The sequence below is a fragment of the Callithrix jacchus genome, chromosome 22 (genome assembly GCF_049354715.1).
Source record: "Callithrix jacchus isolate 240 chromosome 22, calJac240_pri, whole genome shotgun sequence".
In the NCBI taxonomy this organism is placed as follows: Eukaryota; Metazoa; Chordata; class Mammalia; order Primates; family Cebidae; genus Callithrix; species Callithrix jacchus.
The window spans coordinates 25064945-25353302 of NC_133523.1; the positions used below are offsets into that span (position 1 = coordinate 25064945).

Here is a 288358-nt window from a genome sequence, read left to right on the forward strand (position 1 = left end):
ATTGAGACACGAAAAACCCTTCAAAAAATCAATAAATCCAAGAGCTGGTTTTTTGAAAAGATCAACAAAATAGACAGTCCACTAGCCAGATTGATTAAAAATAAAAGAGAGAACAACCAAATAGATGCAATAAAAAATGATAAAGGGGAAATCACCACAGATTCCACAGAAATTCAAACCATCAGCAGAGAATATTACAAACAACTCTATGCACATAAACTAGTAAACCTGGAAGAAATGGATAAATTCCTGGACTCCTGTGTTCTCCCAAGCCTAAACCAGGAGGAAGCTGAAACTATGAATAGACAAATAACAAGGTCAGAAGTCGTGCCAGCAATTAAGAGCCTACCACACAAAAAAAGCCCAGGTTTAGACTGGTTCACTGCAGCATTCTACCAGACACACAAAGAGGAGCTGGTACCATTCCTTGTTAAACTATTCCAAATAATCTAAAAAGAGGGAATCTTTCCCAAATCATTTTACGAGACCAACATCATCCTGATACCAAAACCCGGCAGAGACCCAACAAGAAAAGAAAACTTCAGGCCAATATCCATGATGAACATAGATGCAAAAATCTTCAATAAAATATTGGCAAGCCGATTGCAACAGCAAATCAAAAAACTTATTCATCATGATCAAGTAGGTTTCATCCCGGGGATGCAAGGCTGGTTCAACATACGCAAGTCTATCAACGTAATTCACCACATAAACAGAACCAAAAACAAAAACCACATGATTGTGTCAATTGACGCAGAGAAGGCATTTGACAAAATTCTACAGCCCTTTATGCTAAAAACCCTCAATAAACTCGGTATCGATGGAACGTATCTCAAAGTAATAAAAGCTATTTATGACAAACCAACAGCCAATATCATACTGAATGGGCAAAAACTGGAAGCATTCCCTTTGAAATCCGGCACTAGACAAGGATGCCCTCTTTCACCCCTCCTATTCAATATAGTACTGGAAGTTCTAGCCAGAGCAATCAGGCAAGAAAAAGAAATAAAGGGTATTCAAATAGGAAAGGTGGAAGCCAAATTGTCTCTATTTGCAGACGACATGATAGTATACCTTGAGGACCCCATTGCCTCAGCCCAATAACTCCTGAAACTGATAAGCAACTTCAGCAAAGTCTCAGGATATAAAATCAATGTGCAAAAATCACAAGCATTCGTCTACATCAATAACAGACTTAAAGAAAGCCAAATCAAGAACAAACTGCCATTCACAATTGCTACAAAAACAATAAAATACCTTGGAATACAACTCACAAGGAACGTAAGGGACCTCCTCAAGGAGAACTATAAACCACTGCTCAATGAAATCAGAGAGGACACAAACAGATGGAGAAACATTCCATATTCATGGTTAGGAAGAATTAATATCGTGAAAATGGCTATACTGCCCAAAGTAATTTACAGAATCAATGCTATCCCCATCAATGTACCACTGACTTTCTTCACAGAACTGGAAAAAACCACCATGAACTTTATTAAACCAAAACAGAGCCCGCATAGCCAAGTCAATTCTAAGCAAAAACAACACAGCGGGGGGCATCACACTACCGGATTTCAAACTATACTACAAGGCTAAAGTAATAAAAACAGCATGGTACTGGTACCAAAACAGAGATATAGACCAATGGAACAAAACAGAGGCACCGGAGGCAACACAACATATCTACAACTATACAATCTTTGATAAACCTGACAAAAACCAGCAATGGGGAAAGGATTCCCTGTTTAACAAATGGTGTTGGGAAAACTGGCTGGCCATGTGCAGAAAGCAGAAACTGGACCCCTTCCTGACACCTTACACTAAAATTAACTCCAGATGGATTAAAGACTTAAACATAAGACCTGGCACCATAAAAACCCTAGAAGGAAATCTAGGCAAAACTATCCAGGACATAGGAGTAGGCAAGGACTTCATGAACAAAACACCAAAAGCATTGGCAACAAAAACCAAAATAGACAAATGGGACCTAATGAAACTCCACAGCTTCTGCACGGCAAAAGAAAGAGTCAATAGAGTGAATTGGCATCAACAGAATGGGAAATCATTTTTGCAGTTTACCCATCTGACAAAGGGCTGAAATCCAGAATTTACAAAGAACTCAAACAGATTTACAGGAAAAAAACAAACAAGCCCATTCAAAAGTGGGCAAAGGATATGAACAGACACTTTACGAAAGAAGACATATATGAGGCCAACAATCATATGAAGAAATGCTCATTGTCACTGGTCATCAGAGAGATGCAAATCAAAACCACATTGAGATACCATCTCACGCCAGTTAGAATGGCGATCATTAAAAAATCTGGAGACAACAGATGCTGGAGAGGATGTGGAGAAAAAGGAACACTTTTACACTGTTGGTGGGAGTGTAAATTAGTTCAACCATTGTGGAAGACAGTGTGGCGATTCCTCAAGGCCTTAGAAATAGAAATTCCATTTGACCCAGCAATCCCATTACTGGGTATATATCCAAAAGACTATAAATCGTTCTACTATAAGGACACATGTACACGAATGTTCATTGCAGCACTGTTTACAATAGCAAAGACCTGGAATCAACCCAAATGCCCATTGATAATAGACTTGATTGGAAAAATGTGGCACATATACACCATGGAATATTATGCAGCAATCAGAAATGATGAGTTTGTGTCATTTGTAAGGACATGGATGAATCTGGAGAACATCATTCTCAGCAAACTGACACAAGAACAGAAAATGAAACAGCACATATTCTCACTCATAGGCGGGTGATGAAAAATGAGAACACATGGACACAGGGAGGGGAGTAGTAAACACTGGGGTCCATAGGGGGAAAAGGGGAGGGCCAGTGGGAGGGGGAGTTGGGGAGGGATAGCCTGGGGAGAAAAGCCAAATGTGGGTGAAGGGTAGAAAGGAAGCAAAACACACTGCCATGTGTGTATCTACGCAACTGTCTTGCATGCTCTGCTCATGTACCCCAAAACCTAAAATGCAATAAAAAAAAAAAGAAAAGAAAAAAACACAGTACATCCTGCTATTAAAAATGGTGCTGTGGTGGGCTGGTTGTGGTGGCTCACACCTGTAATCCCAGCACTTTGAGAGGCTGAGGTGGAAGGGTCTCGAGCCCAGAAGCTCAAGACCACCCTGGGCAACATAAAGAAACTCCCACCTCTACAAAAATAAAAATAAAAATAAAAAAATTATCTGGGTGTGGTGGCACACTGCTGTGGTTTCAGTTACTTGGGAGGCTAAAGTGGGAGGACTGCTTGAGCCCAGGAGATCAAGAATGCAGTGAGCCATGATCAAGCCACCGAACTCCAGCCTGGGCATCAGAGCGAGAGCCTGTCTCAAAAAAAAAAGTTTAGAAGAATAATATGGAAAGATATTTACAAAATATTAAAGGAGTTAAAAAGGCTATAAATTAGTATGATCGTTTGAAACACTCCCCTCCTCCCCTCTTGCCTGTCTTTAATGAGCTAATAAAAGACTAGCATACATTCACCAAAACACAGTGTTGCCTCTAGGGGGTGGAATTACAGATGTCGTTCACTTTCTTCTTTGTGTTTTTCTGTATTTTCCAAAAATCTCTACAATATCTCTGTAGTTTTAAAGAAATTAGAAAATCAAATTTATTTCGACAATATACAGATTAAGCATAGATGTTACCTAAATATTATGGTTAACTCATGTCAAGATCACAGATTTTAACCAAAAGACAGTTCCTGATCACAGATTAATGAACTTGTGAAAAACTCTTAAACTGTTTTTTACAATCGTTTATACATTTTTCCCCATAATACCCTTGTATTTTTGAATAATTTTAGATTTACAGAAAAGTAGCAAAGACAGTTCCCATGTAGCCTTACCCAGTTTGCCATACAGTTAATATTTTATGTAACTATGACACATTTGTCCCAACTGAAACCAACCTGGGAATTTTCAGGCTTTCTTTGGATTTTACCGGTTTTCCCATTCACATCGTCTTTCTGTTCCAGGGTCAAGCCTGGTAGCACATCGCAGAGAGCTGCCGGTCTCCCAGGGCGCTCCGTCCCAGATATTACTTGTTTTCCACATGCACGGTGTGAATTTCATAATCAGAAAAAGAAAGGACAGATGCTGATGCAGATGATGATGATGGTGATGATGATGCTTAGGTATGGGAATTCCTTCATTCTGATATCCCTGGGAGGCCAATGATCCCCTTTTCTCTGTTCAGCAGTACAAAAGGAGACAGGCCCCAGGGTGAACGGGACACACAGAAGTTGGGGCTCCCGGATCCCCCCAGCCCGCTGCCTTATCGGCCCCCCATCCTGCAGCTGTCCCCCAGACCAACGCGGGGATTTTCTGGGACCGCTGGCTCGGGTTCCCCACCCTCCCCCGCCCCGCCCCGTCACCGTCGGGCTAGTGCGCAGGCGGTTCCCGGGTCCGCACCTCAGCGCCTCACGCGGCCGCCCCACCCCCTGCCCAGGTCTCAAAAGCCCCGCCGGGCACCGAGCGCCCGCCCAGCCCCGCATTCCTCAGCATGGCCTGGAACACCAACCTCCGCTGGCGGCTGCCGCTCACCTGCCTGCTCCTGCAGAGGGCTATGGTGGTTCTCTTCGGGGTGTTCGTGCGCTACGACTTCCAGGCCGACTCCCACTGGTGGACCGGGAGGGAGCGCAGGAACCTCAGCGACCAGGAGAACGAATTCTACTATGGCTACCAGAGTAAGTCCCGCCGCCAACAGGCCCCCGAGGCCTCTCCGCGCCGCTCCCCACCTGCCGCGGGCCCCCTTGCTCTCCGACCTCTGCAGGACAGGCGTGGGAACAAATTCCTTTTCCCGGTGAAACACTAGCAGGGGGCCGGGCGCGGGGGCTCACGCCTGTCATCCCATCACTTTGGGAGGCCGAGGCGGGTGGATTGCCTGAGCTCAGAGGTTGGAGGCCAGCCTGGCCAACAAGGTGAAACCCCATCTCTACTAAAATACAAAAAATTAGCCAGGCGTGGCAGCGTGCGCCTGTAATCCCAGCTACTCTGGAAGCTGAGACAGGAGAATCCCTTGAACCTGGGAGGCGGAGATAGCAGTGAGCTGAGATCGCAACACTGCACTCCAGCCTGGGTGACAGAGAGACACTCCATCTCAAAACAACAAACTAGTAGGGAAAACACCAGGGTGAGGTTTTTATTTGACCTCCCTCCCAGCCGTCAGCTGCCCCCAGCATCCCTGACAGAGAGCCCTACTTGGTACCCTATAAAGACCCAAGTCCTCTCACTCCATTACCAATTGGTGGGTGACCTGGCTCCTGTCCGTGGAGCCCATACTCCAAATAAGGGGGTGGGTTCCATGCTGAGGGCCAAAGTGATGGCTCAGTGACCGGCTGGCTCTGCTGTGGGCAGAGGTGTTGTGGGGACAGTGAGGGGCCAGGAGGCCAGGACACCCATCCCCTTTTGGCTTGGAGAGGGAAAACAAGCACCCCTGAATTTTCTGGTGTGGGCTGTACTGTGGTTAAGAGCATGACCTTGCCATCACAGGCCTCTCTTGCTCTCCTGGCTCTGCTGTAAACCAGGTGGGTGGCCTCGGGCAAATGTCAGCCTTCCTAAACCTCAATTTCCTCCTCTAGAGAATGTCGCCCAGGCTGGAGTACAGTGTCGCAATCTCAGTTCACCGCAACCTCCACCTCCCAGGTTCAAGCGATGATCATAGGGCCTCCCTCACAGGGCGGAGGGTGAGGTTGTGGCACAGAGCTGGGGAAGGATCCTCACTTCATAATGGAACAATTGCTACAAGGGCCCTAAACACAGGTGCCCTAGGACTCAGGAGCAGGGAGAGCTAGCCTAGGTCACTCAGAGCTGCCCGACCTCCAGACTCCTAGCACAGGGCTTTTCCCATGCACTGGCACTTTCTGATTTTCCACTCCATCCGCCATCAGTCAACGACAATTATTCTAGCCAGTGGTGTTCATGTAGTCACTGACTGTGAGTTTTGGAAGGAACCCTAAAGCCGCTATATCAACTGGTGTTTCCTCCATGGCTTAGACACTCTCGGCAACAGGAGATTCTCTATCTCCAAGTAAAGAACTGCACATGTTCAGAATGGCAGCCTGCATGAAGAAAGACTGTTTGAGGGGCTGCAGGCTTGATGGGAGTCAGCCGTATTAAGTGGCTGCCAAAAAGGGCTATCACGAGCTGAGTGAATAGTTACATGGTGCCTAGAAGGGAAGCAACAAACAAGGGCTGCGCCCCCTGCTGGGGAGACCACAGCCTCTCCTGAGCTTCATGTAGGGCTGTTTTAAAAGATACCTTGACAGCTGCAGCCTTGGGATTCAGGCTTCAAATCCACCAACCACATCACCTGCCTTTCCTCTCCTCAGTTGGGGACCTAGCAGCAAACAGTGGACCAGGCAAGCTTGTGGCCCTCCTTTGCCTGTTCCTCTCCCTGCCCTCCTACTCTTGTTGATGGCTTGTCCCCCAAAGCACAAGGGACCAGGCCCCCCATGGGCATTCATAGGTCCCCAGTGTGTCTGGGCAGTGGAGGACCTCAAGACCTGAAATAGGGCTAGGCGTGGTGGCTCATGCCTGTAATCCCAGCATGAGGTCAGGAGATAGAGACTACCCTGGCCAACATGGTGAAACCTCATCTCTACTAAAATACAAAATATTAGCCAGGCGTGGTGGCTCGCAACTGTAGTCCCAGCTACTCAGGAGGCTGAGGCAGGAGAATTGCTTGAACCCAGGAGGGGAGGTTGCAGTGAGCTGACATTACACCACTGCACTCTAGCCTGGTAACAGAGCAAGACTCCATCTCAAAAAAAGAAGGAAAAAAAAAGAGCTTGAATAGGCTGGGTGCAGTGGTTCACACCTGTAATCCCAGCACACTTTGGGAGGCCGAGGTGGGAGGATCACTTGAGCTCAGGAGTGTGAGGCTACGGTGAGCTATGATGGCACCACTGTACTTCAGCCTAAGTGGCAGAGTAGATCAACATCTCTCTCCCTTTCAAAGAAAAAGGGATCCTGTATTAGGAGCTTCAGACCTCACCAGTGGGGAGGCACAGTCCTTACATCTCCTCAGCGCTTATCCTCCTTCCACCACACTTACCAACCCCCAGGCTTTCACATGCCACCTTCACATATTCATGTAACAAGCACTTATCTGTAGTGTGATCATGTAATTCATCATCCCAATGAGGACACCTCTGAGAGTGAAGGTGGTGCTGGTAGTAGTTTGCTGGGACCCAGGAATAAGCCATATGGTCACTCTGGATAAATAAGTTGAATATTCTGGGTCTCTGTCCTCAGACCTTCTGGGAGCAGAGAAGGGCACCCTGGTACCCAGGGCCTCAGTGAGGCCAAGTGCTCTGGGCAGAAGAGATCTGTGACAGTTTCCTGGGAAGTGGTGGATGGTGAGGAGGGGAGAAGCTGAGCAGCCAAGAGGGCCACCAAAAGCAGGTGGTGTTTCAAGGAGGGATGGTGGTTCCATGTGGCCCGAGAGTAGGGTTTGTAAAAGGGATGGGGAAGGTTGGAAATGGGCAGAGAGCCCCAGCATTAAGGGGGTCCTTGAGTTTTCCCTGCTAGTTCTCCTGGAGAGGTCTTGGCCACTGGAGCAGGAAGCGACAGAGGAAAGAGGTGTAGGGAAGGAATCTTTGCAAGAGATAGTGGCCGCCCGTCCAATCACACATGCACTCTCTCCTTTAATCAACACCACCACCTGTGAGGGTGGTGCTGTGATGACCCCCATTATACAGATGAGGAAACTAGGGCTGGAAAGGAGCAGCCCTGGGGTCTGAACGCCAGTCCCAGACAACTCCCCCTAATCTCAACCTTCCCCTTTCCCTGGCTCCACTCACAGTGGCTGTGGTTAGGAGTCAGAGAGCACAAGGCTTCCTGCCCATGTGGATAACCAAGCTGAGTTCCTGGGCAGCGAGGTGACTCCTGGGGGATTAGCATAAGGGCTAGCCCTGAGGTGCCTTCCCTATTCCTGGCTCCAGGCCATCAGCAGCTGTGCAGGCCTCATTTCTACCCAGGGGATTGGTGAAGCCTGCTGGCCATCTCCAGTTTCCGGAGGAGCCCAGGTCCAACTAGCTTGGCCTGATTGCAGCTCCCCAGGCGTGGGTCCCACAGCAGGCAGCAGGCATAGAGCCAGCCGGGGACTCACCCTGGCAGTGCCCTCAGAGGCCCGAGGTGCGGCAGTGGTGATGGCCGCTGAGCACGTGGCTTCTCTGTGGCCTGGGGCTCCAGGGCCTATGTGAACTGCTGAGGGCAGTGGTTTCAGTGAGGCTGGCCCAAGGAGGAGCTGCCAGGGCCTGGACTCCAGGAACTCCCTGGAAGACCAAGGAAGGAGCGGGACACATTTCAGGAGCTGACCTGGGAAGGAGGAAGCTCTGCCCTCAAACGCCTAAAGGACTGTGTCGTGAGGCTCCTTTTGATAAAGGATGTGCTCACCAACAGGCAGAAGGCCATGGAACTTTAGAATTCAACAGATCCGCTTAGGTAAAGCACTGCATGGAGGAGCCAACCACCTCAACACGGTGAGCCTCAGAGTGCCCATCTTAAGGTAGAAATGTTATTTAAAGTACAGGATCAGTCGGGTGTGGTGGCTTACGCCTGTAATCCCAGCACTTTGGGAGGCCAAGGCGGGCAGATCACCTAAGTTTAGGAGTATGAGACCAGCTTGACCAACGTGGAGAACGCTCATCTCTACTAAAAAAAATACAAAATTAGCCGGGCATGGTGGTGAATGCCTGTAATCCCAGCTACTTGGGAGGCTGAGGCAGGAGAATTACTTGAACCCAGGAGGCGGAGGTTTCAGTGAGCCAGGATTGCACCATTGGACTTCAGACTGGGCAATAAGAGTGAAACTCCATCTTAAAAAAAAAAAAGTACAGGATATCTAAGAAGATCCAAGATGACAGGTGACTGCTGGGCACACATCTCCTGGCATAAAAGGAGAGGATAGTAAATGCCAGATTGGGCTTCCCAGAAGGGAGCAAGCGCTCCTTCCATGATGGTGTGTAAGTATCAGCACCTTGTTAGAGACGTGGTGGAGAAATGTCTCCCTGCATACTAGGTTGGAACTATTATAGCATTTAAATTCTTTTGTGCACTTCCCAATCCAAAAATGCTTTTTGCCTGTCCTGTCAGGTGGGGCACTTATAATTTCCATTTTATGACTGGGGTAATGAAGTTTTGAGAGGAGCTGGACACTCTCAGGCAGCCGGTGACACAGGCAGGGTCAGAGCCAAGCCCCCTGCCCCAGGGCCTACCTGCTTTCCAGGGTCTTCTGTGGCACTGCTGCCCCCAACCATCTGCCCAGGAGATGTTGCAGTGTTGATGTGGAAGAAGTGGGCATGCAGTCTTGGTGGAAGTGGGGATCTGGCCAGTAGGTCTCAAAGAAAATAGGCTGGGCTGGAAATGGGATGGGGAGGGGGTCACCACCTAGCCCCTGGAGGATCCCATCCTTCCAGTGCTGATGCACAGAGGGGAGGCCTACAGAGGGGAGGCCTACAGAAGGGAGGCCTGCAGAGGCTCATTCTTGTAAAACACCGTGTTCCTGTAGACTCAGCCAGCTAGGTGGGGGCTCGTCTACAGAGGGAAGCAGCAGGTACTGGAATGGGCTGGGGGCCGGAAGTGAAGGGAAGAACAGCTGGACGCTGGTGCCGCCTGGAGGCCAGAGTGCCAACCCTGCTCCATCAGGGACCTCCAGGTTGAGGAAGCCGGTTCTGGGCAGGACAGCTGGAGTCACTGTAGCTGGGGAGGGGACTGAGGGTCATCCTGCTGACCCAAGCCAATGCAACCTTGTCAGTCTGGAAAGAGAAAAAGAGAAATAATAACTAACGTGATCGGGCAGTTGCTGAAGAGCCAGCTTCCTCCGCCCAGGGCTCTGATTGGGTTATTCCCAGTATATGTGACTCATAGCACTGGCCAAGTGCTGCTACTCTCTCCCAACTGACCGACAAAGAAACTGTGGATCTGAGAGGTTCTGGCCTTGGCTGGTGGTCAATGCAGTTTGGACCCTCAAATAATCACTATTAAAAATCTTAAAAAAATTTTTTTTTAATTTTTTTGAGGCAGAGTCTCACTTACTCTGTTGTCCCGGCTGGAGTGCAGTGGTGTGATCTTGGCTCTCTGCAATCTCCCCCTCCTGGGTTCAAGTGATTCTCTTGCCTCTGCCTCTCGATTAGCTGGGATTACAGGTGGGCACCACCATGCCTAAATAATTTTTGTATTTTTAGCAGAGCAGGGGTTTTCCCCATGTTGGCCAAACTGGTCTCGAACTCCTGACCTCAAGTGATCCAGCCGCCTTGGCCTCCCAAAGTGCTGGAATTACAGGTGTAAGCCACTGTGCCCAGCCTAAACATCATTTTAGGTAGCACCAAACTTTATGAATCAGAAATTCATAAGTGGATACATTGTGATACCGAATTGAGACCAATTTGACAGATAAAGAGACAGGAAGCAAGAAGACGAACTGGGGAGGTTCCCAAGGAGAAGGAAGTGGGTGTCTGTGTTCCTGATGGAGGGGAGAGAAAAAAGGAGACACCCCCAGACAGGGTGAAAAAGAGAAATAGGGCACCCAGCACAGCAGGGAGAAGACAGAGAATGGGTAAGAAGGGACAGGCAGGGAGGAAGGACCTGGAAGGTGAGGACTGCCACACAGAGGCCATGGCAGCCCTGAAACCACACCCACCTCCCCCCCGCAGCTGTGGCTCCCTTGGTCCTCTTCAGTCCTGCCCCTGCCACATAGCTTTGCTAAATAACAGGCAGCAGACACCCCTCGTGCGGTGTGAAAGCCCCATATGTGGTGATGCTGTCTATTCCCAGGGGCTCCTCCTACCTCCCTGTCCCCCCTTCTTCATCTTCTCTGCTGTCTCCAAGGCACAACCAGCTCTCAGCTTGTGTCTCTCTGCCCCTTCATTCCCACATGGCAACTCACAGCTCTCTGCAGACCTGCCCAATCTTAGACCCCAGCTCCAAGTCCACACAGCCAGGCTCCGCTTCTCCTCCCCCACCCCTCACCAGCCCAGCCCTCGCCCCCTGGTCTTCTGACACTCACCGCGGCCAGGCCAGACCCACCACCTCCCTGGGGCACAGCCACCTCCTCCCACTGCTTTGTTTTTGTCAACAACACGGCCATCCTGTCACCTGTAACTCCCCTCCCAGCTTCTGGAATTGTCCTCTGAATCTGTCGCCTCCCTCTCTTTCACACCTCTCTTCCAGTCTGTCACCCACCAGTTCTTCCCAGAATAACCATAAGACCATTTATAGTGCTTCACATACATCAGCTCAGTTTTCTCCATGACAGTGGAAATGTGATAAAGCTGCAACATGAGGACACATGAAATCAGCTGCACATTGAGAAACCCAAGCCGAGGTGCGTTTGTTCATGTAAAGTTGGCACCAAAGCTAAACTCAGACAGCGCGCAGAGCACCACCCTGACCAGGACCCACAGCTCTCCCACATTGGCTTGTACTCCTGCCCTTCAGTGTGCCAAGCCCCCTAAGCCTCCTCCAGGTAGCTGCTAGCTGAGGGGCTATGGTCTTGGCCTGGGCCTCCAGGGAAGCCTGGAGGGAAACAGGCTGTGAAATCCCACCTGGGCTCCTGGATCACCGCTCAGCTGGCACACCTGGGTGCTCCTGAGTAAGTAACAATCATTGGTTCATCCACAGCTATTAACCGAGAGTCGACCTGGGCACTCTCCTAGGTGCTGGGAACACCACAGTGAATGAAAGAGGCGTCGCTCTGCCTTCTTGGGGTTTTACGGTGGAGTGGGACAGAAAAACAAATAAATGTATTAAAACAAGAACCGTGAAAGAAAAAAGACGTCATAAGGGAAAAAAGGGAACCTAGGGAAAAAAACAGGGTGCCATAGGGAGAGATTCTGTCTTAAATGGGTGGTCAGGAAGCCTCTCAAATAAAGTGACAATTTGCGGAGATCTGCTGGCCATTCTGCAGGATTAGCATCCCAGGTGGAGGGAACATTACAGGCAAAGACCCTGGAGTGTGGGACCCAAGAGCAGGAGGAAGTCCAGAGCAGCTGGAGCACCAGGGGGAAGGGAAGAGGTGGGGAGGGAGGAATCCCCCAGGAAGCAGGTGGGTGGGGCCGGGATGGGGCCCTGAAGTCTCTTTTCCTTTTAACTTTTTATTTGGAAATAATTCTAAACTCACAAAAAGTTGCTCAAACAGAAATAGCACAAAGAACACTGCACTCTGGCTGGGTGCCGTGGCTCATGCCTGTAATACCAGCACTCTGGGAGCCCAAGATGGGTGGATCACTTGAGGCCAGGAGACTGAGACTGGCATAGACCACATAGCAAAACCCTGTCTCTACTAAAAATTCAAAAAAAAAAAAATTAGCTGGGTGTGGTGTCATGCGCCTGTAATCCCAGTTGCTACAGAGGCTGAGGTGGGATGATCGTTTGAACCCCAGGAGGCAGAAGTTTCCATGAGATGAGATCACACCACTGCACTCCAGCCAGGCGACAGAGTGAGACTGTGTCTCAACAACAACAACTAAATACTATATACTCTAACTCAGACCTGACTATTCGCTCACTCTTTCTCTATACGTATGTACATGTACACACATGCACACACATGTACACATGTACACACACATGCATGCCTTGTTTTTCTGAACCATTTGAGGGTCAGTCACATACCTCATCACTCTCTACCCTTAACTACTCCACTATATTTCCTAATAATAGGGATATTCTCTTCCATAACCACAGTAATCAGCTCCATAAATTTTCATTAATACAATATCTTACTCTACTGTTTATATCTGATTTTCTCAATAGACCCAGTAATGACCTTTATAGCATGCCCCCCACTCTCCCATCCCCACAAAATACAGGATCTAGTCTAGAGTAAGGTATTGCCATTTTTTTTTTTTTGAGATGGTTTTTGCTCTGTTGCCCAGACTGGAGTGCAAAGGCGTGATCACGGCTCACCCGCAACCTCTGCCTACTGGGTTTAAGCAAGTCTCTGTCTCAGCATCCCAAGTAGCTGGGATTACACACATGCGCCACCATGCCTGGCTAATTTTGTATTTTTAGTAGAGACAGTGTTTCTCCATGTTGGTCAGTCTGGTCTCGAACTCCCGACCTCAGGTGATCCCCCCGCCTAAGCCTACCAAAGTGCTGGGATTGCAGGCATGAGCCACCATGCCCGGCCAGTATTGACTTTAATATCTTTGGTTGTGTCTGTTAATCTGGAACATTTCAAAGGTCTTTCATGACTAATGCTCTTCAAGAACACAGCCTCACCCATTTTTAATAGTGTGTTCCTCATCTTGGGCTTGCCTGATGTTTTCTCATGATCACATTGGGCTCTGCAGTCTCAGCTAAAATGCCACGCAGGGGACACGTCCTTTTCAGGGTATCACATGTGGAGGCATAAATGACATTAATTTTGATCACCCACTCAGTATGTTGCCCAGTATAATTACTGTTATTTTCTTCCCCTGCAACTAATAGGCAGTCCGTAAGGAAACTCTTTAAGACAATCAGATGTCCTGTGCACAATCAAAACTCCCCCCTGCAGTTAGCATCCACTGATTGAATTTTTACCATGAAGATGATTTCCAACTCTAGCACTCTCTCCACATTTAACAGTGTAGCCTTAGCATTCCACTGGAGGCAAGCGCCTGGTCTGCCACCTCATTTATTTGTTTACCAACTTACTATCGGTTTGAACTCATGAGTTCCTTTTTTAATAGTTTTAATTCATTATAACACATCATTGCTCTGGTGCTCAAACTGTCCCAGATTTGGCCAGTGGGAGCCCTTCTATCTGGCCCCTGTGTCCTGTGACATTGCAGTTCTTATTAGTGTGCTATGCTTCTGCAATGCTCTTTTCTTCTCTTTGTCTTGTTATTTTCTTGGAGTTTAGAACTATGCAACGTAAGTGCTGAGAGGGGAGTGAAGACCATCCTAGTACAGCCCTTTAGTTTGGTCATTGAGGAAATGGAGACTCTGAGAGGGAAAGTGGCTTGCCAAGGCCACATGGGTTGGAGAAGACTGTCAGAACTTAGAATTAGCCCATGCCTGAGTGAAAATAAACAATGACATCTGCCCATTTCAGTCACCTCGTATGGGGTAGACACTGTGCTAGATGCTTCTTTACATACACATCTGCATTGAATCCTCCCAACATCTGTGATGTAAGCATTCCAGAAGCAGCTGCCAAGGCCCAAGTTAAAATACATAACTTTCCCAGAGTCACCCACCATGGAGATGTAGTAATCGGGGTCCAAATTCAAATCTCAGTGGTGAGGGGCTGGATATTTGCTGGAGTTGGTGGTGGAATGTGGAATGTGTATCTCCTGGAGTTGGTGGTGGGATGTCGGATGTGTATCTGTTGGAGTTGGTGATGGGATGCAGGGTGTGTACTTGCTGGAGTTGGTGGTGGGATATGGGATGTATATCTGCTGGAGTTGGTGGTGAGTGATGTGGGATGTGTATCTGCTGGAGTTGGTGGTGGGATGTGAAATGTGTATCTGCTGGAGTTGGTGGTGAGTGATGTGGGATGTGTATCTTCTGGAGTTGGTGGTGGGATGTAGGATGTGTATCTGCTGGAGTTGGTGGTGAGTGATGTGGGATGTGTATCTTCTGGAGTTGGTGGTGGGATGTAGGATGTGTATCTGCTGGAGTTGGTGGTGAGTGATGTGGGATGTGTATCTTCTGGAGTTGGTGGTGGGATGTAGGATGTGTATCTGCTGGAGTTGGTGGTGAGTGATGTGGGATGTGTATTTTCTGGAGTTGGTGGTGGGATGTAGGATGTGTATCTGCTGGAGTTGGTGGTGAGTGATGTGGGATGTGTGTCTTCTAAAGTTGGTGATGGAATGAGGGATGAGTATTTCATGGAGTTGGTGGTAAGTGATGTGGGATGTGTATCTTCCGGAGTTGGTGGTGGGATGTGAGAATCTGATGAGCTGGAACTGATGTGCTTGGCCTGTCCAGGCAACTCCTTGCCCAGATGAGCATTGATTTTCAAAGGAACAGTGTTGTGGTGGTGAGGGCAGGGCCTCATAGCCTCAGATGGTCTGTGCTATAGACCTTAGCCCTGCATGTCACCCACATCTGCCCCAAATTCTGATGCCCAGCTGCCACCTCCAGCCTGAGCCAGCAGAGCCACCCAGGGAGGAAGGTAGAACCAAGGAGCTGCCATCTCTCAAGGAGGGTGCTTGGGAATCTCTTGGTGCTGCAGCCCACTGGTTAAATAGGCCAAGGTGGGGGCCCACGTCAGGTCTCCCAAACCCTCACCTTCCAGAAAGGCCCTGATGAAGGGACTGCGGTTCTGCCCCCAGCGGGACATGCCCAGCCCAGGGTTGGGATGTGGGGATGTAGGGACAGAGCTAGGCTGGTAGAGCAGGTGGACAAGCCGGTGGTGGGGAAGACTGAGGCGCTGCCCCCACCCTCCTGGCTCAAAATGAGGGCGAGTGAATTTTGTGAGACCACTGAGTCTGGCTGCCCCTTCCCCGCAGGCTTCGAGGATGTGCAGGTGATGGTGTTCATGGGCTTCGGCTTCCTCATGACCTTCCTGCAGCGCTATGGCTTCAGCGCCATGGGCTTTCAACTTCCTGCTGGCGGCCTTCGGCATCCAGTGGGTGCTGCTCATGCCGGGCTGGTTCCACTCCTTCCAAGACAGCCACATCCTCGTGGGGGTGGAAAAGTGAGCACGGGCGGCTGGGGTGGGGGACTGGGCACGATGGGGCTGGGCTGATGGGGCTGGGCAGGTGGGCCCGGGGAGGGGGTTGCCCAGTGGCTGGGCCAGGGCTTGGGGCTAAAAGGCAAGTCATCCTTCAGGCCACACTGGGCCTACGACACACACACACACACACACACACACTCACACACACACACAACAGTCTCACACTAAGACACTCTGACACTTAAACACACTCACACATCCACTCATACACAAACTCACACACACTCACTAACACACTGACACACTAACACACATCCACTCACACACACTCTCACATACACACACACTCAGGCCACACGGCCTGCAAGACACACACACACACACACACACACACACTCTGAACTCACACACACTCATACTCTCAGGCCACACTGGGCCTGTGGGAGAGAGAGACACACACACACATCTCACTTTCTGACCAGCAATTCTCCAGGGTGGGCATCATCCAGGTGCCATAGGAAGGTCTCCCTTCTCCAACAACAAAAGCTGCAGGGACTTGAGGCCAGACTTTCCTCTGGGGGCAGGGCTGGCCAGGCCTGGCACATCAAAATCACCCAGCCCTGGTGGGAGAGCTGGGATGTCTGTGCCAGCCTCAGGGGCTCCTTGCAGAGGGAACCAAATGAGGACTCGAGCCGAATGAAGGTACCTCTCTCCCTGCCTTGCCTCACCACACCCACCCATCCCAGGGAACAGGTGCTGGAAACAGCTGTGAGAAAGGAGTAGGTGTGGAATGGTAGTGCTGAAGCCCCGCTCCCCCTGCCTCAGCCTCCAAGGGTGGGGCACCCCACAGTCACTTCTCAGCTCTGTCCTTCTCCTGACTCCCCTGTGATGACTCTCTCTGATGAGCACCACCAACCCCTTCTCATCGGGTGACTCAGCCCCTCCCTCTATTCTGCAGTGACTCCTCCAAGCCTCAATATACCTCCCCAACCCACACCACCACAAACAGGTTATAAAATAAATCCACTCAAAGCCAACTTGCCAAAAAATCAATGGACAAAGTGGTCAGCTCACTGAATGACTCATTTATCAAAGTCTCATCCCATGGTAGCTTATGAAACCTACAGCAATTTGTGTTGCTCAGGTCCTAATCAAGAGCCTTTGCGAGATTTTCCTCACTTTAGCAAAGTTTTAGTTTATTGGAGGTGCTCCTTTAAGTCCAGTTCAGACAGACTTTTATTTCTGTAAACATATGACAAATTTGGCTAAAGAAAAAAAATCTGTTTTCCTCCATTCTCCCATCCTTCAAGAAAAAAATTTAATTTGAGAAAGTAATTATTGTGTGTGAAAATCAACATTCATTAGCTCGCTCATAAACTAAGTTCACAGAAAGGGCTTAGAGGCAAATTGGTATAAAATCGCATTTAAAGGGCAAGTCCCTGATGTCACCTTTAGGGTACCAACCAGGTATTGGAGGCCAGATGTCTGAAATCTAGGACACGTCAAATATTTGCAAAAAATTACTTCATTCAAACCAGCTAACTAATCCATGAATTAAGAGACACAGGAAAGTTGGTCAACTGGATAGGTGTTGGAACCAATAAAATAGTGTTTTTGTGTCAAAGACCCTTGACATGTGTCTCACCCTGAAGTTCAAAATGCATAAGAAGTTATCGTTCTCAAAGCCATAGATCCAAAGTATAAACACAACTGGAATATACGTCATTGGCTAAACGAATGTTATTTAATCTCAAAAAAATTCAAAGAGAATTATTACAAACCCTGAATTAATAGGTTTTTGGGGACCCAGTTATTCAGCAAGTTGGTCACTTGAAAAACTGAGTTTGTGGGAGGCTGAGGCAGGAGAATCACTTGAACCCGGGAGGTAGAGGTTGCAGTGATCTGAGATTGCACCACTGCACTGCAGCCTGGGTGACAGAGGGAGGCTCTGTCTCAAAAAAAGAAAATAAAAAAAGAAAAGAAAAACTGAGTTTGAACAAATTGGCTCTCGGGAACTGATTTTTCAGCACCTGACTTGGAGCCAATTTCTGGTGCCCAGGGCTGGGATGAGCATGTTGTCCCCAGACCTGACCTTGTGGATCCAGACATGTGGCCCCTCCCCTGGCTTCTGTCCTGTCCCTGCTGAAGAGTCATCCAAGTCCCACCTGTCACTGTAGAACGTGCCCCTCTGCAGGCCCTGCCCAAGCCTTGAGGTCAGGAATTCGAGACCATCCTGGCCAGCATGGTGAAATCCCATCTTTACTCAGCCCTCCTGAGATGCGGCATCTGGATCTCCATCATCTCCCAGGTGCTGATACACCAAGGGGTGGACTTTTCTGTTCCCTCTCTCCTTTTTGTTTCTTTTTTTTTGGAAGATGAGTCTTACTCTGTCACCCAGGCTGGAGTTCAGTGGCACAATCTCAGCTCACTGCAATCTCCACCTCCCAGGTTCAAGCCATTCTTGTGCCTCTGCCTTCCGAGTAGCTAGGATTACAGGTGCTTGCCACCACATCTGGCTAAGTTTTGTATTTTTATTCGAGATGGGGTTTCACCATGCAAGCCAAGGTGGTCTTGAACTCCTGACCTCAGGTGATCCACTCATCTCAGGATTACAGGTGTGAGCCACCAGGCCTGGCCAATCTCTCTCCTTTCTAATGGTCACTTCTATCAGGATGAATCTTCCGAGCACAGTGATGGGATCTTGGGCAAATAACAGCCTCTCTGAGTCTCCATGTCCCATCTAAATGATGTGGCTCATGACAGTGCCTGTCCTGTATGGCTCAGGGATGGCACAGGAGGGCATACGCAGTTCTTAGTAGAGATCCTGGAGCCTAGCACTTAAGAACTGCCACCGTTCATTTATCTGGGCCCTGTATCAGGCCCTGGGGATGCAGCCGTGAATGAGGCAGTAGTGGGGTGAATAGTCCAGTGAACACTCTCTGTCTTGGGAAGGACCCCACCCCCATTCCATTAACTGGCCCTACAATTAGCTTTGTTCTCACTCCTCACCCCATTCTCTCTCTCATACACACAGCCTTGAGCATGGAAGAGTAAGGGAGCCCACTCTAAATGTGACAGCCTTGAGGAAGTAGCCCCTTTTATCACTACACCCACCCCACTAACAACTCTCCTGACCTGAGGCCACACTGAGGGTCTTGCCTTGGTATTCAGAGGACAGCTTTGCTGCTGGCAGGGAACAAGGAGGAACAGCTTGGGCAAAGCGGGCACATGGATGGAACCAGGGTCTACACAATGTCCACCCAGCTGTCACCTCTTCATCAGCCTTCTGCTGAGCTGGCAGGTATTCAGGGTTCAGGCTTGAGCTGGACCTATGTACCTGCCCCTTTGCCTCCATTCTCCCTGCTGGCCATTCTGCCCCTTCCATCCATCCAGTACCATCCCAGCTCCCACCTTCTGGCAGGAAGGCCCTTCTGTCTCTTCCCTGGATGTAGATTATCTCTCATGGAGAAGGTAAAGGGAAGGTCCCAATAGCTCAAACTCAAGCAAGGCCCTGGTAACCAACAAAGAAGTTTGTGCAGAGTGAGAGAGAAGGATCTGGAGGCAGAAACTGGATCCGGTTGGAGGAATCAGGAAGGCTTCCTGAAAGAGGAGGCAGTGAGAGGAGGTTCTAGAAGAGCAGATAGAAACTATGGGGCAGGGCAGGACCCCAAATATGGGGCATGCTCAGCAGTAACAGCCAGACCATACGGGTACCTGAGCCTGAGCTGCCTGCAAGCAGCGGGAGCCTGAGGTGGGGCTGCATGGAGTGGGGAACCTAGAGTGTGCTGCCTGACTGGGCCTGTCTCATGTGTGGCTTAATTCTTGGAGTAGCCCTAAATGTTAGGTGCCCATTAGTGTAGAAAATGAAACTGAAGTTCAGAAAGGTTAAGCCACAAGCCCAAATCCATATATGAGCAAAGTCCAGGGCTTCCAGTGCCTCCTGTTGCTGTTGCCTCAGCTTCCCCACTGGCCTGTCTCCCCACAGCCTCATCAATGCTGACTTCTGTGTGGCCTCCTCTGTCTGCGTGGCCTTCGGTGCAGTTCTGGGTAAAGTCAGTCCCATTCAGCTGCTCATCATGACTTTCCTCCATGTGATCCTCTTTGCTGTGAATGAGTTCATTCTGCTTAACCTGCTACAGGTGAGAGGGGCTCAGAATGGGAATGGGGTGGAGGGGATGCTTTGGAGGACAGCGGGGTATGGAGAAAGAGATGGCTGAGGAGACATGCCAGCCTGGTGAGACACTCAGCCTCCTGAACGTCACTCAGTCATGATATCTACCAGGCAGGTACCACAGTCCACCTGGCAGATCAACCCAGCACCTGGGCACAGCAGGGCTTCTTTGAATGTGGTTTTCTTCCCTGCTTTCTTTCCCACACATCAGGTGGAAGGAGTAGGCTAACCCTGCACATTCTCTTGCACACGTACCACATTTCCAGATTGCTATGCCAAGAAAAGGGATCCAGCGTATTGAGGGGGCAAATCTATAGGGCTGGATCCCAGGTGGATGGTCAAGGCAGCTATAGTGTGTGCTACACAGCCCAGGGCTGCCATTCACAGGGACCGTGACAGGAGTGCTGCTCCTGGGGGAGGTCTATTCGGTGGCTCAGATAAGGGGCACCTGAGACCTTTGACTGTGTCTCAGAAGCTTCCTTGGTGCCTTTGGACAGTGGGGGTTCTCACATAGAAATGGCATACTTTTCTTAGCTGTCTCCTCCTCTACGTTTGGACTCTGTCTGGAACTCCCCCTACTTGGAAGGCATTGATTTAGGTCACCCTAAATTCAGTCATTAATTTCGTCATTTTTTTCAGCTACCACATTAGTCCAAGCTACCATATCTCTTCCTCCTGACTCATCTCCCTGGCTGGATTCTTGCCTTCCTTGTCCCTAAGACAAGTCACCTCCAGCAGCCAGAGTGGCCTGTAAACAATGCATAGAAGACCATTCACCCAGTGAACATCTATCAGCGGTTTTAACATTTCATTCAGGAGAAAACACCAACTTGGTATAAGGCCCTTCCTGTTCTGGCACCAACTTTCCTCTCCACTTGCTGTCTGCTCTCTCCCCATCTTCCTGTGCTTCATCATAGCTTGCTGTCTGCTCTTCAGGCACGGAGCTCAGTCCCACCTCAGGGCCTGTGCACTGGCTGTTCCCTTTGCCTACGAGGGTCATCTCTCAGTCCTTTGCATTACTGAATCGCAGTGTGCACATCCTCTCATTTTTTGTTGTTGTTGAGGTGGAGTCTCACTCTGTTGCCCAGGCTGGAGTGCAATGGAGCGATCTCAACTCACTGCAACCTCTGCCTCTTGGGTTCAAGTGATTCTCATGCCTCAGCCTCCACAGTAGCTGGGATTATAGGTGCAAGCCACCATGCCTAGCTAATTTTTGTGTTTTTAGTAGAGACGGGATATCACCATGTTGGCCAGGCTGGTCTTGAACTCCTGACCACAAATGATCCACCTGCCTAAGCCTCCCAAAGTGCTGGTATTACAGGCATGAGCTGCCGTGCTCGGCCTTGTGTATCCTGTCTTAAGAGAAGCCCTGCAGCCTTTCTCTAGACAGTGTCCCCATCTATCTGATCCCTCCCATTGCTTTCACACTACCTTGGTGTATTTTCTCTGCTGCATTTATTTCATCTTCGAAGGGAAGAAAGCCTTATCTGCCCGGACAATCTCTCTCCCTAGCACCTAGCCCAGTGTCTACATAGGAGTCTGACTGCCTGTCAGGGAATGCTCCAGGCTCTAGGAGGTAGAGGTGAATGGGGCTGGCACTTAGACCCCTAGAAGCTCATGGTCAGGTGAGGAAACCAGGCAGTACATTGGCAGTGAGCCCGTGCTGTGATAAGAAGCAAATCGAGGGACAAGGGCTCAGTGGCCCAGAGAAGAGAGTCCAAAGCAGCCTGACAGGTCAGGGAGGCTTCCTGGAGGAGGAGAAGTCAAAGCCAGAAGTCATGTAGGAACTTAGCAGGTGAAGGAGCAAGTGAGGACATTTAGAGCAGCAAGACCCTCGAGTACACAGGGCTGGACACAGACACATAGTGAGGGCTCTACAGTGGCTGTGGCTGGAAAGGGGCTGTGCTGAGAGGGAGGTTGTGGGTGATGGGTGAGGGGGAGCACAGGTCACCCAGCCCTCAAGAAACAGTGTTGAGGAGTCTTGCCTGTATCATGAGGGCAGTGTGGAGGTCAGCAGGGAGTGATGTGGTCAGACACATGTAAAGGAAACACTGCTTTCCCTAGGGTGATAAGAAGGGTTGGGAGGCAGAAGTACCAGCTAAGAGGTTGTCCTGGTCGCTGTGGTGACAGATCATGGGACTAAGACTGGGTTAGCACAGTGGGAAAAAGTGGACGAGCCAGGAGCCACCAGGAGAATAATGGTCTTGGAGACTGTGTGGGGTGGGACGAGGGAGAGGGAGGACAGAGGTTTGTTCAGGGGTAGGCTGCAGGGCCAGTCACTGAGATCTGAAACAGGCTGATAAGGTGATATCTTGGGGATGAGTTAAGAGGCAGGAAAGGGCCGGGTGTACTGGCTCAAGCCTGTAAACCCAGCACTTTGGGAGGCCGAGGTGGGCGGATCACTTAAGGTTGGGAGTTCGAGACCAGCCTGATCAACATGGAGTAACCCCATCTCTACTGAAAATACAAAATTAGCTGGGTGTGGTGGCGGGCACTTGTAATCTCAGGTACTCAGGAGGCTGAGGCAGGAGAATAACTTGAACCCAGGAGGCAGAGGTTGCAATGAGCCAAGATCATACCATTGCACTCCAGCCTGGGCTACAAGAGGGAAACTTCATCCAAAAATAAAAAATAAAAAAGGCAGAGAAAGCTCCTATGCCCTCAAAACCCCTCCCCAATCTACTACAGAAATTATTTTTACACCTGACCGTCTTCCAGCCTCTCTTCGATTCAAGTTGAAATACAGTAATGGTTCACATGTAAGGTGCACTGGCCCTTTGCTAGGCCCCAATCTGCACACTTTCCATGGGTTAACTCCTAATCCTTCTCTCTAACACAGGCACAATTATTACCCCCATTTTATTTCATTATTATCATTATTATTTTTGAGACGGAGTCTTGCTCTGTCACCCAGGCTGGAGTGCAGCAGTGTAATCTCAGCTTACTGCAACCTCTGTCTCCCGGGTTCAAGCAATTCTCATGCCTCAGCTTCCCAAATACCTGGGATTACAGGCACATGCCACCATGCTCAGCTAATTTTTGTATTTTTAGTAAAGACCATGTTGGCCAGGCTGGTCTCAAGCTCCTGACCTCAGGTGATTCACCTGCTTCAGTCTCCCAAAGTGCTGGGATTACAGGCATGAGCCACCACTGTGCCTGGCTTAACCCCATTTTATAGATGAGAAAGCTGAGGCTCGGAGAGGTTAAGTGGCTTACCTAAGGTCACACAGCTAGTAGAGGCAGCTGCTAGGCTTGGAGTTGAGAATTTCAGCCCTGTCAACAACCTTGGATGACACACTTACCTCTCTGGCTGGGCTTCCCCCATCTAAAGTGAAGGAGTGAGTCTATGATTCTATTCATCAGAGATTGGTTGTGAATGAGGAGGAGGAGGTTGTTAAAGAGAAGGGGAGGTGAGTGTGAGGAGAACCAACATTAGTCAGGTACCTGTTGAGTGCCAGGACCTCACCAAGGGCAAGTCTCCTGCACAAATGCCGACAACAGCCCTCTTATGTCACTGGGATAGCCCCTGTGGTATCAACAGAGAGCCTGAGGCCTGAAGAAGTCAAATGAGAGGCACAGAGGCAGCAACCAGCAGGTGAGCAAGCAGGCAGAGGCTTTCCCTGGGCTCTGCCTCTGCCCCTCCTCCTCCAGCTGTGTGAGCAAATCCCTCTCCAGGCCTGGGTTTCCCCATCTGAAAACAGCAACATCTGCTGGGTGAGGACATCCTGGAATTCTGCTGGTGGGGATCCCTACCTTCTCCCATTACCAGTTGATTGGTCCGTGAGGGCCCCAGGCTCCATCCTGCACCGAGGAGTCCAAGAAGGCTGGAGCTCTGGGCATGTGTGTGGCAGGATGGGGACTGCTATGAGGAGGTAGGGAGAGAAGGTGCTAGGGTCTGACAGGCCCCTTGAACCCCAAGTGAAGGATGCAAGGGGCTCCATAACCATTCACACATTCAGCGCCTACTTTGGGCTCACAGCGACCCGGATCCTCTACTGACGCAACCTAGAGCAGAGCAAGGAGAGAGTTCTGTGTGCCAGTCAGACCTCTTTGCCATGATTGGTGAGAACTGCCATGTTGACTGAGGGCCACCATGATGGGTGAAGGGGGCCATGATGGGTGAAGGCAGCCATGATTAGACCTGATCCCCACATGGTATTGTGGTGGGTGGCTGCCAGTTCTCTTTGGGGGAAGGGCAGACAGAGTTTGCCTGTAGATACTTCTAGAATCCTATATGACTGTCCCTCTTCCCCAAGGAGCTGAAAGGAGTTGGTCACTCATCCTGTATTTCCCCTAAAATGTGCCAATGCAGACACAGTGGCAACCAGGAACTGCTTATTCTATCCCTGGGCTAAGGCAGAATGTGCATTTCCACTTCCTGTGCTCGTTCATTCCAGAGAACACACTGACCACACCTGTTCTGGTCTCTCAAAACCCAGCCCTGCCCTCCCGGAGCTCCTCACAGTGTAGTGAAAGAGACAGCAGTGCCACCTGGAGGATCTCCCTGCAGTGGAGAAAAGATTCTCCCTCTTGGTGCTGTGGGAACAGGGTGGCAGCATTTAACCCAGAAACAGGATTCAGGGTAGACTTCCTGGTGCAGATAGCTGGGTGTGGGGGTCATCTCCAGAGCTAAAAGACAGGACACCTGCCTGAGCCTTGGGCCTATCTAATGCCTCTCCCCCCAGGCCTGTTGGCCCTGTCTGCTCTGACCAGGCACCCTCTTCCTGTGGCTGTACTGGCCCAGCTTCAACTCACCCATATCCTACCACGGCGACAGCCAGCACCAAGCTACCATCAATACCTACTGTTCCTTGGCAGCCTGGGTGCTTACCTCAGTCTCAACATCACCCTGCACAAGAAGGGCAAGCTGGACATGGTGAGCATAGAACATCGGGGGTGTGGCTGAGTCCCTGGGCCTGGAGGGTGCCATCACCATGGCCTGTCCACAGCTCTGAGGGGATCACCACACCCATCTTGCAGATGAGGCTGGGAGAGAAATGATTCATTTTGAGCACATGGCCAGTTTCCAGCAGCACCCAGAGAGAGATTCTTGGAGGTCTGGCTATTTCGATGGCTGTTACTCCTCATCATCCTGCCCATAACCCAGGTGCTGGTTTTATTCTGGGCTGAGCAGTGCATCTGGCCTGCTCAGCAGAGTTGCTGGGGGTGCATCCCTTCTGCCAGTCTTCGAACCTCCAGACACTGGCCCTCAGGCTGCTGATTTATTTTTTAGAGATGGGGTCTCACTGTCACCCAGGCTGGAGTGCAGTGACACAATTATAGCTCACTGTACCCCCAAATCCTAGACTCAAGCGATTCTGCTGCCTCAAATCCTGAATAGCTAGGTACAGGCATGCACCACCACACCTGATCAATTATTAAAAATATTTTGTAGCGACAAGATCCACTATGGTTGCCCAGGCTGGTCTCAAATGTCTGGCCTCGAGTGATCCTCCTGCCTCAGCCTCCTAAGGTACCTGGATCACAGGCTTGAGCCACTATGCCCAGCCAGGCTTCCTATAATCACCCCACCTGCTCTATCCCAGGCACTCAGAGAGGCAACGCCTGTAATGCTTTGCCCACTGAACTGGGCAAGTTTTGGGGAGTGTCATGTTGCAGAATGTCCCTCATATCACATGGCAGCCATTTTTGTCATTCATAGGAGGGGCCAAATTCCATAGAAGTTGGCAGAACTTTCCATGAAAAATAAGGACACTCTTTATCTCGTAATTTTTCTTTTTTTTTTTTTTTTTTTTTTTAGATGGAGTCCTGCTCTGTCACCCAGGCTGGAGTACAGTGGCACGATCTCAGTTTACTGCAACCTGTCTCCTGGGTTTCAGTGATTCTCCTGTCTCAGCTTCCCGATTAGCTGGGACTACAGGCACAGGCCACCACATCCAGCTAATTTTTGTATTTTTAGTAGAGATAGGGTTTCACCATCTTGGTCAGGCTAGTCTCCAACTACTCCTGACCTCAGGTGATCCACCTGCCTCTGCCTCCCAAAGTTGGGATTATACGCATGAGCCACGGTGCCCGACGTAGGTTATATTCTGACACAAGCATGCTGACATGGGCATATGTGTGCGAGATGCTGTCAGGAGTATCCATTCTTTGGGGACACTGTCACCATACAGAGAGGTGGGGACTCTGTTACCTGGGGAAGAGAATCAGGCACACTGACTGGCACACCTGTGCGTATCCACACCAACCTGCAGGGAAGAACATGGAATAGGGTCAAGGACAGGGACTCTGGGGCCACACGGCCTGGATCAAGACACCGTTCTGCCTCTTGTTAGCTCTGTGGTCTTGGACAAGCCACTTAACCCCCCTCGCCTCAGTTTCCTCATCTGCAAATGTTGCAAGGTAACTGCCCACACCTTGCAGGCTTGTTGTGGCGATGGAAAGAGCTAAGCTTCACAGCCAGCAGCACAGTATCCAGGACAGGTTAGCACTCAGACAGCAGCAGCCGGTGTGTGCAAATGTCTTACCCCATAGGCACCTGACATGGACCTGCAGGCTTGGCAAGAACATTCAGACATGCTAGTCTGGCACACAGGTATACATGGCACACATAAAACAACTGTGAGGCTGCTATCAGGGCTCACTGACAGGTGCACTGGCACATGGAAAATGCCTAGACCTGCTGTGGGGGATGGGCAGTGTGTGCAGAGGGAGGGACACGGGGCAGCAGTAGCAAGCCTGAGTGGGGGCTGGAGTCCTCTGCATGCTCCTGGCTTGCTGAGGTAAACTCTGAGCCATCCCTGGCTCCCAGGCCCAGACTGCACCCCTCCCCCGACAACCAGTGAGTGAGCCCCTCCAGGCCTGGTGCTCCAGGAAATGACTTAGTTCCTGCCCTTTCTGCCGGCCCTGACCAGGTGCCCATCCAGATTGCCACACTTGCGGGTGGAGTGGCTGTGGGTACTGCTGCTGAGATAATGCTCATGCCTTATGGTGCCCTCATCATCAGCTTCCTCTGTGGCATCTTCTCTACCATGGGTTTTATATACCTGACCGTAACTGCCCAAGCAAGGGGCCGGAAGCTGGAGAACGCTGAGGTCTTTGTGTTCTTGGCAGTGAGCTGAGGGTTCCTAGGGAGGGGGCTGAGGGCTAGAGAACCCTGAGTCTCTATTTGAGGGTCTTCCCCCACACCCTTGCTGCAGCCCCTGGCCTGAGCAGCACCCGCTTCTCCTCCCCAGCCATTCCTGGAGTCCTGGCTGCAGATCCAGGACACATGTGGCATTAACAATCTGCACAGCATTCCCAGCATCATAGTTGGCATCGTGGGTTCCATGTCAGCGGCCTCTGCCAACCTGGAATTCTATGGAGAAGAAGGGTAAATGTGGCAGAGGCATGGTGGGGTGGAGCATCTGCTTTTCTTCTCCATCCCTTTCTCCTGCTGTTCCTCTGGGACCAGACTATCGCTCTCTCCCTTTCCTTCCCTGCTCTTGACCAGTTGTTTCATGGGCCGCTCTCCTCAGCCTCTGTCACTTACCAGAAGTCTTAGAGACCAAACAATATGTCCGGTTACTTGGCATCCCCATGGGACCCTGACCTGCCCCATCTCCACCCCAGGCTTGTCCATTCCTTTGACTTTCAAGATTTAAAGGGAGACTGGACCCCAAGAACACTGGGAAAGTTCCAGATTTATGGTCTATTGGTGACCCTGGGCATGGCCCTGATGGGCAGCATCATTGTGGGTGAGCAAGGGTGACTGGGCCAGAGAAGGGGGGCTGCTGTGGGGCTCCCTGGGTGGGGAACCAAATGGTGGACAGTACCAGTCAGCTCAGAGCCCCCAGGAATTCCTGAGCTCTGCACTTCTGGCTATGGGACTGGGGAGATTTGGACCTCAGCCCAACGGCCCCAGGTGGATTCTTCCAGCTGAGAGAAATGTCTGGGGTGGGCAGAGAGAAAGCATTTCCTGACATCCTGTGATCTCCAACTTTCTGTAGGGCGCATTTTGAGATTACTATTCTGGGGACAAGCTTCAGATGAGAACTGCTTTGAGGATGTGGTCTGCTGGGAGGTGAGCTCTATGGATTTGTCCCTCTGAAGGCCAGAGGTGTCCTCTTCCCACCTCTGCCTGCATCAGCTAGGCTGGGGCCTCGTGAGCCAGACACCAGGGGTGGGGGTCAGAGCCTGCATCACCCTACCTCAGCGGGGAAGGCTACATCTCAAGGAGTTGAAGACTCTTCCCTCCTTTTCCCTCTAGACCTCAGGGCTTGGAGTGGGTGGTGTGTACCTCTCTTTCTGCAACCCTGGGGTGGGGGTGGGTGACAGAAGCAAGCTCAGGGCTGCAGCTGGAGTTTACTCTTGTCCCTAGAGACTCAGTCAGCTTTATTCTAGTGCAGTGGTCCCCATGGTATGGTGGCCAGCACCATCAGCATTGAAAACTGATAAGAAAAGCCAATTTTCACTGGGTGCAGTAACTCATGACTAATCCCCACACTGAGATGCTGAAGCAGGAGGACTTCTGGAGCCCAGGGGTTTGAGACTAGCCTGGGAAACATAGGTAGACTCTCTCTCTACAAAAGAAAGTAGAAAAATTAGCCAGATGTAGTGGCACGCATCTGTAGTCCCAGTTAGTCTGGAGGCTGAGGCAGGAGGATCCCTTGAGTCCAGGAGGTGGAGGCTAAAGTGAGCTATGATGGTTCCACTGCACTCTGGCCTGGGCAATAGAGCAAGACCCTATAAGAAAGAAAGAAAGAATAGTCTGGGCACAGTGGCTCACCCTTGTAATCCCAACACTGGGAGGCCGAGGTGGGTGGATCATGAGGTCAAGAGTTCGAGACCAGTCTGACCAACATGGTGAAACCCCATCTCTACTAAAAATACAAAAATCAGCAAGGTGTGGTGGCACTTGCCTGCAATCCCAGCTACTCAGGAGGCTGAGCAGGAGAATCTCTTGAGCTGGGAAGGTGAAGCTTGCAGAGTCGAGATCGTGCCACTGCACTCCAGCCTTTACCAGAGTTAGACTCTGGAGAGGGAGAGAGGGAGAGAGGGAGAGAGGGAGAGAGGGAGAGAGGGAGAGAGAGGGAGAGGGAGAGGGAGAGGGGGTAGAGGGAGGGGGGAGAGGGGAAGAGGGGGAGAGGGGGAGAGAAAGGAGAGAGAGGAGAGAGGAGACAGCCAGCCTGGGTTGGAAATCACAGTGCAGTGCTCATCTTCCCTCTCCATAAGAACCACCTGGAGACCTTCCCAGACACCACCCCAGAGGTTCAGTAGGGCTCTGGACTGCAAGTGACAAGCTCCCAGGTGATTCTGATACAGAAACTGAATTCTGGACTGGGTGTGGAGGCTCATGTCTATAATCCCAGCACTTTAAAAGGCCAAAGCAGGCGAATCCCTTGAGATCAGGAGTTTGAGACCAGCCTGGCCAACATGGTGAAACCCCGTCTCTACTAAAAATACAAAAATTAGCTAGGCTCAGGGTCTTATGCCTGTAATCGCAGCTACCCAAGAGACTGAGGCAGGAGAAATGCTTGAACTCCAGGGGGTGGAGGTTGCAGCGAGCCAATATCTGACCACTGTACTCTAGCCTGGGCAACAGAGCCAGACTCTGTCTCAAAAAAAAAAAAAAAAAGAAAAGAAAAAGAAAAACGGAGCTCTGCAACACTCCACCACTTCCAGCAGCTTGAGAAACATTGTTGTAGATTTGAAAGTGGTGGAATGTCACAGAACTCAGTTTCCTTAAGAACATGCCACAGTTGGGGCTTTCTGTGACTTCAGGCTGGCCTCTCCCCATGAATCATGATTGGAGGGGCCCACCTGCCACTGGATGAGGGAGGATGGCAGGACTTCCCTCATGCCTCCTACACTGTCCCCTCATGACAAGCGTGATACTGGCCTGTGTCTGTAGCTCCTGAGACAAGGGACCACCCATAATGCCTTTCACTTGGCTCAGTCTTTTTAAAACCATACCAGAAGTTTTCAGGGTAAATTTAATATCTACCATAAGCTAATTTCAAGCACATAGTGAATGTCTTTTAAATTCTTAAAACTTTGTAAATTAAAAATGACTAGATGCTCATTAAAGAAAATACAGAAAGAGAGACAAATAAAAATCTCCTCATCCTATATCAAGCAATATTAATATTTTCTGGTGTATTTCCTTGCTTTTCTTTGCATAGATTTTTCTTGCGCAGTTGAGATTGTATTATTCACCCAATTTGGTATCCTTCTTTTTCCTTACCTATCCTAAGGATTGTTCTGTGTTCTTACATTCCCAAAAAACTTTTTCTCACAGCATAATTATTTCTAGTCTATATCTAATGGTTAGAACTTAAAGTATTTTAGACACCACAATTAGAAACCACACAGATTTTACACTGATGAAATACATCAGAAATGTTATCAGTTCCCCCAAATAGAAGTCACCTCTTGGTTCTGTTTTGATCTTTATAATTTATTCCAAGTTCACACCTCTCAGCTCCGTACACCTTGAGCAGGACAGCTGTCCCCCAGTAACCTCTCGGATTGGTTGCAGGATCCGTCATTGGGATGCTCAAGCCCCTGATAGAAATTGGCATAGTATTTGCACATAAGCCTACCTGTCTCCTCCCATATGTTTTATGTCATCTGTAGATTACTTATAATACCTAACACAATGTAAATGTCATCTTACTTGTATTTTTTTGTTGTATTGTCATTTTTTGTTGCTTTTTCTGGGTATTTTCAACCTGCGGTAGGTGTAACCCACTGATACAAAACTCATGGGTGTGGTGGGCTGGCTGCAGCTGGTTGGGAATAATGAAATTCTGTGCCAATGGAAGGAACAGCATCAGGCAGTCCCTGAGCCCCTGGGGGGTTTACCTGGGACGTGAGGTGGCTTCTCAGAGGATGGGGATTGGACCAATGTTTCCCAGGAGGCAAGGCAGGGCTGATCTGCCCCACCCACACTCCACCTCTCTACCCACTTCTGGCCTTCCTTGCACCTTCCCAGGCCCCATTTCGGACCTGCCTGCAACGGACAGAGCTTACCATACTGTCTCTTACCTGACATCTGGCCCTTACTTCTACACATCTTTTAAAAGTGGGTTGTGTACACCTTCTCAGCACACCCAGGCTGGGTTATAAGCCTCTCGTGTGCAATTATAACTCTTACTGTCTCTGGGTATTTCACGGGAATGCCTCACCATTGCTTTCGTGGGGCAAGGACCCCATCTCATCCTTGCCATGCCCCAGCACCTAGGACAGTGCCTAGAATGGGGTAGGGGCAGGACGCTGGTGTCGAAGGACCGCCTTGCTCTCTGTGGCATGCGGTCTGCATGGCAATCACAAGGTGGTGCTCACCACACATCATTTGCAGCTCCATGATATTCTAGTTGCCAGGGACACCCTGCCTGGCCTGGGAGAGGGCCCTTGGAGTTACATCCTCTCTCTGCAGATTCATGAAGGGAACAGCACTGTCTACATCCCTGAGGACCCCACCTTCAAGCCCTCAGCATCCTCAGTGCCCTCAGTACCCATGACATCCCCACTACCCATGGCTTCCTCAGTACCCAGGGCCCCCTGAGGAACAGGTGAGCTAGGCTTCGTCTGTGGGGATGACAGGGAGGTTCTCCCAGTGGGGGCCCAGCTCTCAGAATCAGATGATGCCGGTAAAGAGGCAAAAAGCAAACATTGAGAAATGAGGGCTTCCACCCCTCCTGCCTGGGTGCAGTGGGCACACTGGGTTGGCAGGGGAACTCCTGAGTCAGACAATGCACATCTGGGACAGACGCAGAACATCCAAAGGCATAAGGGCCTGGGAGGCATAGGGAAGGAGACCTGGGGCACACTTGGCTGTGTGACTGTGCCTGCTGGCTGTGACTTTGAAGATCTCCCCACCCTAGAGGCTGAGCCTCAATTTAGCCCAGTTGTTTATTCCCACAGGTGTGTTGTAGTCCCAATTAGGGTCAGTAGTGGGGACTGCCTGGGCCTGGGTGATTGCCCTGATGTTTTGGGCAGCCTCAAAGATTTGTTCCTTTTCAGAAGGGGTGCAACAAGTTGCTAGAATGAATTGAACATCTCTCCATGAGAGATCAAAGGCTAAGATCAAAGTTTGGAACACATCTGCAAATTTCCTGGGATTCTAGGGATAGTTTCCTAGCTTTTCCCTACATTGTTGTGTAGCAGTTACAGAGAAGGGGGCCTGCACTAGGACTGGCCCCTCAGCTCCTGCTACTTCCTAAGGGGTAGCAGGGCTGGAGGGAGAGCTAAATAGGTTGTTCCCTTCCAAGTGTGAAGGGGCTTACTTAGTATTGTCCCCAGTGTTTGGATTTTAGCCTCAGGAGCACTTGACAAAAGCCTATATGGGGGTGATTGTTGTCACCCTGAGACAGGTGGCCCATATGAAAAGGGGTCGTCTTTATCTCGTTCTGCCTTTGGACTATTCTTTAGGGAGATTATTGGGTTTTGGTATAGGGCCAAAAAGGCCTGTATGTATGAGATTTCTGACCATGTGTGCTGCCTTTTACAAAATAGGTCTAATTGCAGGATGGTGTCATAATTAAAGCAACCATTGACCACCCATTGTTTCCTGGCTGGGCAGCTCATAATGGGGCCAAACAATATTGTGGAAAAAAGAACCGTAAGTTTTCTCTTTAGATCATCAGGGTCAACTTAACTTCAATGGTGGAGAATGTGGCCAGGCAGGGAATCAGGTGGAACCAATGGAGTTTCCCATAGAGGAATCAGGTGGAACTGATGAAGAGTTGCTCACAGTGATCTGGAAAAGAGGACTTTGAAAAGTGGAGATTTCAGCAGGTGACTCAAATTTTACACAGGCCATCCCCCTGGAAAAATTCTGGGCCCTGATTGGGGTTCTAGGGCATTTCGCTTTAGGGCCCCACCTCAGTCTGCTGGCCACCTGACCTTAGATCCGACAGCACTGTAGAATGGTTTCCTCCACCGCTGATGGCCCACTATGAACTTTCCCTCTTGTCCCTAGATGAAGACCCTGACTTCTAGAAATTAATTTTCAGTCAAACCTGTGGATTTTTTTTCCTATCCCACTTAAAACAATTATTTAACTCTCTAAATTTAGACAAGATTAAATGGCACATAAATTCCTTTTTGGGAACTCCCCCCATCCCATGACTCACCCAAATAATCTGCCCAAGCCTTCTGACCTGTCCTTAGCCAGTTGAGTAGAGGAAGGGAAGAATTTAGCATAAGAAAAGAAAGTTTAAGTTGCCTGAAACATGTGTGTGATCATCCTGGACGGGCTGCTGCCACCAATTGCATCACACACAGAGAGTTCAGGGTTGATAACTGGACAAGATAGGAAAGAGTCCTTCCCCTTTCCAGCAGGCAGCTGTCCCCATTCCCTCCTTTGCCTTCAGGAAACACCAGATAGTGGTCCTGGCCTGTTGCCCTCAGTTACTAAATGGCTGCTGGGAGACAGCAGCTGAAAAAGTAAAAAAGAGAAAAGGACTCGGTCCCTCACCCAAGCGGGGCCGTGGGGGTCAGGCGATTACATAGAGAAACAGTGGGCCTGGCCAGAAACCTGCAGTTGCCTCTGTGCACAGGTGCTGTCCACCGAGGGTCCTGAGTTGAAAAGAAAGAGAGAAAAATAAATCCCAAACTTTGGACTTACCTCCCGGCTGGCTTGCCAACATATGTTACCAGTTAAGTGGAGTTGCCTAGGCTCTTGGCATTTTAAACAAATAATTGAAGAAAACACACAAAGAAAACACACAAACAAAACACAGTAGCATAAATGGAAACAGGCTCACGCAAGAGCTCAAGAATGATACTTACAGACTTTTCTGGGGTTTAAATACCCATCAGGGGTTTCCCATTGGTTCACTCTATGCTAATGAAGTAGTGGCTCACGACCAGTCTGATTGGCTGCAGGAGGGGAAGAGTAGGCCCACGACCAGTCTGATTGGTTGTGGGAGGGGATCAATCAGAAGTACTTTCATTTTTCAGCTACCACACAAAGGAGGGGTTGGCAATCAGTAGCCTCTACTATCCAGTCCTTATGCATCACCTTAGATACCCGCTTTCAGACCCCATTCTCCTGCCTCAAATCCCTGAGAGAGATGAGTGGAGGCCCCTGTTTCCCAAACCAGCACTGGGTCATCTGATCAGGTAGAACTGAGAAATGTTGGCAACAGAGAAGCTCATCCTGAAAAACACACCTGTAAAGTGAAGGTCCTTAGGAAGCCTGTAGGGCCTGAGTTTTTCTTCACAGGGATACAGGGGTGTACACAGAGACTACCCCACAGGGATACAGGGTGCACACACAGACCACCCCACAGGGATACGGGGTACACACACAGACCACCCTACAGGAATACAGGGTGCACACAGACCACCCCACAGGGATACAGGGGTACACAGAGACCACCCCACAGGAGTATGGGTCACACACAGACCATCACACAGGAATATAGGATGCACACACTGACCACCCCATGGGAATACAGGGGTACACAGAAACCACCCCAAAGGGATACAGAGGTGCACAGAAACCACCCCACAGGGATACAGGTTGCACACAGACCACCCCACAGGGATACAAAGGGTGCACACAGACCACCCCACAGAGATACAAGGTGCACATGCAGACCACCCCACAGGGATATGGGGTGCACACACAGACCACCCCACAGGGATATGGGGTGCACACACAGACTACACCACAGGGATACGGGGTGTACACGCAGACCACTTCACAGGGATATGGGGTACACAGAGACCACCCTACAGGGATATGGGGTGCACAGACCACCCCACAGGGATACAGGGTACACACACAGACCACCCCACAGGGATATGGGGTGCACACACAGACCACCCCACAGGGATACGGGGTACATAGAGACCACCCCACAGGGATATGGGGTGACAGACCACCCCACAGAGATACAGGGTACACGCAGACCACCCCACAGGGATACAGGGTGCACACACAGACCACCCAACAGGGATACAGGGTGCACACATAGACCACTCCACAGGGATGTGGGATGCACAGACCACCCCACAGGGATATGGGGCACACACACAGACCACTTCACAGGAATTTGGGGGTGCACACACAGACCACCATACAGGGATACAGGGGTGCACAGAGACCACCCCATCCGTGTGTTTGATGGTTGTACTTCAAGTCCCCTCTTGTTCTTGGCTTGTGAACATTGACACAGTCTGGCATGGAGTGCTGACTGTGCTGGGCACCGTGCTGAGAGTCTTCTGTCCCTCAGCTCATTTAGCCTCCCAGCAACCCTGAGAGAGAGAAGCTACAGCATTCCCATCTTACACGTGGAAAAACTGAGGCCCAGATCAGATAAGTAACTCATTCAAGGTCACCGATCCTGATTCCTGTGTCAGAACATGGGCTCTGTGTTCCCCGCTCTCTGGCTCCAGGCCCCAGGCATTTAGGATGATCTGGCAAAAGGATGGGGTTCCTGAGTAGACAGTACGCTTCCCAAAGCCTCTAGCCTGGGGTGCACAAAAGATGGAGTTACAGCAGGCTGGTGGGGGGGTCACTCTGGAAGGCCCTGCACCTGTTCCCTATCCTCACACACACCCACCTTCCATTTCCTGGGCAGAGCAGTTAACAAGGGCAGAGCGCCCACTTCTGTCTCCTGTCTCAGCCCCTGCTTTGCCCCCCACCACACTCCTATTCTGAGCTGCTGGGGCCTATGAGAGCCCCAGCAAGTACAGAAAAAGGAGCAACTGGGGCTCAGCCTCAGGGATTAAAAGATACAAATTGGACGTGGAGGGCTAAGGCCACTGACTGAAGCCCCTGCGAGCTGAGTTCCCAAGAGGGGAGAAGCTGTGCCTGGGCAGCCTGTGCCTGAGCAGTGTTCGGGCCACCTGCTGGGCCTAAGCCTGTGGGAGCTGCAGTCCAAGGAGCCCCAGAAATACTGCTGCTGAGGAGAGAGGCTGCCCTCGATGGGGTCAGGAAAGCCTCACCCTGGATGCTCGGGGCGGCCGTGGGGAGGACGGTGGGAGATGAGAAGGTATACTCACTGGGGCAAATGCACATATGCTTCTGGCCCGGGGATTGTATCTGTGTGGGATCCTCTAAAGATGGGCAACCCCAGGTATTAGGGGCAGTGTCAGGCCCTGTGTGTGTCTGAGGTTTGGGGCACAGAGAATTGTACCTGAGGTGCTTGATTGAGGGAGTGAGGCATGATGACGAAAGTGGCCAAGTGCTACCTGTCAGGCCCAAGTGGGTGCTGTGTGTGTGTGTGTGTGTGTGTGTGTGTGTGTGTGTACTTGCTTATCATCTAGCGGGTGCTTGAGAATGACCCTTCAGAGGCAGCTGGAGGGCTCTGCAAATTGTAATCAGATTAAGGGACCAATCATTTAGGGCTCTTGAAAAGGCCATAAGGTTTCGGCCGGGCGTGGTGGCTCATGCCTGTAATCCCAGCACTTTGGGAGGCCGAGGCGGGTGGATCACAAGGTCAAGAGATCAAGACCATCCTGGTCAACATGGTGAAACCCCGTCTCTATTAAAAAATACAAAAAATTAGCTGGGCATGGTGGCGCGTGCCTGTAGTCCTAGCTACTCAGGAGGCTGAGGCAGGAGAATTGCCTGAACCCAGGAGGCGGAGGTAGCGGTGAGCCGAGATCGCGCCATTGCACTCCAGCCTGAGTAACAAGAGCGAAACTTCGTCTCAACAAAAAAAAAGAAAGAAAGAAAGAAAAGGCCATGAGGTTTCTAATCAGCCCTGAGTGCCCCGGCCCACAAAGCCTGGAGGAACTTGGTGGGAGCCGCCTGCTGGGGGGCCAGGGGGGTAGGGGGGCATCTTTCTCCCCTTGATGTCTCTTATAATTATGGCAATTTGCTAGCCAAATTGTTTGCTCGAGTAGGGGGAGGGTGCTTGTGCCCCATTCACGTGGTAATGTGGGAACCTGCTAGCCTCCTGGCTGGGAAAATAGGTACCAGAGACCCTTCTGTAGGAAGCAGGCTGGCCCAGGGGGTGCAGGGCGCCCAGGCCTCAGGAACTCACCTTCACCAGCGTGGGCTTTTTTCCCACCAATTCCAGCACCTTCCACCTTCCAGCTTGCGTGTGCTCTGGGACATCCCTTTGGACTGGCTGAGATGAAGGTTGGGGTAGGAAGGCGAGGACCGCAAAAGGGAAGGTGGACAAAGGAGATAACCTCCAGTCTCCCTCAAAGCGAAGGTGGGCAGCTCTCTGTCCCCTGTTTCTGTCCCCTTGTGGGACAGGCTGAGGCTTGATGTTTGGGAGCAGCAGAGGACCCAAAGGTGCCAGAAAGATGGGGTCCTGAAGGGGAGAGTCACACTACACATGGATTCAGGGATGAGCAGAGACTTGGAAGAAAGTTCTTGCTTTGTTTACTGAGCAAAGGCTCAGCAGACACCAATCACTGTGCCACCCTTTGGGTACACAGAGGATCACTGAACCTGACAGCAATGCAGCGAGGTAGGTACTAGGTATTCCATTTCACAGATAAGTCTACTGAGGCTCAGAGAAGCTAAGTGACTTGCCCAAGGCCACAGAGCTAGGAGATGAGGAGCAGAGATTTGAACCCAGCTCTATCTGATCCTCTGCTGCCCTGCTCCCACCATATGGGTTTATTCCTTCCTTCAACCAGCAAACAGGAACTGGCTGTCCCCCATCCCAATTCTGTATGAGGCATTAAGGATGTGGAAGAGTAAGATGACCCAGGGAGGGCACTGTCAGGGTTCAGTTAGCACCAGCACACTGGGGTGTATGCTATGGTCACTGTCAGCACAGGGCTGTGGCACACAGAAATGTCGAGCCTGGGACACGTTGCTGAGGAACAAGAGTCATTAGGAACAATGGCTGTTATCAGACGAGACACAGAACCTGCAGTGCATGCATTTCCCTGCCTCCTGGGCTACTCAGAAAGGGGTTTCTCTGCTTCCCAAGTCCCTGTTCAGCATGTAAAGACCCCTCCTCTCTCCCCCAGGTCTGGAACCTCCAACAGCTGTTTCTCAGATTTGGAGGCATTGTCCACCCTGGCCGTGTCCATCTGGACCCACCTGGGTTGTCAGTTTCCCTATGACTATGAAGAGCCCCCATTCACAGGTGTTCACAAGACCACCTCCCTGACTACCAGTGCCCCTCACTGTTTCATTCTGGGGACATGGGGATCTGCCCTATTGATAGCTGGCAGGAGGATGATGTGCAGGATGGCATTGGGAGTAGGGGAGTGGAGATTGATCTCAGAGATCAAAATCACTTATCCCCCAACTGGGAGAAAAGGCCAGAAGTCACATTTGCTTCCATGTGGGATGATGGCCGGAAATTTATTCTTCTTAGAGCAAATCCAGTGGGTTAGGCAGTTACCATATGACTTCCACTGGGCCACGTACTAGCAGGCAGGAGTGCAGGAAGGCCCAGCACTTTGACCCTAGAGTTCCCCAGCCCTATGAGGATAGGCAGGACTGAAACCAATGACACAGTACCCAGTCCAGGACAGAAGACTAAAGACCAATAACAGCACTTTACATATGTTGTTAATTCACTTTATCTTCACAACAATCCTATGAGGTCAGTGCAGTTCTTATCTCCATTTTACCTCATGAAGAAACTGAAGCACAGAAAGGTGGAGTTACTTACCCACAGCCACACAGCTAGCTGCAGAGCAGGCCCTGCCCTCACTACCCTCCCTCCTGGCAAAACCTACAGAGAGTGCTTAGATTTGAAAGGGAAAACAGGAGAATATCCAGTCTAGCTTTCCAGAGACAAGGATGTCTACACCAAGTCCTGAAGGATTAAAAGGAGTTACTCAGGGAAAAGGATTGTGGATGGAGGGACCAGTGTCTGGGAGGCAATAGAACATCCAGCTCGGGAGTGGTGAGGCAGGAGGCCAGAGGGGAAGGGAGGGACCTAACCTAGGGCAAGTGTGAAACCTGTACTAAAGCTAATGGGAACAAGTCATTGAAGGTTTTTCAGCAGTAGGGATGACATGATCGGGAATGGCATTCTCCACTGTCCCCCCATGGGGATGCCACCTTACATGCCAAAAAAAGTTGGAAAGTTGTTCTTCAAAATGGAGGAAGGGGATTAACAGACATCACACAGCCAATCAGAATGACAGGCAGTAAGGGTGGACAAGGCTGTCACCCATGGAACTTGTTTTTTTTTTAAGTGTTATGATTTTTATTTCATAAGGAAACTTTATAATATAAAATGCATTTTTAATAGTTAAAAAGTAGGTGTCTTTGAATAAAAATCCCTCTATCTGGGTTCTTAATATTCTAGAATTCTATTATGCTATGGCTAATTCTTAAAGTACCCTCTTCTGGTTCCACTGTATATTATTTTAGTGACACTTCTGCAGTTTGTATTAAAAATACAATCTCCTTAAACAAAGGAGAATCCCCTCCTTTCTCTGCTTCTTCAAGGTATTTTGTCTTTGCTCACAGATCTGAATTTTTCTAGGGACTTGGGCACTGAGTTTGAAGCAGAATCCAGGAAGGTGGGTGATGGACCTGTGTTTCCCCGACTGCCCCATCCCAACAGGGTGGCAGTGAGCACAGTGTGGACTACCCAAAGGGAGCAAAGGAAAGAAAAATACAGGCTCAGGGGAAGGACATAAGTAATAGCTATTTACTTGGTCTCAAAGGCACAAATGTCACTGGGGAAGGGCCCAGAGTCTCAGATACAGGGACACCAAAGTGAGGAAAGCATGCAGTTGTGTCCAAGCCCAGAGATAGCTGGCTTTACTAAACAGCACCCAGGAGGGTTTATTGATTAGCACCTTTTTTTTTTGAGATGGAGTCTCACTCTGTCACCCAGGCTGGAGAGCAGTGGCATGATCTCGAGTCGCTGCAACTTTCACCATAGGGTCAAGTGATTCTCCTTCCTCAACCTCCTGAGTAGCTAAAATTACAGGTGTACACCATCATACCAGGCTACTTTTTTTTTTTTTTTTTTTTAGTAGAGACATGGTTTCGCCATGTTGGCCAGCTCGTCTCAAACTTCTGACCTCAAACAATCTGCTCGACTCGGCCTCCCAAAATGCTAGGATTACAGGCATGAGCCACCATGCCCAGCCTCATTAGCATCTTGATAGAAGGAAGAGAGGAAATGTATTGTAGTCAGATTGACTTCGATTGAAATCCATCTTTGCCAATAATTACACGTTTGATCTTGGGTAGGTCACCTCACTTCTTTGAGCCTGTTTCCTTATCTGTAAAATGTGGAAAATAACATCTATCTCAGAGTGAGTTGTGAGCGTTAAGGGGGATAATCAGCACATAGCAAATGGGCAATATATGCTAACTATGAATATGTATCTATTAAAAAAAATAGGCCAGGTGTGGTGGCCTAATCCCAGCACTTGGGAGGCTGAGGTGGGCAGATCATGAGGTCAAAAGATCAAGACCATCCTGGTCAACATGGTGAAGCCCTATCTCTACTAAAAATACAAAAAATTGGTGGCAGGTGCCTGTGATCCCAGCTACTTGGGAAGCAGAGGCAGGAGAATAGCTTGAACCTGAGAGGCGGAGGTTGCAGTGAGGCAAGATTGCACCACTGCACTCCAACCTGGCAACAGAGCAAGAGTCTGTCTATTAACAAACAAACAAACAAATAAATAAATAAATAGATGCCCCCCCACTTTCTGGTAGTCTTGCCCTTGTATAACCTTATTTCCTTTTTGTTTGGCCAGACCTGGAACTTGCTTCTAATCGGTAAAATACAGTAAAGGTGATGGGATGCAGGTGATTCTGTGTACATGGTTAGGTGATTAAATCATCAGGTAGGATTGTAGCACCTGTCTTGCTGGAGTATTTCACACAAGATTTGCTGGCTTTGATGAAGCAGGTGGTCATGTGAGGCCCAACTGAGAGTGACCTCTAAAACTGAGGGCAGCTGACAACCAGCAAGAAAATGAGCCCCCAGTCTTGTAACTGCAATGAACTGAATTCTGTGAAGAGCTGCATGAGTTTGGAATTAGATCCTTCCTCAGTCAGGCTTCCAGATGAGGACCCAGTCCTGACCCACACCTTGATTGCAGAGGACCCAGCTCAGCCATTCCAGGATTCTTGATCCACAGAACCTGAGACAATACATATGTGCATCATCTACCTCTGAGTTTGTGGCAATATTGTTCTGCAGATATCAATATCTAGCTGTTATAAGTGATGTATGTAAACAACCACATATCACACATTTGTCTGGCCAAGCATGGTATCCCATCCCTCTGACCATAGAGATTGGCACAGATAAGGGCACCTGCCAAAGCTGGGCCAGTCAGCCTTCTTTCCTGGGATTTGGTAAACAAAGGCAGAGAAAAAGAAGCCTTGTCTTTGCTCTCGGCTTGCTCAGATGGTATGATGTCAGTTTATGCTTGTGAAATCCGTGTTCTTCTACTGCATAGAGGAAACTGCACAAAACTGGCTCAAAAGGAGGAGTCCTGAGACACATGGAAAAAGGCTGGTTGGCATTTTATGAGTAGCAGGGACTGCCACCCTTGAGACCAGGTCAGCCATAGATTTCCCAGGTGAATGAGCTGTTAAAATTCCTCTTTTTGCTTGTCCTGGCTCCCCTTGTATTCCCTGAGCTGCTGGAGGTCAGCACATCTGCCAGCTTCCACATAATGTCCCCATATGGACCAGCTTAGAAGGTTTTTCCAGAATAAGTACAGTAAATGATGGCTGGAGGTGAAAATCTTACTATGTCAAGATCCCCAAAGACCTTTCACTTCTGTGACCTTATTTGATCTTTACAAACAATCCTATGTAACCACTACTGCATGAGTTAGACAGTTCTGACTATAAATGATGTAAACCCCAATTCAATAGCTCAAATCATAAAAGGATTTATTAATTCATGTAAGTATGTCCCCAGGGGGAGAGGACTCAAGATGGCGCTGTGAGAACAACCCAGGATTGGAGCTGGCGTTGAATCCGCAAACGGTGAGTCAGAGCTGCATTTACAGACTGATCTTTGTTGCCCACAGAACCGGGAAACTCCCAAGTATAAAAAGACACGGGACGCCAGGCGGCCGGCCCTACCCAGCAATCCCCACAGGGCGCGCTTGTCCGGGTGCCTTGTTGAACCGGCAACCTGAGACTTGAGAGGGCTGGACTTGAGACTGAACGAGACTTGGACAGTAGCCCAGCCCAGGGGATTGCAGGGACAGATGGTTTGGGATACCCAGTGGGACGAACAAAACCGCGATTTCAAACTATCCCGAGCAGACGGTCCGAGACGCTCTGTGGGAGAGGGGCGCCCACCACTACTGAGGCAACCCGCCACAACTGAGATACACGCCCACTGCTGACGCAGCCAGCCGTTCGGAGGCAACCCGCCCCAACTGAGATACACGCCCACTGCTGACACAGCCAGCCATTGCCGAGGCAACCCATCCCTACTGAGATACACGCCCACTGCTGACGCAGCCTGCCGTTGCTGAGGCAACACGATACAATGAAGAGACTCCGCCGCAGGGCGTGGCGGAGACCACAGCAGAGCCTGCAGGAACAGGGCGAATCACACAACAGCAGGGTGGAGCCTCGGCAGCCAAACAGTGGCTAGTCTGCCTTCTAGCTGGGCAGGACACCTCATCGAACATCCAAAAATAGAGCCCAAACCCCTCAACACAGAGCATTTGAGAAAAAAAAAAAAAGGGTTTTTTAATGAGCTCTGTTGCAGCAGAATCAAACATAGCAGCCAAACAGCCCTGAATGAACAACAGAGTGCACAGCTCAGCAATTAAGCCCGTATAAAGTACAAACTGTCTCCTCAAGCAGCTCCCTGACCCCTCTATATGCAAAAGACTGAAATTAGGCAGACATCATCCTGGGACAAAGATAGCAGAAAAAGAAACTGGTAGCATCCCTCACTGTGCCACAGCTGCTAGAGGTGCACCCCAGACAAGCAGGGTCCGGAGCGGACCTCAGCAGTCGTACAGCGAAGGGGCTAGACTGGTAGAAGGAAAACCAAGCAACAGAAATACTTCATCATCAACATTCCGGGTGTCCACTCAGAGACCCAATCGAAAAGTCAGCAAATACGCAAATGACCAGCAGACAAATCCACAAAGATGGGAAGAAACCAGTGCAAAAAGGAGGAAAACACCCGAAACCAGAACACCTCGCCTCCTAGAAAGGACCAAAACTCCTCACCAGCAAGGGAACAAAGCTGGAAAAAGAATGACTGTGAGGAAATGATGGAATTAGACTTCAGAAGATGGATAATGAGAAACTTTTGTGAGCTAAAAGAACATGTATTAAATCAATGCAAAGAAACTAAGAACCTTGAAAAAAGATTTGAAAAAAGATTCGAGGAAATGATAACAAGAATGGATAACTTAGAGAGAAATATGAATGAATTAAAGGAGCTGCAAAACACAATACGAGAACTTCGTGAAGCAAACACAAGTTTCAATAGCCGAATTGGCCAAGCAGAAGAAAGATAATCTGAAGTCGAAGACCAACTCAATGAAATAAAACGAGAAACCAAGATCAGAGAAAAAAGTGCAAAAAAAAATGAACAAAGTCTCCAAGAAATGTGGGACTATGTGAAAAGACCTAACCTACATTTGATAGGTGTACCAGAAGGGGACGAAGAGAATGAATCCAAGCTGGAAAATACTCTTCAGGACATCATCCAGGAAAATTTCCCCCACCTAGCAAGACAGGCCAACACTCAATTGCAGGAAATACAGAGAACACCACAAAGATATTCCGCAAGAAGAGCAACCCCAAGGCACATAATCGTCAGATTCAACAGGGTTGAAATAAAGGAGAGAATACTAAGGGCAGCCAGAGAGAAAGGTCGGGTCACCCACAAAGGGAAGCCCATCAGACTCACAGCAGATCTGTCAGCAGAAACACTACAAGCCAGAAGAGAGTGGGGGCCAATATTCAACATTCTTAAAGAAAAGAACTTTCAACCCAGAATTTCATATCCAGCCAAACTGAGCTTCATAAGTGAAGGAAAAATAAAATCCTTTACAAACAAGCAAGTACTCAGAGATTTTGTCACCACCAGGCCTGCTTTACAAGAGCTCCTAAAAGAGGCACTACACATAGAAAGGATCAACCAGTACCAGCCATTCCAAAATCACACTGAATGCTAAAGAGCTTCAACATAATGAAGAATCTACAACAACTAACAGGCAAAACAGCCACTTAGCATCAAAATGGCAGTATCAAATTCACACATAACAATATTAACCCTAAATGTAAATGGACTAAATGCACCAATCAAAAGACACAGACTGGCAAATTGGATAAAAATCCAAAACCCATCAGTGTGCTGTATTCAGGAAACCCATCTCACGTGCAAGAATACACAAAGACTCAAAATAAAGGGATGGAGGAAGATTTACCAAGCAAATGGAGAGCAAAAAAAAGCAGGAGTTGCAATTCTCATCTCTGATAAAGTAGACTTTAAAGCAACAAAGGTCAAAACAGACAAAGAAAGCCATTATATAATGGTAAAAGGATCAATACAACAAGAAGAGCTAACGATCCTAAACATATATGGACCCAATGCAGGAGCACCCAGATACATAAGGCAAGTTCTTAATGACTTACAAAAGGACTTAGACTCCCACACAATAATAGTGGGAGACTTTAACACTCCACTGTCAATACTAGACAGATCAACCAGACAGAAAATCAACAAGGATATCCAGGGCTTGAACTCAGACCTGGAGCAAGCAAACCTGCTAGACATTTACAGAACTCTCCACCCCAAATCCACAGAATACACATTCTTCACAGCACCACATCACACCTACTCTAAAATTGACCACATAATTGGAAGTAAAGCACTGCTCAACAAATGCAAAACAACTGAAATCATAACAAACAGCCTCTCAGACCATAGTGCAATCAAGTTAGAACTCAGAATTCAGAAACCGACCCAGAACCGCACAGCTTCATGGAAACTGAACAACTGGCTCTTGAATGTTGACTGGGTAAACAATGAAATGAGGGCAGAAATAAAGAAGTTCTTCGAAACCAATGAGAACGAAGACACAACGTGCCAGAACCTCTGGGACACATTTAAAGCAGTCTCTAGAGGAAAGTATATAGCAATAAGGGCCCATATGAGGAGAATGGAAAGATCCAAAATTGACACCCTATCATCAAAATTGAAAGAGCTAGAGGAGCAAGATCAAAAAAACTCAAAACCCAGCAGAAGACAAGAAATAACTAAGATCAGAGCTGAGCTGAAGGAGATTGAGACACGAAAAACCCTTCAAAAAATTAATAAATCCAAGAGGTGGTTTTTTGAAACGATCAACAAAATAGACAGACCACTAGCCAGATTGATTAAAAATAAAAGAGAGAACAACCAAATAGATGCAATAAAAAATGATAAAGGGGAAATCACCACAGATTCCACAGAAATTCAAACCATCATCAGAGAATATTACAAACAACTCTATGCGCCTAAACTAGTAAACCTGAAAGAAATGGATAAATTCCGGGACTCCTGTGTCCTCCCAAACCTAAACCAGGAGGAAGCTGAAACTATGAATAGACCAATAACAAGGTCTGAAGTTGAGGCAGCAATTAAGAGCCTACCACACAAAAAAAGCCCAGGTCCAGACGGGTTCACAGCCGAATTCTACCAGACACACAAGGAGGAGCTGGTACCATCCCCTCTAAAACTATTTCAAACAATCCAAAAAGAGGGAATCCTTCCCAAATCATTTTATGAGACCAACATCATCCTGATACCAAAACCCGGCAGAGACCCAACGAGAAAAGAAAACTTCAGGCCAATATCCATGATGAACATAGATGCAAAAATCTTCAATAAAATATTGGCAAGCCGATTGCAACAGCAAATCAAAAAACTTATTCATCATGATCAAGTAGGATTCATCCCAGGGATGCAAGGCTGGTTCAACATATGCAAGTCTATCAATGTAATTCACCACAAAATCAGAACCAAAAACAAAAACCACATGATTATCTCAATTGACGCAGAGAAGGCATTTGACAAAATTCAGCAGCCCTTTATGCTAAAAACCCTCAATAAACTCGGTATTGATGGAACGTATCTCAAAGTAATAAAAGCTATTTATGACAAACCAACAGCCAATATCATACCGAATGAGCAAAAACTGGAAGCATTCCCTTTAAAATCTGGCACTAGACAAGGATGCCCTCTCTCACCACTCCTATTCAATACAGTACTGGAAGTTCTAGCCAGAGCAATCAAGCAAGAAAAAGAAATAAAGGGTATTCAAATAGGAAAGGTGGAAGCCAAATTGTCTCTATTTGCAGACGACATGATAGTATACCTACAAGACCCCATTGCCTCAGCCCAAAAACTCCTGAAACTGATAAGCAACTTCAGCAAAGTCTCAGGATATAAAATCAATGTGCAAAAATCACAAGCATTCGTCTACACCAATAACAGACTTAAAGAAAGCCAAATCAAGAGCGACCTGCCATTCGCAATTGCTACAAAAACAATAAAATACCTTGGAATACAACTCACAAGGAATGTAAGGGACCTCTTCAAGGAGAACTACAAACCACTGCTCAACGAAATCAGAGAGGACACAAACAGATGGAGAAACATTCCATGTTCATGGTTAGGAAGAATTAACATCGTGATAATGGCTAAACTGCCCAAAGTAATTTACAGAATCAACGCTATCCCCATCAAGCTACCATTGACTTTCTTCACAGAACTGGAAATAACCACCATGAACTTCATATGGAAGCAAAAGAGAGCCCGCATAGCCAAGTCAATTCTAAGCAAAAAGAACACAGCGGGGGGCATCACACTACCGGATTTCAAACTATACTACAAGGCTACAGTAATCAAAACAGCATGGTAATAGTACCAAAACAGAGATATAGACCAATGGAACAAAACAGAGGCACCGTAGGCAACACAACATACATACAACTATACAATCTTTGATAAACCCGACAAAAACAAGCAATGGGGCAAGGATTCCATGTTTAACAAATGGTGTTGGGAATACTGGCTAGCCATGTGCAGAAAGCAGAAACTGGACCCCTTCCTGACACCTTACACTAAAATTAACTCCAGATGGATTAAAGACTTAAACATAAGACCTGGCACCATAAAAACCCTAGAAGGAAATCTAGGCAAAACGATCCAGGACATAGGAGTAGGCAAGGACTTCATGAACAAAACACCAAAAGCATTGGCAACAAAAGCCAAAATAGACAAATGGGACCTAATCAAACTCCACGGCTTCTGCACGGCAAAAGAAACAGTCACTAGAGTGGATCGGCAACCAACAGAATGGGAAAAAATTTTCGCAGTCTACCCATCTGACAAAGGGCTGATATCCAGAATTTACAAAGAACTCAAACAGATTTACAGGAAAAAAACAAACAAGCCCATTCAAAAGTGGGCAAAGGATATGAACAGATACTTTACAAAAGAAGACATATATGAGGCCAACAATCATATGAAAAAATGCTCATCGTCACTGGTCATCAGAGAGATGCAAATCAAAACCACATTGAGATACCATCTCACGCCAGTTAGAATGGCGATCATTAAAAAATCTGGAGACAACAGATGTTAGAGAGGATTTGGAGAAAAAGGAACACTTTTACACTGCTGGTGGGAGCGTAAATTAGTTCAACCATTGTGGAAGACAGTGTGGCAATTCCTCAAGGCCTTAGAAATAGAAATCCCATTTGACCCAGCAATCCCATTACTGGGTATATATCCAAAAGACTATAAATCGTTCTACTATAAGGACACAGGTACACGAATGTTCATTGCAGCACTGTTTACAATAGCAAAGACCTGGAATCAACCCAAATGCCCATTGATAATAGACTGGATTGGAAAAATGTGGCACATATACACCATGGAATATTATGCAGCAATCAGAAATGATGAGTTCGTGTCGTTTGTAGGGACATGGATGAATCTGGAAAACATCATCCTCAGCAAACTGACACAAGAACAGAAAATGAAATACCGCATATTCTCACTCATAGGTGGGTGATGAAAAATGAGAACACATGGACACAGACAGGGGAGTACTAAACAGTGGGGTCTATTGGGGGAAAAGGGGAGGGCCAGTGGGAGGGGGAGGTGGGGAGGGATAGCCTGGGGAGAAATGCCAAATGTGGGTGAAGGGGAGAAGAAAAGCAAAGCACACTGCCATGTGTGTACCTATGCAACTGTCTTGCATGCTCTGCTCATGTACCCCAAAACCTATAATCCAATAAAAATTAAAAAAAATAAAGATGGAAAGAAACCAGAGCAAAAAGGAGAAAAGCACCCAAAACCAGAACATCTCGCCTTCTACAAAAGACCAAAACTCCTCACCAGCAGGGGAACAAAGCTGGACGGAGAATGACTGTGACGAAATGATGAAATCAGACTTCAGAAGGTGGGTAATGAGAAACTGTTGTGAGCCAAAAGAACATGTTCTAAATCAATGCAAAGAAACTAAGAACCTTGAAAAAGTATTTGAAAAAAGATTCGAGGAAATGATAACAAGAATGGATAACTTAGAGAGGAATATGAATGAATTCAAGGAGTTGAAAAACACAACATGAGAACTTCGCGAAGCATGCACAAGTTTCAACAGCCGAATTGACCAAGCAGAAGAAAGAATATCAGAAGTCGAAGATCAACTTAATGAAATAAAATGAGAAACCAAGATTAGAGAAAAAAACGCAAAAAAGAATGAACAAAGTCTCCAAGAAATGTGGGACTATGTGAAAAGACCTAACCTATGTTTGAGAGGTGTACCAGAATGTGACAAAGAGAACAAATCCAATACTCTTCAGGATATTATCCAGGAAAATTCCCCCAACCTAGCAAGGCAGGCCAACACTCAAATGCAGGAAATACAGAGAACACCACAAAGATATTTCGCAAGAAGAGCAACCCCAAGGCACATAATCATCAGATTCACCAGGGTTGAAATGAAGGAGAAAATACTAAGGGCAGCCAGAGAGAAAGGTCGGGTCACCCACAAAGGGAAGCCCATCAGACTCACAGCAGATCTCTCAGCAGAAATTCTACAAGCCAGAAGATAGTGGGAGTCAATATTCAACATCCTTAAAGAAAAGAACTTTCAACCCAGAATTTCATATCCAGCCAAACTGAGCTTCATAAGTGAAGGAAAAATAAAATCCTTTATGAACAAGCAAGTACTCAGACATTTTGTCACCACCAGGCCTGCTTTGCAAGAGCTCCTGAAGGAGGCACTACACACAGAAAGAAACAACCAGTACCAGGCATTCCAAAAACACACTAAATACTAAAGAGCATCAACAAAATGAAGAATCTACAACAACTAACGGGCAAAACAGCCAACTAGAATCAAAATGGCAGTATCAAATTCACACATACCAATATTAACCCTAAATGTAAATGGGCTAAATGCACCTATCAGAAGAACCAGACTGGCAAATTGGATAAAAAACCAAAATCCATCAGTGTGCTGTATCCAGGAAACCCATCTCACATGCAAAGATACACAAAGGCTCAAAATAAAGGGATGGAGGAAGATTAACAAAGCAAATGGACAGCAAAAAAAAGCAGGAGTTGCAATTCTCATCTCTGATAAAATAGACTTTAAAGCAACAAAGATCAAAAGAGACAAAGAAGGTCATTACATAATGATAAATGGATCGATCAAACAAAAAGAGCTAATGGTCCTAAATATATATGGACCCAATACAAAAGCACCCAGATATATAAGGCAAGTTCTTAATGACTTACAGAGACGTAGACTCCCACACAATAATAGTAGGAGACTTGAACACTCCACTGTCAATATTAGACAGATCCACCAGACAAAAAATTAGGAAGGATATCCAGGGCTTGAACTCAGACCTGGAACAAGCCAACCTGATAGACATTTACAGAACTCTCCACCCCAAATCCACAGAATATACATTCTTCTCAGCACCACATCAAACCTACTCTAAAATTGACCTCATAATTGGAAGTAAAGCACTTCTCAGCAAATGCAAAACAACTGAACTTAGAGGAAACCGTCTCTCAGACCATAGTGCAATCAAGTTAGAACTCAGAATTCAGAAACTAATTCAGAACTGCACAGCTTTATGAAAACTGAACAACGGGCTCTTGAATGTTGACTGGATAAACAATGAAATGAAGGCAGAAAGAAAGAAGTTCTTTGAAGCCAACGAGAACGAAGACACAACATGCCAGAATCTCTGGGACACATTTAAAGCAGTCTCTAGAGAAAAATATATAGCAAAAAGTGCCCATATAAAAAGATTGGAGAGATCCAAAATTGACAGCCTATCGTCAAAATTGAAAGAGCTAGAGGAGCAAGATCAAAAAAACTCAAAGCCTAGCAGAAGACAAGAAATAACTAAGATCAGATCTGAACTGAAGGAGATAGAGACATGAAAAACCCTTCAAAAAATCAATAAATCTGAGAGCTGGTTCTTTGACAAGATCAATAAAATAGACAGACCACCAGACTCATAAAAAAGAAAAGAGAGAGCAACCAAATAGATACAATAAAAAAAGATAAAGGGGAAATCATCACAGATTCCACAGAAATTCGAACCATCATCAGAGAATATTACAAACAACTCTATGCATATAAACTAGTAAACCTGGAAGAAATGGATAAATTCCTGAACACCTGTGTCCTCCCAAGCCTAAACCAGGAGGAAGACAAAACTATGAATAGACCAATAACAAGATCTGAAGTTGAGGCAGCAATTAAGGGCCTACCACACACAAAAAGCCCAGGTCCAGATGGGTTCACAGCCGAATTCTACCAGACACCCAAAGTGGTCTGGTACCATTTTTTCTGAAACTATTCCAAATAATCCAAAAAGAGGAAATCCTTCCCAAATCATTTTATGAGACCAACATCATCCTGATACCAAAACCCGGCAGAGACACAACAAGAAAAGAAAACTTCAGGCCAATATCTATAATAAACATCGATGCAAAAATCTTTAATAAAATACTGGCAAGCCGATTGCAACAGCACATCAAAAAACTTATCCATCATGATCAAGTAAAATTCATCCCGGGAATGCAAGTCTGGTTCAACATATGCAAGTCTATAATTGTAATTCACGACATAAACAGAACCAAAAACAAAAACCACATGATTATCTCAATTGACGCAGAGAAGGCATTTGACAATATTCAGCAGCCCTTTAGGCTAAAAACCATCAATAAACTCGGTATCGATGGAACATATCTCAAAGTAATAAAAGCTATTTATGACAAACCAACAGCCAATATTATACTGTATGGGCAACAACTGGAAGCATTCTCTTTGAAATCCGGCACTAGACGAGTATGCCCTCTTTCACCACTTTTATTCAATATAGTACTGAAAGATCTAGCCAGAGCAATCAGGCAAGAACAAGATATAAAGTGTATTCAAATAGGAAAGGTGGAAGCCAAATTGTCTCTATTTGCAGACGACATGATAGTATACCTAGAAGACCCCAACGCCTCAGCCCAAAAACTCCTGAAACTGATAAACAACTTCAGCAAAGTCTCAGGAGATAAAATCAATGTGCAAAAATCACAAGCATTCCTCTACACCAATAACAGACTTAAAGAGAGCCAAATCAAGAACAAACTGCAATTCACAATTGCTACAAAAAGAATAAAGTACCTTGGAATACAACTCACAAGGAATGTAAGGGACCTCTTCAAGGAGAACTACAAACCACTGCTCAACGAAATCAGAGAGGACACAAACAGATGGAGAAACATTCCATGTTCATGGTTAGGAAAAATTAATATCATGAAAATGGCTATACTGCCCAAAGTAATTTACAGAATCAACACTATTCGCATCAAGCTACCAATGACCTTCTTCACAGAACTGGAGAAAACCACTATGAACTTCATATGGAACCAAAAGAGATCCCGCATAGCGAAGTAAATTCTAAGCAAAAAGAACACAGCAGGAGGCATCACACTACTGGACTTCAAACTATACTACAAGGCTACAGTAATCAAAACAGCATGGTACTGGTACCAAAACAGAGATATAGACCAATGGAACAGAGCAGAGGCATCAGAGGCAACACAACATATCTACAACCATACAATCTTTGATAAACCTGACAAAAACAAGCAATGGGGAAAGAATTCCCTGTTTAATAAATAGTGTTGGGAAAACTGGCTAGCCATGTGCAGAAAGCAAAAACTGGACCCCTTCCTGACACCTTACACTAAAATTAACTCTTGATGGATTAAAGACTTAAACATAAGACCTGGCACCATAAAAACCCTAGAAGAAAATCTAGGCAGAACCATTCAGGACATAGGAGTAGGCAAGGACTTCATGACCAAAACACCAAAAGCATTGGCAACAAAAGCCAAAATAGACAAATGGGACCTAATCAAACTCCACAGCTTCTGCACAGCAAAAGAAACAGTCACTAGAGTGAATCGGCAACCAACAGAATGGGAAAAAATTTTTACAGTTTACCCATCTAACAAAGGGCTGATATCCAGAATTTACAAAGAACTCAAACAGATTTACAGGAAAAAAACAATCAAGCCCATTCAAAAATGGGCAAAGGATATGAACAGACACTTTATGAAAGAAGACATACATGAGGCCAACAAACATATGAAAAAATGCTCATCATCACTGGTAATTAGAGAGATGCAAATCAAATCCACGTTGAGATACCATCTCACGCCAGTTAGAATGGCGATCATTAAAAAATCCGGAGACAACAGATGCTGGAGAGGATGTGGAGAAAGAGGAACACTTTTACACTGTTGGTGGGAGTGTCAATTAGTTCAACCATTGTGGAAGACAGTGTGGCAGTTCCTCAAGGACCTAGAAATACAAATTCCATTTGACCCAGCAATCCCATCACTGGGTATATATCCAAAGGACTATAAATCGTTCTACTATAAGGACAGATGCACACGAATGTTCATTGCAGCACTGTTTACAATAACAAAGACCTGGAACCAACCCAAATGCCCATTGATGATAGACTGGATTGGGAAAATGTGGCACATATACACCATGGAATACTATGCAGCAATCAAAAATGATGAGTTTGTGTCCTTTGTAGGGACATGGATGAACCTGGAGAACATTATTCTCAGCAAACTGACACAAGAACAGAAAATGAAATACTGCATATTCTCACTCATAGGCGGGTGATGAAAAATGAGAACACATGGACACAGGGAGGGGAGTACTACACACTGGGGTCTATTGGGGGGAATAGGGAACGGACAGCGGAGGGGGGAGCTGGGGAGGGATAGCCTGGGGAGAAGTGCCAAATGTGGGTGAAGGGAGGAAGGCAGCAAAGCACACTGCCATGTGTGTACCTATGCAACTGTCTTGCATGTTCTGCACATGTACCCTAAAACCTAAAATGCAATAAAAAAAAATAAATAATAATAAAAAAATCTTCAAAAGGTTTCCCATGGAGTGCATATGATTCCACACTCAGACAGTTCACAAAGTGTAAGGAATACCTTAGCGCTTTGTCATTTAACATTTTAACCAATGGAAAAAAGTACACTTTTATAGGTTTAACTGAGTTTGATTTTTTTTTCTATATCCCTTCTACTTCAGGTATCTACTAATCATTTTACTAAAGATTTTACTAAAAAGTACAGCTCGTGTTCAACCATATACCTAGGTGACAGCCCAGCCAGCCTCATCGTACAACCACAGTAAAATCATGAGTACAACTGTGATGTCAAGGGACAGATCCCCTTATTCTAAAATCATCTCAGCCATCCTCAGTGATTTCACCCATTTAGTTGTTCTTTGCAGCAAGCAGTTTAAGAAATTGGTGTTAACTATATATGGATTTTCAGATTCTAAATATTAATTTTCAAAAAAATGTTAATTTTCAGTTTCTCCTCTAGCTTTAGACTTCATGGTGGAAGGAAAAATTAGTTAGTAAATACTCAGTCCCTGGAAAAGTGTAGTTATTTATCTGATGCCTTTATACCTTATGACAATGTTGAATACAATTCGAAAGATAGATGTCCTTTATTGGATGTTTTTCCAAAAAAAAGTTGTTTTTATTTTTTTTATGAGTTATAGGCCCAAATCTATTAATGCTTACTGCTTTTGACATTAACCTTGGAAGAAAGAACATCTTTTTCTCCACTAGCACCATAATGTATCTGCATTTGACTTTCCTTCATTTTGCATGAACACCTCTTAGGGCATAATTGAAGATGCACTTTTGGAATAGCCTGAGATAAGCCTTTCAAATTTATTTTAAAAGCAACAACACCAGCTTTGTTGGGGTTGTCTAGAGAGCACCATTATCATCTCCTTGGATTATGAGCGTTTAATTTCCACAACATGGAACACAGTTCACTAAGTGCTAATTTAGAATATCAATGTCTTTATCTTTCATTTTACCTTTTTTGTCTTCATACAGGATGTATGTCATTTTATTCTTCATTCTATAAAAGTAACTAGCTTATAAACAACTTTATTTCTAATTTACTAGCTTTTCTAGCCAAACCAATTGTTAGTAACTTCTATTTTAATTAAAAGAAGGAAGTTTACACTCATATTAATGTCACTTTTTTCTCTCCCTTCTAACAATGGTTGAGATAAAATTGTGTTTCACCAAAAACGTGACTCAAAATCTGTTTAAACTCCTAAGCTTTGTGACCTATTGAGTAATAATTAAATTTTTGTATTCAGCCAAGTCTGTAAATTCTTGAGAAAAAAAAATCAGTGCACCTCAGCTAGAGTCCTGGGCTTCTATTCAGAAGATTGTAATGTGTTAGAATGTGATTCAAAAGTGTTTTAAAGATTAACCTTGCTCAAATCAGTATTAAAACATGTTTTTTCCTCCATCACTCTAAGTTCTAGAATTCTACTTTTGGAAATACAGCAAGTTTTAATTTCCTGTCAGCGAGTTTGAGAAATGACCACTTGGTATATTCATTATGGGTAAAATAAAGATTTATTGTGCAAATTAATAGGGCAAGTGGCTTTATGAACAACTTTTGGAAAATATTTTCATAGGTGAGTAGTACATTGTTCTCAATGGAATGCATGGACCACATTTGGTTACTTATGCAAGTTTTCTTAAAATATATGTCTGCAATCACATGCTTCTTCCTACCTCCACCTCTCCTTCAACTAGGCACTCAGAAGCCTTTTAGGGAAATAGGGATGAATGTAAGGCATCCTTATATGGATAAAAGCATCTCAGAAGGTTCCGACTTTAACCCAACTCAATCATTCCCAAACCTTGCTGTACAGTGGAATGACTTAGAAAATTTTAACAACCCTGATGGCCAAAGTTATAAACAATGCTAATTAAATCAAAATGTCTCGTGTTAAAAGAAAGGCAGTGTTTAAAGCTCCTCAGGTGATTCCAATGTGTCACCTAAGAGACACAATGGAAAGTTTGAGAGCCGCCGCCTTAGGACGACAAGCTGCTCCCATTTGGTGGGATCTTGTGCAAGTCAGTCTTGAGGTTTGTTTTTTTAATCTGTAAAATGGTGTTGGATTACATTTCATTTAGAGCATTGGTCCTTTTCAGCAGGTAACTTCAAATTCTGTAATTTTAAAATTATTTTAGAGAGGAAAGCTTCTTGAAGCACTACAGACATAGCCATCCTAGATGCTAATGTTACAGGCTTTTTAAAAAGTGCAAATATGGGCCTGGCATGGTGGCTCATGCCTGTAATCCCAGCACTTTGGGAGGCCAAGGCGGATGGATCACAAGGTCAAGAGATCGAGACCATTCTGGTCAACATAGTGAAACACTGTCTCTACTAAAAATACAAAAAGTTACCTGGGCATGGTGGCACATGCCTGTAATCCCAGCTACTCAGGAAGCTGAGGCAGGAGAATTGTCTGAATCCAGGAGGCAGAGGCTGCGGTGAGCCAAGATTGTGCCATTGCACTTCAGCCTGGGTAACAAGAGTGAAACTTTGTCTCCAAAAAAAAAAAAGTGCAAATATTATGTAGACCTACTGTTAAAATTCAGATTTGCCTTCCCTCAATTATTTGAGCCTCATTTTAGATGCTGTGGGCAGATGGAAGAACATAACTTATGTAAGATAACTTCTTGTTTTCTGATACACAGTGTCTGAGGATAACATAAGAATATAATAATGTATATCTGAAGTTTTATCTGTTCATAAATATTTTATTTGAACTAATTGAGAGTACCTGCCATTAATAATATACCGTGTAGTGGTAGTGCTGCATTGTTCTTAGCGCTGCGTATTTTCACAGAGCTATCATTGGTTTTATGGGTACTTAGGTTTACTAACATGTTTCTAATTATGCAAAAGTGATTTTAAAGGATTTAATTTGGTATAAAACACTTCGATCATTAATTTTTAAAAAATAATAAAACGTGGATGGGCAGGAGAGAGTTAAATAAACTAAAGTGCAGGGCGTAACAACCTCAAAAAACCCACTGTATGGCTTAAATTTAAGCATATGTACATAGAGGTATAATTGCATGGGATGAAAGGTTTTGTGGGTAGAAGAGCATCTAAAGGGAAATAGGTTATTATTTATATGTTATAATCATCAACAGAAACGTGTCTTCTAAGAGTATATTGCCTAGCGTTTTGGTCCTCCTATTTTTGTTAAAAAACTAAAACAAGAATATAATGCCTTAACTGTACTGTTCTGAAGTAGAAGATTTAAACTTCAGGGCCACTGGGATAATTTCTTCCTCCCCCTTTAAAAAAAAGTCTTTAGGCCCAACAAATAATAAAATCTATTGTTTTGGGGTTTTTTTCTTTCTATAGTGTGGCCTTAGTGATATATTATCACATAAAGAAAAGGTGAGCTCTTTTAAAACCTTTCTTGTTATTTCAGGTAATTACTGTTTTCAGGCTCAGCATTAGTTCACAGCTATAGACGTCGTAAGCTGTGTTGTGTCTACTAAAATATTAAAGCAAATTATTTGTGTTTTTATTCACCCTCAAGACTCTTTTAAGTCCTAAATTACTGAGAACCCCAAAGAATCTGTATTTATATTTACTGTCTTAGAAATTAGAATTGAGATCTTTTAAAAAATCGGATTCTGGTTTAGATTTTACAACCTTAGCACTATTGAAATTTTGAGCCAGGTAATGCTTTGCTGTGATGAAATAAAAGCTTGGTGGGTGCATTGCAGAAAGTTTAGCAGCATTTATGGCCTCTATCCGCTAGATGTCAGTAGTGAGCAGGAACCCAGGTTGTGACATTAAAAAGTATTTTTTGAGAAATGTATCATTGAGCTCAGGCCGCGGGAGGAGTGGCAGTGGCCAGGCAGCCCAACTTCGCAAAGGCACCTGGCACGCGCCTTTCCGCCGCCAGGATGCCCAAAAGGAAGGTCAGCTCCGCCGAAGGGTCAGCCAAGGTGGAGACCAAGAGAAGATCCGCGCGGTTATCAGCGAAACCGCCTGCAAAAGTGGAAGTGAAGCCGAAAAAGGCAGCCCCGAATGGTAAAGCTTCAGACAAAACAGTGCAAACCAAAGGGAAAAGGGGAGAAAATGGAAAACAGGGTGAAGTGGCTAACCAAGAAACTAAAGAAGATTTACTTGCAGAAAACGGGAAAATGATAACTGAGGAGAGTCCAGCTTCTGATGAAGCAGGAGAGAAAGAAGCCAAGTCTGATTAATACCATGTATCATGTCTTAGCAGTGGTCTCTGTTTTGTAAATGCAAGTTTTTCGGTAGCTCTAGAGATAGTTTTAAGAAGGAGAGAATCCCACCTCATCCCATTTTTTAAGTGTAAATGCTTTTTTCTAAGAGGTGAAATCATTTTCTGGTTATTTTTTGGTACAATCAGAAAATAGTGTGGAATATTGAATTCTGAGAGGCTTTCACTGTCTCAGGTGTCAGCTTAACATTCCACAGATGGGGGGTTAGATTTTATATCCTATAATACAAAGCATATTAAATGGCAATATGGAGCCAGTCCTGCATTTAATCTCTTAAACATTTTAAATTACTTCTATTTCCATGTTTTTTTAGTAGAATTGGTTCCTAAGGAAAACCACTCTGATCGGGGCTCTCCCTGTCAGAATTGTGTGCAGTCTGTAACATCTTTGGTGTGGTAGTCCTGTTTTCCTAATAACTTTGTTACTGTGCTGTAAACGATTAAAAATTTGAATATGAAGTGTCCATGCTATTCAGTTGTGAATTGGTTTTTTTTTTTCAATTTTTTATTGCATTTTAGGTTTTGGGGTACATGTGAAGAACATGCAAGATAGTTGCATAGGTACACACGTGGCAGTGTGATTTGCTACTTTCCTACACTTCACCTATATCTGGCATTTCTCCCCATGCTATCTCTCCCCAGATCCCCACCCCACGCTGTCCTTCCCCTATTCCCCCCAACAGATCCCAGTGTGTAGTGCTACCCTCCCTGAGTCCATGTGTTCTCATTGTTCAACACCCGCCTATGAGCGAGAACATGAGGTATTTCATTTTCTGTTCTTGTGTCAGTTTGCTGAGAATAATGTTCTCCATGTTCCTACAAAGGACACAAACTCATCATTTTTGATCGCTGCATAATATTCCATGGTGTATATGTGCCATATTTTCCCTGTTCAGTCTATCATCGAAGGGCATTTGGGTTGATTCCAGGTCTTTGCTATTGTAAACAGTGCTGCAATGAACATTCGTGTGCATGTGTCCTTATAGTAGAACGACTTACAGTCCTTTGGATATATACCCAGTAATGGGATTGCTGGGTCAAATGGAATTTCTATTTCTAGGTCCTTGAGAAATCACCACACTGTATTCCACAATGGTTGAACTAATTTACACTCCCACCAACAGTGTAAAAGTGTTCCTATTTATCCACATCCTCTCCAGCATCTTTTGTCTCCAGATTTTTTAATGACCGCCATTCTAACTCGCGTGAGATGGTATCTCAATGTAATTTTAATTTGCATTTCTCTAATGACCAGTGATGATGAGCATTTTTTCATATATTTGCTGGACTAATGTATGTCTTCTTTTGTAAAGTGTCTGTTCATATCCTTTGCCCACTTTTGAATGGGCTTGTTTGTTTTTTTCTGGTAAATTTGTTTTAGTTCTTTGTAAATTCTGGATATCAGTTCTTTGTCAGATGGGTAAACTGCAAAAATGTTTTCCCATTCTGTTGGTTGCCAATTCACTTTAGTGACTGTTTCTTTTGCTGCGCAGAAGCTATGGAGTTTGATTAGGTCCCATTTGTCTATTTTGGCTTTTGTTGCCAAAGCTTTTGGTGTTTTGGTCATGATGTCCTTGCCTACTTCTATGTCCTGAATGGTTTTACCTAGATTTTCTTCTAGGGTTTTTATCGTGTTAGGTCTTATGTTTAAGTCTTTAATCCATCTGGAGTTAATTAGTTGTGAATTGTTGGGACGTAGGTAACAGCTTATCAACATGTGAAGAAGATACGGGGACGTAATAACCGCTTAAGAAAAATTTGCTTCCAAATTTTAAGCTGGAAAGTCACTGGAATAACTAAAAAAGAATTACAATACATGGCTTTTTAGATTTTTGTTACGTATGTTAAGAATTGTGTACAGGGCTGGGTGTGGTGGCTCAAGTCTGTAGTCCCAGCACTTTGGGAGGCCAAGGTGGGTGGATCACGAGGTCAAGGGATCGAGATCATTCTGGCCAACATGGTGAAACCCCCTCTCTACTAAAAATACAAAAGTTAATTTTATACTTAAAAGTTACAAAAGTGTACACAGAGTTCTCTTTTATCCCCCACTGCACTTCCCCAATGTGAAAATCTTATATAACCATAATACAGTGATCAAGAACAGGAAGTTTAACATTTGTACAATATTCACTAAACCTTAGAACTTACTTGAAATTCACCACTTTTCTCACTAATGTTCATTTTCTCTTCCCTGGTTTTATCCATAATTACACAGTGCATTTAGTATTTATTTCTCCTTAATCCCCAGTCTGTACCAGTCCCTCCGGCTTTCCTTATCTTTCATGACCTTGACATTTTGGAAGAGCACTGTGATAGGCAGTATTCTAAGATGATCTCTAAGGTTTCCACTGCTGAATGTACACACCTGGTATACACTCCAAGTACAGGCAGAACCTGTGAATGTAATGAGATATCACTCCTGTGATGACATTATTTATCAGTTGACTTTGATTTATCAAAAGAGAAATTATCTGGGTGGGCCTGGCCTAATCAGGTGAACCCTTTAAAATAACTAGGCCCTTCCTAAAGTCAGAGAGCTTCCTTGCAGGTATGAGAGAATCTAAGGAAGAAAAAGAAATACAAAAAAGGAAAAAAATTCAACAGCATCTAAGGAAGAGGTTACATGGCAAAGACCTGAGAGTAGCTTCCAGGAGCTGAGAGAGGTTCTCAGCTGCTGCTAGCTAGCAATTCAGCCTCAGTCCTACAGCTGCTAGGAAATTATTTTGACCAACAATGTAAGGCAGCTTGGAAAACTACCTTTTTCTAATGGAGCCTCTGGATGTGAATGCAGCTGGCCAGCACCTTGATTTCAGACCCAGAGTAAAGCATAATTAAAATATGCTAGACTCCAGACCCATAAAAACTGTGAGATATTAGATAGCAATTGTTTTAAGCTACTAAGTTTATGGTGATTTGTTATGCAGCAATAGAAAGCGAATACAAATACCACAATAATTATTTGCAGAATGTCCCTCAATATGTGTTTGATATTTTCTCATGATTGAAATGAGGTTATAGATGCTTGACAAGAATGCACAGAAATGATGTTGTGTCCTTCCCAGTGCCTCATATCAAGGGATTCATTTTGTCTGTTCTATATATGTCTTATTATGGGTGATGTTTACCTTGATCATGTAGTGAAATCGGTGTCTGCCAGGTTTCCCCACTGTAAAGTTATTGTAGTATCTTGAAGGAAGTACTTTTGAGACTGTATGAATTCTGTTTCTCCTCCTTGTCTTCCACTAATTTTGGCATCATCCATGGATTTTGCCTAAAATGTTTATTTTTATTATTTTTTTAGAGACAGGGTCTTGCTCTGTCACTCAAGCTGAAGTGCTGTGGTGTGATCATGGCTCACTGCAGCCTTGACCTCACAGGCTCAAACAATCCTTCTGCCTCAGCCTCCCAAGTAGCTGGGACAACAGGTGAGCACCACCCTGCCCAACTAATTGTTTTATTTTATATTTTTGTATAGACAGGGTCTCACTTTGTCTCTCAGGCTGGTCTCCAACTCCTGGGCTTGAGTAATCCTCCTCCTCCTCCTCCTGCCTTGGCCTCCCAAGGTGCTAGGATTACTGGCGTGAGTCACTATATGAGTCACTGTGACCAGCCAGAAATTTTTATTACTCCAGTGTTGACCTAGTGATAATTCTCTATTTCTCTTTCTTCTACATTTATTGATTGAACTTCCACTGTAAGAAAGAGCTGCCTCTTCCCTCATTCCTCCCCTATTTATCCATTTATTTATTTGATTATTTATATCATATTTGTTTTACTCTGTGAGTCAAAACCCCACACTGTCATTACTCTTCAGTTAAATTGTTCCCACTTAGGTCATTATGAACTCCTTCACACTGTCTCCTGTGTTTTTTTCACAGGCCTGCATCGGGTTTTGAGCCTTTCCCATCTTCCTGGCACATAAGATGTTGTTGACTCATTTTGTATTTTCTCTGCCCAGTCCTAAAAACAACCATTCACCAAGGGTAACTGGTTTCTGATTTATTGGAGAATGCTGTTTAGATCTGGGTGTTAGGTGTGTTCAATTTTTAGGGTGTCATTGCTTCTAGGCCCTATCAGAGGTTAGAACTAGGTAATATATTTAATATATCAACCCATAACATACTTAAAAATATCTATATTTCTGGCCGGGCGTGATGACTCACGCCTGTAATCCAAGCACTTTGGAGGCCAAGGCGGGCAGATCACCTGAGGTCAGGCATTCAAGACCACCCTGACCAACATGGTGAAACCCCGTCCTTAAAAAAAAAGTATATTTCTATATTGATCTGTCTCTCTATATTTTTTAAAACCATAAATTTTATGGCTGGGTGTGATGGCTCTCACCTGTAATCCTAGCACTTTGGGAGACAAAGATGGGCAGATCACTTGAGGTCAGGAGTTTGTGACCAGCCTGGCCAATATAGCAAAACCATATGGTCAATAATCAATTGAGACCAACAAGGCTGGTTCGTGACAATCCTGGCCAACATGGTGAAACCCTGTCACTACCAAAAATACAAAAGTTAGCTGGGAGGTGGTGCATGCCTGTAATTCCAGCTACTTGGGAGGTCGAGGCAGGAGAATCACTTGAACCTGGGAGGTGAAGGTTGCAGTGACCAAGCTCACACCACTGCACTCCAGCCTTGGTGACAGAGCAAGACTCCATCTCAAAAAATAAATTAATCAATTAAATAAAAATAAAATTAAAACCATGACTTTATGCTGGTACACCTGATTCTAGTTCAATACCACAAGGTTCATTTTAGCTTTCTTTTCTTATTTATAACTTCTTTCTCCAACAGTGAAAAGCCCAGCTGCTACCTATTTACTTATTTTCTTAAAAATGTATGTGTGTTGTTGTCTTGTTTTCCTGGAAAAGTTTTTTCTCAGAAACCTATAGGATGTGTGCACAGAATGGCCTTCAGCTCCATGCCAGAGGTAGCTGACCACAGCAACTGCATTGATTCTTCACTTTCTGCCTCCTAAACCCCATTCGGATATCCCTCAGTCACCTTCTTACAAACTAAATGCATCTGGAGTTCTCTGTCTCCCAACCCAACAGCTAGCAGCTTAGGGCCAAGATAGGGTAACTGGAACCTAATATAAATTCTTGCTTTCCAAGCAGACCAAAAGGAAGCCCTCCTGAGTTGAAAATCTTTTCAAATGTGACCTAAGAGTTTTTTGATTGTTTTGAGACAGAATCTTGCTCTGTCATCCAGGCTGGTGCAATGGCATGATCTTGGCTTACTGCAACCTCTGCCTCCCAGGTTCAAGTGATTTTCCTGCCTCAGCCTCTGGAGTACCTGAGACTATAAGCATGCACCACCACCCTGGCGAATTTGTTTGTATTTTTAGTTGACAGGGTTTCACCATGTCAGCCAGGCTGGTCTCGAACTCATGACCTTGAATGATCTGCCTACCTCAGTCTCCCAAAGTGCTGGGATTACAGGCATAAGCGACTGCCCCTGGCCCTAAAGTTCCTTGAATTGGTTATTGACCATATGGAATGGTCACTTTGAGTCTTAGCTAATTTTAATGGGGGTGAGGTGAGTCGTTTGTTTATAATTTAATTTTTTTTTTTTGGAACAGGGTCTCATTTTGTTGCCCAGTAGTGTGATCACAGCTCACTGCAGCCTTAATCCCCAGGCTCAAGTGATCCTCCTGACACAGCCTCCTGAGTAGCTAGAACTACAGGTGTACACCCCTGTGCCTGGCTAATTTTTTGTTGTTGTTTTTTCTTTTTTATTGAATTTTAGGTTTTGGTGTACATGTGAAGAACATGCAAGATTGTTGCATAGGTACACATGGCAGTGTGATTTGCTGCCTTCCTCCCCATCACCTATATCTGGCATTTCTCCCCATACTATCTCTCCCCAACTCCCCACCCCCGCTGTCCTTCCCCTATTTCCCCGCAACAGATCCCAGTGTGTGATGCTCCCCTTCCTGTGTCCATGTGTTCTCATTGTTCAACATCTACCTATGAGTGAGAATATGTGGTGTTTGATTTTCTGTTCTTGTGTCAGTTTGCTGAGAATGATGGTTTCCAGCTTTATCCATGTCCCTACAAAGGGCACAAACTCATCATTTTTGATGGCTGCATAGTATTCTATGGTGTATATGTGCCACAGTTTCCCTGTCCAGTCTATCATCGATGGGCATTTGGGTTGGTGCCAGGTCTTTGCTATTGTAAACAGTGCTGCAATGAACATTCATGTGTATGTGTCCTTATAGTAGAACAATTTATAATCCTTTGGATATATACCCAGTAATGGGATTGCTGGGTGAAATGGAATTTCTATTTCCTTGAGGAATCTCCACACTGTCTTCCACAATGGTTAAACTAATTTACACTCCCACCAACAGTGTAAAAGATGGATTAAAGACTTAAACATGAGACCTAACACCATAAAAGCCCTAGAAGAAAATCTAGGCAAAACCATTCAGGACATAGAAGTCGGCAAGGACTTCACGACTGAAACACCAAAAGGATTGGCAACAAAAGCCAAAATAGACAAATGGGACCTAATCAAACTCCACAGCTTCTGCACAGCAAAAGAAACAGTCATTAGAGTGAATCAGCAACCAACAGAATGAAAATTTTTTTTTGCAGTTTACCTATCTGACAAAGGGCCGATATCTAGAACCTACAAAGAACTCAAACAGATTTACAAGAAAAAAACAAGCACATTTAAAAGTGGGTGAACGATATGAACAAACACTTTATAAAAGAAGACATACATGAGGCCAATAGACATGAAAAAATCCTCATCATCACTGGTCACTAGAGAAATGCAAATCAAAACTACATTGAGATACCATCTCATGCCAGTTAGAATGACGATCATTAAAAAATCTGGAGACAACAGATGCTGGAGAGGATGTGGAGAAATAGGAACACTTTTACACTGTTGGTGGGCCTGACCAATTTTTTATTTTTTTCAGAGACTGTGATCTCACTATGTTGCCCAGGCTGGTCTCAAACTCCTGCCCCAAGTGTTTGGATTATGGGCACGTCAGCAAGCACACTTGGCTCTAACGGGTGTTTTCATACTCTCTCACTACGTCCCCCACTCAGACATTGATAATTTAAGCTTTTCAGTATCTCTACCAAATACTGATAGTAAATAATCCCTTCTTGAACCCCTCACATATGGTACCTGTGAAAAATCAACTGAGAGAATCAATGGGGAAGTGCTTTGAAAATAATGCATTGCTAAGTAAACTGAAGGGCCCTGGGATGTGTCTGCAATGAGAGGGTTTGAACTCTGCATTTGGTACATGGGAGCTTTCTGAGACCGTGCTTCCTGCTGTGACCACCCTAAGTTGGGAGGCAGAAATATTTCAGGAATATAGGAAAGTTGAAGTTGCTATAGTGAATGGGGTGGTTAACGAAACAGTATGTGCTGAGAATCTCTCAAAACAAAAAGGTCAAAATGCTTTCATTATTGGGTGCCTTAAAAATATTATTGAAGTTGGGCACAGTGGCTCATGCCTATAATTCCATCATTTTAGGAGGCTGCAGCAGAAGGACTGCTTGAACCCAGGAGTTCAGACCAGCCTGGGCATCATAGTGAGACCTAGTCTCTACCCAAATAATAATAATAACAAAAAATTAGCCACACATTGTGGTGCCAGCTATGGTCCCAGCTATTCAGGAGGCTGAGGTGGTGGGATGATCCCTTGAGCCCAGGAGGTTGAGGCCGCAGTGAAAACTCTGTGACAGTTGTGTGTGACAGAGCATGATCCTGTCTCAAAAAAAGAAACAAAATAGTTGTTCATTCATTCCTGTCTTACTAAGCGATGCAGAAATGAGAAGTTCCATCTCTGTCTGGATGAAGTGTAGAATACACAGAGCAGAGAATAGAATGATAGCTACCATTTCTTGAAGACCTACTGTGAGCCAAGGACACTGTTAGGGGCTTTCTACACATTATCTTGCTTAACACAAGCGATCATCTTGAAGGTAGGAATTATCTTCAACAATAATGTGGAATTAACTACCAGAGTGGTAAAGGGAGTTTCCAAGGTCACACATGTAAATGCAAGAGTCACATCTGCCTGAATGCCGAAGCTCACATCCACTCTTCCACACTAATAAGGGAAGAGTAATCCATTCTCTGAAAAAAAAATTTGAGTGCCTCTTTTGTTCCAGACATTGTTCTGAGTGCTAGTGATATAAAAGTGAAAATAAAAGTCCCTGTCTCATGGGGCTCATGCTATAGTTGAGAAAGGCAACAAAAATGTAGTATGTCAGATGGTGATAGATGCTGTGAAGAAAAATGAGGCAGAATAAGGGTGGGTTGGATTACCATTTTGACTAGAATAGTCAGGGAAGACTGATCCTATGAAGTCTGAGCGCATCTACAGGACTGGCAAGAAACAGAACTGGCACAAAGCTTCCTTCTTTAACTACCTATGGATTCAGTTTGGGAAAGGCGCAGGGGGCGGGGGGAGGGGCGGGGGATGGGAGTGCCGATGTTAATGGAAACTATGTGCTCAAAGTCAGAAGGCCTGAGCATTAGTCCAGGTGATTTAATGGCAAGTCTTTTCACCTTTGAGCCTCAATTCCCTTTGCTGTAGAGGGGAATAACAGTTCTTGCCCAGCTTCTCACGCACAGCGGCCTTGAGGATCCGATGAGATGACCGAATGTGAAAGCCCTTTGAAAATAACACAAGTGGGGCCAGTTTTGGTGGCTTACACCTGTAATTCCAGGACTTTGGAAGTCCAAGCCAATAGCTTGAGGTCTGGAGTTCGAGACCAGCATGGCCAACATGGTCTCTACTAAAAATACAAAAAGTAGCTGAGCCTGCTTGCCTGAGCCTGAAATCCCAGCTACTCCAGAAGCTGAGGTGAGAGAATCTCTTGAACCTGGGCATGTGGGAGGGAGGCAGAGGTTGCAGTGAGCCGAGATGGCGCCACTGCACTCCAGCTTGGGCGACAGAGTGAGACTCTGTCTCATAAATAAATAAATAAATAAAAACGATGATAATATAAGCAAGACCGGAAGTCAACTCTATAACCAAAGCAAAGTGTGTGAAGGAAAATAATATGTATTCCTATCTCAGATGTAGCGGTTACCCAAAACATTGTTCTGAAAGGCCATCCAGGCTGAAAAAAGAAATAGGCTAAACTAAATAAGCATAAGTTTCATAATACACCTCAGCTAAAGATTCTTGTGTGATTTACACCAGTCAAAAACTGTGGGCCGGGCGCTGTGGCTCACGCCTATAATCCCAGCACTTTGGGTGGCCGAGGCGGGCAGATCGCTGGAGGTCAGGAGTTTGAGACCAACCTGGTCAACGAGATGAAACCCCATCCCCACTAAAAATGAGAAAATTAGCTGGGTGTGCTGGCGGGCGCCTTAATCCCAGCTACTCAGGAGGCTGAGGTAGGGGAATTGCTTGAACTCAGGAGAGGAAGGCTCAGTGAGCCGATATCGCGCCACTGCACTCCAGCCTGGGCGACAGAGCGAGACTCCGTCTCAAAAAAAAAAAAAAAAAAAAAAAGATTATATCCTATACTTCTACTAACCTAGGAAAGAAGTCCTGGGATTCGAATCTTCAACTCCAATCACCACGCTCCTTCACCCGAACTCTATTTCCCAACATGCCCCGGGCCCCTATAAGTTAGCTGTCATTATGACGCAATCCCACAGCCTTCTGGGAAGCGTAGTTTATTTGTTCTCCACCTGGAGAAAGACCTAGGACTGTGGACTACCCCTCCCGTGAGGTAGTGCCTAACTCCACTCCTTTCGCGGCGACTTCGAACGCGCTGCAGCAGCCATGTTGGACGTGGCCCCAGAGGGGCCGGCACCACGGGGTTATCGAAGCAGCTGTCACGATGCTGGGGTCCCTGGTGTTGAGGAGAAAAGCACCAGCGCCACGGCTACTCCTCCAGCTACTCAGGTACCCAGTGCTCCGGGGCCATGGAGGTGCTTTCGGCCGGAATGTGACTACCGGGGCTCTCGGGGAGACTCAGTGGCTGAGGGCAGCCGCCAGGGGGCGCCCTGGAATATAGCCAGCCTTGTTCTCTGGATGCGGGGCAGCCACTGGGGGGCACCAGGGAGGACGCTTCGATACCAAATGCCCCGCGGCTACCATTTGGGGACGCCTTCCTGGCCTGAAAGAAACAGTCCCAGGACAGGACAGCTGGACCGAGGTCCCCAACAGGGCTGGACTGGCATGTGGGGCCTGGCCACAGCGCTAGTGGTTCATTGCTATGGCAAGAGTCCGTCCAACAAGGGTGATTATGAGATCTGGGTTTGAGGAAGGAAGCGGTGGGAAGATTGTCCTAACTTCGTATCTTAGGAGGGTGGGAGGTACTTATAGATTTAGATCCTTAGAGCCCAACATCATCTGGTTACAGGGGCAGGGTGTTGCCCTGGAGAGCTCATCATCTCGGAGTTGTATAATCTCCTATCATAGGTCCGCCTCCCCTTGCTGGGCATCATTTTATCCATCTGTTCAATGGGATACTGGACTAAACATGGTCCCCTTATGTTTCTGATATTCTGCTTGGTCCAATTCCTCTTTCCTGAGATCTCCAGGAAGCAGAAAATGTGGGGTGTTTTAAGGGCAACCGCTAGGTGGTTTAGAGAAGTTGCCATCTCCCACCCCGCCACCCTCCCATCCCCGCCACCAGAGGTGCTAGAGTCAGGAAGAACCTGACTTGGATCTAACGCCAGCTTGACCTCAATTTCTTTATATAGTGAAGGATAATTTCTCAACATTTTTACGATACTGCTACTTTGACCCCTTTTGGAGTGCAGCGGCCTGAGTCTGTCAGTCTCAGGATTTTGCTGTGTCTGGTCTCACATGCTGTGAGGTGGTCTTGCCATGTGGGATAGTTGGCAGGGGAAGGAGGTTGGATTCCTGGAGGCCCAAGGCCAACTGTGGGGGGGGGATGGCTGATCTCTATTAGCATCTCAAATGGATGCATGGAGCTGAGCAGCCACTGAGAGAGGGGACAGAGAGTCAGACTTATAACCTGTGTGAGTCAAGCCATTCAGGTTCTTAGTCATTCCTCAAGAGGAAAGACTGAGGCCTGGTGTCCACGGATTCCATGCATCTGAAGCTCTGAGAATTTGGAGCAAGAGTTGGGGGAGTGGGGAGTGCCTTTACTTTCCTTTGTTTGATGTGGCCAGTTGTAAAGGAAGGACTTTGGTCTGGGAGAGACAAAACAGGATCTTGTTTCGGTTCTTTGTCTAACTCCCACTGTGAATTTGGACTTCTGCTTTTCCTCACTGGTCCTCCGTTTCCTCATCTACAAAATGAGGGTGTTGAAGATGACGCTAAGGGCATCTAGCTTAGGCATGCCATAATCCTATAACCTTCAGCATTTTTGTGGGATACCCTCTGTTTGTCTGGTTTTAGGCTAGCTGTGTGGGAAGCCCTAACAACACAAAATCAGTGAATAGGACAGTGCAGGCAGTTGGAATGCCGAGCTGGTGAGTGGTGCTATGTGTTGTTGGGGGATCAGAGGGCCAGTAGGGTGAGGAAAGCCTTCCAGTAGTATTGGAGGCCCCCAGAGGATGAGAAATTCGAACTTAAGTTCTGAAGGATGAAAAGGAGAGTGACCTTGTGAGCCCCAAGAGAGCAGGAAATAGATGTTCTCTCTCTCTTTCTCCCCACCCCCGACCCCCGCCCAGGTTATACTAGCAACTTTCCCTTATACCTAGACATCATTTTTGCCCACCACAGTGTCTGGAACTTAGTAGATGCCCAGTAAATGTGTGAGAGTTGAATTATATTCTATGCAAAGGCTTCAGGGATGGAAATAACAGTTTCAGGTCACTGTGGTGTGTGCAGGGGCTAGCAGAGTGGCCAGCTTGGTTGGAGGATAAGGTCTTTGGAATTAGATGAGAACAGATGGAGTGGGGCCTGGATGCCAGTCGGTGGTGTGTTGGATAAGGGTGTTGGAATTTCTTCTCTAGGCAGTGGAGAGACATGGAAGGTTCATGAGCAGGGAATGTTGAGTCCAGTGTATTTGGTGAGATCTTGCCTAAGAAGTTCCTGGGGGTTCCAAACTGGACTTTGTAGCCTGAACTCCAGCAAGAATACCAGGGTCTATTTACAAAATAGATAATGGTCAAAACCGTGACCAGTTCCTGCTGGAATTGACTTGCCAGCTACCCTGACCCCTGATGTAGAGCTTTGACCTGAGGCCCTCCGTGCAGTGTGGTAGAAACTGAACCCTTTCAGAAGCCAGGCAGCCCTAGTTCTTAACTCCTTCCTATCTGCAACCTTGCAGAAGCCACATTTTTTCCTGCGGAGTGAGGGGAGAGTGGACACAGCCATCTCTAAGGAAGGCTTGATTCCCCTCCCAGCTGGTGGCTGTCTGAGCCATGCTTGGGTATGTGCTTTGGGTACAATCTGGTAAAGTAATTAGAAAGGACCTTTTACTGGAATCTAGGCCAGGAGGCATGTCTGAACCACAGGACTGGCTTTCATATGCATGATAAGGTGGGTTTCATCTGTGTTGTACAGATAAGGAAACTAAGGCTTAGGAGGTTAGATGAGTGGGCTAAGTCATACAGCAAGTAAGCGACAGAGCTGGGTTGGAGCCCAGGTCTCACTGTCTCCAGACCCTCTGCTTTGGGTCTCCCTTCCCTGGGCTTAGCACTACGGGGGTTGCAGATGTCTCAACTGTCATTTCATCTCTTTGACATCCTTGTGAAGCTGGCAGGGCAAGGGTCTCTGTTCTACATTCAGGGAAGCTGTGGTTGAGAGGGAGAGGAGCTGCCATGGTCACATGGTGGGTAGTGGAATGGTATGGAATGGAGCCAGATCTCAAAGACTCCTAGTTGAGGCCCTCTCCATCCTCACACAGCCCTGCACCCTGCCTCCTTCCCTCATTCTTCCTTTCCCTTTGGGTTTATGACCTTTCACATCAACATTCAGAAGTGGTTTGAAGAACTAGAGTTGAGGGAGAAAGTGGACAAGGTTGGGGAATGGCTAACAATAACTTTTACAGGAACATAAAGCATATTACACAGAGCTTCATAGATTATGAAGAGCGCATTGGTTATCATAAGCAAGACACAGTGCTAGCGGTTGTGCTGCACTCCCTGTCTGATGAGAGAGTTACGAGTTTGGGCTCTGTAGTAGCAAGGTGTGGAAGTCAGGTTGTTAACAGTGGACACCATGTGGGGAGGGAATGATTAGCTTTCTTGTTATGTATTGTGGCATCAGTTTGCTTGTTAAAGTCCGTGTTTCTAAAGCACTGCCACTGTCTTAGTGTGCCCTCCACGCAGTCCTGAGGTGGGTATGTCCTGGCCACAAATCTGACCAGTGCCCCCTTTCTCTTCAGATGCAGCCCTGATGGAAGCTGCCTGTGCCAACAATCTGCAAGAAGTCAGCAGGTGAGTTGAACCCCAGGCCTTGCTCTCCCCACAGGACAGACTGAGCAGGGCAAGGCTCTTCTGGATTGATGGCTCTGCTTTGGAGGAAATCCTCACCCTAAGCTGGGAACTGTCCCCTATGACTTCCCTGTTAGTTACAGAGTCACCTGGGCTCCCTTGACCCAGATCAACCCTTAGGTACTTTAGGTAGGGAGTCAGCTCCCAAACATCCCTGGATCTTTCAGCTATTTTGTTCTTAACTGGGTTGGTTTGGACTCACTCTCCCCGACCCCCATATCTTGTGGGTTCGTCTCTGAATCTTCTGATTTGTTCTCATTTCTTTGGGAATGGCCATGTGTTCGTTATTGCTTGCTCCCTTGACAGGTTGCAGGTGGGCATCCATGGAAAGACTTGGGGGTTTGGTACAAAGCTGGAAGAGACCATCTGCCAGGAAGCCTGGGGCTAGAAATGCCTGCAGGGCTAGGTGCCCATGCTGTGCCCAGCCCAGGGACAGACTGCATTTCTGTAGCCTCACTGGCTTGGCTAGTCCCAGTGACTACTGGCAGGTTAAATTTGAGGCTTATTTTTCAGCAAGGGCAAGATTCAGCTCAGCTCAGTCTAGTGCCAGGTATAGGGCAGAGTCTGTGTTCAGGATGGATGCTCAGACTGGGGCTAGCATGGGGCATCAGTTACAGGGCTGTTGGTTAAGTGCAGAGGTCTTATTCCTGGTGAAACTACGGGCCTCCACTGGGCCTAACCTTGGCCTCTCTTGGCCCTTTATATAAACCTAGGTGGCCATAGGACACCCCTCTTCATCGCCATCATGTCTGCATGTTAGACAGGAAGTCAGGAAGTCAGGTGTTGGGATGGCTATTTCTGCACCCAGTGCTTCAGGCCCTTGGTGCTCTTCCCCACTCTAGCTTCCCGAACATACAAGAAAGTGTTGAAAAGCAGCCGCAGCCCCACCAAGACTTATTACTTTGATTCCCTTTCATTTTATCTGCAGCATTATTATTGATTCTCAAGGGTGCTTTTGAGTATTAATGTTCAAGCTTTAGTTTTTACTAAACCACTTTTAGAAATGTGGGCTGGGAGTTGTTTTGTAGCCAAATAAATATGATGGAGTAATAGTTTAATAAACATGCAGTGATGCATCTTAAAAACCAACCACAGATGTCATCTTATCATAAGAGCCATTGACAACTGCAGGCTGCGTGTGGCATCTTCATTCCTCCAGAAGCAAGTGTGCCTTGGTTCATTCTGCTGCGGTACAAGGGAGTAAGGGGATGGAAGCTGACCCTTGCTGACCCTGGAATCACCTGTTGGCTACTGCCAATGGCTGCCAGGCTGCAGCTTTCCCCTTTTGGCAGTGCATTTGCAGAGCAGCAATGTTGGGAATCTACTCTTCCATCCCCCAGGGATGCCACTGCCCTATTCCATTGAGCTGCCAAACATTGATTATTTAGTTCTTTCAAAAACATGTTTTTCTAATAGCAATTAAACACCCACCCCCAAAATACAGAAAGTTGTTGAACTTATGGTGTGTGTGTGTGTGTGATTCAGACAATTTTTCTGAACATTCGTTCTTGTATGGGGCCTTTCATGTGTGTCCCCAGGCTCTAGCCTGCTTTTCTTTTGCCTGCTCTTGTCCCACTCACTTGGTCAGGTTGACCTCCTCAGAATCTCCCTTCACTCCATGTGAGGAAGTCAGAGATGAGCAAGAGACAGACCTGTCTTCAGCCCCATCTCATACAGGACATAGAGCCAAGAGCAAGCTGAGCAAAGGTGGGAAGCAGTTGCTGGCTGGCTTCTCGGTGTGGGGAACATGTTGTTGCTCCTGAGGTGGGACTTGTACAGGGTGTCAGGAAAGAGGGAAGGTGGTCTGAGAGATGCTGGAATGTGCAAGGCCTGCCATACCCAGGGTGAGGAGTTTTGAATTCATTCCATACACAGTGGGGAGATGTGGGAAGTTTTTGAGCAAGGGCATGACCCAGGTAAGGCTGACTGGCAGATGAGTGAAGGATGGACTGCATTGGGAAAAGACTGAGGGCTGATCTGTTCAGAACCTGTTTCAGTTCCAATAAGACAGATTCAAGATGATGAAGGCCTGAATGAGCATATCCTTCCCTCCCCCTCACCCAAAGGCATTCTTGATGATTAAAGAATGACTGGGCCTCTGCTGGGCACTGCAGATGGGGGATGGGGATGGTGACCCAGACCCTGGTCTCAAGGCAACAGACATGTAGCCCACCAGTTGTAGTTCTTCCTGCAAATAAGCCATTCCTGGGGGCAGTGGGGGGTGAAGGGAGCCTGACCATCTTTGCTAGAAGGAAACTCTGGAATTCCTACAGCAGGTCCTTATTCAGCCTTTCTGTACCCTAGACTCTGCACAGGTGGTTCATGCTGCTCTTTATTTCTTCCTCTGTGTCCTGGCTCTTAGCTCTGCCCAACAGACCTGCCTATAATATGATAGAATCCCATGCTCAATATGCTCAATATGTATATATATTTTTAATTTACACATACAGTCATGCATTGCCTAACAGTAAGGACAGATTCTGAGAAGTGCAATTCCTTTTTTTTTATTTTTATTTTTTTATTGCATTTTAGGTTTTGGGGTACATGTGCAGAGCATGCAATACAGTTGCATAGGTACACACATGGCAGTGTGTTCTGTTTGCTTTCACCCCTTCACCCACATTTGGCGTTTCTCCCCAGGCTATCCCTCCCCACCCCCCCTCCCACTGGCCCTCCCCTTTTCCCCCCAATAGACCTCAGTATTTAGTACTCCCTTCTCTGTGTCCATGTGTTCTCATTTTTCATCACCCGCCTATGAGTGAGAATATGCGGTGTTTCATTTTCTGTTCTTGTGTCAGTTTGCTGAGAATGATGTTCTCCAGATTCATCCATGTCCCTACAAACGACACGAACTCATCATTTCTGATTGCTGCATAATATTCCATGGTGTATATGTGCCACATTTTCCCAATCCAGTCTATCATCAATGGGCATTTGGGTTGATTCCAGGTCTTTGCTATTGTAAACAGTGCTGCAATAAACATTCGTGTGCATGTGTCCTTATAGTAGAATGATTTATAGTCCTTTGGGTATATACCCAGTAATGGGATTGCTGGGTCAGATGGAATTTCTATTTCTAAGGCCTTGAGGAATCGCCACACTGTCTTCCACAATGGTTGGACTAATTTACACTCCCACCAACAATGAAAAGTGTTCCTTTTTCTCCACATCCTCTCCAGCATCTGTTGTCTCCAGATTTTTTAATGATCGCCATTCTAACTGGCGTGAGATGGTATCTCAATGTGGTTTTGATTTGCATCTCTCTGATGACCAGTGACGATGAGCATTTTTTCATATGATTGTTGGCCTCATATATGTCTTCTTTCGTAAAGAGTCTATTCATATCCTTTGACCACTTTTGAATGGGCTTGTTTGTTTTTTTCCTGTAAATCTGTTTGAGTTCTTTGTAAATTCTGGATATCAGCCCTTTGTCAGATGGGTAAACTGCAAAAATTTTTGCCCATTCTGTTGGTTGCCGATTCACACTAGAGACTGTTTCTTTTGCCGTGAAGAAGCTGTGGAGTTTCATTAGGTCCCATTTGTCTATTTTGGCTTTTGTTGCCAATGCTTTTGGTGTTTTGTTCATGAAGTCCTTGCCGACTCCTATGTCCTGGATGGTTTTGCCTAGATTTCTTTCTAGGGTTTTTATGGTGCCGGGTCTTATGTTTAAGTCTTTAATCCATCTGGAGTTAATTTTGGTGTAAGGTGTCAGGAAGGGGTCCAGTTTCTGCTTTCTACACATGGCTAGCCAGTTTTCCCAACACCATTTGTTGAACAGGGAATCCTTTCCCCATTGCTTGTTTTTGTCAGGTTTATCAAAGATTGTATGGTTGTAGCTATGTTTTGTTGGCTCTGATGCCTCTGTTCTGTTCCATTGATCTATATCTCTGTTTTGGTACCAGTACCATGCTGTTTTGATTACTGTAGCTTTATAGTATAGTTTGAAATCCGGTAGTGTGATGCCCCCCGCTGTGTTCTTTTTGCTTAGAATTGACTTGGCTATGCAGGCTCTCTTTTGGTTCCATATGAAGTTCAAGGTGGTTTTTTCCAGTTCTGTGAAGAAAGTCAATGGTAGCTTGATGGGGATAGCGTTGATTCTGTAAATTAATTTGGGCAGTATAGCCATTTTCACGATATTAATTCTTCCTAACCTTGAACATGGAATGTTTCTCCATCTGTTTGTGTCCTCTCTGATTTCGTTGAGCAGTGGTTTGTAGTTTTCCCTGAAGAGGTCCCTTACGTTCCTTGTGAGTTGTATTCCAAGGTATTTTATTCTTTTTGTAGCAATTGTGAATGGCAGTTCATTCTTGATTTGGCTCTCTTTAAGTCTGTTATTGGTGTAGAGGAAGGCTTGTAATTTTTGCACATTGATTTTATATCCTGAGACTTTGCTGAAGTTGCTTATCAGTTTCAGGAGTTTTTGGGCTGAGGTGATGGGGTCTTCTAGGTATACTATCATGTCGTCTGCAAATAGAGACAATTTGGCTTCCACCTTTCCTATTTGAATACCCTTTATTTCTTTTTCTTGCCTGATTTCTCTGGCTAGAACTTCCAGTACGATATTGAATAGAAGTGGTGAAAGAGGGCATCCTTGTCTAGTGCAGGATTTCAAAGGGAATGCTTCCAGTTTTTGCCCATTCAGTATGATATTGGCTGTTGGTTTGTCATAAATAGCTTTTATTACTTTGAGATACGTTCCATCGATACCGAGTTTATTGAGGGTTTTTAGCATAAAGGGCTGTTGTATTTTGTCAAATGCCTTCTCTGCATCAATTGAGATAATCATGTGGTTTTTGTTTTTGGTTCTGTTTATGTGGTGAATTACGTTGATAGACTTGCGTATGTTGAACCAGCCTTGCATCCCCGGGATGAATCCTACTTGATCGTGATGAATAAGTTTTTTGATTTGCTGTTGCAATCGGCTTGCCAATATTTTATTGAAGATTTTTGCATCTATGTTCATCATGGATATTGGCCTGAAGTTTTCTTTTCTTGTTGGGTCTCTGCTGGGTTTTGGTATCAGAATGATGTTGGTCTCGTAAAATGATTTGGGAAGTATTCCCTCTTTTTGGATTGTTTGAAATAGTTTTAGAAGGAATGGTACCAGCTCCTCTTTGTGTGTCTGGTAGAATTCGGCTGTGAACCCGTCTGGACCTGGGCTTTTTTTGTGTGGTAGGCTCTTAATTGCTGTCTCGACTTCTGACCTTGTTATTGGTCTATTCATAGTTTCAGCTTCCTCCTGGTTTAGACTTGGGAGGACATAGGAGTCCAGGAATTTATCCATTTCTTCCAGGTATACTAGTTTATGTGCATAGAGTTGTTTGCAATATTCTCTTATGATGGTTTGAATTTCTGTGAAGTCTGTGGTGATTTCCCCTTTATCATTTTTTATTGCATCTATTTGGTTGTTCTCTCTTTTATTTTTAATCAGTCTGGCTAGTGGTATGTCTATTTTGTTGATCTTTTCAAAGAACCAGCTCTTGCATTTTTTGATTTTTTGAAGGGTTTTTCGTGTCTCAATCTCCTTCAGTTCAGCTCTGATCTTAGTTATTTCTTGTCTTCTGCTGGGTTTTGAGTTTTTTTTATCTTGATCCTCTAGCTCTTTCAATTTTGACGATAGGGTGTCAATTTTGGATATCTCCATTCTCCTCATATGGGCACTTATTGCTATATACTTTCCTCTAGAGACTGCTTTAAATGTGTCCCAGAGATTCTGGCATGTTGTGTCTTCGTTCTCATTGGTTTCGAAGACCTTCTTTATTTCTGCCTTCATTTCATTGTTTATCCAGTCAACATTCAAGAGCCAGTTGTTCAGTTTCCATGAAGTTGTGCGGTTCTTGGTTGGTTTCTGAATTCTGAGTTCTAACTTGATTGCACTATGGTCTGAGATACTGTTTGTTATGATTTCAGTTGTTTTGTATCTGCTTAGGAGTGCTTTACTTCCAATTATGTGGTCAGTTTTAGAGTAGTGTGATGTGATGCTGAGAAGAATGTATATTCTGTGGATTTGGGGTGGAGAGTTCTGTAAATGTCTATCAGGTTTGCTTGCTCCAGGTCTGAGTTCAAGCCCTGGATATCCTTGTTGATTTTCTGTCTGGTTGATCTGTCTAATATTGACAGTGGAGTGTTCAAGTCTCCCACTATTATTGTGTGGGAGTCTAAGTCTCTTTGCAAGTCATTAAGAACTTGCCTTATGTATCTGGGTGCTCCTGCATTGGGTCCATATATGTTTAGGATCGTTAGCTCTTCTTGTTGTATCGATCCTTTTACCATTATGTAATGGCCTTCTTTGTCTGTTTTGATCTTTGTTGCTTTAAAGTCTATTTTATCAGAGATGAGAATTGCAACTCCTGCTTTTTTTTGCTCTCCATTTGCTTGGTAAATCTTCCTCCATCCCTTTATTTTGAGTCTTTGTGTATTCTTGCATGTGAGATGGGTTTCCTGAATACAGCACACTGATGGGTTTTGGATTTTTATCCAATTTGCCAGTCTGTTTCTTTTGATTGGTGCATTTAGTCCGTTTACATTTAGGGTTAATATTGTTATGTGTGAATTTGATACTGCCATTTTGATGCTAAGTGGCTGTTTTGCCCTTTAGTTGTTGTAGATTCTTCATTATGTTGATGCTCTTTAGCATTCAGTGTGATTTTGGAATGGCTCGTACTGGTTGTTCCTTTCTATGTGTAGCGCCTCTTTCAGGAGCTCTTGTAAAGCAGGCCTGGTGATGACAAAATCTCTGAGTACTTGCTTGTTCACAAAGGATTTTATTTTTTGTTCACTTCTGAAGCTCAGTTTGGCTGGATATGAAATTCTGGGTTGACAGTTCTTTTCTTTAAGAATGTTGAATATTGGCCCCCACTCTCTTCTGGCTTGTAGTGTTTCTGCCAAGAGATTTGCTGTGAGTCTGATGGGCTTCCCTTTGTGGGTGACCCGACCTTTCTCTCTGGCTTCCCTTAGTATTTTCTCCTTCATTTCAACCTTGTTGAATCTGATGATTATGTGCCTTGGGGTTGCTCTTCTTGTGGAATATCTTTGTGGTGTTCTCTGTATTTCCTGCGTTTGAGTGTTGACCTGTCTTGCTAGGTGGGGGAAATTTTCCTGGATGATGTCCTGAAGAGTATTTTCCAGCTGGGATTCATTCTCTTCGTCCCCTTCTGGTACACCTATCAAACATAGGTTAGGTCTTTTCACATAGTCCCACATTTCTTGGAGACTTTGTTCATTCCTTTTTGCGCTTTTTTCTCTGATCTTGGTTTCTCGTTTTATTTCATTGAGTTGATCTTCGACTTCAGATATTCTTTCTTCTGCTTGGTCAATTCAGCTATTGAAACTTGTGCATGCTTCGCGAAGTTCTCGTATTGTGTTTTTCAGCTCCTTTAGTTCATTCATATTCCTCTCTAACTTATCCATTCTTGTCATCATTTCCTCAAATCTTTTTTCAAGGTTCTTAGTTTCTTTGCATTGATTTAGAACATGTTCTTTTAGCTCATGGAAGTTTCTCATTATCCATCTTCTGAAGTCTAATTCCGTCATTTCATCACAGTCATTCTCCGTCCAGCTTTGTTCCCTTGCTGGTGAGGAGTTTTGGTCCTTTCTAGGAGGCGAGGTGTTCTGGTTTCGGGTGTTTTCCTCCTGTTTGCGCTGGTTTCTTCCCATTTTTGTGGATTTATCCACTTGTCATCTGCGTAGTTGCTGACTTTTCGATTGGGTCTCTTAGTGGACACCCAGATTGTTGGTGATGAAGTATTTCTGTTACTTGGTTTTCCTTCTACCAGTCTAGCCCCTTCGCTGTATGACTGCTGAGGTCCACTTCAGGCCCTGCTTGTCTGGGGTACACCTCTAGCAGCTGCGGAGCAGTGAGGGATGCTACCAGTTTCTTTTTCTGCTATCTTTGTCCCAGGATGATGCCTGCCAAATGTCAGTCTTTTGGATATAGAGGGGTCAGGGAGCTGCTTGAGGAGACAGTCTGTACTTTATAGGAGCTCAATTGCTGAGCTGTGAGCTCTGTTGTTCATTCAGGGCTGTTAGGTTGCTATGTTTGATTCTGCTGCAACAGAGCTCATTAAAAAACCCCTTTTTTTCTTAAATCCTCTGTTTTGGGGGGTTGGGGCTTTGCTTTTGGATGTCTGTTGAGGTGTCCTGCCCAGCTAGGAGGCAGTCTAATCACTATTTGACTGCCGAGGCTCCGCCCTGCTGTTGTGAGGCTCGCCCCGTTGCTGCAGGCTGTTGCTGTTCTGCCGCCCTGCAGCAGAGTCTCTCTGTTGTTGCGGGTTGCCTCAGCAACGGCAGGCTGCATCAGCAATGTGCGTGTATCTCAGTAGGGGCGGGGTGCCTCGGCAACTGCAGTCTGCCTCAGCAGTGGGCGTGTGTCTCAGTCGGGGTGGGTTGCCTCAGCAATGGTGGACACCCCTCCCCCACGGAGCACCTCAGGGACAGTCTCCACGGCGAGACCATTTGGAATCGCCATTTTGTCTGTCCCACTGTGGTATCCCACATGCTGTGTCCCTGCAATCCCCTGGGCTGGCCCACTGCCCAAGTCCCTTTCAGTCTTGAGTTCAGCCCTCTCAAGTCTCAGGTTGCCGTTTCAACAGGGCACCTGGACAAGCGCAGCCTGTGGGGATCGCTGGGTAGGGCCGGCCGCTGCCACTCCGGCTGCCGGCTTCTCCAGGCAGAGCCTCCGCCTGGTGTCCCGCGTCTCCTTTATTCTTTGGAATTTCCCCGTTCTGTGGGCAACAAAGATCAGTCTGAAAATGCAGCTCTGACTCACCTCTCCGCGGATTAACCGAGACCTTCAATCCTGCGTTGTTCCTGAGAAGTGCAATTTCATGACTGTGGGAAGATCATAGAGTATTCTTACCCAAACCTAAATGGTAATAGCCTACCACACACCTAATCTGTACCTAATCTGTATAGCCTGTTGCTCCTAGGCTAGGAATCTGGGATCTGTTGATCTGCCTGCCTCAGCCTCCCAAAGTGCTGGGATTACAGGCCTGAGCCACCATGCCCAGACTTGGTCCTCCTTTTTCATGCCCTGGAATCTTCAGTCCATGGGCCCTGGATGCAGGCCCTCCACACCAGCAGCCCTCTGCCCTCCATATTCATTATCCTCTACTTATACCTTTCAAAGCTCCAGTGCTGCTTCCCTTACAGAGCCTTCCTGGATTCCTCCCAGCTGGCTGTGATCTTGTCTTCTTTGCCCCTCCCCCCACTTTCATCCTACCCCTCCCTTCTGGTCTGGGAGGGTTTGAGGGTCATCAAGGAAGGGCCATGCCAGCTTGTCACTGGAGGGGACTTTTTTTTGGAAGAGAAGTTGGAGGTCAGGTTGGAGAAGTAGGGCTGAATGCCACTCGCCATACTTTGTTCTTTATATTAAGAAGTTTGTGGGCTAGATTTCATACAGCCTGTGTGTACCTGAAGTAAGCAGTCCAGAGTCCACTTTCACACCCTGCTTGGCTATATCAGAGGGAGGCCGGGTCTTTTCTCTTTTCTCCCTCCCTCCCTCCTGTGTGGCATCCATTTCCTCCCTTCTCCCCTGAGGCACTTAAGTTCATCTATCTCTGACTCCTGGGAAGTGGAAGCCTGGCCTCTCTCTTACGTGTCAGCAGTGTGAGCAGGTGTCCCTGTTCCTGGGCTTAGCTCAGAACTGAGCCTGGCTTCTGGACTCAGGAACTGCTCACCCGAAACCTAGGGCACAAGACAGACTGGAGGCACATCTGTCCAGGCTCAGACCGAGACTTGTGAGGAGCTGTCAGGACTGGGAAAAGTGAGGCCTCTTGTTCTCCCAGTGGAGATCACATTTCCTTCAGGACAAACTGGGTGAAAGACAACACCCCTACCTGGCTCCTTTCTCCCAGCAGGGGGTGAGGCTCTGCTGAGTGCTTACCTCAGTTGTTCATCAGCTCAAGCCCTCTCTAATAAAGGAGGCCTGGTGAGATCCATCTTGGGCCTCAGTCTACCTGCCCTTTTTCTCCAGGATTTATTTGTTCATTTGACAAAGAGCACCTGCCATATCCTGATTCCTCTGCTTGGCACAGGAAACACTAGCAGGCATGATTTCTGCCCATGATGACAGAGTTGGGGGTAAACTGTGGCAACAGGGTGGTCAGTGCTGTGAGACAGGAAACTACAGGGGCTGCAGGAGCCCAGAGGACAAACAGCCTGGTGGATCTGAGAAAGCTTCTAGAGGAAATGGCACCTGGTCATAGACAATATCAGTTGGGTTTTGTAAATAGAATGGGAAGGCATTCCAGGCAAAAAGGGCCATGGATGTGGTAGCACAAGGCAAAGAGCAGCCTGCAGGGTATTTGGGAGGGGGTCACATGCCCTTCAGTGCTGCTGGATCACAGTCTGAGGCCAGGAGAGACTGGAGATAGGTAGGGACCTGGTGGTGGAGAAGACTGACTGACTCTCTGTTTGTCCCTCACTTGCCTATCTGTCCAGCCTGTGCTTTGTGCCTAGCCCTGAGCTGAATTTGGAGGAGGGAGGGTGGCAACAAAATGAGGAAGGAGAAACAGTCCCTGCCCTGGAGGAGCCTGTGTGCCCTCTGGTGAGGAGGACGGACATGAGTCAAAACCTTGAGAGCCAGCAAAGCAAGGGACACATTACCTACCTTCCAAGTAATGTGAAGATGATAACACCTACCCCAAAGAGTGGCAGAGTTATTATTACTAATAACAAAATGATTAATTCATTTGACCAGTATTTATGGGTGCATATTCAGAGCTAGGCATTGGGCTGAATGTGGGAGATAATGGTAATGAACAAGATTGGCACAATCCCTGCCCTCTTGGCACAGTCTAACTAGGAGTCAGATGACTAATTATGCAATTATAATTATGTACTTCAAAAGTGAAGTGCAATTTGTCTTTTCAACAAATGGTGTCTTTTCAGTGACTGGATATCAACATGCAAAAGAGCACAATTGGACCCTCACCTAATGCGATATATGAAAATAAGCTCAAAGTGGTTCATGGGCTTAAATGTAAAACTAGAAACTCTTAGAAGAAAACATAGGAGTAAATCTTTGTACCTTGGGTTAGGCAAAGCTTTCTTAGATATGGCACCAAAACACAAGCACTGAAAAATAATTGGATGTCATCAAAATTAAAAACTTTAATGTTTTGAAGGATACCATCAAGAAAGTGAAGACTCTTACAGAATGGGAGATTATTTTGCAAATCATAAATCTGATAAGGGACTTAAATCAGAATACATAAAGAACTCTTACAATTCAACAATAAAAAGATAATTTAAAAATGGGCTGACCATAGTCGGGAGCCTGAAAGGTGAGAGGATCACTTGAGGCCAGGAATTTGAGACCAGCCTGGACAATGTAGCAAGACTCTGCCTCAAGAAAAGAAAAAAACATAGCCAAGTGTGGTGGCATGTACTTGTAGTCCTAGCTACTTCGGAGGCTGAGGTGGGAGCATCATTTGAGCCTGGGAGTTGGAGGTTAGAGTGAACTGTAATTGCACCACTGCCCTCCAGCCTGTGCAACAGAGTGAGACTCTCTCTTAAAAAATTTTTTTTCTTTTCTTTTTTTTTGGCTTTTATTTTTCTTCTTTTTGTGTTTTGAGAAAATAGCAAGTGGGTTTTCGAAGGGAAAAACAAGAGGCACTTTTTTTTTGTTTATGAGACAGAATCTCAGTCTGTCACCTAGTCTGGGAGTGCAGTGGCATGATCTCAGCTCACTGCAACCTCCACCTCCTGAGTTCAAGTGATTCTTGGACTTAAGGCTCCCAAGTAGCTGGAATTACAGGTGCACAGCACCATGCCCAGCTAAGTTTTTTTTTTTTTTTTTTTTTTTAAGTAGAGACGGGGTTTTACCATGTTGGCCAAACTGATCTCGAAGCCCTGACCTCAAGTAATGTGCCCATCTTGGCCTCCCAAAATGTTGGTATTACAGACCTGAGCCACTGTGCAGAAGAGGCACTTTCTAAGTTGTTTACCAAGAATTTACATTAGAATCACATAAGCTATTGATTGGCTGTACGTTATTCTTTATATCACATATTCTAGGAATAACAGGAAAATAGTGGGTGAGGCACCTAGATAGGAAACTACAGGAGAGAAAAGAAAGAAGAAAATGGGAGATGATCCAAGATGGCCGATCGCTAACATCCCGGGATTGCAGCTCTCAGGGAAGGCGCGGAGAACTAGAGGATGCCACACTTTCAGACAAATTCTGGTCGCTCATGGAGCAGGAGATCCCCCAGTGGAGGAAACACACGGGTGGCCAGCGCGACTCTCCTGGCCGGTGCAGCGGTTCCGCCAGCACCTCGGTGCAGCAGCTCTCGCAGCAAAGTAAACAGGTTCAGAGGACCCGCACGGGTCCCCAGTAGGACACCAGAGCCCGGCGCAGCCGCTGTGACGGCACCTCGGCGCGAGAGCGCTCGGCGCAGAGTAAACAGGACCGGTTTCCCTTCTGACTGAGGTTTGGTGCCCCGGGAAGGCAGAGTCACCTACTACCGACACAAGATGGAAGTCCGACAGGAGAATCCTGGGCAGAAAAGCACCATCAGTTTTAACGCTGCTGCTCTGGCCCTGGGAACTAACAACCTGAATGCCCACTCAAGAGACCTAATCTGAAAGTTGGTAATTTCAAAGAGACAGGAGGATAAATTTACAATGACGGGAAGAAACCAGCGTAAAAAAGCTGAGAATACTCAAAATCAGAATGCCTCTCCCTCTAAAGATGATCACAGTTCCACATCAACAATGGAACAAGGCTTGATGGAGAACGAGCGCATCCCAATGACAGAATCACTCTTCAAGGAATGGATATTAAGAAACTTTGGTGAGTTAAAAGATCATGTTGTAGCCCAACGTAAAGAAACTAGGAACTTTGAAAAAAGGTTTGATGAGATCCTATTGAGAATAGACAACTTAGAGCGTATGAGTGAATTAATGGAACTAAAGAATACAATACTGGAACTCCGAGAAGTATGCACAGGTTTAAACACTCGAATTGTTCAAGCAGAAGAAGGGATATCAGAGGTCAAAGTCCAACTTAATGAAATAAAACGTGAAGAAAAGATTAGAGAAAAAAGGATAAAAAGGAATGAGCAAAGTCTCCAAGAAATGTGGGACTATGTGAAAAGACCCAATTTACGTTTGATAGGTGTACCTGAATGCGACGGAGAGAATGAATCCAAGCTGGAAATTACCCTTCAGGATATTATTCAGGAAAATTTTCCTAAACTAGCAAAGCAGGTCAAAATTCAACCCCAGGAAATACAGAGAACACCACAAAGATATTCCTCAAGAAGAGCAACCCCAAGGCACATAATCGTTAGATTCACCAGGGTTGAAACGAAGGAGAAAATACTAAGGGCAGCCAGAGAGAAAGGTCATATTACCCACAAAGGCAAGCCCATCAGACTTACAGCAGATCTCTCAGCAGAAACTCTACAAGCCAGAAGAGAGTGGGGGCCAATATTCAACATCCTCAAAGAACAGAACCTTCAGCCCAGAATTTCATATCCAGCCAAACTAAGCTTCACAACTGAAGGAAAAATAAAATCTTTTATGAACAAGCAAGAACTCAGAGATTTTATTACCACCAGGCCTGCTTTACAAGAGCTTCTGAAAGAAGCATTACACACAGAAAGAAACAACCAGTATTAGCCTTTCTAAAAATACACCAAAAAGTAAAGAGCACCAACATAAAGAAGAATTTACACCAACAAATGGATAAAACAGCCAGTCAACATCAAATGGCAGTAACCCTAAATTTAAATTGACTAAATCCCCCAATCAAAAGACACAGCCAAAACCCAATGGCATGTTATATCCAGACCTGTTTCACATGCAAGGATACACAAAGACTCAAAACAAAGGGATGGAGAAAGAGTTACCAACCAAATGGAGAGCAAAAATAAATAATAAATAAATAAAAAGCAGGAGTTGCAATTCTCGTATTGGAGAAAATAGATTTTAAAGCAACAAAGATATAGTGGTAAAAGGATCAATGCAACAAGAGCTAACGATCCTAACACCCAGTTACGAGACTTAGATTCAATGAGACAGAAAGTTAATAAGGATATCAAGGACTCGAACTCAGATCCGGAACAAGTAAACTTAATAAATATTCATAGAGCTCTCCACTTCAAATACACAAAATATACATTCTTGTCAATACCACATCACACCTACCCATAAGTTTAAATGAAACATTGATTGGCCGTTATTAATACTCATTTTTTTTCAAAATAAAGCAATATTTCCATTTACTCTCCCTCTTTCTCTTCCTCTTTCTTCCTCTCCTTTACTTATTTATTTATTTTTCTTTCCTTCTCTCAAAAAAAAAGAAATCAACTTGTAAACCTCTAGATCCAGGTCGGCAATGTCTCTCTCATTGCTTGATTTCCTTCCTTCCCTTCCCTCCCTCCCTCCCTCCCTCCATGCTTCCTCCCTTCCTTCCTTCCTTCCTTCCTTCCTTCCTTCCTTCCTTCCTTCCTTCCTTCCTCCCTTCCTTCCTCCCTACCATCCTTCTTTCCTCCCTCCCCGCTTCCTCCCTTCCTTCTTTCTTTCCTTCATCCCTTCCTTCCTCCCTACCGTCCTTCTTCCCTCCCTTCCTGCCTTCCTCCCCACCCCTCCCATAAAAAGAAGAAAATGGCTTTAAACAATGACCCCCAGGCATGGGGCAGGAGTGTGGGGTCATGCCTGAATCCTATTTACAGGTCTCTCTGGGCCTGATACATTTTGTATAAAAATATATAACAGTACATCAGAATATTACTCATCAATTCAAAGGAAATACTGATAGATGCTACAACATGGATGAACCCTGAAAATATGCTAAGTGAAAGAAGCTAGTCACCAAAGGCCACTGTCTTTGTCTGTTTGGGCTTCTGTAACAATACAACAGATTGGGTGGTTTATCAACAGCAGAAATGTATTGCTGTCAGTTGTAGAGATCAAAGTCCTACATCAAAGCCTCCGTGTAGATGAGATTGAAGTGAACTCTTGAGGATGAAGAGAAAGGTGGAAGACAGCTTAGAGGGAACAGCAGATGGAAGGTCCTGAGTCAAAGATGTGGAGGAATTGAGAGAAGGCCAATAAGGCTGGACCCTAAAGAGCAAGGGGGAGAATGGTGTCAAGTGAAGTTGGAGAGTTAAGCAGGGAACATACCACATTGGGTCTGTAGGTCATAAGTTGTTTTTTCCTAAGAGCATGGGCAACCATGGAGAAATTTTCAGCCATTATATGTATGTGTGAGAAAGAGGGACTAACAGGTACACATTGTGACATGATATAGATCTGCAATTTTATTTTTCTTTATTTTTTAAAAATTATTTCCCTCACATTTATTCTCTGATAGATCTGCAATTTTAAAAGACCATTCTGGTTGTTTGGTAGAGAACAGATTGGTGTGAGATCCGTGGTAGATGCCAGAAGACTGGGTGAAAAGCAACTGGAGTAGTCCAGATGAGAGAAGATGTGATGTGGACTAAGAAGTCAGCAGCAGAAATGGAGGAAGTCAGCTAGATAGCACTTGGTGATGGTTAGGACAGTGTCTGGTACGGTGCCTGCTGCACAGTAAGTGTTCAATAAATGAATGACTAGAATAGGATATGGTTGATTAGGGAGAAGAAGGTCTTAATGAATTTCAGTGTTTTGGCTCAATCATCTGTGTAGATGCTCTTGCCATTCACTGAGATGAGGATCCCTGAGGAACACTGGGTTTGGGGGGAAGGATTATGAGTTCAGTTTTAAGCATGCTGAATTTAACATGCCAGTGAGATACACATGTGGAAACGTCAATTAGGCAGTAGAATGTATGGATCTTTCTGACTCTTGCTGCTATACGTACCATGCTGCCTCTTAAATTATCATTTAGGAGATTCTTTTCGTGTCCTGTTTTGATTTCTGGTTTTCTGGTTTTAGAAAATAAAGAACTTCATACCAGCCCAAAGTGGTTTACTAGATAGCTTTGGGGAAAAAAATCTGATTTGGTTTACAGTTCAGGAAAGAAAGGGTTGGGCATTGTTGAGAGGTAAACATTTATTCTAGCTTTGCATTGATGGCTTGGATTGGTTCTTGTCCCTGGATGCCCCAGTTTGGGGCTTGAGGCACTTGCTGTCCATGCGCCAGGATTGAGGTGTCCAGAATGTGCTTAGCTACAGCATAGGTAAATGTCCTGCACATTGATCCATGGATTTCATCTAATTAACAAGACCCGGGCTGGGTAAATACATTTGTTTGCCTCAGGCCTCAGAGAGGCTGTCTGTTTATTGATTGTTGTATCACTTTGGCTGGATGGGAAGATATTAATGATGGCATCACAGCAACCAAAACATCCAGCCCTCTTAATCAGGAAGTATGTAAATATCCTTGTGGCTTGCAGTGGATTGAAACAAAAGCTTTTTCCTAGACCAGAGGTCAAGGCCTCAAGGGCATCACTCCTGTCATATGATGCTTATAGTGAGAGCATCTGAAGATCATCACACAGTTTTTTTAATGCTGGGGTGTAACCCGCACAGGTTTTTTGAATGCCTTTCCAGGATGTTGGAAAGGCAGCATAATGTTACAGAAAAAGTACAAGTTTTAGAATTAAAAGACCTGGTTTCCACTTTTGACATAGTTACTAACAAACTATGTGATCATTAATAAGTCACTGAACCCCGCTAAGTCTTAGCTTCCAAATCTTGTTCATGGGGTTCCCACTGAGAACTTTTAAATACAGTTCTCCAGTCTTCAGAGAAATCTGAATCCTTCTGGAAGGGTCTAGATCACACACTGAAACCCTAGGATTGTTCAAGTAGACCTTGTACCTGTCAAGCAGTTCTACAGAGTGGCCCAGGGCCTGGCTTCTTTTCTGGGGTATGTGGCTTGCTGAGCCTCTGATTGCTTGTTCCCTGCTGATGGAAGGGCAATTGGGGAAGATTGGATTAGCAGCTTTTCTGTAACTTCATGGGTAGGTGAGTTGTGGGAGCAACTGGTCAACTGTCTAGAAGCTCTGCAGAAGCAGGCAGTTGGCCATGAGCAGAGAGCAGCCAGGGCCCAACACAGGGGGCCAGGAGGGGAGGGGTCATGCCACTGAAAAAGAGCTCAGCCCTGTGTGGCCTTGGGCTAGCCTCTCAGTTTCCTCGGGGCCTCCATAGTAATACTTTTGATGATACTTATCTGATCACTTCCCAGGATTTTGTGAGCATTCGAGGCAGGTGATTCCTTGTCTGGAAAATTACTCATCTTTCAGATCATCACTGGCCCTCCCACCCTAGCCTTTTAATATGCAAATGCAGGGCACCTTGATGTTCTACACATGTGGGATATGTAGGGGTGGCCATGTTGCAATGCACATGTGGGGCGAGGGGAAGAAGAGGGTGAGAATTGCCATGTTTGGGTAGACCCAGTTTTTAATGGCCTTCATTTGCATATCAAAGGTTGCCAGCCTGGATCTAAGAACCAGGGCTTTACAAGAAACTTTTTTGGAAATGCTTTAAAAAATAAAAACTTCCCAAGGACCCCTTTTTCTATCTGCCTAAAATAATTTCTTAACAACTCCAACTCCAGTACCTGTGGATTCCCATAGTACCCTGACCTGTATAAGTGAGAGCACTTGCCACCATCTCTTGGGATGGGTTATCTCTGTTTCCTTATCTCCCTGACAACACTGTGAGTTTTGGAAGGCAGCAGACAATTGCTGTGTTGTTCGTCACTGTGCACCTAAATAGTTACCAAATACTTATTGGATATTATTGAAAGTAGATTTTTTTGTTCCCCTGCACCCCCAGACAGCGTCTTGCTCTGTCAGCCAGGCTGGAGTGCAGTGGCACAATCTTGGCTCACTGCAACCTCCGTCTCCTGGGTTTAAACCATTCACCTGCCTCAGCCTCCTGAGTAACTAGGATTACAGGCATCTGCCACCATGCCCAGGTAATTTTTATATTTTTAGTAGAAGCCAGGTATCACCCTGTTAGCCAGGCTGGTCTCAAACTCCCAAAGTGCTGGGATTACAGGTATAAGCCACCACGCCTGGCCATTGAAAGTGTTTTGTGGTTTTTTTTGTTTGTTAATTTAGTTGAGATGAGATCCTTCCATGTTGCCCAGGCTGGTCTTGAACTCCTGGGATCAAGCAGTCCTCCTGCCTTGGCCTCCCAAAGTGCAGGGATTGCAGTTGTGAGCCCCACGCCTGGCTAAAAGTGTTTTGTAATAATGAAATGTTAAGCAAACTTTAGTAGCTATTACAGTCATAATAAACCTGTAGACAGAGGACAAACAAAAATGAAGTAGTTGAATCATTTATTCATTAAACGAATAGTGCCTGCTATGTGTGGCACGGTGTTTGGTAAATCAGCAGTCAGTCAAACGTACATGTCAGACATGAATCCTACAAATGCAAAATTGCAGCTGGTACAAATACTGAAAAGGAAGGACACAGAGAATCAGGAGAGCATGTGACAGCCAGATTTTCCCCTGGTCAGAGGAAGCTTGAGGTTGGAAGTGAAGGATAAGGAAGAGTTATCTAGGTAGAATAGGGTGGGAGGAGCTTTTCTGGCACAAGGAACTTTTATTTGCAAGAATCCTGTAGGAGGATGCAGCAAGGCCAGTGTGGAGAACTGAAAAACGCCTTTGGTACTCCAGCTAAAGGAAGGTGCCAGGAGCCTAGAACAAACAGGCCCTGCAGGGCATCAGAGACCACATGAAGGAGCTTTGTTCTTATGTCAGTGGCAGCTGAGATGGATTGAGAGGGGATCAATATGGTCAGCAACCATTCTGATGGCTGAGAAACATGAGGAACTAATGGGAGTGCCCTCCTCCTTGTATGTGCCAGGCATCATCTTGGGCATGGTCCTGCCCCTTAAGTCAGTGTAAGCCACAAAGCTGTAATCCCTCAGGGCCCAACAGCAGGGGCGACTGTCAGGTCCTGCCTCCCTACCATCATTTCTGTGGCCTAAGTGCTGTCTCTTCTCTAAAATCCCAGCTTAATTAAAATCAAAATGCAATGCATGGCAGCATGGCCAGAACAAACTGGAATTGTTTTCACCAAGGAATTTTCTTGGAAACAGAGGAACAGATATAAATCCAAGAATATAGAAAACAGTCTAGCCAGTATGTTACTGGCTTATGATATTCACTTAAACTGCTTGCCTTGCAGTTCCTGTTCTTTCTCTGCCCTTCTTGAAAAACCTCAGAAAATCTCATTTCTGAACTTTGAGGCTCTACTACATCCTGCCTCCTTTACGTTCATCCCTTCTGAGCAAGAGCCCTCCGCCCAAAGTCTTTCTAAGGCAATCAGTGATCCTCTCCTTGTGATTCTGTCAATGGATGCAGATACAAGTGGATTTCTTTTTATTCATTTATTTATTTTTGAGATGGAGTCTCACACTCTGTCACTCAGGTTGGAGTGTAGTGGTGCAATCTTGGCTCACGGCAACCTCAATCTCCCAGCTTCAAGTGATTCTCTTGCCTCAGCCTCCTGAGTAGCTGAGATTACAGGTATGTGCCACCACACCTGGCTAATTTGTATATTTTTAGTAATACGAAAAATAACTAGCTGAGTTTTACCATGTTGGCCAGGCTGGTCTCAAACTCCTGACCTCAGTTGATCCACCTACCTTGGCCTCCCAGTTATGGGATTACAGGCTTGAGCCACCTCACTTGGCCTTCAAGTGGATTTCTTATCATTGGCAGGAAGGCAATGGTAGGGACTTTGGAGTCTGACAGAACAAGGCTTGAATCCCAGCTGTGACCATTCATTAGTTCTGTGACCTTGGAAAAGTTGTCTAGCCTCTCTAACCTTAGATTCTTCATCTGCACAGTAGGATGATAATTGACTTGCCTCACACCATGCTATGTCATGTTTACTGATTCATCTCCTCGCTTTTCTCTCCAGTTGCTTCTTATATTTTTCTCCTCAAGTAGGCTGTGGGCCTTGTCACAGCAAGGTGTATGGCACTTCCTTCTCCTACCTTCACCATAGTAGGAGCCTTCACACAAGGCTAGCTGGCACTCAGAAGGCACACGGTACAAATGGAGTCTGGCCTGTTGATTGGTTGATGGAAACCTTGTTTATTCTCCACAAGGCTAACCAGCAGGAGAGCACAGTCCTAGGCAGCAGCTGGGCAGGCTGGTCTCCAGGATCCTCCATTCATGTGGATGGGAGGCTCTGGAAGGCTGCATAAGAATCCTCTCTGAGGCTGAGCTGAGGCTTCCATCTCTATGCCGTTTCGTTTGGAGGGATAGCACCCAGGCCTCCTGTGAAGCCTGTGTGTTTGACCAGCCTTTGCTGATGGACAGTGAACTGGGGCAGGATGTAAAGCACAAACAATTGAGGGAGCCCCTGGAATTCCTAGGGGCTCAGAAGAGTCCAGCAAGGGTGGGGAGGGGCAGGGTCCTTCCCAGGGCACATCAGGGACTCAGTCACAACCCCTAGATGAGTCAGACAGGATCCTAGGCACTTTTGTCTCCAGCCTCACTTCTCTCCGGTATTCAGGTCCCCACTTAGCTTCTCTGATCATCAACATCCAGCCCTCTTTAGGTGCCTGTAGGTATGAGGCACTCTCTGCCTCCTGAAGAATAGGCAGATTCTGATTGAATATACATTCATTCCTTTTTTCTTTTGAGATATAATTCACATACCATAAAATTCATCCTTTTAAAATATACAATTTAGTGGATTTTAGAACATGTATAAGATTACACAACAAGCACCACTAATTCCATGATTTCCAGAATGTTATCACTCTCCCACACCACCCCGGGCCCCCAGAAAACTCTGGTCCCAATAGTAGTCACTCCCCATTCTCCTCTCCCCCTAGATGTTGCAACCACTAATCTGCTTTCTATTTCTGGATTTGCCTATTCTGAACATTTGATATAAATGGAATTATACAATATATGACCTTTTGTGTCTGGCTTCGTTCACTGAGCATAATGTTTTCAAAGTTCGTCTATGTTGTAGCACATATCAGTACTTTATTCCTTTTTATGGCTGAATAATATTCCCTGTATGGATGTACTACATTTTATGGATGTGCATCTATACAGGATGTCAGTTGTCAGTCGGTGGACATTTGTGTTTCCACTTTTTAGCTATTATGAATAATGCCCCTATGAACATTTGTGTACAGATTTCTGTGTGAATGTATGTTTTTATGTCTCTTCAGTATATACCTAGGAGTGGAATTTCTGGGTCACAGAGTAACTATACGTTTAGCGTTTTGAGGAACTGCCAAACCATTTTCCAGGGTGGCTACAGCGTTTTACATTCTCAAAAGCAACGTGTGAGGGTTCTACTTTCTCACATCCTCACCAATACTTGTTGTCATCAGTGTTTTTTACTATAGCCATCCTAGTGTGTGCAGAGTGGTATCTCATCGTGGTTTTGATTTGCATTTCCCTGATGGGTAATGATGTGAGGAACTTTTATGTGCTTATTGGCCATTTCTATATCTTCTTTGGCATTTATTTCTTTTCTTTTCTTTTGAGACAGAGTCTTGCTCTGTTGCCCAGGCTGGAGTGCAGTGGTGTGATCTCGGTTCCCTACACCTCTTCCTCCTGGGTTCAAGCGATTATCCTGCCTCAACCTCCTGAGTAGCTGGGATTACAGGCATGTGCTACCATGCCTGCCTAATTTTTGTATTTTTAGTAGAGTCAGGGTTTCACGGTGTTGGCCAGGCTGGTCTGAAATCCTGAGCCACCTGCCTTACCCTACCAAAGTGCTGAGATTACAGGCGTGAGCCACTGCACCCAGCCATTCTTTGGCATTTATTCATTCTTAAGGCCCATTATGAGCAATATATCTTATTAGGCATTGAGGAGGAGAAATATGTATCATGATGATCTCTGCCTTTCACAAAACTTGCTCTGGTAAGAGAATTGTAATTAGTGCAGGTGAAAAGTTAGGGCTTCAAAGGCAAGGTGGCCTTTGGTTTGGGTCTAGAGATAGGTAGTATTTTTATTATTTTTATTTATTTATTTATTTTTTATTGCATTTTAGGTTTTGGGGTGCATGTGCAGAACATGCAAGATAGTTGCATAGGTACACACCTGGCAGTGTGTTTTGCTGCCTTCCTCCCCTTCACCCACATTTGGCATTTCTCCCCATGCTATCCCTCCCCAGCTCCCCCTCTGCTGTCCCTCCCCTATTCCCCCCATAGACCCCTGTGTGTAGTGCTCCCCTCCCCGTGTCCATGTGTTCTCATTGTTCATCACCCGCCTATGAGTGAGAACATTCGGTATTTCATTTTCTGTTCTTGTGCCAGTTTGCTGAGAATGATGTTATCCAGATTCATCCATGTCCCTACAAACGACACAAACTAATCATTTTTGATTGCTGCATAATATTTCATGGTGTATATGTACCACATTTTCCCAGACCAGTCTATCATCAATGGGCATTTGGGTTGGTTCCAGGTCTTTTCTATTGTAAACAGTGCTGCAGTGAACATTCGTGTGCATGTGTCCTTATAGTAGACTGATTTATAGTCCTTTGGATATCTACCCAGTAATGGGATTGCTGGGTCAAATTGAATTTCTATTTCTAGGTCCTTGAGGAATTGCCACACTGTCTTCCACAATGGTTGAACTAATTTACACTCCCACCAACAGTGTAAAAGTGTTCCTATTTCTCCACATCCTCTCCAGCATCTGTTGTCTCCGGATTTTTTAATGATCGCCATTCTAACTGGCGTGAGATGGTATCTCAATGTGGTTTTGATTTGCATCTCTTTAATGACCAGTGATGATGAGCATTTTTTCATATGTTTGTTGGCCTCATGGGCTTCCCTTTGTGGGTGGCCCAACCTTTCTCTCTGGCTGCCCTTAGCATTTTCTCCTTCATTTCAACCCTGGTGAATCTGATGATTATGTGCCTTGGGGTTGCTCTTCTTGTAGAATATCTTTGTGGTGTTCTCTGTATTTCCTGGACCTGAATGTTGGCCTGCCTTGGTAGGTTGGGGAAATTTTCCTGGATAATATCCTGAAGAGTATTTTCCAGCTTGGATTCATTCTCTTTGTCACATTCAGGTACACCTATCCAACATAGATTAGGTCTCTTCACATAGTCCCACATTTCTTGAAGACTTTGTTCATTCCTTTTTGTGCTTTTTTCTCTAATCTTGGCTTCTCATTTTATTTCATTGAGTTGATCTTCGACTTCTGATATCCTTTCTTCTGCTTGGTCAATTCGGCTGTTGAAACTTGTGCATGCTTTGCGAAGTTCTCGTGTTGTGTTTTTTAGCTCCTTCAATTCACTCATATTTCTCTCTAAGTTGTCCATTCTTGTTATCCTTTCCTCAAATCTTTTTTCAAGGTTCTTAGTTTCTTTACATTGATTTAGAACATGTTCTTTTAGCTCACAGAAGTTTCTCATTACCCACCTTCTGAAGTCTGATTTTATCATTTCATGACACTCATTCTTTGTCCAGCTCTGTTCCCTTTCTGGTGAGGAGTTTTGGTCCTTTGTAGGAGGCGAGGTGTTCTGGTTTCAGGTGTTTTTCTCCTTTTTGCGCTGGTTTCTTCTCATCTTGGTAAATTTTTTCACCTGTCATCTGAGTGGTTGCTGATTTTTCGATTGGGTCTCTGAGTGGATGTCCAGATTGTTGATGATGAAGTATTTCTGTTTCTTAGTTTTCCTTCTAACAGTCTAGTCTCTCTGTTGTACAACTGCTGAGGTCCACTCCAGGCCCTGCTTGCCTGGGGAACTCCTGTAGCAGCTGCGGAACTGTGAGGGTTGCTACCAGATTCTTCTTCTGCTATCTTTGTCCCTGAATGATGCCTGCCAAATGTCAGTCTGATCAGTCCTTTGTGAGGTGACTCTTTGGATATATGGGGGTCAGGGAGCTGCTTGAGGAAACAGTCTGTACTTTATAGGAGCCCTAGTGCTGAGCTGTGAGCTCCGTTGTTCATTCAGGGCTGCTAGGCAGGTATGTTTAAGTCTGCTGCAGCAGAGCTCATAAAGCCCCTTATTTTTCCTCAGGTGCTCTTTCCCGGGGAGTTAGGGCTTTATTAATGAATATCCAGTGCACTTTTCTGCCCAGCGAGGAGGCAGTCTAGTCACTGCCTGCCTGTAGTGGCTATGATGAGCTGCCGTGGGCTCTGCCCTGTTGCTGTGGGCTTTGCCCTGCTGCCGTGTGTAATTCCTTGTAGTCCACAGGTCAGGAACCTTTTACAGAGACCATGTAGACAAGGTCTGAGACTGGATTTCCCAAGGGGCTTTTATTGGCTCTGTAAGTCAACTTTGATTCTTTAAAGAAATTATGCCATTCCAGTCAAAGCCTTAGTAAACAACCAGTTTCTCTGATTGTGTCCTGGCTTTCCTGTGCCTGTTTATGATCTCATAGTTCTTAATATCAGAAGTCTGGATGCAGCCTGGTTCAGCTGGGTCCTCTGTTCAAGACCTCTGCAGCTTCATATCAACGTGCCTGCTAGTGGGACCTGTTTTGAAGAGCATTCTGAGGCTCTTTCAAAGGCTCCACAGCAAGAGCTGCTGGGAGAAATACGTGATATGCCTCTTAGACGTGGGAGTGCAGGGCAGTAGCATGCATGCCAGGAATCTGTCAAACCTTTAGACTGAGCTTTCAGCTTTCATCCTCGGGTTCATACTGATTTCATGGGGGCTGTGAACACCTGATCATTATATGTAAAAAAAATATTTTTTGAGTGTGTGTGCTCCTATGCACTTTTCTGGAAGAAATTCGATCATAGTCACGAAAGAGCCCATAGCTTAAACAGGTTTATGCCCACTGCCTTGGCCTCCTAGTCTGACATTTGAGGCCCTGTGCTCCCTCTGCATACATCAGCAGCTGTTTCTCTGCTGTGAACTGTCACCCAGGTGGAGCTGCCTGATGGTCTCTGAATGTTTCTTTCCTGCTTCGCAGTCATATCCTTTTTCTTGCCTTGATTGACATGCACTTCCTTCCACTTCTCTAAACTCTTCCCCTTATTCAAGACACAATTCAAGTCTCTTCCCTCAGAAGCCTCTGATTTACTAAAAGGCTATACTGATTTTCTAGGCTTTTAGACTGAGGGTCAAAGAAGTGAGGCCATCCCAATTGGGATGATAGTTATTATCAGAACCATGCACGCTCTACTGTGTCACGTGGCCTGCTAGACAAGGAGAGGAGATTCTGTAAATTAGACAGGGTTCTTGGCCATAGAAAATGGTTTCTGCATAAAAGAAGTTTGACATTATATATAGTAAGGGACCTTCTCCAGAATAAATCCTCCAAACTAGAAATAGAAAGGAAGGTTTCCTAATCTCTCTTTAATACTCTCCCCTAGCATTTTGTACCCCAGTCAAACTAAATCTCTTACAGGATCTCATGTATCCCATGCCTGCTGTAGGTGAAGAAGACTGCCTCTACCTGGAACACTCCTTCCCCTCCTCTATTCCCTTTTGTCTGGCCAGTTCCCCTTTATCAGCACCTCCTCAGAGAGGCCTTTTTTGGCCACTGAGACTAGGTTAAGTTCCCTTGGTACATGCACCTGCAACCCAAAGTCCCATTCATAGCACTCATGAGACATGCAGTTGTGGTGTGTCTCCCTCTTGGGCTTTGACAGTGGTTTTGAAAGTGTTTGAAAGAAGCATTAGTACATGATGTTTCTCATCCTCTGAAGCCTTAGTTACCTGCTAACATCAGCAACACAGAGATTTTATTCGACTTGATCTGTAAGGACATTTACTATAGATTGTAGCATAAGAATGGTGCTAGGACTCAAGCCCAAGCCTTTGGACTCTCTGCCCTTTGGCTAGAACCCACTGAAAAACAGAGAGCCTCCTAGTTTCCCCAACCCCTTCTGCCCTTTCTTAGCACTGTGTTGTTTGATATACTGTCTTGAGCCATGTATTCTCCTCACCCTCATCCAGATTCTAGCACAGGACCAAGCACATGTCATACTGATTCACTGACATCAATGTAGTCTTTATCTTTCATGTTATCTAGAGCCAGGTTCTGTCTAGAGGAAGGGTGGTGAGGTGAGAAGAAGCCTGGCTTAGAGTCACTGCCAGCCAGTCACTGCACTGCCCCTTAACCAGCTGTATGACCTTAAGCAAGTCATTTTACCTCAATGAGCTTGTTACCTTATCCCTGAAAAGAGGAGATTACTCTTAGCTCCTTAGGTGGTATGAAGAGCACGTAGAATCATGAATGTAAAGTACCTGGGATAGTTCCTGCTTGTATTGTAGAAGGTGCTCAGTAAGAGTTCATTCTATTTACCCACCCCTACATTGTTGGGTCCCTTATTCCTGGGAGCCAAAATTCAGACTTTTAGTGGGATACATTAAATTCTGTGTTTGTTAATTTATTGAACAGTTATTAAGCTTCTACAACATGTTAGGCACTGGCATATAGATTCCCAGAGGGTCTATGTGGACTCTCCTAGGAACCTAATCTATTTCCATCTTTCCTTGGGTTGAAGGATTTTCAATTTCTAAACAACCACAATACAGATAAAGTTGAGAAATGTGATCATTTTGTCAACTGATAACTAACTAGATAAGGCGTTCTCTTCCTAACATAGGGAAATTAAGGAAGGAAGAGCTGTGCACTGGATGAGTCAAGGAAGACTTCCTTCTTAGGAGTCTACAAGCCACAAGGATTATATTAAATAGCATGAGAGAATAATTCGAATATGCAATGGGGCAGGGAGAGAGTATTCTGGACCAAGGGAGTGAGAGTGTCAGAGCATTAAGATAGGGAGGGATTATTCTTTTCTCAAGGCCTAGGAAGATAACAGGGGGGACAGACTGATTTAAGGGAAGGAGAGAGGTTGGGGAAGGCTTGATGGGGCAGAATGACCAGAGAAGCTGAGATTGGGAATGTAGTCCTCAAAGGCCTCTGTTTCCAGGTTCGCTCAGCCTCCATTTGTTGACTGTGTCATTTCTTCTATGGTTGTTGCCACTCTTACATCCATGATAAGCCATACCCTGAAAATATTTCTCTCTCATTTTAGACTGCTATCAGAAGGTGCAGATGTCAATGCAAGGCACAGACTTGGCTGGACAGCACTCATGGTGGCAGCCATCAACCGAAATGACAGGTGAGAGATCTCCTTTCACATAGGGCTCCTTTAGGCAGATCTCTGCAGTCCGCGCTCCTGAGCATGCTCCCATCTGTTGTGCCTCCCTGCTGTCTTCTTCTAGTGGCAAGGAGATGGATTCAGACTGAGGGATTGGACTTCACCTGGTGCATTGGACTCTATAGTAGCCGTGGACATGGAAGATGTAGCTTTGATTCCCAGCTCCTTCAATCATTGGCTTTGTGACCTGAGGCCAGTCATTTGCATTACTGTAGCAACCACATGTTTGGAGCCTGTTGTAAGTGGTTATATGTATAGGTGCAAGTTACTGTCATGTTCTGTTACCCCATCTGTTCATCTTGAGAAGTCTGCAGTTATTGTCCCCAGCAAGTGCTCCTCCATGGGCTTTTTCTTTGGAGGTTCTGCTGAAAACTAAGAAAGTTGGGGGATCTCTTTCTTTCCCATTAGAGGCTCTGCTGTTTTCCTGCCCCCTCCCTCATTGTCTCAGGGTTGTAGCTATTGTATAAAGATTGAAATAGTTTACTTTGTGTAGTGAGTTATCATAATTCTCATAGTTGCTCCATAACATATATATTGTGCTCATGTTGTAGCTCAGAAGACTGAAACCCAAAGAGAAAAAGTGATTTACCTGTGTCACTTGGACAGGATTTAGAACCTGGTCTGGCTGCTTGCAAAGTCTATGTTACTGTGTTTTTGAGGTTTTTTGAGATACAGTCTTGCTTGGTCGCCCAGGCTGAAGTGTAATGGCGCAATCAATAGCTCACTGCAGCCCCTACCTCCTGGGCTCAAGTGATCCACCCACCTCACCCTCCCGAGTAGCTGGGACTACAGGTGTGCACCACCACCCTGGGCTAATGTTTTTTAAGATAGGGCTCTCACTGTGCTACCCACGTTGCTCTTGAACTCCTGGCCTCAAGTGCTCCTGTATCCTCAGTCTACCCAAGTATTGGGATTATAGGCACGTGCCACTGTGCCCAGCTATGGTCTGTGTTTTTTACTGTATCTCACTGCTACCTCCTGATGTCAGATCCCAGCCTAGTGCGGATGCTGCCTTTCCATTTCAATCTGTTCTGATTTCTGCCTTGGAGTATGTATAATTCTGGAAGTGTTGGGATGAAGTACACATTTGCTCTAGCTGCGATTGTGTGAAATTGATTAAATAAGAGCAAAAAAAGATATTTTCAAAGAAAGTAGACTGGGCACTTTAGTAACAGCCATTGAAATTTATAGTTCGAGGTACCAATTTCAATTTTTTTGGAAAGTAGACATTTAAGGCTTTTATCTGCCAGTACTGGCCACCTCTGAAAGGATTATAAATATGAAAGAAAAAGAGGTAACTGGGATTTTATAATATAGAGGCGGTACTGCCTCAGACTGACTGAGAGACTTAGCCATACATGAGATGGGTCCCTCTTCTGTGCTCCTTTGTTGTTCTCAGTCACTCAGTTTTCTGATTTGCCCTCTTTAGCTTCAAGCACCTATACTGTAAAAGCAAAATTGATATAAATAGGCTTTATAGCTGAGAGACCTGGAGTCCAGTCCTGGTTCCAAGCCTTAATTGAATTTCAGAACTCCATGAACACCCTGTTTCTTCATCAGAAATTGTTTCTATGAACATTCAGTGAATATCTGCCTTGAGCCAGGCCCTGTGCTAGTGTTTGCAGAATCCAAGACCGTCAGGAGTTTGCAGTCTAATGGGAAAAACAAACGCAGATGAAGAGACATAGTATAGTGTAATCAATGATTTTAGAGCAGTGTCTATGGGATACCACCAAAGCAAAGGGTGAGAGGAGACTTAATGCGGCAGCAGAGTAGATTCTCACCATATTCTTTTGAGAATCCAATGAGGTAATGTATGTGCTACAGGTTATAAATGGTGGGTTATTAGTCTCTGATGCCCCCATTAGACCTCTGTACACAAACACACCTGTTAATTCTATGCCACTGGTACTTCACCACCTGCACTAGTCTTTCCCCCCAGCTTGCAGGTGTTTCCCTCTGCAAGAAATAGCCAGTGGTGCTACAGGAGAGGTGGAGAGATGTGTTCCCTTCTGTGTGTAGTAGTTTCGAGGTTGAGACTGAATAGGAAATAACATGATGCTTAAGAATACTGTCAATTAGTGATCAGATGGCTAGTACTTGTGCTTTTGGGGACACATCTCTTTGAATGTAACGAGTTGTTGGTTTAACTGATTGCTCTGTCTTTATCCAGAGCTATTAGCAAATCAGTGATGCCTGTTGAGCAAAGTGAGAGTGTTGGCTTTTATTAATTGGACTAATTAAGTATCGATTTTGTGCCCTTCTCTTTTTTCCACCATTGAGGGAGGACAGATTTTTATTAAAAATAGCATACTCTTGGGTTGGATTTATGTATTCATATCACAGATTTTTTTTGGCTCCTACTGTTTGCCAGATACTGTTCTTGCTTTTTTTTTTTTTTTTTGAGATGGAGTTTCGCTCCTGTTACCCAGGCTGGAGTGCAATGTCGTGATCTTGGCTCATCGCAACCTCCGTCTCCTGGGTTCAGGCAATTCTCCTGCCTCAGCCTCCTGAGTAGCTGGGATTACAGGCATGCGCCACCATGCCCAGCTAATTTTTTGTATTTTTAGTAGAGATGGGGTTTCACCATGTTGACCAGGATGGTCTTGATCTGTTGACCTCGTGATCCACCCACCTTGGCCTCCCAAAGTGCTGGGATTACAGGCTTGAGCCACCGCGCCCGGCCCAGGTACTGTTCTATGTACTTGAAATAACATTGATGATAAACAAAGATGCCTGCCCACAGAGAGCTTCATTCTGTATTCGTTGTGGTCCTTGAATAGAGAAAGTCATGGACAGACAATAAACAATAATATAATGGCAAAGTAAACTATATAATATATTAGAAGAAGTACCATGGGAAAAAGGAAAAGTAGAATGTATATTGGTCAGGGTGAGTAGGCCTCATTGTTAAGGTGCCCTGTGAGTAGTCTTGAAGGATTATCATATCCATACCAGCACAATCTGCCATAAGTTTTTCCTTGTTAGAAATGTTCTGATTTTCCTATAATCAATCACTAACTCCTTCCAGAATCATATTGGTCAGGCCTGAAATGCTACCATCTTTTAATTAGATTTCAATGAAGGGAAGATAGAAGGGGAGCACCCTTAATTCAAGGCTGAAAGCAGAGAGAACCTTCACCTCCTTTAGGATGTAGGCAGCCCACAAGCTCAAGAGAGAGATCCTCAGAGTAGCCCAGTCATTTCACCCTGATGCTGCTTAATAATATTTTAAGTCTTTAGGGATATAGAATACAATAGTCTCTATTTTTAAGGAGTTTAACTTCTTGTGAATTTCTAGATTTGTATGTACTTTTTAGTTCTGAATAGGAAATAACAGTGCTATAGAACTACATTCTAAAAATATGCACAAGAGGCCGGGCGCAGTGGCTCAAGCCTGTAATCCCAGCACTTTGGGAGGCCAAGGTGGATGGATCATGAGGTCAAGAGATCGAGACCATCCTGGTCAACATGGTGAAACTCCGTCTCTACTAAAGATACAAAAAATTCACTGGGCATGGTGGCGCGTGCCTGTAATCCCAGCTACTCAGGAGGCTGAGGCAGGAGACTTGCCTGAACCCAGGAGGCAAAGGTTGCGGTGAGCCAAGATCGTGCCATTGCACTCCAGCCTGGGTAACAAGAGTGAAACTCCGTCTCAAAAAATAAATAAATAAATAAAAATATGCACAGGAATTTAATTTGTAAGATATTTTCTTTTTTTATTTTCAAAAAGAGTTTGAACTAAATTAAAATACAAATATATACACAGGAGAGGGAAACTGGATCAAGATCAGAAATCAAATTGGTTAAAAGAAAGACAATTCTATAAAGATTGAACCAGATATTCTGTTTTCTGAAAATAGATTTATTGTTCTTGTAAAAGCATATAGAAAAGAAAGTAGTAGTCACCTGAATTCCCTCTGTCTAGCAGTTGATTGTTGTATATGTGTTTATATACAAATTTAACATGAATGGGACCATGCTGTTTTTACTGTAAATTAGATAATTAGGGAAATTGGTTATTAATTTAGATTGACATTTCCTGATAAAGCAAAAAAGGGATAGAGAGCATTATATCTCTGTATATTATATGTATTTATATTATCATTATATATATAAAATATATATTATCGTTATGTGTAACCAGCAGACATATTTAAAACCTCTGTGGTATCAGGTGCTAATGTGCTAGGCTATCGGGGATTCAGAGAATAAGCAGTCACAGCTTTTGCCTTAAAAGGCTTACTTGGACTGCTGACATCAGGGACTTGAGCAATGTGATGGGCATTGTCTTCAGTAGCCATGCTGCCAAAGCTTTACCACCATTCTACTAGGACAATCCTTTAGCCAGCCCTAGTAACAGCTTGGGTATAGTGCTGACTTAAGGAACAGTCACTGGGATCTGGCCCCCTTCTCCACAGTGAGCCCTCTATAAGCCTCATGCCAGAAGGCACTGGTTTAGCCTGAGTCTGGGTGCCTCATTCTATATTGCACTCTGACCCAGTCCAGCTAAAGGCTAAGCCACAGGGTCCCAGAATAATCACTGTGACTTAGCATAGCCCTCCCCAGCTTGTGCAAATATACACAGGCTTCAGCTAAATTCAATTAGTTTTTCTTTAAGAAGGGAAAGAAATCCAATTTTACCAAACATGGACAGATGGTGGAAGGCACTTTGATGTTACAACCTCTCAGTGATGCTTTACTTAGTCACAAGTTCATAAGCAAGAAGGCTTAATTACTTGGGCAAACACAGGATTAAAACTGGACACAATGGCTGAGTATCCATTCTTGGGCGACTTGACTTGAACCCATGCACCAAGTTCATGTGTGGTGCAAACTTTGATGTGTGCTATGACAAGCTGAAAGTCATGACCCCCTTGGGGAAGCTCCTTCAGATGGCATTTGCAGAGTGTGTAGGTGGAGAGGCAGGGCCTGCCGGGTCTGTTTGCTCAACTTTGATGTCCAAGCAGCCACAGGCCCCACTCTTTGCTCTTCCACTGAGGGATGGATTGGGAGCCTTCTACCTTTCCCAGTAAACAATGGCCAGCAATGGAGTGTGATGACTGTTGACCATTCCAGAAGTCTGGTGGACCAGAACAGGGCTTTGGGAGGTGCAGAGCCTGGGGGGCCAAAAGCTGTTCATAGGACAGTCACTCCTCCAGGTGTAGCTTTCCTTAAAGTTTTGGTGGTGTTAGGTGCTTGCAATGGAGATAAAAATAGTCTCATGAGTTTTAGCAGGTTTTAAGTACTGCTTGACCCTCTGTTTCAGCAGTACTACGATGTTTTTAAATTGGAAGTTTAAGTCTTTCCTAGTCCCTTAATTATTGTATGTGCAGAGGATAGTGGTTTGGAAGAAAAATGGTATGACTTAGATTCTTATAATTTCTAATACATAACAAAAAGAAGATGTCAAAACATGTATCTGATAAAGGAATAGTACCCAGAACATACAAAGAAGTCTTACAAACTGATAATAAAAAGAGAATTCAATTTTTTTTAATGGGCAAAACATCTGAGCAGATATGTCACCAAAAAGGAGATGGGTGGCAAATAAGCACATGGAAACATACTCTGCAAATTCAGGTCACAATGAGATACCACTACACACCTACTACAGTAGCTAAAATTTAGGAAAACTGACAATACCAAATGCTGACAAAGGTACAGAACAATATTCATACATCACTGATAGGGATGCATGGTAGTATAGCCACATTGGAAAACACCTTGGCAGTTTCTTATAAAGGTAACGCATACATTTACCATACCACACAAGAATAGCAACTCCTAGGTATTTGTCTAAGATAAATAAAAGGATATATCTGAAAAAAAGACCTGTACATAAATATTTATAGCAGCTTTATTCCTAACTGACAAAAACTGGAAATAACGTAAATGCCCATCAACTGGTGAATGGACAAACAAATTGTAGGACATCCATAGAGTAAAAACAGCTAAATAACAACAACAAAAACATCATGGCAAGTTAAAACCAACACAAAAAGCTGCCTACTCTGTAATTCCATGTATATGACATTCTGGAGAAGACAGAACTTTAGGGGCAGAAATCAGATTTGTGGTTGCCAAGGTTTGGGAATGAGAGGAGAATATAAAATAACTTTTTGGGATGATGGAGAAATAGTCTATATCTTGATTGTTGTGTTGGTTACATAAGTGTCTGTAATTATCAAAATTCATTAAATTATATCTTAAAAAGGATGAATTTCACTATGTGTAAATTATACTTCAGTAAACTGACTTTAAAAACTTTTTAAACAGTTGTTACCCCTCTCTGATTTTCATTATTAGTTGTGACTAGTGGCATACTGAGAGTTTGTGTTAGTAGTGTCAGAATCAGTTTTATTGTTAATGGTCACCTGGAATGTTTTGAATTCTTATTGTTGATATTTCACATTAGAGTAACATGCATTCTGATTTTTAGTGGGGAATGAAGACTTGTGAATTCATACTGTCAGTGATGTAATGATGTTTAATTACTGCTGAGTAGTGATAAATTCACTTTATGAGTAGTGTACAGCTGACTAGTATAAATTCATAAAGTATATGATTCTTCATTCCAGCAAGGAGAAAGTCGAGGGTATAGACTGGGAGTTTGCCTCTCCCACGCCATTCTTGGGTTTCTTATCTCTGAACTCTCATGCAGGGAGACCACCTATATAGTGAGGCCACTGTGGTGCTTCAGGACCAAAGATCCTGAAAAGGGAGGTTGGTGTGTGGAGATTTTGATTTGATCCTGCTTAGGCTTGGTGGTGGCTTTTGCAATCCCCTGCGCCCCTGCCTTAGAGAAGGTGAGAACTGCAAGGCAGAACATGAAGCACAGCAGAACTGTTTGAAATTCCCCACAGGAGTCTCCCTCCCTCCTTCTGCCTTTTCTCCCCAGCTACATTTCATCAGTGTCAGAAGGACTGGTTCCCGGCACTGCCTTCCCTCCTTGGCCAGGGTCCCTGAGGAACTGAGCTAATGAGTGGATAACACGCATTCGCCAAGGCCTTCCATGATGTGGTACCTGGGCTTTGTTAATTTTAAAGTGCTGCCATCCTTGGCTGAAGACCATTCAGTTCCCTCTCACAGCAGTCATTTATTTTTAGCATTTGCTTATTTTCCCTCAGCCTTACTAATGGGAGAGGGTGCATTTAACCCTGTCTTTAAAAAACTAATGGCCTAAGCCAGATTGCTGTCCTGCAGGAGAGGTTTTATAGGCCTTTCTTTTCAGGCTCCAACAGCATCACAGGTGTTCTTAGAGCGAGGAGCAGATGCTGCTCTTGCAGCTTGGCCACTGGCAGCTTCCCTGGGTGTCTCTTCTTCCTTGCTGGCTAGTCATATGTGGGGCAGGTAGAGTACCACTTATACCTGTGCTTGAACATAGGTCCTTAGGGAGCCTGACCAACCACATGGATGTCAGTCCCATCTTAGGGGCGTAGAGACTCTTCTGTCTTCTAGCCTATTCTTGGTCTGGCTTTGTGTTGTAGAGTAGGGCTATGGCCCATGTCAGGCACTTATTGGCTGTAATCCTCAGGGCAATCCAGAAAGGCAGGGATAATTTTTCCTATTTTACAGGGAGAGAAAATGAAGCTCAGATTTGCCCAAGGTTGTCCAGTTAGTAAAAGAAGGAGCCAGGATTTGAAGCTGTGTCTTTCTGAACCCCAAACCCTTGCTCTTTCCACTGGACTACACTGCCTATGGAGGGAAGGGGGAGGGAGCAAGGCCATGGAATGGACCAAAGGATGCTGAGACCAGGAGTCAGGTCAGCCCTGTCAGGGTTTCTTGATGACCCATGATGTATTAGATGGATTTTGAGAAATGTAAAAAACAGACAAGCCACATTCCTTGTTCTTGAAAAGCTGACAGTCAGAAAACAGATAAAAGAAGTCCCACTTTGGAGACTGAGGCAGAATGTGTTCAGTGCCACAGAAAAGAACACGTAGAGTGCTGTGGAGGAGATGATGCTGTGTAGAGCTGGCAGCATGAAAAGAGGCCCTTTCAGAGGAGTTGGAACTTAAAAGATGGACAGGATTTGATAGGTAACATGGGGAGTATGAGGAGAGCATTTCCAGAAGGACTGTTGTGACCATAGGCTCACAAAGGTGGGAAAGCAGAGATGTGCTAGTAGGAGCAGCTGGCAGGGACCCCAAGAACATGGGACCCCAGAGCAGGGTACCTTGATGTAGGCTGGCTTTTGTCACAGGTGGCCACCTGCCCAGTGCAGGACAGTACCCAGTTTTCCCCAGCAAGGAAGGATGGGTGAGGGTGCTGGCCAAGTGCCCAGAATGCCACCACCATATGCCCAGAAAAGTGTGCTGGGCTTGATGTTCCTCCCACTCCTACTGCTATGGCCCATTGTTTCTGAGTAACAAAGAGTTATTTCTAATCCCATTTGGAATTGTTGCTCAAGATAATCCTGTTTTGTGGTAATGATATCCTAAATTCAGCATGCACCCGTAGTTTGGCAGACACATGCCCTAACCTCAGGCAGCCCAAGACACTGCTCCCTGGATATCAGCACCAGCTCATTTGCCTAATGTGACAGTCTCAGGGTGCACTGCCTGGGCCCAATGCTCTATTCTCTCCTGGGGTTCTGTGTTCAGTGCTGTCTTCATGGAGAGTGTCATTTAGGGAAAGGAGAGCATCCAGTGTTCATTCAGTTCAGCTGCTTAGGGGAGGGTGTTCCATCTTTAGGAACTGTGAGATGGATAGTCCTATAACTCTTTTCTGAGACTTCTTTAAAAACAGCCATACCATAAGCTACTTATTTTAACAGGGCTGCCAGACTGGTGGGCCAGGGGTCAGCAGTAGATATGATGGGTGTTTCTGGGTTTTAGTAAGATATTTGGATGTCTCTAAGGACATCTGTATGAGTTAAATTATGATGTAAAAAATAGTATAGACTAGGGGAGGACTCAAGATGGCGCTGTGAGAACAACCCAGGATTGGAGCTCTTCTCGTTGAATCCGCAAACGGTGAGTCAGAGCGGCATTTCCAGACTGATCTTTGTTGCCCACAGAACGGGGAAACTCCCAAGTATAAAAAAGACACGGGACGCCAGGCAGTAGGTCTGCCTGGCGAAGCCGGCAGCCGGGGCGGCGGCGGCCGGCCCTACCCAGCAATCCCCACAGGGCGCGCTTCTCTGGGTGCCCTGTTGAACTGGCAACCTGAGACTTGAGAGGGCTGGACTTGAGACTGAACGAGACTTGGACAATAGGCCAGCCCAGGGGATTGCAGGGATTGGGATACCCAGTGGGACGAACAAAACCACGATTTCAAACTATCCTGAGCAGACGGTCCGAGACGCTCTGTGGGGGAGGGGCGTCCACCACTACAGAGGCAACCCGCCCCAACTGAGATACACACCCATTGCTGACACAGCCAGCCATTGCCGAGGCAACCCGTCCCTACTGAGATACACGCCCACTGCTGACGCAGCCTGCCATTGCTGAGGCAACACGCTACAATGAAGAGACTCCGCCGCAGGGCGTGGCGGAGACCACAGCAGAGCCTGCAGGAACAGGGCGAATCACACAACAGCACGGCGGAGCCTCGGCAGCCAAACAGTGGCTAGTCTGCCTTCTAGCTGGGCAGGACACCTGATCGGACATCCAAAAATAAAGCCCAAACCCCTCAACACAGAGCATTTGAGAAAAAAAAAAGGGGGGTTTTTAATGAGCTCTGTTGCAGCAGAATCAAACATAGCAGCCTAACAGCCCTGAATGAACAACAGAGTGCACAGCTCAGCAATTAAACCGCTATAAAGTACAAACTGTCTCCTCAAGCAGCTCCCTGACCCCTCTATAGCCAAAAGACTGACATTAGGCAGGCATCATCCTGGGACAAAGAGAGCAGAAAAAGAAACTGGTAGCATCCCTCGCTGTGCCACAGCTACTAGAGGTGCACCCCAGACAAGCAGGGTCTGGAGCGGACCTCAGCAGTCGTACAGCGAAGGGGCTAGACTGGTAGAAGGAAAACAAAGCAACAGAAATACTTCATCATCAACATTCTGGGTGTCCACCCAGAGACCCAAACAAAAAGTCAGCAACTACGCAGACGACCAGCGGACAAATCCACAAAGATGGGAAGAAACCAGCGCAAAAAGGAGGAAAACACCCAAAACCAGAACACCTCGCCTCGTAGAAAGGACCAAAACTCCTCACCAGCAAGGGAACAAACCTGGACAGAGAATGACTGTGACGAAATGACGGAATTAGACTTCAGAAGATGGATAATGAGAAACTATTGTGAGCTAAAAGATCATGTATTAAATCAATGCAAAGAAACTAAGAACCTTGAAAAAAGATTTGAAAAAAGATTCAAGGAAATGATAACAAGAATGAATACCTTAGAGAGGAATATGAATGAATTAAAGGAGCTGAAAAACACAATATGAGAACTTTGCGACACAAACACAAGTTTCAATAGCCGAATTGACCAAGCAGAAGAAAGAATATCTGAGGTCGAAGACCAACTCAATGAAATAAAACGAGAAACCAAGATCAGAGAAAAAAGCGCAAAAAGGAATGAACAAAGTCTCCAAGAAATGTGGGACTATGTGAAAAGACCTAACCTACGTTTGATAGGTGTACCAGAAGGGGACGAAGAGAATGAATCCAAGCTGGAAAATACTCTTCAGGACATCATCCAGGAAAATTTCCCCCACCTAGCAAGACAAGCCAACACTCAATTGCAGGAAATACAGAGAACACCACAAAGATATTCCGCAAGAAGAGCAACCCCAAGGCACATAATCGTCAGATTCAACAGGGTTGAAATAAAGGAGAGAATACTAAGGGCAGCCAGAGAGAAAGGTCAGGTCACCCACAAAGGGAAGCCCATCAGACTCACAGCAGATCTCTCGGCAGAAACACTACAAGCCAGAAGAGAGTGGGGGCCAATATTCAACATTCTTAAAGAAAAGAACGTTCAACCCAGAATTTCATATCCAGCCAAACTGAGCTTCAGAAGTTAAGGAAGAATAAAATCCTTTGTGAACAAGCAAGTACTCAGAGATTTTGTCACCACCAGGCCTGCTTTACAAGAGCTCCTAAAAGAGGCACTACACATAGAAAGGATCAATCAGTACCAGCCATTCCAAAATCACACTGAATGCTAAAGAGCTTCAACATAATGAAGAATCTACAACAACTAACAGGCAAAACAGCCACTTAGCATCAAAATGGCAGTATCAAATTCACACATAACAATATTAACCCTAAATGTAAATGGACTAAATGCACCAATCAAAAGACACAGACTGGCAAATTGGATAAAAAGCCAAAACCCATCAGTGTGCTGTATCCAGGAAACCCATCTCACATGCAAGGATACACAAAGGCTCAAAATAAAGGGATGGAGGAAGATTTACCAAGCTAATGGAAAGCAAAAAAAAGCAGGAGTTGCAATTCTCATCTCTGATAAAATAGACTTTAAAGCAACAAAGATCAAAAGAGACAAAGAAGGCCATTACATAATGCTCAAAGGATCGATACAAGAAGAGCTAATGATCCTAAACATATATGGACCCAACACAGGAGCACCCAGATACATAAGGCAAGTTCTTAATGACTTACAAAAGGACTTAGACTCCCACACAATAATAGTGGGAGACATTAACACTCCACTGTCAATACTAGACAGATCAACCAGACAGAAAATCAACAAGGATATCCAGGGCTTGAACTCAGACCTGGAGCAAGCAAACCTGGTGGACATTTACAGAACTCTTCACCCCAAATCCACAGAATACACATTCTTCTCAGCACCACATCACACCTACTCTAAAATTGACCACATAATTGGAAGTAAAGCACTGCTCAACAAATGCAAAACAACTGAAATCATAACAAACAGCCTCTCAGACCATAGTGCAATCAAGTTAGAACTCAGAATTCAGAAACCGACCCAGAACGACACAGCTTCATGGAAACTGAACAACTGGCTCTTGAATGTTGACTGGGTAAACAACGAAATGAAGGCAGAAATAAAGAAGTTCTTCGAAACCAAAGAGAACGAAGACACAACGTGCCAGAACCTCTGGGACACATTTAAAGCAGTCTCTAGAGGAGAGTATATAGCAATAAGTGCCCATATGAGGAGAATGGAGAGATCCAAAATTGATACCCTATTGTCAAAATTGAAAGAGCTAGAGGAGCAAGATCAAAAAAACTCAAAACCCAGCAGAAGACAAGAAATTACTAAGATCAGAGCTGAGCTGAAGGAGATTGAGACACGAAAAACCCTTCAAAAAATCAATAAATCCAAGAGCTGGTTTTTTGAAAAGATCAACAAAATAGACAGACCACTAGCCAGATTGATTAAAAAAAAGAGAGAGAACAACCAAATAGATGCAATAAAAAATGATAAAGGGGAAATCACCACAGATTCCACAGAAATTCAAACCATCATCAGAGAATATTAGAAACAACTATATGCACATAAACTAGTAAACCTGGAAGAAATGGATAAATTCCTGGACTCCTGTGTCCTCCCAAGCCTAAACCAGGAGGAAGCTGAAACTATGAATAGACCAATAACAACGTCTGAAGTCAAGGCAGCAATTAAGAGCCTACCACACAAAAAAAGCCCAGGTCCAGACGGGTTCACAGCCGAATTCTACCAGACACACAAGGAGGAGCTGGTACCATTCCTTCTAAAACTATTTCAAACAATCCAAAAAGAGGGAACCCTTCCCAAATCATTTTATGAGACCAACATCATCCTGATACCAAAACCCGGCAGAGACCCAACGAGAAAAGAAAACTTCCGGCCAATATCCATGATGAACATAGATGCAAAAATCTTCAATAAAATATTGGCAAGCCGATTGCAACAGCAAATCAAAAAACTTATTCATCACGATCAAGTAGGATTCATCCCGGGGATGCAAGGCTGGTTCAACATACGCAAGTCTATCAACGTAATTCACCACATAAACAGAACCAAAAACAAAAACCACATGATTATCTCAATTGATGCAGAGAAGGCATTTGACAAAATTCAACAGCCCTTTATGCTAAAAACCCTCAATAAACTCGGTATCGATGGAACGTATCTCAAAGTAATAAAAGCTATTTATGACAAACCAACAGGCAATATCATACTGAATGGGCAAAAACTGGAAGCATTCCCTTTGAAATCTGGCACTAGACAAGGATGCCCTCTCTCACCACTCCTATTCAATATAGTACTGGAAGTTCTAGCCAGAGCAATCAGGCAAGAAAAAGAAATAAAGGGTATTCAAATAGGAAAGGTGGAAGCCAAATTGTCTCTATTTGCAGACGACATGATAGTATACCTAGAAGACCCCATTGCCTCAGCCCAAAAACTCCTGAAACTGATAAACAACTTCAGCAAAGTCTCAGGATATAAAATCAATGTGCAAAAATCACAAGCATTCGTCTACACCAATAACAGACTTAAAGAAAGCCAAATCAAGAGCGAACTGCCATTCGCAATTGCTACAAAAAGAATTAAATACCTTGGAATACAACTCACAAGGAACGTAAGGGACCTCTTCAAGGAGAACTACAAACCACTGCTCAACGAAATCAGAGAGGACACAAACAGATGGAGAAACATTCCATGTTCATGGTTAGGAAGAATTAATATCGTGAAAATGGCTATACTGCCCAAAGTAATTTACAGAATCAACGCTATCCCCATCAAGCTACCATTGACTTTCTTCACAGAACTGGAAAAAACCACCATGAACTTCATATGGAACCAAAAGAGAGCCTGCATAGCCAAGTCAATTCTAAGCAAAAAGAACACAGCAGGGGGCATCACACTACCGGATTTCAAACTATACTACAAGGCTACAGTAATCAAAACAGCATGGTACTGATACCAAAACAGAGATATAGACCAATGGAACAAAACAGAGGCACCGGAGGCAACACAACATACATACAACTATACAATCTTTGATAAACCTGACAAAAACAAGCAATGGGGAAAGGATTCCCTGTTTAACAAATGGTGTTGGGAAAACTGGCTAGCCATGTGCAGAAAGCAGAAACTGGACCCCTTCCTGACACCTTACACTAAAATTAACTCCAGATGGATTAAAGATTTAAACATAAGACCTGGCACCATAAAAACCCTAGAAGGAAATCTAGGCAAAACTATCCAGGACATAGGAGTAGGCAAGGACTTCATGAACAAAACACCAAAAGCATTGGCAACGAAAGCCAAAATAGACAAATGGGACCTAATGAAACTCCACAGCTTCTGCACAGCAAAAGAAACAGTCACTAGAGTGGATCGGCAACCAACAGAATGGGAAAAAATTTTTGCAGTCTACCCATCTGACAAAGGGCTGATATCCAGAATTTACAAAGAACTCAAGCAGATGTACAGGAAAAAAACAAACAAGCCCATTCAAAAGTGGGCAAAGGATATGAACAGATACTTTACGAAAGAAGACATATATGAAGCCAACAATCATATGAAAAAATGCTCATCGTCACTGGTCATCAGAGAGATGCAAATCAAAACCACATTGAGATACCATCTCACGCCAGTTAGAATGGCGATCATCAAAAAATCCGGAGAGAACAGATGCTGGAGAGGATGTGGAGAAAAAGGAACACTTTTACACTGTTGGTGGGAGTGTAAATTAGTTCAACCATTGTGGAAGACAGTGTGGCGATTCCTCAAGGCCTTAGAAATAGAAATTCCATTTGACCCAGCAATCCCATTACTGGGTATATATCCAAAAGACTATAAATCGTTCTACTATAAGGACACATGTACACGAATGTTCATTGCAGCACTGTTTACAATAGCAAAGACCTGGAATCAACCCAAATGCCCATTGATAATAGACTGGATTGGAAAAATGTGGCACATATACACCATGGAATATTATGCAGCAATCAGAAATGATGAGTTCGTGTCGTTTGTAGGGACATGGATGAATCTGGAGAACATCATCCTCAGCAAACTGACACAAGAACAGAAAATGAAACACCGCATATTCTCACTCATAGGTGGGTGATGAAAAATGAGAACACATGGACACAGAAAGGGGAGTACTAAACACTGGGGTCTATTGGGGAGAAAAGGGGAGGGCCAGTGGGAGGGGGAGGTAGGGAGGGATAGCCTGGGGAGAAATGCCAAATGTGGGTGAAGGGGAGAAGAAAAGCAAAGCACACTGCCATGTGTGTACCTACGCAACTGTCTCGCATGCTCTGCTCATTTACCCCAAAACCTATAATCAAATAAAAAATTAAAAAAAAATAGTATAGACTAATAAATGTAAATGACCTGGTTCATTGTTTATATATGAATGGACATCAGACTAGAGAGCAGAGTTGAGTGGTGAGCTGTGGGGGCTCTGTCCTATTTATTATTTTATAGCACTGATTTCATAGTGGTCATCGATAAATGCCAACAGAATAAATGAAGCTTGAGGAGGTACTAATATGTTGCATGAAAGAATAGGGGACATTAAATAAAACCTCAGGGGGCGAGAGCCATGGTTAAATCTGTTGATAAAAACTAACAGGGTGAACAATTAAAATAAAAACCAACTGTAAAACCCAAGGTGCAGAACTTAGCAATACTAAAAGTAAAGCCTAGAAGCTGACTACAAACTCTGTGTTGTACAACATCAGGCTCTAGAAGTGAATTGATTCAACCAATAGTTACTGCCCTGTATAGGCCCTATGTGTGAGGAGATGGAAGTAGTCAAGGCACGGGCTCTGCTTTGGGGAGCATCCAGTCTAGTTATGTATACTATGGAAGTGAAGAATGGGGCTCTGGAATTAAACTGCCTGAGTTTAAGACCTTGCTCTGCCTTTTCTAATTCTTAGTTCTTCTGCAGTAAGAAGTCCTAACAACTAGGGCCTGACTACATAGGTTTGGTGACCATATATTATGAACCACAAATTGAAAGACATGAAAGTGTATTTAGAACTAGGCAGAGGATGTGAAATTGGGATGGTCTTGGAAACCCTGTCGTGGGTGATCTTGATTCCTTGGCCATCTGCTTAATGTGCAATGGCTTCCTTGAACCTTGGCCCTAAACATCACCTCTGTGTGGGTTCACCACTGATTTTTACCCTTGTCTAGCTCAAACAGACTCCTTATCCTAGCTAGCTGCTATGCCCTGCTTTGCTTTAACTGCCATCTGAAAATATCACTGTTCCTGTGCTTTGCAGTAAGGGCTTAGTAATTGCTGGATAATAAGACAGACTAATGGATGATCAGTCAGCTGAGAGCCATTGTGGTTTAGGGGAATGTACACCAAGTTTAGACTCAGACCTGGATTTGAATCTTGGTTCCTGTACTTATTTAATGTGTACACTGGGTAACTTATATTATCTTGCCAAGCCTCAGTTTACTTATTTATAAAATAGGACTGTTTCCTCATTGCAAGTTGTTATAAGGATCTGAAATAGTGAGTGTAGAGTGTCTAACACACTGCAGCTGCTTTATTATGATGACTGATCTTTACCTCTTACGGTAAATAAATAAAAATTATCCTCATTTGAAGAAACTGGGGCACATTTTCTGTACAGGTACCTTATTTCCTACCCAATCTTTAATTCATTTCCTTAGGAATCTGGCTTTAAAAAGGAAACTGTTCTCCTTGCCCTCTCTACTCTCAGCTCATGTCCCCATGCCACAGGACTTGTAGATTTAACAAATGCTACTGCCTTTGGTGGGGCCACCTGGCTTTCTTGACCAGCTGGAGACCAGGTTACTGAATGAGCCACAGTTCATCTGACTTTCCAGCAGACCTCCTGAACTGTGACCTCTTTGCTTCCCCCCGCCATCGAGGTGTGCACTGGGTTGAGAAGAGGTCACTCTTTGTCTTCTCCTTGGGACCCATGACACTCATCACAGTGATCCTATGCTTTAGATGTGGGGGGTGGGGTGGGGAGGAGGAGGAGTTAGAGGAGCTTCTTCTGAAGCTCAACATTGTGTAGGGCTGACCAGGAGCTGGGATCATTGCGCTTCTTGCTTCACCAACTCCAGCTGCTCTCCAGCCATCTTTGACACGCGCCTGGCCCAACACAAGCCTCCGCTCACAGCACAGTTTTTCTCACTCTTCCCTAAACAATGTGAGTAGCCCAACCCCCTCTGGTCACTGAAAGCAGAAAGCCTATACATCAATAGAAGTAACTGCCCTCCCATGCATTGTGACTCCCCACTGCCCTAAAAGCAAGAGCTCATCAAGGTCAGTGTGAGCCGAACTTTCTACGTGTGGTCCCACTTCTAATCTAAGTACAGTCCGATCAGCAAATTAATTTGGCTGTGGCTCCAAAGGGAGTTCCATGAATCTCAGGAGCTGCCACTTAGGGACTACCCTTCTGTCTATTTCCTCAGTTCTGTCTGGGAACTTCCTGTAGCCCAGGGAGGAGCTACTGCTCAGAGAAGAAGATAGAAGGTTTTCTACAGCTAAATCACCTGCAGGCTAATTGGAACCTTAAGGTGGGAGAAGGCTGAACAGGGCAGAGACAGTGGTTGTCCACCTTTCTCTCCCATTTTTCATCAAATAAAATAATGATTTCATCTATTCATCTTTTATTTATTTATTCATGCACTCATTCAGAAAACATCTATGATCCAGGCACTAGGCAAGGAGCTGGGAAACAAGGTTGAGACTTGACCCTTGCCCCATAGTTTAGTGGAAAAGACAAAAGTAAGCAGGCCATCATGATACAATATGATGAGGGTCACCTACCATGTTGCTTAGTACTGGGTTCTGTGCAGACAAAGAGAAAGAGCATGGACTCAGACTGGGAATCAAAGAAAGCTCAGTAGAGTTGGTGATGGGGTCACCAAGGAGCCCTGAAGGTAAATGAACACCAACCAGTTGAAGCAGGGGACAGCAGGTGGCACCTTTGATGGCCCTTGGGTGTACTTCAGGGAGTTCATTGTTTTCACTGAATCTTTAATGTTTCAACTCCCAAGATTACTAGATCATATAGGAATTAGAAGTTCTATAATTGACAGACTCCTTGAAAGGGATTAACTTTTGGAACAAAAGGTCAAGTTCAATTAATATGTAAATAAAAGAGAAAGAACTTCAACCCTTTTTGAAAACATCCATCTATGTTGCTGCATGTATATCCAGCCTGTTGCTTCTGATTGCATCTTGTTTTGTAGTGTGTGGCTACCACATTTACCTTCTTTGTCCCTGCGGTGGTGGAAACTTGATGGCCCACCACTCTCCACGGCCACAGCATACTTGATGAACCATTTCTTGCATTGCCCTTTATGGAAATTCTTATGCATAAGAATTTTTCTAGGACTTATATACTCAGGAGTAGAAGCGCTTGATCATAGGGTAAGGTACTTTAATGGAGTCCTACAAGATTGGCTTCCAGAATGGCTTCACCAGTCTATACCCTAACAGTGCATGAAGGGTCCCAGATCCTCGTCTTCACTAACACTTGCCATTTTTCAGCTTTCTAACTTTTGTCAGTATGCTGAATTACAGTGATATCTCATTTTAATTTTCATTTCTCTAATAACAAATGAACTTGAAGATTCTTTCTATATACCTAATAATCTTTTTTTGTTTCCTTCTCTAGGAATTGGCTATTCATATACTTGCCTCATTTTTGTTGGTCTTTTTTTTTTTTTTTTTTTTTTGAGACAGTGTCTCACTCTGTCACCCAGGCTGGAGTGCCATGGTTTGATCTTGGCTCACTGCAACCTGTGCCTCCTGGGTTGAAGTGATTCTCCTGCCTCAGCCTTCCAATTAGCTGGGATTACAGGTATGAGCCACTGCGCTTGGTCTGTTGGGCCTTCTGATCCTGGCATTTCTATCAAAACTTGATTTGGGGCAAAATGGTCCTACACATTGTTAACTACCTGAAAGTCAATATTGGGAAGTAAGCGATGATATAATATACTTGTGTCATAGACATTCTCTGCTTCCCAAAATTAGTAAGGGAGATAAGGTATCTGGAGATTATCTCTAGCCTTAGAGGGTCATTCTCGTGTAAGCATCTTTCCACAGACCATGAGAAGCCAAATCTTGAGCTGGCTGAGAGAGTAGCTGATATTCTTTATTTATTTATTTATTTATTTTTTGCCCAGGCTGGAGTGCAGTGGGACAACCACAGCTCACTGCAGCCTTGACCTCCTGAGCTCAAGTGATCCTCCCAAGTAGCTGGAACTACAGACATGTGCCACCATGCCTGGCTAATTTTTAAACTTTTTTTAACAATAGGGTCTCCCTATGTTGCCCAGGCTGGTCTTGATCTCCTAGGCTCAAACAATCCACCTTCCTCAGTCTCCCAGAGTGCTGGAATTATAGATGTGAGCCACCATGCCAGCCAGAGAATTACAGATATTTTTAAGCCTTTTCCCAGTGAGTGCCTGTGGAGTAACTCTTCTGAATGATGTTTCTTGATATAGAAAAACATACTTGAGTGGCCTAGTATACCTTGCCTCCTTTAATCCAATTGTTATGACCATTAAGGCATAGCTTTATACCACAGCACATTTGGTGCCAGCTACTCAAATTTAAGACAGTAATAGTGTAACCAAAACCTACAATATGGCAGCAAGTATGGCAGCACCAGAACAAAGGAGAGGTTGCTATTGTCCTATTGTTCATTGATGGATCAGCTCCAGTAGCAGTGCCCGTTTTCCTCTGTGCCATCAGATTCAGTTTCTTTTCATTTCATTTTAGGTTTTGGGGTACATGTGCAGAACATGCAAGACAGTTGCATAGGTACACACATGGCAGTATGTTTTGCTTTCTTTCTCCCGTTCACCCACATTTGGCATTTCTCCACAGGCTATCTTTCCCCAGCTCCCTTCCCCACTGCTGGCTCTCCACTTTTCCCCCAATAGACCCCAGTGTTTAGTACGCCCCTTCTTGTGTCCATGTGTTCTCATTTTTCACCACCCGCCTATGAGTGAGAATATGTGGTATTTCATTTTCTGTTCTTGTGTCAGTTTGCTGAGAATGAAGTTCTCCAGATTCATCCATGTCCCTACAAACGACACAAACTCATCATTTCTGATTGCTGCATAATATTCCATGGTGTATATGTGCCATATTTTCCCAATCCAGTCTATTATCGATGGGCATTTGGGTTGGTTCCAGGTCTTTGCTATTGTAAACAGTGCTGCAATGAACATTCATGTGCATGTGTCCTTATAGTAGAACAATTTATACTCCTTTGGATATATACCCAGTAATGGGATTGCTGGGTCAAATGGAATTTCTATTTCTAAGGCCTTGAGGAATCGCCACACTGTCTTCCACAATGGTTCAACTAATTTACACTCCCACCAACAGTATAAAAGTGTTCCTTTTTCTCCACATCCTCTCCAGCATCTGTTGTCTCCGGATTTTTTAATGATCGCCATTCTAACTGGCGTGAGATGGTATCTCAATGTGGTTTTGATTTGCATCTCTCTGATGACCAATGACGATGAGCATTTTTTCATAGGATTGTTGGCCTCATATATGTCTTCTTTTGTAAAGTGTCTGTTCATATCCTTTGCCCACTTTTGAATGGGCTTGTTTGTTTTTTTTCTGTAAATCTGTTTGAGTTCTTTGTAAATTCTGGGTATCAGCCTTTGTCAGATGGGTCAACTGCAAAAATTTTTTCCCATTCTGTTGGTTGCCGATTCACTCTAGTGACTGTTTCTTTTGCTGTGCAGAAGCTGTGGAGTTTCATTAGGCCCCATTTGTCTATTTTGGCTTTTGTTGCCAATGCTTTTGGTGTTTTGTTCATGAAGTCCTTGACTACTTATATGTCCTGGATGGTTTTGCCTAGATTTCCTTCTAGGGTTTTTGTGGTGCCAGGTCTTATGTTTAAGTCTTTAATCCATCTGGAGTTAATTTTAGTGTAAGGTGTCAGGAAGGGGTCCAGTTTCTGCTTTCTGCACATGGCTAGCCAGTTTTCCCAACACCATTTATTAAACAGGGAATCCTTTCTCCATGGCTTTTTTTGGTCAGGGTTATCAAAGATTATATGCTTGTAGATATGTTGTGTTGCCTCCAGTGCCTCTGTTCTGTTCCATTCATCTATATCTCTGTTTTGGTATCAGTACCATGCTGTTTTGATTACTGTAGGCTTGTAGTATAGTTTGAAATCTGGTAGTGTGATGCTCCCCGCTGTGTTCTTTTTGCTTAGAATTGACTTGGCTATGCGGGCTCTCTTTTGGTTCCATATGAAGTTCATGGTGGTTTTTTCCAGTTCTGTGAGGAAAGTCAATGGTAGCTTGATGGGGATAGCGTTGATTCTGTAAATTACTTTGGGCAGTATAGCCATTTTCACAATATTAATTCTTCCTAACAATGAACATGGAATGTTTCTCCATCTGTTTGTGTCCTCTCTGATTTCGTTGAGCAGTGGTTTGTAGTTCTCCTTGAAGAGGTCCCTTACGTTCCTTGTGAGTTGTATTCCAAGGTGTTTTATTCTTTTTGTAGCAATTGTGAATGGCAGTTCGTTCTTGATTTGGCTTTCTTTAAGTCTGTTATTGGTGTATAGGAATGCTTATGATTTTTGCACATTGATTTTATATCCTGAGACTGCGGATGTTGCTTATCAGTTTCAGGAGTTTCTGGGCTGAGACGATGGGGTCTTCTAGTTATACTATCATGTCGTCTGCAAATAGAGACAATTTGGCTTCCACCTTTCCTGTTTGAATGCCCTTTATTTCTTTTTCTTGCCTGATTGCTCTTGCTAGAACTTCCAGTATTATATTGAATAGGAGTGGTGAAAGAGGGCATCCTTGTCTAGTGCCGGATTTCAAAGGGAATGCTTCCAGTTTTTGCCCATTCAGTATGATATTGGCTGTTGGTTTTTCGTAAATAGCTTTTATTACTTTGAGATACGTTCCATCGATACCGAGTTTATTGAGGGTTTTTAGCATAAAGGGCTGTTGAATTTTGTCAAATGCCTTCTCTGCATTAATTGAGATAATCATGTGGTTTTTGTTTTTGGTTCTGTTTATGTGGTGAATTAACGTTGATAGACTTGCGTATGTTGAACCAGCCTTGCATCCCCGGGATGAATCCTACTTGATGATGATGAATACGTTTTTTGATTTGCTATTGCAATCGGCTTGCCAATATTTTATTGAAGATTTTTGCATCTATGTTCATCATGGATATTGGCCTGAAGTTTTCTTTTCTTGTTGGGTCTCTGCCGGGTTTTGGTGTCAGGATGATGTTGGTCTGATAAAATGATTTGGGAAGGATTCCCTCTTCTTGAATTATTTGTAATCGTTTCAGAAGGAATGGTACCAGCTCCTCTTTGTGTGTCTGGTAGAATTCGGCTGTGACCCCGTCTGGCCCTGGCTTTTTTTTGTGTGGTAGGCTCTTAATTGCTGCCTTGACTTCTGACCTTGTTATTGGTCTATTCATAGTTTCAGCTTCCTCCTGGTTTAGGCTTGGGAGGACACAGGAGTCCAGGAATTTATCTATTTCTTCCTAGTTTACTAGTTTATGTGCATAGAGTTGTTTGTAATATTCTCTGATGATGGTTTGAATTTCTGTGGAATCTGTGGTGATTTCTTTTTTATCATTTTTTATTGCATCTATTTGGTTGTTCTCTCTTTTCTTTTTTATCAGTCTGGCTAGTGGTTTGTCTATTTTGTTGATCTTTTCAAAAAACCAGCTCTTGGATTTATTGATGTTTTGAAGGGTTTTTCATGTCTCTATCTTTTTCAGTTCTGCTCTGATCTTAGTCTTCTGCTAGGTTTTGAATTTTTTTGATCTTGCTCCTGTATCTCTTTCAATTTTGATGATAGAGTGTCAATTTTGGATCTCTCCATTCTCCTCATATGGGCACTTACTGCTATATATTTTCCTATAGAGACTGCTTTAAATGTGTCCCAGAGATTCTGGCATGTTGTGTCTTCATTCTCATTGGTTTCGAAGAACTTCTTTATTTCTGTCTTTATTTCATTGTTTACCCAATCAACATTCAAGAGCCAGTTGTTCAGTTTCCATGAAGCTGTGTGGTTCTGGGTTGGTTTCTGAATTCTAAGTTCTAACTTGATTGCACTATGGTCTGAGATACTGTTTGTTATGATTTCAGTTGTTTTGTATCTGCTTAGGAGTGCTTTACTTCCAATTATGTGGTCAGTTTTAGAGTAGTGTGATGTGATGCTGAGAAGAATGGGTATTCTGTGGATTTGGGGTGGAGAGTTCTGTAAATGTCTATCAGGTTTGCTTGCTCCAGGTCTGAGTTCAAGCCCTGGATATCCTTGTTGATTTTCTGTCTGGTTGATCTGTCTAATATTGACAGTGGAGTGTTAAAGTCTCCCACTATTATTGTGTGGGAGTCTAAGTCTCTTTGTAAGTCATTACGCACTTACCTTATGTATCTGGGTGCTCCTTTATTGGGTCCATGTATGTTTAGGGTTGTTAGCTCTTCTTGTTATATTGATCCTTTTATTATTATGTAATGGCCTTCTTTGTCTCTTTTGATCTTTATTGCTTTAAAGTCTATTTTATCAGAGATGAGAATTGCAACTCCACTTTTTTTTTTTTTTTTTTTTTTTTTTTTTTACTCTCCATTTGCTTGGTAAATCTTTCTCCATCCCTTTATTTTGAGCCTTTGTGTATCCTTGCATGTGAGATGGGTTTCTGGGATACAGCACACTGATGGGTTTTGGATTTTTATCCAATTTGCCAGTCTGTGTCTTTTGATTGGTGCGTTTAGTCCATTTACATTTAGGGTTAATATAGTTATGTGTGAATTTGATACTGCCATTTTGATGCTTGCTGGCTGTTTTGCCCGTTAGTTGTTGTAGATTCTTCATTATGTTGATGCTCTTTAGCATTTAGTGTGTTTTTGGAATGACTGGTACTGGTTTTTCCTTTCTATGTGTAGTGCCTCTTTCAGGAGCTCTTTTTAAGCAGGCCTGGTGGTGACAAAATCTTTGAGTACTTGCTTGTTTGCAAAGGATTTTATTTTTCCTTCACTTCTGAAGCTCAGTTTGGCTGGATATGAAATTCTGTGTTGAAAGTTCTTTTTTTTAGGATGTTGAATATTGGCCCCACTCTCTTCTGGCTTGTAGAGTTTCTGCCGAGAGATCTGCTGTCAGTCTGATGAGCTTCCCTTTGCAGGTGACCCGACATTTATCTCTGGCTGCCCTTAGTGTTTTCTTCTTCATTTCAACCCTGGTGAATCTGACGATTATGTGCCTTGGGGTTGCTCTTCTTGCGGAGTATCTTTGTGGTGTTCTCTGTATTTCCTGGACTTTAATATTGGCCTCCCTTGCTAGGTTGGGGAAATTTTCCTGGATAATATCCTGAAGAGTATTTTCCAGATTGGATTTGTTCTCTTTGTCACATTCTGGTATCTGTATGAAACGTAGGTTAGATCTCTTCACATAGTCCCACATTTCTTGGATACTTTGTTCATTCCTTTTTGCCTATTTTTTTCCTTTAATCTTGGTTTCTCGTTTTATTTCATTGAGTTGATCTTCAACTTCTGATATTCTTTTTTTTCTTGGTCAATTCGGCTGTTGAAACTTGTGCATGATTTGTGAAGTTCTTGTGTTGTGTTTTTCAGCTCCTTCAGTTCATTCATATTTCTCTCTAAGTTATCCATTCTTGTTATCATTTTCTCGAATTATTTTTCAAATCGTATTTCAAGGTTTTTAGTTCCTTTGCATTCATTTAAAACATGTTTTTTTTAGCTCACATAAGTTTTTCATTACCCACCTTCTGAAGTTTAATTCCATCATTTTGTCACAGTCATTCTCTGTCCAGCTTTGTTCCCTTGCTGGTGAGTAGTTCTGGTACTTTGTAGGAGGCGAGGTGCTCTTGTTTTGGGTGTTTTCCTCCTTATTGTGCTGGTTTCTTCCCATCTTTGTGCATTTATCCACCTGTTGTCTGAGTTGTTGCTGACTTTTCGATTGGGTCTCTGAGTGGACGCCCAGATTGTTGATGATGAAGTATTTCTGTTACTTGGTTTTCCTTTTAGCATTCTAGCCTCTCTGCTTTGCGACTGCTGAGGTCCACTCTAGGCCCTGTTTTTCTGGGGTGCACCTGTAGCAGCTTCGGAACAGTGACGGCTACCAGTTTCTTCTTCTGTTATCTTTGTCCCAGAATAATGCCCGCCAAATGACAGTCTGATCAGTCCTTTTTGTGGTGCCTCTTTGGATATACAGGGGTCAGGGAGCTGCTTGAGACAGTCTGTACTTTATAGGAGCTCAAGTGCTGAGCTGTAAGTTCTGTTGTTCACCCAGGGCTGTTAGGCTGCTACGTGTAAGTCTGCTGCAGCAGAACTCATAAAACCCCTTTTTTTCCTCAGATGCTCTGTCTCGGGGAGTTGGAGCTTTCTATATGAGTGTCCGTTGCACTGTCCTGCCCAGCTAGGAGGAAGTCTAGTCACTATTTGCCTGCCAAGGCTCCGCCTTTCTGATGTGGAGTCCGCCCTGTTGCTGCAGGCTCTGCCCTGTGGCAGAGTCTCTCTGTTATGGCGGGTTGCCTCGGCAATGGCAGGCTGTGTCAGCACTGGGAGTGTACCTCAGTAGGGGCAGATTGCCTCGGTAATGGTGGACGCCCCTCTCCCACCAAGCTGCACCATCCTGGGTTCAGCTGTGCCCACAGTGAAACTGTCCACCTGGAGCATTTCAAATCGCCATTTTGTTTGTTCCTGTCGGGGTGAAACCCACCGAGCCTGCTCACCTGGCTCCCTGCCTCAGAGCACCTTTTTTTTTTTTAAGTTGGATGGTTGACTCTCTTCCAGGTGTTTCAGTCTCTGCTGTTAGGGCACCGGGATCTGTGTGATTTCCCGTGCAGTGACCCACTGCGCTGGCTCAAACACCGCGTCCCAGGAATTTCCTGGTCTGGCTCACTGTCCAAGTCCTGTTTAATCAGATGGATATGCTAATCTGCCCTCCCAAGTCTCAGATTGCCAGTTTAACAGGGCACCCGGACCAGTGCGTTTTGTGTGGAGTGTTGCGGAGTGCCACTGTGCTGCATCGGCCGCACAGCCAAAACAGCTGCGCTGGTGTCCCATGTCTCTCCTACACCTGGGAATTTCCCCATTCTATGGGCAACAAAGATTCATCTGGAAATGTGGCTTTGACTGACCCTCTGCGTGTTCACTGAGAGCTGCAATCCTAGGTTTTTCTTACTGTGCCATCTTGAATCCCTCCTCGATATATGTGTATTTTATCTTTACGAAATCAAAGTATAGTGAGGTTTAGAGGAAAACAATTTAAATTACCCTCTTATTTCAAATTTTGAATCCTACCACAGTCCTAAGAGGAAGCCACTGTTACCAGTTTGATGCAAAGATTTCTTCACATTTTTCTGTGATATTTAAGGATGAACTTTACGTTCATTTTAACAAGATGTAGACACATCATTTAGTTTTCTAACTTTAAAAATAAAAGGGTTGGTGAGGAATGTATTTCTCTGCTGCTTGCTTTTTCACTTAACATTGTGTTTTGGAGATCTCTCTGTATTACTACATAGAGATATTCCTTTGCTTTAAAAGTACGGCCTGATATAATATTATATACTAAAGATGTGAGTAGGCTTAATACTTTGTAGTGAGATTGTTGGGTCAAAGGTTGTGGGCTTTAAAATTTAACAGAGGCCAGGAGCAGTGGCTCAAGCCTGTGATCCCAGCACTTTGAGAAGCCAAGGTGGAACGATTGCTTGGAGCCAGGAATTGGAGACCAGACTGGGCAACATAGTAAGACTGTCTCTAAAAACTTAGCTGGGTGTGGTTGCACACACCTGTGTTCCCAGCTGCTTAGGAGGTTGAGGTGGGAGGACTGCTTGAGCCTGAGAGTTCAAGGCTGCAGTGAGCTATGATCACACCACTGCACTTCTGGCTAGGTGATAGAGCAAGACTCTGTTTCTTTTAAAAAAATAAAATAAAATAAAATAAAGGAAGGCCAGGAGCAGCGGCTCACATCTGTAATCCCAGCACTTTGGGAGGCTGAGGCAGGTGAATCATGAGTTCAGAAGATCAAGACCATTCTGGCTAACACGGTGAAAACCCATGTCTACTAAAAATACAAAAAATTAGCCAGGTGTGGTGGTGCATGTCTGTAGTCCCAGCTACTTGGGAGGCTGAAGCTGGAGAATTGTTTGAACCTGGGAGGTGGAGGTTGCAGTGAGCTGAGATCATGGCACTGCACTCCAGCCTGGTGACAGAGCAAGACTCTGTCTCAAAAAAAAAAAAAGAAAAATAAAGTTTAACAGATACACATTATTTTCCAGAAAGGCTTCACAGTTTTATACACTCACCAATAATGAATACATACATCTTTCAGTAATATTTTATATCAAATAATGGATATTATTAATATTTTTAAATTTTCATTGTTTGATAGCTCATTGCTTTTTTAACTTCTATTTTCCTGATTACTTATAAGGTTAATGAATATGATATTCCCTAATGTTTCAACTCTGAATTTTTTTTTAGGCTGTCTTGTGTATTTTTTACATCTTTTTATTTCAAGGACTTTATTTTTAGTTTGTCTTACACATTTCTCTTGTAAATAACAAGTACCTGATTTTCTTGGTTGAAGTTCTTATAAATTTGCCTGATCTGGGAGCTGAAAAAAAGGAACATGCAAAATTTAACAGCTTGTTAATGACAAATTAGGAGAGAGAGCAGAAGAGATGGAGAAAAAGGAGAGAAATAACAGTGGCCGTTATCAGAATTTAAAGTTTACTCAAAGCTTATGACTTCCCTAATACTCCTCTTAATATTTTGCCGACCATTCTGAGTGAATCCCAACACAAACCACTAAGATTGCTTAAAAGTTGTCTGTATGCCGTGTATCATCTTTGTTTAGTATAATATCATGTGCTATAGAATTAAAGTTTATGTATATAGTATATTTTAAGTTTTTGTTTGTTTGTTTTGAGACAGAGTCTTGCTCTGTCACTCTATTGCTCAGGCTGGAGTGTAGTGGCACAATCTCAGCTCACTGCAACCTCTGCCTTCTGGGCTCAAGCAATTATGGTGCCTTAGCCTCCTTGGTGAATAGCTGGGATTACAGATGTGCACCACCATGCCTGGATAATTTTTTATATTTTTAAGAGAGACAGGGTTTCACTATGGTGGCTAGGCTGGTCTCGACCTCCTGATCTCAAGTGATCTGTCCCCTCTTGACCTCCCAAAATGCTGGAATTGCAGGCGTGAGCCACTGTGCACAGTCCATTTTAAGTTTTACCAAAAAGAATTCCATCTGGTCATTATGATGGTTTTAAAACATGTCCACAAATTCTTTGCCACTTTTCTCACTAAAGGTGGAGTCTAATTCCCCTGCCCTTGAATGTGAGCTGGCCTTAGTGATGTGCTTCTAACAAGCAGAATGTGGTTCTGGTGCTGTGCTCTGTTCCAGCTTCCATCTGGCTATTTTCCAGTTGGAATCTGTGTCCTTGGAACCTAGTCACCATGTTGTGAGGGAGCCCAAGCCACATGAAGAGGAAAGGAGGCTCCCAGTCAACAGCCAGTATCAATTGCCAGACATATGAATGAACCAACCCTGGGATGACTGCAATTCCCAACTTATAAGTCTTCCAACCAAGTCCCCAAACATCCTAAAGCAAAAACAGGCCATCTTCATTGTACCCTGTTCGAATTCTTCATCCATAGATTCCATGAGCAAAATAGATGGTTGATGCTATTAAATTTTGGGGTAATTCATTATTACCCCATTAAATATGGGGTAACTAGCATATTTATTGATAAAGAGAGCCAGACATGGTAACTCGCATTTATAACCACAATGCTTTTGGAGGCTGAGGCGGGAGAATCACTTGAGGCCAAATAGGTAAGACCAGCCTGGGCAACATAATGAGATCCTCATCTCTTAAAAAAAATTGCTAAATGTGGTGGCACATGCCTGTGGTCTCAGCCCAGGAGGTCAAGGCTGAAGTGAGCTATGATTGCCATTGCACTCCAACCTGGGCCACAGAGAGAGACAGAGTCTCTCTCTCTCTAAAAAAAGAGAGAGTTTTAGAGGTGTTTCTCAACACCTTCCAAAAAAGACAATGTTACCCAGAAATGTAATTATGTTTTTCTAGTAACTCACTTCTTCACTGTCCTTAATGAGATATGTTTGAAACTGTTTGTACCATCTTATTTTATGTTTCTTATTTTTATTTCTATATAGATGCATTTTTCTTTTGTTGTCTTTCTTTTTTCATTTCAAAAATCTTTTCCTTTCCTTGAAGAATAGGATTTTCTTTCTTCCATTTTTTTTTACCTCTGGGAATTAGGATATATAGAATTTATACATCTTTTATTCTTCTAGGATTACAGTCACATTTTTTTTGTTTTGAGATGGAGTTTTGCTCTTGTTGCCGAGGCTGGAGTGCAATGGTGTGATCTCAGCTCACTGCAACCTCTGCCTTCCAGGTTCAAGTGATTCTCCTGCCTCAGCCTCCTGAGTAGCACAGGCATGTGCCATAAAACCCGGCTAATTTTTGTATTTTAGTAGAGACGAGGTTTCACCATGTTGGCCAGGATGGTCTCAAATTCCTGATCTCAGGTGATCCACCTGCCTCAGTCTTCCAAAGGGCTGGGATTACATGTGTGAGCTACCACACCTGGCCTGCAGTCACATTTTTAGAACATATTTTTTTCTACAAATATTTAGTGGTACGCAGTGTCTTTCCTGCCCTGAACAAGACAAAAAACTTAGTAGCCTCTCCTCCTTCTCTTCCCAACCATCTCTCATGTTACATCATCTGAACTTGAGTTTTGGACTACTTAAAAAAAAAAAAAAAAGGCCAGCAATTATCTATCTTTAATTATAAGTTCATGTTCCCACCCTATTTTTTTTTTCTTTTTCACTGTTTTAAATACTACTTATCTTTCTCATGGATTCATTTTCTGACTTGTTGGAATTTGTCTTATAAGAAAATTTTCAGGGACTTTTTTAAGGGTCTTTAGATGACTAAAAAATGTCTTTATTTTGTGCTTGCCATTTGCATGCTTGTTTGACTTGGTGTAGGGCTCTCGGTTTAAAAATTATATTTATTTATTTTGAGACAGAGTCATCCTTGTCACTGAGGCTGGAGTGCAGTGGTGCAATCTCGACTTACTGCAACCTCCTCCTCCCAGGTTCAAGATATTCTCATGCCTCAGCCTCCTGAGTAGCTGGGATTACAGGTATCCACCACCACACCTGGCAAAATTTTGTATTTTTAGTAGAGATGGGGTTTCACCATGTTGGCCAGTCTGGTCTCGAATTTCTGACCTCAAGCGATCCTCCCACCTTAGTATCCCAAAGTGTTGGGATTACTGACGTGAGCCACCATGCCTGGCTTAAAAGTCATATTTCTTTCAGAACTACCTTTTTGTTTTGTTTTATTTTAAGATGAAGTTTTGATCTTGTTGCCCAGGCTGGAATGCAATGGCGTGATCTTGGTTCACCACAACCTGTGCCTCCTGGGTTCAAGCGATTTTCCTGACTCAGCCTTCAGAGTAGCTGGGATTACAGGTGTGCACCACCATGCCTGGATAATTTTTGTATTTTTAATAGAGACAGGGTTTTACCATGTTGGTCAGGCTGGTCTTGAACTCCCAACCTCACATCCGCCCACCTTGGCCTCCCAAAGTGCTGGGATTACAGGTGTGAGCCACTGCGTCCGGCCTTCTTTTATAACTATCTCTAGTGGGTTCCATCATCTCATAGCACCCAGTATTGCGAATGACAGACACGAGACGATCCTAATATGATTTTCATTCTTCTGTGCCTGATTTCCTGTCTCTGTTTGGCAAGATATTCTCTTTCTCTTTGCTATTCTGAAATTTCATGAGATGAACTTTATCTTCATTCTTCTCCCTTCATCAATCTTCACCCATCTTCTCATTTGTTCCTTCTATTGTGACAAGGGAGGTGATGCTCCTTCTGCCCCTGGACAAGACATGTTGTCATGCTTCTGAATAATTGTCTTCCACCTTCTCAGGGATACAACCCACCTGCATTGAATTACACTCTAGGGTCCCCCACTTAAGAAAACAAAATGCCTATCTCTCTGACTACACACCTTTCTATCTATCTCCCTGACTACACACCTTTCCACCTATCTCCCTATTTCTTTTCTTTCTTTATTTTTTTTTTTGAGACAGAGTCTAGCTCTGTCTCCCAGTCTGGAATGCAGTGGTACAATCATGGCTTACTACAGCCTCGACCTCCAGGGCTCAAGCTATCCTCTTACCTCAGCCTCCTGAGTAGCTGGGACCACAGGCATGCACCCACTGCACCCAGATAAATTTTTTTTTATTATTTGTAAGACAGGGCCTTGCTATGTTGCTCAGACTGGCCTTGAACTCCTGGCCTCAAGCAATCTTCTTCCCTTGGATTTCCAAAGTGCTGGGATTATAGGTGTGAGCCACGGAGCCTGGCCCTTACTTATTGACTCTTCACTCACAACTCAACTTTCTGACAGTTGTCTCCAAACAATGTCTCTGCTTACTCACCTTTCATTAACTTCCCAATGCAGTCTCATCTGCTTTCCACACTTTAGTGCAGTTGTTGTTGCAGAGGCTTCTCCCTGTCCTTAGACCCAGCAGTGGCTTATCCCATGGTCCTCAGTAGCGTTCCACAGCCTCCCGTTGGTGAAATGCTTCCTCACTTGGCACCCACCTAATGCCTCCAGACTCCTGTGTCAGCTCCTCCTCTCTCAGGGCCAGCCTCACTTACCTCCTCAGTCTGCACTTTTCCTCCAGAGACTCTAATCCTCTCCCCCAGCTTTAAATATAATCACTTTGCTGTTTAGTCCCAACTTCATGTCTTCAGCCCAGAGGCCAAGTCTGAGCATCATTCTCTCACATCCGATCTCTCCATCTGTCTATTTCACAGTTATCTAAAAATTAACAAGTCTAAGATGAGATCTTGCTTTCCCCTGAATTTACCTCCTGCCCCCAATCCACCCCTTCTTTCCAGCTACTTAAGCCAGAATTTGAGCAACCAGTTTCTACCTCTCCTTCTTTCCTTTGGCTCCATGCCTAATCTCTTATAACCTATTCACTCCTCTTTGGCTCAATATCTCAATATACCTATTGACTTCTTCTCCTTTTTTTTTTTTGAGACAGAGTCTCACTCTGTCACCCAGTCTCACTCTGTCGCACAGGCTGGAGTGCAGTGGCACAATCTAGGCTCACTACAACCTGTACCTCCTGGGTTCAAGTGATTGTCCTGCCTCAGCCTCCTGAGTAGCTGGGATTACAGGCATGCGCCACAATGCCCAGTTAATTTTTGTATTTTTAGTAGACACAGGGTTTCATCATATTGGTCAAGCTGGTCTCGAACTCCTGCCCTTGTGATCCACCCACTTCAGCCCCCCAAAGTGCTGGGATTACAGGCATGAGCCAGCACACCTGGATACCTATCAACTTCTTATCCCCACTGCCAATAACCTAGTCCAAATCACTGCAGTCTCCCACCTGGACCATAATTATTTCCTTCTAACTGGGCTCCATGCCTACCTTCCTGTTCCCTTCCAATACATTCTCCATCCAGAGGCACTGCTGCAAAATCATAATCCAGTGCATAACTTCCCTTTGCACTTAAACCTACCCTTAGCCCTACCAGGTCCAGCATGTTCCAGCCCCTGCTTCTCTCTCTCCAGACATACCTGTGTTCTTCTCCAGCTTCACACCTTCATTCATTGAGGGACTTTCATCTTTCAGTTCCAGCCTCCACATCAGCAAAGACTCTTTCCCATTTTGAAGAGAATCAGCCAGTTGAGAAGCAGATAGATGATAGAGCAAGTTTCCCACAGTGGCAGCAAATTGGACTCATTCTCCTTTCCAATGATGAAGAGTATTTATTTTTCTGACTCAGGATCAAAGGGGGCTGAGAGACCCATGCTGGGAAAAGTACTTGCAATACATATGGCAGAGGAAGGGTTAATATCCTGCATCTAGAGACATCCTCAACTTGAGACAAAAAGCACAAAAAATTCAGTGGGAAAATGGGGAAGGAAGTTAATAGGTTTTTCAGAGGAAGAGAAATTTAAATAGCCAATAAATACATGAAAAGATTAGTTTCACTAGTAATCAGGGAAATGCCAATTAAACAAACTTGAGAAGTTTTATAAAGAAAAAGCTCATTAGATTGGCAAAAATTAAAGAGTGGCTGGCTGTTAGGAATACATGAAATCAGACACTGTGTACCTGGTGGGTAGAAACACAATTGCACCAATGCTTTGGGTAAATAATTTGGCAATATCATTCAGATAAAAAGAAAATACAAGTGGCTGGGCACAGTGGCTCACGCCTGTAATCTCACCACTTTAGAGGCTGAGGCTGGTGGACTGCTTGAACCCAGGAGTTTGAGACCAGCCTGGGCAACATGGCAAAACCCCATCTCTACAAAAAACACAAAAAATTAGTCAGACATGGTGGCACAGGCCTGTAGTCCCAGCCACTCAGGAGTCTAGGGTGGGAGAACTGCTTGAGCCTGGGAGGCTGAGGTTGCAGTGAGCCGAGATTGCACCACTGCACTCCAGCCCAGGTGACAGAGTGAGACCCTGTCTCAAAAAAAAGTTTCCTTTGACCCAGAAATGACAACTCTTCACAATCTATTTTCTGAAATTATTTTATAAAATTACCAGCCTACAAGTATATTTATACCAAGATGGCATTTTAGCACTGTTTGCAATGGCAGAAGTCAGAGGGGAGGGCGGGAAAATATTCCACCGAGACAGAAAATTACTCATGATGTCACGTTAAGTAAGATAGGAAGAAGAAAATTCTATCACTGTTACCCCAAATCTGTAAACATTGACTAAGTGTATGGACATAGGCTAGAGGGCACCATGTATCTATAGAAATATTGATTTAAACAGCTGATAGAACTGTGGGGAACTTTTTCTTTCAATTGTAATATTGTTTTGCCAATTGTATGAATAATTGTTCAATTTTTATTTATTTATTTATTTATTTATTTATTTATTTATTTATTTATTTTGAGACAAAGTCTTGCTCTGTCACCCAGGCTGAAGTACAGTGCTGCCATTTTGGCTCACTGCAACCTTCACCTTCTGGGTGCAACAGATTCTCTTGGCTAAGTTTCCCAAGTAGCTGGGATTACAGGTGTATGCCACCTCCCCTGGCTAATTTTTGTATTTTTAGTAGAGATGGGATTTTGCCATGTTGGCCAGGCTGGTCTTAAACTCCTGACCTCAAGTGATGAGCCTGCCTCAGACTCCCAAAGTGTGGTATTATAGGTGTGTATTTTTTTTTTATTTTTGAGATGGAGTTTCTCTGTAACCCAGGCTGGAGTATAGTGTAATAGTGCAATCTTGGCTCATTGCAACCTCTTCCTCCCAGGTTCAAGTGATTCTCCTACCTCAGTCTCCTGAGTAGCTAGGACTATAAAGATTGCCTCCATGCCCAGCTAATTTTTGTATTTTTAGTAGAGATAGGGTTTTACTATGTTGACCAGGCTTGTCTCAAACCATCCTGACCTCGTGATTTGCCCACCTCAGCCTCCCAAAGTGCTGTTTTATCTTTTTTGAGACAGTTTTAGTTTCTTCCCCAGCCTGGAGTACAGTGCAGTGATCATAGCTCACTGCAGCCCTACACCCATAGGCTCAAGTGATCCTCCTGCCTCAGCCTCCTAGCCCAGGCACAGTGGCTCATGCCTGTAATCCCAGCACTTTGGGAGGCCAAGGAGGGTGGATCACCAGGTCAAGAGATCGAGACCATCCTGGTCAACATGGTAAAACCCTGTCTCTACTAAAAAATACAAAACATTAGCTGAACATGGTGGCATGTTCCTGTAATCCCAGCTATTTATGAGGCTGAGGCAGGAGAATTGCCTGAACCCAGGAGGAGGAGGTTGCAGTGAGCCGAGATCATGCCATTGCACTCCAGACTAGGTAACGATGGCTATAATCATTTTAAAAAAGAGAATGGTCTGGGAGCAGTGGCTCATGCCTATAATTCCAGCACTTTGGGAGACTGAGGTAGGCAGATCATGAGTTCAGGAGTTCAAGACCAGCCTGATCAACATGGTGAAACCCTGAATCTACTAAAAATACAAAAATCAGCTGGGTGTGGTGGCATGCACCTGTAATGCCAGATACTCAGGAGGCTGAGGCAGGAGAATAACTTGAACCCAGGAGGTGGAGGTTGCAGTGAGCCAAGATTGTGCCACTGCACTCCAGCCTGGGTGACAGAGCAAGACTCCATTTCAAAAAAAAAAAGAGAGAGAGAGAGAGAGAGAGAATGACAAGTGTTGGTGAGGATGTAGAGAAATTAGAACATTCGCATATTGCTGGTAGAAATGTCAAAAGGTGGCCGGGCACAGTGGCTCACACTTATAATCCCAGCAGTTTGGGAGGCTGAGGCGGGTGGATCACCTGAGGTCAGGATCCAAGACCAGCCTGCCAACTTGGTGAAACCCCCTCTTTACTAAAAATACAAAAATTAGCCAGGTGTGGTGGTGTACGCCTGTAGTCCCAGGTACTCAGGTTGCTGAGGCAGGAGAATCTCTTGAACCCAGGATGCAGAGGTTGCAGTGAGCTGAGATCGTGCCATTGCATTCCAGCTGGGTGACATAGTAAAACTTTATCTTTAAAAAAAAAAAAAAAAAAAAAAAAAGAAAGGTGAAAAGTTATAGTCACTGAGAAAACAATATGGTGGTTCCTCCAGACATTAACAATAGAACTCCTATATGATCCAGCAATTTCACTTCTGAATACAGACCAGAAAGAATTGAAAGCAGGGTCTCAACAAGGTATTTGCACATCCATGTTCACAGCAGCATTATTCTCAATAGCCAAAAAGTTGAAGCACCCCAAGAGCCTATCAATGAATAAATGGATAAACAAAACATGGTATTTTCATGCAATGGAGTATTACGCAGCTTTAAAAAGGAAGGAAATTCTGGTACATGCTATATAGTATGTATGGATGAACCTTGAGAATGTTATGCTAAATGAAATATGCCGGTCACAAATAACAAATAATGTATATTCTAAGGAAATGCTATATGAGGTACCTAGAGTAGCAAACTTACAGAAACAGAAAGCAAAATGGTGGTTCCCAGGGGCGGAGGGGAGTGGAATTGTTTAGTGGGTACAGTTTCAGCTTTGCAAGATGAAAAGAGTTCTGGAGATTTGTTGTACAACAATATGAATGCATTTACTACAACTGAACCACATACTTAAAATTGGTTAAGGTGGTGAATTTTATCTTATGCATATTTTACCAGGATTTAATTTTTTTTAATTAAAAAAAAAGTCTTGAGCTGGGATATAAACCCATCATCTAATGGCAGTGCTAACTCTTTTTTTTTGAGACAGAGTCCCTGTCACCAGGCTGGAGTGGAGTGGCATGATCGCAGCTCACTGCAGCCTTTACCTCCCAGGTTCAAGCAATTCTGCCTCAGCCTCCTGAATAGCTGGGACTACCCCACCCATTTTGACCCCAATTCCAGTTTATGAAACTGGTAAATTCTCAAACTCTCTATGCAAGACACTTTCTTTTGGCAGGTCAAGTTTTATTTTCCTACTAACGTACTTACAATATTAAAATTTTGTCATTTTCATTTCTGACTGTTCTTCAGTAAAGACTGGTCATGACTATGGGATTGTCTCATGAGTAAAGTGATGCTCTGTTAGAAGACTACTCCATGTAAGATCCTGTAACACTACTGCTTCAATAAAGCTGTTTTTTTTTTTTAATTTTTATTGGATTTTAGGTTTTGGGGTACATGAGCAGAGCATGCAAGACAGTTGCATAGGAACACACATGGCAGTGTGCTTTTCTTTCCTTCTCCCCTTCACCCACATTTGGCATTTCTCCCCAGGCTATCCCTCCCCACCTCCCCCTCCCACTGGCCCTCCCCTTTTCCCCCCAATAGACCCCAGTGTTTAGTACTCCCCTTTCTGTGTCCATGTGTTCTCATTTTTCATCAACCACCTATGAGTGAGAATATGCGGTGTTTCATTTTCTGTTCTTGTGTCAGTTTGCTGAGGATGATGTTCTCCAGATTCATCCATGTCCCTACAAACGACACAAACTCATCATTTCTGATTGCTGCATAATATTCCATGGTGTATATGTGCCACATTTTTCCAATCCAGTCTATTATCAATGGGCATTTGGGTTGATTCCAGGTCTTTGCTATTGTAAACAGTGCTGCAATGAACATTCGTGTACATGTGTCCTTATAGTAGAACGATTTATAGTCTTTTGGATATATACCCAGTAATGGGATTGCTGGGTCAAATGGAATTTCTATTTCTAAGGCCTTGAGGAATCGCCACACTGTCTTCCACAATGGTTGAACTAATTTACACTCCCACCAACACTGTAAAAGTGTTCCTTTTTCTCCACATCCTCTCCAGCATCTGTTGTCTCCAGATTTTTTAATGATCGCCATTCTAACTGGCGTGAGATGGTATCTCAATGTGGTTTTGATTTGCATCTCTCTGATGACCAGTGACGATGAGCATTTTTTCATATGGTTGTTGGCCTCATATATGTCTTCTTTCGTAAAGTATCTGTTCATATCCTTTGCCCACTTTTGAATGGGCTTGTTTGTTTTTTTCCTGTAAATCCATTTGAGTTCTTTGTAAATTCTGGATATCAGCCCTTTGTCAGATGGGTAAACTGCAAACATTTTTTCCCATTCTGTTGGTTGCCGATCCACTCTAGTGACTGTTTCTTTTGCCGTGCAGAAGCTGTGGAGTTTCATAGGTCCCATTTGTCTATTTTGGCTTTTGTTGCCAATGCTTTTGGTGTTTTGTTCATGAAGTCCTTGCCTACTCCTATGTCCTGGATAGTTTTGCCTAGATTTCCTTCTAGGGTTTTTATCGTGCCAGGTCTTATGTTTAAGTCTTTAATCCATCTGGAGTTAATTTTAGTGTAAGGTGTCAGGAAGGGGTCCAGTTTCTGCTTTCTGCACATGGCTAGCCAGTTTTCCCAACACCATTTGTTAAAACAGGGAATCCTTTCCCCCTTGCTTGTTTTTGTCAGGTTTATCAAAGATTGTATAGTTGTAGATATGTTGTGTTGCCTCCGGTGCCTCTGTTTTGTTCCATTGGTCTATATCTCTGTTTTGGTACCAGTACCATGCTGTTTTGGTTACTGTAGCCTTGAAGTATACTTTGAAATCCGGTAGTGTGATGCCCCCCACTGTGTTCTTTTTGCTGAGAGTTGACTTGGCTATGTGGGCTCTCTTTTGGTTCCATATGAAGTTCATGGTGGTTTTTTCCAGTTCTGTGAAGAAAGTCAATGGTAGCTTGATGGGGATAGCGTTGATTCTGTAAATTACTTTGGGCAGTATACCCATTTTCACGATGTTAATTCTTACTAACCATGAACATGGAATGTTTCTCCATCTGTTTGTGTCCTCTCTGATTTCGTTGAGCAGTGGTTTGTAGTTCTCCTTGAAGAGGTCCCTTATGTTCCTTGTGAGTTTTATTCCAAGGTATTTTATTGTTTTTGTAGCAATTGTGAATGGCAGTTCATTCTTGATTTGGCTTTCTTTAAGTCTGTTATTGGTGTAGACGAATGCTTGTGATTTTTGCACATTGATTTTATATCCTGAGACTTTGCTGAAGTTGCTTATCAGTTTCAGGAGTTTTTGGGCTGAGGTGATGGGGTCTTCTAGGTATACTATCATGTCGTCTGCAAATAGAGACAATTTGGCTTCCTCCTTTCCTATTTGAATACCCTTTATTTCTTTTTCTTGCCTGATTGCTCTGGCTAGAACTTCCAGAACTATATTGAATAGGAGTGGTGAAAGAGGGCATCCTTGTCTAGTGCCGGATTTCAAAGGGAATGCTTCCAGTTTTTGCCCATTCAGTATGACATTGGCTGTTGGTTTGTCATAAATAGCTTTTATTACTTTGAGATACATTCCATCGATACCGAGTTTATTGAGGGTTTTTAGCATAAAGGGCTGTTGAATTTTGTCAAATGCCTTCTCTGCGTCAATTGAGATAATCATGTGGTTTTTGTTTTTGGTTCTGTTTATGTGGTGAATTACGTTGATAGACTTGCGTATGTTGAACCAGCCTTGCATCCCCGGGATGAATCCTACTTGATCATGGTGAATAAGTTTTTTGTTTTGCTGTTGCATTCGGCTTGCCAATATTTTATTGAAGATTTTTGCATCTATGTTCATCATGGATATTGGCCTGAAGTTTTCTTTTCTTGTTGGGTCTCTGCCGGGTTTTGGTATCAGAATGATGTTGGTCTTGTAAAATGATTTGGGAAGGATTCCCTTTTTTTGGATTGTTTGAAATAGTTTTAGAAGGAATGGTACCAGCTCCTCTTTGTGTGTCTGGTAGAATTCGGCTGTGAACCCATCTGGACCTGGGCTTTTTTTGTGTGGTAGGCTCTTAATTGCTGCCTCGACTTCTGACCTTGTTATTGGTCTATTCATAGTTTCAGCTTCCTCCTGGTTTAGGCTTGGGAGGATGCAGGAGTCCAGGAATTTATCCATTTCTTCCAGGTATACTAGTTTATGTGCATAGAGTTGTTTGTAATATTCTCTGATGATGGTTTGAATTTCTGTGGAATCTGTGGTGATTTCCCCTTTATCATTTTTTATTGCATCTATTTGGTTGTTCTCTCTTTTATTTTTAATCAATCTGGCTAGTGGTCTGTCTATTTTGTTGATCTTTTCAAAAAACCAGCTCTTGGATTTATTGATTTTTTGAAGGGTTTTTCGTGTCTCAATCTCCTTCAGTTCAGCTCTGATCTTGGTTATTTCTTGTGTTCTGCTGGGTTTTGAGTTTTTTTGATCTTGCTCCTCTAGCTCTTTCAATTTTGAGGATAGGATGTCAATTTTGGATCTCTCCATTCTCCTCATATGGGCACTTATTGCTATATACTTTCCTCTAGAGACTGCTTTAAATGTGTCCCAGAGGTTCTGGCAGGTTGTGTCTTCGTTCTCATTGGTTTCGAAGAACTTCTTTATTTCTGCCTTCATTTCATTGTTTACCCAGTCAACACTCAAGAGCCAGTTGTTCAGTTTCCATGAAGCTGTGCGGTTCTGGGTCGGTTTCTGTATTCTGAGTTCTAACTTGATTGCACTATGGTCTGAGAGGCTGTTTGTTATGATTTCAGTTGTTTTGCATTTGTTGAGCAGTGCTTTACTTCCAATTATGTGGTCAATTTTTGAGTAGGTGTGATGTGGTGCTGAGAAGAATGTATATTCTGTGGATTTGGGGTGGAGAGTTCTGTAAATGTCTATCAGGTTTGCTTGCTCCAGGTCTGAGTTCAAGCCCTGGATATCCTTGTTGATTTTCTGTCTGGTTGATCTGTCTAATATTGACAGTGGAGTGTTCAAGTCTCCCACTATAATTGTGTGGGAGTCTAAGTCTCTTTGTAAGTCATTACGCACTTGCCTTATGTATCTGGGTGCTCCTGCATTGGGTCCATATATGTTTAGGATCATTAGCTCTTCTTGTTGTATCGATCCTTTTACCATTATGTAATGGCCTTCTTTGTCTGTTTTGATCTTTGTTGCTTTAAAGTCTATTTTATCAGAGATGAGAATTGCAACTCCTGCTTTTTTTTGCTCTCCATTTGCTTGGTAAATCTTCCTCCATCCCTTTATTTTGAGCCTTTGTGTATCCTTGCATGTGAGATGGGTTTCCTGGATACAGCACACTGCTGGGTTTTGGCTTTTTATCCAATTTGCCAGTCTGTGTCTTTTGATTGGTGCATTTAGTCCATTTACATTTAGGGTTAATATTGTTATGTGTGAATTTGATACTGCCATTTTGATGCTAAGTGGCTGTTTTGCCTGTTAGTTGTTGTAGATTCTTCATTATGTTGATGCTCTTTAGCATTCAGTGTGATTTTGGAATGGCTGGTACTGGTTGATCCTTTCTATGTGTAGTGCCTCTTTCAGGAGCTCTTGTAAAGCAGGCCTGGTGGTGACAAAATCTCTGAGTACTTGCTTGTTTGCAAAGGATTTTATTTTTCCTTCACTTCTGAAGCTCAGTTTGGCTGGATACAAAATTCTGGGTTGAAAGTTCTTTTCTTTAAGAATGTTGAATATTGGCCCCCACTCTCTTCTGGCTTGTAGTGTTTCTGCCGAGAGATCTGCTGTGAGTCTGATGGGCTTCCCTTTGTGGGTGGCCCAACCTTTCTCTCTGGCTGCCCTTAGTATTCTCTCCTTTATTTCAACCCTGTTGAATCTGACGATTATGTGCCTTGGGGTTGCTCTTCTTGCGGAATATCTTTGTGGTGTTCTCTGTATTTCCAGTCGTGTCTTTTGATTGGTGCATTTAGTCCATTTAAATTTAGGGTTAATATTGTTATGTGTGAATTTGATACTGCCATTTTGATGCTAAGTGGCTGTTTTGCCTGTTAGTTGTTGTAGATTCTTCATTATGTTGATGCTCTTCAGCATTTAGTGTGATTTTGGAATGGCTGGTACTGGTTGATCCTTTCTATGTGTAGTGCCTCTTTTAGGAGCTCTTGTAAAGCAGGCCTGGTGGTGACAAAATCTCTGAGTACTTGCTTGTTCACAAAGGATTTTATTTTTCGTTCACTTCTGAAGCTCAGTTTGGCTGGATATGAAATTCTGGGTTGAAAGTTCTTTTCTTTAAGAATGTTGAATATTGGCCCCCACTCTCTTCTGGCTTTTAGTGTTTCTGCTGAGAGATCTGCTGTGAATCTGATGGCCTTCCCTTTGTGAGTAACTCGACCTTTCTCTCTGGTTGCCCTTAATATTTTCTCCTTTATTTCAACCTTGTTGAATCTGACGATTATGTGCCTTGGGGTTGCTCTTTTTGCAGAATATCTTTGTGGTGTTCTCTGTATTTCCTACATTTGAGTGTTGGCCTGTCTTGCTAGGTGGGGGAAGTTTTCCTGGATGATGTCCTGAATAGTATTTTCCAGCTTGGATTCATTCTCTTCGTCCCCTTCTGGTACACCTATCAAACGTAGGTTAGGTCTTTTCACATAGTCCCACATTTTATGGAGACTTTGTCCATTCCTTTTTTCGCTTTTTTCTCTAATCTTGGTTTCTTGTTTAATTTCATTGAGTTGGTCTTCGACTTCAGATATTCTTTCTTCTGCTTGGTCCATTCAGCTATTGAAACTTGTGCATGCTTCACGAAGTTCTCGTATTTTTTTTCCAGCTTCTTTAATTCATTCATATTCCTCTCTAAGTTATCCATTCTTGTTATCATTTCCTCATATTTTTTTTTAAGTTTCTTAGTTTCTTTGCATTCATTTAATACATGTTCTTTTAGCTCACAAAAGTTTCTCATTATCCACTTTCTGAAGTCTAATTCCGTCTTTTCGTCACAGTCATTCTCCATCCAGCTTTGTTCCCTTGCTGGTGAGGAGTTTTGGTCCTTTCTAGCAGGCGAGGTGTTCTGGTTTTGGGTGTTTTCCTCCTTTTTGCGCTGGTTTCTTCCCATCTTTGTGGGTTTATCCGCTTGTCGTCTGCGTAGTTGCTGACTTTTCGATTGGGTCTCTGAGTGGACACCCAGATTGTTGATGATGAAGTATTTCTGTTACTTGGTTTTCCTTCTACCAGCCTAGCCCCTTCGCTGTATGACTGCTGAGGTCCACTCCAGGCCCTGCTTGTCTGGGGTGCACCTCTAGCAGCTGTGGCACAGTGAGGGATGCTACCCGTTTCTTTTTCTGCTGTCTTTGTCCCAGGATAATGCCTGCCAAATTCTTTTGGATATAGAGGGGTCAGGGAGCTGCTTGAGGAGACAGTCTGTTCTTTTTATGAGCTCAGTTTCTGAGCTGTGAGCCCTGTTGTTCATTCAGGGCTGTTAGGCTGCTATGTTTGATTCTGCTGAAACAGAGCTCATTAAAAAGAACCCTTTTTTTCTCAAATGCTCTGTGTTGGCGGGTTCAGGCTTTATTTTTCGATGTCCGTTGAGGTGTCCTGCCCAGCTAGGAGGCAGACTAGCCACTGTTTGCCTGCCGAGTCTCCGCCGTGCTGTTGTGTGATTCGCCCTGTTCCTACAGGCTCTGCTGTTGTCTCCGCAATGCCCTGCGGCGGAGTCTCTTCATTGTAGCGTGTTGCCTCGGCAATGGCAGACTGCGTCAGCAGTGGGCATGTATCTCAGTAGGGACGGGTTGCCTCGGCACCGGGAGGCTGCGTCAGCAGTGGGCGTGTATCTCAGTTTGGGCGGGTTGCCTCGGTAGTGGTGGACGCCACTCCCCCACAGAGCGTCTCAGAACGTCTGCTCGGGATAGTTTGAAATTGCGGTTTTGTTCGTCCCACTGGGTACCCCGAATGCTCTGTCCCTGCAATCCCCTGGGCTGGCCTACTGTCCAAGTCTCGTTCAGTCTCAAGTCCAGCCCTCTCAAATCTCAGGTTGCCGGTTCAACAGGGCACCCGGACAAGTGCGCCCTGTGGGGATTGCTGGGTAGGGCCAGCCGCCGCCACCCCGGCTGCCGGCTTCGCCAGGCAGACTTACTGCCTGGCGTCCCGTGTCTCCCTTACAGTTGGGAGTTTCCCCGTTCTGTGGGCAACTAAGATCAGTCTGGAAATGCAACTCCGAATCACCTCTTTGCGGATTCAACGAGAGCTCCAATCCTGGGTTGTTCTCACAGCGCCATCTTGAGTCCTCCCCAATGAAGCTGTTTTATTTTACCTTTGGCTAGCCTTTGAATTCTTTCCTGGGTAAAGCAAAGAACCTTCCTGGGCTACACCCTTATCTTGAGCTCACCTGCTCTGCATCAGTACTGGCATGAGGACAGAGAAGCTGACCAGTGGAAAAGCACATAGAATCCAAAAACAGACACATACAGTCAACTGATTTATGACCACAGCCGCCTGCAGTGCAATGAGGAGAGAAAGAATGAGCTCTGCAGCCAGGCACAGTGGTATGCCCCTGGGATCCCAGCTACTCAGGAGGCTGACAGAGGATCCCCTGAGCCAGGAGTTTGAGACCAGAGTGGGCAACATAGTGAGACCCTGTCTCTAAAAAAGGAGACATTATCTTTGAGAAATGATAGATATGATGGTGGATCAGACTGCCCTCTCCTATGCGGATAGGCCTCATCCAATCCACTGAAGGCCTGAAGAGAATAAAAGGCTACATAAGAAAAAAAAGTTTTCTCTCTGTGTGATTGTCTCCAAACTGGAACATAGTCTTCTCCTGCATCCAGACTTGGCAACGTAGTGAGACTGCCATGTCACATAAAATGATAGCAATAATATTTTGTTTAGAATTTTTACATCTATGTTCATGGGAGAGATGGGCTAATAATTTTCTTTTCTTACAATATCCTTCTTAGTTTGGAGATAAAGGTCATTGTGTCCTCATACAAGTTGGGAGGTATTCCTTGTTTTAACAGTTCCTGAAAAAGCAAATATTTATGCTCCTGGAATACTGGGTAGAATCCACCAGTGAAGCCACCTGGACTTGAGTTTTCTTTGTGGGAAGGTGTTAAATCAGAAATTAAATTTATTCAATAGATAAGAGATTATTTAGATTTTTCTACTTTTGGTAGGTTGTGCTTTTTCCTACGTTTCATCTGAATTTTCAAATTCATTGGCATAGGAGTGTCATTGTTGATCATATCCTCTTCTCACCTTTTCAATCTTTGTAAGATCTGTGGGTGTAACAAAGTACCACAGATTGGGTGGCTTAAGCAATAGAAAGTTACTTCTTCACAGTCCTGGAAGTCCATCAAGGTGTCATCAGGGTTGGTCTCTTCTGACGCTCTCTCTCCTTGGCTTGAAGATGGCTGTCTTCTCACAATGTCCTTACAGAGTCTTCCCTCTGCGCGTGTCTGTGTCCTAATTTCTTCTTATGTGGACATCAGTCATAGTGGATCAGGGTCCACCCTGGAAAACTTATTTAATCTTCTTTTTTCCTTTTATTTTGAGATGGAGTCTTGTTCTTGTTGCCCAGGCTGGAGTGCAGTGGTGCGATCTCAGCTCACTGCAAACTCCAGCTCCTGGGTTCAAGTGATTCTCCAGCCTCAGCCTCCTGAGTAGCTGAGATTTTAGATGCTCACCACCATGCCCAGCTAATTCTTGTATTTTTAGTAGAGACGGAGTTCCACCACATTGGTCAGGCTGGTCTCAAACTCCTGACCTCAGGTGATCCGCTAACCTTAGCCTCCAAAAGTTCTGGGATTACAGGCATGAGCCACTGTACCCAATTAATGTTAATTATCTTTTTAAAGGACCTATTTCCATATACAGTCACATTATAAAGTAGTAGAGGTTAGAACTTCAGCATATGAATTTAACGGGGGCTGCCATTCAACCCAAAACATCGGGTGACTGAACGTCTCATATGCTTTGAGTGTAAGTTGATAGAACCACTTTGGGAAATGGTTGGACAACGTGAAACCTGAACAGATACACGTCCTGTAACCCAGGGATTCCATTCCTAGGTGTATATGCAACATAAATGCACATGTGCACATCAGAACATGCAGGACAGTATTTATGGAGATGTTCATAATAGCCCCAAACTGGAAACTAACCACATGTCTCCAATGGATAAATCTTGGGATAGTCACGCAATGAAATTATATGGAGTAGCAAATATGAGCTGTCTTTTGCTATTCCCAACATAGGTGAATCTTATGGACATAATTTGGAATGACAGGAGCCAGATATGAAAGAGGACCATCTGCACATTCCATGGAATTGCATTTATATCAAACAGACAAAACTACCTCATGGTGTCTGAGGGGAAGGAAGGGTAGAGACTGGGATAAGAGTCACAAGGGGATTTCTTTTCCTTGATCTGGGTGCTAGCCTTGTGAAATTTCAGAGCTGTACACTTACTAGTTCATTGAAAGAAAGGTAAAGCAAGGCCGGGTGTGGTGGCTCATGCCTATAATCCCAGTACTTTGGGAGGCTGATGTGGGAAGATTGCTTGATCCAGGAGTTTGAGATGAGTCTGGGCAATATAGTGAGAACCCTGTCTCTACAAAAAAATGAAAAATTAGCCAGGCATGGTGGTACACAACTGTAGTCTCAGCTACCCAGGAGGCTGAGGCAGGAGGATGACTTGAGCCCAGGAGTTTGAGGCTACAGTGAGCAATGGTTATGCCCTGTACTCCAGCCTGGGCTATAGAGCAAAACCCTGTCAAAAAGAAAGAAGAAAGAAAAAAAGAAAGAAAGAAGAAAGAAAGAAAGAAAGAAAGAAAGAAAGAAAGAAAGAAAGAAAGAAAAGAGAGCGAGCACGAGAGAGAGAAAGAAAGAGAGAGAGAGAGAGAAGAAAAAGATAGCACCTCAAACAAGCCTAATACTAATTTGCTACTTATTAAACAATGAAAACTTTTGTCAGTACAATGCAAATATCCCTCTTGTCAGGTCCTTGCCAGGCAGGTGGCAAAGAGGCCAAACCAGTGTGATTCTCTCCCTGCTGCTGACAGCATTTCTAATTCAACTCCTCATCAACAGTTCTGAAACTTTCCCCCGAGACACTACATTTTTCATGGTCAGAGGAACATTAAATTGACTATTTTTAGGAAAAGGAGCTTTGATAAGAGACTACTTTTCATTTTGAAATTGAGAAGAGAGAATTCAGGAGAGAAAACAACTTGGGTAAACAAGACAAAAATACACCCAAGAAACGTAGAAACCCAAAACGAATTTACACCACGGATTCTTCTTAAGGATGTGATTTTCTTATTTGCAACTGACCTTTTTTCCTTTTCTTTCTTTCTTTTTTTCAGACAGAATCTTGCTCTGTCACTAGGCTGGAGTGCAGTGGCACAATCTTGGCTCCTGAGTTCAAGTGATTCTCCCGAGTAGCTAAAACTAGAGGTGTGTGCCACCATGCCCAGCTAATTTTTGCATTTTACTAGAGACGGGGTTTCACCATGTTGGCCAGGGTGGTCTCGATCTCTTGACCTTATGATCTGCCTGCCTCAGCCTCCCAAAGTGGCAGGATTGCAAATGTGAGCCACCACGCCCGATCCCCCAACTGATTTTTTAGGAGAATTTGGGTATGAGGTGTCCCAGAGCTGGCTGAGTCTGCAGTTGCCATTCCCAAGCCCCTCCCTTCTGCTCTCCCTTCCCGGATACCATGGAAACCCATAATCAAAAGCAACGCCAACAACTCCTCTTGCTTCTCCCACGGGGCAGAGCTCAGGGTTCAGAGATGCAGCTTTGGATGAAAAATGAAAAAATGAAAGAAAAGAAATTGAGCTCACTGGAGACTCACCCTTGGAACTCTTAACAAGATTTGTCATCTGTGTACCTCATGTGATTCTCCAAGAATTTTATATCAAAAACAGGTTTTTTTTTAAATGACAATCTTGGCTTGATGAATATACCAGTAATCGAAGGTGGGGATTTCCTCATGTGCCGGTGCCTCTTTTTTCCCTTCCCTCTAAGGAGAGAAAACTCTTGGAAGATCTCATGTGAGTTTTTAGAAATAAGTGTGGCTGTTACTAAATCCATGGACAGGAGAACACACTCTATTCTCAGGTGGATCCCACTGACTCTTGTTTGCTTTGGATTGAGAGGTCCCTTTTAAAAGATAATTCACTAAGCATGTTGCTTTGGTGAGCTTTACTTAAATTTCAGTTACATTAAAATTCTCCCCAAAGGAACACATCTCTTGTCAAGAGAAAGGAACTTAACGTTTTCCTTTGTAGGAGTTTAGCTGCCTCAATGAGCACAAATCCTACATATACTCCCTGAAGAGAAAGTGGAGAGGATGGGAAGAGATATTTCTCAACGGAATGACTGTGATTATATCTATGATAGCAGGTAGTAGGAGAAAAAGGAAATTTGGCAGTTTTAAGAGTAATACATCTCTAGAAAGCCATACATAGTAGAATACTATTCAGCCTTGAAAAAGAATGCAGTTAGGGCCAAGAGCAGTGGCTCATCCTTGTAATCCCAGTGCGTTGGGAGGCCAAGGCAGGTGGGTCACAAGGTCAAGTGATCGAGACCATCCTGGCAAACATGGTGAATCCCCATCTCTACAAAAATACAAAAATTAGCCTGGCATGGTGGCATGTGCCTGTAGTCCCAGCTACTCAGGAGGCTGAGGCAGAAGTTAAGTTAAACACTTACCTTTGAGAAGTTTTCTTTCTTAAAATTGTTCGCTCATGTCCTTCTTACGTTTTCTTTTGTTTTATTTTCTCAGCCCTTGAATGGCAGGAAAGACTTCCTAGAGAGAGAAGACAAAGACTGTCTGTGTTGCAAAAGAAGCCCAAAGCTGAAGATTGAAGAACCGAATGTGCCACATGCAAGGGAACTGGAGACCATGAAAATCTTGTCAAGTAAGCGGATTGCTCAGACTTGGTCTTGATGGGATGAAGGTTTTATGCTGATGATTTGCTCATCACAGAAAACATGTGAAACCTAATGGCAGTGTAGGGCCTTTTTTAAAGAATGATTTAATGGAAACACTACTTCAGAAACAGGTGTCAGCCACTGATTAACCTCCCACAGATGGTTACACTCTGGGTTTACGTGTCAATGAGTAACAATATGCATTTTTAAGAGATCGAATGATTTGTCTCTTGACAAGGGAAGTTGACAAATTATTCTGTATACAGGCGATGAACGTGATTTAATCTAAACACTTTGTACCAAGAATATTATGTTTTCTATCAAAACAATAAAGTGACTAAGCTCTGTTAGCATTTTGTGCTTGGCTTTCTTGGGGGTACGCAGCGGCATGCCAGGACATCCGTCTCGGGATTTGAATCGCCCCGAAAAGCTTCTGAGATGCTCTCCTCTCCACCTGGTCTGCCCCCATGGGAGGCCAGTTCCAGGTGTTACCACCTTTGCCTCAGGCTGGAATGGCTGCTCTTTCTTTCCGAACTATCAGGATCCTGCGCTGCTTGTGCCCAGCGCTCGTGTCACAGCGACCACCACCGTGGCCTGGGGCACTGTCTCTGCGGCTTTGCAAAGCCGGGACTTTCTGCGGTAGTGCCTTCTCCATCAGCAGTGCTGAGAAGCAGGAGTCCCAGTACCTGGAAACCAAGGCAGGGCCTCTTGGTGGGTGGCCCATATCGAAGGGGGGCAGTGAGCTCACGGAGCAGGGGAATGTTCTGCTGACACCCTCCTCAAGGGTCTCAGGCCCATGTTTCTGGGGTCCACCAATCCCCGCCACACCTCATCAGACTGAATCTCCAGCCCAATGGAACCTGACCTCGGCCCACGCCTTCCAACCCCTCGGGGATGCAATGGTGAGGGCAGTCCCGAGTGCGGACCTCAGGATATGAAGCGCCCTCCTTCTCTAACGGATCCAATCATGAAAGCCGACTCAAAGAGTTGTGGAGGTCAGAACTGTCGGGCTCCTGCTCTGCTTGTAACACGCAGCCTCCTTCCCGGGGACTGCCCCGGGCGCCGCCTCCAGCATGACCCTGTGGGGCTGAGGCGGAAGAGAGCAGACACTGCGGCAGGCTATTCGGCCCCGCCAATGCGCATGCGCAAGCGGAGCATCATAAGGGGGAGCGCTGAGCCAGGGCTCGCGTCACAGTGATGGCCACCATGTCCTGGGGAACCGTCTGAGCGGCTTGGCCAAGCAGGGCCCCACTGCGGCAGTTCCTCCACATTGGGCGATGGCCCCTTCCTCATGGTGATCATAGCCATACTCCCGTGATTTCCGGAGTCCGTCTTGGCGGAACCAGACTGAGAAAAGGTCCAGCGGATCTTCAGGGATGCCCAGGGCGATGGACCCCCCCAAGTATCCCCTAGATGCTTCAGGGGACCCCTGAAGATCCCCTAGATCCTGGCCAGACGGTGTTGGGGTGCGTCTCCTTGAAAGCTGTCCCTGGTGGGATTTGCAGGTAAATCAGCCTGTGTGCTGCAGGGCTGCTCTATCCCCGAGGAGCTTCCCGGAAGAGAGCAGAACCCCACAGCCTCAGGAGCTGCCTGCGACTGTTGGCTTTCTCTGCGTGGCTTAGTCTGTGTGTGTGTCTGTCTGTGTGTGTGTCTGTGTGTGCATGTGTGTTCTGTGTGTGTGTGTATGTCTCCGTGTGTGTTCACGTGTGTGTGTGCATGTGTCAGCACTGTATACTTGACAAGGGATGTGGCCAGTATACTCCAGCGCAGTTTCTCTGTAGTCAGCCTAAGTTCTGGTGCACGTCCTTGACTCAGCTTAGCGGCTGTGAGGCCCTGCATTCTTTGTGTTGCTCCTGGTTTCTAAAGCCTCAGTGTAGTGGGGGTCTGGCTCCCACCCGAAAGACTCCTAATCAACTGCCCATCCCGACGGGGTCACTCTCCAGATAGAAGATGAGTACAGCAGACCCAAAACCTAACTCTTCCAAGGGCCCTTGGTCCTGCAGCACATCTAGGGCTGGCCCAGTGCTCATGATTCCTTGAGGGACTACACTGGTGTCCTTCAACTGATGTGCGTTTGACCTACTGAGGATTCTTGTCAAAAGACACATTGAGTGAGCCTTTGATTCTGTATTTCTAGGAGGCACTCAGGGGATGCCAATGATTATGGGTCGTGATTGGGATTTCCAGGAGTAAGTCTCTGTAGTGTTCTATGGAAGTAAGAATTGTAGATGCAGGGTCTGCATGTAAAGAATATAGTCTGGATATAGTCTTCATTCTTCTCCCTAACCACTTTCATAAGATAATTCAAACACAGTGATTGGCAATATAGATGGAAACAGTTAGTTCCTAAATGGACTTTCTTTGAATGACTCATTTAGTTGACTCTTGTTCATCTAGGGACATTGTATGCAGTTAAGCACATGATGAAATCACAGAGGGCTTGGTATCATGAAGAATTGAAATCACAGCAATTTTAAGAAAATATTAGCATATATATAGCATCATGCCCTTCTATCTAGAAATATTTGGAACCTACTCTAGCTTGGGAATGCTCCTTGATCTCAGCTGTCCAAGTAATTTTGGGGAGCAGGTCCTGCTGTCTCTTCCAGTCTCTAAGGAACAGTAGTCTGCACCTAGGAATGGCAACATCTACACAGTCTGTGCTGTGACGGCTGGTGGTTTCTAACACTTTGGCTGCAAACACTTAGGTACTTACAGTTTTTGCAAAATACCTGTATGTGTACTTTGAAATGGTAAATGTATTCTTACCTTTAGGATTCAAATTGCACTTGAATTCTCGTTTCAAATCTTTTCTGTGGCATTTTTATTGGTTTAACCTAAACTAAGACTTAGGAGCTGTGAGACCTTTTGCTTCTGCTCTTCTTTTGCTGCTGAAAAATTATTTGTTTAAAGGAACACAAATGCACCTGCATACATGTGCACAAAAAATGTGTGCAGTATGTTCCCAGGATTAGCATTTCAGCTAAAAGGACATATGTGATCAGTCAGGAAAATATACAGGCTGTGAGTAAATCCTAATGATGGGCAGTTGTGAAAGGACATGTATAGTATGTTTAATTTGTTACTTTCTTTCTCCTACAGCATAAATGGCCTCAAAATTCTGTGGTCCAATAGATTACTAATAAAAGTAGATAATTTTTCAAACACCTAACTTAAGTAGTCATGTTTAACAGAGGAGATTCATTTCTATTATTATTTAAACAGATATTGTATGGGTTTCTTTTTTTCCCCCCCAGAGAAACAGAGAAGGAAAGCAGAGCTTCATTCCTGAGGGAATAAAATATGAGGTTAGAATAATTAAACACTTTTCCACAGTCTTACCTTTCAGAAGTTTTCTTTCTTAAAATTGTTCCTCGTATCATTCTCATATTTTCTGTTGTTTTCTTTTCTCAGCCCTTGTATGGCAGGAAAGACTTCCTAGAGAGAGAAGACAAAGACGGTCTGTGTTGCAAAAGAAGCCCAAAGCTGAAGATTGAAAAACTGATTGTGCCACATGCCAGGGAACTGGAGACAATGAAAATCTTGTCAAGTAAGCTGGTTGCTCAGACTTGGTCTTAACGGGATGAAGGTTCCATGCTGATGATTTGCTCATCACAGAAAACATGTGAAAACTCATGGCAGGGTAGGGTCTTTATTAAAGTATGATTCAATGGAAGCACTACTTCAGAAACAGGTTTCAGCCACTGATTGACCTCCCACAGATGCTTACACTCTGGGTTTAGGTGTCAATAAGAGTGACAATCTGCATTTTTAACAGAGAGAATGATTTGTCTCTTGACAAAAGAAGTTCACAAAGTTGTCTGTATACAGGCGATGAACGAGACTTGATCTAAAAACTTTGAACCAAGAATATGATGTTTTCTATCAAAACAATAAAGTGACTAAGCTCTGTTAGCATTTCGTGCTTTGCTTTCTTGGGGGTCCTCAACGGCATTCCAGGACATCCATCTCAGGATTGAAATCACCCCAAAAAGCTTCTGAGATGCTCTCTCCTCCTGATCTGTCCTCATGGGAGGTCAGTTACAGGTGTTACCAACTTTGCTTCATGCTGGGATTGCTGCTCTTTCTTTCTGAACTCTCAGGATCCTGCGCTGCTTGTGGCCAGGGCTCGTGTCACAGTGACAGCCACCGTGGCCTGGGGCACCATCTCAGCAGCTTTGCAAACAGGGGCCCTCTGCAGTAGTGTCTTCTCCATCAGCAGTGCTGAGAAACAGGGGTCCCTGGTCTTGGAGGCCAAGCAGGGCCCCTTGGTGGGTGGCCCATATCGAAGGGGGGCAGTGAGCTCACAGAGCAGGGCAATGTTCTGCTGACACCCTCCTCGAGGGTCTCAGGCCCATGTTTCTGGGGTCCACCGACCCCCACCACACCTCATCAGACTGAATCTCCAGCCTGATGGGACCGGACCTCGGCCCACACCTTCCAAACCATTCGGGATGCAATGGGGAGGGCAGTCCCGAGTACCCACCTCACGATCTCAAGTGCCCTCCTCCTCCAGCCGATCTGATTGCTGGAGATCTGATTGCCAATGGCATGATCTGGGCTCACTGCAACCTCCACCTCCCAAACTGAAGGATTCTCCTGCCTCATCCTCTCAAGTAGGTGGGACTACAGACATGTGCCACAACACCTGGCTAATTTTTCTATTTTTAGTAGAGATGGGTTTCACCTTGTTGGCCAGGTTGTTCTTGAATTTCTGCTTCAAGTGATTTGCCAGCCTCGGCCTTTCGAAGCGCTGAGTTTCCTGGCCTGAGTCACCGTGCCGGGCCACAGGTTAAGCCAGTCCTGTTAATAACACCAGTCCCAGCCTCTGGGGGAGGGTTCTTGGTGGTTTCAGTCATTCACAGACGTCCCCCTCCCCACACCTGTGAGTTGTTTAGGCATTGGCTACTGGCACAGTCACAGCTGAACAAACTACTTCAAAACTTAGAACAGCAGCGTTTATTTTGCTCAACACATTTATAACTGGGGCAGGAATCAGTGAGGATAGCTTCTCTCTGCCATATGATGTCAGCTGTGCCAAGTTGACTGGGACTAAAGGAGCCATTTCCAGGAGGGCTCACTCACGTGGCTGGCAAGGCGTGCCAGCTGCAAACTGGTGGCTCAGCCTGGGCTGGGGTCAGGGGACTCCTGCTTGGCTGGGTTCCAATAGTGAGTGTCCCAAGAGACAAGAAGTGGAAACACAGTTTTTACAATCTGGGCCCTAAGAAACTGGCAGTGTCAATTTTGTCCTTGTCTGTGGATCAGGCAGGAGCTTGACACACTGAGCTCAGATTCAAGGGAGGGGATAGACCTTGCTTCTCAAAGGGAGGGGCATCAGATAATTTAAGGGTAATGTTTTAAAACTGTCATAGCCAAGAGAACATGGGGAGAAGTTTATTTGGGGATTTCTGAGAAAGGTTTTTTTGCTCTCAAAAAGACATAAACGTAACTGAGTAACATTTCAGAGTCCAACATAAGAAATGAGACAATCTCAAGAAAAACAAGATCATACACTTGACCCTTCATGATTATGTTCCTATTTGCATAAAATTCAGGGAAAGGAGAAGACTATTATAGTATCTTCTACAATTGTTACATTTGGGATAATAATAAAGCATACGGAAATTACATATAATTGTGTGACTTATACTTTAAAAATCCCTTAGGATTTCAATATTTGATGGGAAAACTCAATATTGTCAAGATGTCAGTCCTTCCCAAATTAAAGCACATATTCAATGTAATCCCACTGAGATTGGAATTTACAAGCACACTCACTCATCTGGAAGAGCCAAAGTGAAAAACTAACCAAGATAATTTTGAGAGAAGAGGTGTTCTTACAGGATGCAAAAGCACATAAAAAAGGCTCTATGGTAGCACAGATAACAAGAAATTGGAAACAACCTGAATGCCAACAGGGCAATAGTTAAATAAATTATTCACCTCAGGTTGAAGCCAATGGCAAGAGGTGTGAGCCATTAAGACTGACGGGAAAGCAGAACTGAACAGACTCATGAGCCTGGAAGGCCCTGGGGAGATTCTTACATGAATTCATAAATCCTCTTATGATTTAAGCTATTGAATTGGGGTTTACATCATTTATAGTCAGAACCATCTAACTCATGCAGTAGTGGTTACATAGGATTGTTTGTAAAGATCAAATAAGATCACATAAGTGAAAGGTCTTTGGGAATCTTGACATAGTAAGATTCTCACCTCCAGCCACCATTTACTGTACTTATTCTGGAAAATCCTTCTGAGCTGTTTTGTATGGGGACATTGTGTGGAAGCTGGCAGATGTGCTGACCTCCAGCCACTCAGGGAATACAAGGGGAGCCAGGACAAGCAAAAAGAGGAATTTAACAGCTCATGCACCTGGGAAATTTAGGGCTGGCCTGGTCTCAAGTGTGGCCATCCCTGCTACTCAAATAATGCCAACCAGCCTCTTTTTCAATGTATCTCAGGACTCCTCTTTTTGAGCCAGTTTTGTGCAGTTTCCTTCATGCAGTAGAAGAACACGGATTTCACAAGCATAAACTGACATCATACCATCTGAGCAACCTGAGAGCAAACACAAGGCTTCTATTTCTCTGCCTTTGTTTACAAAATCCCAGGGAAGAAGGCTGACTGGCCCAGCTTTGGCAGGTGCCCTTATCTGTGCCAATCTCTGTGGTCAGAGGGATGGGATACCATGCTTGGCCAGAAAAATGTGTGATATGTGGTTGTTTACATACATCACTTATGACAGCTAGATATAGATATATGCAGAACAATATTGCCACAAACTTAGAGGTAGATGATGCACATATGTATTGTTTCAGGTTCTGTGGATCAAGAATCCTGGAATGGCTGAGCTGGGCCCTCTGCAATCAAGGTGTGGGTCAGGACTGGGTCCTCATCTGGAAGCCTGACTGAGGAAGGATCTAATTCCAAACTCATGCAGCTCTTCACAGAATTCAGTTCATCGCAGTTACAAGACTGAGGGCTCATTTTCTTGCTGGTTGTCAGCTGCCCTCAGTTTTAGAGGCTTCTCTCAGTTGGGCCTCAAATGACCACCTGCTTCATCAAAGCCAGCAAATCTTGTGTGAAATACTCCAGCAAGACAGATGCTACAATCTTACCTGATGATTTAATCACCTAACCATGTACACAGAATCACCTGCATCCCATCACCTTTACTGTATTCTACTGATTAGAAGCAAGTTCCAGGTCTGGCCAAACAAAAAGGAAATAAGGTTATACAAGGGCAAGACTACCAGAAAGTGGGGGGCATTTATTTATTTATTTATTGACAGAATCTCGCTCTGTTGCCAGGCTGGAGTACAGTGGTGCAATCTTGCCTCACTGCTATCTCTGCCTCTCAGGTTCAAGCTATTCTCCTGCCTCAGCCTTCTAAGTAGCTGGGATCACAGGCACCCACCACCAATTTTTGTATTTTTAGTAGAGATAGGGTTTTACCATGTTGACCAGATGGTCTTGATCTCTTGACCTCATGATCTGCCCACCTCAGCCTCCCAAAGTGCTGGGATTAGGCCACCACACCCAGCCTATTTTTTTTTATAGCTACATATTCATAGTTAGCATATATTGCCCATTTGCTATGTGCTGATTATCCCCCTTAACACTCACAACTCACTCTGAGATAGATGTTATTTTCCACATTTTGCAGATAAGGAAAGAGGCTCAAAGAAGTGAGGTGACCTGCCCAAGATCAAACGTGTAATTATTGGCAAAGATGGATTTCAATTGAAGTCTATCTGACTACAATACATTTCCTCTCTTCCGTATATCAAGATGCTAACGAGGCTGGGCATGGTGGCTCATGCCTGTAATCCTAGCATTTTGGGAGGCCGAGTCGAGCAGATCGTTTGAGGTCAGAAGTTCAAGACGAGCTGGCCAACATGGCAAAACCCTGTCTCTACTAAAAAAATAAATATATAAATAGCCTGGCATGATGGTGTACACCTGTAATTTTAGCTACTCAGGAGGCTGAGGCAGGAGAATCACTTGAACCTAGGTGGCAGAAATTGCAGCGACTCGAGATCATGCCACTGCTCTCCAGCCTGGGTGACAGAGTGAGACTCCATCTCAAAAAAAAAAAAGGTGCTAATCAATAAACCCTCCTCAGTGCTGTTTAGTAAAGCCAGCTATCTCTGAGCTTGGACACAACTGCATGCTTTCCTCACTTTTGTGTCCCTGTATCTGAGACTCTGGGCCCTTCCTTAATGACATTTGTGCCTTTGAGACCAAGTAAATAGCTATTACTTATGTCCTTCCCCTGAGCCTGTATTTTTCTTTCCTTTGCTCCCTTTGGGTAGTCCACTCTGTGCTCACTGCCACCCTGTTGGGATGGGGCAGTCGGGGAAACACAGGTCCATCACCCACCTTCCTGGATTCTGCTTCAAACTCAGTGCCCAAGTCCCTAGAAAAATTCAGATTTATGAGCAAAGACAAAATATCTTGAAGAAGCAGAGAAAGGAGAGGATTCTCCTTTGTTTAAGGAGATTGTATTTTTAATACAAACTGCAGAAGTGTCACTAAAATAATATACAGTGGAACCAGAAGAGGGTTCTGTAAGAATTAGCCATAGCAAAATAGAATTCTAGAATTTTAAGAACCCAGGTAGAGGCATTTTTATTCAGTCATCTACTTTTTATTATTGAAAATGCATTTTCTATTATAAAGTTCCCTTATGAAATAAAAATCATAACATTAAAAAAAAAAAGCAAGTTCCATGGGTGACAGCCTTGTCCACCCTAACTGCCTATCATTCTGATTTGCTGTGTGGTGTCCAGACCTATTCTGATTGGCTGTGTGATGTCTGTTAATCCCCTCCCCCAACTCGAAGAACAACTTTCCAACTTTTTTTGGAATGTAAGATGGCAGGGGGTTTGTTGGCTAAGGAAAAAATTCTCCAGGTAACATCTGGGTCTTCTACTCTTCTAGCCATGCTCAAATAGAAAAGAATGCCGCAGGTGCAGGTCTAGGTCCTGTAAGTCCTGCAACAGAATTAATTTCCAAGCCCCTAAGTATGTCCATTGTCTTCATTCACATACCTGCCACCCACATTCACAGCCTGCATGTCGCTGAGCTGGGTCAGTCCCGGAAAAGCCTCATGAGTGTTCATAGATGGTATTTCTGCTTGCTAACCTCTACTTCATTCTCCCAGTATAGCCAAAGGGCATGCATGCATTAATTCTTTCACTCATTCATTCAGCAAGTAATGATCAATTCTACAGTGTGTGCAGCTCATCCTGTGGCAGATGGGATCTCTGCCCTTGTGGAACTGTGGAGACTAACCATTAGCTAATGGCACAAAGAAGTACACCATCACAGGCACCTGTAATCCCAGCTACTGGGGTGGCTGAGGCAAGGTGAATCTCTTGAACCAAGGAAGTGGAGTTTGCAGTGAGCTGAGATCGAGCCACTGCACTCCAGCCTGGGTAACAGAGACTTTGTCTCAAAAAAAAAAAAAAAACAGATGTGCACCATCACAGACTTGATTACTGCTATGGAGAAAAGGTAGAGGGTACAAAAAAAGTATGAGTAGCAATGAACAAAATCACTGGAATGGAACAGGGTCTGTACAACATTCTAGGCATCAGGTACAGCCTATGCAAAGGGCCTGAGGCAGAAGGGAGTGTGACTAATTTTTAGAACTAAATGAAGCAAGCAAGGAAAAGAGGGTCAGCATCCTCCCAGATGTTCTACACCCTGAGCAAGCTCTATGGGTGACAGCCTCATCCACGCTTACTGCCTGTCATTCTGATTGGCAGAGCAGTGCCCAAACCCTTCACTCTGGTTATCCCCTCCCCCAACTTGAACAACTTTCCAACTTTTTTGGTATGTAAGGTGGCATCCCCACAGCGGGGGGCAGTGGAGAATGCCATTCCCGATCCTGTCACCCCTACTTCTGAAAACCCTTCAATGACTTGTTCCCATTAGCTTTAGTACCGGTTCCACACTTGCCCTAGGTTAGGTCCCTGCCTTCCCCTCTGGCCTCCTGCCTCACCACTCCCGAGCTGGATGTTCTATTGCTTCCCAGACACTGGTCCCTCCATCTGCAATCCTTTTCCTGAATAACTCCTCCCAATCCTTCAGGACTTGGCGTAGACATCCTGGTCTCTGGAAATCTAGACCAGATATTCTCCTGTTTTCCCTTTCAAATCTAAGCGCTCCCTGTAGGTTTTGCCAGGAGGGAGGGTAGTGAGGGCAGGGCCTGCTCTGCAGCTAGCTGTGTGGCTGTGGGTAAGTAACTCCACCTCTCTGTGCTTCAGTTTCTTCATGAGGTAAAATGGAGATAAGAACTGCACTGACATCATAGGATTGTTGTGAAGATAAAGTGAATTAATAACATATGTAAAGTGCTGTTATTGGTCTTTAGTCTTCTGTCCTGGACTGGGTACTGTGTCATTGGTTTCAGTCCTGCCTATCCTCATAGGGCTGGGGAACTCTAGGGTCAGAGTGCTGAGCCTTCCTGCACTCCTGCCTGCTAGTACATGGCCCAGTGGAAGTCATATGGTAACTGCCTAACCCATTGGATTTGCTCTAAGAAGAATGAATTTCTGGCCATCATCCCACATGGACACAAACATGACCTCTGGCCTTTTCTCCCAGTTGGGGGATAAGGGATCCTGATCTCTGAGATAATCTCCAATCCCCTACTCCCAATGCCATCCTACACATCATCCTCCTGCCAGCTGTCAATAGGGCAGATCCTAGTGTCCCCGGAATGGAACAGTGAGGGGCACTGGTAGTCAGGGAGGTGGTCTTGTGAACACCTGTGGATGGGGGCTCTTCAAAGTCATAGGGAAACAGACAACCCAGGTGGGTCCAGAGGGACACGGCCAGGGTGGACAATGCCTCCAAATCTGAGAAACAGCTGTTGGAGTTTCCAGACATGGGGAAGAGAGGAGGGGTCTTTACATGCTGAATGGGGACTTGGGAAGCAGAGAAACCCCTTTCTGAGTAGCCCAGGTGGCAGGGAAATGCATGCACTGCAGGTTCTGTGTCTCGTCTGATAACAGCCATTGTTCCTAATGACTCTTGTTCCTCAGCAACGTGTCCCAGGCTCGACATTTCTGTGTGCCACAGCCCTGTGCTGACAGTGACCATAGCATACACCCCAGTGTGCTGGTGCTAACTGAACCCTGACAGTGCCCTCCCTGGGTCATCTTACTCTTCCACGTCCTTAATGCCTCATACAGAACTGGGGTGGGGGACAGCAAGTTCCTGTTTGCTGGTTGATGGAAGGAATGAACCCATATGGTGGGAGCAGGGCAGAAGAGGCAGAGGGATCAGATAGAGCTGGGTTCAAATCTCTGCTCCTCATCTCCTAGCTCTGTGGCCTTGAGCAAGTCACTTAGCTTCTCTGAGCCTCAGTAGACTTATCTGTGAAATGGGATACCTAGTACCTACCTCGCTGCATTGCTGTCAGGTTCAGTGATCCTCTGTGTACCCAAAGGGTGGCACAGTGATTGGTGTCTGCTGAGCCTTTGCTCAGTAAACAAAGCAAGAACTTTCTTCCAAGTCTCTGCTCATCCCTGAATCCATATGTAGTGTGACTCTCCCCTTCAGGACCTCATCTTTCTGGCAGCTTTGGGTCCTCTGCTGCTCCCAAACATCAAGCCTCAGCCTGTCCCACAAGGGAACAGACACAGGGGACAGAGAGCTGTCCACCTTCGCTTTGAGTGAGACTGGAGGTTATCTCCTTTGTCCACCCTCCCTCTTGCGGTCCTCGCCTTCCTACCCCAACCTTCATCTCAGCCAGTCCAAAGGGATGTCCCAGAGCACACGCAGCTGGAAGGTGGAAGGTGCTTGAATTGGTGGGAAAAAAGCCCCACGCTGGTGAAGGTGAGTTCCTGGGGCCTGGTTGCCCTGCACCCCCTGGGCTAGCCTGCTTCCTACAGAAGGGTCTCTGGTACCTATTTTGCCAGCCAGGAGGCTAGCGGGTTCCCACATTACCACATTAATGGGGCACAAGCACCCTCCCCCTACTCTAGCAAACAATTTGGCTAGCAAATTGGCATCATTACAAGAGACATCAGGGAAGAAAAATGCCCCCTACCCCCCTGGTCCCCCAGCAGGCGGCTCCCACTGAGTTCATCCAGGCTTTGTGGGCTGTGGCACTCAGGGCTGATTAGAAACCTCATGGCCTTTTCAAGAACCCCAAATGATTGGTCCCTTAATCTGATTACAATTTGCAGAACCCTTCAGCTGCCTCTGAAGGGCCGTTCTCAAGCACCCGCTAGATGATGGGCAAGTACAGACAGACACACACACACACACACACACACACACAGCACCCACTTGGACCTGTCAGGCGGCACTTGGCCACTTTCGTCATCATGCCTCACTCAATCAAGCACCTCAGGTGCCATTCCCTGTGCCCCAAACCTCAGACACACACAGGGCCAGACACTGCCCCTAATACCTGGGGTTGCCCATCATTAGAGGGTCCCACACAGATACAATCCCCAGGCCAGAAGCATATGTGCATTTGCCCCAGTGAGTATACCTTCTCATCTCCCATTGTCCTCTCCATGGCCGCCCCGAGCATCCAGGATGAGGCTTTCCTGACCCCACTGAGGGCAGCCTCTCTCCTCAGCAGCAGTATTTCTGGGGCTCCTTGGGCTGCAGCTCCCACAGGCTTAGGCCCAGCAGGCGGCCCGAACACTGCTCAGGCACAGGCTGCCCAGGCACAGCTTCTCCCCTCTTGGGAACTCAGCTCACAGGGGCTTCAGTCAGTGGCCTTAGCCCTCCACGTCCAATTTGTATCTTTTAATCCCTGAGGCTGAGCCCCAGTGGCTTTTTTTTTTCTGTATTTTCTGGGGCTTTCATAGGCCCCAGAGGCTCAGAATAGGAGTGTGGTGGGGGGCAAAGCAGGGGCTGAGGCAGAAGGGGACAGAAGTGGGGGTTCTGCCCTTGTTAACTGCTCTGCCCAGGAAATGGAAGGTGGGTGTGTGTGAGGATAGGGAACAGGTGCAGGGCCTTCCAGAGTGACCCCCCCCCCCAGCCTGCTGTAACTCCATCTTTTGTGCACCCCAGGCTAGAGGCTTTGGGAAGCGTACTGTCTACTCAGGAACCCCATCCTTTTGCCAGATTATCCTAAATGCCTGGGGCCTGGAGCCAGAGAGCAGGGAACACAGAGCCCAGGTTCTGACACAGGAATTAGGATCAGTGACCTTGAATGAGTTATTTAACCGATCTGGGCCTCAGTTTTCCCACGTGTAAGAGGGGAATGCTGTAGCCTCTCTCTCTCAGGGTTGCTGGGAGGCTAAATGAGCTGAGGCGCAGAAGACTCTCAGCACGGTGCCCAGCACAGTCAGCACTCCATGCCAGACTGTGTCAATGTTCACAAGCCAAGAACAAGAGGGGACTTGAAGTACAACCATCAAACATGGATGGGGTGGTCTCTGTGCACCCCTATATCCCTGTGTGGTGATCTGTGTGTGCACCCCCAAATCCCTGTGAAGTGGTCTGTGTGTGCACTGGGTATCCTTGTGGGGTAGTGTGTGTGTGCAACCCCAAATCCCTGTGAAGTGGTCTGTGTGTGCACCCCATATCCCTGTGGGGTAGTCTGTGTGTGCACCCCATATCCCTGTGGGGTGGTCTGTGTATACAACCCATATCCCTGTGGGGTGGTCTGTGTGTGCACCCTGTATCCCTGTGGGGTGGTCTGTGTGCACCCGTGTATCCCTGTGGGGTCATCTGTGTGAACGCTGTATCAATGTGGGGTGGTCTCTGTGCACCTCTGTATCACTTTGGGGTGGTTTCTGTGTACCCCTGTATCCCTATGGGGTGGTCTGTGTGTGCACCCTTTATTCCTGTGTGGTCTGTGTGCACCCCATATTTTTCTGGGGTGGTCTTTGTGTACCCACATATCCCTGTAGGGTGGTCTGTGTGCACCCCATATTCCCCTGGGGTGGTCTCTGTGTAACCCCATATCCCTGTGGGGTGGTCTGTGTGCACCCTGTATTCCTGTAGGGTGGTCTTTGTGTGTATCCCGTATCCCTGTGGGGAGAAACTCAGGCCCTACAGGCTTCCTAAGGACCTTCACTTTACGGCTGGGTTTTCCAGGATGAGCTTCTCAGTTGGCAACATTTGTCAGCTCTACCTGATCGGATGACCCAGTGCTGGTTTGGGAAACAGGGGCCTCCACTCATCTCTCTCAGGGATTTGAGGCAGGAGAATGGGGTCTGAAAGCAGGTATCTAAGGTGATGCATGCGGACTGTATAATAGAGGCTACTGATTGCCAACCCCTCCTTTGCATGGTAGCTGAAAAAATGAAAGTACTTCTGATTGATCCCCTCCCACAACCAATCAGACTGGTCGTGGGCCTACTCTTCCCCTCCTGCAGCCAATCAGACAGGTCGTGGGCCACTACTTCATTAGCATAGAGTGAACCAATGGGAAATCCCTGATGGGGCTTTAAACCCCAAAAAATTCTGTAACTATTACTCTTGAGCTCTTGCTGGAGCCTGTTTCCATTTTATGGAGTGTACTTTTATTTAAAATACATCTTTGCTTATGCTACTGTGTTTTGTTTGTGTTTTCTTCAATTATTTGTTTAAAACGCCAGGAGCCTGGGCAACTCCACTTAACTGGTAACATAGGTTGGCAAGCCAGCCAGGAGGTAAGTCCAAAGTTTGGGATTTATTTCTTTCTTTTTCTTTTCAACTCAGGACCCTCGGTGGACAGCACCTGTGCACAGAGGCAACTGCAGGCTTCTGGCCAGGCCCACTGTTTCTCTATGGAATTGCCTGACCCCCACTGCCCAGCTCGGGTGAGGGACCGAGTCCTTTTCTCTTTTACCTTTTCAGCTGCTGTCTCCCAGCAGCCATTTAGTAACTGAAGGCAACAGGCCAGGATCACTATCTGGTGTTTCCTGAAGGCCAAGGAGGGAATGGGGACAGCTTCCTGCTGGAAAGGGGAAGGACTCTTTCCTATCTTGTCCAGTTATCAACCCTGAACCCTCTGTGTGATGCAATTGGCAGCGGCAGCCCATCCCGGATGAACTCACACATGTTTCAGGCAACTTAAACTTTCTTTTCTTATGCTAAGTTCTTCTCTTCCTCTACTCAACTGGCTAAGGACAGGTCAGAAGGCTTGGGCAGATTATTTGGGTGAGTCATGGGGGTGAGGGGAATTCATAAAAAGGAATTTATGTACCCTTTAATTTTGTCTAAATTTGGAGAGTTAAATAGTTGTTTTAAGTGGGATAGAAAAAAAATCCACAGGTTTGACTGAAAATTAATTTCTAGAAGTCAGGGTCTTCATCTAGGGACAAGAGGGAAAGTTCATAGTGGGCCATCAGCGGTGGAGAAAACCATTCTACAGCGGTTGGATCTAAGGTCAGGTGGCCAGCAGACTAAGATGGGGCCCTAAAGTGGGATGCCCTAGAACCCCAATTGGGGCCCAGAATTTTTCCAGGGGGATGCCCCATGTAAAATTTGAGTCACCTGCTGAGATCTCCACTTTTCAAAGTCCTCTTTTCCAGACTGTTTGGAAAACTCTGCCCCTACCGCAAAAGCTCTCTCTCTCTTTCCCTCCCCCCAAAGAGGCTCCCTTATCTCTCACTTTACATACTGGCCCTAGCCCTCATGCTGCCCGGCTTCCCGCCGCCCAGCTTCCCGCCCAGCAGTTTAAACTGACCAACAGTTGCCCACCACCTCGGCTTTTGGCTTCCCCACCTCCAGCCCTTCAGCCCCCTATAAATAACCCTGCCCCTCTGAGCAGCGCGGCCGTTCTCCTCTTCCTCCCGGCTGGTCTGCCCGGAGGCTCTTTCCTCTCAATAAAGCCTGAACTTAAGGAATTTCCTCTAGCCTGTGGTCCGGTTTTTTCTGAACTAGCTCAGTCTTCCCGCAGAGGGTAGGTTGGACAAATGGTGCCGGAAACCCGGGACGGGAGCTGGGGCCGTTGGCCCGGCCACGGCCCCCCTCCCCGACCTACCCAACACTGGCCCTGCCACCTCCACGTTCCGATTAAGGTAAGCCAAGTTTTTCTTGCTTTGCCTTCCCCCGCTTCCCGTCTCCTCTTCCTACGGCATGGTGCAGTTGCTCCCTCTCCGGCGTTCCGCACGGACTCCTTGCCTAATCTCCGCCGAACCAAGGTAGTCTTCCATTCCGGCTCCAGGAGCCTTCCGAGGGACAGCCGCCAGATGGGGGACGCCCCTCTGACCGCTTCCCTTTCCGTACTTAATTGTACTCCGGGGAATTTGCAATGAATGGGGACGCCTTTTTGTTGCATCTGCCCTTCCGCGCCGGAGAGTCTGTAGCTGCGCCTGCCATGGGAAATTCAGAGTCCAAAATACCTCTGAGCACCCCCCTCGGGTGCTTGCTGTGAAATTTTACCAAATTGGGATATTCCCAAACCCTCAGAAAGAAAAAGCTTATTTTCCTGTCCCAGGTGGCTTGGCCCCAATACAAACTCAGTAACCAGTCACATTGGCCCCTGACTGGCACTTTTGATTTCAACACCCTCCGAGATCTCGACGATTTTTGTCGCCGCGCGGGCAAGGACAATGAAATTCCTTACGTCCAGGCTTTTTGGGACCTCCGTACCCACCCCAACCTATGTTCTTCCTGCTCCACCTACCAAATCCTCTTATCTCGAACCCCCCGTAAATCTTCCTCCACTACCTCTCCCCCTCCCTACTCCTCACTGGAGGATCTGCCTGAACATCTGTCCTCTCCTGCCAATCTCAGCAACCACTCGCCATCAACGGCACGCCCTTCCCCCACTGCCTCTGCACCTCCTACCTCAGAGGCCATGCCTCGCTCTCCCTCTACTCCCTCCGAGCCCCCTCCCTCAGAGGCTGCACTTCCTCTTGCCTCTCCGGTGGCGGCCCACACCCGCTCCCACCAGCCAGCTATCCTGGCCCCACTCCGAGAAGTAGCAGGCGCAGAAGGTTTAATCAGGGTCCATGTTCCTTTCTCACTCCAAGACCTGTCCCAAATTGAGAAACGTTTAGGATCCTTCTCAGCCAACCCGTCCACCTATATTAAAGAATTCCAATACCTCACTCAAACATAAGAAGCCCTAGTCCGGTACAATCGACTAGATCCAGCCTCCCAAAATGGGGCCACTGTATTAGCCTCCCATTTTATCTCCCAATCAGCGCCCGACATAAGAAGGAAACTAAAGAAAGCAGAAGAGGGGCCAGAAACTCCCATCCAAGACCTGGTAAAAATGGCCTTTAAAGTATTCAATGCCAGGGAAGATGCGGCTGAGGCTGCCCGCCAAACTCGCATGAAGCAGAAGGCTGCCCTCCAGACCCAAGCCCTAGTGGAGGCTCTAAGGCCAGCAGGGAACCAGAAGCCCAAGGCCGAAACCCATGCCCCTCCAGGGGCATGTTTCAAATGTGGAAAGGAAGGACACTGGTCCCGAGCCTGTCCACAACCATGGCCACCAACTAAGCCTTGCCCTATCTGTCGGCTCCCGGGACACTGGAAGTCAGACTGCCCCAGCTTCCCCAGGGTGCCGGTTCCTCAAAACAGACACACTGGCGTTACGCAGCCGGCAGTCACCCTCAGTAGGGAGGAGCCTGCTTGCCAGAAGCCGACCTCCAAGGGAGCTCCGTTCCCCAGTCTACTAGGGCTGCTAGATGACTAGCGGGGCCCTGGCTTTCCGACTCCGGTTACCCTTGCCGAGCCTAGGGTCACAAGACATGGGGGCTACCTACTCTGCACTTCCTTCTTATTCTGGCCATCTCACCCCTTCCCAGGTCTTAGTCATGGGAATCGATGGGACCCCGAGTATCCCCTATCAAACCCCACCACTCATGTGCTCATATAACTCCACTCCCTTCACCCACTCCTTTTTAGTAATCCCCACCTGCCCAGTTCCCCTTCTGGGGTGAGACATCCTTTCAAAGCTGAAGGCCGTCATAACCTTCCCCACCACCAGCCCACACAGCCTTTTTCTCCTAGCCCTCAATACTCTGCCTCAGAACTCCAGACCCTCCAGTCTACCCCCGGGGTACGGTTCAAGGATGACTGGGCCTTCAAGCATAACCTCCTCATCCTCCCCGAAAAGCAAAGGTACCAGATAATCCAAGACATCCATAATTCACTCCACATTGGGCCTAAAGCCTTATACCGGTTCCTCAACCCACTTTTTCACCCTCACCATATCCTCAGTACCATACAGGAAGTCCAGTCCTCATGTACTGTCTGCGCAAAAACTAATTCCCAGGGTTCCTGTCATCCTCGGTGCCAGCTTCATCAGCTACACGGGTTCCTACCTGGCCAAGACTGGCAAATTGATTTCACCCATATGCCAAAGCACAAACAGTACCGGTATCTGCTAACCATTGTTGACACTTTTTCAGGCTGGATTGAAGCTTACCCCACAGCCTCTGAGTCTGCCGGGACAGTAGCCACTCATCTCATTCAAGACCTCATCCCACGCTTTGGACTCCTGGCTACCATACAGTCAGACAACGGCCCAGCCTTTATCTCCAAAGTCACTAATGCCGTTTCTACCTCTCTAGGAATTCAGTAGAAGCTACATGCTGCCTACCATCCTCAGTCCTCTGGTAAGGTGGAACGGGCCAATGGCCTAATAAAGGAGCATCTGACCAAGCTCATGCTTGAGCTGTGCCAATCCTTGGTAACCTTGCTTCCTATTGCCCTCACCAGGTTGAGAGCAAGCCCCCGGGGCCCATCACAGCTTAGCCCGTTTGAGCTGCTGTACAGTCGCCCCTTCCTACTTTCAACTCCCCCACCGCCAGAGACCACTCCTCTAGACAGCTACCTCCCCTACTTTACTCTCCTTCGCAGCCTTCTCTGAGAACACACCAACGCTTCTCTTCCCCAACCCACCCAGCCATCTGAAAATACACAGAAAGTCTCCCCCGGGGACTCAGTCCTTATCAAGTCCCTCTCCCCAAAGCCCCTCGCCCCCAAGTGGGAAGGACCATACACAGTCCTCCTTACCACTCCATCAGCTATAAGAGTTGCTGAAATCCCATCTTGGGTCCACTTGTCTTGGGTAAAAAAAGGCCCCTCATGGACCCTCCCTATGCTGGAAGGCTGTTCCTACTGGCCCTTTATCTGTCAAACTTACCAGGGCCTAGCAGCCACACCCCCTACAGATGGAGATTCTTCCTAACTGAAAACTATACCAAAACCACCTTCATCTGTAATACCCCCCATACAGCCACAACCATCTTCTTGCAACTTCCGACTGCCCCGCAGCCGGATGCCAAAGGGCCATATATCTGAACTTCACCAAATTCCACAACATCCATACTAATATACCTCTCATGTGCTTCAACCATGACCAACCATCAGGTGCATGCAATAATACTCCTTGGCGCTCCTGCATGGGATGTACTTGGATGAACTGTCGACTACATATAGCCGTCAAGTCCACAGTACCTGCCCGATCTCAGCTCAAAATCATCCCAGACATAGATGGAGAAGGAAACACCATTATCGGTTCTACACGGTATTCCATTCTCATACCTGACCCCTGGGACAACCGGTGGAAAAGCCCCCAGAAAGCTGCCGTGTGTAGGACAGATTCCCTTCGTTGCAGTCCCTTACCCCATCCCTCTCAACCTTTCAGCCTCAACTTCTTCCTTCTCCCCCATCAGGGAAGTCGATCTCTACACTCCACCTGATTTTGAACAGCTACCTGTGTGCTATTCCCTAGGCCGAAACTTCCCTAGCTGTAACAGAACTATACGGGTAACCACTAATATAACAGCCCCACAAGGAACGTTTTTCTGGTGTAACAGGACCTTAACAAAAACTCTCTACATCGGTCTTTCCTCATCTCTTTTATGCCTCCCAGTAACCCTAGTCCCTCGACTCACTATATATTCTTCAGCCGAATTCCAGATGCTGCAAGCTCCCCATCGCCACACCCAACGAGCTGCCTTCCTACCCATTGCCGTTGGAGTCTCCCTTGCTGGTTCAGCACTTGCAGCAGGATTGGGAGGAGGGGCACTAGTCCACTCTCACCTGGCCATAGCCCGACTGACCTCACAACTCCAAGCGGCTATTAATGACTCTACTGAGTCTTTAGCATCACTCCAATGACAGATCACCTCAGTTGCCCAAGTTGCCTTGCAGAACCGAAGAGCCCTGGACCTGCTCATTGCTGAACGAGGAGGGACCTGTATCTTCCTACAAGAAGAGTGCTGTTACTACATCAATGAATCCGGCCTAGTAGAAACCCGAATCGAGAGCCTCCAGAAACTCAAAACTAACCTGCAGAGTCAGAAGTTCTCGGCTTAAGCCACAGTGTGGTGGTCTTCCTCTATGTATACCCTCTTGTCCCCATTGCTTGGGCCCCTAGTAGCTGTTTGCCTAATCTTACTTATTGCTCCTTGCTTTCTACAGTTCCTACAGCGGCGCTTTCAAGAACTGACTTGAGTCACCATCCACCAGATGCTGCTCCAACCCTACCCTGAACGAGTGCAAGAAACAGACCTCTCCCCGACCATCCAGGCTCCTTAGGAAAAGAAACCTCTTCAGAACCCCCCGTCGACTCTTGTCAGCAGGAAGTAGCCAGAGAGACAACCGACGCCCCTGACCCCCTCTTTTTCTTTTCTTTAAGGAGTCGGGAATGTTTGGAAAACTCTGCCCCTACCGCAAAAGCTCTCTCTCTCTTTCCCTCCCCCACAAAGAGGCTCCCTTATCTCTCACTTTACATACCGGCCCTAGCCCTCATGCTGCCCAGCTTCCCGCCACCCAGCTTCCCGCCCAGCAGTTCAAACTGACCAACAGTTGCCCACCACCTCGGCTTTTGGCTTCCCCACCCCCAGCCCTTCAGCCCCCTATAAATAACCCTGCCCCTCTGAGCGGCGCGGCCATGCTCCTCTTCCTCCCGGCTGGTCTGCCCGGAGGCTCTTTCCTCTCAATAAAGCCTGAACTTAAGGAATTTCCTCTAGCCTGCGGTCCGGTTTTTTCCGAACGAGCTCAGTCTTCCCGCAGAGGGTAGGTCGGACACAGACCACTGTAAGCAACTCTTCATCGGTTCCACCTGATTCCTCTATGGGCACCTCTCCATTGGTTCCACCTGATTCCTCTATGGGCACCTCTCCATTGGTTCCACCTGATTCCTCTATGGGCAACTCTCCATCGGTTCCACCTGATTCCTCTATGGGCACCTCTCCATCGGTTCCACCTGATTCCTCTATGGGCACCTCTCCATCGGTTCCACCTGATTCCTCTATGGGCACCTCTCCATCGGTTCCACCTGATTCCTCTATGGGCAACTCTCCATCGGTTCCACCTGATTCCTCTATGGGCAACTCTCCATCGGTTCCACCTGATTCCTCTATGTGCAACTCTCCATTGGTTCCACCTGATTCCTCTATGGGCAACTCTTCATCGGTTCCACCTGATTCCTCTATGGGCAACTCTCCATCGGTTCCACCTGATTCCTCTATGGGCCCCTCTCCATTGGTTCCACCTGATTCCTCTATGGGCAAGTCTCCATCGGTTCCACCTGATTCTTCTATGGGCACCTCTCCATCGGTTCCACCTGATTCCTCTATGGGCAACTCTCCATTGGTTCCACCTGATTCCTCTATGGGCAACTCTCCATTGGTTCCACCTGATTCCTCTATGGGCACCTCTCCATCGGTTCCACCTGATTCCTCTATGGGCAACTCTTCATCGGTTCCACCTGATTCCTCTATGGGCAAGTCTCCATTGGTTCCACCTGATTCCTGTATGGGCACCACTCCATTGGTTCCACCTGATTCCTCTATGGGCAACTCTTCATCAGTTCCACCTGATTCCTCTATGGACAACTCTTCATCAGTTCCACATGATTCTTCTATGGGCAACTCTCCATCGGTTCCACCTGATTCCTCTATGGGCAAGTCTCCATTGGTTCCACCTGATTCCCTGCCTGGCTACATCCTCCACCACTGAAGTTAAGTTGGCCCTGATGATCTAAAAAAAAATTTAAAAATTGTGGTTCTTTTTTCTACAATATTGTTTGGCCCCATTATGAGCTGCCCAGCCAGGAAACAATGGGTGGTCAATGGTTGCCTTAATTATGATGCCATCCTGCAATTAGACCTATTTTGTAAAAGGCAGCACACATGGTCAGAAATCTCATACATACAGGCCTTTGTGGCCCTATACCAAAACTCAATAATCCCCCTAAAGGAAAGTCCAAAGGCAGAATGAGATAAAGATGACCCCTTTTCACATGGGCCACCTGTCTCAGGGTGACAGCAACCACCCCCATATAGGCCTTTGTCAAGTGCTCCTGAGGCTAAAACCCAAACACTGGGGACAATACTAAGCCCCCTCACACTTGGAAGGGAACAACCTATTCAGCTCTCCCTCCAGCCCTGCTACCCCTTAGGAAGTAGCAGGAGCTGAGGGGCCAGTCCTAGTGCAGGTCCCCTTCTCTGTAACTGCTACACAACAATGTAGGGAAAAGCAAGGAAACTATCCCAAGAATCCCAGGAAATTCCCAGATGGGTTCCAAACTTTGATCTTAGCCTTTGATCTCTCATGGAGAGATGTTCAATTCATCCTAGCAACTTGTTGCACCCCTTCTGAGAAGGAATGGATCTTTGAGGCTGCCCAAAACCCAAGGGCAATCACCCAGGCCCAGGCAGTCCCCACTACTGGCCCTAATTGGGACTATAACACACCTGTGGGAATGAACAACTGGGCTAAATTGAGGCTCAGCCTCTAGGGTGGGAGATCTTCAAAGTCACAGCCAGCAGGCACAGTCACACAGCCAAGTGTGCCCCAGGTCTCCTTTCCTATGCCTCCCAGGCCCTCATGCCTTCGGATGTTCTGCGTCTGTCCCAGATATGCGTTGTCTAATTCAGGAGTTCCCCTGCCAACCCAGTGTGCCCACTGCACCCAGGCAGGAGGGGTGGAAGCCCTCATTTCTCAATGTTTGCTTTTTGCCTCTTTACCGGCATCATCTGATTCTGAGAGCTGGGCCCCCACTGGGAGAACCTCTCTGTCATCCTGACAGACAAAGCCCAGCTCACCTGCTCCTCAGGGGGCCCTGGGCACCTTCAGTACCAAGGGTACTGAGGAAGCCATGGGTAGTGGGGATGTCATGGGTACTGAGGGCACTGAGGATGCTGAGGGCTTGAAGGTGGGGTCCTCAGGGATGTAGACAGTGCTGTTCCCTTCATGAATCTGCAGAGAGAGAATGCAACTCCAAGGGCCCTCTCCCAGGCCAGGCAGGGTGTCCCTGGCAACTACAATATCCTGGAGCTGCAAATGGTGTGTGGTAAGCGCCACCTTCTGATTGCCGTGCAGATCACATGCCACAGAGAGCAAGGTGGTCCTTTGACACCAGCATCCTGCCCCTACCCTATTCTAGGCACTGTCCTCGGTGCTGGGGCATGGCAAGGATGAGATGGGGTCCTTGCCCCACGAAAGCAATGGTGAGGCATTCCCGTGAAATATCCAGAGATAGTAAGAGTTTTAATTGCACACGAGAGGCTTATAACCCAGCCTGGGTGTGCTGAGAAGGTGTACACAACCCACTTTTAAAAGATGTGTAGAAGTAAGGGCCAGATGTCAGGTAAGAGACAGTATGGTAAGCTCTGTCCGTTGCAGGCAGGTCCGAAATGGGGCTTGGGAAGGTGCAAGGAAGGCCAGAAGTGGGTAGAGAGGTGGAGTGTGGGTGGGGCAGATCAGCCCTGCCTTGCCTCCTGGGAAACATTGGTCCAATCCCCATCCTCTGAGAAGCCACCTCACGTCCCAGGTAAACCCCCCAGGGGCTCAGGGACTGCCTGATGCTGTTCCTTCCATTGGCACAGAATTTCATTATTCCCAACCAGCTGCAGCCAGCCCACCACACCCATGGGTTTTGTTTCACTGGGTTACACCTACCACAGGTTGAAAATATTCAGAAAAAGCAACAAAAAATGACAATACAACAACAAATACAAATAAGATGACATTTACATTATGTTAGGTATTATAAGTAATCTAGAGATTACGTAAAGCATATGGGAGGAGACATGTAGGCTTATATGCAAATACTACACCAATTTCTATCAGGGGCTTGAGCATCCCAATGACGGATCCTGCAACCAATCCGAGAGGTTACTGGGGGACAGCTGTCCTGCTCAAGGTGTACGGAGCTGAGAGGTGTGAACTTGGAATAAATTATAAAGATCAAAACAGAACCAAGAGGGAACTTCTATTTGGGGGAACTGATAACATTTCTGATGTATTTCATCAGTGTAAAATCTGTGTGGTTTCTAATTGTGGTGTCTAAAATAGTTTAAGTACTAACCATTAGATGTAGACTAGAAATAATTATGCTGTGAGATAAAAGTAATTGGGAATGTAAGAACACAGAACAATCCTTATGATAGGTAAGGAAAAAGAGAAGGATACCAAATTGGGTGAATAACACAATCTCAACTGTGTAAGAAAAATCTGTGCAAAGAAAAGGAAGGAAATACACCAGAAAATATTAATATTGCTTGATATAGGGTGATGAGATTTCTATTTTTCTCTATTTCCAGATTTTCTTTAATGAGCATCTAGTCATTTTTAATTTACAAAATTTTTAAGAATTTAAGAGACATTCATTAGGTGCATAAAATTAGCTTATGATAGATATTAAATTTACCCTGAAAACTTCTGCTATGGTTTTGAAAAGACTGAGCCAAGTGAAAGGCATTATGGGTGGTCCCTTGTCCCAGGAGCTATAGACACAGGCCAGTCCTCACGCTTGTCATGAGGGGACAGTGCAGGAGGCATGAGGGGAGTCCTGGCATCCTCCCTCATCCAGTGGCAGGTGGGCACCTCCAATCATGATTCATGGGGAGAGGCCAGCCTGAAGCCACAGAAAGCCCAGACTGTGGCATGTTCTTAAGAAAACTGAGTTCTGCGACATTCCACCTTCAAATCTACAACGTTTCTCAAGCTGCTGGAAGTGGTGGAGCGTTGCAGAGCTCCGTTTTTCTTTTTTCTTTTCTCTTTTTTTTTTAGACAGAGTCTGGCTCTGTTGCCCAGGCTAGAGTGCAGTGGTGAGATATTGGCTCGCTGCAACCTCCACCCCCTGGAGTTCAAGCATTTCTCCTGCCTCAGTCTCCTGGGTAGCGCGATTACAGGCACAATACCCTGAGCCTGGCTAATTTTTGTATTTTTAGTAAAGACGGGGTTTCACCATGATGGCCAGGATGGTCTTGAACTCCTATCTCAAGGGATTTGCCTGCTTTGGCCTTTCAAAATGCTGGGATTATAGACATGAGCCTCCACACCCAGTCCAGAATTCAGTTTCTGTATCAGAATCACCTGGGAGCTTGTCACTTGCAGTCCAGAGCCCTACTGAACCTCTGGGGTGGTGTCTGGGAAGGTCTCCAGGTGGTTCTTATGGAGAGGGAAGATGAGCACTGCATTGTGATTTCCAACCCAGGCTGGCTGTCTTCTCTCTCTCTCTTTTTTGTTTTTTTTTTTTTTTTTGAGACAGAGTCTAACTCTGTTGTAAACGCTGGAGTGCAGTGGCACGATCTCGACTCTGCAAGCTTCACCTTCCCAGCTTAAGAGATTCTCCTGCCTCAGCCTCCTGAGTAGCTGGGATTACAGGCAAGTGCCACCAGACCTTGCTGATTTTTGTGTTTTTAGTAGAGATGGGGTTTCACCATGTTCGTCAGACTGGTCTCAAATTCCTGACTTCATGATCCACCCACCTCAGCCTCCCAAAGTGTTGGGATTACAAGGGTGAGCCACCGTGCCCAGACTTTTCTTTCTTTCTTTCTTTCTTTCTTTCTTTCTTTCTTTCTTTCTTTCTTTCTTTCTTTCTTTCTTTCTCTCTCTCTCTCTCTCTCTCTCTCTCTCTCTCTCTCTCTCTCTTCTTATACGGTCTTGCTCTATTGCCCAGGCCAGAGTGCAGTGGAACCATCATAGCTCACTTTAGCCTCCACCTCCTGGACTCAAGGGATCCTCCTGCCTCAGCCTCCAGACTAACTGGGACTACAGATGCGTGCCACTACATCTGGCTAATTTTTCTACTTTTTTTGTAGAGAGAGAGTCTGCCTCTGTTGCCCAGGCTAGTCTCAAACCCCTGGGCTCCAGAAGTCCTCCTGCTCCAGCCTCTCAGTGTGGGGATTAGTCATGAGTTACTGCACCCAGTGAAAATTGGCTATTCTTATCAGTTTTCAATGCTGATGGTGCTGGCCACCATACCATGGGGACCACTGTGCTAGAATAAAGCTGACTGAGTCTCTAGGGACAAGAGTAAACTCCAGCTGCAGCCTGGAGCTTGCTTCTGTCACACACCCCCCACCCCAGGGTTGCAGAAAGAGAGGTACACACCACCCACTCCAAGCCCTGAGGTCTAGAGGGAAAAGGAGGGAAGAGTCTTCAACTCCTTGAGATGTAGCCTTCCCAGCTGAGGTAGGGTGATGCAGGCTCTGACCCCCACCCCTGGTGTCTGGCTCCCGATGCAGGCAGAGGTGGGAAGAGGACACCTCTGGCCTTCAGGGGGACAAATCCATAGAGCTCACCTCCCAGCAGACCGCATCCTCAAAGCAGTTCTCATCTGAAGCTTGTCCCAAGAATGGTAATCTCAAAATGAGCCCTACAGAAAGTTGGAGATCACAGGATGTCAGGAAATGCTTTCTCTCTGCCCACCCCAGACATTTCTCTCAGCTGGAAGAATCCACCTGGGGCCGTTGGGCTGAGGTCCAAATCTTTCCAGTCCCATAGCCAGAAGTGCAGAGCTCAGGAATTTCTGGGGGCTCTGGGCTGACTGGTACTGTCCACCATTTGGTTCCCCACACACAGAGCCCCACAGCAGCCCCCCTTCTCTGACCTAGCCACTCTTGCTCACCCACAATGATGCTGCCCATCAGGACCATGCCCAGGTTCTCCAAGAGACCATAAATCTGGAACTTTCCCAGTGTTCTTGGGGTCCAGTCTGCCTTTAAATCTTGAAAGTCAAAGGAATGGACAAGCCTGGGGTGGCAGGTCAGGGTCCCATGGGGATGCCAAGTAACCACTTGCTCCACCCAAAATATATGAGTGGGTACCACAGGCCTCAGCCTTCTGATTCACAACCTGGGGACACTGGATATATTGATTGGTCTCTAAGACTTCTGGTAAGTGACAGAGGCTGAGGAGAGCGGCCCATGAAACAATTGGTCCAGAGCAGGGAAGGAAAGGGAGAGAGAGACAGTCTGGTCCCAGAGGAACAGCAGGAGAAAGGGATGGAGAAGAAAAGCAGATGCTCCACCCCACCATGCCTCTGCCACATTTACCCTTCTTCTCCGTAGATTTCCAGGTTGGCAGAGGCCGCTGACATGGCACCCACGATGCCAACTATGATGCCAGGAATGCCGTGCAGGTTGTTAATGCCACATGTGTCCTGGACCTGCAGCCAGGACTCCAGGAATGCCTGGAGAGAAGCAGGTGCTGCTCAGGCCAGGGGCTGCAGCAAGGGTGTGGGGGGAGACCCTCAAATAGAGATTCAGGGTTCTCTAGCCCTCAGCTCACTGCCAGGAACACAAAGACCTCAGCGTTCTCCAGCCCAGAGCCCCTCGCTTGGGCAGTTACGGTCAGGTATATGAAACCCAGGGTGGAGAAGATGCCACAGAGGAAGCTGACGATGAGGGCACCGTAAGGCATGAGCATTATCTCAGCAGCAGTACCCACAGTCACTCCTCCAGCAAGTGTGGAAATCTGGATGGGCACCTGGACAGGGCAGGCAGAACGGGCAGGAACTAAGTCCTTTCCTGGAGCACCAGGCCTGGAGGGGTTCACTGACTGGTTGTCAGGGGAGGAGTGCAGTCTTGGCCAGGGAGCCACGGATGGCTCAGAGTTCACCTCAGCAAGCCGGGAGCATGCAGAGGACTCCAGCCCCGGCCCAGGCTTGCTACTGCTGCCCCGTGTCCCTCCCTCTGCACACACTGCCCATCCCCCACAACAGGTCTGGGCATTTTCCACATGCCAGTGCACCTGCCAGTGTGCCCTGACAGCAGCCTCACAGTTGTTTTATGTGTGCCATATATACCTGTGTGCCAGACTAGCATGTCTGAATGTTCTTGCCAAGCCTGCAAGTCCATGTCAGGTACCTATAGGGTAAGACATTTGCACACACCGGCTGCTGCTGTCTGAGTGCTAACCTGTCCTGGATACTGTGCTGCTGGCTGTGGAGCTTAGCTCTTTCCATTCCTACAACAAGCCTGCAAGGTGCGGACAGTTACCTTGCAACATTTGCAGATGAGGGAACAGGTGAGGGGGGTTAAGTGGCTTGCCGAAGACCACAGAGCTAACAAGAGGCAGAACGGTGTCTTGATCCAGGCCTTGTTGCCCCAGAGTCCCCGTCCTTGACCCTATTCCATGTCCCTCCCTGCAGGTTGGTGTGGATACACACAGGTGTGCCAGTCAGTGTGCCTGATTCTCTTCCCCAGGTACCTGAGTCCCCACCTCTCTGCATGGTGACAGTGTCCCCAAAGAATGGATACTCCTGACAGCATCTTGGCACACATATGCCCATGTCAAGATGCTTGTTTCAGAATATAACCTATGTCGGGCACCGTGGCTCATGCGTATAATCCCAACTTTGGGAGGCAGAGGCGGGTGGATCACCTGAGGTCAGGAGTAGTTGGAGACTAGCCTGACCAAGATGATGAAACCCTATCTCTACTAAAATTACAAAAATTAGCTGTACATGGTGGTCTGTGCCTGCAGTCCCAGCTAATCGGGAAGCTGAGACAGGAGAATCGCTTAAACCGAGGAGACAAGGTTGCAGTAAACTGAGATCGTGCCACTGTACTCCAGCGTGGGTGACAGAGCAAGACTCCATCTAAAAAAAAAAAGAGGAGGAACTCAAGATGGCGCTGTGACAACAACCCAGGATTTAAGCTCTTGGTTAATCCGCAAAGAGGTGAGTCAAAGCTGCATTTTCAGACTGATCTTTGTTGACCACAGAACGGGGAAATTCCCAAGTACAAAGGAGACATGGGACACCAGGCAGAGGCTCTGCCTGGAGAAGCTGGCAGCTGGGGTGGCGGCGGCCGGCCCTACCAAGCGATCCCCACAGGGCGCGCTAGTCCGGGTGCCCTGTTGAAATGGTAACCTGAGACTTGAGGGGGCTGAACTCGAGACTGAAAGGGACTTGAGCAGTGGGCCAGCCCAGGGGATTGCAGAAACAAAGCTTGTGGGATAGTGCAGTGGGACAGAAAAAACGGCGACGCTCGCTGTGGAGACCGTCCCTGAGGCACTCCATGGGGGAGGGGCGTCCACCATTACCGAGGCAACCCGCCCCGACTGAGACACACACCCACTGCGGACGCAGCCTGCAGTTGCCGAGAAAACCTGCCCCTACTAAAATAAACGCCCACTGCTGACACAGCCTGCCATTGCCAAAGCAACCCGCTAAAACAGAGAGACTCCACTGCAGGGCGTAGCCCGTGGTGGAGAACGCAGCAGAAGAGCAAAAGCCTGCAGCAACAGGGCGAGCCTCACAACAGCGGGGCGGAGCCTCAGCAGTCAAATAGTGATTAGACTGCCTCCTAGCTGGGCAGAACACCTCAACAGACATCCAAAAACAAAGGCCCAACCCCCCAAGACAGAGCATTTGAGAAGAAAAGGGGTTTTTTAATGAGCTCTGTTGCAGCAGAATCAAACATAGCAGCCTAACAGCCCAGAATGAACAACAGAGCTCACAGCTCAGCAATTGAGCTCCTATAAAGTACAGACTGTCTCCTCAAGCAGCTCCCTGACCCCTCTCTATCCAAAAGACTGACATTTGGCAGGCATCATCCTGGGAAAAAGATAGCAGAAAAAAAAACTGGCAGCATCCCTCACTGTTCCGCAGCTGCTATAGGTGTACCCCAGACAAGCAGGGCCTGGAGTGGACCTCAGCAGTCGTACAGTGAAGGGGCTTGACTGGTAGAAGGAAAACCAAGTAACAGAAATACTTCTTCACCAACAATCTGGGTGTCCACTAAGAGACCCAATCGAAAAGTCAGCAACTACGAAGACGACAAGTGGATAAATTCACAAAGATGGGAAGAAACCAGTGAAAAAAGGAGAAAAACACCCGAAACCAGAACACCTCGCCTCCTAGAAAGGACCAAAACTCCTCACCAGCAAGGGAAAAAAGCTGGACAAAGAATGACTGTGATGAAATGATGAAATAAGACTTCAGAAGGTGGATAATGAGAAACTTTTGTGAGCTAAAAGAACATGTATTAAATCAATGCAAAGAAACTAAGAACCTTGAAAAAAAATATGAAAAAAGATTTGAAGAAATGATGACAAGAATGGATAACTTAGAGAGTAATACGAATGAACTAAAGGAGCTGAAAAACACAATACGAGAACTTTGCGAAGCATGCACAAGTTTCAATAGCTGAATTGACCAAGCAGAAGAAAGAATATCTGAAATTGAAGATCAACTCAATGAAATAAAACGAGAAACCAAGATCAGAGAAAAAAGCACAAAAAGGAATGAACAAAGTCTCCAAGAAATGTGGGACTATGTGAAAAGACCTAACCTACGTTTAATAGGTGTACCAGAAGGAGATGAAGAGAATGAATCCAAGCTGGAAAATACTCTTCAGGACATCATCCAGGAAAATTTCCCCCACCTAGCAAGACAGGTCAACATTCAAATGCAGGAAATACAGAGAACACCACAAAGATATTCCAAAAGAAGAGCAACCCCAAGGCACATAATCGTCAGATTCAACAGGGTTGAAATGAAGGAGAAAAAACTAAAGGCAGCCAGAGAGAAAGGTCAGGTCACGCACAAAGAAAAGCCCATCAGACTCACAGCAGATCTCTCGGCAGAAACGCTACAAGCCAAAAGAGAGTGGGGGCCAATATTCAACATTCTTAAAGAAAAGAACTTTCAACCCAGAATTTCATATCCAGCCAAACTGAGCTTCAGCAGTGAAGAAAAAATATAATCCTTTGCGAACAAGCAAGTACTCAGAGATTTTGTCACCACCAGGCCTGCTTTACAAGACCTCCTGAAAGAGGCACTACACATAGAAAGGAATAACCAGTACCAGCCATTCCAAAATCACACTAAATGCTAAGGAGCATCAACATAATAAAAAATCTACAACAACTAACGGGCAAAACAGCCACTTAGCATCAAAATGGCAGTATCAAATTCACACATAACAATATTAACACTAAATGTAAATGCACTAAACGCACCAATCAAAAGACACAGACTGGCAAATTGGATAAAAATCCAAAACCCATCAGTGTGCTGTATCCAGGAAACCCATCTCACATGCAAGGATACACAAAGGTTCAAAAAAAAGGGATGGAGGAAGATTTACCAAGCAAATGGAGAGCAAAAAAAAGCAGGAGTTGCAATTCTCATCTCTGATAAAATAGACATTAAAGCAACAAAGATCAAAAGAGACAAAGAAGGCCATTACATAATGGTAAAAGGATCGATACAACAAAAAGAGCTAACGATCCTGAACATATATGGACCCAATGCAGGAGCACCCAGATACATAAAGCAAGTTCTTAATGACTTACAAAGAGACTTAGACTCCCACACAATAACAGTAGGAGACTTTAACACTCCACTGTCAATATTAGACAGATCAACCAGACAGAAAATCAACAAGGATATCCAGGGCTTGAACTCAGACCTGGAGCAAGCAAACCTGATAGACATTTACAGAACTCTCCACCCCAAATCCATAGAATATACATTCTTCTCAGCACCACATCACACCTACTGAAAAATTGACCACATAATTGGAAGTAAAGCACTGCTCAACAAATGCAAAACAACTGAAATCATAACAAACAGTCTCTCAGACCACAGTGCAATCAAGTTGGAACTCAGAATACAGAAACCAAACCAGAACCGCACAGCTTCATGGAAACTGAACAACTGGCTCTTGAATGTTGACTGGGTAAACAATGAAATGAAGTCAGAAATAAAGAAGTTCTTTGAAACCAATGAGATCGAAGACACAACATGCCAGAACCACTGGGACAAATTTAAAGCAGACTCTAGAGGAAAGTATATAGCAATAAGTGCCCATATGAGGAAAATGGAGAGATCCAAAATTGACACCCTATCGTCAAAATTGAAAGAGCTAGAGGAGCAAGATAAAAAAAACTTAAAACCCAGCAGAAGACAAGAAATAACTAAGATCAGAGCTGAACTGAAGGAGATTGAGACACGAAAACCCCTTCAAAAAATCAATAAATCCAAGAGCTGGTTTTTTGAAAAGATCAACAAAATAGACAGACCACTAGCCAGATTGATTAAAAATAAAAGAGAGAACAACCAAATAGATGCAATAAAAAATGATAAAGGGGAAATCACCACAGATTCCACAGAAATTTAAACCATCATCAGAGAATATTACAAACAACTCTATGCACATAAACTACTAAACCTGGAAGAAATGGATAAATTCCTGGACTCCTGTGTCCTCCCAAGCCTAAACCAGGAGGAAGCTGAAACTATGAATAGACCAATAACAAGGTCAGAAGTCGAGGCAGCAATTAAGAGCCTACCACACAAAAAAAAAGCCCAGGTCCAGACGGATTCAAAGCCAAATTCTACCAGAAACAAAAAGAGGAGCTGGAACCATTCCTTCTAAAACTATTTCAAACAATCCAAAAAGAGGGAATCCTTCCCAAATCATTTTATGAGACCAACATCATCCTGATACCAAAACCCAGCAGAGACCCAACAAGAAAAGAAAACTTCAGGCCAATATCCATGATGAACATAGATGCAAAAATCTTCAATAAAATATTGGCAAGCCGATTGCAACAGCAAATCAAAAAACTTATTCTTCATGATCATGATCAAGTAGGATTCATCCTGGGGATGCAAGGCTGGTTCAACATATGCAAGTCTATAAATGTAATTCACCACATAAACTGAACCAAAAACAAAAACCACATGATTATCTCAACTAATGCAGAGAAGGCATTTGACAAAATTCAACAGCCCTTTATGCTAAAAACCCTCAATAAACTCGGTATCGATGGAACGTATCTCAAAGTAATAAAAGCTATTTATGACAAACCAACAGCCAATATCATACTGAATGGGCAAAAACTGGAAGCATTCCTTTTGAAATCTGGCACTAGACAAGGATGGCCTCTTTCACCACTCCTATTCAATATAGTACTGGAAGTTCTAGCCAGAGCAATCAGGAAAGAAAAAGAAATAAAGGGCATTCAAATTGGAAAGGTGGAAGCCAAATTGTCTCTATTTGCAGATGACATGATAGTATACCTAGAAGACCCCATCGCCTCAGCCCAAAAACTCCTGAAACTGATAAGGAGCTTCAGCAAAGTCTCAGGATATAAAATCAATGTGCAAAAGTCACAAGCATTCGTCTACACCAATAACAGACTTAAAGAAAGCCAAATCAAGAACGAACTGCCATTCACAATTGCTACAAAAAGAATTAAATACCTTGGAATACAACTCACAAGGAATGTAAGGGACCTCTTCAAGGAGAACTACAAACCACTGCTCAACGAAATCAGAGAGGACACAAACAGATGGAGAAACATTCCATGTTCATGGTTAGGAAGAATTAATATCGTGAAAATGGCTATACTGCCCAAAGTAATTTACAGAATCAACGCTATCCCCATCAAGCTACCATTGACTTTCTTCACAGAACTGGAAAAAACCACCATGAATTTCATATGGAACCAAAAGAGAGCCCGCATAGCCAAGTCAATTCTAAGCAAAAAGAACACAGCGGGGAGCATCACACTACCGGATTTCAAACTATACTACAAGGCTACAGTAATCAAAACAGCATGGTACTGGTACCAAAACAGAGATATAGACCAATGGAACAAAACAGAGACACCAGAGGCAACACAGCATATCTGCAACTATACAATCTTTGATAAACCTGGAAAAAGCCAGCAATGGGGAAAGGATTCCCTGTTTAACAAATGGTGTTGAGAAAACTGGCTAGCCATGTGCAGAAAGCAGAAACTGGACCCCTTCCTGACACCTTACACTAAAATTAACTCCAGATGGATTAAAGACTTAAACATAAGACCTGGCATGATAAAAACCCTAGAAGGAAATCTAGGCAAAACTATCCAGGAAATACAAGTAGGCAAGGACTTCATGAACAAAACACCAAAAGCATTGGCAACGAAAGCCAAAATAGACAAATGGGACCTAATGAAACTCCACAGCTCCTACACAGCAAAAGAAACAGTCACTAGAGTGAATCGGCAACCAACAGAATGGGAAAAAATTTTTGCAGTTTACCCATCTGAAAAAGGGCTGATATCCAGAATTTACAAAGAACTCAAACGGATTAACAGGAAAAAAACGAACAAGCCCATTCAAAAGTGGGCAAAGGATATGAACAGACACTTTACGAAAGAAGACATATATGAGGCTAACAATCATATGAGAAAATGCTCATCGTCACTGGTCATCAGAGAGATGCAAATCAAAACCACATTGAGATACCATCTCAGGCCAGTTAGAATGGCGATCATTAAAAAATCTGGAGACAACAGATGCTGGAGAGGATGTGGAGAAAAAGGAACACTTTTACACTGTTGGTGGGAGTGTAAATTAGTTCAACCATTGTGGAAGACAGTGTGGCGATTCCTCAAGGCCTTAGAAATAGAAATTCCATTTGACTTAGCAATCCCATTACTGGGTATAAAGCCAAAGGACTATAAATCATTCTACTATAAGGACACATGCACACGAATGTTTATTGCGGCACTGTTTACAATAGCAAAGACCTGGAATCAACCCAAATGCCCATTGATGATAGACTAAATTGGGAACATGTGGCACATATACACCATGGAATATTATGCAGCAATCACAAATGATGAGTTCATGTCGTTTGTAGGGACATGGATGAATCTGGAGAACATCATTCTCAGCAAACTGACACAAGAACAGAAAATGAAACACCACATATTCTCACTCATATGCGGGTGATGAAAAATGAGAACATATGGACACAGAAAGGGGAGTACTAAACACTGGGGTCTATTCGGGGGAAAAGGGGAGGGCCAGTGGGAGGGGGAGGTGGGGAGGGATAGCTTGGGGAGGAACGCCAAATGTAGGTGAAGGGGAAAGCAAACAGAACACACTGCCATGTGTGTACCTATGCAACTGTATTGCATCCTCTGCACATGTACCCCAAACCTAAAATGCAATAAAAAAAAAGAAGAAAAAAAATATAATAGACTGGATTGGAAAAATGTGGCACATATACACCATGGAATATTATGCAGCAATCAGAAATGATGAGCTTGTGTCGTTTGTAGGGACATGGATGAATCTGGAGAACATCATCCTCAGCAAACTGACACAAGAACAGAAAATGAAACACCGCATATTCTCACTCATAGGCGGGTGATGAAAAATGAGAACACATGGACACAGGGAGGGGAGTACTAAACACTGGGGTCTATTGGGGGGAAAAGGGGAGGGCCAGTGGGAGGGGGAGATGGGGAGGGATAACCTGGAAAGAAATGCCAAATGTGGGTGAAGGGGAGAAAAAAAGCAAAACACACTGACATGTGTGTACATACGCAACTGTCTTGCATGCTCTGCTCATGTACCTCAAAACCTAAAATGTAATTTAAAAAAAAAAAAAGATCATGAGTCATGTACTTGGACCCAACTCAAATGAGATCTCTTGACTTTTGTACATGAAGTTAGAAAATGTGTGGAATTTTGAATTTCATATCTACACCTTCTTGCTGTGGTACCATGACAGGTACCTTTGCCCAGTGCCTGAGTGATTTCATTATCCTGCCTAAGTAAAGCTGTCAAAATAAAATTGTGATATATACCTGGGCCAAGCATTTAAGTTATTTTGCTTTCCTGCATCGGCCCTGTCCTCAGGAAAAAATGCAACGTATCAATGGGCCTATAACCTAGGTTACATAATCATTCGCTTCTGCCTGGGCCATACCAACAGAGATGGTTGTAGCATATAACTGGGTCAATCACCTAAGTGGTGTGACTTTGCTATTTTGTGTGGGCTTTGTCACAGTGCGGGTTGTGACCTATCACTGAACCCTATGCATAAATGTTATGACTCTCCTGCCTTGGCCCCTCCAAAAGAAGGCATTGTGATATATCAGTAGGTCCATCAACTGGGTACTGTGACTCTCCCCTCTTACCTGAGCCTTGTCCACAAGCTGACATATTACTGTGCCCTGCAGGCAGATAATGTATCTTTCCTGCATGAACCTGCCCAGTGAAGGCATTGAGACACACTGCTGGGCTCAGTACCCAGGTTATTTGACTTTTCTGCCATGGCTCTGCCCACAGAGGGGATATCCAGTGTTTTTGGTCCAGCATTCAGGTGATTTGATTATCTTTTCTGCTTTATTCACACAGGCTAATTTTGACATATAGTTTTCGCAGCTCACAAGCATTACAATTACACTCATATGAGAACCCAGATAATAGGATGATTTTGAGGCTCTTAGCTAGACTTCAGGCAGTAGGTAAAGTCCTGGGTTTCCTACTTTTAGAAGGGTCACAGCGATGTATGAAATTCATACATATCCTATAAACACTTCATGCTACAGAGAATTTAATAACAGGGCTGAGCACACAGGTGAGATTGTGACTCTCACAGGCACACCAAGCCAACAATTAGGAGTGTCACTTCCAAACATAAAAGAAACACACTGGTGAGCTTCTGGACCTCACATGCAGATAGAGTCCACAGTTAAAAGTCTGACTGCCATGCGTACATCTGGAAACAGGTTGAACAGTGACTGATTTCTGGACCCAACTCAGAGGCACAGTGATTAGTTGCATACCTGGACCTAGCTAACAGGAGAGGTGTTGACTCTCATAGGTAGCCTTAAAGCAATGGGCAAGGTCCTGGGCTTTCTATTTGTATGAAGATTGTGGAAGATTACAAAACTCACACATAGTGTATGGCCCCTTCTTGTGGTACAGAGAGTGTCATAACAGATCCCAGCACAAGCAAAAATCGTGACTCTCATAATTGCACCCAAATGACAAAGAAGTGTCACTTCCACACATGGACAGTGAGGTCCTGAGTATCACATGTGCATATTCTTCACAGTTCAAATTGTGACTATCATACGTGAATCTGGCCAGAGGTAGGGTGGCCACTTCTTTCTGCACCCAACTTGCAGGCACAGTGAGAACTGTCATGTCTGAACCTAGCCAAGAAGAGAGATGCTAGCTCTCATTCCTGTGCTTATGACAGTGCGTAAGATCATGAGTTCATACCAGCACATAGATCTCAGTGTGAATTGTGACTTTCAGGCATATTATAAAAAGCCCTCAGGTGGCACAAAGAATGTGATAACAGAACGCAGTGCACAGGTGAGATAGGGATCCTCATATGCCAACCCAGTTTACAGTAAGGATTTTCACCCTCTTAAACAGACACAGTCCATTGTTCAGGTTCTGAATCTCACACTTGGAGGCAGCTAAAAGTTGGAATTGTGAGTCTCATACATGGATCAGGCTCACAGATGAGATAATGACTCTCAGATCAAGATTCATCACACCTCTGAGGCTGTGACTCTAGTATTAGGACACAATTTGAAGCTTGAATTGAGGTTCCCAGGCACCAGTCTATCCCAATATCTAGATTCTGACTTACATAAATGAACTGAACACACAGGAGGTGCTGACTGTCATCCTTAGAACTGGACATGTTTGGGATTGTTTATCTCATCCCTGGACTTTTGTGGAAGTGTGATTGTGACTTATGCTGTTGCCCATATCCTGAGTGGTTTTTGCTTTCTGACTGGGCCCATCCCATAGATAAAGTTGTGACATATACCACAGCCAAACACCAAGGTAATATAACTGTCCTCATCGGCCTGAACCTGTAACTTAAAAGTGGTTGTCACATATTTCTGAATACAACACCTGGGTGATGTGACTCTCCTCTTGTGTCAAGGCTTTGAGCACAAAGATTGTGACATATCACTGGGCCCAGCACCTAGATAATGTGCTTGTTCTGCCTTAATTCTCCCCATAGGGAACATAATGACATATTATTTAGTCAATCACCTAGGTGAAGTAGTGTTCTCTCCTGCCTGGGCCTCAGTGTCAGAAGATCATGTGACACTGGTGTCAGAAGATACAGCTGGACACAGCACCGAGGTGATTTGGCTCTTCTCTGCTCCCTGATCTTTGCCAGTAGTGGGGATTGTGAACTACTGCTTAACCCAGCACCTAATTTTTCTGACTCACTTCTTTTGCTAAATCCTAAAAGCAGTGGGAATTGCAACATATTGTGGGAAGCAGCAACTAGGTGATGTGACTCTCCTCTCTTGCATGGGCCCTGCCCACATTGGGCATTGTTCCATAGTGCTGAGTTCATCACCTAAGTAACGTTATGGTTCTCCTCTGCTTGGGACCTGTCGATATGAAGGATTCTTGCATATCACCAAGACCAGAACCCAGCTGAGATGCCTTTTTCCCTGATCCTGCTTTCAGTGCAGATTGACATATTCCTGTCCTAGCATCCAGGTGAGGTGACTCTTCTGCCTGGTCTCTCCCTACAGGTGGGATTGTGACATACACTTGGGCTCAGCTCACTGGTGTAATGATGACAATTATACCTTAATCCAGCAAATAGGAGAGATACTGACTTTTTTCCTAGGCTTAGGGAAATCTGTGAGGTCTGGGTGTTTCTAGTACAAAGGTCAGAAAAATTTTCAATACTTATGCATATTTTATAAGGCTTTCAGTTGGTACAGAGAGTGTTATAACAGGGCTCAGCACACACGTGAGACTGTGACTCTCATATGCACACCCAGCCAACAGTTAGGATTTTAGCTTACACACATGTAAATGTCTCAAATCTCACCTGTAAATGCAGTTTGCAGTTAGAATTGTGTTTTTTGTATGCAGCCACAGGTAGGATGATGACTCACTTCTGAATACAACTGACAGGCACACTGATGCTCTCATTCCTGGATGCAGCAAAGTAGATACAGGTTGGCTCTCATACCTGGGCTTAGGGCAACAGGTAAAATTATGGGTCACACCAGCACAAAATTCTCAGAACAGATTGTGACTCTCACGCATGTCATATAAAGCCTTTGGGTGATACAGAAAATGTCATAACAGTGACAATTACACAGGTGATATGGTGATCCTTAAATGCACACCCACCCAAAAGTAAGAAAGTAAGAGTTGTGACTCTCCCACATGGACACAGCTCACCTTTGATGTCTAAATCTCATACCCAGAGGCAGTTGAAAGTTAAAATCATGACTCTCAGTCATGGATCCCATCCACAGGTGAGGTGGTGACTCTTGAACCAGAATTCAGCACACCCTTGAGCCTGTTACTTTCATATAAGGACACAGTTTCTATGTGGGGTTGGAACTCTCACGCACAGATCCAATTTACTATTGAGATGATGAGTCCTGTACTTGCACGTAACTCACAGGAGGTGTTGGCTCTGATACCTAAAGCTGGGACGTGTGCAGAATTGTAAATCTAACCACTGGACCTTTTTGCATGTGTGATTTCTACATATACATTTGCCTATCACTTAAGAAATTCCACTTGCCTGTGTTGGCCAAGGCTACACAGTGACATTAATAAAAATCAAGCATCTAGGTGATATGACTCTCCTTCTTGGGCACTGCTCTAAAGGGAGATTTTTAAATATATTTGGGCCCAGCACATGAGTAATATGATTCTTTTCTCCTGCCTGGTTCCTGCACACTGGGAGCATTGTGACATATTACTGGGCCCAACACCTAGATGATACGACTCCCCTTTCATATCTGTGCCCTGTCAATTTTAGGGATTATGACATTGCACTGGACCTAGCACCTAGATGATGTGACTCCCTTTTTCCTGAGCCCTTCATATAGGGGGAATTATAACCTATTGCTGAGTCTAGCTCCTGGGTGCTGTGACTCTTCTGCCTGAGCTCTGCTAACAGGGAGCATTGGAGCATATCTTTGGGTTCATCACCTAGTGATGTGACTGTCTCCTTCTGCCTGTGCTTTGCCTGCAGGAAAGCCTGGTCCACATCACTGGGCTGAATACCCAGGTAATGTAACTCTCTTTTCTGGACCTTGCCCACAGAAGGCATTGTGACATCTCACTGGCCCAGCACTGATGCAAAGCACCCAGAGGATGTGATAATCCAGCCCCATCCCTGCTCCCAGCTAAAAGGGATGAGGATGACTCTTGTAACTTAACTCAGCTAATACGAGAGATGAGGGCAAGCAGTAAGGTCCTCAGTTTCCTAATTGTATAAAGAACAGAAAAGATTCCATAACTCACGCATAGTATATAAAGCACTCGAGTGGTAAAGAGTATCATGACAGGGCACAGCACACAGTTGAGATTATGACTCTCATGTGACACCCAGGCCACAGTTATAACTGTCACTGTCACATAGACAGAGCCTGCTGGTAAAATTTTAAACTGAATTGAGAAACCCAGCCACAGTCAAAATTGTGATTTTCATAAGTGAATATGGCTACAGTTTCAATGGTGACTCATTTATGGAGTCAGATCACAGGAACCATGATAACTCTCATACCTGGATCCAGCCAATAAGAGAGATGTTCAGTCTCCTTCCTGATTCTAGGGCAATGAGTAAGACTGTCTTCATAGGCATGAAGGTCTCAGAGAAAATTGTGAATCTCAGATGTATACTTTAAAGCCCTTGAGATGCACCATGTGTCATAATAGGGCCCAGCACACCAATGAGGTGTGCTCTTGTATGCACGCCCTGCTGAAAGTAAGATTTGTCACCCTCACCGTTGAATACAGCACAGAGTTGAAGTCTTAAATGTCACAGCTGGAGGCAGTCAAAATGTAGAATTGTGTCTCAGACAAGAATTCAGTCCAAGAGTGAGTTAGTGGTTCTCTGACCTGGATTCAGCACACCTGTGAGGCTGTGAGTTCCCTACTGGGACATAGTCTGCTGGTGAGATTGAGGTCTCATGCACATACCCAGTCCACCATTGAGTTTGTGACTCATGTACTAGGACCCAACACACAGATGTTGAATCTCATATCCAGAGCTGGGACACATATAGGATTGTCAATCTCATCCCTGCACCTTCCCACAAATGTGATTAGGACATATGTCTTTGCCCAGCCCCTCAGTAATTTGACTTTCCTGCCTGGGTCAAGTCCCAAACTGGAATTGTGACATATACCCGGGCCAGGCACCTAAATGCTGTAACTTTCTTCTTTTACCTGGGAGCTGCAAACAGAAAAGATTGTGACATGGGGCTAAGCCCAGCATTTAAGTTATATGATTCTTCCACCAGGGACATTGCGATATATTATTCTCTGGAAAATGGGACATTGTGACATTTCTCCCTGGAACATGAGACATTGACATTCCTCTCTGTTCCTACAGAAACATTGTGACATATCTCTGGGAACATTAACTAGATTAAGGGAGTCCCTTATATCTGCGTCATTCTCTCAGGGTGGATTATGACATATCATGGGACACAGAATCTAGGTGATTTGATTCTCCTCTACTGCCAGGCCCCATCCACAGTATGATGGTAACATATTGCTGAGCCTAGCAACTAGATGATGTCACTTTCCTTTCCTGCCTGGAAACTGTTCAGTGGAAAAGTTATATATTGCTAGGCCCAGCACCCAGGAAATGTGCCTTTAACCTTCTCGCAGTGGGAAATGTAAAATATCACTAGCTCATCACCTAGGTGATGTAATGCTTCTCCTTTTTCTTGACCCACCCACAGTGGGTGTTGTGACATATTACCATGTTCAACAGCTAAATGATGTGACTCTTTTCTCTGACTGAGCCCTGCCAATAGAGAGCATTGTGAAACACAGGTTGGCCTTGAATCCAGATGATTTAACTCTCCTACCTAGGCTCTGCCTATGGGGAACAATGTGACATGTCTCCACATCCATCACCTAGGTGATGTGACTCTCCTCTCTGGTTCTGGCTCACAGAAGAGAATGGAACATATCTCTGGACACAGAACCAAGGAAATATATCCCTGTGCTTTTCTTAGGCCTTGCTTTTAGTGTAAATTGTGACATGTATTTGGATGTAACATCTAGGTCATGTAACTCTTCTTTCATGCCTGAAAAGTGCCCAAGGGGAGACTGTGACATTGCTGAGCCTAGGACCCAGGGGTGTTACCTTCCTGCCTGGCACTGACAGCTCATAAAAGGCATTGTGACATATCTTTGTGCTCATCACCCAAGTAATGGGAGTCTATTTATCTGACAGACTCCTGTTCTTAGGGAAAATTGTGACATATCACTGTTTCCAGCAGGTAGGTATGGTGACTTTTCTGCCTCTGCCCTGCCCACTGGAAAAATTGTCACATGTCTCTAAATCCAGAACCTAGGTGATGTGACTTTTATCCTGTGCCTTACATACAAAAATAATCAGACCTAGGTAAAATGACTCTCCTCTACTACATGTGCCTTGCCCCAAAGTGGCATTGTGAAGTGTCTCTTGCCCCATCACCTGGGTGAAGCAGCAATGCTCTTCTGAATAGTCACTGCCCAGAGCTGTGATTGTTAATAAACCATGAGCCCAGCACTCAAGTAGTTTGACTCTGCTGATGGGCCCTGTGCACAGAGGGCATTGTGATACATGTGTGGGCCCATCAACCAAAAATAGGACTTTCTATATTAGTCTGCTTTCATACTGCTAATAAAGTCATACTCAATATTGGATAATTTCTAAAAGAGATAGGTTTAATGGACTCACAATTCTACATGGCTGAGGAGGCCTCACAATCATGGTAAAGGATGAAGGAAGAGCAAAAAGGCATCTTACATTATGGCAGCATAAAAACCTGAACAGGTGAACTCCCCTTTATAAAACCATTAGATCTCAGGAAACATATTCAATATCTCAAGTACAGTATAGGAGAACCACCTGTATATTTATCTGGCCTTGCTCTTGACACTTTAGGATTATTAAAATTCAAGGTGAGATTTGGGTGGGGACACTGTCAAACCATGTCACTCTTTGCTCCCATCTGGACCCTACCTATGGGGGAGATTTTGACATATCACTGAACCCTGCACCTTAGTGTTGTAACTGGGCCCTGCTCTCAGAGAATGGTGACATGTCTCTGGGCTCAGTACCTACATGATGGAATTCTCCTCTCCTGCCTGGACTTTGTCCTAAAAGAGAATGTCTGTGTATCTCTGGGCACGGCACCTAGGTAATGGGATTCTTTTGTTGAAGCACTTCTTATACGAGCCATTGTAACATGTTCTTTGGCCCAAGACACAATGATGTGACTTTTTACTTCTGCTTGTGCCCTACACAAAGGGGACATTGTGACGTATCACGGGGCTCATCACCTAGGTAATGTAATTTTTCTTTTGCTTGGGCCTTGCCTACAGAATAAATAGTGACACATTGCTGGGTGTAGCACCTAGGTGATGCCATATTTATTTCTTCTCTGGCCTGTATTACAAAGGGCATTGTGACATCTTGCTGATCTCAGCACTCAGAATATGTAACCCTGGGGCCAGAGCTGAGTCCACAGGTGGACTGACATATTCCTTGACCAGTTCCTGGGTGACATGGCTCTTTCTTCCTGCATGGACCCTGACTTCAGTGAGGATTCTGGCATATTGCTGGGCCCTACACCCAAGTGATGTGACTTGGCCTCCTGAATTCTGCCAAAAAAGGCATCGTGACCTATCCAATGGGCCAGAACTTACATGTTGTGATTTTTTTTTTTTGGGGGGGGGAGGAAGGCAGGAAGGAAGGGAATAAGGACGGTAGGGAGGAAGGAAAAAATGAAGGAAGGAAGGAAGGGAGGAAGCGGGGAGGGAGGGAGGGAGGGAGGGAAGGGAAGAAAGGAAATCAAGCAATGAAAGAGACACTGCCGACCTGGATCTAGAGGTTTACAAGTTGATTTCTTTTTTTTTTGAGAGAAGGAAAGAAAAAAAAAAATGAGTAAAGGAGAGGAAGAAAGAGGAAGAGAAAGAGGGAGAGTAAATGGAAATATTGCTTTATTTTGAAAAAAATTGGGTATTAATAATGGCCAATCAATGTTTCATTTAAACTAAAGGGTAGGTGTGTTGTGGTATTGACAAGAATGTATATTTTGTGTATTTGAAGTGGAGAGCTCTATGAATATTTATTAAGTTTACTTGTTCCAGATCTGAGTTCGAGTCCTTGATATCCTTATTAATTTTCTGTCTCATTGAATCTAAGTCTCGTATCTGGGTGTTAGGATCATTAGCTCTTGTTGTTGCATTGATCCTTTTACCACTATATCTTTGTTGCTTTAAAATCTATTTTATCTGATACGAGAATTGCAACTCCTGCTTTTTATTTATTTATTATTTATTTTTGCTCTCCATTTGGTTGGTAAATCTTTCTCCATCCCTTTGTTTTGAGTCTTTGTGTATCCTTGCATGTGAAACAGGTCTGGATGTAACATGCCATTGGGTTTTGGCTGTGTCTTTTGATTGGGAATTCAGTTGATTTAAATTTAGGATTACTGCCATTTGATGTTGACTGGCTGTTTTATCCATTTGTTGGTGTAAATTCTTCTTTATGTTGGTGCTCTTTACTTTTTGGTGTATTTTTAGAAAGGCTAATACTGGTTGTTTCTTTCTGTGTGTAATGCTTCTTTCAGAAGCTCTTGTAAAGCAGGCCTGGTGGTAATAAAATCTCTGAGTTCTTGCTTGTTCATAAAAGATTTTATTTTTCCTTCAGTTGTGAAGCTTAGTTTGGCTGGATATGAAATTCTGGGCTGAAGGTTCTGTTCTTTGAGGATGTTGAATATTGGCCCCCACTCTCTTCTGGCTTGTAGAGTTTCTGCCGAGAGATCTGCTGTAAGTCTGATAGGCTTGCCTTTGTGGGTAATCGGACCTTTCTCTCTGGCTGCCCTTAGTATCCTCTCCTTCGTTTCAACCCTGGTGAATCTAACGATTATGTGCCTTGGGGTTGCTCTTCTTGAGGAATATCTTTGTGGTGTTCTCTGTATTTCCTGGGGTTGAATGTTGACCTGCTTTGCTAGTTTAGGAAAATTTTCCTGAATAATATCCTGAAGGGTAATTTCCAGCTTGGATTCATTCTCTCCGTCGCATTCAGGTACACCTATCAAACGTAAATTTGGTCTTTTCACATAGTCCCACATTTCTTGGAGACTTTGCTCATTCCTTTTTATCCTTTTTTCTCTAATCTTTTCTTCACGTTTTATTTCATTAAGTTGGACTTTGACCTCTGATATCCCTTATTCTGCTTGAACAATTCGAGTGTTTAGACCTGTGCATACTTCTCGGAGTTCCTGTATTGTATTCTTCAGTTCCATTAATTCACTCATACTCCTCTCTAAGTTGTCTATTCTCAATAGGATTTCATCAAACCTTTTTTCAAAGTTCCTAGTTTCTTTACGTTGGGCTACAACATGGTCTTTTAACTCACCGAAGTTTGTTATCCATTCCTTGAAGAGTGATTCTGTCATCAGGAGGTGCTCGTTCTCCATCAAGCTTTGTTCCATTGTTGATGTGGAACTGTGATCATCTCTAGAGGGAGAGGCGTTCTGACTTTGAGTATTCTCAGCTTTTTTACGCTGGTTTCTTCCCGTCATTGTAAATTTATCCTCCTGTCGTCTTTGAAATTACCAACTTTCAGATTAGGTCTCTTGAGTGGACGTCCAGGTTGTTAGTTCCCAGGGCAAGAGCAGCGGCGTTAAAACTGATGGTGCTTTTCTGCCCAGGATTCTCCTGTCGGGTGTCCTTCTTGTTTCCCTAGTAGGAGACTCTGCCTTCCCGGGGTTCCAAACCTCGGTCAGAAGGGGAACCGGTCCTGTTTACTCTGCACCGAGCGCTGCCGCGTCGAGGTGCCGGCGGAACCGCTGCGCCGACCACGAGAGTCGCGCTGGCGACTCGTGTGTTTCCACCACTGGGGGATCTTCTGCTCCGTGAGCGACCAGACTTTGTCTGAAAGTGTGGTGTCCTCTAGTTCTCCACGCCTTCCCTGAGAGCTGCAATCCCGGGATGTTAGTGATCGGCCATCTTGGATCGTTCTGACACGTTGTGATTTTTCACCCCTTGCTGAGCCCCAAAATATTGCTTTGCACAGGATAAGGGGTGATGTGGATTTCTAGGCTGGGCCTTGCCCACAAGAGGCATTATGACATATTGCTGAGTTCAGCATTCAAGTAATGTGACTTTCTTGCCAGGGCCCTGAACACAGGTTTATTCAAATACTCCTCGACCAACATTCAATCAATGTGACTCTCCTGCCTGCTGTCTTTCCATAGGTGGAATTGTAACATACCTAGGCCTAGCTCACGGAATGATGATCACTCTCATATGTAGACCCAACTGATAGAAAAGATTTTTACTCTCATGGCTAGAATTGGGGGAATAGGCAAGGTCCTGTTTCCTGCTTGTGGTAATGTCACAGAAGGTGATGACACTCATGCATATCCTATAACATCCTTGGGTGACACAGAGAGTGTCCCAAAGGGACCCAACACACAGGTGAGTTTGGCATCCCATAGGCACACACCCAGCCAACAATTAAAACTGTCACTCTTACAGTGGACAGAATCCACTGGTGAGGTCCTGAATCTCACATATGGACATCATCCACAGTTAGTGTTGTGACTGTCATATGTAAATTCAGCAACATGTGAGATGATGACTTATTTCTTGCCAAGCTCACTGGTGCAATAATGACTGTCATACTTTGATTTAGCCAATAGATAAGGTGTTGATTCTTGCAGCTGGGCTTAGGGCATTGGGTAAGGTCCCAAGTCTTCTGCTTGTAGAAAGTTCTGAGTAGTTTACCACACTCATGCATATAATATAAAACCCTTATGTTTCACAGATATTTTCATAACAGAACCCGAAACAAAGATGAGATTGTGATTCTTCTATGTAAACCCAGCTGACAGGATTAACATCCTCACACACGGAGAAAGCCCACTGCTGAGGGTTTGACTCTCACTTGCAGATATAGCTCAGTTTCTATAGTGACTGTTATATGTGGATCTTACCACAGGTGGGATGTTTTATTACTGGACCCAGCTCACAGGCACAGTGATGATTCTCATAACCAGACTTAGCAAAAGAAGAAATGTTGAATCTTGTAATAGAATGTTTTGCATGTGTGCGTGTGTGCATGTGTGTGTGTGTACATGCATTCCTTTTAGTTCCTTGAACTTTGAGAAATTGATTGTATGGTATCTTATACAGATGCAAATGTATCAGGTTTTTTTTTTTTTCAAAGATATATATATATATATTTGTCCTGTTGACTAAAATAGTGTCATTAGTGTAATGTAGATAGATTTGTAGGTCTCAGAATAGAAATCGTATTGTAAATACTACAGCTTAATAAATGTTTATGATACATAAATAAAAGCATAAATCATACATATTTAGAAGGTAGTTATTTACAATTGCTTAGAGCTGACCTGGTCAGCCAAGGCCTATCTTCTTCCAAACCATGCAGACATTGCACCTGCTTGTTTACAGTATCTCCTGGGGTGAAATAACCCTTACTGAGAATGCTCAAAATAAGAAAAGCATTTTTGGCAGATAAATGTTACCTGTAAAGAAACAGAGCTGTGGGTAAAAAATGCTCAGAGAAGAATAAATAAATCAATTGTACCGTAGTTATTTTTAAACAAATAAATGCTTCAAGTTCAAAGCAAATTTATTTCCTTAATTAAAAACTGCAAAATTACAATTAAAAATAGACGGGTGAATATATTTCCTTCATTAAAAATTGCAAAAAATGCAATTAAAAATAAATTGGTTAATAAAATTAAAGGCCTCTGACCACAAAGTTTACACTGTAGAGTTTGAAAAATAAAGACAATTAGGTAATAAATAATCCCTCATACAGTGCTGGTCACATAAGTTGGTATTAACTTCTGGAAGAGGGCTTGCCAATGCCTACACAAGCTGAAGATAGAAACATATTTTCATTATATTTGTGTTTAAATATCTATATAATTGCACTAATTTTTCCTTAAAAATGCACAAGTCTATAGAAGTACTGAAAAACTGGGAAAAATTACCAAAATGTTTATGAACAGTTGAATAAATGTTTTAATGTATTCATATGATGTCACATTGTAGACAAATGAATATACAAACCACTCCAAGCAACAGAGATTAATATCACAAGGTTAAACAAAAGAACCTGGCCAAAAGTGTGAACTTACTGTGTTAATCTATTTAAAATTCAAAAACAGGCAAACATTATTTATTTTCTAAACAGCCAGGATGTAAGTTTCTCTCACGGTAACAGTGGTTAAAAAAAAGAATCAAGCAAGAAGTGGTCCCACGTGGTTTATACTCTTCTATCACTGAGTGCAGGGTTCACAGTATATACGTTTTGTAAAAATTTATCAAGCTGTTCTTTTACAATATGTGTGCTTTATAAGTGTAAAATTAAAAACTTTTAAATATTTTTCTATCTTTCTTTTTAATTTTTCCTCAGTCAGTTTTTGTCACTTACTTTTCTGGAAAAAAAAAGGGTAGTTTTATCTAAATTTTCAAATTAAATAAAATTTATAAAAATATTATATGTTTAAGTCTTTAATGTATCTATATGTATTCTTTTTTGCCTTTTATAATGTTCTTATTTTTCTTAATATAACTTTACCTATATTACTACAATCAAAGAAAAGCAAGAATTTCACTGCCATGTTATATCTCTAAGTAACAGATGAATCAGAGAGGTTAAGAAACTTGTCCAAAGTTACACACATACTCTGAGCCTGCTCTTCTAACCATTAAAGATGTTGGTCTAACTCAGGAAAGCTGCATACAATACTACTTCTAAAGGTGCATTAAATTACTATAGCTATGCAAAGCAACATGGAAAATGAGGAAAAAATATACATAAATAAAAATGCAAAGCACAGATGAAAACTTATGCTACCATATACATACAGGCAAAAACCCCAGGCAACACTAAAATGTGTATTAGTCATAGATAAAACTGCATAAAATAATAACACAAAATTTGGATAGTGGTCACTTTAGGGTAGTAGGCTTACAGACGACTTTAGAGGTATGCACTTTACCAGAGTGTGTAACAAGTTTATGAAACCAGAATTAAAGTTTCCTGAGAGATCAATTTGTGTTTTTTCTTCTTTTCTTTTCTTCTCTTTTTGAGACGGAGTCTAGCTCTGTTGCCCAGGCTGGAGTGCAGTGGCATGATCTCATCTGACCAAAACCTCTGCCTCCTGGGTTCAAGTGATACTCCTTCCTCAGCCTACCAAGTAGCTGGGACTACAGGCGTGTGCCACCACGGCTGGCAAATTTCTGTATTTTTAGTAGAGACGGGGTTTCACTATTTGGCCAGGCTGGTCTTGAATTCCTGAACCCGGACGTAATCCGCCCACCTCAGCCTCCAAAAGTGCATGCAACACCGCGCCTGGCCAATACTTTTTTGTATTTTTTCTCCCAAGGCTAGCAAAAAGTATGGCACCACGTGGATGCTCAACACACACTTATCAGTTCAATGAATGAATACATGTTCTTTGTAAACTGTCAAGCTATGCAAATTAAAAATTTATTATTACTTACTTCAATTTAGTTAATAGAATCAAATAAAAGGTAATAACCGTTAAGATTCAGAAAGCACTATTGAAAGTTTAATGTTACCCCAGGATTCTTAGCCAAAGTAAAGTACAATTTATAGTCTTAATTTGTGACCAGTATAACTACATTTAAATGTTCATGTGAAGATGAAACATAAAATCTTCCATCAGGTGAGCATAACTTGAGAGAAAAAGACATTGAAAAAAGGAAAACAGAGAAAAGAATAAAAACTTGATTTTTGGAAATAGTTTTCTCCTCTTCTGGTGCAGATGGAGGCTGGCTGGGGAGCCTGGGTCTCTGTAGTCCCCTCAGTGGCAGTGGCTGATCTCTGCTCAGGCATGAGGGACAATATCCTGTGCTGGGTCTGAAGCTCTCTGGCCGAGACCTTTATCACTTCCCTGGACTCCTCACAGTGTCTGTGTCCCTGCGCCTTCCTGAGTGTCCTTTTGATGGAAGGGGAGGTGGCAGCAGGAAGCTGGTAGAATAAACTGGCCTCCCAGTCTGAGACATCTCTCCCAGGAAATGCTTTGGTTAACGTCCACTTTCTGTGCTTGGAGCTGGGACTCGACCCAGGGTTGCCACTAAGCCATCCCCAGGCTGTGCGACACCGGGCATGGGTGCTCCAGCTGCTGCTGTTTCATTCTGTGCTAGACTGGGCAGCGGCTGAAACCAGCACAAGTAACAAGTACAGGAGACACCCTGCAGGGGGGCAGGAGGCAGTAGCCATGGTTCCTGAAAATTCAGCCCTGCTGACAAATTTCTGACACCAGAAACAGAAGAACCAAGAGAAACTGCCCCAGAGCTTCAGCCAAATGGATGGACTGTTGGAGTGGCTAAGGGTGAAGCTGCCTGAACTTCTCAAAGTTGAGCAGCAAAGCAACCACCAGAGATGAACAAGAGAAATGAAAGTCTAAGAAAATTAGCAGAAACCAAAGGCAGATGCTAAAGCACTGAGAAACGGTTCACAGCATGATGGAAACAGAGTCGACAAAAAAGTCTGGGAAATGAATCTTAGCCACAGAAAGCACAGCAGTGACACAGCAAGGTGCTGACGATTCTGGTCCACCCGATTCCACCATCCCCATGACAGTAAATACCATCACGGTCACAACTGAGCAAGCTACAACCACATTAACAAATACAATTTTTTTTTTTAACTAAACTGTCATGGTTAAGTTTACTTTTAAAACCTTTTTATAATTTGAAAATGCAGTTGACACTTGCATGGCTTATGAAATTTATGATAGTCTTACATTACTTGAAGTGTTGAAGTACAAAATATTTTAAATTGAAAAGAGTAAACTGTATATATTTATTATACATGTTTAAGGCTCAAGACTCACAACTAACGCTGTGTATGATTTAAGCTAAACTCAAAGTCTGGTTTTCCATCTGTGCATACACAGAACAGTGTGCTGTGCGGAAACATTTCTTCTCTAATGTGGCAGCCACGGCTTTTGTCTCTCTGAACATATTTTGGACTTTATTAAATGTAACATTTTAAAAATCCTTCATTTTGTTTTAGAAAATCTAACACTGCTATACACAGAAGAACGTCACAAATTACTGTAGAGTTCAGCAAATTATGCATATGACACTAACATCTCTATTTTTGATGTCTACATCTTTTTGTAGAAAAAGATCGATTTCTTTAAAAAAGTCTTCAGAAACTTAGGCTTATTTTATAAAATCGTAGAACAGTAAAGAAATGGGTGGTTTGGCACACCATATAAATACTGGCATTCAATTAAATCACAGATATTTTAATCAAAATTATTTAGAAAGTAGACTTAAATGATTTTTAATACAGTGACATTCACAAACATTTAAAAAGTCAAATCTATTAGTAACAGGTTTCACTTAGTTTTTAAATATATAAGATCAAAACCTTGTTAAAAATAAATATTTTAAATCAGTAATTTAGTGAGTTTTCTGTTTGTTTTGAGATGGAGTCTCGCTGTCACCAGGCTGGAGTGCAGTGGCATTATCTCCGCTCACTATAACCTCTGCCTCCCAGGTTTAAGTGATTCTCCTGCCTCACCCTCCTGAGTAACAGGGACTACAGGCGCTTGCCACCATGACTGGCTAATTTTCCTATATCTAGAAGAGATGGGGTTTCACCATAAAAGCCACACTAGTCTCAAACTCTTGACCTCATGGTCCACCCATCTCAGCTGCCCAAAGTGCTGAGATTACAGGAGTGAGCCATTGTGCTCTGCCAGTTGTTTCTAAATATCCAGAAGTCCTGTTTTAATCAGATTTTTTGCAGAAATTTAACTAATTTTATCTAATTTTCTGTACAATATATTTATAATTTTTTAGTTTAACCTCATATTAATAAATGATGAGTCAACAACTTTTTCTTTTTCCAAATCTCAGGCCTATTAAATTGCTGGAGATGTTTTTAATATAAGAATTTTGTCCCAGGCAGGGTGGCTTACAACTATGATCCCAACACTTTGGAGGCAGAGGCATGCAAATAACTTGAAGTCAGGAGTTTGAGGCCAACCCAGGAGGCAGAGGTTGCAATGAGCCCAGATTATGCCATTGCACTCCAGCCTGGGTGACAAGAGTGAAACTCTATCTCAAAAAAGAAAAAAAAAATGAAGCAAATAAAAATTTAACACGTTGATAGAATAAAAAAATTATTCTAAAAATTCCTTTTGATCTGTTATTATTTATTGATGAGAATGACTGTGATGGAATGACTGCAGCAGTGTGAGCTTAACCCACTCTTTGTTTCATCATTCTTGGGCTACGGTCATAAAACTATGCTTTAAAAAAAAAAAAAGTTTTAACTCAATAATTTGACATAATTTTCACAGCCTGATATTTTCAAAAATGGTTTATTCTTAAGAAAATGTGATGAAATCCCCTGCCACTTTTCACCAAAGAGTAATAATGTACATCACACCTGAAAGTAGTTTTTCAATTCTTGTCTCCCTTTGTTCCTCCATGTTTAGACATTTAGTTTTTTGTTTATTTTGATCTTTGTTTCCATCTGTACCCAATTTATACCTACCACACATAAGTTAAAACATGTGCTGTTTGTTTCACTGATCTGTTAATTTGCTTACAGCAATGACCTTCTGCTCCACTCATGTTGTGCAAACGACGCGACTTCATTCTTTCTGTGGCTGCACAGTATTGCATGCTGTAGAAGTGCCTCACTTTCCTTATCCAACATAAGATTTCTAAGCACGCTGTTTAATTCCATCTTTTGCTATTGTGAATTTTGCTACAATAAACATCTGAGTGCAGGTGTCTTCCTGGCAAAATAATTTATTCTCCTTTGGCAGTGATGAGGCTGACGAGTTACATGACAACTCTAGTTTCAGTTCTTTGAGAAATCCCCAAACTTCTTTCCACGGGGGCTAAATTTTATTGCATTCCCATCAACATTTATAACGAAACCTATTTCTCCACAATGTCAACATGTTATTTTGTGACTTATAACAACAGCCATTCTACCTGGTGTAAAATGGTAATGCTTTGTCATTTTGATTTACATCTCTCTAATGATTTGATGTTAAGCATTTCTTCAATATTTATTGGCAACTATGTTTTTGAGAAGTATCTATATCATTTTTCTGATTTTAAAAATTAACTTTTGCATCGATTCTATATATTAATCACTTGTATGAATTTTGAAAATACTTTACAGACTGTCTGTTTCCTTTGTGGATAGTTTCTTTGGCTGTGCAGAAGCTCTTTAGTTTAATTAGATGCAGTTTTGATTTTTATTCTTTTCCACTCAGTTTTAACATGTTATTCAGAAATTCATCCCAGAGGCCAGTGTTTAGAAGAGTACTAAGTGTTCTCATAGAAATTTGTAACTTGAAGACTCACAGATAAGTCAATAAGCTATCTTGCCTTATATTTTCTATATGGAAAGATAAAAAGTCCACTCTTTTCTGCAATAAGACTAACCAGTTTTCTTAGAACTACTTATTATAAATATTGTTATTATTTTTTGAGATAAAGTCTAGCTCTGTCACACAGGCTGGAGTGCAGTGGCATGATCTCAGCTCACTGCCACCTGTCTTTTAGGTTCAAGCAATTCTCCTGCCTCAGCCTCCAAAGTAGCTGGGATTAAAGGCATGCACCATCACGCTGGGCTAATTTTTGTATTTTTACTAGAGACAGGCTTTCACCATATTGGCCAGGCTGTTCTTGAATTCGTGACATCATGATCTGCCCATCTTGGCCTCCTAAAGTGCTGGAATTACAGAGTTGAGTCACCACTCCAGGCCTCTGAGTAGCATTTTTATAAGCTAACGACTATCTCAAAATAAATTTAAAAAACAATTTCATCTACCATAACTGTAGCAACTATACTTTGAAATACATTTAACTGAACTGCCATTATTATTAAATATTTGTATTACACAAAATGATCTACAGATATAATGCAACCTCAATAAAAATATCAGTGACATGATAAAAATTCTTAAAAACAGGCCAGGCACGGTAGCTCCCATCTGTAATCCCAGCACATTGGGAGGCAGAGGTGGGCAGATCACAGGGTCAAGAGATCAACACCATTCTGGCCGACATGGTGAAACCCCATCTCTACTAAAATTACAACAATTAGCTGGACCCAGAGCTAAGCATTTGACCATGTGTATACACTTCAAAATGTCATTTTATTACAAAAATATATATATACACACATTTTTTTCAAGTTAGAGAATATACTCTTAAAACCTTATAAAAAGATGACAATATTTAAAATCATGTCTAAGTCTTTATCATAAACTCGGCTGAAGAGTATAAAAATAATGTTTGTGCTGTTTCTGTCACTTATCAGTCATAACCATTAAAACTTTGATGCTTGACAGCAAGTTTCAAACCCAACACAGTGCATCGGAGGAGCCAATGTACTTTAGTCCTTTATTTGAAGCTTGGAGCACCTGGGGTTTCTGGTGCTAATGGTAATGGAAAGTAAGACACTAAAAAGTCAAGTGTTACTTACGGTCCCATGACTGACCACTCTGTAAACACAGTAAACTAATTTACATGAACAATAACAAAAAACATTTTAATCTGAAAGCTGCCATGATTTTCAAAAGTTTTCCAGAGAAAATAATTGGGGTTACACTTAGGTGTCTAAGAATAAAACTGTAGACTAACTTTCATCCACTAGAATATAATTTGTAAAACAAGAGAAATTCCTCAACATTGAAATATCAATATGAAAAAGGAAATATTATTCCAAATACATAGAGGTCATTTTATTGTTTTGCAACCTTTAACATTTACATGTAAAAACATAAGATTCTGCCTGAAAATGCAAGTTGTGCTATACCATAAGAAATTAAATTTAAACAAGACGAGGAGGCTCACACCTATAATCCCAGCACTTTGGAAGGTCGAGGCAGGAGGATAACCTAAGGTCAGGAGTTCAAAATCAACCTTGCCAACAGGGTGAAATTCCATTTCTATTAAAAAAAAAAAAAAAGTAAAAAGTAGCCAGGCATGATGTAGGGTGCCTGTAATTCCAACTACCCAGGAGACTTATGTGAAAGAATCCCTGGAACCTGGGTAAAGTATGTCGCACAGATCCCAGGTTGTGCCACTTGCACTCCAGCCCAGGTGACAGAGCAAAACTTCATCTAAGAAAAAAAAATAACAATTTATTATGGTTCACTTACCATAAACTCTCTTAAAACTTTAATTTCTATAATATATTTTCTAGCAAACTTTCTATTTGTCTCACTTTGGGTAAGAATCTAGTGAGCCTTTTTCTACACAAGCAATAAAGCACCATGCTAACTGATTTACCCCTCTCACCTGTGGACAGTGTATGCTCTTATCTTAAATGATCTGAAAGTTATATTTATAAGCACACTCTCCACTTGAAACCAGTTCTTCAGGGCATTAGAAAACACCAAAGTTCTCATCAAAACCCTCAAAATGCCATGTGAAATGACATAGCGTGAAGAAAACAGTGGAAAAATTGTAGCCATTAACACAGGAAAGGAAGAAGAGCTATGATGTATCCATGGCAGGAATACACATAAAATGACAAATGAAACTTAAGATGATTAGGAAATAAATACAGCTGAATTTCTTTTTAAATTCAGCAAAATTCAGCTTTGCAGCATGGAAAAAATGTCCTCTCCACATGAAGAATCAAATCTTGTTTGTTTACCTTTGATATTTTCTACCTCAAACGTGAAGTTACAAACTAAATTAAACCAGACAAATTTATGCCTTATTATGGAGAATCAGCTACACAGCAAGCACTGCCACATTTATTGTAAAAACATTCTCATGGCTTCTGAAGCTCCCTTAGTGCTTACCTAAACAAATTGACCCAATCAATAAATACATTTACTCATGTCTATTATACAAAGTGAAAAAAATAATAACTTATGAGAAGTAGGCTTATATAGGGTTCTCCAAATAAAAGAACAAAATTGAATGTTCCAACTAAATAAAATTCAATACACTAATTTTGGAATTACAGCTAAAATTATTTTGTGTGTATAACTAATTTTTTTTCTTTTTCTTTCTTAAAGAATCTTTTTCTGTCACCCAGCCTAGATGGCAGTGGTGCAATTTTGGCTCACTGCAAACTCCATCTCCTGGGTTAAAGCTATTCTCCAACCTCACCCTACTGAATAGCTGAAATTACAGTTATGTACCACCACGCCCCACTAATTTCTATATTTTCAGTAGAGATGGGGTTTCACCATTTTGGCCAGGCTGATCTCAAAATTCTGACCAAGATAGACATACTTTGTCTACCTTGGCCTCCCAAAGTGCTGGGATTACAGGTATGAGCCACTGTGTCTGGCCTATGACTAAATTTCACTAAAATCATTTTTATAATCACAGAGCAGCTCACAAACTTAGTACTTTGTAAACTGCAAAAAAATATATATATAATAAACAAGAAACTCATGGGTCTAACATAAGTATCAGGCAAGTAAAAACAGATAATTTGTCTGAGAAGATTCTGAACCATAAGCCATAATATATTACAGTAATAAATTCAATGCACACTAGAAAGTATAGATTTGCAGCTTTGTGCTGTAGCACTATCATAGTCAATGAGGTTTATCCAAGGCACGATTAATGGAATTGAAAACTTTCCCCAATACCCCACTGGGAGGAGGTGAAATTTAGCCAGCACTGGCAATTTCTCGCAGTCTCTATGGGGACTGAATTGTATATTTAAAAAAAGAAAGAAAGAAAAAAATAAAGATTTGCATTCAGCATTTTTGTGTATTTTTGTATTCTAAAAAATCAGATATCTGGCTGGGTATGGTGACTCACACCTGTAATCCCAGCACTTTGGTAGGCAAAGGTGGGTGGACTCACTTGAGGTCAGGAGTTCAAGACTAGCCTGATCAATATGGTGAAACACCATCTGTACAAAAAATACAGGTGTGGTGGCCTACACCTGTAGTTTCTGGAGAGCCTAAGAATGGAAAATTGTTTGAATCTGGGAGGTGGAAGTTGTAGTTAGCTGACATCATGCCACTGCACTCCAGCCTGGGCAACAGGGCAACACTCTGTTTCAAAAAAAAAATAAAATAAAAAAGAAAGAAACAGAAAATTAGACACCTTATTAAAATTATTTGTTTTCTTTCAATATTGATATCTGATTCTGAAAATACTTATAAACTAATTCTCAAACACAATTAATTTACAATTTGTTTACACCTACAGTTTATACTTAGAATAAATGTGTATGTTTAACTCTATGCAAATGAAAACTAAAAGTCAGTGTGTTTGCAAGCATAGAGGCCATGTATTCAAAGAAAAATATATAATACATTTTGAAAGGTATTTATTCAGGACTCAGATAGGTGTAAATTTTATTTATAATTGTATATAATTTTTCCTATTCCAAAAATGATTCTGTAGAAGTAAACCATAGAAGTAAATTGGCTGCAATGCAAATAATAAGTTCTAGAGGTGACGAGTATCTCACTTAACCAAATGTGATTATTATATGTTGTATACCTCTATCAGAATATGTATATATAACATAAATATTACATACCCACAAAAATTAACAGAAATAAATTTAAAGGTAAAAGAAAAGAGGAAAAACTGTTACCTGTGGAAACAATATTCTTAACTTATTGGAAGTTTTAAGCCATTGGCAAAAAACATTAGAGATGTTATTCCATCATCTTACCATCTTATACCAACACACTTGAGAAAAGGGAACGAGGTTAAAGTAAGTGGAATATCAAGACTTAATTTAATGCACAATATTTAACATGTGAAATGTTGAAGAATTCATAAATAATCTAAAATTTTTTTAATGTGCTACATTGTGTTTCATGAAAGTACAATTAGTAAAATCATGTACTACCAATTGATTTTAATAATTTTTGAAATGCAGTCTCACTCTGTCACCCAGTCTGGAGTGCAGTGGCACAATCCGGGCTCACTGCAACCTCCACTTCCTGGGTTCCAGCAATTCTTCTTCCTCAGCCTCCCAAGTAGTTGGGACTACAGGTATGCACCAACATGCCTTGCTAATTTTTGTGTTTTTAGTAGAGACAGAGTTTCACCATATTGGCCAGGCTGCTCTCAAACTCCAGACTCCCCCACATCAGCCTTTCAAAGCACTGCAATTACCAATGTGAGCCACAGTACCTAGCCAAATTAATTTTAACTAAAACTAAAAATATTTGTCTCTTTATGCAATGCACAAGAATACTACTCTTAACACTTACCTCATACATCACTCAATATTGTAAGTTAACCACAAAAAATTTTTTTACTTAGATTTTCATCATGCATCTTACATTTTAATATCCTCTTTCATAAAAGATGTCATAAATTCTCACCTAATAAAAACAATTTCTCATATCTTTCATATAACAACAATTGGTCACATGTTTTTATGTATAAATAGGAATACAGAAACAGGATGGGCCTGGCATAGTGACTAACACCTGTAATCCCAGCATGTTGAAAGGCTGAGCTGGTGGATCACTTGAGGTCACGAATTTGAGAACATCCTGGCCAACATGCCAACACTCCATCCCTACTAAAAATATAAAGCATAGCTGTGTGTGGTGTTATGTGCCTGTACTCCCAGCTACTTGGGAAGCTGAGGCAGTAGAATCACTTAAACCCGGGAGTTGGAGGTTGTAGTGAGCCGAGGTCACACCACTGCACCACAGCCTGGGTGACAGAGTTGCAAAAAACTAAAAAATAATCATTGTTTTAGCATGAAGTAATTTAAGAGTTAATTACAACATTACTAGTATGAAGTAGAGAGTTAGTTACAACATTATTTACTTTAAAAAAAGCTGTAGTCTTGCCAAAACAAAGTAATTATAAGTCTATAATTATAATTGCTTGTAATTATAACTCTACAAAAAAAAATTCCTACTGTTTTAAAGTTGCATACAAATAACTTTTCTACCAACTTTAGTTTTAGATTATATTGTAGACATAGAGCACTGCTTTAGTGAAAAGTCTGAAGTGTTAGTGCCTTAAATATTCTTTTCCCATTTACTCTGTCTGCAAAAAAATATTTTTTCGTATGAACACTCTGGAGTTTCTGCAGCTATTAATATCTTTCTTTCCCAAATGTATTACATTTGCAGGATTCTCTGATGCCGAACAAAGTTTGAGCAATTGCTTCAGGGTTTGCCTCTAACACATAATAAGCACAACAAGGTCTGTTACAAGTAAAGTTACTACAACTCTCTTTATATTCGTAATGTTTGCCTTTGAAATAAATGCTCCCCAGCACCTTAAAGGTTTATATTTTCTGAAGAATCTTTTGAGAGACTTCCATTTTTAATGCTTTTATTAAGTATAAGCTCTTTCATGTACAGTAAGATCGTGGGCATATATTTACCACTTTTTTACTTTCATTAATTTGGACATTTGTTCTCAAATGTTTTCCTGTGCAATAAGGTGTGAGCATTATTTAAAAGGTTTGTGACATTGTTTATACTTGTAGAAGTTTTCTCCAGTATGAATTACCTTACCTACAATCATGATAATCATTTAAAGGCTTTCTCACATTATTTACTTTTCTATGACTTCTCACCAGCACAACTTCTTTGATGTTTAGAAATGTTTGAAGTGTTGTCATAAGCACTGTGAGAACTTTCAGGTTTCTAGAGTTTATCTCCAGTATGAATCATAAAATGTCTGTTAAGAATTGAGGACTAGTTAAAGGCTTTGCCACATTCTACACACTTTGAGGTTTTCTCTTCATAATGAATTACCTTAGGTCTAGCAAGATTTCAGGACTGGATAAAGGCTATGCCATATTCTTCACACCTGTAAATTTTCTCCCCAGTACAAATTATCTTATGTGGAGTAACTTTTCAAGATTCGTCAAAAGCTTATCCACATTCCTCACATTTGTAGGGTTTCTCTCCAGTATGAATTCTCTTATGCCTAGAGAGCGTTGAGGATTGGTTAAAAGCTTTGCCACATTCCTCACATTTGGTAGGGTTTGTCTCCAGTATGAATCTTCTTATGTGTGTTAAGGCTGGAGTGCCACCTAAAAGATTTGCCACATTCTTCACATTTGTAGGGTTTGTCTCCAGTATGGATTCTCTTATGTGTAATAAGGTATGAGAAGCACCTAAAAGATTTGCCACATTCTTCACATTTGTAATCTTTCTCTCCAGCATGAATTCCTTTATGTCTAGCAAGGCCTGAAGAGAAGTTAAAAGCTTTGCCACATTCCTCACATTTGTAGGGTTTGTCTCCAGTATGGATTCTCTTATGTGTAATAAGGTTTGAGAACGACCTAAAAGATTTTCCACATTCTTCACATTTGTAGGGTTTGTCTCCAGTATGGATTCTCTTATGTATAATAAGGTGTGAGGATCGCCTAAAAGATTTGCCACATTTCTCACATTTGTAGGGTTTGTCTCCAGTATGGATTCTCTTATGTGTAATAAGGTATGAGAAGCACCTAAAAGATTTGCCACATTCTTCACATTTGTAATCTTTCTCTCCAGCATGAATTCCTTTATGTCTAGCAAGGCTTGAAGAGAAGTTAAAAGCTTTGCCACATTCCTCACATTTGTAGGGTTTGTCTCCAGTATGGATTCTCTTATGTGTAATAAGGTTTGAGAACGACCTAAAAGATTTTCCACATTCTTCACATTTGTAGGGTTTGTCTCCAGTATGGATTGTCTTATGTATAATAAGGCTTGAGGACCGCCTAAAAGACTTGCCACATTTCTCACATTTGTAGGGTTTGTCTCCAGTATGGATTCTCTTATGTGACATAAGGTTTGAGAACGACCTAAAAGATTTGCCACATTCTTCACATTTGTAGTCTTTCTCTCCAGCATGAATTCCTTTATGTCTAGCATGGCCTGAAGAGTGGTTAAAAGCTTTGCCACATTCCTCACATTTGTAGGGTTTGTCTCCAATATGGATTCTCTTATGTGTAATAAGCTTTGAGAACCACCTAAAAGATTTGCCACATTCCTCACATTTGTAGGGTTTGTCTCCAGTATGGATTCTCTTATGTGACATAAGGTTTGAGAACGACCTAAAAGATTTGCCACATTCTTCACATTTGTAGGGTTTGTCTCCTGTATGAATCTTCTTATGTGTATTAAAGCTGGAGTGCCACCTAAAGGATTTGCCACATTCTTCACATTTGTAGTCTTTCTCTCCAGCATGAATTCTTTTATGTCTAGCAAGGGCTGAAGAGTAAATAAAAGTTGTGCCACATTCCTCACATTTGTAGGGTTTCTCTCCAGTATGAATTCTCTTATGTCTAGTGAGCATTGAGGATTGGTTAAAAGCTTTGCCACATTCCTCACATTGGTAGGGTTTCTCTCCAGTATGAATTCTCTTATGTCTAGTGAGCATTGAGGATTGGCTAAAAGCTCTGCCACATTCCTCACATTTGTAGGATTTCTCGCCAGTATGAATCTTCTTATGTGTATTAAAGCTGGAGTGCCACCTAAAAGATTTACTACATTCTTCACATTTGTAGCGTTTCTCTCCAGAACAAATTATCTCATGTCTAGAATGGCTCGAGTGCCAGCTAAAAGTTTTGCCACACTCCTCACATTTGTAGCATTTCTCTCCAGTATGATTTCCCTTATGATAAGTAAGGCTTGAGGAGTGGACAAAAGCTTTGCCACATTCCTCAAATTTGTAGGGTTTGTCTCCAATATGGATTCTCTTATGTGTAATAAGGTTTGAGAATGACCGAAAAGATTTGCCACATTCTTCATATTTGTAAGATTTCTCTCCAGTACGAATTCTCATATGTGTAGTAAGGTGTAAGAACTGGTTAAAGGTTTGTCCACATTCTTCATATTTGTCGGGTTTCTTTCCAGTACAAATTTTTTTATATGTAGAAAGGTTTGAGGCATCATTATAGGCTTTGCCACATTCATTAAATTTGTAGGGTCGTTCTCTGGTATAAATTCTTTTATGTTCAGCTAAGTCTGAAAGTGTGCAAAATAACATTTTATATTCCTTACATTTCAAAGGTTCCTTTCCACTTTGTCTTATATTATATCTGTTTGAATTTGAATATTTATAAAAGACTTTGACAAATTTGTTGCATTGAAATATTTTACTCTGGGTAGTTGCCAAAACCTGGTTAAGTCCATTGTAACATTTTTTGTGTACCTTACACTCATCCGTGCTTTGACAACATTCTCCTAACTGAAAATTTTTATGTCCACATTTTTTATATCTTCTCAATATCACTTTTTGGAAATAATTTTTTATGCCCTGCTTTGGCCAAAGATCTTGGGCAAAATAAGAAGATGCAACTGAAAGAAATAAAAAACAAAAATAAAAACCAAATTACTCAAACAAATTACTCTGCTTACTCAACTAAGAATATATACAAGTCTTACCTATAAAATTATAGAAACTACATGACGAAATAGCATAGCAAAATTTTACAGGCTACATTTTTTTTTCAAACACATTTAAAGGTAATAAAAAGATACAGACCAAATTATATTAGTATAAAATTAAATTGTGTGCAATGCCCCCAGTGAGTTTAATGCAAAGAGGCACATAGAACAAAAGTCTCTTACATTTACCCAACACAGATCTTTCTGCTTCCCAATATGACATAGTGACTTGAAATAAATTGCCAACTGCTGGTTTCTTTGCTGAATGACAAGTAAAATGCTGCCTTACACATTTATATTTCTGAATGATACAGTATTTTACAGACCCTGGTTGCTGTCTCTCATTAAATCAGGTTCTGAAATAGTGGTATTCTTTAAGATGACAATTTGAGTCTGCTGAGACAGAAGATAAATTCTGAAGCCACATAAAGACTGTGGTACCACAGACAAAACAATTGTAAAAAGTGATTATTGGTTATTAAGAAGAAACATCAATGGCTGAGTGTGGTGGTTCACACCTGTAATCCTAGCACTTTGGGAAGCTGAGGTAAGTGGATCACCTAAGGCCAGATGCTTGAGACCAGTCTGGGTGGCATAGTAAAACCAAGTCTCCACTAAATATACAAAATTAGTTGAGCATGCAGATACATGCCTGTAATGGCAGCTATGTGGGAGGCTGAGACAGGAGAATCACTTGAACCTGGGAGGTACAGGCTGCAGTGACCAAAGACCATGCCACAGCACTCCAGTCTGGTGAGAAAGAAAAACTGTCTCAAAAAACAACCTTCTGAAACAACTGAATTCTGTAGAAGTATACAAAAACTGCATATTCCAAATTTCTGACACATAAAAGATGCTAAAAGCAGTTTCTTAAAGTAAGGCAAGTCGAGAAAACAACACATAATCAAATATATAAACATTATATTTTGTGAAAGATATGCACATACACAGAAACAGAATCTTGTGGCATTACATAATGATGCAGAAAACCTTTCAAATTATTCTCTAATATTTTAAACATACAAACAGAAAAATCAGAAACATCTGTTAAAAAATATACAATAATGTTGGTAAAAACATAATTACCAACCTCAATGACAAATGTCAAGGAAGATGTAAAAAAAAAAATTTTTTTTATTCAACTGAAATTTACTTTCTAACAAATTTAAAATATGCTTGTTGTTTTCATATAGGTTTTATGTAACCCCCAAAATACCATTAAGAGAAATTTGTACAAACACAATAAAGAAAATTAGAAATAAGTAAAATCATATCAATAGACACAAAACAAGAAAGAGAGTAAAGAAGAAACAAAGATGTAAAACTCTAATAAAATAATAAAAAACATAACATTGGAGGAGAGAAAGGAAGATGGCGCGGTGAGAACGACCCAGGATTGAAGCTCTCAGTGAACACACGGAGAGGGTGAGTCAGGGCCGCATTTCCAGACGGATCTTTGTTGCCCACAGAACAGGGAAATTCCCAGGTATAAAAGAGACGCGAAACGCCAGGCACAGGCTTTGCCTGGCGCAGCCGGCAGCCGGAACAACCAGCGGCGCTGTAGTGCAGCAGCGCTCCACAGCGCTTCACACAAAGTGCACTGGTCCAGGTGCCCTGTTGAACCGGCAATCTGAGACTTCAGAGGGATGAACTTGAGACTGAATGGGACTTGGACATTGAGCCAGGCCAGGAAATTTAAGGGAAACAGCATTTGGGGTAGTGTGGTGGGACAAACAAAACGACGATTCCAAACGCTCCAGGTTCCCTGAGAGCACAGCTGAACCCAGGACGGTGCAGCTCCGTGGACGGAGGGCGTCCACCATTACCGAGGCAATCCAGCCTTAATGAGGTACATGCCCGTTGCTGACGCAGCCTGCCATTGCTGAAGCAACCCACTATAACAAAGAGACTCCACAGGAGGGCGTAGCCCGTGGCAGCAGGGCAGAGACCAGAGCAGCAGGGCAGACCCTGCAGAAACAGGGAGAACCTCACACCAGCAGGGCAGGGGTACGGCAGGCAAATAGTGACTAGACAGCTTCCTAGGTGAGCAGGATAGCACAACAAACACTCACAAAGCCCCAGACCCCATGAGACAGATCATCTGAGAAAAAAAGGGTTTTTTAATGAGTTCTGCTACAGCAGAATTAAACGTAGCAGTCTAACAGCCCTGAATGAACAACAGAGCTCACAGCTCAGCACTTGAGCTCCTATAAAATACAGACTGTCTTCTCAAGCAGCTCCCTGACCCCTCTATATCCAAAAGACTGACATTTGGCAGGAATCATTCTGGGAAAAAGATAGCAAAAAAAAAAAAACTGGGAGCATCCCTCATTGTTCCGCAGCAGTTATAGGTGCACCCCAGACAAGCAGGGCCTGGAGTGGACTGCAGCAGTCGTACAGTGAAGAAGCTAGACTGGTAGAAGGAAAACCAAGTGACAGAAATACTTCATCATCAACAATCTGGGCATCCACTCAGAGATCCAATCAAAAAGTCAGCAACTACACAGACGACAGGTGGATAAATCCACAAAGATGAGAAGAAACCAGTGCAAAAAGGAGGAAAACACCCGAAACCAGAACACCTCGCCTCCTAGAAAGGACCAAAACGCCTCACCAGCAAGGGAACAAAGCTGGGCGAAGAATGACTGTGATGAAATGAAGGAATTAGACTTCAGAAGGTGGATGATGAAAAACTTTTGTGAGCTAAAAAAACATGTTTCAAATCAATGCAAAGAAATTAAGCACCTTGAGAAAAGATTTGAAAAAACATTCGAGGAAATGATAACAAGAATGCATAACTTAGAGACGAATATGAATGAAATAAAGAAGCTGAAAAACACATAAGAGAACTTCGCGAAGCAAGCACAAATTTCAACAGCGAAATTGATGAAGCAGAAGAAAGAATATCAGAAGTCGAAGATCAACTCAATGAAATAAAACGAGAAACCAAGATCAGAGAAAAAAGCGCAAAAAAAAGGAATGAACAAAGTCTCCAAATAATGTGGGACTATGTGAAAAGACCTAACCTACGTTTGATAGGTGTACTAGAATGTGACGAACAGAATGTATCCAAGCTGGAAAATACTCTTCAGGACATTATCCAGGAAAATTTCCCCCACCTAGAAAGACAGGACAACACTCAAATGCAACAAATACAGAGAACACCACAAAGATATTCTGCAAGAAGAGCAACCCCAAGGCACATAATCGTCAGATTCAACAAGGTTGAAATAAAAGACAGAATACTAAGGGCAACCAGAGAGAAGGTCGGGTCACCCACAAAGGGAAGCCCATCAGACGCACAGCAGATCTCTCGGCACAAACCCTACAAGCCAGAAGAGAGTGGGGGCCAATATTCAAGATCCTTAAAGAAAAGAACTTTCAACCCAAAATTTCATATCCAGCCAAACTGAGCTTCAGAAGTGAAGGAAAAATAAAATCCTTTGCGAACAAGCAAGTACTCAGAGATTTTGTCACCACCAGCCCTGCTTTACAAGAGCTCCTGAAAGAGGCATTACACATAGAAAGGAACAACCAGTACCAGCCATTCCAAAATCACACTAAATACTAAAGAGCATCAACATAATGAAGAATCTACAACAACTAACAAGAAGATCAGCCACCTAGCATCAAAATGGCAGTATCAAATTCACACATAACAATATTAACCCTAAATGTAAATGGACTAAATGCACCAATCAAAAGACACAGACTGGCAAATTGGATAAAAATCCAAAACCCATCAGTGTGCTGTATCCAGGAAACCCATCTCACATGCAAGGATGCACAAAGGCTAAAATAAAGAAAAGGAGGAAGATTTACCAAGCAAATGGAGAGCAAAAAAAAGCAGGAGTTGCAATTCTCATCTCTGATAAAATAGACTTTAAAGCAACAAAGATCAAAAGAGAAAAAGAAGGCCATTACATAATGGTAAAGGATCGATACAACAAGAGCTAACAATCCTAAACATATATGGACCCAATACAGGAGCACCCAGATACATAAGGCAAGTTCTTAATGACTTACAGGGACTTAGACTCCCACATAATCATAGTGAGAAACTTTAACACTCCACTGTCAATATTAGACAGATCAACCACACAGAAAATCAACAAGGATATTTAACGCTTGAACTCAGACGTGGAGCAAGCAAACCTGATAGACATTAACAGAACTCTCCACCCCAAATCCACAAAATATACATTCTTCTCAGCACCACATCACACGTACTCTAAAATTGACCACATAATTGGAAGTAAAGCACTCCTCAGCAAATGCAAAATAACTGAAATCATAACAAACAGTCTCTCAGACCATAGTGCAATCAACTTAGAACTCAGAATTCAGAAACCAACCCAGAACCGCACAGCTTCATGGAAACTGAACAACTGGTCTTGAATGTTGACTGGATAAACAATGAAATAAAGGAAGAAATAAAGAAGTTCTTCGAAACCAATGGGAACGAAGACACAACATGCCAGAATCTCTGGGACACATTTAAAGCAGTCTCTAGAGGAAAATATATAGCAATAAGTGCCCATATGAGAAGAATGGAGAGATCCAAAATAGACACCCTATCGTCAAAATTGAAAGAGCTAAAGGAGCAAGATCAAAAAAACTCAAAACCCAGCAGAAGACAAGAAATAACTAAGATCAGAGCTGAACTGAAGGAGATAGAGACACGAAAACCCCTTCATAAAATCAATAAATCCAAGAGCTGGTTTTTTGAAGATATCAACAAAATAGACCACTAGCCAGATTGATTAAAAATAAAAGAGAGAACAACCAAATAGATGCAATAAAAAATGATAAAGGGGAAATCACCACAGATTCCACAGAAATTCAAACCATCATCAGAGAATATTACAAACAACTCTATGCACATAAACTAGTAAACCTGGAAGAAATGGATAAATTCCTGGACTCCTGTGTCCTCCCAAGCCTAAACCAGGAAAAAGCTGAAACTATGAATAGACCAATAACAAGGTCAGAAGTCGAGGCAGCAATTAAGAGCCTACCACACATAAAAGCCCAGGTCCAGATGGGTTCACAACTGAATTCTACCAGAAACACAACGAGGAGCCGGTACCATTCCTTCTGAAACTATTCCAAATAATCCAAAGAGGGAATCCTTCCCAAATAATTTTATGAGACCAATATCATCCTGATACCAAAACCCAGCAGAGACCCAACAAGAAAAGAAAACTTTAGGCCAATATCCATGATGAACATAGACGCAAAAATCTTCAATAAAATATTGGCAAGCCGACTGCAACAGCAAATCGAAAAACTTATCCATCATGATCAAGTAGGATTTATCCCAGGGATGCAAGGCTGGTTCAACATACGCAAGTATATAAACGCAATTAACCACATGAAAAGAACCAAAAAAAAAAGCACATAATTATCTCAATTGATGCAGAGAAGGCGTTCGACAATATTCAACAGCCCTTTATGCTAAAAACCCTCAATAAACTCGGTATTGATGGAACGTATCTCCAAGTAATAAAAGCTATTTATGACAAACCAACAGCCAATATCATACTGAATGGGCAAAAACTGGAAGCATTCCCTTTGAAATCTGGCACTAGGCATGGATGCCCTCTGTCACCACTCCTATTCAATATAGTACTGGAAGTTCTAGCCAGAGCAATCAGGCAAGAAAAAGAAATAAAGGGTATTCAAATAGGAAAGGTGGAAGCCAAATTGTCTCTATTTGCACACGACATGATAGTATACCTAGAAGACCCCATTGCCTCAGCCCAAAGACTCCTGAAACTGGTAAGCAACTTCAGCAAAGTCTCAGGATATAAAATCAATGTGCAAAAATCACAAGCCTTCCTCTACACCAATAACAGACTTAAAGAGAGCCAAATCAAGAATGAACTGCCATTCACAATTGCTACAAAAAGAATGAAATACCTAAAAATACAACTCACAAGGAACGTAGGGGACCTCTTCAAGGAGAACTACAAACCACTGCTCAACGAAATCAGAGAGGACACAAACAGATGGAGAAACATTCCATGTTCATGGTTAGGAAGAATTAATATCGTGAAAATGGCTATACTGCCCAAAGTAATTTACAGAATCAACGCTATCCCCATCAAGCTACCATTGACTTTCCTCACAGAACTGGAGAAAACCACCATGAACTTCATATGGACCCAAAAAAAAAGCCCTCATAGCCAAGTCAATTCTAAGCAAAAAGAACACAGCGGGGGGCATCACACTACCTGATTTCAAACTATGCTACAAGGCTACAGTAATCAAAACAGCATAGTACTGGTACCAAAACAGAGATATAGACCAATGGAACAAAACAGAGGCATCGGAGACAACACTACATATCTACAACTATACAATCTTTGATAAACCTGACAAAAACAAGCAAGGGAGAAAGGATTCCCTGTTTAACAAATGATGTTGGGAAAACTGGCTAGCCACGTGCAGAAAGCAGAAACTAAACCCCTTCCTGACACCTTACACTAAAATTAACTCCAGATGGATTAAAGACTTAAACATAAGACCTGGCACCATAAAAACCCTAAAAGGAAATCTAGGCAAAAGCATCCAGGACATAGGAGTAGGCAAGGACTTCATGAACAAAACACCAAGAGCATTGGCAACAAAAACCAAAATAGACAAATGGGACCTAATCAAACTTTACAGCTTCTGCACGGCAAAAGAAACAGTCACTAGAGTGAATCGGCAACCAACAGAATGGGAAAACATTTTTGCAGTTTACCCATCTGACAAAGGGCTGATATCCAGAATTTAGAAAGAACTCAAACAGATTTACAGGAAAAAAACAAACAAGCCCGTTCAAAAGTGGGCACAGGATATGAACAGACACTTTACAAAAGAAGACATATATGAGGCCAACAATCATATGAAAAAATGCTCGTCGTCACTGGTCATCAGAGAGATGCAAATCAAAACCACATTGAGATACCATCTCACGCCAGTTAGAATGGCAATCATTAAAAAATCTGGAGACAACAGATGCTGGAGAGGATGTGGAGAAAAAGGAACACTTTTACACTTGGTGGGAGTGTAAATTAGTTCAACCATTGTGGAAGACAGTGTGGCGATTCCTCAAGGCCTTAGAAATAGAATTTCCATTTGACCCAGCCATCCCATTACTGGGTATATATCCAAAGGACTATAAATCGTTCCACTATAAGGACACATGCACACGAATGTTCATTGCAGCACTCTTTACAATAGCAAAGACCTGGAATCTACCCAAATGCCCATTGATGATAGACCTGGAATCAACCCAAATGCCCATGGGAAAATGTGGTACGTATACACCATGGAATATTATGCAGCAATCAGAAATGATGAGTTTGTGTTGTTTGTAGGGACATGGATGAATCTGGAGAACATCATCCTCAGCAAACTGACACAACAACAGAAAATGAAATACCGCATATTCTCACTCATAGGCGGGTGATGAAAAATGAGAACACATGGACACAGGGAGGGGAGTACTAAACACTGGGGACTATTGCGGGGGAAAGGGGAGGGCCAGCGGGAGGGGGAGCTGGGGAGGGATAGCATGGGGAGAAATGCCAAATGTGGGTGAAGGGGAGAAAGGAAGCAAAACTCACTGCCATGTGTGTACCTATGCAACTGTCTTGCATGTTCTGCACATGTACCCCAAAACCTAAAATGCAATTAAAAATAAAAAAAAAACATAACATTGTTTATCACTTTCAGAAAATTATTTAAATACATATATAAAATTAACTTTCAAATTAAGAGACATACTTTCAATACATAAATTTATTAAAAGTTTAAAAACCAAGATTCCTTTTTTTCTCACAAAAGACAATTCAGATCAACTGATTAAAAAAACAAAAAACACTGAATGGGGCAAGATGGAAGCACACATTTAATGCAAATATAAATCATTGAGGGCAGAGAAAATAAAAATAATATTATGCAAAATAATACTCAATATTATACATATTAAGTCAAAAATTGTTATATTTTAAAAATGTACTTCAAGTCAAAATTTCATGGAGAGAAAAAAAGACATTAAAACTTACAAATTTAGAGCCGGGAGCGGTGGCTCATGCTTGTTATCCCAGCACTTCAGGAGGCTGAGGCAGGTGGATCACGAGGTCCAGCCTAAACTGTCTCTACTGGAAATACAGAAAAAATTAGCAGGGCATGGTGGCATGCACCTGTAATCCCAGCTATTCAGGAGGCTGAGGCAAGAGAATCATTTGAACATGTGAGGCGGAGGTTGCCTCAAGCCGAGATCACAACATTGCACTCCAGCGTGGGTGACAGAGTGAGACTCCACTAAAAAAAAAAAAAAAAAAAAAAAACTTCCAAATTAGGTCAGATGCAGTGGCTCATGCCTGTAATCCTAGCAAGTTGGGAGGCAGAGGTGGGTGAATCAGTTGAGCTCAGGAGTTCGAGACTCAACTTGCCAACATAGTGAAACCCCAGTCTCTACTAGTAACACAAATATTGATCAGGCATGGTGGTAAGTGCCTGTAATACTAGCTATACTGTAATCCTAGATAATGTTATAATGATGTTTATCTTTGTCAGTGCAATCTAAGGATTTTTTTTTTTTTTTTTGAGTTGGAGTCTCTTTCACCCAGCCTAGAGTGCAATGGTGGGATCTCAGCTCACCACAACCTCCACCTTCTGGGTTTAAGCAATTCTCCTGCCTCAGCTTCTCAAGTAGCTGGATTACAGGTGTGCACCATCACACCAGGCTAATTTTTGTTTTTTATGTATAGACAGGGTTTCACCATGTTTGTCAGGCTTGTCTTGAACCCTTGACTTTGTAATCTGCCCGACTCAGTCTCCCAAAGTACTAGGATTACAAGTGTGAGCAACACCCAGTTGCAAAGAACAGATTTAATACAAAGTTTTTCAATTTCTCATTGCATTTTGTAAGAAATGCAGCAATCCTGAGTATATGGAATCTCTACAGACAATAAAGTACCCAAAAATATTAAACACAAAATGAAACAATGTTGAGAACAGTACAGTTCCTGATTTCAAAACACATTAGAAAGCTAGAGAATTAAAACAATTTGATGTGAGTATAAAGGTGAAAAAGTAGACTAATAAAATAGAATGGGCCAGGTGTGGTGGCTTATGCCTGTAATCCCAGCACTTTGGGAGGCTAAGGAGGGTAGATCATGAGGTCAGCAGCTCAAGACCAGCCTGAACAACATAGTGAATCCTTTTCCCTACTAAAAATACACAAATTAGCCAGGCATGGTGGCAGGTACTTGTAATCCCAGCTACTCAGGAGGTTGAGGCAGGACAATTGCTTGAACCCAGGAGGTGGAGATTGCAGTGAACTGCGAGCCCTCCATTGCACTCCTGCCTCGGTGACACAGTGAGACTGCATCTCAAAATAAAATAATAATATTAATACATGCAACACAATGCAGCACATATATGAAAACTCTCCCATATATGGTAATATAAAGAAGAGTCATTTGCATACCCATAATTATCTTACCAGTGCTACTGAAAGCCAATAGGTAAAAACAATGCAAATTTCTGTCACCAAATAGTTCAGTAGATATAATTGAAAATATAAAAATATAAAAATATTTACTCAGTTTGCAAACATCAGAAAGTATTCTAACTATAAAGGTAAATCTTGATGACATTATGCAAAATAAAATGAGCCAGCCACAAAAAGAGATGTTATGAGATATACAAAGCAGCTACTCTTAGCAAGAAAAAACAGAATGGAGTTTGAAAAGTGCAAAAAAAAAAAAAAAAAATGGGAAAAACTGGTAGTTGTTTACTGCATATAACAAAATTTCCAGAAATCTTTCATAAAACAAAGTAAATATACTTACCATGCCTGAAATGAACACTGTTTTTGAATCAGAGTCATACTCTGTCACCCAGGCTGGAGTGCATGACACAGTTATAGCTCATTGCAGCCTCATACTTTCAGGTTCAAATAATCCTCCCTCCTTAATCTCCCAAAAAGATAGGACCTTACTACTATGTCTGGGTAACTTTTAAAATATTTTATAGAGATGAGGTCTCCATATGTCTCTCAGGCTGTTCTCAAGCTTTTGAACTCACACAGTCTTCCTGCTGTGGCCTCCCAAAATTGGGGGATTAGATGTAAACCACTACCATCACTGGCCATGAAAGGTACACTTAAACAGATTTAAGAACATAAATTTTATTCATTTAGACAAGATTCTTTATTATTAAAAATCATCTAAGAAAACATAAATACAAGATTAACCATATACACTTATATAATCAGACTGTAATAGACATATGGTTGATTTATCTCTTAATTAAACCACACAACTACGTATGGGTATACACAGAATTGCAAATTGTCTAAAAGTGTAAAACCAAAAAACACAACGAAGTATGTTAAACAACCTACACTGAGAAAACACATTAATACAGAACTGCAAAACAATAAATGTTCACTCATAAACTCTGGTATGCAGCAGTGATGAAGCGTTAAGAAAGAATTTGTGTGGATAACTACAATAGTTTACTGTAACTATGAACTCATTGAAGATGAATATTTTGAATCATTGGCATCCACTGTAATGCAGTAAAGTTTCATATAAAATGCAGTGTAATGCTAAATAGAAGATTCGAATGCCAAACTGTTGATAAATAAGCATTTAAGTGAGATAATTTTTAAGTTTTAAATATATGCTATTCTTACACAAAATAAAACATCTGTAATCTAACTTTAGAAGCAAAGAATACCCTTACATTGCTAAATGAAAAAAATATATAGAGATTTTGCAGAATATTGTCAGAGAATCTGATACATTAAACAAATATTTGGTAATGATTTATGTTCTATTTTAGATATAGCCTGACAAAAATGAGTGAAAATCTTATTATTTTTATTTAGCTGCCTACATTTACTTTTCACCTGCCTACTAATTATCTAATTCACTTCAGGCATAACATGTAAATTCTACTATATTGTCATAAATGTCTAAATTTAAAATGACAGACAAAAATCAAAATAGAAAATGTAAAGTAGAAATGTACAGGGAGAGTGACATCATCAAGATGGGAAAATAAAGGATGCCCTATTTGCGTATTTTCTGACAGCAAGAAAATTCATCAGCCATCCCTAACAAAAATCCCTTTATGAGAGACACAGGAATCATGGCTCAAACCTGTAATGACAGGTCCATGGTACATTGAGTCACAGAACTACTTCAGGCTAGGATTTCAAGACCAGCCCGTGTTATGTAGAAAGACCTCATCTCCAAAATAAGTGCCATTAAAAAAGCTTTAAGATCCAGGGAGGAAGTTGTACAACTCTGCTAATACCCAAGACAGAGGAACATTCTTTTCAGAAGACAGGCTTTGATTCAGGTGGCAGATTCTAGGGATCCTGTTCTTGGCTATAGAGCAGAAAATGTCCCACTGAACTTGGTCCCACTGTGAATTCTGAACTTACCCTGTAATCATCCCAAATTCCTCCCAGCCACAGTCTGGGAAAGATCCCACCCTTCCAGAGGCCTGGAAGAAGACACCCGTTTATAGCCATGCTGTTGGGGCTGTAGACGTTGGCCCTCATTGTGGTCCATGAAGCAGTTTCATGACTCAGTTTCACCTCCCTGAGCCATAGCGCATGGCAAGCTCTGCCTATGTAGAAACCCACAGTGACCTTGGGAAATTTTCTCTGGTACTCAGTGAAAGCCAAACTCATCTACATCTTAATATAAAGCCTCCAATATGAAGACCCAAGTGCAGAAACCTGACCTGCAGTCTGCCAAACAAAGCAAAGTCCTGAAGAATACTCAGTCTGCCCAAAAATCATATATAAGAATTAGAACTACCCAGTCCCCTTATAACAAGCCAACTAAAGATGGACCCTAATGCATAACCAGCAGCCTTTGTAACCACACTAAAACCACTCTCCACTACAAAGCCATAGGGCATCCCATCACCCTGGGGCTCAACAAAAGATCTTTACCTTCTGAAACCACTTTATAGAAAGGTGAAGAGGTTTTTGCTCCTTCAAATTCACAGACACCAATGCAAAAGTATATTGTGCCTATTCTCAATGCTACTATCTGAACATAGCATTGGAAGTGTGTGCAATAAAAATTAGTCAGAAAATATTCTAGGTTATTGAAATTAAAGACAAATAATTAAAAAGTTGCTTTTTGCAGATCATTTGATCTTATATAAAAATAAACATTACATTAAAACTGAAAGTAATAATAACACTCATTCAATTAGCAAAATACAGATTAACATACAAGTATAAGTTATGGCTCCATACACTTTAAACAAACACTCTGATAAGAGAAAGGAAGCAATCTTACTTACAATAGCACTAAAATAATACATTTCAAAGAACAAATATAACCAAGGAGCTTAAATATCTTTCAAATAAAAAATACATCAATTTAAAAAACTATATAACAAAAATAAATATAAAAACATTTCATGTCTATTGGTTGAAAGACTATTGTTAAAGTGCCGAGAACAACCCAGGATTGGAGCCCGCGTTGAATTCGCAAACGGTGAGTCAGTGCTGCATTTCCAGACTGATCTTTGTTGCCCACAGAACAGGGAAACTCCCAAGTATAAAAAGACACGGGACGCCAGGCAGTAGGTCTGCCTGGCGAAGCCGGCAGCCGGGGCGGCGGCGGCCGGCCCTACCCAGCAATCCCCACAGGGCGCGCTTGTCCGGGTGCCTTGTTGAACCGGCAACCCGAGACTTGAGAGGGCTGGACTTGAGACTGAACGAGACTTGCACAGTAGCCCAGCCCAGGGGATTGCAGGGAGAGATCGCTTGGGATACCCAGTGGGACGAACAAAACCGCGATTTCAAACTATCCCGGGCAGACGGTCTGAGACGCTCTGTGGGGGAGGGGCGTCCACCACTACGAAGGCAACCTGCCCCAACTGAGATACACGCCCACTGCTGGCAGCCAGCCGTTGCCGAGGCAACCCGCCCCAACTGAGATACACGCCCACTGCTGACGCAGCAAGCCGTTGCTGAGGCAACCCGCCCCAACTGAGATACACGCCCATTGCTGATGCAGCCAGCCGTTGCCAAGGCAACCCGTCCCTACTGAGATACACGCCCACTGCTGACGCACCCTGCCGTTGCTGAGGCAACACGCTACAACGAAGAGACTCCGCCACAGGGCGTGGCGGAGACCACAGCAGAGCCGGCAGGAACAGCGCGAATCACACAACAGCAGGGCGGAGCCTCGGCAGCCAAACAGTGGCTAGTCTGCCTTTGAGCTGGGCAGGACACCTGATCGGACATCCAAAAATAAAGCCCAAACCCCTCAACACAGAGCATTTGAGAAAAAAAAAGGGTTGTTTAATGAGCTGTGTTGCAGCAGAATCAAACATAGCAGCCTAACAGCCCTGAATGAACAACAGAGTGCACAGCTCAGCAATTAAACCCCTATAAAGTACAAACTGTCTCCTCAAGCAGCTCCCTGACCCCTCTATATCCAAAAGACTGTCATTAGGCAGGCATCATCCTGGGACAAAGAGAGCAGAAAAAGAAACTGGTAGCATCCCTCGCTGTGCCACGGCTACTAGAGGTGCACCCCAGACAAGCAGGGTCTGGAGCGGACCTCAACAGTCGTACAGCGAAGGGGCTAGACTGGTAGAAGGAAAACAAAGCAACAGAAATACTTCATCATCAACATTCTGGGTGTCCACTCAGAGACCCAAACGAAAAGTCAGCAACTACGCAGACGACCAGCGGACAAATCCACAAAGATGGGAAGAAACCAGCGCAAAAAGGAGGAAAACACCCGAAACCAGAACACATCGCCTCCTAGAAAGGACCAAAACTCCTCACCAGCAAGGGAACAAAGCTGGACGGAGAATGACTGTGACGAAATGACGGAATTAGACTTCAGAAGATGGATAATGAGAAACTTTTGTGAGCTAAAAGATCATGTATTAAATCAATGCAAAGAAACTAAGAACCTTGAAAAAAGATTTGAAAAAAGATTCGAGGAAATGATAACAAGAATGGATACCTTAGAGAGGAATATGAATGAATTAAAGGAGCTGAAAAACACAATACGAGAACTTTGCGAAGCAAACGCAAGTTTCAATAGCCGAATTGACCAAGCAGAAGAAAGAATATCTGAAGTCGAAGACCAACTCAATGAAATAAAACGAGAAACCAAGATCAGAGAAAAAAGCGCAAAAAGGAATGAACAAAGTCTCCAAGAAATGTGGGACTATGTGAAAAGACCTAACCTACGTTTAATAGGTGTACCAGAAGGGGACGAAGAGAATGAATCGCAGCTGGAAAATACTCTTCAGGACATCATCCAGGAAAATTTCCCCCACCTAGCAAGACAAGCCAACACTCAATTGCAGGAAATACAGAGAACACCACAAAGATATTCCGCAAGAAGAGCAACCCCAAGGCACATAATCGTCAGATTCAACAGGGTTGAAATAAAGGAGAGAATACTAAGGGCAGCCAGAGAGAAAGGTCGGGTCACCCACAAAGGGAAGCCCATCAGACTCACAGCAGATCTCTCGGCAGAAACACTACAAGCCAATATTCAACATTCTTAAAGCAAAGAACTTTCAACCCAGAATTTCATATCCAGCCAAACTGAGCTTCAGAAGTGAAGGAAGAATAAAATCCTTTGCGAACAAGCAAGTACTCAGAGATTTTGTCACCACCAGGCCTGCTTTACAAGAGCTCCTAAAAGAGGCACTACACATAGAAAGGATCAATCAGTACCACCCATTCCAAAATCACACTGAATGCTAAAGAGCTTCAACATAATGAAGAATCTACAACAACTAACAGGCAAAACAGCCACTTAGCATCAAAATGGCAGTATCAAATTCACACATAACAATATTAACCCTAAATGTAAATGGACTAAATGCACCAATCAAAAGACACAGACTGGCAAATTGGATAAAAAGCCAAAACCCATCAGTGTGCTGTATCCAGGAAACCCATCTCACATGCAAGGATACACAAAGGCTCAAAATAAAGGGATGGAGGAAGATTTACCAAGCTAATGGAAAGCAAAAAAAAGCAGGAGTTGCAATTCTCATCTCTGATAAAATAGACTTTAAAGCAACAAAGATCAAAAGAGACAAAGAAGGCCATTACATAATGGTAAAAGGATCGATACAACAAGAAGAGCTAACGATCCTAAACATATATGGACCCAACACAGGAGCACCCAGATACATAAAGCAAGTTCTTAATGACTTACAGAAGGACTTAGACTCCCACACAATAATAGTGGGAGACTTTAACACTCCACTGTCAATACTAGACAGATCAAGCAGACAGAAAATCAACAAGGATACCCAGGGCTTGAACTCAGACCTGGAGCAAGCAAACCTGGTGGACATTTACAGAACTCTCCACCCCAAATCCACAGAATACACATTCTTCTCAGCACCACATCACACCTACTCTAAAATTGACCACATAATTGGAAGTAAAGCACTGCTCAACAAATGCAAAACAACTGAAATCATAACAAACAGCCTCTCAGACCATAGTGCAATCAAGTTAGAACTCAGAATTCAGAAACCGACCCAGAACCGCACAGCTTCATGGAAACTGAACGACTGGCTCTTGAATGTTGACTGGGTAAACAACGAAATGAAGGCAGAAATAAAGAAGTTCTTCGAAACCAATGAGAATGAAGACACAACGTGCCAGAACCTCTGGGACACATTTAAAGCAGTCTCTAGAGGAAAGTATATAGCAATAAGTGCCCATATGAGGAGAATGGAGAGATCCAAAATTGACACTCTATCGTCAAAATTGAAAGAGCTAGAGGAGCAAGATCAAAAAAACTCAAAACCCAGCAGAAGACAAGAAATTACTAAGATCAGAGCTGAGCTGAAGGAGATTGAGACACGAAAAACCCTTCAAAAAATCAATAAATCCAAGAGCTGGTTTTTTGAAAAGATCAACAAAATAGACAGACCACTAGCCAGATTGATTAAAAATAAAAGAGAGAACAACCAAATAGATGCAATAAAAAATGATAAAGGGGAAATCACCACAGATTCCACAGAAATTCAAACCATCATCAGAGAATATTACAAACAACTCTATGCACATAAACTAGTAAACCTGGAAGAAATGGATAAATTCCTGGACTCCTGTGTCCTCCCAAGCCTAAACCAGGAGGAAGCTGAAACTATGAATAGACCAATAACAAGGTCTGAAGTTGAGGCACCAATTAAGAGCCTACCTCACAAAAAAAGCCCAGGTCCAGATGGGTTCACAGCCGAATTCTACCAGACACACAAGGAGGAGCTGGTACCATTCCTTCTAAAACTATTTCAAACAATCCAAAAAGAGGGAATCCTTCCCAAATCATTTTATGAGACCAACATCATCCTGATACCAAAACCCGGCAGAGACCCAACGAGAAAAGAAAACTTCAGGCCAATATCCATGATGAACATAGATGCAAAAATCTTCAATAAAATATTGGCAAGCCGATTGCAACAGCAAATCAAAAAACTTATTCATCATGATCAAGTAGGATTCATCCCAGGGATGCAAGGCTGGTTCAACATACGCAAGTCTATCAACGTAATTCACCACATAAACAGAACCAAAAACAAAAACCACATGATTATCTCAATTGACGCAGAGAAGGCATTTGACAAAATTCAACAGTCCTTTATGCTAAAAACCCTCAATAAACTCGGTATCGATGGAACGTATCTCAAAGTAATAAAAGCTATTTATGACAAACCAACAGCCAATATCATACTGAATGGGCAAAAACTGGAAGCATTCCCTTTGAAATCTGGTACTAGACAAGGATGCCCTCTCTCACCACTCCTATTCAATATAGTACTGGAAGTTCTAGCCAGAGCAATCAGGCAAGAAAAAGAAATAAAGGGTATTCAAATAGGAAAGGTGGAAGCCAAATTGTCTCTATTTGCAGACGACATCATAGTATACCTAGAAGACCCCATCGCCTCAGCCCAAAAACTCCTGAAACTGATAAACAACTTCAGCAAAGTCTCAGGATATAAAATCAATGTGCAAAAATCACAAGCATTCGTCTACACCAATAACAGACTTAAAGAAAGCCAAATCAAGAGCGAACTGCCATTCGCAATTGCTACAAAAAGAATAAAATACCTTGGAATACAACTCACAAGGAACGTAAGGGACCTCTTCAAGGAGAACTACAAACCACTGCTCAACGAAATCAGAGAGGACACAAACAGATGGAGAAACATTCCATGTTCATGGTTAGGAAGAATTAATATCGTGAAAATGGCTATACTGCCCAAAGTAATTTACAGAATCAACGCTATCCCCATCAAGCTACCATTGACTTTCTTCACAGAACTGGAAAAAACCACCATGAACTTCATATGGAACCAAAAGAGAGCCCACATAGCCAAGTCAATTCTAAGCAAAAAGAACACAGCGGGGGGCATCACACTACCGGATTTCAAACTATACTACAAGGCTACAGTAATCAAAACAGCATGGTACTGGTACCAAAACAGAGATATAGACCAATGGAACAAAACAGAGGCACCGGAGGCAACACAACATACATACAACTATACAATCTTTGATCAACCTGACAAAAACAAACAATGGGGCAAGGATTCCATGTTTAACAAATGGTGTTGGGAAAACTGGCTAGCCATGTGCAGAAAGCAGAAACTGGACCCCTTCCTGACACCTTACACTAAAATTAACTCCAGATGGATTAAAGACTTAAACATAAGACCTGGCACCATAAAAACCCTAGAAGGAAATCTAGGCAAAACTATCCAGGACATAGGAGTAGGCAAGGACTTCATGAACAAAACACCAAGAGCATTGGCAACAAAAGCCAAAATAGACAAATGGGACCTAATGAAACTCCACAGCTTCTGCACGGCAAAAGAAACAGTCACTAGAGTGGATCGGCAACCAACAGAATGGGAAAAAATTTTCGCAGTCTACCCATCTGACAAAGGGCTGATATCCAGAATTTACAAACAACTCAAGCAGATTTACAGGAAAAAAACAAACAAGCTCATTCAAAAGTGGGCAAAGGATATGAACAGATACTTTACGAAAGAAGACATATATGAGGCCAACAATCATATGAAAAAATGCTCATCGTCACTGGTCATCAGAGAGATGCAAATCAAAACCACATTGAGATACCATCTCATGCCAGTTAGAATGGCGATCATTAAAAAATATGGAGACAACAGATGCTGGAGAGGATGTGGAGAAAAAGGAACACTTTTACACTGTTGGTGGGAGTGTAAATTAGTTCAACCATTGTGGAAGACAGTGTGGCGATTCCTCAAGGCCTTAGAAATAGAAATTCCATTTGACCCAGCAATCCCATTACTGGGTATATATCCAAAAGACTATAAATCGTTCTACTATAAGGACACATGTACACGAATGTTCATTGCAGCACTGTTTACAATAGCAAAGACCTGGAATCAACCCAAATGCCCATTGATAATAGACTGGATTGGAAAAATGTGGCACATATACAGCATGGAATATTATGCAGCAATCAGAAATGATGAGTTCGTGTCGTTTGTAGGGACATGGATGAATCTGGAAAACATCATCCTCAGCAAACTGACACAAGAACAGAAAATGAAACACCGCATATTCTCACTCATAGGTGGGTGATGAAAAATGAGAACACATGGACACAGGGAGGGGAGTACTAAACACTGGGGTCTATTGGGGGGAAAAGGGGAGGGTCAGTGGGAGGGGGAGGTGGGGAGGGATAGCCTGGGGAGAAATGCCAAATGTGGGTGAAGGGGAGAAGAAAAGCAAAGCACACTGCCATGTGTGTACCTACACAACTGTCTTGCATGCTCTGCTCATGTACCCCAAAACCTATAATCCAATAAAAAATTAAAAAAAAAAATAAAAATAAAAATAAAAATAAAGTGCCATATTACCTATAGTGATTTTTAGATTTAATAAACTCTATAAAAATTTCAATATTTTCTACAGTAATAGAAAATGTAATTCTAAAATTCACTTAGAACTACAATAAATGTTAAATAGCCAAAGAAATCTTGAAAAACAACAAAGCAGAACATCATAATTTATAATTTCAAACTATACTTCAAGGCTATAAAAGAAAAAGCCAGAAAAATTAGCAATACAAAAATAATAATCTGGGCTCAGTAGCTCATGCCTGTAATCCCAGCAATTTGGGAGATGGAGGTGGGGGGTGAATCACCTGACACTGAGAATGAGACTAACCTGGCCAACATGAAGAAACCCTGTCTCTACTAAAAATACAAAAGTTAGCCTGGCATGGTGGTGGGCAACTGTAATCCCAGCTATCCGGGAGCCTGAGGCAGCAGAATCGCTTGAACCCAGAAGGTGGAGGTTGGGGTGAGCTGAGATCGTACCATTCCACTCCGGCCTGGGTGACAAGAGCAAAACTCCATCTCAAAAAAGTAATAATAAAAATAATAGAAGAGAAACCACTACTCTCACACATTTTAGACATGTAAAAAGAGAGTTTAAAAGAACAGTTTAACATATAAAATTTCTCCAAATTACACACCTATCTGATTTTCAAAAACAATGAAAGAGCGATCAGATTTTGCAGTCTCTTATGTGCCATGAAGAGGACTTTGGTTGTCACTTTAAAAGTAAAGAAAGATCACTGAAGGAAAAGTAAAATCTTTAGAGATTTTAAATGATACGATAAGACAGAAGATGTTTCCATGGGCCATCTGTTGTACTCACTTTCACTTTCACCTACCTGGGAGTTTGGCTTCAAACTCATGTCTCTTCACATTCCAAGGTTCTTGTCCTTGCTCCAGACAGGTGATCAGGTCTGGCTTAGAGGTAGCAATACCTGTTTTATTAAAAATTACATGAATCTTGCACATATTCTCCAATTACCAACTTAATAGTGTGCTCAGTAAAAAGCATGTAATAAAATATTTTAGTAAAATAATTCTAAACTACTAATTTACAACAAAATATTTTAAAACATATTTTAATTTTGTAAGTTTGTAATTTCACTACCTGGTACTACTAAATCAAAACGTAGTGGCTATCAGATTTTAAGATGTAATAAACAGAATGTTACGCCACTAAATTTCAAAATTTGACACTAATTTAGAGTGAAGAACACAGATCAGTTCAGAAATGTGGAAAGTTCAGGTCAAAATTAAACATCTTAAAATTCTTTTTTATTAGACAAATGTTGCAGTTTTTTTTTTAAGCAGATCTGAAAGCAAAAATTACCAAAAATTATTCTACAAAGAAAGAGTAAGAAAGAAAAAAAGAGAGAGAAATTAAACTTATAGGATATATTATTAAATTGTGTACTGAAGTTATGCTTACCCAGGTAGACCAGGTTTCCATAATTCTCTAACATCACATTTCTATATAAATTCCGCTGTGCAGTGTCCAGGCATTGCCACTCCTTCTGAGAGAATTCTATGGCCACATCCCTAAATGTCAACACTCCCTGAAAAATACACGAACACATACATATTAAACAAATGGAAAATGAGCAGAATTTTTAATCTGACTCAAGGTAAAATGAAAATAAAGATACCTGCTTCTTACTTACAAGAGTGACTGACAATATCTAATAAATAACTCTCAACAAAGAAATATTCTCCAACTTACTCTCTTACTGTGAGAAAAGAGAATAGCATAAGGTCTACAACATCAACTTATAGATGGTACTTTTCTTGTTAATGAGGTAGAAAACTGAGGGCATAAACACAAACACGTACATTTCTGAGTACTATATTTATATCACACAGAATGAAATGTGTAAATTTTTCAGATGGAAAAGATATACTGAGTTAGAAAGTACTGCTGAAATTTTAATGTGTACAATAAACTGGAGATACTAATGCAGATGATTTTTTCAGAGAATCTGGAAAACAATCTGAGTTTCTGAATCTCTAACAAGCTCACCACTAATGCCAATGTTTTTGGCCAAAAAAACTATTTTGTCAAACATACAGTAAGTGAACGAGCCTGTGTTTTTTAGTTTTTCTAGCCTGTAAACAAAGATGAGAGCTTTCATTTTCCAAAGACAGATAAATGTAAAGAAAACATAAGAAAGGGCAGCTACCAGATTAAAAGTGATTGTTTATCCACATCAGCTGCAAAAAGATATGTAATAATGAAGAGAAAAATAATTAACTCTATAGAGAAAAAAATTCTGTCACAAAGCTTATTAACTAAGTGGGTTATTAACATTAACTGAATGAAGACACAGTTCTATGATGTGCTGAGGTACACAGAAGGATACAGTATCACTTCCCCCTCAAAAGTAACTTATAGTGTGAATTTCATCATAAGAAACAATGGATTCACCAGGCATGGTGGCTCATGCCTATAAGCCAAACACTTTTGGAGGCTGAGGCAAGAAAATCACATCAAAACATCAAGACCATCTTAGCCAACATGGTAAAACCCCATCTCCACTAAAAATAAACAAATCACAAGCATTCCTATAACCCAACAATTAACAGAGAGCCAAATCATACATGAAAGTCAAAACTGCTACAAAAAGAATAAAATACCTAGAAATACAGCTAACCAGGAATGGGAAGGATCTCTTCAAGGAGATCTACAAACCACTGCTCAACTAAGAGAGGACGCAATCAAATGGAAAAACATTCCATTTTTATGGACAGAAAGACATCAGGCCAGGTGTGGAGGCTCACGCCTGTAATGCCAGCACTTTCGGAGGCTGAGGTGAGTGGATCACCTAAGGTCAGGAGTTTGAGACCAGCCTGACCAACATGGAGAAACCCCATCTCCAGTAAAACTGTAAAAACTAGCCAGATGTGGTAGCCTGTAATCTCAGCTGCTTGGGAGGCTGAGGCAGCAGAATCACTTGAACCCAAGAGGTAGAGTTAGCTGTGAGCTGAGATTACACCATTGCACTACAGTCTGGGCAACTAGAGTGAAACTCCATCTAAAAAATAAAATCATTATTAAAATTGCCATTATTTTCTAGTTCTCCTTCTTCTTTAGGATTTCTTCTTCTCAGATAAGATTCTCTGGACAAATTACAGATGCATCTTGAGAATATGCTTTGAATGGTGTCAGCACCATGTTTACCTGCTGCCACCACACCCATAGGCAGAAGAACAAAGATGAAATAACTCCAGCCATTTTTATACTTTGTAACAAGAGATTCAGGAAAAATAAGCTGCTGCACAGGTAAAAAATATGTTTCTCCTTTCGTGTTCTCGGTTGCCTTCTTCTGCCAATTTCTTCTACACTAAAGAAAACATGAGCCACAGTGCCTTGTCCCTATGAAACCCAAAGAAAACAGGCTTTAGGACCACCTTTTAGTAAACAGGTGAAACTTAACGCTCACAAATATATCTTGAACCCCCTATATTTGATTCTGGCCACAACTTACAGTCACATGAGACATTTAATTAAAACAATATGAATACTTCCACCCAGAACATTAATCAAAACCTATGACAGGAAGGGCACAAGTAAAGAAATTTTTGCAAACTTGCCATTTGCTTCTAATTAGCAACCTAAACTTAGAACCACTTAACTACCCATTACCTCTCAAGCTGTAATGAGCTTACAATTACTCGGTAATTTTGGTCCCACTCTATGTAGTGTGATCCTACAGGTTTGGAAAAGAGCCAATAAATGAGTGTTTTCAATAAGTCCCCTGCCAATGCTGACTTGCTCCCCAAGGCTCATTATTAACATTAGTTAAAAAGAAGGCACAGCACAAAGTCTCTTATGCTTTGTACTCTCATCACAACATAAATACTTGCGGCACAAACGAAGACAACCAATCTTTATCATAAAGTATCATAATCTTTGCTGGCTTTTTGAAGTTTACAGGAAAAACAGAAAGGGGCAACGTCTGACTAAGTCTGCATGTATTTATTTATTTATTTATTGAGATAAAATCTTGCTTTGTTACCCAGGATGGAGTGCAGGGGCGAGATCTACGCTTACTTCAACTTCTGCTTTCAAGGTTCAAGTGATTCTTCTGCCTCAGCCTCCCAAGTAGCTGGGACTACAGATTTGTGCCACCATGACTGGCTATTTTGTTTCTTTGTATTTTTAGTAGATATACGGTTTCACCATGTTGGCCACGGTGGTCTCAAACTCTTGACCTCAAATGATCAGCCCACCTCAGCATCCCAAAGCGCTGGGATTACTTGTGTGAACCACCATGCTGGGCCTTAAATCTGTATTTAGAAAACAACATAGACATATGTACTAATAAAATGTTTATTAAGCAGATACTATGTGCTCAAGAAGATTTTACAGAGCACTGTAATAACACATTATGAAACTTACTTCTAATAATACTGATCCTAAGGGCTAAATAATTCCAAATATTTAGAAAAAAAAAACAAGAATATTTCTTCCAATTTCTCTGCCATTGATTTTATTTAAAATGTATAAAATAAATATAAATACAGACAACTGGAAGTCATACAGAAATAAAGAGTTTAATGTAATTTACAAAAATCGATATGGTGTTTATATTTACTTTTTGTGCCTTGTGGAGAAACTACTAGATCTGCAGGAACAGAAAAAAAGTTGCTAAATAGAATGTCTGTGCAAACACTAATTTTAAAGTTAAAAATTTGAAATTAAGACCCTAAAATACATACTTTATATTTCTGATTTATCTAGGTTTTTTTCTTTTATTTTCTTTTTTTCTTTTTTTCAGAAAATTGTGAGCATGAGCTCTAAAAGTAGAACAAGATTCATCATTCAAAACTCTGATCTCTTCTATTCAGTTCCATGAGGTGAGAATCAAAGGTAGGGCCAGATCTAAATAAGACCTCTAAAAAGGGCTGGGGCAGAAAGTGGACCCTATGTACAATCTGGTTCTCTATGCCACTGGGTGAATTTCTAGTTCTGTTTTTCCTAAGCTTACATAGAAAAATCCTAAATTTTAGAGATTGTAAAATTTTAATCTTTTTTAACCACTTTTCCATCAATTTCATATTATATATTAATAAGTAATTAAAACAAATCACTTTAGGTTTCATAGGATAATTTTATTAGAAGATAAATACATATTCTTAAGTTAAAGAAATACAAATAATAGATTTGAGTGTGGTGTCTCACGCTTGTAATCCAGTATTTTGGGAGGTCAAGGCAGGTGTTGCACACCAGCCTGGCCAAAATGGAGAAAATTGGTCTCTACTAAAATACAAAAATTAGCCAAATGTGGTGGCCTATACTTGTAATCCCAGCTACTGAGGAGGCTAAGGCAGGAGAATCATGTGAACTCAGAAAGTGAAGGTTACAGTGAGCTGAGATCAAGCCACTCCACTCTAGCCTGGGCAACAAGGTGAGACTCCATCTTCAAACACCCCAGAAAAGAAACATCAAGCAAACAAACAAAAAAAACAAATAAAACAAATAAATAACAACTCTTCGGTTGATAAATATCCCTTCAGGTGAAAACATCACAAGTCACAACAACATAGAGAAAGTGAGGGTCAGGTGCTCTGGCTCACGTCTGTAATCCCAGAACTTTGAGAGGCTGAGGCAGGCAGATTACCTGAGGTTGGGAGTTTGAGATAAGCCTGACCATGGAGAAACCACATCTCTGCTAACATAAAAATACAAAATTAGCCAGGGATGGTTTGCACATGCCATGGTTTAGGATGCACGTGCCTCTAATTCCAGCTACTCAGGAGGCGGGGGCTGGAGAATCACTAGAACTCGCACGGGGAGCGGGGCAGAGGTTGCAGTAAGTCGAGATCATGCCATTGCATTTCAGCCTGAACCACAAAAAAAAAAACTCTCTCTCAAAATAATTAAAAGTAAAAAGAAAGTGGTCCAAATAAAGCTCAACTGTTTTTTTACACAACTATTTATTGTACTCACCACATAATGAATAATTCAACCTTTTATCCAGTTGCTACTATAGACTAAAAGTTCCTGGATTGTAGGGACCGTGTCTGCTTTACCTATTTTTCTAATGACTGTATGAAATACAAGCAATTGGTTTATGTGTGTGAGTATTCTGATATCCTCACTGCTTTTCACTCAAGTACAAGGAAACTGTAGAAACTCTCATTTGAGCATCAACCAAAAACATCTCTTGTATGAGGTGAAGAACAAACACAGAATGAGTCATTTCTCTTAGACTGAGACAAAGTAGAATTAACCACTCCTGTCAGCCTAATAAAATTCTGCTCTGGAAATTCTCAAAAACTCACAGATGCCTCGGTGATTGTGACAAGGTTCCCAGGGACCCTGTGCTGGTGGCCCAATGATAAGTCAGGCAGGCGAGAGTCAGGCCCTCAGCCTCACCCTCACCCTCTCCTCTTTTCTTATCTTTTCTTTCTTCGATATGGGGTTTTGCCCTGCTGCCCAGGCTAGAGTGCAATGATGCAATATTGGCTAATTGCAACCTCTGCCTCCCAGGTTCAGGCGATTTTCCTGCCTCAGCCTACCAAATAGCAGGCACTACAGGTGCATACCACCAAGTTGACATAATTTTTATATTTTTGTACAGATGGGGTTTTATCACGTTGGGCAGGTTCGTGAATTCCTGAGCTCAGGTGATGCACCCACCTCGACCTCCCAAACTGCTGAAATTACAAGTGTGAGCCACCAAACTCAGAAAATTTAGGCAGATTCTAAATAAAAAATGGACCTGCGCTGGTGGACCTCCACAACTGGGATATCTGTCATAATACTAGTTCTTGGGTAACAGGAAAGACAAGAATATGCTACTTCGGTATCACATTTTTGTGCATAGGTATAGTTGTGGTTATGCCTCTGGATACTACACAGTCTTGATCTTTTACTCCTAAGATGGTTCTTTAAAATTACAGATTCTATCATAAGATTCTCTTTATCCTCATGAGCCTCTCACAGACCTGGACACTGCATAAGACTTGAAAAGCTCAAAGAGCCACTCTCAAAGGGGAAGTTTAAGATGTCTGTCTTGACATCTTGCAACGCAGAAAATGCCTCCTCTTAGTTTTCTGTACAATGTCTATCCAAAATCGACCTTGTCTTGTAAATCTCAGGCAGAGGCCAAAACTTATGTGAAGATTCTAGGTGGAATTAGCCTCACTCTCCATTTTTGGGTGTTACACCAAGTAAAGTACAACTGAAAGAGAGATGCCCTCACACTATGTCCCTGGGTGACAGAGCAAGACTCTCTCTTAAAAACACAAAAACAAAAACTGGATTTGTAAAAACAGAGAAAGAGACAACAGAGAAATCTGATAAAAAGTTGTTTCTCACCAGGCACGGTGGCTCACACCTGTAATTATAGCTTATTGGCAGGCCAAGGTGGGTGGATCACAAGAAGTCAAGAGACTGAGACAAGCCTGGCCAAAATGGTGAAACCCCATTTCTATTAAAAATGCAAAAATTAGGGGACTGGGGGCAGAAAAAAGAAAAAAAATACAAAAATTATTCAGGCATTTTCAAAGGGTCTTGTATTCCCATCGACTTGAGAGGCCGAGGCAGAAAAATTGCTTCAACCTGGGAGGCAGAGGCTGTAGTGAGCTAAGATGGCCATTGCACTCCAGCCTGGAAGGCAAAAGCAAAACTTTATCTTAAAAAAAGAAAAAGATAAAAAATAAAAATAGAAAAAACCGTGTGTGGTGGCTCATGCCTGTAATCCCAGCATTTTGGGAGGCCAAGGTGGATGGATCACAAGGTCAGGAGTTCAAGACCAGCGTGGCCAAGATAGTGAAACACTGTCTCTACTAAAAATACAAAAAAAAAAAAAAAAAAAAAATTAGCTGGGTATGGTGGTAGTATTTGGAATTCCAGCTACTCAGGAGGCTGAGGCAGGAGAACTACTTGAACTTGGGAAGTGTAAGTTGTAGTGAGCCAAGATTGTGCCACTACACTCCAGCCTGTATAACAGAGTGAGACTCCATCTTTAAAACAAACAAACAAATAAACAAAAAGTTGTTTCTCAAGCAGACTTCTTTTTTTTTTTTTGGTCATTAGTTGTCACTAGTTTATTATAAAAGACATTAAAATTATTTAGATGATGAAAGATTTCGGAACTTCAGTAGAATGGACCGCACCATTTCAATAGTGATTTATTTCAGTCTACCTACTTTCTAAGAATGTCACCTCTCTAAATAGGAGATAATCCTTGTCACCTAGAAATACTTTGGTGCCTCCATTTTCTGGGAGAACTTTATCTTCATCTTTCATTCTAACTGGTTGAATCTCTCCACCCTTTCCCTTGGAACCTGGTCCAACAGGGACTACTGTTGCTTACAATACTTTTCCTTGTGATTTTTCTTAAAGCATAATGCCTTCATTGGTTAGTTTAGGCAGCACTCATTTTAAGCTCAGTCAAAAAGTGAAAGAAATAGAAAGTCTTTTTAATTTAAAGAAATAACTTTGATTATTGATTAGTTACACATTATTAAGGTTTAGAGTATGGGATATAGTGTCTTTTGTGACATTATTTAATTTATACCTACTTGTCACAGTAGTTGTGATAACCTGCTATTTGCCAGCTAGAACTAACTCTTTCTCAGACTAGAATCTGTTCAGGCTTTATGTTAGCTTCTTGAGCCAGACAGACTCCATCTTAGCTTCTTCATTTTAGTTATTCTCTCACCATGAAGTATGTAACTACAGTATGTAGCTAGGGCAGGCTGACACTGGGCACCCAGGAAGGCCCTGGTAGATAAGAGGCAGAGTTAAGTGGTACCAGCAGAGCCTGGGAATGTAGATAGAGTTGAGCACCGAGAGCCCCCATTATCTATAAGTTGTATGTCTTTCATGACTGCTTTACCCCTTCTACCTGGCACTGTTTTATTTCTCAAGTCTATCAATTTATCTTTTAACCTTTGCTTACTTTGTTTTCGTGAAAAATTTGCTTCAGCTGGGTTCCCCCTCCCTTTTAAAACTAAGGTATGAAAGACCACTGAACTTTTTCTTAAGGGCCGAGAGAATTTTAAGCATTAGCTACCTCTCGATCGCCGGCTTCATAAAAGACTTATAATTTGGCCGGGCGCAATGGCTCAAGCCTGTAATCCCAGCACTTTGGGAGGCCGAGGCGGGTGAATCACGAGGTCAAGAGATCGAGACCATCCTGGTCAACATGGTGAAACCCCGTCTCTACTAAAAATACAAAAAATTAGCTGGGCACGGTGGTGCGTGCCTGTAATCCCAGCTGCTCAGAAGGTGGAGGCAGGAGAATTGCCTGAACCCAGGAGGCGGAGGTTGTGATGAGCCGAGATTGTGCCACTGCACTCCAGCCTGGGTAACAAGAGCGAAACTCCATCTCAAAAAAAAAAAAGACTTATAATTCACTATCAGATTGTGTTCATTCCTTGACTCGCTTGGGTACAACATAGTGAAGAGTTTCAAAAGATATAGTTGAAAGGGTGAGAAAAACATAATTGTGCTCTCTTAATGTCTCTCTGGGTTTGATAACTAAAAGGGCTTGCATTTCTCAGAAAAAAGTTTATTTCCAGCTGGGCGCGGTGGCTCACGCCTATAATCCCAGCACTTTGGGAGGCCGAGGAGGGTGGATCACGAAATTTAAGCAAGAGATTGAGACCATCCTGGTCAACATGGTGAAACCTTGTCTCTACTAAAAATACAAAAATTAGCTGGGCATGGTGGTACACCTCTAGTCCCAGCTACTTGGGAGGCTGAGGCAGGAGAACTGCTTGAACCCAGAAGGCGGAGGCTGCAGTGAGCCAAGATCATGCCATTGCACTCCAATCTGAGTAACAACAGCAAAACTCCGTCTCAAAAAAAAAGAAAAAAGTTTATTTCCCCAAATTTCAAGACCTAGATTTATCATTTGAGGTTGCAGGGTTAGGTTCAAATTACATGGAGTAGCAGCACATGCTACCTGCACATTTGAGCACTTTAGCAAGAGCAGAAAAGGAAAGTGGAGGTTCTCGTGTCTATATGTCTACTCGATGCACTCATGTTACTCTAACTGTGTTTCTGTGAGCCATGAGCTCTCAATCAGTTTCACGTTTTTTGATACAAGAGTCAATGACAGAAGTAAAATGACTGAATGCTCCCCTGTGAAGTTTGTAGCCATCTCATCTGGCCTCTCTAGAAGTCACTGTAGAAGACTATAGATACCAAACAGGCAGAGACACAATTCTGCCTATATATCTAGGAGACAGCATGCACTTTACAGCATAACTGTAACTTGACAAAAAGCTTCAAAAGGAAAGGCCCCTCTAGAATAAAGCTTGGTTGGAACCTTTTGTGTTTATATCATGTCTTCTAAGTGTTTAGAAAATATAATTATAAGAAATATGTTCTCCATCCCCAGGAAAACTTCACAATAATATGACTGTTAGAAAACATAACTGTAAGGCCAGCCACGGTGACTCACACCTGTAATCCCAGCACTTAAGGAGGCTGAGGTAGGCATATCACCTGACGTCAGGAGTTGGAGACCAGCCTGAGAAACAGAAAGAAACCCTATTTCTACTAAAAATACAAAATTAGCCAGACCCGGAGATGCATGCCTGTAATTCCAGCTACCTCGGAAATTTAAACAGGAGAACTGCTTGAACCTGGGAGGCAGAGGTTGTGATGAGCCAAGATTGCACCACTGAATTTCAGCCTGTGCAAAAAGAATAAAATTGTCAAAAAAGAGAAGAAAGAGAGACAAAAGAGAAAAAAGAGCAAGTGAGAAAGAGAGAGAGAGAAAAAGAGAAAGAAAGAAATGGAAGGAAGGAAGGAAGGAAGGAAGGAAGGAAGGAAGGAAGGAAGGAAGGAAGGAAGAAGGGAAGGAAACAAAACAAAATGGTAGGCCACGTGCAGTTGCTCACATCTGTAATCCTAACACCTTGGGAGGCTGAGGCAGGCAGATCACGAGGTCAGGTGTTCAAGATCAAGTTCACCAATATGGTGAAACTCTGTCTCTACTAAAAATACAAAAATTAGCTGGGCATGTTGGCACATTTCTGTAATCCCAGATACTCCGGAGGCTGCAGCAGAAAAATTGTTTGAACGGATGAAGGAATCAGAGGTTGATGTGGGCTGAGGTTGAGCCACTACATTCCAGCATGGGCTACAGAGCAAGACTCCTTCTCAAAAAAAGAGGCTGGGCACAGTGGCTCTGGCCTGTAATCCCAGCACTTCGGGAGGCCAGGATAGGCAAAGAATCTGAGATCAGGAGTTTGAGGCCAGCCTGACCAACATGGAGAAACTGGATCTACTAAAAGTAGCAAATAAGCCGGGTGTGGTGGTGCATGCCTCTAATCCCAGCTACTCAGGAGGCTGACGCAAGAGAATCACCTCTTGAACACAAGAGGTGGAGGTTGCACTTAGACAAGAATGTGCCATTGCAGTCCAGCCTGGGCAACAAGAGCAAAAGAGAGAGGGAGGGTGAAAAAAAGGAGGGGGGAAGAAAAAAAAGAAGAAAGGAAGATAGGATAAAAAGAAAACATACTATGATTACAAAATTAAATCTGACTATAAACGGTATCACAGTCAATCTGCTTAAAAGACTGCAAAGACAGAAAGATGGTCATCATAATTAGTCCACAAGTAGAAAAACATACAGAACCATGTCATACATAGTTCATCCTAAATTTACCTTGCAACTGGGGAGGCCATCCATGTATACTAATTAATTATAGTTAATGACTGAATAAACTTTTCACATCTTCATGACTGAAGGTAGTTTTGCAACTAGAAGCCTGGTGCCTGCTGAAAGTACGCTTTCACTTTTCTACAAAAATCGTTGATTAGGGTAGATCGTCATTTCTATGTACATTTTAAAGCCATGGCTCTCTACTTCCTGAGCACTGGGATCTAGCACTCCTGCTTTCCCTCCCCTGGGGGTTAATGTACTCTCTTGACCCCTATTATCTGCAACTGAGTCACATTCCACAACACAGAACTTACAGCTGGTAACTCATAACTTATGTGAACCCAAATTGCCACAACAGCACTGCAGTGTCACATCAGAGAGTAAAGTTTGAGCTGCAGGAGGACAGCCTGCAGGACTCCTGGGTAGAATTGCTCCTTCATAACAATGGAAATGGGAGCAGTGTCTCAACCTCTGCTTCTGTTATTAATGATGAAAAAAATACTGCTGGATTTCAAGCAGTAGTCCAGAGAGAGATAGCTTCAAGAGTTCTCACTGTGACAGCCCACCTCATTCACAGACACAGAGGAAAACTAATAGGTCTTCTGAAAAAGATACCTAAAGCACTGGAGATAAAGACAGCTCTTGGCCAGAAACTGTGTCTCATGCCTATAATCCCAGAACTTTGGAAGGTTGAGGTGGGAGGATCACTTGAGGTCAGGAGTTCAACAGCAGCCTGGCCAACGTGGTGAAATCTTGTCTCTATAAAAAATAACAAAATTAGCTGGGCATGGTGGTAGGTGCCTGTAGTCCCAGCCACCGAGGAAGCTGAGGTGGGAGAATCACTTGAGCCTGGGAGCTGAAGCTTCCAGGGAGCTAAGACTTAGCCACTATACTTTAGCCTGGGCAAAAACAGCTCTCATTCTGAGAAAGATTACATTGAGAAAAATAAAAGTTAAAAGGATCTGAAGAAAAATCTCACATTAGATACAAGATTGACCAATTCAGCCAGAAAATACATCTCTATAAAAATTGCTTTCTCCAAGCTTCTGGGGAGGCTGAGGCAGGACAATTGCTTGAACCTAGGAGGCAGAGGTTTCAGTGAGCCGAGATCACAACACTGCACTCCATCCTGGGTAAAAAGAGTGAAACTCTGTCTCAAAAAAAAAAAAAAAAAAGCCCTCTAACTGCTCAAAGTGAACAGCTGCTATCAGCTTTAAAAACATCAATGTGCTGGGCACAGTGGCTCATGTCTATAACCCCAACACATTGAAAAAATGAGGTAGGTGGATTACTGGAAGTCAGGAATTCGAGACCAGACTGGCCGGCATGGTGAGAACCCGTCTCTATGAAAAATACAAAACATAATTAACCAGGCATGCTGGCCAGTAACTGTAATCCCAGCTACTCGAGAGGCTAAGACAGAAGAATCACCTGAACCTGGGAGGTGTAAATTGCACTGAGTTGAGTTTGAGCCACAATCCTTCAGCCTGGGCAACACACTGAGACTCTGCCTCAAAAAACAAATGAACAAAAAACATTAACATTAGGAAGAAAGGGGGCATATTCCCAGAAGAATTTTATATGGTTTCTATTTCATGTCTGTTACTCTCTGGTCTAGCCATTGAATGGGAGACCTACATTGGAATCCACACCAACACTTTTTGTTTGTTAAAGAAAATTGTGTTTTTATTGTATCATGAAGCATTGAAACATCAGAACAAATCAATGTCTGGGTGATGAGGCAGCTGCTTTTGCTTTCCTGTCTTTGACTTACTGAAGCAACTTGCCAATAGATTTAAAAAAAAAATCATGGGGGCAACCTTTTGCATTACTTAAGTCTTTCCAAGTCATGTGCTTCCACCAGCACTTGTTGATGAATAATTGAAATGTAACTCAGTTTATATACTGGAATATATTAGAGCTTGCAACATAGCTCACTGAAGAGCTATTATGATTTTTGAGTGGCCATATTACCTTTCTTTATTTGTCTTATAATAGCAATTTTCCAGGCTGAACATGGTGGCTCATGCCTATAATCCCAGCACTTTCAGAGGCTGAGGCTGGCAGATCACCTGAGGTCAAGACTAGCCTGGTCAACATGATGAAACTTTATATCTACTAAAAATACAAAACTTAGCCAGGCATGGTGGTGGACAATCGTAATCTCAGCTACTCTATAGGCTGAGGCAGAATAATTGCTTGAACCCAGGAGGTGGAGGTTGCAGTGAGCCAAGATCATGCCACTGCCCTCCATCCTGGGTGACAGAGTTAGACTCCATCTCAAAAACAAACAAAACAAAAAAGCAGCATTCCAACATAGTAAAATGAAAGATACTAAAATTATATTTACATATAATTATCTCTATTAGAGAGACTAATATGCATGTTAGAGTAATATCTACTCTAATAATTTGGTAGTAATTTTTTGAATATCAAATATTAATATCTAAACATTAACAATTTCAATGTACTAGTCAAATGTATGTAGGATTTTGAAAAATTACAAGTATAAAACAGTTAAAACACTTTATATTTCAAAAGTATGAGTAACAACATCAAAATAACTATTTAAGAGGTTTATTCAAAGTAAATATTGTGGCCAAACGGTTATACCATTGTGGAATATAGTGTTTAATTTATATAAATGCAGGTTGTCTAAAAACACTACTCATAACTATGATAACTGTTCTAAAGTAAAAAACAGAAAACTACAGAAATCATCATTTAGTTTACACACTGAACTATCTTTACTTCTGCACTGTAAGTACTTCAGCCCGCAAATGATTACCCTGGACAATCATGTTTCTGTCAAAGTAACTTACTCTGTACCTTTTAGTCTTTGTCCTTCTGTATTGCTGAATTAGATTATACCTTTAAATAAACCTTCACCAAAGCAAAAACAGCAATAAATCTCAGATCTCAAATAAAGCAATCCTGGGACCAAAGGGAGAATTGTTTTAATTATTTAGCTGTTATGGTAATATATAAAAAATATATATATATATAATCCAAATGCTTTAATTAAAAAGAGATGAACAAAACATCCTCCCCCATTTTCACCTATGTGAATAAAGTCTCTTATTTTTAATGTATATATTCTGATAAAACAACCAGGCACTGAACATGTTCTTGAACTCTTGGACATCTAAATTGTAAACTTTTTGAAATTATTATTATTATTTTGAGATACAGTCTCACTGTCGCCAGGCTGGAGTGCAGCAGCGCGATTTTGGCTCACTGCAACCTCTGCCTCCTCGGTTCACGTGATTCTCCTGCCTCAGCCTTTTTAGTAGCTTGGACTACAGGTGCATACCACCACGCGTGGCTAACTTTTCTATTTTTAGTAGAAATGGGGTTTCATCATGTTGGGCAAAATGGCCTCAATCTCTTGACCTCGTGATCCACCCACCTCAGCCTCCCAAACTCCTAGGATTACAAACTTGATTCTCCACACCCAGCCCTTGAAAAAATATTTAGGGTAACAAAGCAAAACAGAAAAATGATTCAATAATAAATTCATTGGTTCACATAAATAAATCAAGTTTTTAGAGACATATGAAGAGAATACGATACTGACACATTAATAGTGAAAGACTACAACACCCACAGCTACTAATAGATACATTATTTAAGCAGAAAATTAACAAAAACATTAAGACTTAAACTCAACACTTGACTAAATAGTCCTAGTAGACATCTAGATAACTCTCCATCTAAAAATAACATAGCATGCTGTCTTCTCATCACCATGTACCCTAAAATTTATTCACACAGTCAGAAGCAAAACCATCCTCAGAAAATTTAAAAATTCCAAAATTATAGGAATCACAGAGGCCACAGCTTGATAAAATATAAAAAACCCACTTAAATCATACAATTACATGGAAATATAAAAAGCTTCACTTGAATAACTTATGGGTAGAAAATAAAATTAAGGCAGGAACCGAGAGATTCTTTGAAAAAAATGAAAACAAAGATACAGCATACCAGAACTTTTGTAACACAGCTAAGGCCATGTTAGGAGAAAAATTTATGGCATTAAATGTTTACACTGAAAAGTTACAAAGACCTCAGTTTAGGTCAGAAGTTTGAGACCACCCTGGTCAATATGGTGAAACACAGTGTCTACTAAAAATACAAAACATTAGATGTACGAAGTAGTGGGAACCTGTAATCCCAGTCACTTTGGAGGTTGAGGCAGAATAACTTGAACCCAGGAGGTGGAAGCTGCAGTCGGCCAAGATCACACCATTGAACTCCAGCCTGGGTTTGAGAGTGACTTAATCTTTACAAAAAAAAAAAAAAAAGCTCAGTTAAACAAGCTGATGTCATAAATAAAATACTGAGCGAAGGAAGAGCAAATCATCCTCTAAACTAGCAGAGGACAAAAAATAACCAAAATTATTTCTGAATAGATGGAGATTTTGACATAAAAAAAATGATACAAAAGATCAAGAATGGCAGGGGTAAAATCTTAAAAAAATTAATTAATAAATAAGCTAAACCATTATGGAGATTAATTTAAAAAAATGAAAATATCCAAATCGACATAATTAAAAATGGCAAAAAGGACATAGCCCCTGACCTTACAGAAATATGCTGAAGTGTACTATGAACACTTCTATGCACCTAAACTTGAAAATCTAGAAAAAAGAAACAAATTCTTAAACAAATATATTCTCTCAAGACTCAATATAAAGAAAATCAAAGCCCTTAATAGATCAATAACAACCTCAAAAATTAAATTGGTAATAAGTAGTCTACCAAACAAAATAGCCCAGGACCAGACAGACTCACAGCTGACTTCTACTATATGTACAAGAAGAGCTGGTAAGCTTTTTACTAAAACTACTCCAAAAAATTAAAACAGCACCATTCTGATACCAAAACTTGACAGAGAAAACAAAAGAAGAAAACTTTAGACCAATGTTCTTGATGAACAATGATGTAAAATTTTTCAAAAAACATATTGACAAATCGAATTCAGCAGGACATCAAAACACTAAACGATTATGATCAAGTAAGGTTGATTTTTGAGATACAAAGTTAATTCTACATGAAGTAGGGCACAGTGGCTCATGCCTATAATTCCAGCACTTTGAGAGGCTGAAGCAGGTAAATCACCTGAGGTCAAAAGTTAAAGAAGAGCCAGGCCAACATGGCAAAACCCTGTCTCTACTAAAACCACAAAAATTAGCCAGGCATGGTAGCAAGCACCTATAATCCAGCTGCTTCAGAGGCTGAGGCAAGAAAATCATTTGAATCTGGAAGGCAGAAATTGCAGTGAGCTGAGATCTTGCCATTGTACTCTACCCTGGCAACAGAGCGAGACTCTATCACAAAAAAAAAAAAAAAAAAGAATTAATAAATGTAATTTATCACATAAACAGAACTAAAGACAGGAACCACAAAATTATGTGAATAGATGCAGAAGAGGCTTTCAATAAAATTTAATAATTTTATGTTAAAAAGCCTTGACAGACTAGGTATGGAAGGTGAATATTTCAAAAGAATGTGTTATCTATCACAAACCCGCAGACAACATACTGCATGCACATGAATGGAATCATTTTTCTATCAAAACTGGCACAAGACAAAGATGTCTTCTCTCAACACTCCTATTGAACATGAAATGGAAAGTCCTGGCCTGAGCAATTAGGCAAGGTAAAAATATACATGACCTGCAAACAGAAAGAAAAGAAGTCAAACTTATATCTGTTTGCAGACAACATAATGAAAAACCCTGTAATCTTGGCAGAAAAGCTTTCTAAACTCACAATAAACTTCAGTAAAGTTTCAAAATAAAGAATGAACAAAAATTAGTACCATCTGTGTAAATCAAAAACATGCATGCCAAAACCAAATCAAAAACAAAATCTCATTCACAATCACTACAAACAGAATAAAATATCTAGGAACACAGCTAACCAGGGAGGTGAAAGATCTTTATGACAAGACTGACAAAACACTGCTTAAAGAGTCAGAGATGAAACAAAATAATGGAAAAACCGTTTATGCTCATGGATAGAAAAGACTAATATTATTAAAATGGTAATACTATAAAGAAAATTAAAGATTTAATGCTATTTTTATCAAATACTGAAAATCCTTTTTAAAAGAACTTAAAAAAAAAAACTTATAAAGTTATATGAAAACAACAAAGAGCCCAAATAGCCAAGGCAATCATAAGAAAAATGAACAAAGCTTAAGTCATGACTTTACCTAAATTCACACTGTACTACAGGGCTACATTAAAGAAAGCAAAAAGGTACTGGTACAAAAGCAAACTCATACACCAATGCAACGGAACAGAGAGCCCAGAAATAATACCACATACCTACAACCATCTGGTCTTTGACAAAGCTAACAAAAGGAATATGGGAAGAATTCCCTATTTAATAAACGGTGCTGGAATAACTAGCGAGCACTATGTAGAAGATTGAAACTGGACAAACCTCAAGATAAATGAAAATTTTAAATGAAAAACTTCAAACTAAAAAAGAAAAAAATCATGTGAGATAATTTAGGAAATATCATTGTAAACATAGAAAATGGTTAAAATTTTAAAACAAAGATGCCAAATGCAATTGCAACAAAAACAACAATTGACAAATGGAAACTAATTAAGCTAAAAAGCTCCTTCACACCCAAGGAGACCATCAGCACAGTAAACAAACAACACACAGAACAAAACATTTGCAAGCTATGCTCTTGACAAAGGTGCAATACCCATTATTTATAAGAAAGTTAAGTTTATAGAGAAAAAAGACCTCAATAAGAAGTAGATAAAAAACAGGGAAAAGTTTTTTTTAAAAGAAGACATACATGTGACTAACAAGCATATAAAAAATGTTTATCACTAATGATTAGAGAAGTTTAAAAAAAGCACACAATGAAATATCAACCCACACCAGTGAGAATGGCTAGTTTTAGAAAGTCAAAAGACAGCAGATGCTGGCAAGGTTACAGAGAAACGGGAATGGTTATACACTGCCGGTGGGAGAGTAAATTAGTTCCACCATTGTGAAAAGCAATGTGACGATTCCTTACAGAACTAAAAACAGAATTACCTTGTGACTTAGCAACCTCATAATTGGGCATATACCCAGTAAAATATCAATTATTCTAAAGACATATGCATCACTGCAGCACTATTCACAATAGCAAAGACATGGAATCAACCTAAATGCTTCTCAGTTGTACACTGGATAAGAAAAATATGGTATGGTTGGGCATGGTGGCTCACACCTTTAATCTCAGCACTTTGGGAGGTGAGGTAGGTAAATTTCCAGAGCTCAAAAGGTTGCTACCAGCCATGGCAACATAGTAAAATCCCATTTCTACAAATAATAATCATCATCATCATATTAATAATAATAAGCCAGGCCTGCTGATGTGTGCCTGTAGTTTTAGCCACTTGGAGGGATGAAGTGAAAGAAGATTGTTTCAGCCTGGGAAATTGAGGCTGCAATGAGCTGAGATCATGCCACTGCATTCCAGTCTGGGCAACAAAGTGAGACCCTGTCTTCATAAATAAAATAAAATAAAAATAAAAGGCTTAATAAAAAGAAAAATTATATACAAATATTATAGAACACTATGTAGTTATTAAAACACACACACACACACACACACACACACCACCACGTACTTTGAAGCAACATGGATGAAGCTGAAAATCATTCTTAGAAAACTAATGCAGTAGCAGGAAACCAAATGCATGTTATTTCTAAGTAAAATCTGAATAAGAACACAGGAACACAGACCAGAGCAACAGACACTGAGGCCTAGTTGAGATTGGAAAATGGGAGGACAAAGAGCATCAGAAAAAGCACCTGTTTGGTGCTTAGCACCTCAGTGACAAAATAATCCAAACACCAAACCACGTGACACAATTTTAGCTGCATAGAAAACCTACCTTTGTGCCCCTGAGCCAAAAATACAAGGTAAAGAAAAAAAAATCTGTGAGTGGGAAACAGTGCAATGTAGGTGAAAGATCTGGTTTGTGCTACAGATAGCGGCTGAAGGGGAGGTGTCCTCTGATGTATCTTTGTGTTTATGCAGGCAGATGAGATCAGGAAGATGTGGTCCAGAACCCTGAGTTGGTGAAGAAAACAGTCTGTTGTTGCAGATTCAGTGTCTGGGGGTGGGGATGTGCCCGGAGACTTGTAGACACTTTTGTAGGTTTTTGCCAATAAACACTAGAATCAAAATGCTGTTGTGAAATTTCTCTGGGTGGTGTTTAGTCCTGGAAGAGGCATGGCCGTGCTCCTATTTAGTGGGTAAGCCTGTGAGTGAGTGGGAATGCTGTGGTGACAGCTGTGGGAAAAGAGGGTCTGCTATCAGAGTTCCTCTTCTCTAAGTTTTTATCCTCTCACCCTGGGAGGAGACCTGGAATCACAGTACAATGGGCAGTGTGACAGCCTGTGTACAGGAGAGAAGAGCCTTGCATTCCCAGACAACCAGAGTTTGATTCCAGGCCAGGTTTCTGGGATACCTTTTTTCTTGTACCAAATCTGTAGTTTGCTGAACACCAAGCCATTCTGCAACACCAACTCACTGACTAAAATTTGAATTTGGATTCTGATGCCATCCAGAGTCAGCACAGACTCTGATTCAGGGCTCATTCTCACAACATTGTCCTAATGGCAGATCCCAGTAACAAACCCCATAGGCATATCCATGCTTCTGAGCTACTGTTTAAAAATTGTGGACTCCCGTACTCTCTCTCAAGTTTCATAATTTGATAGAGCTACTCACACAACTCAGCAAAACACTGTACCTACATTTACCAGCTTATTATGAAAAATACAACTCAGAAGAAGTCAAACGTAGAAAACGTGACCAGGTATGGAGCCTCACGCCTGTAATCCCAGCACTTCAGGTGGCAAAGGTTGGTGAATCACCTGAGATTGGGAGTTTGAGACTAGCCTGACCAAAATGAAGAAACCCTGTCTCTACTAAAAATACAAAAAATTAGCCAGGCGTGGTGGCGCATGCCTGTATTCCCAGCTACTCGGGAAGCTGAAGCAGAAGATTCACTTGAATCTGTGAGGCAGAGGTTGTGGTGAGCCAAGAACATGCCATGACTCCAGCGTGGGCAACAAAAGTGAAACTCTTTCTCAAGGAAAAGAAGAGGGGAAGGGGAAGGGAAGGAGATGGGAAGGGGAAAAGAAGGGGAGGGGGAAAGGAGAGAGAGGAGAGGAGAGGAGAGGAGGGGAGAGGAGGAGAGAAATAGGACTAAGAATAAATGGAGAAAGAGGAATCACATAGATAATTCTGATAAACAGCTGTGATTAATAAAATTCTCGGGGGTCCAAAGTGGCTCCCGCCGGAGGTCATGGCATTCGCGAAGGCGAGGTCATCAGTTCAAGGCTAACCTGAGCAACCTCATAAGCTCAAACTGATTGGCAAAAAAATAAAATAAAATTCTCTATCCTTTTGTGTTCTCCAGAAACAGTTTGTGGAAAGAAACATGCTTTCCTCTATGACTTAATTGGTGCTCTTTTTCTTATCTATCACATAGCCAGACACAGACTGTGCACATTTTCCTTTGGTTCTCATTTTAAAAAATCAGCTGAATTTTTCTTCAGTGGTCAAAAGAAAATACTTTCTAATCAAACTTCAGTTTTATTGATTTCCAGCCCACAGGCTCCTTAACATTCAGCCACACTCCATTTGAGTCAAAATACAACACGTTATGTCCTTCCTAAAAACATGCTGACTTCAGGGTAAAACATTAATGTAGAATCTGATCTTTTCACCTCTCATTTGCTATTTACCTTCTACCTTCTTTTTAATCGTATTTGTTCCCTCCGATAAAGAAAAGCCCTTGTCTGCCCAAACTTTACAATGTTTTCAGATCTTATATCAGGTATTCTCTTCTGTTGCAATACTCCTTTGGAATTTATTTGTTTTTATATTAAATGAAGTCTTACTCTATCACCCAGGTTAGAATGCAATGGAGTGTTCTTGGCTCACTGCAACCTCTGCCTTCAAGATCCAAGCAATTCTCCTTCCTCAGCCTCCTGAATAGCTGGGACTACACACCCCCTCTACCACCACACCCAGCTAATTTTTTTATTTTTAGTTGAGCTGAAGTTTCACCATGTTGGCCAGGCTAGCCTTGAACTCCTGACCTTGTGATCCACATGCCTCAGTCTCCTAAAGTACTGTGATGACAAGTGAGAGCCACCCCTCCCAGCTGGAATTTAAACATTTTTTAATTAATTAATTTTTATTTAGAGATGGGATTTTATAGTGTTGGTCAGAATGGTCTTGATCTTCTGACCTTATAATTCACCAACTGCTTCCCTAAGTGCTGAGATTATAGGCATGAGCCACTGTGCCCAATCTGGGATTTAATTTTTTTACATAAATTTAGCTGTTTTATTTTAAGCACTCTAGAAACTGCTTCAAAACAATAACAACTTCATCTTCACTAAAATCCTACCAGTTCTTTTTTTTCTTAATCTTAACTGCATAAGCCTGTGGGTCCTCAGCTTTCCAGAGCTCTGTAGCTTCTCTCACTATAGAAGAGCCTTCCATGACTGGGGTGAGTAGGGTGGGACACATGCCAGGGAGGCTCTTCAGAAAACAATTGGGCTGTTAATAATCTTCTTTTGGAGGTTCAATATTGGCCTTAGCTTGCAGACACTAGGCTCAAGCTTTGATTTCCATGTCACAGTTATGTAACTTGGTTTTTGAAACTACCTGTGTGAAAAATTCAGCAACATTACTCAAACAAAATGTTCATCTAAAAAGGTAAAATTATAGGGTGCTTACATTTTACACCTCAATGAGAAAAACAAAAGTATCTATTCCTTTCAGACAGTATTTGTCTTATTATAAATTTTTTCATTAAAAAATCATGTGGTAAACAATTAGTCGTATGGAAACACTTCTAGGAGGTACCAAGTTTTATCTCATAAAACTTATCATGAAACTCAGAAGTCAAGATAAAAGGATACAGAACAGAGATATTTACTTGTCACAAATTAACTGCAAATGAAGTAAGTTATATTTTTATGACTCAACAAAATTCACCAGTTGTCTACCACATTTTCTTGTAAAAACGTTTTTTATTTTTCTTTTTTTTGGAGAGTTTTGCTTTCATCCAAGCTGGAGTGAAGTCGCAAAACCTCAGGCTCAATGCAACCTCAGCCCCCTGGGTTCAAGCAATTCTCAAGCCTCAGCCTTTCCAATGGGTTGGATTCTAGACTCCTACAACCACATCTGGTTAAACTTTGCATTTTTAGTAGAGATGGAATTTTACCACATTGGCCAGGCTGGTCTCAAACTCCCAGCCTCAGATGATCCACTGGCCTTGGCCTCTCATAGTGCTAAAATTACTGTGTGCCATAGCTAACCCAGAGTTAGATCCTAAGCAATGCCATCTTAAACCCTGTTCCCTGCAAGCACCAAGAAAAATGGTTTTTCCAAAAAATACGTTGGAACTGCTGCCCCATTTCCTTTGTGATAACTGCTTGCTGCCCCATTTTCCTTGTGATAACTGCTGACCTTGGCTTCAGTAAATGAAAACAGCTAGCTTGCTCTAAAAATCCTGATTAAAAAGAGAAGAAAAAAATTTCTATTGAAATGTTTGACTTGCAGCTCTCCACTAGGGACTACTTAGAATTTCCCCAAATTCCAGGAAGCCCACTGTGTAAAGCTGAGGAGGGAGACCCTCCCCCTTGGTCATCCACTGTGCATATCAATAAAAGAGAGCAGGCCAGCTGGTACCTCCTGAATCTCCTTCCTGAAAACAACAGGCTAGGCCTTAGGGAAACTTTCTCCAGAAGGCACTATTTTTACTTAAAACAAGATCAAACCAGAAACCTTTTCACATGTGAGTCCTAAAACTGTAAACCGGAACCCTTTCATATGTGATTCCTGAAACTGTAAACAGACCTTTTCACATGTGAGTCCTAAAACTATGAACCTAAGATTCTTCCACGTGTAACATCTAAAGTATAAGCCTATATAAAGGCTGAACCTCCTCCCTTTATTAGACGGGCTTTGCTGTTAGGCACCTATGCCACCTTGCTCCCAGCTGAAATGAATTTCTACCTCCTGTATTTGGTGTCTGAGAGACGTTTTCCCGTGGTCACTCCTGCTACAAAGCTGCTTGCCTTTGCTTATCACAGACTGCCAGAAACAGCTTCCGTAAAGTTGCCTGCCCTGCATCCCCTCATTCTCTTTGTCCTAAAACCAAGATGTGGTTTTTCAGCTTAAAAACCCTGCTCCCCCTGAGTTCAAGGCCATGGGTTGGAGAGACGTGAGTCCTCCATGGCCCACCGGCAATAAAGACCCTGCAATTTGGCATACTTTTGTCTTGGTGTTAACTTTCTGTGCTCGCTCCCGTACAACAACTGGCTTGAGCTACAGTGCCTGGCCGGCAGTGTATTCATTTTCTACAGCCAAAATGCAGGAGAGATTTCCCTATTGTTTCCTTGGTAGCATTTTAAAAAGGAAGCCTTGAAATTCTGCTTGAAATCATCCAGTCGTAAAAAACATTTCTGCAATAACTCCCATCAATTTTTAATAGGAGAAAAGAAACTTGAGAACCCCATAAACCAAACCAAAGGGCTTCTCATTTATGACCCCCACCCCGAGTCAGGATTCTCCCTTGATGACCCTCCTGTGGTCCCTTGGAGGGAAAATATGGAAGAGACAGGGCGCTGCCGGTGCAGAGCCGCCCAGAGAGGGCTCCAGGTACAGTCACGGTTCAGCCGCCATTTTATTGATAAAGAGGACTGAGGCCGAACTTGGGGCACAAATTTTGGAGCTGACTGCAAGGAGGCCATGGCCATTTTCCACCCGTTCCAACAAACTCCTTCCCCGAGGTCGGACCCGGCACTCACACCATTTCTAGGCTTCCAGGGGGTCCTGGCATCTCAGCTGTGGATCTCCAGTACTAGCACATCACAAGGCCACAGAGGCTGGACCTATAGCAGCAGAGGACACAGGACTGCAAAGACGAGACCTAAAACTCCAGCTGCAGAAAGACACAAAGCCGCCGCCACATCGCAGAAGCCGCCCTTTCCGCCCCAACTGCGTGCCTGATTGGACGCTTCTCAGGGCAGCGTCGCTTATTGGATAAGGTTTAAGACCTGAGTGACAGAAGACATGACCAAATGCTGGCTGACCGAAGAAAGAGTGACAGCTGAAGGTGCAGCCTTTTCAGGCAGGACTTCCTCCCTGAGCTGAGCCATGCCCACCCCAGATAGTGTTTGCCTTTAGCCTTGTTCATAAGGTCGCGTGTATTTGTAAATTATATACTATATGGCTGCTCACACATTAAAAGAATAAAATAAAAATTATTTTTTAAATTGTAGTTTTTATAACCTTCCTGGCTTCTCGTCCTTTTGTTGTAACCGAGCGAGTACCGAATCACCACTGAGACCAAAGTAAGCCAATTTAGAGGGTCGTTTTTCGCCCGTGACCACGGAGGACTAGTGTTTCTCCAACACGTGGCCCCGAGCTCAGGGGAAGCAAGGGTTTTAAGCAGAAAACCCACATCCTGGTGGGGCACAGGGTTCTTTTTTTGGCAATCAGCGTTATGCAGAGCAAGGTAGCTATTTTCACAGAAGCCAAGGTCAGCAGTTACTGTGTGACATGGTAAAAGCCCCATAAAACTACATACCTCAACCATACCTGGCTTTCTGTTGAAAATGCTCTCTGTAACCCTGATGTGAAAGGCAAGCAGTTCAAACCCACTCCATCTTGGCCCCTGTGACTTGTAATAAGTAACTAAGGTCTGTAATTTCCACTCTACCCAGGCAATGTGTAAACTAATGCTTATCTTGACTTCTGTGAACCACTTAAGTAGCAATCGGAATGTCTGAAGTCCCTCACCCTCACCCCCGCTCAGGAGGTGGTTTACTGGCATAAAAGGTCTTAACAGCCTCCTTTCCAGGCCATGGATTAGAGAGACAAGAGTCCTCCGTGGCCGCCAGCAATAAAGACCCTGCAATTTGGTATACTTTTGTCTTGGTGTTGACTTACTTTCTATGCTCGCTCTGGTATAACAGTTGCAAGGAAAACGGGGCAGCAAGCAGTTATCACAAAGGAAATGGGGCAGCAGTTACAACTTATTTTTGGAAAAACCGTTTTTCTTGGTGCTTGCAGGATGCAGGGTTTAAGATGGTGTTGCTTAGTTTCTACCTCTGGGTCAGCTATGGCACAATAAGACCATTAGTTCAGAAAACAAGATCTTCTGGTTCTGGACTTTGTAGCTGTCTTGGGTAGGGGACTTCTGGAAGCTCTGTGCTTTAATTGAGCCTAAGGAGAGGGGCCACCTGGAAGGGACTCTGAAGCCAAGGGTAAAGTCCTAAATTCCTGCCTCCCCAGCTCACTTTCCAAGAGGAGATAATGGGCAGCAAAATTTCTTTCTTTCTTTCTTTCTTTCTAATTTCTTCGTGTGGTGACTCAGATACAAGCAGCAAAGTTTCTTAACAAACTCAGAAAAACTAATATTCAGACCAGGCAAGCTAATAAATGCTTACCAGGATTATCCGGCCTAATCATCAAAACAGCCCTGCCATAGTCGTCCTCTGGGACAGATGAGGAAACTGAGGTTGGAGGAGGACACAAGCACTGTGAGCCTGGATGGGGCACTGGCAGCCTGGAGCCTCAGAGGTCCAGGCATTCACCACCCTCCAACACCCTCCCCTCCCTCCCATCCCAAGAGGCTTCATTACCATACATTCCCAGCTCATTCACTTGCCAATAGCGCAGGACCTGTGGTCACCAGCCCTCCCTCAAACTCAAACCGTCTTCTACCCCCAGCTCTTCAGGCCTCCCTCTGTGTGGCTACCAGGCAAGGGATGGTGCTGTCTGTGCTTCCCTTCTGCAAGCTTTGAGTGGCCTGTTCCCTGAGGGGAATACCCTCCTCATCTCCAGAAACCATGATAACCAGCAGCTCCACACCTGCACCCTCTGCCTGGAGCTGGGTGCACACACTAGGGGTAGATGAATCCCATTGAGGAGGAAGACCCAGGCATTTGGAATTTCCTCCCCCTATGTCATCCACTATGCATCTCAATAAAAGAGAGAGCAGGCCAGCTGGTGCCTCCCGAATCTTCTTTCTAAAAACAACAGGCTAGGCCTTGGGGAAACTCTCCAGAAGGCACTATTTTTACTTAAGATCAAACCAGAAACCTTTCCACATGTGAGTCCTAAAACTGTAAACCGGAACCCTTTCATCTGTGATTCCTGAAACTGTAAACGAAAACCTTTTCACACGTGAGTTCGAAAACTATAAACCTAAGATTCTTCCATGTGTAACATCTAAAGTATAAGCCTATATAAAGGCTAAACCTCTCTTCGTTAAATGAGCTTGGCTGTTAGGCACCTGTGACACCTTGCTCCCAGCTGAAATGAATTCTTTCCTCTTGTATTCAGTGTCCTAGAGATCCTTTCCCATGGCAGCTCCTGCTACACTTTAGACCAGCGAGCTTGACAGCAGGGTGGGGCAGCAGGGGCTCCTGAGAGTGTCACCGCGTTAGACTGGCCATGGCCTGGCAGAGGCTGGGCTCAGCTGACATCCTCACATCCGCCCTCCAGACTCCAGCCTCTAACTTTGGCGAATCTGGCCAGAATATGGGGTCTGGGGCAGGGACTGTGGACGCCCCCCCAGGTCCCGACTCCCTGTAGGCCCTTGCATTTAAGTGGGGACCCTGCGGCTCCATGTGCCACACACCAGTGCACCCGCCGTTGCCTGAATTTTGGGGAGGGGAGGCAGCAGAGCCAGCGGGCTGGCGCGGTGGGGAAGATCACCCGCCAGCGCCTTTTTCCATCCAGGCGCCCTTTCCAGTCCCCGCGTTGCCTTCAGGGCCACCCCTCCTCCTCCCGCTGCTCACTCCCACTCGCTGCTCTCCCGAATGCCTCGGGGCCCCGTGGCCACGGCTAGGAGGCAGGGCGGCTTACGACGACCACTGGCAGGGTCAACAGGGGAAAATTTCCCAGAGTGGGAAGCTGGCCCCAGCCTGCCCCACAGCAGACATGGCTCCGAATCCAAGCCCCCGACATCTGCTCCATCAGCACCCCTGGTGGCTCCCTGCTTGCCTGCTCCACTCCCGCGCGGTCCCTCTGACTGGGGGGCCTGGCAGGGTGGGCCCGACCCAAGGCCACCGTGCGTGTCTGAGCCCAAACCCGAACCCCGACAGCAGGGACCCGGCCCTCCAGGTCCTGGGACGCTCAGTCCTGGCAGGTGGCATGGGGCCGGGGTGTGTATCTGTGAGAAACAACTGGTCAAAAGTGGCTTTTTGATTTCCCAAAGGTGAGGGCTCGGTCATAATTATGTATTTTTTCTTATTTTTTTCTTATTTCTTTTTTTCTTATTTAGTTAAAACGAATAGAATCTAATTAGATTCACCCATAATTCTGTCTGTAAATTTGAGCACATTTTTATTAATTTTTCTCAGTTTAAGGAGCACTTTTGTTTGTTTCTATGTTAAGAATTTTAGGCTTGGCGCCGTGGCTCAAGCTTGTAATTCCAGTAATTTGGGAGGCTGAGGTGGGTGGATCTTGAGGTCAGGAGATCTAGACCATCCTGGCTAACACGTTTGAACCTCGTCTCTAGTAAAAATACCAAAAATTAACGAAGTATGGTGGCACGCACCTGTAATCCTAGCTTCTTGGAGGGCTGAGGCAGGAGAACCGCTTGCACCTGGGAGGTGGAGGTTGCAGTGAGCCGCGATTCTGCCACTGCAATCCAGCCTGGACAACAGAGCAAGACTCTGTCTCAAAAAACAAAACAAACAAACAAAAAAATTAAAGTCTACCTGAAATTAGTAATGTGAATCCAAAAGTTTTCTTTACTGTCTGTTTGTTTCTAAATAGTCTTTCACTGAATATGCAATTTACAGGGATACTCACTTCTGCCTCAGTCTGGCTTAGTGAAACAATAGGGCAATGGAAACAATCAGATATGCATTTGTCTGAGGTGAGAAAAGGGATAAGTGTTGAGTTGTTTTGTACACAATGAATATTTGTGTGTGTAGGCAAAATGTGAGGGTTGTATGTACCTTTTTTTATTTTTGTAGCTATCTCATTTGGAAATAGAACGGGAGTCAAGTTCCCAGGCTGGCTTTTTCTTTCTGCTCCGTGATTTGCCTGTCCAGAGATTTTTTTTCTTTTCTTTTAATAATCTTTCATCTACTGCCATACTACCCTTAACGCGCCCGATCTAGTCTGATCTTGGAAGCTAAGCAGGGTCAGGCCTGGTTAGTACTTGGATGGAAGACTGTGTGGGAATACCGGTGGCTGTAGGCTTTTAAAAAAATCAATTAAAGCCTTTTAGAAAAAAAAAAATTGTTAGTTTCCGATTTTGTCTAATTTCTTATGGCCAGAACAGTTTATTCTTATAAGGGTAGTTCCCACATTATTAGGAAAGATTTATTTATTTATTTATTTATTAATTTATTTATTTCCTCTTTTATAAATTATTCATTCTCAGGTATATTTATTTATTTTTTTGAGACAAAGTTTCATCTTGTTGTCCCAGCTGGAATGCAGTTGGTGATCACAAAGTCAGGAGTTAAAAACTAGCCTGGCCAACATGGTGAAATCCCATTTCTACTAAAAATACATAAAATTCGCTAGGCATGGTGGCAGGCACCTGTAGGCTGAGGCAGGAGAATCCTTTGAACCTGAAAGGCAGACATTGCAGGGAGCTGAGACTGCACCACTGCACTCCAGCCTGGGAGACAGAGTGGGACTCCATCTCAAAAAACAGAAGGAAAAAAAAAAAAAAAAAAAAGAAAAGAAAAAAGAAAAGGAAAGAATGTATGCTACAGAACTTCTCAAAACATTGGAATCTGGTCAATTCTTTGGGTTTTAGAACATCCTGAGGGACACAAACTAAAAGATTAAGCATTATTGACTAAACTTTGAAGGACCAATGTTTGAATGCTGGCAGACAGTGTCAGCTACTGGACTCATAAGCTAGGAGCCTCCAAGTGCTCTTTTTTTTTTTTTTTTTTTTTTTTAGGCAGTGTCTCCATCTGTCACCAAGGGTAGAATGCAATGGTGCAATCGTGGCTCACTGCACCACCATGCCCAACTAATTTTTTGTATTTGTAGTAGAGATGGGATTTCACCATGTTGGCAAAGCTGGTCTCACACTCCCGACATAAAGTGATTTGCCCACCTAAGTTTCACAAAGTGCTGGTATGGCGGGAGTTAGCCACTGCACCAGGCCAGAAGTCTAATATTTTCTTTTTTTTTTTGAAATGAAGCCTTACTCTGATGCCCAGACTACAGTGCAGTGACACCATCTTGGTTCACTGCAACGTCCACATCCTTGGTTCAAGCATTTTTTCTTCCTCAGCTTTTCAAGTAGCTGAAATTATAGGCACTGCCACCATACCTGGCTTGTTGGCCAGGCCGGATTTCAAGTCTTCTGATGACTCCAGGAGGTACATCTCACCTGACAAGCTGGCTGACCTGCACACATCTTTCATCAATGACTACCCAGTGGTGTCTATTTAAAATCCCTTTGACCAGAATGACTGGGGAGCTTGGCAGAAGTTCACAGCCATTGCAGGAATCCAGGTGGTGGGGGATAATCTTACAGTAACCAACCCGAAGAGGATTGCCAAGGCCACAGAGAAGAAGTCATGCAACTGCCTCCTGCTCAGAGTGAACTAGATTGGCTCTGTGACCGAGTCCTTGCAGAGGTGCAAGCTGGCACAGGCCAATGGTTGGGGCGTCATGGTGTTGCATCATTCTGGGGAGACTGAACATACCTTCATTGCCTGCCTGGGGGTGGTGATGTGCACTGGGAAGACCAAGATGTGTGCCCCTGGCCAATAAGAGCGCTTGGCCAAGTAGAACCAGCTCCTCAGAATTGAAGAGGAGCTGGGCAGCAACGCTAAATTTGCTGGCAGAAACTTCAGAAACCCCTGGCTAAGCAGGCCAGCGCTTCAGTCACCTGTTGGCTAATTAGACTCCTCTCCTCCTCTCAGCTTCGGCAGCTCCAGGCCTATCAACACTTGCAGGGGCCCCTGCTAGTTAGCTTCCCTCACCCACTGCCGTGGAGTTCACACTGCTTCTTAGAACTGCTACAGAAGCCAAGCTCCCTGGAGCCCTCTTGGCAGCTCTAGCTTTACAGTCATGTAATTGGACCAAATGATTGCTTTTCTCGCCTCACTTTCCACCAGGTGTCTGGAGCAATCTGAGGCTCCAGTGTCATCTCCGGGTTGGCCACAGGCAAGATCCCCAGTGCTTTTCTGCTCAAAATAAAAAGCCACAGTGACCAATGAGAGGAAAAAAGTGACCAAAAAGGCAATTTTAAAAAACAAGGTTTACAGTGGCAGTGGTTCACGCCTATAATCCCAGCACTTTGAGAGGGCGAGGTGAGCAGATCACGGGGTCAGAGATAGAGACCATCACGGCCAACAGCGGAAAACAACGTTTCTACTAAAAATACAAGAATTAGCTGGGTGTTCTGGCACGTGCCTGTAATCCCAACTAATCAAGAGGCTGAGACACGAGAATCACTTGAACCCAGGAGATGGAGGTTGCAGTAAGCTGAGATCACGCCACTTCACTCCAGCCTGGAGACAGAGTGAGGCTCCCTCTCAAAAACAAACAAAACAAAAATAATTGGAGATCATCATTCTAAATTGACCTTGTACACTAGTTCCTCACAGACCAAACCAAACCAAAATGAGTTAGTTGTGATAACTGTCACATAATCAAACTGAAAATATAAAAAAATTGGAAGATCCAGGAGGAAGAGATCGTTGCTCACGCCTGTAATCCCAGCTCTTTGGGAGGCCTAGGCATGCGGATCACGAGGTCAGGAGTTTGTGACTAGTCTGGCCAACATAGTCAAACTCCGTCTCTACTAAAAATCCAGAAAGAAGAAAAAAAGAAAACTCGATGTGGTAATGTGCACCTGTAATCCCAGCTACTCGAAGGCTGATGCAGGAGAATTGCGTGAACACAGTGGGTGGAGGTTGCAGTCAGACGAGATCATGCCACTGAACTTCAGTCCGGGAAACAGTGTGACTCCCTCTTTAAAAAAAAAAAAAGAGTGGAGGGTGGCGGCGGTGAATTAAAAAAAAAAAGAAAGAAAGAAAATAGGTAGATTCTAAAACAGGCCAGGTTTACATTTTACGTCTGGAAATCACAGATTTTAACACTAGGAAGCTCCTTTGAACTCTTTATTTTTTATTATTTTATTTTGTTTTATTTTTGAGACAGAGTGTCGCTCTGTTGCCTAAGCTGGAGTGCAATGGCAGGGTCTCGGCTCACTGCAATCTCTCGCTCCTGGGTTCAAGCGATTCTCCTGATTTAGCCTTTTGAGTCCCTGGGATTACAGGCGTCATTCACCATGCCCAGCTAACTTTTGCAGTTTTAGTAGAGATGGAGTTTTACCTTGTTAACCAGGCTGGTCTCAAACTCCTGAACTCATGATTTCCCTGCCTCGACCTTTCAAAGTGCTGGGATTACAGGTGTGAACCACTGTGCCTGGTCCTAACCCTTTAAAAAACAAATAATAGGCTGAGCAGGGTGACTTGTGCCTGGAATCCCAACTTTTTGGGAGGCCGAGGCATGAGGATCACCTGAGGTCAGGAGTTTGAGACCAGTCTGGCCAACATGGTCAAACTCCGTCTCTACTAAAAATTCAAAAATTACTTGGGCTTGGTGGTGCTGGACTAAAACCACAGCTACTCGGGAGTCTGAGGCAGGAGAATCTCTTGACCCCGAAAGTCGGTGGGTGCAGTGAGTCGAGAAAATGCCATTGCACTCTAGCCTCGGTGACAGAGTGAAACTTCATCTAAAAAATAAAAATAATACAGTAACCTGAAGCCCATGTTTCCGCTAAAAAATATACCTTCACATTTCTGCTAGTTTACAATGGGATTTGGGACTAAATAAGTACTTTATTGTTCTATTTTTTTTTGTTTGTTTGTTTTTTTGAGATGGTCTTGCTCTGTTGCCGAGGCTGGAATGCAATGGTGAGATGTCAGCTCGTTATAACCTCCGCCTCCTGGGGTCAACAATTCTCCGGCCTCAGCCTTCCAAGTAGCTGGGATTACAGGTACTCACCATTCTGCCCAGCTAATTTTTGTAGAGATGGAGTTTCACCACGTTGGCCAGGCTTCCACGTTGGTCTTAAACTCCTGATATCAGGTGATCTGCCCGCCTTGGACTCCCAAAGTGCTGGGAATCACAGGCATGAGCCCCAAGCCCAGAAAATAAATGCATTTTTTATTGCGATGGGGTGATATCAATATCTAAAGTTTTGGTGTATCTCTCAAAATTGAGATGATGACCAAAAGAGAGAAATAGTTAAATTAATTATATTCTAATGCTGCCCGCTTTCATGTTTAATTTTTTTCAATAATTTTTTTTTACATACTAAACTGAAATCTAATTTGATACGTAAATAGACTGTACCCATTCTTGTACCTCCTGCAATGTTTTGGCATGTATAAAAATGTCAACTGCTCAAATCATTTTCAAATAAGGCTCATTCTAAGCTGTAATTAATCTGGCTGTTTCTGTACCTTCTTCCATTTTCTGGATGTCACTTTGCTTTTTCCACCATGTGGCTAAGCTGGAGTATCTCTGAGCCTACTCTGGATCCATGGACTATCCGATTTGCACATCATTTTTTGCTCAATCTAACCCTATTGCATTTAATTTATCTAGTGGTTTTCTTTTCTTTTTACAAGTTTTCAAGTTATTTCATGGATAAATAATAATGTTCTTGGGTTTTGACTTTCTAAGCTCATCCCTTAACTATTCATGCAAATTATTCTTTGTTCAAAACGCTTCTGCAATTTTTCTTTGAGACAGCATCTCACTCTTTTATCCTGGCTGGAGGGTGGTGGTGTAGCCAATTATTGCTCATTGCAGCCTTAATGATCTTGGCTCACACAATCCTCCTGCTTCAGCCACCTGAGTAGCTGGGCCTACAGGCATGCAACATCATGCCTGCCTGATGTAAAAACATATTTTCATAGACACAGGATCTTACTCTGTTGCCCAGTTTGCACCTGAACTCCTGAATTCAAGTGATTCTTTCAACTCAGCCTCCCAAAGTGCTAGGATTACAGGTGTGAGGCACTGTGTGCTTCTACGGTTTCTTGACAGGATTATTCCCAATAATAAACCATACTATATGGGCAGAAATAAAGAAAAAATCCAGCTTCTATTGTAAAAGTATCATTCTCCAGTATTTCATGGGTCTACAGAAGCCAATAGTTCGATCTTGAGAGGAGCTCAGATGAACAAATTCAATTTATCCTGAATTTCAGCCTAGCCATCTAGTAGCTGTGAGTCTTTGGACAAGTTTCTTGATGTAAAAAGAGTTGTATAAACCACATACACAATGAATACAAAATAATATTGATAGCAAAAAATTGTAGCAATTTTTCTTTCTTTTTTTTGAGATGGAGTCTTATTCTGTCACCCAGGCTGGAGTGCAGTGGCACAATCTTGGCTCACTGCAAACTCTGCCTCCTGGGTTGAAGCAATTCTCCTGCCTCAGCCTCCGGAGTAGCTGGGATTATATATGTGCACCACCGTGCTAGGCTTATTTTAGTATTTTTAGTAGAGACGGGGATTTGTCATGTTGGCGAGGCTGGTCTTGAACTCCTGACCTCAGGTGATCCACCCACCTTGGCCTTTCAGAGTGCTGGGATTACAGGCGTGAGCCACCAGGCCTGGCCTGTTTTGTTTTTTAATACTTTAATATTCAAAGCTTCACACTGCAAGCAACAGTCCCAGCCTCTGGGTAATTAAGCCAAAAATATAGGTAGTTTAAAGAATGATTGGGAGGGAGGGTATCCAGGCTCAAGGTTAGGCTTCTAGGAACTATGCCCAAAACCATGGCATGGGACAGGTATACCGAGTAAGTCACCTGCCTCTCCTGCTGGCACAAGAGCTATGGGAATTGGCACTGTTGCCACACTTATGTGCTGTATGCACCTGATACATAAGCAACTACTCCTGCCTGTGAAAGCCACACCCACAAAATGAATTCCATGTGAAACCTTGATTAAGTTGGTCAGTTTTGAAATATCTTTTTTTTTTTTTTTTTTGAGACGGTGTTTCGCTCGTTACCCAGATTGGAGTGCAATGGCGCGATCTCGGCTCACTGCAACCTCCGCCTCCTGGGTTCAGGCAATTCTCCTGCCTCAGCCTCCTGAGTCGCTGGGATTACAGGCACACGCCACCATGCCCAGCTAAATTTTTGTATTTTAAGTAGAGACGGGGTTTCACCATGTTGACCAGGATGGTCTCAATCTCTTGACCTTGTGATCCACCCACCTTGGCCTCCCAAAGTGCTGGGATTACAGGCGTGAGCCACGGTGCCCGGCCTTGAAATATCTTGATATGAGTTTCATTGGTCAGATGTAGAGCCCAAGGAACTGAAGACATTTCCTAGAGCTGGCAAAAGTGTTCAAAAGGGACTGGGAGTGGTGTCTCATGCCTGTGATCCCAACATTTTGAGAGGCTGATGTGGGAGGAATGCTTGAGCTCAGGAGTCTGAGGCTGCAGTAAGCTGTGACGGCACCACTGCACTGAAGCCTGGCCAACAGAGTGAGTCCCTGTCTCAAAAACAGGGACTGTTTTTAATTTTTTTTTTCCAAGATGGAGTCTCACTCTGTCCCCCAGGCTAAAGTGCAGTGGCAACAATCTCAGCTCCTGGGCAACCTCCACCTCCAGGGTTTAAGAGATTGTCCTGCTTCAGCCTCTTAAGTAGCTGGGATTACAAACATGCAACACCACGCCAGGCTAATTTTTGTATTTTTAGTAGAGAAGGGGCTTCATCATATTGGTCAGGCTGGTCTCAAACTCCTGACCTCATGATCCACCTGCCTTGGCCTCCCAAAATGCTGAGATTACAGGCATGGGTCACCATATCCAGTCTAAAACTATTTGGAAGGTACAGAGTGGCCAGAAAAACAGAACAAATGCCTCTGATCTGCTCTTTTGACATCTCATCACTAACATACACTTTTCTTTTCACAATTAAATTTAACATCATCACCTACAACAAAATGTTCCCTCCACATATACTGTCACTACCCCATTAACATAAATGCAACATTCCTCCAAGTGTCATAAGTTACTGTGACCATTTTCAAAGCCACAGTTTATGGGAAATATCAGTTCTTTCTCTGTGTAAATAAAAGAACTCCACCCAAATAAGAACAAAGGGAGGCTAATGCAGACAGAACTTGCTATGTAGTAAGAATTTTGTTTAAGTTCATTTAAGTTCTTCATAGATTCTGGAGATTAGGTCTTTGTTGTGCTGCCCCGTAGTGAGAACAGAAAATCAACACCAAGAAAAAATTATGCCAAATTGCAGAGTCTTTATTGCTGGCAGCCACGGAGGACTCAAGTCTCTCCAACCCGTGGCCCCGAGCTCAGGGGGAGCAAGGCATTTAAGCTGCAAAACCACATCCTTGAGAACAATCCAAGATGGCCGATCGCTAACATCCAGGGATTGCAGCTCTCAGGGAAGGCGCGGAGAACTAGAGGAAGCCACACTTTCAGACAAATTCTGGTCGCTCACAGAGCAGAAGATCCCCCAGTGGAGGAAACACACGGGTGGACAGCGGGACTCTCATGGCCGGTGCAGCGGTTCCGACAGCACCTCAGCGTGGCAGCTCTAGGAGCAGAGTAAACAGGTTCGGAGGACCCGCAAGGGTCCCCAGCACAACACCAGAGCCTGGCGCAGCGGCTGTGATGGCACCTTGGCGTGGCAGCACTTGACGCAGAGTAAACAAGACCGGTTCCCCTTCTGACCGAGGTTTGGAGCCCCAGGAAGGCGGAGTCGCCTACTACGGACACAAGAAGGAAGCCAGACAGGAGAATCCTGGGCAGAAAAGCACCATCAGTTTTAACGCCGCTGCTCTGGCCCTGGGAACTAACAACCTGGACGTCCACTCAAGAGACCTAATCTGAAAGTTGGTAATTTCAAAGACGACAGGAGGATAAATTTACAATGACGGGAAGAAACCAGCGTAAAAAAGCTGAGAATACTCAAAGTCAGAACGCCTCTCCCTCTAAAGATGATCACAGTTCCACATCAACAATGAAACAAGGCTTGATGGAGAACGAGCGCCTCCTGATGACAGAATCACTCTTCAAGGAATGGATAATAACAAACTTCGGTGAGTTAAAAGAACATGTTGTAGCCCAACGTAAAGAAACTAGGAACTTTGAAAAAAAGTTTGATGAAATCCTATTGAGAATAGACAACTTAGAGAGGAGTATGAGTGAAATAATGGAACTGAGGAATACAATACAGGAACTCCGAGAAGTATGCACAGGTTTAAACACTCGAATTGTTCGAGCAGAAGAAGGGATATCAGAGGTCAAAGTCCAACTTAATGAAATAAAACGTGAAGAAAAGATTAGAGAAAAAAGGATAAAAAGGAATGAGTAAAGTCTCCAAGAAATGTGGGACTATGTGAAAAGACCAAATTTACGTTTGATAGGTGTACCTGAATGCGACGAAGAGAATGAATCCAAGCTGGAAATTACCCTTCAGGATATTATTCAGGAAAATTTTCCTAAACTAGCAAAGCAGGTCAACATTCAATCCCAGGTAATACAGAGAACACCACAAAGATATTCCTCAAGAAGAGCAACCCCAAGGCACATAATCGTTAGATTCACCAGGGTTGAAACAAAGGAGAAAATACTAAGGGCAGCCAGAGAGAGAGGTCAGGTTACCCACAAAGGCAAGCCTATCAGACTTACAGCAGGTCTCTCAGCAGAAACTCTCAGGCCAGAAGAGAGTGGGGGCCAATATTCAACATCCTCAAAGAACAGAACCTTCAGCCCAGAATTTCATATCCAGCCAAACTAAGCTTCACAACTGAAGGAAAAATAAAATCTTTTATGAACAAGCAAGAACTCAGAGATTTTATTACCATCAGGCCTGCTTTACAAGAGCTTCTGAAAAAAGCATTATACATAGAAAGGAACAACCAATATTAGCCTTTCTAAAAATATACCAAAAATTAAAGAGCACCAACATAAAGAAGAATTTACACCAACGAATGGATAAAACAGCGGGTCAGCATCAAATGGCAGTAACCCTAAATTTAAATTGACTAAATCCCCCAATCAAAAGACACAGCCAAAACCCAATGGCATGTTACATCCAGACCTGTTTCACATGCAAGGATACACAAAGACTCAAAACAAAGGGATGGAGAAAGATTTACCAACCAAATGGAGAGCAAAAATAAATAATAAATAAATAAAAAGCAGGAGTTGCAATTCTCGTATCAGATAAAATAGATTTTAAAGCAACAAAGATATAGTGGTAAAAGGATCAATGCAACAACAAGAGCTAACGATCCTAACACCCAGATACGAGACTTAGATTCAATGAGACAGAAAATTAATAAGGATATCAAGGACTCGAACTCAGATCTGGAACAAGTAAACTTAATAAATATTTATAGAGCTCTCCACTTCAAATACACAAAATATACATTCTTGTCAATACCACATCACACCTACCCATAAGTTTAAATGAAACATTGATTGGCCATTATTAATACCCAATTTTTTTCAAAATAAAGCAATATTTCCATTTACTCTCCCTCTTTCTCTTTCTCTTTCTTCCTCTCCTTTACTTATTTTTTTTTTCTTTCCTTCTCTTAAAAAAAAAAAAAAAAAAAAAAACACACATCCTTGCTCAAGGGGGACACAGGGGTGTGCAAGGCAAGCAGTCTGTAAAAAAGCTAAAGTCACTGGTTTGTTGCAAGGGGAGTTGGGTAGCAGTGGAAATTTTTACCCTTAACACTTCTGAGAATTGCAGTATAATAACAGTCCTGAGAACGACACCTCTGCCCAGGGCCCAGGGGACTTCTCTATAAGATAGTGGTGCTTAGGCTTCTGTTTTAGCCCCTATTTCAGTTGAATATATAGTTTGTGAGTATCTTCTCCCATTCTGTATGTTGTCTTTTGCTCTGTTGATAGTTTGTCTTACTGTCTTAAAGCTTTTAGTTGAATTAGGTACCACTTGTCTATTTTTGTTTTTGTGGCAATTGTGTTTTTGAAAACCTAACCAAATATTTCCTGCCAAGGCTGATGTTGAGAAGAGTGTTTCGTAGGTGGTCTCCCAGGATTTGTATAGCTTGAGATGTTATATTTAAGTGTTTAATCCATTTTAATTTTTGTATATGGTGAAACGTAGGGGTTCCAGATTCAATGTTCTGTATGTGGCTAGCCAGTTACCCCAGGTCCATTTATTGAATAGGGAGTCCTTTCCCCATTGCTTGTTTTTGCTTTCTTAAATATCAGATAGTTGTTGGTATGTGGCTTTATTTCCGGGTTCTCTAACCTATTCATTGGTCTATGTGTCTGACTTTGTACCAGAACCATGCTGTTTTGGCTACTCTAAACTTACAGTATAGTTTGAAGTTGCACATGTGATGCCCATCAGCAGTGTACTGAATAAAGAAAACGTGGTACTTATATACCATGAAATACTACACAGAAGTAAAAAAAAGATACCATGTCTTTTGCAGCAACAAGGGTGCAACTGGAGGTCACTATTTTATTATTTTATTTTATTTTATTTTTGAGACGGAGTTTCACTCTTGTTACCCAGGCTGGAGTGCAATGGTGTGATCTCGGCTCACCAGAACCCCTGCCTCCTGGGTTCAAGCAATTCTCCTGCCTCAGCCTCCCGAGTAGCTGCAGCTACAGGCATGCGCCACCAAGCCCAGATAATTTTTGTATTTTTAGTAGAGACGGAGTTTCACCATGTTGACCAGGATGGTCTCGATCTCTTGACCTCGTGATCCACCTGCCTTGGCCTCCCAAAATGGTGGGCTTATAGGCGTGAGCCACTGCGCCCGGCCATTATTTTAAATGAATTAATGTAGCATCTGGAAACCAAATAGCCCATGTTCTCACTTATAAGTGGGAGCTAAACATTGAGTACACTGGACACAGAGATGGGAACAATAGACACTGCGGCCTGCTTGAGTCAGGAGGATGGTGTGAGGCTATGGGTTAGAAAACTGTTGGGTACTGTGGTCACTATCTAAGTGACAATATCATTTGTACATCAAGCCCCAGTGATATGCAATTTACCCATGGAACAAGTCGGCATATGTATCCCTTAAAACTAAAACTTGAGAAAATTAATAAATAAATGAAGCAAAAGCTAATTGTTGAATGTTGTGAAAGGTAACCATCACAACAGGATGTCATCAGGTAATATATTAAGTTGATATATTGAGAAGGAGCAGGATCTACCTATTATATAACAGAGATAATCCCTCAGCTATAGAGATTAGAAATAATTTAGAAAATGTAAACATTTGATTACTTATGGAGTACATCTGGGAGCATTGGAGAAACAGGGTTAGGAAGTAGACTACATGAAAAGCTCTCAGTGTGTGATTTTTCAATTATGTGCATAGGTTTCTTACATAACATGTAAAATTCAATTACAGAAGAAACAAAGTTGTTTTGGGGTCCCAAAGGTTCAGTGATTAACTAGAAGGACTCACAAAACTGAGTCAAGCTGTTATAGATTATCACAACAAAAAGACACAGATTAAAATCTGCAGCAGAAAAGGCTGCATAGGGCAGAGTACAGGACAGATCAAGCACAAACTTCCAGTTGTCCTTTCCCAGGGCCATGATGTGGACAGTGCTGAATTCTCCAGCGATATATAGCAACACACAGAAAGTACTTGCAAACAAGAAGCTTACCTGAGCCTTGGTGTTGAAGATTTCACTGGGGGTTGGTGGCATGGACAAGAGCACCCATTTGGATGACTTAGTTTCTCTGTGTCCACCTTCCTAAGGTCAAGTTGACACTACACTGCATGGTCCAATGTCCCCAAAATAAATCACATTTGTTAACATAAACTGTCTGGTGTGGGTAACACCAGATAGTCAGGGTATTCCAAGGACTGAGAGGTTATTTCCCTGGAGTTGAACTAGAGTCAAACCTTTTCTTGAAGTATATGGGGTTTGGACAATTCAGACCTACTAAGCTTCTTAAACTGCACACAAGTGATAGTGAATGTGTAAGAAATGAGTAGTCTCATATATTGCTGGTGTAAGTATAGCATTATATAACCCTTTGGAAAGAAATCTAGTGTGCAGTACATAGACATTATATTTGGTTTGTTTTTGGTTTTGTCTGAAACGGGGTCTCACTCTGTCACCCAAGCAGGAGTGCAGTGGCATGATCATAACTCACTGTAGCCTCAAACTCCCAGGCTCCAACTCTCCTCTAAACTCAGTCTCCTGAGTAGCTGGAACCACAGGCATGTGCCACCACACCCAGCTTATTTTTGTGTGTGTGTTTTTTTTTTTTTTGTATAGAGAAGATTTCACTATGTTGGCCAGGCTAGTCTCAAATTCCTGGGTTCAAGCAATGCTCCACCTCAGCTCCCCAAAGTGCTAGAATTACCCAGTGATAGCTCAGACCAAACATCTTCCTAACAGCTGCATGTGTCTGTGGTCTCTAAGAGTCAAAAGAAAACCCAAAAGAAAAAGCCAACCCCCTCCCCAAACAAAACAAAACCCACCAACAACCCACCTTTCACGTCAGGCATGCTTGAGAAGGGAGGCCTTTCTGGCCAGGACCAGGTAAGGGAATCTGTGCACTTGACTGCCACACAGTGGCAGGGACCTGACAGCCACACTCACTGACCCCATAGAATCTCCACCACTGACATACAGTTCAGGATGTGTCACCCTGAGAGATGACACCACAAATCTGGCTTTCACAGACTGATTCGACACTCTCTCATTGATTCTACACATATCACATTAGTGACACCAGAGTCCCTCATCACTGACCCTACATATCCACTATTCCAACGACCACCCATTACTAATTTACAGATTCTCATCTTTCACCCCAGGGACCTCACAGATTCCCCATCCCTGATTCAAGGATCTATAGAAGCTCCTCTCTTACCCTCACAGACCTATTAATAAGAGATACATTCATGGGCAAGTGTGTTGACCATTTTACACATCCATTGTGTGTGTGTGCATGCTGACTAATGGACTTAGGTAAACTTTAGCATTTTGATAGTCAACAGTTTCTCAATGCCTTTTTTCTTTTCGTACATCTTTGAAGACCTTATTCCAGTAAGTGCAGATTGCAATTTATTAATTTCTATTCCTTTTTGAGTCATTGTTATGCATTTGTTATTAATCATAATTCATGATTCTTATAAGTCAGAGACACCAAAGACTCACATAAGAAAAATGCCTGTGGGTTTTTATTATTTTTGTTATTTCTACAGATTATAAAAGTCATTCATTTGTATCAAGTCACTAAGTGTATATGTTGTTTTCTAAAAAAAAAAAAAAATTGTAATTAAAAAAAAATTTTTAGACACAGTCTCACTCTGTCACCCAGGCTAGAGGACAGTGGACACTGCAGCTTCAACTTCCTAGGCTCAAGTGATTCTCCCACCTCAGCCTACTTAGTAGCTGAGACCACGTGCGTACAGCAATATGTCTACTTAATTACAAAAAAAATTTTTGTAGAGATTAGGGTCTTGCTATGTTGCAGAGATTTGTCTTGAACTTGTGAACTCAACTAATCATCCCACCTTGGCCTCCCAAAGCACTGCAGTTACAGGTGTGAGCCACTGCATGCAGCTGATAACATCTTAGAGTAAAATACTCTGAGAACTAATGTAAAATTTCCACAGAGCTGAGCATCAGAAATTAAGATAGAATAAAAGGGTCATAGGGCAGCTGAAACAATGGAAACTTGGGTCAGGCATGGTGGCTCATGCCTGTAATCCCAGCACTCTGGGAGGCCATGGAGGAACTCACTTGAGGTCAGAAGTTTGAAACCAGCCTAGCCAACATGGTAAAATGCTGTCTCTACTAAAAATTCAAAAGTTAGTTGGGTGTGGCAGTTCATGCATGTAATCCCAGCCACTGAGGCTGCTGAGGCACAAGAAATGCTTGAGCATGAGAGGTGGAGGTTGCAGTGAGCCAAGATCGTGCCACCACACTCCAACCTGGGCAAGAGGAAGACACTGTTAAAAGAAGAAACAAAATCCTGATTTCTTCATAGTGTGAAAAATGTCCGCTCTGGAGAAATAATAATAAATAATAGATAAAATGTCCACTCTTTTTTTATCTAGTATTTTTTGAATTTTTTTAAGGCAATATTTTTTTGAAGTTTTATTGAGAAATATTAATAACATACCACAGAAGCCATCCATGTAAAGTGTAAAATTTGTTTTTCAGTATGTTTGCACAGTTGTGCAAACATCACCACAATAAATTTTAGATTAATTTCATTACCCCGAAGTAAACCACATATACTTCCATTTCCTCCCAATTCCCTTAACCCTGAGCCACTGCTAATCTACTTTGTGTCTCTATGTATTGGTCTATTTTTGACATTTTATTTAATGGAATTACATAACATGTGGTATGTTGTGACTGGATTTTTTCACTTAACATAATATTTTTAAGGTTTATTTCATCTTGCATTTGCAGAGAGGGCAGTGTACATAAGAATAAGCCTGGGGGTGCTTATTGATTGATTTGGAAACTTTGCTCCAAAATTGCAAAAGGAAAATGATTTCAAATAAAAAAAAAACACACTTTTTTTTCGGGCTAAAATCCTCTGTTTTCCCCAGTTTGTAAAGTGGGGCTTTATTGCAAAGAATGGCAAGGTTTTTAATGCATATTTTTAGCAAATTCTCCCTGTGATGTCAAAATAGTCACAAAATGTGGAGGTATGGGCTTCTGGACTCTGTGGCTGGAGATTCAGGTCAAGAAGAACTCAGGTGCAGAGAAAAAAAGTACAAGAGTGCCAACAGAATTTTTTAAATGGAAAGTTTTAAATGTTCCCCACAAAAGGAGTCCCAGATAACCACACAAAAGAGGAGTTTGCTGAGCCAGTCAGTCGCGATTGTTTAATAAGAAGATGCAGACAGACTGGGAAAGAGGGAAGCGTATGTCTGCAATCAGTTACATGGAGAAGTGTCAAGTAACTCACAAGACCAACTCAAAGTTACAAGTTTTTTTCTAGTGTTTATATATATCTTTTTTTTTCTTTTCTTTTCTTTTTTTTTTTTTTGAGACGGAGTTTTGCTCTTGTTATCCAGGCTGGAGTGCAATGGCGCGATCTCAGCTCATCACAACCTCCGCCTCCTGGGTTCAAGCAATTCTCCTGCCTCAGCCTCCCGAGTAGCTGGGACTACAGGCACGCGCCACCATGCCCAGCTAATTTTTGTATTTTTAGTAGAGACGGGGTTTCACCATGTTGACCAGGATGGTTCCGATCTCTTGACCTCGTGATTCACCCGCCTCGGCCTCCCAAAGTGCTGGGATTATAGGCGTGAGCCACCGTGCCCGGCCCCATTTAGTGCTTATATACATCTTAAGCTCCATGCTATGTGTGGAATTGCACCTACAAGCAGGAGTGTTTCATTCAATCAACATCTAATCTTTAACTAGGGTCTAGGGTATGCAAAGATTTCCCTGGAGTCTTGGAAAATTTCTGTATTTTAAGACAGGCCGAGGTGAGTGTGTAACAATTTTATTATTATTGGATCAAAGTTTAGTGTTTGAGAAAACCCAGGCAGGTCTTCATGGTTTTGTTTTCACATTCCATCCATTATACTCAGGCAACAGTTTCTCCATTTTTTTTTTTTTCCTTTTTTTTCTTCTTTTGAGATGGAGTCTTGCTCTGTCACCGAGTCTACGGTGCAATGGCACCTTCTTGGCTCGCTGCAACTCTTCCAGAGAAATTTCACCTGACAAGAAACCTAAATGGCTCTCAGAGGGTGGAAGAATCAGGATTTATTACACCGGTGGGTCCAGACGGGTTCGTACCCAAAGGACTGGACCCTAGCCTGAATCACTGCACAGCTTTCATAGGTTATCGGCAGGGGAAGCAAGGTAAGTGGAAACCCGTATCGGGGAACAATTTCAATGGAGTAGGATTATCACTACTTCTCAGGCTCTTTCAGCCTTGGTCAGGAGTGCCTCAGCTCAGCCTGTGTATGTGCATACAAAGACCGGTAGGTATTTGTACCCTTTACTGGGCTTGATTTCAGGGAAGTCCACCTCTGGGTAGCTTCCCACCTCTTGCAACCCTGGAAAGGGCCTCAGCTGCTGTGTGGGGCTGTTCTTAGCACAGATCACGCACTGGTTACTTGCTGCAGCACAGAGTTTAGGGAGGTGGGCAATGGAGTAGTATCTGCTGAGTAGGGTTTCCAGGGCAGTCTTGCCTAGGTGGGTGAGACTGTGGCATTGAGTAATGACAGTGTGAGCCAGGTTCATGGAAACCATGGGTCTGTTGTCAGGGAGTAGCCCCCATCTCCCTCTGCTTTGTTTTGCCCCCTTCCTCCTGTGCCCATTCATTTTCCTCCTTGGAGTACTCTGGTCTTCCCAAATCCTTGCAAAGCCAAGGGGTGACTGTAAATAAATGGGCAGGTGTAAGCACTGAATCTTCCTGCATTGCGGCTGCTCTAGCTTCTTGGTCTGCTAGCCGGTTCCCCATGGAGATGAGATCCATTCTGCTTTGCTGGTTCTTGCAATGTATGACAGCTACCTCTTCGGGTTTCCAAACTGCTTCTAGCAGTTTGAGGATTTCTTCCTTGTTTTTAACCTCCTTTCCTCCTGCTGTCAGAAGTCCTCTTTTCTCATATATCGCCCCTTGTATGTGGACATACTTGGAATCAGTGTAGATATTGGCCGCTTTATTTTCTCCATGACATAGGGCCTGGATAAGGGCATAGAGTTTCACCCATCGTGCTGACCAGCCTTTGGGTAAGGGAGCTGCCTCGATGACTTCAGTGGCAGTGGTGACTGCATATTTCACATACCTCTCTCCATTTTGGATGTAACCACTGCCATCGGTGAACAGATTAAAGTCTGCTGTTGAGATTGGAGAGTCCTTGAGGTCTGGCCAACTAGGGAGAACTTTGTCCACCACTTCCTCACAGTCACGACTGGGGGCTCCTTTTTCCATGGGCAAGAATGTGGCTGGGTTGAGGCCATGCACAGTTTCAATGGCGACTTACGGGTTCTCACATAGCAGTCCTTGGTAGTGGGTTAAATGTATATTTGAGAGCCACTCGTGTCCCTGACTCTTCATGAGGGTGACACTGAGTGGGGTACTTTGATATAGACAGACTGGCCCAAGGTTAGCTTGTCAGCTTTCTTCATCAGAATAACCGTGGCGGCTAAGCTCAATGACAAGGGGGCCATTCTGACCCCACTGTATCCAGCTGTTTCGACAGATATGCTACTGATCTCTGCCAAGGCGAAAGAGTTTGGGTGAGGACCCCAAGCACCACTTTCTTCTGCTACTGATCTCTGCCAAGGTGAAACAGTTTGGGTGAGAACCCCAAGCGCCACTTTGTTATTCTCTTGAACAAATAGTTTGAATTCCCGGGTAACATTTGTAGTCTTGGCACTGGGGCACTGTGGAGTAGCACTTTGATTTTCTAGTAAGCTGCATCTTGACTATTACCCCACTTAAGGGGTCTATCTTCCAGCCCAGTTAGTGCCTCATACAGGGGTCTTGGTATGTCTAAGAAGCCAGGGATCCATTTGTGACAGAAGCCTGCTGCTCCAAGGAACTCGGAGTTTTCACTTGGTGTTGGGAGTGGGCATGGAGCAGATTACCTTTTTCCTCTCTGATCCCAAGGACTGGTGACCTGTGGTGATGACAAATCCTAAGTACTGCACCTGTTGTTTACAAATTTGAGCCTTTTTTCATGAAACTTTGTGTTCCATTTCTGTGAGAAGTTGCAGTAATGCCTTAGTTCCTTCGCAGCAGTCCTCCCATCTTCTGGCGAGAAGGAGGTCATCCACATACTGTGCCAACATGAAGTTGAGGTCCTCTAATGGGAAGGCACCTAGGTCAGTGGCAAGCACCTCGCCAAACAGCGTGGCAGAGTTTTTGAATTCTTGGAGTAGACAAGTCCAGGTTAGCTGTGTCTTTCTTGGCGTCTGGGAGTCTTCCCATTCGAAGGCGAACAGGGCTGGCTTTTGATACCAATAATAGGCAGAAAAAGGCATCCTTTAAGTCCAATCAAGTGAACCACTCAGCCTCCAGGGGAGCTGACCCAAGAGAGTATATGGGTTGGTAAGACCAGGCGCGGTGGCTCATGCCTGTAATCCCAGCACTTTGAGAGGCTGAGGTGGGTGGATCACAAGGTCACGAGATTGAGACCATCCTGGTCAACATGGTGAATCCCATCTCTACTAAAAATACAAAAATTAGCTGGGCGTGGTGGCATGTACCTGTAGTCCCAGCTACTCGGGAGGCTGAGGCGGGAGAATTGCTTGAACCTGGGAGGCGAAGGTTGCAGTGAGCCAAGATAACGCCACTGCACTCCAGCCTGGGTAACAAGAGCGAAACTCCGTCTCAAAAAAAAAAGAGAGAGTATATGGGTTGGGAACCACCAGGTGAAGAGTGATTGCAGCACTGTTAACCACTCTCAGGTCTTGCACTGGTCAATATTCCCTATTGGGCTTTTTCACTGGCAGTAGGGCAGTATTCCAAGGAGACTGGACTTGACCAGAATCCTGTCTTTTTGGAGCCATGAAATGTGTTCCTGAGGTATCGGGTATTTTCTCTGCCTAACAGAGATGGCTCCAGACTTGAGGTCAATTATTAGTGGTGCATGGGCCTTATACATTCCTGGAGGGTTCTTTTCTGCCCAAACTGCAGGGAAGGATCGAGAAATTCTGGTGGGTTTTCTTCTGGCCTCTTGTCCTTGTGAAAGACTGACTGTCAGAACCAGGCCCTTCTTGGGCTCACTCAAAGTCAGACTTGCCAACCCTCTTGGTTGACTCTCACATCTGGGTTTAGGGTCACAGGTACAATCAAAGGTCCCTCTAACAAACATTTCAGAGCAAATTTTGACTCTCATGCATATGGTATAAAGCCCTTGAGTGGTTCAGAGACTGTTCTAACAGGGCCAGGCACACAAGTGAGATTGTAACTCTCCTATGCACACCCAGACGACAGTAAAGACTGTTGTTATCCCAAATGAACACAGCTCACTGTTGAGGTCTGAATCTCACATCCTGAGGTGGATAAAAGTTGCATACTTGACTCATACATGAATCTCTTCCACAAGTCGGTTCATAACATTGCGATTAAGATTCAGCAAATCCATGAGGCTGTGACTCTACTTAAAAGACATGATTCTCAGAAGGAATGGGGCTCTCACACATAGATCCTGTTGACCATTGGGATTGTGACTTGTGTACTTAGAACTACCATATAGAAGTTGACTCATGCCTAGAACTGGGACATGTGTGAGACTGTTAATCTCAACCCTGGACCTTCCTGTAGGTGTTATTGTTACATATGCCCCAGTCCAGCACCTGAGTGATTTGACTCTACTGCCTGGACCCAGCTCACATATGAGATTGTAACATACAACTGGGCACTGAGCAGAGGAAGCATTTTGACATCACTGGACCTTGCACTCAGATGAGGTCTCCTCTGATGCCTTGATGCTGCCCACAGGATGCATTGTAATATACCACTGGGTCCTATGCCCATTTGATTTAACTCTCTTGCCTAAGTCCTGCCTATACAGAAGATTGTTTCATATCCCAGTCCTGTCACATAAGTGATAAGACTATATTTGTCTGGTCTTAGTTCTCAGGAAAGAATAAAACATAATCACTTTATTCAGTACTGAGCTGATGTGACTTCTCTTATATTCTGAGGTTTTGCTCACAGAAAAGTTTGTGACATAAAGCTGGGCCCAAAACCATGGTAATGTTAATCTTTTGCCTTGACAGTGTCCTCTGAAGGCATTGTGACACACTACTGTTACCAGCACCATGTGTGTCTTGTGTTTGGACCCTGCCCACAGAGTGCATGGTGACTTGTCTTTGGGTTCATCAACTATTTGTTGGGACTTTCCCCCTTTAACACATCCTTGTCTATAACAGATATGGTGACATACATCTGGGCCTAGCACCTCGGAAATGTGATGCTCCTGTCTTGCCTGGGCTGTGTTCAGAAAAGAAAGAGTGATGTATTGCCATTTATCACCTAGGTGATGTGACTTAGAGCATTACATAGTGCAAAGGTGATGTGACACTTCTGCCTGGTCCTTGCCAATAGAGGTAATTGGAATATAGCTCATAACCTAGATTATTTGAGTCTCTTTTTCTTTCCTGAGCCTGTCCACAGTGGAAATTATATTGGGAGTTCTAGCACCCAGTTTTTTCTACTTTCCTGCTTGTGTCATTCTCATGTGGTGCATTGTGACATATTTCTGAATTCAACACCAAGGTGATGTTACTCTCTTGCCTGGAATATTGTGACATCTCTCTGCATAATCACCCAGGTGATTTGACTTCTTTCTCCTGCCTGGTCCCTGCTTGCAGAGGGCATTGTGATATACCACTTGGCTCAGCCCCTACATCATGTGACTCTCTACTCATGCCTCTACCATGCTCACTTAGGTGACTGTGAAATATGACGTGGTCTATCCCATAGCCTTTGTGACTTTCTTCTTCCTGAGAATAACACAGAAAGCACTGGGATATACCTCTGGGTCTCTTGCCCAGGTGAGGAAACTTTTCAGCTTAGGCCCTCTTCTTAGGGAGGATTGTGACATACTGCTGAACTCAGCACTTAAATAATGATGTAAAGCTTTTCTACTGCTCAGGCTCTGCCCAAGAAGGAATTATAATGTATTCCAGAGCTATAGGTAGATGGTGAGTCCAGGGCCAGAATTTATTACACCTGTGAGGCTTTGACTCTGATACCAGAACACAGTCTACAAGTGAAACTGAGACTCTCATGCATGAATCTAGTCCATCATTGAGATTGGGACTCAGGTACTTGGATATAACTCACAGGTGTTGACTTTCCTACCTCACACCATGTGTGAGTTGTGAATCTTATCCCTGCACCTTCCCACAAATGTGATTGTGACATATACATTTGCATAACACCTGAGTGATTTTACTTTACTGCCTGGACACAGTCCCAGGGAAGATTGTGATATACACCTGGCTAAAGCACCTAGGTAATGTGACTCTCTTGCTTGAGGCCTACCCACAGAGGGTATTTTGAAATATTACTGGGCCTAGCACATGGGTCATCTGACTCTAATCTTTAGCCTAGGCTGTTCACAAAGCCATTATGAGATATCACTGAGCCCAGCACCTGGTGATATGTCTGTACTGCCTGGGCCCTGCCCACAGGAGGTATTGTGACTGATCTCTGTGGCCATAATTTAGGTGCTGTGACTCTTCTATTCTAAGCCATGACAATGGAGAGGGATTGTAACATATCTTTGGAACAGCACAATGGTAATGTAAAATCTTTGCCTAGTCCATGCTTATAGATGGCATTGTGGCTTATCACTCGTCACAGTATGCAGGTAATTTAACTCTCCTTCCTGGGTCCTGATCACAGGGAATATTGTAACGTATCTTTAACCCAGCACTTAAGATATGTGGCTCTTCTGGCTTCTTTTCCACAAGTGGGATTTTGACATATAATTGCACCCAACACACAGAGGAGATGGGAAGTGACTCTTGTATGCTCATCCAGCCAACAGTTATGAGTGTAACCCTCACACATGCACAGAGACCTCTGGGATGGTCCTGTGTCTTATACATGGACACAGTCCACAGTTGGAATTTTGACTGTCATATGTAGATCCAGTCACAGGTGTAATGTTAGCTCACAGGCACAGTAATGACTCTTATAACTGGACCCAGTCAATAAAAAAAAACCAATGCTGACCCTTATAGTTAGGCATAAGAAAACTGGGAAGATCCTGGGTCTCCTACCTGTATGAAAGTTGTGGCAGATTATGAAACTTATGCATATTGTATAATGCCCCCTGGCGGTTCAGAGTGTTATTACAGAGGCCAGCACACAGGTGAGATTATGACTTTGATATGCAGACACAGCTAACAGCATTGTCACCTTGGTGCAGAGCCCAGTAATGCAACACAATCCTTTTTTAGGCAGAGCCCTATGAGCAGAAGAGAGTCACATCACCTAGGTGCTGGATCCAGGAATATGTCACCATACCCCTAATAAAGATCACAGGTAAGATAGTCACATCAACTAGGTGAAAGACCCAGCAATATTTCACAATCTTCTCTGGACTCAGAAACTGGATAATAGAGGAGTGACATCAGCTTGGTGCTGGGCCCAGCAAAATGTCATGTTGGGTACAAGTACATGAGTCATGATCTCAGTGGTGTGCTGGATCTATCAATCTGTCCCGTGCACTGCCTTCTTAGTAGAGTGACAGCCTCACAGGTTTGCTGAATGTTGGTTGGAGTCAGAAACCCAAATGTGAGCAAAATATGCATATGAAAGTCAATCCACAACTTTTGACTGGCTTTGGACGTGAGACTCAGAACCTCAACAGTCGACTGTGTTCATGTGGGATGATGAGTCTGTACTGCTGACTGGGTGTGGATATCTGTGTCACAATCCCACATGTATGCAGTGCTCAGGCAGAAAAGAAGAGTCAATCACCTAGGTGAATAATTAAAGAATATTACTCTTTCATTAACTTTTCTAATACTTGTATGGACAGAGCCAAAGAAGGAGAGTTGCCTCCCCTATGTTTTAGACACAGCCATGTCACAATGCACAATGTATGCAGGGCCCAGGCAGTAGAGGAAGTCCAACCATCTAGGCTCTAGACCCAGTGTTACATCACAATACCTTCTTGGACAGATCTCAAGCAGTAGAGGAGAGTCACATCACCTCAGTGCTGTGTGCAAAAATGTGTAATGCCAGGTGTGGTGGCTCACACCTGTAATCCAAGGACTTTGGAGGCCAAGACAGGTGGATCGCCTGAGGTCAGATGTTCAAGACCAGCCTGACCAACATGGTGAAACCCCGTCTTAAAAAAAAAAAAGTGTCACAATACCCACCGAGTAAATGGCCCACTGATGGAAGTCACACCACCTAGGTGAGGGACTCAAAAATCTGTTGCAATGCCCCAATGTGGGTAGGGCTCAGAAGGAAGAATCACATAACAGGGGCGGGCCCAGCTTCATGTCACAATCACTCCATTTGAAAGAGTGATGCATCACATAAATGCTGGGCCCAGCAATATGTCACATTCCTCACGTAGACGGGTCCTATGATGAAGAGTCACATCATCCAGGTGATGGGTTCAGAGATATGTCCTAATGCCCTCTGTCACCTGTGTTCTGGGCCCAGTCATAAGTCACTGTCTTCTGTGGGTATCGCCAGGCAAGGGAGAACAGTCACATCACCCAGCTGCTGGTCCTAGAGATTTGCCATAATCTATTGTATGGGCACAGTTCAGGTAAGAGAAGAAGAAAGTCACATTATCTAGGTGATTGCCTAGAGCTATGCCACAATGCCCCTACAAGGCAGTGTCCAGGCAGAAGACTCAAATCACCTTGGTGCCAAGCCTAGCAATGTGTCACAATCTCTCCTGTAGGCAGAACCTGAGAAAAAGAGTCACATCAATTAGATGTTGGCCCACTGATAGGTCATAATCTTCCCTGTGTGCAGAAACCAGGCAGTAGAAAAAGTTCACATCACTTGTGTGATTCACATATAGATATGTCAGAATGCTCCCCGTAGGCAGACCCCAGGCAGGAGGCATACATATCATGGGTGACATCCAAAAAATATGTCAAATGACCCATATGATCTGGGCACAGGCAGAAGAGACATATAACCTGAGTGCTGAGTATGGGGTTTTGAACCGTGTGACAATGATCCATGTAGGCAGGGCCAAGGCAGAAGAATAGAATAACATCACCTGAGTTCTGGGTCCAGTCATACATTAGTTTCATCTGTGGGCTGGGTCAGGTGGGAGACTCACATCATATTGGGTGCTGGGCACGATATGTGGCAATCCCACCTGCAGGAAGGTCCAGGGATGAGATTAACAATCCTGCACATATCCCAGTTTTAGGTATGGAATGAACACATTTTGAATGTTGGGTCCAGCTACATGAGGCACAATCTCATCAGTGAACCAGATCTATGCATCAGTCTCAATTTCTATTGCAGACTGTGTTGACTTAGTGGAGTCCCCACCAGAATTCTGGTGGGAAAGTCACCAAACAATCTGTGGACCACATTTATGTACATCAGCCATTTAAAAAAAAAAGTCTTCTCACTGCCTCTGGGTGTGATTCAGAACCTCAGCACTGCACTGTGTTGATATAGAAAGTTCTCCATCTTTACTTTGAGCTGAGATATTCATATGAGTGTCACAATCCCACCTGTCAGGTGGGCCCTGTGACAATTCTCTGTACCAACAGATGGCATTATACAGTGTGCATGAGTGTCACAAATCATGCTGACATTTACGCTGCTATGGATCAGTGATTGTATCTGTGGCCCTAAACCAAGATATGAGAGTCAACGTCACTCCAGTTTGCTCGATCCAGACAGGAGAGTCCTGCCTATGAGTGGATTTAGAAATGAGTTAGCATTCCAAGTGTGGCCAAATCTTCTACATGAAAGACATAATTCCAATTGTAAGCTGCATTCCCGTGTGAGATTTAAAACTTCATCAGTGGACTTTGTCCATGTGTGAATGTAATGAATGAAATGGTTGGCAGGGTGTGTATGTGTGTAAAACACAATTTTACGTGTGTGCTGGGCTTTGTGTTGACACTCTTTGTACCACCCGATGTGTTTATATAACATGCATAAAGTGGTAACTCTCTGTTACCTTCCAACAAAGAGAAGACTTAGAACATTACCCATATTGGGTAGTTTGAGGTATAAAAGTCATTTTATACCTCACACAATACATATATTGTGACATATATCTTGGCTCAGTCACACCTGTCACCTGAGCAAACATATGTCACAATCCTACTTGCATACATGGAGCAAGCAGAAGAATGACATTACCCGGTACTTCTCCAGGGATATGTCACAATCATTTTTGAGGGCAGGGAATTGGCAGGAGAGTCACATTATCTGTGATCACTGTGCTGGGCTCAGTGATCAGTCACTCTTTTGTGCAGATGGTCCAGGGCAAGGCTCACAGGAGAGAAGTTCCCATTAACTCTTTAATGGGTTCAAAGATATGTCAAAATGCCACTTGTGGGCAGGATCCAGGCAGGAGACTCACGGCACCTTGGTACTGGGCTCAGAAATATGTCTTGTGATTGCAGCATGAAGGCAAAAGGGTAACATTAACATAGTGCTGGGACAAGATATATGTTACAATCTCCCTGGTGGGCAGAAGCTAGAAAATAAAGAAAAGCCACATCAGCTAGGTGCTAGTCTCAGGAGATGTCTCACATTTTTTCCTGTAGGCTGAGACCAGGTTGAAGAAAGAGTCACATCACCTAGATAATAGACACAGAGATATGTCAAATCCCCTTGTAGAAAGGCCCAAGCAGGAGAGATATGTCACTTGACTGTTGGACTCAGCAATACATCTCAATGGTCCATGTGGGCAGGCGCATATGCAAAAGACCAAATATCTTGGGTGCAGGGCCCAGTGATATGTCACAATGCCCGCTGGGGTATCACCAAGACAAGAAAGAGTCACATCACCTTGGTACAGGCCCAGCAATGTGTCATTGGGTCCCCTCTGGTTAGAGGCAAAGCAGAATAGTGCTATCAGTTAAATACTGTGTCCAGCAATTTCTTTCTAGAGAAGACCTTATGGATGCCCTTCCAAATTAGTGCTTACTGATTTGAGTGGTGTTTGAAAGGAGGTAATTTTTTTTTTTAATTCAAGCTCTTTATTATGGATACTTTCAACATTATATACATTAAAAAAAAAAACTAGTAAAATGAATCCAGCTTTAACAATTAACACACGGTCAATTTTGCTTCATCCTTATTTCCATTCCATTATTTTAAAGAAAATTCAAACATTTCATCTATAAATATTTCAGTACAAAGTATCTTTTTCTTTTTTTGAAAGAGTTTCACTCTTCTTGCCCAGGCTGAAGTGCAATGGTGCGATCTCAGTTCACCTTAACCTCCACCTCTCTAGTTCAAGTGATTCTCTTGCCTCAGCCTCCTGAGTAGTTGGGATCACAGGCATGTACTACCATGTCTGGCTAATTTTGCATTTTTAGTAGAGACAAGGTTTCTCCTTGTTGGTCAGACTGGTCTCAAACTCCTAACCTCAGGTGATCTGCCTGCCTCAGCCTCCCAAAGTGCTGGGATTACAGGCATGAGCCACTGTGCCTAGCTGAAATATACTTCTTTTAAGAACTTTTCTTAAAAGACATTCTTCATATTATCACATTAAGAAAATGAACAATTCCTGGCCAGGTGCTATGGCTCATGCCTGTAATCCCAGCACTTTAGGAGGGCAAAGCAGGAGGATGGATTGAGTCCAAGAGTTTGAGTCCAGCCTGGGTAACAAGGCAAAACCCTGCTTCTACCAAAAAAAAAAAAAAAAATACAAAAAATTAGTTGGACATGGTGGACACCCTCTAGTCCCAGCAACTTAGAAGACTGAGGTGAGAGGATCACCTGGGCCTGGGAATTTGAGGCTACAGTGAGCCATGACTGCACCACTGCACTTCAGCCTGGTGACAGAGCAAGATCCTGTTTCCAAAAAAAGGAAAAAATAAAATAATTTTTTAAAATCACATAATTAGTTGCATTTGATTTGTTCAAATCAAAGTTTAAACAAGATCTATATGTTCAAGTTAGATGATAAAGCTCACACACACACACATAGCCTCATTTTGCCACCTAGGCTGGAGTACAATGGCATGATCTCAGCTTACTGCAACCGCTACCTCCCGGGTTCAAGTGATTATTTTGTCTCAGCCTCCCAAGTAGCTGGGATTACAGGTGCATGCTACCATGACCGGCTAATTTTTTTTTTTTTTTTTTTAGAGATAGAGTCTTGCTCTGTCACCCAGGTTGGAGTAAGTGGCATGATCTTGCTTCACTGTAGCCTCCACTTCCCAGGTTAGAGCGATTCTCCTGTCTCAGACTCCTGTGTAGCTAGAAATACAGGTGTACCACACCTAGCTATTTTTTGTATTTTAGTAGAGAAGGGGTTTCACCTTGTTCACCAGATTGGTCTCTAACTCCTGACCTCAAGCGATCTACCCACCTCAGCCTCCCAAATAATTATATTTTTGAAGAGATGGGGTTTCACCATGATGGCCAGACTGATCTTGAACTCCTGACCTCAGGTTATCTGTCCACTTTGGCCTCCCAAAGTGCAGGAATTTCAGGCATGAGCCACCTCTCCTGGCTTACTTTTTTAAAAATCGATTGACTTCCCTTTTTTTCTTGATATTTATTGTTTGCAGAAATAAAAAACTAGACCATACGGAGTTTCCACATACTGCGTTTGAGTACACCCCCATGGTACTGATTAACATATCAGATTCTCTATATTTCCTCTAAAATATCGGGTCATTAATTAGAGCAGTAGTTCTCAACCAGCTCTGTCTCCCCCTTCCCCCATTAGAAGACATTTGGCAATGCTGGGAGGTATTTTTGTTACCACACTGGAAAGAAGAATGCTATTTCTGGCACCTATTGATTAGGAATCTAGGTGCTGCTATAATGTACAGGACAGCTTACTCCCAACCTAAACAAAGAATTATGTGGAACTAAATGTAAATAGTGTCAGAGCAGAGAAACTCTGCTCCAGAGGCTTCATCAAATTCAAGTTCAATTATTTTGGTAAGATCTGCTTGTCACTGTTTTTGTGATCAAATTTGTTAGCAGGTTAAAGTGTAATCCATGTGATTTACCCATTGTAAAGTTGCTGCCTTTTGCATAATGTCATGCATTCACTGATGATCACTGTCTACACTCACTATGTTGCTAGGAGTTGCAAAACAATCACCTTATTATGTCCCTCTTTCAGCCATTATTACTGGAATCCTTTTATAAACTCCTCCCACATTAACAATCTGATTACTCAGAGGGATAGTATGTATAGGAAAGGGAGGAGAAATGCTTGATTTTTTCATTCATATTCATGAGTTTTCAGAATTATTAGTTTCAGAATAATTAATTGGTTTGCTAGTTTCCAAAGGTGATTGTGATAAACTGTATTTTTTAAAGGTGGTTGCAACAAAAGGCTTGTCCCATGTGTTCTTCTAGAATTTTGCCTTCCCACTTTCAGAGGTGAAGTTTAACTCCTCTGTCCTTGAATCTCGATTGGTTTGTTGTTTGTAAGCAATGCTGTGTGGCTCCCAAGCCTGTCATAAGAGGCACTGTGACCTTGACCTCATTAGCTGAAACTCCTGTGATTGAAGTCTTGAGGCATCATGTCAGAAGTTCCAAGTGTCCTGAGCCACCATGCTATGAGAAAGCCAAGTCACATAAAGAGGCTACTAGTCCGAGTCTTTGACTCCTCCCACCCCAGGTGCCAGACCTGTGTGCAAAGCAGGCTTTGTAGGACTGCAGCTCTCAGGCATCAGATCACTCCCAGCCTTTGAATCCTCCTGGTTGAGACCACAGACATCTGGAGCAGAGGCAAACCGTCTCTTCTGCGAGCTGTCTGAATTCCTAACCCACAGAATCAGAGAGTACATTAAAATGGTTGTCTTAGCTGGGCACGGTGGCTCACGTCTGTAATCCCAGCACTTTGGGAGGCTGAGGTAAGTGGATCACAAGGTCAGGAGTTCAAGACCAGCCTCCTGACCAACATGGTGAAACCCCATCTCTTAAAAAAAAAGGTTGTGTTACACTACTAAGTCTGAAGTGGTGCGTTATACAGCATGAGTAACTGGTGAACAACGACTGATATACCCACATTTGTTTGTTATATTACACACACACACACACACACACACACACACACTTTTTCTTCTTTAGAGGTGAGGTCTTGCTGTGTTGTCCAGGCTGGTCTTGAACTCCTGGCCTGAAGCGGTCCTCATATCTCAGCCTCCCAAAGTACTGGTATTACAGACATGAGCCACTGCACCTGGCCTATACCCACATATTTTATTAAAAATTTCTTTGGCTCACACCTTTAATCCCAACACTTTGGAAGGCTGAGGTGGGCGGATCATCTAAGGTCAGGAGTTTGAGACCAGCCTGACCAACATGGAGAAACCCTGTCTCCACTAAAAATACAAAATTAGCTGTACGTGATAGTACATGCCTGTAATGTTAGCAACTCGGGAGGCTGAGGCAGGAAAATTGCTTGAACCTGGAAGGCGGAAGTTGCAGTGAGCCAAGACTGCCATTGACTTCTGGGCAACAGAAGTAAAACTCCACCTCAAAAAAAATTAAAAATTAAAAAATTGTGGAGTCAGTCTTGCTCTGTTGCCCAGGATGGAATGCAGTGGTATGATCTTGGCTCACTGCAACCTTTGTTCCCCCAGGGTTCAAGCAATTCACCACACCTGGCTGATTTTTTGTATATTTTGTACAGATGGGGTTTCACCATGAGCAATTTTCCAAGGAGACTGAGACTAGCCTGGTCAACATGGTGAAACCTGTTTCTACTACAAATAAAAAAATTAGGCTGTTGTGGTGACACATGCCTGTCATCCCAGCTACCCAGGAGACCGAAGGAGGAGAACCACTTGAACCTGGGAGTTGGAGTTTGCAGTGAGCCGATACTGCAGTATTGAACTCCAGCTTGGGCAACAGTGAGATTTCTCTTGAAATGATGATAACAATACCAGGCAAGAAAAGCAGCACCGAACAAATGAAAACTGATAGTAAATACGTAAGATCACACGAGTATTCAGAGACATATTATAATCTGGAAACCACGTATCAGTTCCCTTGGCTATCCCACAGCAAATGCAGCCAAAGGGTCTCCACAGGTTTCCTAATCACAGTCATATGTTCCTATTAAGGCTCAATATTATACATGCCCTGACACTGGGTGAAAACAAGGTGGGCTTAATGGATTAACTGCAAGTTCTCTGCCCCATCCGCCGTGGCGATGGCTGATTTCCCAGCCGTGGACGCTGAAGGCAAGGACTCCACACAGCTGACCCTCCAGCGTCCCACGTCCAGCCGGCGACTGGCCGAAAAGCCCAAATCCGCTGAATACGCTCTCCACTGTTACCCTGGATGCCATCTTCAGACTCTGCGCGCGCCGAACTTCCGGAAACCAAAGGGCGGGCTTCCGGAAACGGTGACCAATGGGAAATGCTATCAGCTGTTACTAGGCGGACAGTTCCTTTCCTGGCAAAACAGAAGGAGGGGATGCTGGCAGTCAGCCTCAGATAGACGGAGCTTTTAGCCAATAGATGTGTAGTTTTGTCCGCATTAGCGAGTAAGAAGCGCTAGCGGCCACAGGCGGAGCGCAGTGGCTTACACCTGTAATTCTGTCACTTTGGGAGACTGAGTCGGGTGTATCACGAGGTCAGGAGATAGAGACAATCTGGGCTAACACGGTGAAACCCCGTCTCCACTAAAAATGCAAAATATTAGCAGGCCGTGGTGTCAAGTGCCTGTAGTCCCAGGTATATTCAGGAGACTGAGGCAGGAGAATAGCTTGAACCGGGGGGCGGAGGTTGCTGTGAGCCGAGATCGCGCCACTGCACTCCAGCCTGGGCCACAGCAGCGAGACTCTGTCCAAACAAAAAAAAAAAAGAAAGAAAGATTTTTTGCGATTTCTGCGCCGGATCGCCTACCTGCTGCGCCAAACCAAAACTTTTTTGGAATTACCCTCGGTGCTCTTTCCTAAACTTTCTTGGAGATTTGCACCAGGCGATGGAAACCCTCAAACCTGATCCTTGACCACCCCCGCCCCGTGAACTCTGAGACTCAACCTTGTGCACCTCCAGTCTTGTTATCAACAGACTAGTAAATTATAAAAAGTAAAAAAAGAAAATGTGGCCGGGCGTAGCAAGGCGTGCGCCTTTAATCCCGTCTACTCAGGAGGGTGATGCAGCCGAATCGAGGGGAGAACGCGCCACTGCCCTCCAGCCTGGGAAGGAAGAGGGAAAATCCGTCTCAAAAAATAAAACAATATACTTGGCTTCCCAAAGTACTAAGATTACAGGCATGAGCCATGGTAAAAATAAAGAAAGAAAGAAAATGGGGCCGGGTGCGGTGGCTTACGCCTGTAAATCCAGCACTTTGGGAGGCTGAGGCAGGCCTATCGCTTGAGGTCAGGAGTTTGAGACCAGTCCCGCCAACATGGGGAAACCCCATCTCTACTAAAAATACAAACAATTAGCCAGAGAGGTGGCCGGCGCCTGTAATTCCAGCTACTGGAAGGCGGAGGCACGAGAATTCTTTGAAACTGGAAGGCGAGGTTGAAATGAGGCGAGATGGTGTCACTGCGCTCCAGTATGGGCAACAGACTGAGACTCCACCTCAAAATAATATTAATAATAAAGGAAATGAGACAGGGCATTGTAGCTCAAGCCTGTAATCCCAGCACTTCGGGAGGCGGAGGTGGGTGTGTGCCATAGCTAACCCAGAGTTAAAACCTAAGCAACTCCATCTTAAAACCTGTACCCTGCAAGCACCAAGAAAAATGGTTTTTCCAAAAATAAGTTGTAACTGTTGCCCCATTTCCTTGGTGATAACTGCTTGCTGTCCCGTTTTCCTTGTGATAACTGCTAACATTGGCTTCTGTAAATAAAAACAGCTAGCTTGCTTTGAAAAAATGCTGATTGAAAATAAAGAGAAGAAAAAATTTTCTGTTGAAATGTTTGACTTGCAGCTCTCCACCAGGGACTACTTAGAATTTCCCCAAATTCCAGGAAAGCTACTGTGTAGGGCTGCTTGCCTATGCTTATCAGAAAATGCCAGAAATAGCTTCTGTAAAGTTGCCTGCCCTGCATCCCCTCACCCTCTTGGTCCTAAAACCAGGATGTGGTTTTTCAGCTTAAAAACCCTGCTCCCCCTGAGCTCAGGGCCATGTGTTGCAGAGACAGGAGTCCTCCGTGGAGGACACAATAAAGACCCTGCAATTTGGCATACTTTTGTCTTGGTGTTGATTTTCTGTTCTTGCTCTGGGGCAACACAACAAAGACCTAATCTCCAGAATCTATGAAGAACTTAAATGAACTTAAACAGAACCCTTACTACATAGCAAGTTCTGTCTGCATAAGCCTCCCTTTGATCTTATTTGGGTGGAGTTCTTTTATTTTCAAAGAGAAAGAACTGATATTTCTCATAAACTGTGGCTTTGAAAATGGTCACAGTAACTTATGACACTTGGAGAAATGTTGCATTTATGTTAGTGGGGTAGTGACAGTATATGTGGAGGGAACATTTTGTTGTAGGTGATGATGTTAAATTTAATTGTGAAAAGAAAAGTGTATGTTAGTGATGAGATGTCAAAAGAGCAGATCAGAGGCAACTGTTCTGTTTTTCTGGCCACTCTGTACCTTCCAAATATTTTTAGACTGGATATGGGGGCCCATGCCTGTAATCTCAGCATTTTGGGAGGCCAAGGCAGGTGGATCATGAGGTCAGGAGTTTGAGACCAGCCTGACCAATATGATGAAGCCCCTTCTCTACTAAAAATACAAAAATTAGCCTGGCGTGGTGTTGCATGTTTGTAATCCCAGCTACTTAAGAGGCTGAAGCAGGACAATCTCTTAAACCCTGGAGGTGGAGGTTGCC

General features: G+C 43.7%; 2 protein-coding genes, 1 non-coding gene and 3 pseudogenes across 7 annotated transcripts; 5 read left to right on the top strand and 1 right to left on the bottom strand.

The window, feature by feature from the left end:
* Nucleotides 1-3046: 3046 nt before the first annotated feature.
* LOC144580764 (uncharacterized) lies at nt 3047-149872 on the top strand. Its single transcript, XM_078359600.1, has 10 exons — nt 3047-3057; nt 3999-4157; nt 4220-4407; nt 4440-4709; nt 70669-70720; nt 97679-97765; nt 97869-98042; nt 145809-145944; nt 149215-149265; nt 149372-149872. The coding sequence occupies exons 1-7, from the start codon at nt 3047-3049 to the stop codon at nt 97891-97893; spliced, it is 792 nt and encodes a 263-aa protein (XP_078215726.1). The 3' UTR covers nt 97894-98042; nt 145809-145944; nt 149215-149265; nt 149372-149872.
* Nucleotides 55763-57880, top strand: LOC103791324 (non-histone chromosomal protein HMG-14 pseudogene; annotated as a pseudogene).
* Nucleotides 149873-202487: 52615 nt separating the features above from the next.
* LOC118150420 (U4 spliceosomal RNA) lies at nt 202488-202627 on the top strand. Its single transcript, XR_004738517.1, has one exon. It is a non-coding gene; the product is annotated as a U4 spliceosomal RNA (small nuclear RNA).
* Nucleotides 202628-205235: 2608 nt separating this feature from the next.
* LOC100390149 (uncharacterized) lies at nt 205236-251894 on the bottom strand. Of its 5 annotated transcripts, none has more exons than XM_078359896.1 (5): nt 251714-251894; nt 228651-228777; nt 228061-228156; nt 208953-216453; nt 205236-208210 (listed from the first exon to the last, which is right to left on the bottom strand). In XM_078359896.1, the coding sequence occupies exons 4-5, from the start codon at nt 209218-209220 to the stop codon at nt 205893-205895; spliced, it is 2586 nt and encodes an 861-aa protein (XP_078216022.1). In that variant the 5' UTR covers nt 209221-216453; nt 228061-228156; nt 228651-228777; nt 251714-251894; the 3' UTR covers nt 205236-205892. The 5 variants fall into 5 exon arrangements, with proteins under 5 accessions (XP_078216022.1, XP_054105780.1, XP_078216024.1 ...); XM_054249805.2 differs by having other exon boundaries at nt 208953-209050; nt 251712-251894; XM_078359898.1 differs by lacking the exon at nt 251714-251894 and adding an exon at nt 246767-246878 and having other exon boundaries at nt 208953-209050.
* Nucleotides 251895-256006: 4112 nt separating this feature from the next.
* Nucleotides 256007-256125, top strand: LOC118150407 (5S ribosomal RNA; annotated as a pseudogene).
* A 975-nt stretch (nt 256126-257100) lies between these two features.
* On the top strand, nt 257101-257796 carry LOC118150285 (alpha-enolase pseudogene; annotated as a pseudogene).
* Nucleotides 257797-288358: the final 30562 nt, after the last annotated feature.

Coding starts and splice junctions, on each gene's coding strand:
- LOC100390149 (XM_078359896.1), bottom strand. CDS start 209,220: ATGTTTATATATTTGATTATGTGTTGTTTTCTCGACTTGCCTTACTTT. Junction 208,211..208,952: donor CCACATAGCTGCCATTACAG/GCATGTATCTGC, acceptor TATTTCTTTCAG/TTGCATCTTCTTATTTTGCC.
- LOC144580764 (XM_078359600.1), top strand. Junction 70,721..97,678: donor AATCTGCAAGAAGTCAGCAG/GTGAGTTGAACC, acceptor CTCTCATTTTAG/ACTGCTATCAGAAGGTGCAG. Junction 97,766..97,868: donor GCCATCAACCGAAATGACAG/GTGAGAGATCTC, acceptor GTCTTCTTCTAG/TGGCAAGGAGATGGATTCAG.